Below are 234,377 nucleotides of genomic sequence, written 5' to 3'. Positions count from 1 at the left end.
GTGACAAAACTAAATGTTATATTGCCATTATCCAGAGTTATTACAAAGTAAGTACAGTCAAAATAAGGTGATAAAGTCTAGGTAAATATTATCATGAATACAGTACTAGCATAATGTATGTATCAGAATACTCAGTTGTAAAAACCTAACATTAAAAGCCAGACATAAATATGGAAGGTATTTATGCAAACCTGTGTGTCAGTTGTAGTCAGTTGTGGAGGTATCACATGGATGGATGCATGTACAAAGCCATTCTAATTATTACTAACAGATTAGGGGTGCTTTGGTAGATTTGATTTTGTGGGGTTGTGATATTTCTTATTTTGTGGCAGTCAAAGATCTAAGCTCTCTACCCTACACATAACATATTCTGTTAAACAAAGCAAAGCAGTGAGACAATTCTAAGTTTTTTGAGAGTTATAGCCCATGTTTTGTTTATGTACAGTGACTATTTATTGAATTAGCACTCTCAACAGGTAGATTTGGATATCAGAAAAATGCATTAGATAATTGTCAGTCAGTTTGTTCCTTTGGTTTTTGGTGGTATTTTTAGTCTGTCTTAATGGCATCACCGGAGATTTTCTGGGCAAAAAATATTCAAAATTGTAGTCTGTGATAAATTCTCAGGAAGTGCTCTTTAAATTCCCATAGTAAGAAAGTTTGTTAGAAATATTCTTATGTTTAGGCTGCTGTTCTGCATGATATATTAACAAGTGTTATATAAATTTTTGAGCTATAAGGAAGATATTGTAAACCTGAAAATAAATTATTACTAAGATTTTGCAAATGACTCAGCTTTGCTAACTGTAAATAAGATACCAGCAAGCAGTTAATAACCCTGAAAGCTATGTTCTACTAAGAAGCAGCTTGTCATATATATAGAGCAATGAAATAAACTGTTTGAAGTCAAAACAAAATGCAGATATAAAAATAAACAGACACTAGGTATTAATGAATCGGAAGAATCCCATATAGAAACTGTCATATACTAAACCATGCAAACCTTGCTGCATGGAAGCAGCTTGAATCATCTGTTTGCAGTAGGAATAATAAAGTCCACACCTGGTTCTGAATGAAATTTCTCCTGACATTGGAAAACTGCAGGTCATTTACGTGCAGTGCAGCCACATGAAGAAAAGTGAAAAGTCCAAGAGAGATGGCAGCAATTCCGCAAAGCAAACCTTCATTGTAGTCGTGTAGGTCATAGTCAAATCTAGGTAGTTTTCTGTTAATCCCAAATTTACAGCCCGGCGGCAGATGGTGGTTGCCAAGCAACAGAGTTGGTCGGAGGTGGTGCTGAGTTTGAGCTGCGGTGGGAGCGCGGCCCCGCTCCGCTCCAAAGGGGCTCGGCTGCGCTGTGGCCGCCCCATTTCTGTAGGAGCTGTCGGAGGACAGCCGGCCGCGGGGCCAGGGCAGCAGCGCCGGCCGGAGCGGAGCTCACGGATGCAGCGCTCGTTCGCCGGCGGTGGCAGCGCCACCCCGCCCCAGAGCTGTCCGTGGCTGCAGAGCCGTGCCGCTGGAAGGCGGGGGACGATCGCTGTCCCCCACCTGCCGGCGTCTCTCGGTCCCGCCACGGTGGCTGCTGCCCAGGGCCCAGTGCCTGCAAGTGGCCCGAGGTGGAGGGGGTGCACTGCAAGGGAGACAGGGCGGAGCTGAAGGCGGGATCCCCCGACGGACAGGCAAGTTGACCGAAGGGTTGATAGTTTAGCTGACTTCTTGAAGTGCCCGTCGGTAGTAAGTCGTTAAGGCGGCTTTTGGAGTCTAATATGGGGGACCCCTTGTTGTTAGACAGGGAGGAGGAGGGACGAGGAAAAAGAGCAGGAAGAGGAGGGATGGAGCGGGAAGGACCCGAGATGGTGCCAGCACTGCCGTCTGCGATCCCTGGTGGAGGGGAGCACAGGCGGACGCAACGACAGGCGAGCCAACGCTTCCAAAGCCGTGTTCCACTCCAAGGCGGTCCGAGGTGCGGGAAAGAGGGGAAAACGGAACAGCAGGAGTTGTGAATCGCACAGGCTCCCGTGTTTCCAACAGGCTCTGATCTCGTGTCCCACACCCAGTATCAGAGGGATAGGGGTAGTCTCAAATCAGGAAATGGTTGTGAAGCTGGAATCACAATGCGAGGTGGGGAGAGAAGTCGTGGACGTGTCCCGCTCCGTTCCGGCCGCAGCCTGCTCTGCGAAAGACTCCCCGCCCAGGGATATGCGGGCAGGGCGGCTGCACTTCTCGAGTTTTAATGTTTCTAGTGTTGCACGGAAAACAGGGAGCATGCAGGGTGCCGCGGGATCTCGCTTTGTTGTTAAACTGTAGAGCTTCACCCCCACCGAATCCCAGAAGTTCGCTGTATAAATGTTAGTGCCCCCGGCGCCAATAAAGTTGTGATAAACCCACTTTACGGTGACTTTTCCCGACTTCCTTCTTGTGAGCTGTTTAACTTAAAACGTCCACAGACATCCCATTCTACAGTCGGCGTTCTGGAGCCCATCTTAAAACTTGGATTGGGATAAAATACACCTTCTCGGTTAGGATGGGGTGACGGGTGGAACGTCCCCTTGCTGCTTACCTGCAGCTCCTGCAGGGGTTCCCGGGTGGGCTGGTTGCTTCTCCGAGGGCTGCCCAAAACACCAAAAAAATCTGGCCAGGCCTGGCAGGATCCAAAATACTCCCGCATATCGCATCTCGCCGGAGCTTATCTGGCTCTATCACTTCGGCCTGTGACAGGAGTGGGTCACACCCCAGGAGCAGGATGACCCAAGGTGCCACTAGAGCACTTGCTCTACGGCATTTTGGCTGTCAGTCTGGGCTCTGAGGAGACAAGGATGAGAGGGAGGTCTTTTGCATGGGATAATAGAGGATTTATTGCTCTGGGGAATCTTGGGAGCAAAAGACAGAAAATGTGAGCATGCAACACCTGAAATAAGGAGGTGCTTCAAAGGGAGGGTACAAAGCATCAGCTAATTGGAGATATCCTGGGGAGGGTAAAAGGCAGGGTTCACAAAATCATTATCCAATGAGGCAGGTAGGGGGGGAAAGTTGGGTCACATGGACTAATCAAGCGTCGAAGTTTAGGGGATTTCCGAAGAGGAATTCCAAGCATGTGGTGGGCCTAAAACAGATTGACAGGAGACTCAGGGTAGATTGACAACATGGGGTGGGAGGTTCTCATTTAGACCAAACCATCAACTTGGGCAATAACAGAACATCCCATTAACAAGAAACACACTGCAACACCGCAGAAAGGGAGTTGTCTGCCATTGCAGCACTCCCCACTGACCAAATCCAACACAGGAGACTTTGAATATCACAGTCCCTGGTCCCTGTTCTGGGCACCACTTGACGCGTTTCAGCTTAGCAACCTTGGACCCGGGCCAGCCAGGAGTGGTGTGGCAAATAAACAGAATGGGCACGGTTGGGTGACCCGAAAAGTAAAACTACTTTAATGGCAAAATAACAAATGGCAGGAGGCGAGCACAGAGTATAGGGTCAACCACAAAAGGTGAAAAAAGGGTGGGTACAACAGGATATATAAGGAAGATCTGAGGGTGGGACTGAAGGCAGGGTTCCAATCACAGACTGAGATTATAAATATTAAAAATAATGTGGCAAACAACAGTCAATCAGGGGAGAAAACTAAGAACATTCTGGAAGCATAACTTTGTATGACCAGACTTGCTAAAATCCCACAGTCTTAAGTTGGTGCCCAACCAGTTCTATCTCTACAGTTCTGCCTGAGAACAAGTGGGGCTACAGTGGTGAAGAAAATCCAGGAATATGGGCAATGTTTGCCTTGCATCCATTTTAATCTGTTTTAATAAAAAAATCCACTCTAAGGCTATTTTCTGTCTTCTATGTCTAAACTCATCTGTCTGTGAAATCATAATTTATATGGTGCTCTGAGTTTCCAAGGCTTTTGCAAGAGTTACATGAATGACTAAAACAGAAAAAGAAATTAAAGCATTCAGGAATAGACAAATTCTGCTTATTTAGTCAAAACCGAGTCAAACAATAGGTGGAATAAAAGGTTGATAAAAATACTTTACACAGTATATATAACAGCAATACCCTTCCTCTTCCAGAGCAAACTGGGGGAAATGGAGTGAAAGGGATTAAAATGCCCTCACTGGAACAGCTGTTGAAAGCAGAAATCATTTACCCCCATTCATTACCCGCATTACTGGCTGTTTTGGCTGTGACCACATGACAGGATGAGGGGGATTGCAGACATGAGGGCAGCATCTTGTTGATGAACTTTGAGGCAAAGAATGCATCAAATACTCAAGCTTTATGTGGGGCTGCTGCAACTTATCACCTACCTGTTTTAATGACATGCCACATTTTCTTATTGATTGTTTTAATCCTGGTGTAGCAATAGAATACCTTCTTGTGACCCTTGATGTCCCTTGTAAGTGCCATTCTGAGCTTCAGCTTTTCTAACATTACCCATACATGTCACATCAATGCCATGGACAACTCACCTTGGAGCCTGTTTTTGCCTCAATCCCCTGTACATTGATTTCTGCTTCAGAGAACTCTGCGAAGTCTCTGATGAGATAAGCCAGAGATGAGTTTTTCCTCCTGAAGATGAGAACTAAATAATCTTGTGCTTGAAGGATTCTGTGCTTCAAGGCCTATGAGCTTTTCTATGACTCCCAAGCAATCCCATTATGGTTGCTGAAAGCAGGCAAGGAGCACAGTGCCTCTGTGAAACTAGTTCTCACTCTGGCCTGAGAAATCATAAGGAGGAATCCAAACAGTCCTTGGAGAAGGACAACAACCTTTGCAGGTGTTGTTTGGATCCTTGTTGTTTACTTGCAAGAAACAGTCAAGGGGTGTAGTTTGTAATAGTCCAATAATAGTGATGTGTTGGTTTAATGACCAATGAGAGTTTTACCTCTCGGACCTTCTCGGACCTATCTATAAAAGAAGATATGGAAAAATAAAACTTGCTCCCTTGTGACACTCATCTAGATAGTCTGTCATACTGCTTTGCTGTTTCCAATATAGTGTGACATCCCATCTCTTTTCCTAAATAAGTCAGTCTGCTCTCCTAAGGTGCATGATACTCTGGTACTTGCTTTTTTCTGTCCCTTCTAAATCAGAAAGTGCATTAGCATATGGCTACCACAGCCAGGCTGCCACTGATTTCCACATGCACTTTCTACTTGTTTGTGAAGGGCAGATGGGGCTGGGGGTGGCACAGACTGTACCAGGAACTAGTCCCCACCTTCACCTAGAAATCCCAATTACTTGCAATTGCTTGCACCCTAACATCTTGCCTTTGCAGGCAAGATCTGGATCAAGTCCACCAGAAGAACTAGTTCTAGCTAGAGACTTCCTTGAGTTATTCAAAGGAGACTCCACTTTCTTGCTCTTTCTGCTCAGGCATGCAGGACACTCATTCCAGGCTCATTTCCAAGCAAGTGAATGGAGAAAAAGGTAGGACTAGACAAGGGACAACACGCTTTGTGTGCTAATAATCAAATTAGCTGTCAGCTTTAATTCTTGTCTCAGTATGCCACCAAAGCCAGCCTGTTTTCAGGACACAATTGTTAATAAAATAGCAGTGAGATCAGTATAGAATAGATAAAATGCAAGCACAACCCTTTGGCTGCATAATATGTAAATACATTTACAAAACTAGATCTAATGTGGATAATATGAAAACAACCATCCAATAACAAAACCAACAAATTCCAAGACAGAACATTGGCTAAGCTGCAAACAAAGCACAGCAAAATAGGAAACACCAGGAAAAGTTGAACTCAAATCACCCAGTTGATTGAGGGCTCTTTCATTTCCACAGCTGGGCTCCCTCATGCCATTTCCGTTTACCCAAACCACGACGATTCTGCGTAAAGAGAAAAAAAGGGGAAAAGACATGAATACCAATCCTGACAGTCCCCAGGGGCTCCTCAGAGCAGTGGGCAAGCAGTTTCAGTAGAACTCCCTCCTACAACCACTGCCTCATGTCTTTGGCAGTGAGCACTTGCCTTCACACTCAGGATATGTAATCACTCCATCCAGGCACTGTGCTCTGAATTTCTCCATCTGGGAAACCTGCCGATACCCACGCTTGCACTCAAAGACAACAGAGTCCCCTGAGTGATAGTAATGGCTCGGCTGGCTGGATGACTGCAACTGAATATTGTTCTTTTCCATAGTGTTCCTATCCAGGGCACAGTTCCCTGCAAAAAAAAATACATCTGTTATTTGCCTGTAGATCTCACACTGGACAACTGATGCTCTGTTGGCACCCCCTGAGTACCCTTTCCCCAGCAGTCTCCCCAGCTCAGGTGTGCTGGGCAATGACTTCCTGGGGGCAGTGTCCCTCATTCATGCAGATTCCAGGAGGCTCTCACACCATGGCTCTCAGCCAGGAAAGGCAAGGGCTTTCTGCTTCCCTTCAGCACTAAAAATGTAACAGAGCAGGGATGCTGAAGAGGGAACCACTTACTTCCTAGTGTGCACCGTGGGTATTCCAGTGTCCCTTCCACACACTGTACTCTGAATTTGGACGTACTTGGGTCTTTCACATATCCCGGTTTACAACGGAATTCAATATAGTCACCCGATGTGGAGTACATCTTGGTTTGTAAAACCCACTTGAGCTCAATGTTGTTTCTGTCCATATCTTCTTCTGATGCTGTACAGGCCACTTTAAAAAGTCAAGAGTGTCAGCACATCATACAGAGACCGCACATGTAACTGTTTTGCTCCTAGAGCCCCTAGAGAAGTTCTTAATATCAAAAAAGGCTTCCAAGTATGTGCTCTGACCCTCTGTTAAAACACAAAAGACATTCACATCCAAGCTAAAGGGAAAACAAAAAAAGCCCTGGGAAATGCCTTGTCATACTGACAGTCACACAGGGTGAGAATGAAGCACAGTTGTGGAAGACACCAGGCACCACTAAACTTCCCCATCTATTTTTTGAGATCACTCTTTCTCTTCTGCTCAGTACTTCTCTAAATCTATTTTCTTATCACAGAGGCACCTCCTGGCTTTCCCCAGCACTGCCTCTCATGCAGACCCATCCTCCTGGCTCACAGCCTGCTGGGTGGAGCTGTGTGTCCCAGCCCGAGAGCACTCAGAAGCTCTGCACAAGTGATGGAGGTCCCCTCACAGGGAGGGGACAGGTCCTCCTCGTGGACCTGCTGGCAGCAGAGGGGACTACACAAGTTGAATTAAAGAAGAAACTCCTTTGGGACAAAAGTTCTGCCTTGCCAGCATTGTGGCCCCAGCACCAGTGCTGCCCTCAGGGTCTGAGCAGAAGACAAGAGGGGCAGCTGCACAGCCTTTGGCCACCCAGCGCATGCTTCAACCTACCCAGACAAACTGGGGGACTTGTCCACTGCCCATTAAGACAGGTGATTGTTGGAGATCCTTTCAAGATATAGAAATCTGGGCATTTGTATTCCACAGTGTCTCCTTGTTGATATTCTTGCAAAGGGAAGACAAGAAGCTCTCCACTTTGAATAGCTGGAGGTGTGCCACATCTCCCAGCTTGTCCTGAAAGAAATTTCCCAATCAAAGAGGAAGTCAGCTGCAGAGAAGATCTGGTCAGAAATACCACTATACACACTATGTTGGCACTACTCAGAGAAGCAGAGAGAAAACCAAACAGCTGGCAGGAGCAAAAGTTTCTCATTTCTCCAACATTCAAGCTCAGAACTGCCAGCTCACCCCATCTTAAGTGTACAGCTTAAGTGCTTGCAGCCATCTGCAGGATTTCATCTTGTCCTGTCTAAGTGAGTGAAGCCACCTGAGTCACTCAGCTTGGTAAACTCATCCCATCTGAACAGAGACCTGGGAAAATGGACTTGTCCTGAGTGTGCCAGAGCCATGGCAGCTGTGCACTGTCAGGGCACTGAGATGCTAAATGATAGTGAGGCAGTTTTATGATGCTATCACTGATAGAAGGCTGGATGGAGAGAGAGAGAAATCACCTTTGCATGTTGGCAGCTCTGTCCAGGTTCCATTCTGGCACACTACAGTGGAAGCCCCAGTCATCTTAAAATTTTTCCAGCACTGATACTTTGCAGTCTCCCCAGGGATATACCTGGACTTTTTAATACCATCAATTCTACCACCAGCAATTTCTGGAGGAGGTTCACAAGTCACATCTGAAAAGAGACATGGCTGCAGTCACCTTTGCAGTTGTTGAGATGTTCATCTATACAACCAGAAGTGAAAGGAATTAGCCTTGTTACAATTTCTGTACAGATTTTCTGCCTCAGGTAGGTCACAGGAGTTCACCATGGGGAAAGCAATGAGGTGTGGCAGTGGTAGCAGAACACTGTTCAGGACTCTCAGGAGATTGCAGGGTCAATAGAAGTTTCTAGAAAAAGCCAGTGCTTCTGTACTGATGCACAAGAATCACACCATCCTTGTCTTCCCCTGGGGAGCCCTGGCCTTCCTGGAAAACACACTGATGGTAGCAGCCAGATTACCTGCTGAAGTGCAGAGCTTTGGAGGGCTGGTGGTGCTGGAGGAGCTTGTCAGCCTGTGCTCCACAGGGCTGTGCTCACCCTGCAGCCACAGATTGGGATGGGGAACTCTGGACGACAGTTCCTGAATGTTCTTTGCCACAGGAACTATCTTTCCACTTCCATGTACCTAGCAGATCTTAAATGGTTTAGATCTGGGTCTCTGCTAGGGTCTACACTGGTGAGAGTTGGAGCACTGCAGAAGAGTTGCTTGTCTGTCTACTGCTGCTTCCATTCAGCTTTGAATATAAAAGAAAAGCCCTTATGTCTCTGTCCACTGAAAGTCACTGAAGTGGTAGACACCCGGGAAAGACCAACAGCATACAGGAGAATATGAGAGCAGCACACTTTAGGTCCTACTGCTTCAGGAACATTTTTGCTATTGATGGAAATATTCCCAGTATTTCAAGAAGCATCAAGTTTAATTAAAGTGCTGTGCAAGGAAGCAACAGCAAGTTTAAAGTTGGGGCAGCCAAAGAAAACAAGTAAAAAAGGCAAAATCTTTAGAGTATTTAGGTAGAGAACTGGTTGTCTCTATAGTAACAGGCAAGGGGGAGGTACAGATTCTTACCTCTGCAAACTGGTGCTTGTGACCATTGACCATTTGAACATAAGATGTAATTTCCACCTGTCATCTGAAAATTGCTTTCACACTGATAGTGCACTCTGGCACCAGGCAGATACCTCTCCTGAGGAGTGCTTGCAATGCGTGCATTGGGGATTTCAGGTGCAGCTCCACAGCTGACATCTGGAAGGAGAGAAGTGTGTTGTGAGTGACAGCAGACTCACGCAACATGGCATCCCAGGGCTCCTAGTGAGCAAAAGCACTTTGAGTAATGCATAACACTTTCTGCAGGTAGAAAAAGAAGGTTTATTCTGATATACTGTATTGCTTATTCTGCAATGCTTCAGCACATAGTATTGTTTGCCTAAAGTAACTAAACAGAGAGAAGTCACAGCGATCAGTCAGCTGTGCTACACAGCATTGTGTGCCACCAGTTTGGAGAGTGACATGATTTATTTTGAAGATTGAAAACTATTTGAAGATGCCTGTCAGCAGCTGGCATGCTTAGTGATGTGAAAATAAGATCCATTACCCTATGGTTAGGGTGACTCCTTTGCAGCCAGCATGCGCTCCTCCATAATGTCTGCCTGCTTGATTTCAACAGAGAGCCAGGATTCAGCTACAAGCTCCAGCCCACAAGGAGATGATTGCTTTGCTGATCTACCCTGCTTGTTGTTACCCAGAAACCAGAAAAATAGGTGTGGTAGCAACCCATTCAAAGCAAGCCATCTGTTGGCTCTATTGGCCTGACTCACCTGCATGCCCAATTAAAAATTATTTTAATTCACAACATGAACGCTAAGAAGGATCATGGATTACTTAGAAGTAGAACATATACCTTCACAGAAGGGTGGTGCTGTCCAGTTTCCCTTTCTGCAGATAATTTCAGGGGAACCAACAATCAGGAACCCTGAATCACACTGGTAGCGAATTGTTTCACCAGGCTCATAAAATTTCTTCTCTCTGCCTTCAAACTGAGCATTAGCAACTTTTGGAACACTTCCACATGGCATTTCTGAAAAGATAACAGAGAGTGGATGCTTGTGCTACTGTGATACATGTTGGAGAAGTGTACTTTTTCCATCAAACAGGTACTGTAGAGAGTTATTTCTAACATCAGCCTAGTCACCTGCTGACAGTGGATTATATAATTATAGTTAGTTAATAATTGTATAAAAGATTATAGAAGTCATTCCCCCAATATACAGATTTCAGCTGCTGAAATACTTCAATTCTGTTTCTAAACATGCCAGAAAATTTTACTGGAGGCTGTTTTCCCTTGCTAAACTGAGGCACCACAGCAATTTTTAGTCACCAGTGGACTTTGTATAAAAGAGATCCTTGGATCAGGAGGATATGCCTAGGACTCATCGGGCAGAGATATGAACTGAACAAAGACTAAAGAAGGAATATTTAAAAATTAAGTTGCATTCAAAAAGTCAGTTTTGCATCCAATCAGAATTGTTCTGAAGGCATCCATGATGGACGATAAGATGCCACAGCAAAATATGGAGTGAAAAAATATGCTTTTACTAATCAACCTCCAGTTTAAAATTCTTTCCATTTCATTGCTAAATGCACTTCAAAAAAAGTAATTTTTTATATTACCCAAGCATGAAGGAGCTGCAGTCCATTTTCCCATAGAGCAGTGTGTTTCTGTTGGTCCGTCTAACATGTATCCAGGACGAGAAACATACTTAAATCGAGCACCAGCCAGATAAATTGTTTTCCCTTCTCTTTCAATTTTTAAGTTTGGATTTTCCTGCCTGGGAGCATCAGCACATTCTACATATTGTGGTGGCAAACACGGTCTTTCTAAAAAACACAGACAACACAGATAAACAATAATGCAAGACAAACAATATTGTAACTGTAACTAAGTAATAAATAATTTATAGCATACAGGACACTATTTAAGGCCCCCAGTCTAAGCTGAGACTGTTATACAATATACTAAGCAAAAAAAATAATACACAGCTCTTGAGATACTACCTGAAAATTGTATATGTCATCTCAGATAAGTCTGTGTGAATGAAAAGACTGCAGTTATTTGCACCCTTTTTAACAACTTATGTTCTACTGCTTTCCTTCTGTTCCCTGTTCATGATAATTTTAGGTAAATAACAGTAGTCTCCTGCTCATGATGACTGCAAATTAGTAACAGTGATATTCATAACAAAATGATGGAAAAGAAATATGCCAGTACCAACCCACACAATGAGGTGGTGATTGCCATTTCCCTTCTGTACAGGTTATTTCCTTTGTACCGACGAGATGGAAACCATCAGAACATGAAAAAGCTGCTTTACTCCCATTCCTGTAGCTTCTTCCTGAGGTTGTCTGCTGAGCACCAGACACCTGAGGTGGAGGTGGGCACACACTCTCCTCAGCTAAGGACACATATTCATGTTACAATAGAACAAAGAGAAAGTGTAGTAGTTCAGCAGAGATTACAATACAAACAAGCAAGACAACACTGGTGCTAGATAACTCCAATAGCTGTCTCAAGCTTTAATTAATACTATGATCATTTTGTTCTGCTTCAGAAACACCAGAGCTGCCTTCAGGTGCTCATATGCTTTCAGAGTCATAGAAAAGACAGTCACAGTTGTCTACACCAAGTTAAGATGGAGTTTCTTGTAGTCCCTCCGTTCTTTCTCACACAGCTGCAGACCCTTGCGTGCTTTTCCTGTTCCTCTCTCTACAATGAACTATTTTAGGAAAACTGAACCAATGCCTTATTGTTTTGTGGTTTCTTCAGATTAAGCTGATAGAGGTAAATGAGAAAGCTAAAAGAAAAGAAAGAAATACAGTAAAATTTTTCCACTGCAGGAATGAAGGACTCCTTTTGCCAAAGGAAAGAAAAAGGGAGACAATGAGGTAGATTCTAGGACAGAGATCTGAGGATTCTTCCAGAGCTTGGTTTCTTGCTTCTAGTGATTCCAGAAGGCTAAGGCAGGAGCAGTGACTGCCATACTTCTCCCACCTCCAGGCCCCATTTCCCATAAATCTGGTATAACCCAAGCGAGGTCTGAGACGATGGTTGTTTTACAATTGCGCTTTCTACAGACAATATCCTGCTCTGCCTTACATAAAGGCAGCCCTGAAGACATTGACCTCTGGTGTGTGTTACATATGGGCAGCCTCCTCTGCATCTTTGCTTTTTCACTGGCCAACTCAGCGTTTTTCTCATAGTTTCACTAGGAAGCAATTGGAAAAATGGAGGAAAAAAAATAGAATAGAAAAACTTTGAAGGTTTAGAGGAAATAAAGGAACTTTGACTGGAGCTTGATGTATCTGCTCTCTGTTTTGCAGCAGGGTAAAGTGCTTTTGAAGAACTGAGCTTATGTTTATCACTGCATCTTTTCTTACATCAGAAGTGTCATTCCAATTGTCAGTACAGAGTATTAAGTCTGCCTTACAAAAGTGATGCATCTCTAAACCTAGTTAACTGCTCAAATCATGGCTACAGCTACCCTTTAGCATATGATGAAGTAAACATTTCTATTTCAGCCTCGCGGAACAACAATGCTAAAAATCCTAATAATGAGCATTTATCATGCCTGCATCAAAAGAAATGGTGCAAATGTAAAAACACACCTGTACATGCAATCTCTGGTGTCCATCTCCCAGACACACAAGCTGCCTCTTTAACATTTTCATCAGTTAATGAACATGTATAACGTATAACTTTATGGAACCCAGTCTTCCTTCTTGACATAGGATACCGGCCAGAGCGCACCAGCTCAACATCCTCTGGAATTACACATTGAGGAGATGCATCTGAAAAAAAATAAAAAGAGCTTAAAAAATAGATTTAGATCTGACAATATGTACTGATGAAGATGTCATCAGTTGTACAGAAGTTCCACATGAATTTGAGGAAGAACTTTACTGCATGGGTGCTTGAGCAGGGAGGTTGGACCAGATGACCCACTGTGGTCCCTTCCAACCATTCTCATTCTGTCACTGTGAGAGGGACTAATCCACATATAAGTGGTTAGGGTAGGATAGGTTTACACATTGTGGCTATTAATATTTGAATACATTTTAATAATTTACTTTAGCCCCTGGGAAAGTGTCCATTTCCTTTACAAAGCTGTAGGTACAGAGTCTTTCCAGGATGAAGGACATGCTTCCATTTAAAAGGAGTAAATTAAAACCACTTAGTTTTGATGCATGAAACTATAGCTCATCTGGCTACACACTGATGGCTGAAGTCCTTCAAATTTTGTGTACAACTTTGTTACACTCACATCTGAAATATTATGGGAACATTACCAGCACAAACAGGTAAAGGCTTCCATTCTCCATTAAGACATTTTATTTTCATTTCCTCAGTATTGTCAGAGCCTGGTTTACATCCACAAGTTACTTCATCCCCATGTGAATATTGGGTCTGGTCTGCCTGATGCAGAACAACATTTGGGATAGAGGAAGGTGATTCACATGGCATTTTGTCTTCTGTTGAAAAGAGCAGAAGTATTCTACAATAATACAGTATTCACATATCAGTAGCTCAAAAAACTTAAATAAAAATAACTATATTTGCCTTTGGTGAACCAAACCTACACCCACTAATTGTAGCAACTAAATTTCAACACAGCTGGAGTAGGTATATCTTTTAGCTAGTTTGCTAAATCGCTCTTCTGTCTTTTCCATTCCTTTTCCAGCACTGGCATGATCCACAGGTAATTTCAGTTGACAGTACTTTCCCAAACTGTTGGTACATAAACCATAAAGAGTAAGGAAAACTTTAATTAAAATCTACTGAATCACTTATTCTGATCAGTCAAAATTATACTTGATCATACAGCTACACCTTTGTGATGTGCCCTTTCAGTTGGAATTATTTCAAGAACTGAAACCCATTGTAGGGTCTCTTAGAGGACTGCAAAGATGTCACTTCTCTGTGAGAACTACAGTTCCTGCTGTGGGCTGGTGCTGTTGCAGCAGTTGTGATAGCACAAAGTAATGGCTTGTCATGCAATTTTATCTTATTATTTTCTTATTTTGAACACAAAATTACATCTGTAAATATGTAATTTTAATTGTGAAAATATCTATGATGTAATAGCCTGCAGAAAATTACAGACTTCTCAGAAGTAAGAACTGCATAGATTACCAGTGCAAGAGGGAGGAGATGACCACTGTCCATCAATACATTCTATTTCCTTTGATCCAACCAACTTAAATTCGCCGTTACATTCATATTGTTTTCTGTCCCCATGCTGGTACTGTTCCACAGAGCCATCAAGAATACTTCCATTGGTAATTTCAGGAGGAGGTCCACAGCCTCTGACACTCACTGAAATCAAGAGATCAATTCTATGCTCTGAACTCAGTACTTTCACCACAGTTACATGTTAAGTACAACATAAAACACATTGAACATATAATTTAAAGTGAAGAAAAATCAGTGGAATGGGGTAAACAGGTCATTGATTTATGCCTTTCAATGTCTGTATTTGAGCTGGGTTGGACATCACAACCAGACACATGTGACCCAGGCTCACTTTTGTCTCTCACTTCCATGCACTGTCAATGCCTGCTCTGAGAAAAGTGGTTGATAAAACCAACCCAGTTTTAAGGGAAAAGAAAAAGTGTTACAAGAATGGTAACTTCAGTATTGTTTAAAGAAAATTGACAATTCTGCAAGGAACAACCTATGTCCTAAGAATCACCCAGCAAAATAAACAAATAAATAAATACATACATATATACACACAGTATATTAAAGGAATCCACAAAGTTCCAATCACTTTTCAATGCAGTGATTGGAACTCCTACTAAGAGAGCTTAAAATGTTCCAGAGTTAGAGAGCCAAATATATGAAGTGGACTTGCTTTTAAATGAAAAAGAGGGTGAGCAAAAAGGATGACAGAGTAAAAGTCATCAAAAAAGATGACTGAGTGTGAAGAAAGGGAGGTCCAGCTCTTCTCAGATACCAGGAAGTTATGTTCCAAGTTAAAAAGAAGTATAGGGGTGCGAGGTGCCCACACCCAGGGAGGCAAAGGTTTAGTTTCAGATAAGCATTGTTAAAGTGAGAGGCATGGCTTTAAAGCCCAGGTAGTGTAAATTCCATCCCTCTGCCTCAGAGGACGGGCCCTGTGAGCCCAGGAAGAATTGCCCCACCCTGGACCCCGCATGGGGTGGCATTCCAGGGGTTCTGATTGGGTTTGAGCCCCTGGGGTTTCTCCCTTGCTATGTTCCTATTGGACCCTGACCTTAAACTCCACCCTGGTTCTGTCCCACAAAACCCATCACCCTGCCTCTGTTCGGGGCTCTCTGCCTCTGGATCTGAGTTTGTTCCTGTGATGAACAAATGGTTTCCTGAGCAGAAGCCAGTCTCACTGGAGAACCATGCCGGTCACTGGTAACTGTAACCTGCCTGGACATGATCCTGCAGCCCCGGAATGCTATGCAGGGGTACCTATTTTCCCTTCTGCATGAATGGGCTCATCCTACTACATAAAAACAAGAATTTCACAGGAAAATCCTTCACTGGTTTTCTTTTGTTTGTGTCCAGCTCTGTGTCATCTCCAAAACTGGTTTTTTCCTTCAGTTTCATGTGATCATAAAGGAGCGCACAGGATGCAATATCTGATGGGTATCAATAGTAGGCAGTGGCAAAACTAGGACCTTTGGAACATAGTAAGAGAGGACACTACTCAAATTAATCATTGCCATACTGCACATTATTTATACAGTTTTGAAGAATAAAATTTTTTTCAAATATTAAATAACCTGATTAATATTTTGCGCTAGCCATTTACTAGCTCAGTTTCAGTATTGCAGAAGAATTACCTTGGCACACTGGTGGTGATGGAAACCATCCAAAGTGGTAGCACTGAATAGAGGCAGGTCCCACCCTTATGTAGTTTTTTGCACAGGTAAATTTCACAACATCTCCACTGTGGTATTTACTCTCTTTGGGAGAGAAATCTCCATTGCTCAATGGCAGCAGCACACACTTGATTTCTATGGAGAAAAAAACATTTTAACATATAGTAGACAACCTACAGAAAGTACATGAAATGCTACTGGTTAGAAAACAACAAAAACAAAGGAAGGCTTAAATAAATAAGGTCTACAGAGTGTATACAGAGAGTGACACTGATTAGCAAAAACCAAAATATTCACCACGACACTGGGGTGCTGGACTCCATTCTCCATTTTTGCCACACATTGTGGTATCAGTTGGCATGTTATTTGTAGTTTTATATCCTTCCAAACATGAATACTCAATTGTATCTTCAGGCATGAACACAGTTTTGTTTGTATGGTGAATCAAAATGTCCCCTGGTGCTTTACATGATTCTGTAGAATGAAACAAAGTTATTGTGTTTATTTGTCCAGAAACACTGCCCTTTGGAAGAATCATCCCTGTAGGTAAACTTGAAACATCAATAATTCCTAATTGTCAGAATATTATTGTAGAATATGCAGCATATTCACATATTATCTATTGCATTAATCTTCTAAAATTTGTCAAGAAGTAATACTTAGAATAAATATTTCTCCCTTAGATTCAATTATTTCCTTTTGCTACATTACTATCATTATCATTATTAGTTATTTAGGTGTCACAGCAAATGGCTTATACTGCTGTTCCCATGGTCAGTTGTGAGTCAGAAAAAAGCTACAAAATCCTAGGTGAAGGCAGTCTGAAATAAAAGGACAAGATAAAATAGTAGCTAAAGTTGGTCAATATATATAATATATAAATATTATAATATATATAATATTATAATATATAATATATAAGAATACAATATTAAGTATCTTACTGTAGTTCACCTGTGTTCAGGAGAGGAAGGAACTTTGAAATAATGAATCCTATTTGCCTCTAGTTTGGCCACATTTAGATAAAGTTCTTGGCAGAATGCCTCAGTTCACAGATGTTGCTTCATAAATTGGGAGTAAATTTGGGCAAATGTACCTTGTATCAGGTAAGAACCATTGAAGATGTCAGTGATTACCATTAAATCAGTGCTAAAGAGATCCAAAAAGATCCTTTACATTTTCTCTCTATTTGTTGGAGCCTGAGACAGGTTCATCCCTGGAGGATCAGGCCTCTGAGTCCCCCTCTGCCCAGTAAAAAATCTCTACAAATCAAGGTGACAAATCTCTGGGGCCATGCCATACCTGGAACACCATGCCCATAGGATACACTGGTGACAATGACAGGAAGCTCTTAAGGCTTTAGCTACTCACTGATGCACTTTGGAGGCGGAGTCCAGCCACTGTCTTGGCACTGTATGTGTCCCATTTCTTGTCCTTCTGGAGTCACAAAGCCAGCGTGACATTTATATGAGATCTTATCTTTTAAAGGGAACGTTGTTCTCCCCGAGTTCAAATAGCCATTCTCAAAAATTATACCTTGGCATTTTTCTGAGAGAGAGAGAGAGACAGACAAGATTTCTTCCAAGTAAAGCACTGCTAAACAACATGCATAAAAATCACAGCAGAAGGATGAAAACAGAAGCAGCAGTAGGATTTAAAAAATTGTTTAACACATGGTCAATTGAATACATTTTTAATTTCATACACTGTTAATACATAATGCTTAATATGTTATTTAAATGGATGGAAGTCTTGGTTGGATGTTTCAGTCTTATATTCTGAAAGAAAACCTTTGTAGTATATAAAATTCTTTACTGCTAAATCATTCTGTGAAGGAGAGTCTTCATTTTCAGAAATTAATGCTACAACAAATAGTTTTAGATAGAAACCTCACCAAAACACAAGCACACTCACTTTTACGGGTACATCTCGGAGGAGGTGCCCAGCCATTCCTTGTGCATGTGACTTCTTCATGCTGAGCTTGGTAGTCACTGTAGCAGCCATATCTGACTCTTTCACCTTCCTTGTAAAAATCATCCCAGCCGTGGTGTGGGAAATAACCATTTTCCAGCCCTCTGATGGAACATTTTTCTAAAGAAGGAGGGAAAGTACATTTAACCAAGGAAATTTCTGCACCAAGAACTGAAGGCAATTAATCCTTAAGAAGCATTTCCAACAAACAGGCTTCCAAGCACCTTTCTGTAGCCTTGTATGGCAAAAAGACACTGCGTGCAAATCAGGATGAAAGCATGTTTTGTTTCAGTGCCTTGTGATAAATGGACCACAGGATCAGAAGTGGAAGTCACTACATATAGTGATATGAGGTGGCCTAGTAACCAAAAATCTCTTACCTATTGTTCACAAGCAAACTTGGCTTGCTTCAGTGCTTCTCACATCAGGTCTGGTATGTCTCTAAAGTGTTGATGTATGCCCAGAGTGAACTCCAGCACTTGCCTCCAGGAGATTTTATCATCTCGGTGGAAGTGTAGCAGCCTCTCAAATCATCTCTAGAGATTTTAGCAACAGCTTAGTACACTGGCTCTAAGGCCTTCTGTCTCCTGGAGCCTAGATGTAAGGCAGATGGCTGAAGGAATGTTATATTGTGTTATCCGAGTACCTGCTTTTTTCCTCCAGGCAGGACTCCACTCATTTCCTGCACTGAGCACCACGCCACTGAGTGGCAACAAGGAAAGAACAACCTTTTGTAATCTACTTTTGTGCCCCACCAGTAAGTAGGAACTTTGCTGTGACTGAAGATGTGTGAGAAAAGGCCTCATTGTGCTCCAAGCAACAGAAAGGAGAATATACTTACATAGAGTAGAAATTATTCAAAACTCTGTGTGTGGCTGTGGAGCAGATGAAAGGATGTGCTTCCATGTTACCCAGAATCCAGAGAAGAGGAAGGTTTATTATATATTTCTTACTCTAATTAATATTTTCAGGAGTAAACAATCTTTAAAATCCAAAAGCATAATTTCAGAGTGTCCCCAGCTGATGGTTTGTGCTCCACAGATAGGAAGATGGTCTGGGTGCAGTCCCAGAGGTCAGCTAATAAAGCAGTTTGACTTTCAGAAACTGTTTTGTCTTGTGTCCCATCAGAACAAGTTCTGATGCACAGACCTTTGGTAATTAAACCAGAATTGAGTATATAGTGGAAATGTACTTACTCAGGCATTTTGGCTCTGGAAACCAGCCCCTTTCAGAACAGGTAATTCGAACCCAGACAGTTCCAGTGGGGGTTGAATAGCCATCGAGGCAGTAGTAATCTACAGTCTGTCCAAATCTTTTTGGAAAGTAATAGCGTCTGTGGTACTCATGTGAATCACTTAACCTGCCATTTTCTATAGGTGGGTAGTCACATGGTTTCCCTAGAAACAGAATGTAACAGCATCAATATCAACACATGCATGATGAAAGCTCAGGAAACAATTAATTCAGATTCAGCTTCATCATCTGTGTGTTTTCAGAAATGGACAGAACCAGGACTGCACACCCTGGCAGATCCTAAGGAGTGCAGGAACAATCATGCTCTGCTCCTGGGATCTTTGTCAGTACCTACAGCTGTGTCACTTCCCCTCAATCCCATTTGCAACCAACAGAAATCCAGCCAGCATTCTCAGCAGACTCCTCAGGGTGATTTGTGACACCAAAGGTTAGTATACATTGTACAGTGAGATGACACTGTAGAGGGTCTTGATTACTTACTTGATTACTATTCTGCCCATAAAGTGAGCCCAGTCATCTGGCTCAGATATAGAAAGTGAACTGTGAATTCTTAAAATTGGGATGGCTCCTGCCACCTCCACTTAAAACTTTTGGGATCCTGCACCAAAAGCTCTTCCTGACTCTTCTCATTTTTATTTTAAAGCTGCAGCATTTTAATGTTCTTTGCTTGGCTCCACAAAAGAACTGACCCTTTCCAGGGAGAAGTCCAGAATAGAAGGAGGAGGTTCTCAGAAGCTTCCATTCAAATTTACCCAGGTTCCTCCCAAAATATTCTGACCCAGAGCCTACATGCCAGGGCAGAGCAGATCACCCACTGGATGAACCAGTGAAGTGATAATGAGTGAAGTGGGCTCAGAATGACACCTGAATTTGAGAACCCAACTGATACAGAGAAAACATTAACTCAGATGTTAAAAGAGCATATTTCAGAAACAGCTCAAATCATCTTATCCAAAGGTTCCTTTACAAGACTGATTTAATCAGGGTTTCTCTAACATTTTAAATTTTATTTTCAGTGACCAAAAATCAAAGTGTTAAATTATGAAATTACCTGCTAATTTATATATTTATTTATTTTTTACACTGTGCTTACTGGGCAAAACCATCATTGCAGTTATGGGAAGTTTAACCCAAGAAAGAAGTCATCAACCATCAAGAATACCTTGCTTTGTTATCTGACAGGTTACAAAATAGATAAAATCTTGTAATCATCCATAACATCAAATTACAATGCCAAGTAAAAATCTAGATCTGTGATACTACTAGGAAAGGTATCTTGCAATCATTACCTGTGGTTTGGCTACTTTAAACTTCCCATGTCCTCTAGTCCTGAATGGGTTGCTATTCCTCAGGTGAAGCACAAATCTTCCTGACAGTGAACTGACTATAGCATGTTTTAACAGATTTGCAAATACAGTAAGAGGTAATAAGTGCATTAATAAACACAATGTAAATCTGGGTTATACCATTGTTTTTATAGGTGATTTTTTAAACCATCAAATTAAGCTTTACAGTACAAAGAAAAAAAATAAGAAACTGTCATATCTGATGCTCCTCAAGTTCAGCTCTTAACTTCTTTTCTCTGAGATACTTTCAACAATTCTACGGTGTAACTTCATTCATGAGAGCTACTTACGGACACAAGCTGGATCAGGCACCCAGCCATTCTTGGTGCATTCAGCTGTGGTTCTGCCAGTCGTCACTTTAAAATGATACCCAGCATCACAGTCCACTGTAATTGTATTACCCAGTGTGTACTTGTCTTTTTGAGGTCTAAAGTTCCCAAAGGAAATTACTGGAGGAGAGCATACAATTTCTAAATAAAAACAGGGAAAAAAAGAGAATATGTTTAAATTTATTAGGTAAGTTCTTGTTTTCATAGTATATTGGCCATAACTGCACAAAATTGCAAAGAAAAGGTTACATTTCTTCTTTATGCTTAGAAATGCATGATTCTGTAAGAGAAGAGTGACAGCTCTAACTGATATTATGCTAATTAGAAGATTAAAACTTAATTGCAAAGAGAATAGTTGGAGAAAGAATGAGAATCCATCAAACTGAACCCGACTAATTTTTTTCTGTAGATCATTCTGCAGCTGCATTTTCCTGGGCTCATTTATGGACCCTGTCCCAAAAGAGGGCAGTTTCACTGGCAGGTCCTAAATGCAGAAATAATTTTACTTAACTGGGGATGGATCAATTAAAGGTTGTGTGATTAAGATTAGTGTCCTTCACTGACAACAAAAGTATTTCAACAACTGAAAAAGGTTAAGAATCTCATTCTAAAAATCTCAAGATATCTTTATGCCCAGAGAAGTGAGGCAAACATATTTATAAACCAGAGCCTGTCTTTTGGGGCTTTTCTGTGTCTTCTTCCAGTTCAGAAAATATCACCAACACCCTGGCTGGGAGGGGATGACTGTAAGGTAACTACAGGTTGGTGCTGCTGTGGAGTGAGGGTGGGTGAATCAGTTTTCATGCATGCCTTGTTGAATCCTCTAGGTCTAGTGATAAGCCCAGTAGGCCCTTATTTGCTTAGTAGAAACACTGTCTGAGTACACCTCAAGTACCAGAGCCCAGCATATCAGTGTCTAGAAGAATGTTTTGTTTGGCACTCCTCAAAAGCAGTATGTTTTTAAACTGTAGGCAATGCATATTAATTAGTATCATTACTAACCTTGAATCAGAAAGGTCTGAGTGGGCCCCAAAACTGACAACAAGTCTTTATTTCTAAAGGAATCTTCTTTTTCTGGAAGAGGTCCCAGGAAGGTGGGTGGTGCATAATCCTACAATGTTGCCCTGTTGTCAACATTTTTTTTTCCAGTTTCAAGATTTTGGCAATTTCTTGGAGAAAATTCAAGGCACTGATAAATTCCCCAAAATTTCATTAAATTGTTTCAGTTGGGATATGACATGCATATTTGGAGATGTAAATACAGCCTTTAAGTACTGTAATTTAACTAAACTAAATTAAAATTCATGACCCAGAGGGCTGATGTCAAGCAGGAACAGCCTCAGGAATTTGTTACATGAACTGCTCAGAAGGCATTTGTGAGTTAAAAAACAATAGGGATCTTCAGCATTGTAAATATATTAATTTGTAGAGATTCACAACAAGATTCTGGTTTTGCTTCTGCTCTTCATGGAAAACTCTTATCCAGTTCTTTGGTCCCCTCAGCACTTAATACTTCTGGTCTTCACGGATATTGGATGTGGATGGATTTATTTTGTTATGAATTAATTTATAAATCTCAAAAATTACTTCCAAACCAGATTACAGTGCAAAACTACTTTAGGCAAGACTGACCAGTGCAATAGGGAGGTGGATTCCATCCCGATTCAGTGCACAGTGCATCTGCTCTGTTACCATATTTGTATCCTTCTTCACAGAAAAACTGCATTAGTTCATTTTCCTTGTAAGACTTCCTTGGAGAACGGACATATCCATGTGGAATTTCTGGCACATCACAGTTAATTTCTGAAATTGAAACACAAAAATATCCAGGTAATTTTTATTTGCTAAGAATAAATTTATATGACAATAAAATTTAGGAGTTTTTAGTTTTGTTTTTTTGTTTAGTTGTTTTTTTTCGGGGGGGTGTTGGTTTAATTTGAATTCACAAAAACTTTCTCATTTGGAAGCTCTTTGGAACTTATCTGAACACTTACTTGATTCTGGGTTACAGGTGGAAAATATGGTGTAGCACAGCTTCTGTTGCAAATTGGTTCATGAGACAGATTTCAGGGCTTTGCTTTGGACTCTAAGGGGTTTGAAATCAAGAGATAAGGCAGAAGATATTCTGAAATAAGACACTAGGCCAGCTGAAATTTAGGATTTTCTATTTTTCAGATAATTTCTTTGTAATTTCCAACAAATATAATGTGCTCTCAGAGCCAGTAGGTTATGAATTAAATCATGACATCAAAATGAGAAAAGAATTAAACTATCTGAAAAACGGACACTAGAATGCTTAATATCTATAAAAGAACAGCAGTGTTCCCAGTTCCTTGACAAACCAAATAAATCCGCCAAGATCTTGCAGTTTCCTAAAAACATATTCATAAATCCAGAGGATATTCAATGTTTTGTTTCCTAGGTCACAGAACAGTACACCAAAGCGCTCTCTTGGATTCTTTCATTGAATTTACTTTGTGTTTAGAATGAAATAGACCTCATGGGAACTGTCATTGTTTAATGAAATCCACTATATTCTGCAAATGTTACAAGCATAAATGTTTAATTCCACTTCATACTGTACAAAATATAATAAATGTGGGTTTCAAAGCAGCAAAATGCAGCACTGGAATTGTGAACAAACCATAAATGTATCTGCCATCCTGACATGTGTATTCTGCTCTTCTAAACACATACTTCATGATCAAATCACATAGCAATAATCTAAGAAACTTGATGTTCTGAATATTTAGGTGCTTGCTACCATAATCTTCCTGGAATTTAGTCTCATGCCCTGACAATCCAATCCCATCCGTTCTTTTTTCAGAAACTGGGAGGAATAATCCCATCCACCAGTACCAGCTGCAGGCAGGGCAGCATGGGATTGACTGGCTGAAAAGCAGTTTTGCAGAAAAAAAAGTTAATGGTACTGATGGTCAAGTTGGACAGGGGCCAACAATGAGCCTTTGCAGCAAACAGCCTGGGCTCCACTGGAAAAGTGCTGCCAGCAGACCAAAAGAGGTGATCCTGCCCCCTCTACATCTGTCCAGTCAGAACTCCCAGTAAGACAGAGACATACTGGAGCAGATCCAGTAAGGGACAGGAAGATAATTAAAGAATTGAAAAAAGCTGACAGATAGAGAGAGGTTTAAGAGAGTCTGGAGTAAAGGAGGCTTGGGGGAGGAGGGACAGTCTTTTTTACACATGTAAATTTCTGGCTCAAGTGGAGCAGGCAGAAGTAAAGAGGATGGAACTGGACCTCTCTCATTGGCCACCAGCCACACATTGAGAAGCAATGGGCATGAATTGAAATACAGGAAATGCCACTTCTAAGTTTTCACTAAAGGGAGTTCAACCACGGCAGTGGGGTGCCCAGAGAAGCTGTGGATGTCCATCCTTGGAGATATCAAAAGCTGACTAAACACATTCTTGAGCACCTTGCCCTAGCTAATTGCTTTGAGAAGCCTTCAGAAGTCCCACATAAGCTCATTGATTCTGGGCTTCTGTAAAAACTAAACACAAACCTTCTAACTTTTCCAAGCACACTAGTGTGAGGAAAGAAAAATCCAACAAATTTTTTTTGTGTTCTATATATCCTAAGAATTAAAATCCTACTTGTTTACTAAATCCTAATTGTTTACTAAACTTGGTTCACACAGATTCAAAGTCCTTTCTGATTATCTTGGTTAAATCAACACTGAATTATGTAGACATATCAAAGAATTTGACTGCAGCCTGGCAAAACATACAGCTTGTAGGAAAAATGTGGAACAAACAGATGGTCAATTATCATTATATTAGTATCCAATACTATTATATTTCTCTTTCTTATCCTACTTTTTCATAATATGTAGTGGAGATTGTTTACAGACAAACTCTGCTTAATTGCTGTGAAATAAAGTGAAAACTTTGTGGCTTCCCATATGGTAACCATATGATTTAGAGTCTGTGAGAAGAAAGCTTCTTAATGACACACAGAAAACAGTGTCCTTTTTACCTTTGCACTGAGGCACATCATGACTCCATTTTCCATTAGCAGAGCAAACGATTTCTTGAGCTCCAATAAGCTTGTATTTTGCATTACACTCAAAATTTACAACCTGGCCAAAGGAATATTCTTGGCCTAGATCAAATGCACCAGTCATAATTATCCTTCCATTTTCAGGTTCTTGTACAGGTAAACACTTTATCACTGGAAAAACAAAACAAGAAAAGGAAAAAAAAAGTAAATTTGAGGTCTAGACTGTAAAATAAGCTGGCACACAAAAAAGTTAAAATACAGAAAACTCACTGCAATTTCCTTACACACTTAAAAAATATACACTCTAGCTATGCATTCAGATACCATTTTCAGCAAGTGTAATACAAAGCCCTAAGCAAAAAGACAGAGTGAGATAGCTTTTAGACCCTCTCTCATAATCATCTAAGCCTTGACTGACAGCATTAAAATTTGCCAAAATCAGTTGACTTTGTTTAGAGTTGTGCCAAATTAAGTTTGTTATGGACAGACATCTCTAATAGTGCTGCATTACACACTACCTACAACAGTTCAGTTATTAACTAAAATTGTAATTAAGAATATCAGAGCAATTATATTACTAAAATAAACAAACACAGTGGCAGATATTAATTAGAGCTCTTGTACCCCCAATTTTGTATCTGCAGAAAAAAAAAAAACCCAAAACTTATGTCATCAGATATGTCTGTTAAGGGGGGAAGGGACAATCAATGCTCATTCTTAGATCCTCATATGGATATCACTGAGCAGGTACAAAAGTGGCTTCTGTTTTGTCTACCAAAGCTACTTCTCTCTGACATTTACCATCTTAGAAGTCATCTGCCTTTTCCATGAGCTCATATTCCGTCTCCTGGGTTCTTCATATTTAGGACATTATACAAATTCTTTCTTTCACAGGCAATCACATTTCAGTGAAAACTCAAACATGTCAGAAATAACTTAGGAGGACTTTGAAACTGAAGCATCTTGGTGAGACATGACAAAAATGCTGGAAAACCCTTGATCCATATGGTGTAGAAAGACCTCAATACTTAAGTGTGAGTGCCCTCAAAGTCCAGTAAACTAAATGCAAAATATCTAAATCCAAGGAAATATCAAACCAACAACAACAAGCTCTAGTCAAGATGTCTACTTTCACTTGTTCTTATAGACCCTTTCCTGACATCAGATGCTTAACCCAAATAAAAATGTCACTGCTGTCCACATATATTAAAATAAAGAAATTAAAAATTATCTTTGTGAAGAATAGGAACCTTATTTTCATGATCATTCAGGTTTGAAACTAGTGAAAAGTTTCTAAACCTATCCTCTGAGCCATCTAGTCTATTAAGTCTTGATATCTGTGTCCTGCTTGCTCTCACTCTTGCTTACTGAGTGCCTTCCATAGTATGATAATAGGGAGACCTTAACAAAATCTTAATGCTTAGGATGTTCACAAGGATGGAGGAGGAAAGTAGCTAAAAACACACATGCCTTCACACTAATTTGAAACTCATCATCCCAAATGTTATTTGCAACCATGTTGTGTAGGCAGCTACTCTGTCAGGGCTTTTAGGTGAGGCAGAACTTTAAGCCAGTCTGGAAGTCACAGGATTCCACTTCATGAAGGGTTTTTAACCAAAGCTTGTTGGACTAAAAGAGCTGAGCAGTCACTTTAAGAGCTTCACTGTTGCCTAACTTGAATTTAAATGTAGGTGAATTAATACTTTTAAAGCAATCACAGACTATTTTAGATATTATCAGACAGAGAAAAAGATAATTTGATAGAGAATTAAATGTCAAAATCCATTTACCTTCACAGTGAGGGATGTCATTGCTCCATCCATCTGCCTGACACTCACGGTAATTCCTTTGGCTGAGCATCTGGTATCTTACCAAATAAAAAGTGAAAAATGCTAAAATACAGTTTCATTATGTGACAGAACAACAGTGCCGCTGTTTATGGAGCAAAGGAAGATGGCTTCAGGTGTTTCAGCATAGAATAACCAAAATGTGACAGCACTGAGTAGTTTTTTACCTGCATTTTCCCTATTTGCTTTCTTTTATTTGCATATGAGAAAATAGAAAATCAAATCGGAGAGTAGGAAGGAATAAGGATGAAGGCTTCTTCATTACAGAGATAGCAAGCTTTGGCTACATAACAAATGCATTCAGAGGAAGGACAGCTACTCTGAAATGACAGCGAGGAACTGAAGGGATTAAGGAGAATATTGATTTTAGAGCTCTCTTTGTGGAACTCAGGCTAGATTCCAGTAACGTAACAACTTCAAAGGCATGGCTAAAGCACTGTACTCAAAGCTGATTTGCTTTTCAGGAGGAAAATATCCAGACACAGGCAAAATACCATGTATTTGACTTGCTGCCATTTTCACTGGAGAAGATGGATAGAGAATTTCTTTCAAGCATTCAGTGAAGACATGTTAGCGAGTCTGTCAGAAATGTCTTCCTTCAAACATTTTTACAACACATAAGCAAGCATTAAATATTAGCTGTATTACAGAGAACAAATCTATAACTGACAGTATAATTAACACCTTACGTTAATTCCCATACATTGAATTAAATGAGTATTACCCATCGTTACATCTGTACTCAACTCTGGCACCAAACACAAATTCACTTCCACTGGTAAGTTCAAAGAAACCAAACTCAGTGTCTCCAGGATGTCCACAGGGTTTATCTGGTTGAAAAAAATAAAAGGAAAAAGCCTTACTTATACCATACATAGGAAGGTGAAAATGAAAAAAACAGCATTTTTCCAGTGATTAATAGTGAGTGTGGGTCTTTGGGGGCTTTCAAAAATTCAGAAATGTTCAGCATAAGTTTGATTAACCTCTCCTTTTTATCCTTATTTTCATAGTTTTCCATGATAACACACTGGAATATGCTTATTTTAAAAAAACAAAAAAACAAAAAACAAACAGAATCAATCTACCTACAACAAGCCCCTCAAAACAAATTAGCATGTTTTATTCGTTTAAAAAGGCTGAACTCATATTCAGTTTTATGACAAATTTATGGCAATTTTCATGCAATTTGTGACATAATCTGGTCCAAAGCCTCCACTAGAGAATCCATCCATGATTAGAGATGAAATTTCCTCAATCTGCTGGGAATTACGCTGAGTGAAGTGGGGTGATCTAAAGCCACAGGAGTTATTTTAGACCTTAGTGCCTGCTGCTCAAAGCTCCCCACAGGACTTTCCTTATGGCCTGGCCCTAACTCTTTGTTTTGGATTCCCAAAAGAGTGGCAAAGGTGAACACACCACCTTTCCCCTCACTCATACTCATCTGATCTCATAAGAGATTTGCAGAGGACTGCACAATAAACTGCACAGCTGAAATCTATTGGCCCTCCCCAGCAGAAATCTTTCCTCATTCTTGTCAAGCATGGCAATTTAATTCTTGGGGCCTATCAACATCTTCCGTTTTTACCAAAAAAGATAAGTTTGAGTAGGCCCTAAACCTGCTCCAGTGAGATTCGGAGGAAATGGAAACTCCTGATCAATGCTTCTGTCTTCTGTCCTGCCAAAGGACCATGTATCCCCAGCTTGTGGCAGAGCACCCTCTCCTCTCTCCTCATCTGTTCCTTGCCGGTGGCAGCAGCTGCTCACTTGGTGGCAGTATTTGCTAAAACATACTACAAACCATGGCAAATTTTGTATAGGCCTGTATTCACTGACACGATGAAATCTAAACACCGAGACAGAGACAAAACCGTAAATGTAAAAAAAAAAAAAATCTATTAGTAATTTATCAATTCTTACTCACAGTGTATATTAATCTCTGAACAGCACCCCGGACTTTTATTTATATTCTCAATCAAATATTTGTATTGTACTAGTAACGATTTTGTATGTTAGATACACAAGCATAACTCCTTGTTTCTAAAATTCCTTTGTGTTTAAAGCTCATTAATTACAGAAAAGAAGTATCTACTAACTAATGATAACAAACTTCAATTTCTTCAGTAATGAATTCTGTATGAGGGTGTGAGATACTTGAAAACTCTCAGCACAGTATGCTAGAGATAATAAATAGCAGCTCTCATCCTAATTGTGAATTATAGCTTAAAAGAAAAGGCAGGGAAAAATAATTTCCCACTTGCAAGAAATTATATCTTTCATAGAACTAGTTGAATAAACTGCCTCTTGACTCATATTCAGAAGCTAGGTTTGTGCTTTATCCTGCTTAGACTAAAAAATTTTGAAAGCCAGCTTCTAAGAACTTAAAAATTGATTTTAATAATGAAAATTGGGTTAATAAGGCTGTTCTAGAATAAGGTCTTCTGTAAAGAAAAAAAAAAATCCTTTAATCTGAAGAAAAGGAACTTAAGTTCCCTTATGCACACAATCTTTTTAGGGTGATATTTTAAAGAGCGCAGAAATGAGTAATTTACAAGCAAAGGTACAATTTCACATAGATATCCCTGGCAAGGAATATGGTCTGCCAGAACAAATGTCTGCAGATATTTTGCATAAATACTTACGTCTGCATTCTGTCACTGGGGCCAGCTGCTTCCATGCTCCATCAATGCACTGAAATGCAACTCTTCCAATTTTTACATATCCAGGCCGACAAGTGTATGTTGCTTGAGTTCCATGTGGATAGGGAGGCTTGTCCCATCTTTTAGTAGGCACTTCTTTTACCCTCCTAGGAGGAGGTTCTTCACAAGCTAAAAATTTTAAATAAAAACATTGGTGACTGAAATACATGCTACAAACACCAAAACAATCTTGCAATAGGAAATATAGAAAGAAATCCTGGGGCCATTTGTGATCAAACCAGCATGTTTTCTACTGAACCAGCATAAAATAGGGAACTGACAAGGATCCACATTTTGTAGGAATGTGAATAGACATTTAGAAGGATGTAGGAGTAGCCAGCTACCAGGGAAACACCCAGGACAGTGGTGGTTCATGAAACAGATTGTAATTACAAAGCCTGAGAGGAGATCAGTGCCTTGGTTCCTACCACAGACACCTCCTACCCTTCCATTTGCAGGAGCTGCTCCAGGCCTGTACTTCCACTGCCACAGAGAACAACTCTGTGCACTCTGGAGTTTCCTTTCAAACTATTTTCTTCTCTAGTCACCGCTACCTTTACTGACATTATTTCACATGTCATTTGATTAAGTTCTGCCAAACCTTCTCTAATCTTTACATTGCCTAAACTTTCTCTCCAGGCTCAGATCACCTGGTATTCAAAAACTTATTTCCTCTTGTTCCTTACTCGCAAGTTCCTTATTACAAAATATTGTGAGTATACATTTCCTTATCTACAATTATATATATACAATTTTCTTATACAAAATTCTGAGTATTCATTCTGCCTTTAGCTTCCAAGCATTTTGACTCAGTTTGGGGAGTAGATGGTGGTGTCTGGTATTTCTTATTAGCACAATATTATACAGTCCTTGTCCAAAAGCTCTCTTCTGGGCATTCTTTCATGTGCACATGAAAACATACAGCCAAGTCCATACAATCTACAACAAATGAACCTGAATTAATTAAGAAGTTCCTCAACAGCTTGAGAATGAAAAAAGTTAGACTAAAGGGGAAAGAAGAAAATGTTGGGAAACCTTTAATGAAAGACTAAATTATTTGGTCAAGAAATAACTGCCCTAATTTCAGTGACTAATTTCTGGTCCTTGGGTGACTGAAATGTACACATTTTGGAAACTGAAGCTTCACTCAGAGTAAGAGAGTCTGAACAGCCTAACTAATTATATGCAATGAACTCTGGTTTTCATCTGAACATGAAAGGCAAGCATTCATCAGGAATAAATAAAACAAGCCCTGAGAAATAAAGTCTTGGAAAAGGAATAAAATCTCTGTATAGAAAGTAAATGAGAGAAGAAATGTCCACCAGGGAAGGAAATCCCTTGGTGAGTAGATTCATTGCTCAGCAGAGACCTGGCACAGATGTCCTCTCCCAAATTTAGCAGTAAAGCCACAGTTTGAGAAAGCAGCAGTATTCTCATTGAAACCTTCCTATGGGTTGTCCAGGTGCTGCCTGGAAATAGGACTATGGGACAAGTCTTTGGGGTCTTTCCTCATGTGAGGGATGTGGAGTTAAAGCTCACTGAACTGTACTGCAAAGATCACACCACACATCAAGTAACTGATGTGGAAGAAGGTGTATTTTATCTGCTCACTTTTTGTTCAAAAACCCAAAGTGTGGAAAGTGAGTTTTACTTGAGTTTACAAAGATACATCCTTGAGAACTCACTCATATTTCAGTCCAGGGAGTACCAACCAAATTAGAGGCATAATTTTATAAATTTGTTTTAAAAATGGGAAAAAAAGATTTGTTGGAAAGAAAAAACAGTATAAATTTAAGTGTTCTGTATGACATTTTGAAAAGATAAAGAAAATAATGTTACTTGTGAGCTCTAATAACTTTAGATGGCTCTTTTAAGTACCAGAAGAATTAGACAGGCTTTGACAATACTGGTGATGTGCTAAAGGAAGTGTGCCCACAGATTCACCCTTTTTCCAATTACTTTGATAAGTAATCTCTCTCTCATGAATTATTACATCTGAATAAAAATTATTGTTTCTGTGCACTAGAGGGTACTAAGCTACTTTAAAAAAAGTGGGAGAGACTTTGTTTAGCAAGAAAAGACAGATTCAAATTCTAACAATATTTTTTGCAAAATGTAGGAATAAGCAAAATGAACAGGAATCCTTTAGCTGGTTCTTTCAAATGTGTTAAAAAATGGTTAGTTTACCCAAAAAGTTCTTTGTAATGGTGAGAAAAAGAATGTTTCTAATTCCACATATTTTTAATTAGATCTTATTTGAATTAGCACTTTCATTTTGCAAGCTGAGAGCACACACTCAAATCTATAATTTAAAAAATAGGTTATTGAGTACAGGGAGAGCTTCTTCTCTATTCCTCCCTCTGAATTGTATCATATTTTTATTGTCTGTTATGCAGAATGCAGCCTCTTAACTCTTCCTTGTTTACATTAAAATCCTTAATCTCTTCGCCATTATGAAGATGTGCTGGGTCTTAACTCTTCCCCTCTCCTGCCCTGGTGTTAAACTAGGTATTACCATCAGGTGTCAGAGTATGTATGTATGTATGTATGTATGTATATATATGTGTGTGTGTGTGTGTGTGTGTGTGTGTGTGTGTGTGTATGCAGTTTCTCAGTGGCTTGAGGTGAAGAAATCTGCTGGCAGGTTGTACTTCAAAACTATAATAATTCCATCATGCACCCACCTAATATAATCACCAGTACTGGAGGGTTTTATTTCTATATTAAAAAGCATGCACTGAATGGATACCTTCAAATTCCTTACTGACAGACCAGGAGAGCTGGAATTACTCATTCAGTATTTATATGTGACTTGACCCCAGTTAGAAATAGCTCAAGCTGCTTTTTTGCCAACCATATGCTGGTAGCAGCTTCTACAAAGTACAAGCAATTACAAATCCAGGCAGTAGTGACTTCCAGTCCTTATGCAAAACCCAGCTCTGAGAACAAGTCTCACAGGCTTTCAGCATAAAGCTTAAACAAGAATCCTGCATGACTCATGGTAATAGTTGTCCCAGATAAATCAAATTTTTGCTACATTCACAATTCTTTCCAATCTCCCTGACCTAAAGAAACCATTATGAAAACAAAGTGCAAATTCAGGCAAACTTTCGTTTCAAATTCCAGGACTTTTCTGCACTTGTTGCAAACAAATGAGACTATTAGTTGTTTTGAGGCAATATTTATTTATATTTAAGATAGGACATTCCTTTAATTTCCTAATTTTTCAGTTTTCAAAGTAAAATCCATTGGATCTTTTTGATTAACTTCATAACTTTCAACAAAAATTAAAACCAACCTGAACCAATCGAAGACATACTAGCTCAAAACCACACAGCACCCTCTGCACTCTATGCAAAGAAACTCAAACATAATGCAAACAAATTAAATAACTAAGGATACACTAAATAATATAAACACAAACAAAAAAAAAAAATTGAACAGAGAAGCAGAAAACATCAGAAGTTTCTGAAGATACTTAGAATGCTAGCTACCTTTTTAAAGATGAAATATATTTACATATATTTATTGTATATATTTATCTCATTTCCTAGACTAAAACCAGTCAGCCAAGAGATGTATCAGAAACTTTTCAGTCAATGTAGTAATCATTCATCTTCCTCAGATCACCTCACAGGTCATTCCAGACAGACACAAAATATTCCATAAATGTGCATTTCTATTTTAATCTACAACTTGTTTCCTGGTTTTCAATATTAGAATAATTAGAAAACATAATTAATAGAAAATTAGTTTTCTGGCTCAAATTTATATTGATAGCAACCATTTAAAAAGTTGGGCAACAGATTAATAACAGCAGCAGTTATCCAAATAAATAGGTGAAAGTAATCCTATGACAGGACGCTAAATACTAACAGTGCTAAATGCTGCCAGAAGAAACGTCAATTATTGTCAGATCATGAAAAATATTCAATGCCTTTACATATCGCTTTAGTTACCATCTTCACAGACACAGTAAGATAGGAGTTAAAGCTTACCTCTTTGTGCAGCACAATACATCCAACACAAGAGCAGAACTGTGTAGCCCAGGAATAACATTCTAGAGATTCAAAAACTCAGCAAACACATCCAGTATTGCAGCCTACTTTTTTTTATTACTTTGTGTTATTTCCACTCCTTTTTCACTTAACTGGTCCATGGACTGACCTTGCAAAACATTTATACTCCGATTTCAGCAGTCACTTCCCCTAAACCTCTTGCAACACACGTGTTTCTTTTTTTTAAACCCCCTCTCTAAACCTTGCTAAATGAATAAACAAACAAATGTCTGGCAATTTAGGTCAACACATTCCTTTCCCTGCGGTCTGCTTGTTTTTACATCACACTTTTTTTCCCCCATATTTATCCCTTCCATGATCATATAGGGTTATATCTTTTGATACCTAAATGTTATACAAATAAATTATTTTATTTGTATTTATTTGTACAAATAAATTATTTATTGTGTATGGTATGCTTAGTTAGAAAACAAAATCATGTTAATTGTGTGTAAAAATTAACTTCTCTACACATATGATTCAAAATATATGCTGTAAAAAATCAAAAAGCAGGTGAAAGTACAGAGTGACTTAGGGGTCACTTACTGGTTCTTATAGAAGATCACCAATTGTCCACAGCAAAATAAATGTATTTGGTCATATTCCTCATTAAATAAATCCAGGTGATGTTGAAGCACCTCAGTATCACATGAGAAATGATAAGATGGAGAAGATTTGAATGGATTGTAACATAGGTAATGAACTTCCCAAAGAAAAATATAAAACTATGCAAAAAGAACTATATGCCTAATAAAGGAACTTCTCATGGTTTTATGTAAGCAGTGGTCTTATCAATAGTTTCATGATAGGTCATGGCTTTACAAGTGTTCTCCAGTGGAAATGTAGATCATATGAAAAGAATTATTTGAGACTGAGAATTAGGGGGAAAAAATCTAACAGTACTAAGTGCTCACAGGAGATGGACATAAAACAGCTACAGGCCAGATGCCCAACAGTGGTGATGTCTGACTGGATGGAGTACACACAGATCCATCTTGTATATGTTCCCAAAAACCCACATAACATTTCCTTAAAAATCACTAGCTTAGTTACTGTGCTGCTATAAGATAAAAATGAGTGTCTACAGAACAGATCTCAAACCTGAATTCTACAGCACTTACAGCAGTTAAAACTTTTTCTCTTCTTAAAACGCAGGCAGAGTATTTTTTTTTTAACTTTGGGATGTTTTTTCAGTCACCAGTTCTAAGAAATGGTCTTAGTAAAACTGGCATTCATCTGTTTCTCCTACAGAAATGACTTCAGAGAGCAAAATGTCTCTTCCTCTCTCTTCCCCTTGACAAATGACTCTTGCAAAGAATGAACTCTAACCATGCTCTATGACCCTGTGATGATCGATCTGCATCCAGTTTGCAGCTACTGGTGCACACCTTATCAGGAAATGGATATTTAATGCATCTATCCAAGTTTCAATTTTTCTAGTTTGAAATATTAAATAGTCTGATGTAATGAAGCTTAAACTGCTTCAGGTTTTGTCAAACTGCTTTTGGGTTATTAAACCACTTGTCAAATAATTATGGGCTTGAAACACGGTTGAAGATACTTTCAGGTACAGCTGAACCAGAACTGGAATTGAAATGGTACCATAAATTTCCTGACCGCTTTCTACAAATACAGGCATTGCTGAAACTATTTAAGCTAAAAGATAACATCAGCATGCAAAAACAGATATAAAATGTCTATGAATAAATGTAAGCTGAAAATTAGAAGACTCAGCTGATAAAGCTTTGAAGCAACATTTGTATACGCGTAACATACGCATACAAAGAAACCATCTTCAATCACAAAGCAAGCGACCAGACTTAGTCTGTCCCAGTCCTGGGTTTGTGATGTTCTTAGGTCATTGATTAAACTCACCCCAAGCAAATGAAAATAGAATTGGGATCTTAAACTTTATTTCCTTCCTCACCTCTTCCATGGGCTATTAGTTCAAAATCTATTGTCTTTAATTGGGGTCTCACTTGGTTTAGCCACGTCCAGTCTCTACCAAAACAGAGCACACAGACAAACTATGCCTCAGGACCTCTAAGGCAATGAAAAAAACCCTCATCTTTAGAGTTTACTTCCAACTCATGAGAAAGGCAGAAACATCTAAGTAGAGATGCAACCAAAGACAGCTGGATTTTATCTAAGGAAGCTGCTTTGAGAACTGGTATGACTGCTATGGACACAGACAGAGAGAGACCATATCACCACATATTCCCTGTACGAGCAAAACTGCGTGTCAAGGTGTGAGATCATAGGAAAGTACAGGTTGGAAGTTATCTTGCCTAAAATGCCTCCACAAGGCAGAGTCAGTGTGTGGTCAGAATAAGTTACTCGGGTTTTTATTAGTTCCTTACTCAATATGGAGGCTTAACATCAAAGTTCAGAGTGTTTGTTCAAACCAGAATAATTTTGAGAACAGTGTTTGGAAGCCATTTTGCATTAGGGAAACTGATCTGAGAAAGTCAATGTATTCCATAGGGGACTAATAATAACTGATAATAGGAGCTTAATTAGCCACAGCTGAAATAGCATCTCTGGCCAGTATAATTTCAGTATGTTCTAACAGCATGCTTGCTGTCACGCTTTAGTTTAATGACCTCATTAGAGCACACAGAAGTCTAGCATCAACCACAGCTTTGCCCAACAATTATCATGAAAATGTCCTATCCCACTGTATTAATAGTGAGATTGTCTTTGCAACCTCAGTATTTGTATGCCCTCCCACCGGCACACAACTTCTGTGACTCATAATTACATTAACACATCATGTAACAGTTACAATCATAACCTAAGGCTGTAACAGGGGAAGACTGCTCAGTTCACTTCATTTAAACCAAATCATAATCAAACGGTTTTATTGATTTATTTATAGAACACAATTAACCGGCAATCAGTGGAATATACTTTCAGGTTCAGTATGGGAAATACATTGTTCAACAAAATGTTAATAAACACCTAAGAAACAAAGAACCTTTCTTCACTAATCCTCCAAAGTTCTAATCATGCACACAAAGCTGTGCACTCACCCACGGTTCCCTCTCACAGGTACCCCTGTAGGAAATGTGGATACTTATTTTGTGCTTTGCTTCTCCTTGCCACCTGCTAACGCACACAGCAGGGAGGAAGCACCACACCCCAGCTGGCAGTCCATAGCTGTTGCCCCTGCCCAGTCACTGCCAGAGCTGGATGAAGGCTGCTGGCATGTCCACACAGAATTTTTGATGCCAGGGGATGAACAACAGTGTCAAACCCACCTCTCCTGTTTTTGACTACTTGCTTTTTTACCACTGTTTTCCCTCTTATTACAATTTCATTTGTCCCATACTGTGGGAAATGGAAAGATAGAAACTTCCACAGATGCTGAAGGGTTTGATTTACAGCCTTGGAAAAAGCTTGAGTTAATGTAATAATAAAGGTACACAGACATTAAGTGGAGAAATTATAAACTTATGTTCCTATAGTTGCAAGTAAAAATATGCCTTAAGTAAATAAGAAATTGTACAAGTAAGATGGTGAAGGGTTTTTAACTGTAATAGTGTGATTTTACAGACTAAGCTAGGAAGCTAGAAGTTATAATAAGAAACATATGTGTGTACATGACCTAGCAGTCTATTGGGTAAAAAAACAGATGCAGTGAGGTAGAACTTAGCAAAGGTCATAGGTGATTAAGTAAAATCAACTCCAGGTCAATTGTCTATTGGACCAAAATGTTATACACTGCTGTGTAAAGAAGAAACTCATGACTACCTTTGAGCTATGGATGACTTGTTACTCCTTAAAATCTTAAAATCTCACGCCTTCAGACTGTGACCTGATCTGATGTATTTGAGCAATAAATTGACTTAATAGCACTGGTGGTACCATCCCTAGTTATTTATGTTTTGACGCCATACATTTCTTTCCAAATTGGCCCTTCCCATATTTCAGAACTCACTTGGTAATTCCCTAGTGGGTTGTCATCCCCTTTAACAGGATCAGCTGTGGCATAGGCACTCTCAGAAAGGTTGGGATGCTTGAACTTGCATTCCTGTCTTAACAGCTGTTTCTGTTCAGGCCATTTTACCAATAATGGGTCATGGGAGTAGACTTGCAAACAGAAACACAATATTTGGAATTTTTTAGGAATATACCTTCAGCTTCTTCTAAGGTAAATTAGAGAACAGCACATGCTTAGATGGGAGATATATCATGTCAAATTCCAAAAGTAATATAAACCCACTTCTGATTACTTGTGTTTAAGTACCTCCTCATTCTCCTGCCTTGGTGCTCTGTACTCAAAAGTGAAGTGAAAATTACTTGAAAGGGTGTTCTTTGCAAAAAAAAGATGTTCTCCTATATAAAAGCAGCTGTCACTAACCCTACTGTTAAATTAAAAAAGTCCTCCTACTCACAGCCAAGTGAAGATTTACTAGAAGGCAATTCCCAGGTTATCATCATTTCCCAGCAGCTTGCTCTCCTGTGACGCAGTGCTGCTGTTCTCTTGTTCCTACAGCTCCTTTCTAGGTCACCACAAATGCCAGAGGGCCAGGGTGCACCAGGTGGCCTTGAAGTGTGCACTGTCCCTGTGCTGTGATGACTTTGCACAGAAGAATAAAAGGATCAGGTCATATTGGATACCCTGTGTCTGAAACAAGTCTCTAAAGATTGTGCTTGCAGTGCAGAGTCCTGCTCACTGGGCTATGGAAAACATGCCTTCTACCTACCAGCACTGCAGTTTAATTAGATACATGAAACCACCTCTTTTTTTTTTTTTTTTTTTTTTTTGGTAATGCTATCAGAGGAATTATCAAATTTGAAATCCCTCATTTCACTTTCTGCCCTAGCTTTGGAGCTTTACACTGACCTTAAAACTCTGTTCTCACTTTGGGCTATTTCAGTCTGTTACTGTTTCTGAATCACTATCAAACCTCGCATGCCACAAGAACAGTCTGCTACTGCACAGCCATTTAAAAAAACAGGCATCAAGTGGAAAGATAGGAGGACTCCAAGAACATTTTTTCCTCTGAAGTTTAAACAATTCTAAACATTGCAGCATTGCACTCTGCAAGGTATATCAGACAATAAAGAGATATGCAAAACAGACAATAAAATTAAATAGGATAAATAATGATTTAAAGGTATGTAAGAATAGCAAGATTTGCTTAGAATGAAATAGTCCTTTAAAAGAAGCAAAACAAAAACATGGAGCAGTCTGGAGCTTGTAAAAAATTATGATTATGTTTTTTCTGAAGTTTTATTACATATCAGTAGTATTCCCCCAATGGCTGCACTTTCCTAAAGGACAATTAAAATTAGCAACTCTCCCTGTTACTAGTCCAGCATACAACCCAGCTACCTAGCAAGGAGGTGACACAAGCGTTTCTTTCTGCAGAAACTTACTTGCCTACACTGTCATTTTTATGCTATGGTAGTACTCAGACCCCACCCCCAGACTGTATTGTAAAATTGAGAATAAACCAAAAATGGCCCTTATCCCCAAAAGCCAAGAATCCAGTAAGGTAAAAAAAGTGTAAACTAGCAAACAAAAAAAGGGACAAAGTCAATAACCTCACGTTGCCCTAACTCTCTAGCAACTCCTTTTTAAGAAAGGGATGTGAAAGAGAAGTGGGATTACAGTGACAATTCCTTTGCGGCAAGAGAGAAGTAAGAAAATGATGCTTTCAAATTATAACGTGTGTGAACAGAGGCTATTAGGGAAAGATGCAAGACAAGTAATCATCTGAATAGGAAATGATACAAAATAATGACAGAGTATATGCAGTTGTTGGAGTTGAAATGGAAATAAACAGTTGCACCTTGATCAGTTTTAGTGTTACAGTCACAAAAAAGAAGATAAAACAGGCTGCCCTTAACCCAGCAGTAACTGACACACAAAATGGGCCTAAGAAATTGCATTTTAGATTACACAAAGAAAATGTGCAAGAAGGAGATATTGTGGAGGTAAGGATCTAAAAGTACAATCTCAAAGTGCTGTGGGCTCTACACATGTTACACTACTCAGCAATATCCCTTAGCTTTACATGAGCCTCAAGAAACACAAGTACTGGGCAAAGGTAAACCAAAGGCTATAGAACTTCCAGGTCATTCTGCCCTCCTCCAACTCAACTCCCTCTTTGGCATCCTGGCCAAGGTCCATTACTAAGGACTATCAGTATGCAGTAGTTTTAAAAATTCAGAATTGCAGTCAATGATTTTAAGTCCATTCAGACATTCACTGACGTAGTCTTTAGTCCTACACATCACTAAATAACAATCCTGTACCAAGGCAGGTAAACAGGGAGTGTGCTCTCTGTTTACACACCTCTAACCAGGTTTTGCTCCTGATTTAATTTAATCTCTCAGATCCACTCAGATTCCAGGATGCTGAGACTCAGTCTAGCACACCAAATTTTAGTCTGATACAGCACCTGTACTTCAGATTTGAGATTCTTTTGCAGCTGATGGTCTGAAAGCCTCAGGGGGAAAAAAAAAAAAATAAAAAATGATGGCAACAAACTTCTCAAAAAAGTAAAAAATGTTTTCTAACTGAGAAGTATACCTTTCTTAATGCTGAAATTCAGTTTTCTGATGTAAGGAATATTTATCAGCATGGACTCTTCAGACTTCCATCCAGGTACATTTTAACAGATGTTGTCATAATGATTTTTCTACAGACTGTTTTGGAAGTGAAACTGCAGCCAAAGTAAATAAAAGATTATTGAAGTACAGTTTACTAATCTAAACCCCAAATACTTTTTGAACTCTGAATGCTGAGTCCCTAAATATTCGATTCAGATGCCAAAGGTACAGAATCGTTCCATGGACTGCCAGTACTCCAGAACTAGTTCCCTGTTCTAGTCTTAAACCCAAAGCCACACAGACATACTTGAGTGAGAACTGATCACCTAGTAGAAATGTGAGTTCCAAAGTTCCCTATAGCAACACAAACATCCTTAATTATTAATTCTTAATTATTCTTATTCTTCTCAGTTATTCTTAATTATAATTATTCTTAATTATGGGGAACAAAAATAAAAATTTTAAAAAAAGAGACTTGGGGAAAAAAACCAAAAATGAGCTTGATTTATTTTTTTTAGCCAATCAGTTTCTCAGCCTACCCTTTAGTAATCTAACCCTTTAGTAACACCAACAGACAAATAAAAAATAAACACACAAACTCTGCAGGGAGGGAATTTCCACTGACCATTTTCCACTGCAGCCCAGACTACCCCTTACAGTGTCTTGTGCATGTCTGCTGAGTTAGCAGAATGCCATCCAGACAATACCAGACTATCTTCCTTGAAAGGACAATAAATAAAAGTTACTCATGTTACAGAACTCTTTAAAAGGATTACTGTTCATTTGCATAAACGCCTCATCCTTCTTCACCCTTTTATTTAAAAATTTCTATTTACCAGCATTCTTTCTTCCCCCAATCTGAGACTATTATTTAGGAGATTAAAAACAACAGTTGAAATGATAAGCTTATCAACTGGGGATGACAAGTCCCTGAGTCATGGTAGACATTTAAAAAGCAATGGAGGGAACAGAGCAGAACTGTGTCTGACAGGACTATTTCAGCACTTCAGTGCTGAGGACCAGCAACACATTCAGAGATTGAAATGGAGCAGCTTATCATGGCCAAGTTGTTTCTCTAACTCCCTTCAATAAAGTTTGTCTTTGTTTTACCCTGAATAATTTTAGGTATCAGTACCATCACTAAAGACTATCCCAGTGACTATCAACAGTTAAACTGATTAATTATAAAGAGAACTTTGCAAGTGTTTTGAGCAAAATATCAAAACCTAACCTGACAATCTGATATACTTTATTAGAAGGGCAGAACATCTTGAATTAAGAACAGTATTAATAACCTATATTTCCCTCCATAAACACTGCAACTGTTAAAAAAATCCAGAAGACATTTGCATTGCTTCAATCTATTTTACCTGCATGCCATCACAAATATGGTAACCTAAAAAGAAAAAAACAGATACCTTCTTTGGTCGTTTCTGTACCTTAGTATAATTCAGGATTTAAATCCAATCACTAGCAGTAAACTCATTTACACAGTTCTTAAACACCTTCTCTCTCAGACTTCAGAACCAACTACTGAGAGCTATCCACTTTGACAGACAAAAAAAAGGATTAAAGTCTATTTTCAGCCCCCAAGTTCAGGGTCACAGATGCTTCTGACATTTCTCAGGGCCAGAACCATCCCAAAAGTACAAACCTATGTTTGTTCTTGAGTGTTGCTCACAGCTTCCGTTTTACACAAACACCTAACAAGGAACACCTGTCTCGAGCATAGTGACCCCGTATAATGGTTCATAACCAGCACCTGTCTCCACGCAGATGACTCATGTCTCCTCTGCTTGAAGACAAAAGTTTCCTAAGTGTTTTGAGTCACTAATCAAAATATTTGATTTAGCTAACTAAAATCCCCTTTCTGCCCAATTTTATACACTTAGAGATTTTCAGAGGGATCAGACAACATATTGTAAAAACACATTTTACATTGCAAATAGTTTCTATTACTTGGGAGCGCAAAAATTAGGCATCTGCATAAATTGTATGACTGTAGTCTAGGTAATGAGTTTGTTTTCTATTAGCTCTGCTCAACTGCTCACCAGGTTGCTCATTTCCCAGTCAGTTATTACCTGTCTGAAGTGCATTTCCATGGTAGGAGAAGAGCAAAATCTTCTCCTGCTGCTTAGCTCCTCAAGTATGAAAACACATGTTAAATTAATCAATTCAGGTAGAAAAATTAATGAGGCTGCTAGAAGATAGAGTAGAAACACAATTAATTTCTCAGCCAGTCTAGGATTCATAGACTTCAGAAAAGGACTGCAGTCAGCCTAACTGCTTTGCTTTTATGACAAAACATTACAACATACAGGCTTCACCCCACCTCAAGTTTTGGTAAGATGAAAGCTATTCAGTCAGAGAAAGAAAACAATGTTTTCTTTCAAGAGAGAGCCCCTTTAACTGGAGCAGCAGCTGAGAAAGAATGAAGTGGGCAGCACATAACAAATATTCTAAAGAAAGGTGCTGGGCTTTTTTTTTTAAGTTATACTTTTAGAGAGTTCTGACCTCAGAACACAGCATGATACAACTGGCAAGAATATGGATGCAGAATAATTCACTATTTTATTTATTTCCCATATCAGCCAAAGCAAAGAGAAAATTACCTTTGAACTCTCACCATGTATATGCATCTGTTTTGCTTCACCTAACAAGGCTTTCTGAGAAGCACATTGTAAATGCTGAGTGCAGCAAGCTGTGAAAAAGGGTAAGCAGCATACTCTAGTGATCCCAACACTTGGTAGGGCCTGGGACTCTGCAGCTCTCTAAAGAAAAAGCAATCACCAAAGCTGTGCTTAAGAGCTCTGTGCTGAAGAAGCAAGGAAAGATGCAATGACTGTAACAACAGCAGAGACAATCTGAGTCCTGAATTGAGCTACCTATTGGTTACCTGAGGAAATCTTTACATCACAGCATGGAGCTCAGAGCTGGATTCTCAGCATGGTACATTGTTACGTAATACACTTCAGGCTGCCATACTTGAGCTGATCCTGCATGTCGAGCTTTTAGCTAGCCTACCTTCCACATAGAAATCCAGCTGAATGGAAAATACAAGGTTCACTCTTCAATACACCTAACAAATCCATGCAAACACCTTATTAAATATGTGGTGTTTAAACCACATTTAGGAAATGAATTATTTTTTATCACTTAGCTCCTGATCCAGCAAAATCTAAATATGAATATAAAAATTGACCAGAATTAAGATTAAGTATGGCTTAATTCTAGGAAACAACTGCTAAAACTGAACAGTTTAGGTGAAGAGCTAATCAAGAAAAGCTAATCAGGACAGGCTGCAGAAATTGCAGTATTGTCAGTGTTTACTAAACCTGTTTATTAGAAGTGCTTAGTAGAACATTAGATGATTAGTATGAAAGTCTAGATTAAAGTAACCCTTTAAGGGCAAAGCTAGAAACATTATTATCTTAGTGACAGTGCATTCAATCAAATAACCATATAGGTTTTTTGTGTTTCATCAGTGAAGCATGGAATTACAATACTTGTAGAGTGTCTCACACTTTTAAGCATTACCTGCAAGTCTCAACCATGGCAATAGTTCAACTTCTCTTTTTTTTTTTTAAAGGGCATGCACCACCTGCTACGTCCAAGAGCAATTAAGCTCTTCCCAATTAAGCAGACGCACAAATTGACCGAACGCTTAGGCCACTCACACCTGGCGTTTCAGAGGAGCTGGCACTGGCCAGGTGTGTCAGGTTAACGCAGGGCAGCAGACAAGGCTGCAGCAGCCCCAGCCGCGCTCAGATGACCCCAGCATCACTAACACGGGGGCTTATGCGTTTGCTACCTATGGTAAAACACCCGTTCCTCACGTTTCGGGGTCTACAGAAAAGCACCCCCGAGGGAAGCCCGGGAGAAGGGGAGGAGGCAGGAAGCTGCCGGGGGGACGAGGCGGCTGCCGGGTACGGCCCGGTGCGGGGCTGGCGGCCCGGCCGTGGCACGGCCCTTTGTTGTGGGCCGCGGCGGCGCGCTCGCCGATCGCTGTGAGGGTGGGCGTGGGCGGGGGGCGGTCGCGGCGCCGCCGAGGCCGCCGCCCGCCGGCACCTGCCTCCCCCCGCGGCGGGACTTGGTTCCCGGGGTCGAGAGGCTCTCCCCGAGCCGCTGGGGACCGCGGGGACAGCTCCGCTGCGCCTTTGTGCGGGGCTAGCCCGCTCCGCGCCGCTGCCGCTGCGCCGGGTTCTGTCCGCCACACGCCCGGGCGAGTCCGGCCGCTCCTCCGGCAGCGCCGCGGGGCTTCCCCTGTCTCCCAGCCGGCCCCCTGCCTCCCGCTCCGGACAGCATGGTGGACCTGGACAGCGAGGTGCCGCCGCTGCCACCGCGGTACCGCTTTCGGGACTTGCTGCTGGGCGACCAGGGTTGGCAGAGCGACGACAGGTGAGCCTGGGGCACGGTGACCCCGGCGGGATCGCGGGGCCGGGCAGCGCTCCCCGAGGGCACCTCCGCCCACGGGAGCGCAGCCCCGGGGGAAACTTTGCCGGGAATGGGGTGCGGGGGCTGCCGAGGGGCTGCGGTGCCGCGCCCCGCCCGCAGCCGGAGAGAGCCGGGCCGGCGCCCCTGAGCGAGCGCGGGGCACCCCGCAGCCTCCGGAGCGCTCCCGCCGGCGGCCGAGCCTTGTCCAGCCCCGTGGCACGGCAGGAGCAGCGCAGGATCGTCTCTCTGTGATAACGTTCACAGAGGGACCGTCCCAAACGAAACATTTCCCTTTTGTCCAAAGGCTAATTGCAGTATGTCTTCGCTGTCCTATACCCAGGCGTCTTCACATGCAGTTTCTTTCCATGCTGGGATCCTAGGCATGGACGCACCTACCATGATTTTATTCCTTTATGCATTCTTTCAAGCCTGTTAGCATCTTTAATCACACCCGGTAGAAAAAGATCTGTTTGTTTCAAGTCAAATGTTGTCCTTAAAAATCATTAACAAAGAACTCTTTATGTTAAAAGAAACAAGCAAACCAGGAATGTGTGTTCATTTTCAAAATGTTGAATGAACAGCACCCCAGCATCATTCCACTCTGCTGGACCATACAACCTCGTGTCTCAATAGACTATTATTCGATACCACCTTGCAAAATTATGTATCATATCCACTTTGTACTAACACTGTCTTGTAGTCAAATTTCAGAAAAGCAAAATTGACAACATATTGGATGGATTTTGATTAAATATGCTTGCATTGTCAGAGTATGTCTTTAACTTGGCAGTCAGAAACTTTGATTTTAATGCTATTCTACATTGTTCAGATTTTCACTACTTTTCTAAGGAAATATGGATTCTTGTTGATTGATAATCACAAGATCATGCAAATATGTAAGTATACCTTTGTTTAGGAGAATATGCTCTACATTGAAGGAGTTGAACAAGTGGTGCTTATTCAGGCAGTTATGGAATGGTTAATGACATCTTAATATAGTTACAAAAAATGAATGCTGTTGGTTGGAAATGACAGCATTGTGACTACATAACAGCTAAATAGTATGTTTATCAAAGCATTGTTTTACTGTTTAAAAAATGTTAAGTATATTGTAATACAGTCATTACTTCTGATTGTTTGAGATTTTAGAAAATGTAATCTTAGCATCGAATACCTGCATCTTATTTCCTACCGGAATAGGAAAAAACTCCACAACCTTTCTTATTTTAACAATTTTGTTTTGGGTTCTGATGGCTAAAATTCACAAAATATGCTTTGTATGCCTTTTTCGATTACTCTGGAGCTTAACGCTTTTTTCACCTCTAGTTTAAACTTCTGTCAAGCACTTCCCTGATGCCAGTTGTTTGACTTGCACTTCATGAAGCTGCCTTCTACAGAAGAAGCACAATTTGGTCTGAAATAGCAAATAGTGCAACTGTACAACACAGAGCATCCTTTTAGATATTGTCTATTTCTGGTGTATGTCCATTCAACAAATTCAAAGTAAATAATCCTTAAAACAGTCTTGATAGCAGAATTACTGCATGAAAGTCTTCCAGTTACCATTTGAAAACTGTAGCAAAGAACTTGTGAAAAGTTAATAGTCAATTTTAAATATTGCATTAATATTCCAACAAGCATTACAAGAAAGATCACTGGCACAATCTGAAATATAAACTCTAAATGGCTTTCTAGATCTTCATGCACTGTCCTGTGCTGAGGCTGGACACATCTGCACAGTGGTAGGGAGGTGTGCAAGGGATTCCCCACAATGCAAACAAGATTGTGTTTTACACAAGGCTGTGATAGCAGCACTCTCTCCTCCAGCTCTGCAAGTTACCATAGCAGTATTTTTGGATACCAGCTTTCCAGTAACTGAACGAGAGCCATTCTTACAAAGATCTTGAGTATTATCTATTGTTTGTCTCTCCAGATTCTTACTTTCCTGAACTGGAGGCTATCATGTGTAGTACTGAAATATTCATTCCTTCCTATGTTGTTGGAATATTGCTGCTATCCATTATAGAAAAACCATGCATGCTCTGCATAGAAATAGTGTCAAATGGAATATTTAGAATATTTGACATACTTACTGAAAATATTGAATGAGAAAGACTGCAGACCTATAGGGACCCTGAGATAAACTTCTTATTAGTTTGCAATGATTGCTATTATACAAGTATATATTAGTTTTTTCTGCTTTATTGTCTTGTCTTTGCACTCTTAGGTAAATGGTTCTTGGTTGGTTTTGGTGAAGCACATCCTTTGTATTCTATTCTAAGCAGTATGCAATAGAGATATTGCCAGAGGTATTGTTTGTAACCCCTTCAGTTGAATGGGTGTTAACTATGAACGGAATATCTGAATACTGAAACACAGCTAAAGTAGCCTTAGAGGATGGCTGCACATGATCAAGATAGTTAATTTTAGTTACTGGACTTTGGCTGAGATACTGCAAATATTTTTCTGCCTATTTCCAGTTCACTGCAACTTTTTAATTCCACTTTCTCTCAACTCTGACAGTGTGATGTACGCTAAGGTTTTCCATCTGTGTGATCTGTGAACTTCAGATCTGTTACCAGCCAAACTCTATATCTTGTCTTAGTTTCATTCTCTTTTTGGTCTTTCCAGTCTGTTCATCTTTGGGGATCTCTTTTTCTCCTTCCTTCCTTTATGCTCTTTCTGGAGAAATGCTGGCTTTTTTGCTGATAGGGTCCATTTCCTGGTTTTCAGATGCTTGTTGGTTTTTTTAGAGTGGGGAGGAGATGGAATTATTCCTCTCATCAGCCACGACCCACCCAGGATTCTGTGTCACCAAATCAGTTCTAATAGCATAATTTGCCATTATATGTCATGTGGTAGTATTTAATAATAAATATGATTGAAACTATGTGACCTCTCCTCTTTTTGTTGAAATATATGTTTCTGACATAATCACAGTTCAATTTTGAAACCTGAATGGTTATGTTTCTTTAGGGCGAGAGTTTGATCATGTCTTTATTTTAAATGTTCCTTGTTATTTATAAAATGCACATGTTAAAATGCTTAGCAGATTGTAACAGGACTCTCATTCAGGAATTTTGTTCTTAAATGTCTACCTGTTTGAGGACAGATTCCTAATTTTTTTTTCCTTCCCTTGGGGACTGTAGGAGAGCCTCACTCAGACATTTTTTTTTTTTTTTGCTATCTAGTTCATGATCCATTCCTTGCCTGTATTTCTTGCAAACTGCTTTTGCATTTCTTTCCCCTCCCCCAAAAACTCTGCTTTCATAGCTTAGATTCATAGCCAGCCTTGCAGTTGGCTTCAGTAACAGATGGGTTCTGGGCTGTCATCTTCCACAAACCGCCAAATTGGATTGTATATTATTTTTCAAAAAATAAGTTGCTGTGTGCAGAAGAACATGCTGAATCTTTGACAAATGATTTTGTTCAGTAAGAAAGCTACTTCACATAATTTATTGGCACTCTTGAATTTGCTGAGTGGTTTGTTTGTTTTCAAATAAAGGATATTAAAGCCAGTTTTGGTTTTTGCAAAGCTAGGTTTTCAAAGGAATCTGGTTCCCTTTGAAAACTGGAGATGAAACTTGATGCTTACTACACTCATTTTATATGGAGAACACTTCTTCAATGCAGCATGTAAAAGATCAGCCCAGCTAGAGCATGTGTGTGTGTCAAGTGGGTGGATTCTGTGGTAAGTAGGGCAATAGATCAGGTTTCCTCTGGCCATGGAAATATCCCAGGCACTGGGCTGAGGGTAAAGAGAAGATTGGATCCTTGACTTTTTCACTTGTTTTGTAAATAATGCCAATATCCCTTTGTGAATCTTGCATTTTGCTTTCATTATTGAAAGTATCTGAAAATTAAACAGACTGTTTTGATTTGCTGGATATTCTGAGATGTTTATGGACCATCATAACGCAATTTACCTTTCAGTTTGGCTGCTAGGAAGTGAGCAGAAATACAGGGGGAACTCAGTGATTAGCACAATTATTCACCTGTTAATTCAGTCAGCTTTCACTAAATTGTGATTGTAATAGTAATGAAATGTTTCATAACCCTACTGCTCGTCAGTCCTTATTCTTAGGAGCTGTGTTGAAAAGCAACACAAATAAAATTAGAAAACACCCTACCTGGTGAAGAGGTAACATGTTCAAAGTTGGTAAATAATTTGCTGCAGAGGAGGGGAGAAAAGAGGATGTTTGTTTTAGGTTCCCATGTAAGTTTGGGAAAACTACAATGAGGAGCCTTTTGTGTACATAAATAGTTACCATGTGCTTTAAAACAGCCAAACCACAGCACTCTAGAGGTGTAAAGAAAGAATTCTAAGTTAAAAATTAAAAGCATTTACATTCTGTCCATATCTCTGCCTTTTTATTAAGGCCTTTAGTATCTTGCAGAGCACAGTTTATCTCACATATCTTAAATAATCTATGTCCAGACATCCTTTCTTTAGAAGATATGAATTCTATATCTTTTGCAGATATAAAAACTGCATTTGGTTTAGTGAATTCTAGCAAGACAGGAATGTTTCCCACCATTGAAGCACGACAACTTATTCTGATGAACTGTTCAAATTCTTCTCTGCCTGCTCTGACAAAGATGTCTTGAACTGTGCCAGAATGGTTTGGGAGTTGGAGAAGGAAACAATATGAACAGATAACTTGTGGGTAGTCCAAAATCCCCACCTTGAAAGCACCCGATTTCATAACTTTTCTATATGCTGCTGCAAGATATTTTTGCAATTGCAGTCATGGAACAAAAATTTACATTTTCCAATTCTGTACATTTTATTTTTCTATTCTGTACAGATATAACAAGAACATTAACTGGTGCTGGAAAGTAAGTTCAAAGCCTGCTTCTGTATTGAGATTAAAATTTGATTCATTTTGCTACAGTATATACTTTAATTTTAAAACTATAGAGCTAAATTTTACCTTTGTGGAAGAACTGTTCTTACACCGAGGATTTACAGGATTAAATTAAAATAAGCCCTCCATTCTGGTGTGCTTTCAGCATAAATGCACATTACCACCTATCTGGAAAGGAAGGAGATTCACAGAATACACATCACTTGGACAATTGTATCCTGCTGGCTGTCATGTTGACTTTCAAGGAACAGCTCCTCACTGTAAATCTCAAAAGGCACTTTAACAGTCATTTGTCACAGTGTGAATTAGTGAGTAAAGCCCTCCCTTTGCTTTTTCTTTTGGAAATCACCTGAGATTGTTAAACTAGAAGGGGATAAAAAGCCCACACATTTCTTATTCAAGTGATTTAAAATAACTGAGTCTAGATTCAACTTATATAAAAATTCTAATATAATTTCCTCAAAAGAATATTCTATTACAGTTTCTTCAAAATAATCCTCCTCTTTCCTTCAAGAAATACCTTAGTCAATTTGGCCTCCTCATTTTAGAAAACTTGCTAACTTACAGACATATCTTTCATTTAACAGGCTACAAATAAAAGGACTTGAGCAGATATTGTCAAATTTATCTTGATTTGCCCTTGTAACTAAATTTTCAAAACCCTTAAAGAGATTTAGAAGCCTAAACTCTAACATAAAAGCTTGATTTTGACTGAAATTGCTTAAGATCTTAACAGTCTAATTCTTTAAGAGAGCAAGTGTTTTTATATCTTGCAGTGAGACTCTGCATAGTAGTAGTTGAAAAGTTTGACTTGCCCTAAAGTCTCAAAATATTTGCTGTGTGGGAAAGGGCCAGTCGTTTCTCACTGCTTAAAAAAATAATAAAGAAAAATATTGACATTTGTAAAACTGCTGCATTTACCACAGCAAGAGGCTGGAGTTTACACTCCTGTGGTGAGTTTAGGAGCACAGTCACAGGAAAGTAAACTGTTTATGTATTTCCATACTCACTATCCTTCTAAATTTATCTTGACTGAGTCCCTAAGACAGATAATACACCTGTGTGTAAGGGAGAGGAACTAATGCTTTGTAGCAGGCAGTGCCATTAGCCTCGTTGTGTTTTACCATTCTTCTTGCAATAACAGTGGAGGCCAAAATGCATTGTTTCTGTGTTTCTATATTCCACTTAAACTAGCACGGAGTGTGGAATTGGGAAAGGACATGGAAAGAAAAGAGTAATTTCATTCTATGGAATGCTATGACTGGATCTGTCCAAAGATGTTGGTATCATATCCCAGCAGATACACTGCACAAACCATTTAAGTGTCTATCTTGAAAAGTCTCACAGAACAAGTAGTTTTGCTCCTCTGGGACAACATGATGCACAGTTTGTAAATGTACTTGGTACTTCAATCATTACTTAATTATAGACTTATTGCTAAAGCTCTTATTTTTCCATCTACAACTTGACACATACTACTTGACATCTGGCAGACTCTACAATACTCCTTGGGGAGCTAAAGCAGTTCTTACCCTCCTAATTTTATGATTATTGTTCTACCACATCCAATGATTAGGACTATTTATTTTATAATAGTGAGCTCTGTGCTGCACTCTGCCTTTCCTTCATAATGGCTCTTCTATGGTAGCGTATTTCATATTGTCTTCCCTTTATCCTGTAACAAAGAAATTGGTCACTTGGAGCATCAGAAATGTCTACACTTTCTTTTAGAGAAAGAGTAAAGTTGTAAAATCTGCTAACCATTTCTGCACTATACATTCAGTTGATCTTTATCCTATCTGACACAGTGTGCCCAAATGCTTATACTAATCCACTTAAAGTGTGGATTCTTCACCTTTTTTCTAAGTAAGTGAAAAAGTTAGGTCCTTTCTGGAGGCCTCCACGATCCCATAATCTGTGTTACTGGAGAGAATGCCTTTCAAGACTTTTAAGTGTTCTGCAGCATAGAAGATTTGGTGCAGAATGCCTTAAAACAGCTGTTAAAAATTTCAGCCTCCCCCATGCAATCATCTGCTAATTATGTTAGCTGTCAACTTCCTGGTGGGAAGAAGCAATAAAACAGAAACAGTCATTAGGAGACAAAACCCGGTATTTATCCTCACAGATAAAAACAGTGATATTATTATTTACTCAGAAGTATCTTGAGGGACAAATCCCACCTCCACTTAGGGATATGTGTGTTAGGAGGTACTATATTTTGGTGGTGGGAAGCAGGCTGCCTGCCTTGCCAAGTACTAAGCTATGGAAGATATGGAAGGAAGGCATTAGGTTAAGATCAGTGCAAGTTATCTACTGAGATAGTAAAAAACAGAAGAGTCTGCCTACCCCTGTGCTTGGGTGTGACAAGTCTCCTGCCAGATTTAGCCATTGACAACTGCATCTCCAAAAGCCACCAGTACAAGGGTCGTGTGCCTGGCAGGGACAATGACACAGTCTGAGCAAGTCCTTACTATGGGTTAGTTTTGCCAGGACAGTCTGGCCCTCCCTCCTAGATTCTGTACCAAGTCAAACCCCTTTGGCATTTTGTAAAGAAAAGAGTTTTGCCGTTTAGCTTTCTATGATGTTAAACTTAATGGCATTTGATGCATTTGTAGCTGAAAGTTACAGAGCTCCTTCACAGCATAGTGGTTGTTAAAATACGTAATAAGGAGTAAACATTATAAAATAGCCTTGCTCATTTATTGTTCCAAATAACCAAAAATGTTCTAGAGTTTTTATGTTTTTCTCACTTTGTTTTCTCTTGCCCTTGTGGCTCAAGAAAACTGCAGTACAGACAAAACCAAGGTTACCAGATCTAATCTGGACCAAATGCCAATGGGAAGAAACCCAACAAGCTGCACTGCAAATGGAAAAATGTGGTTATGTTTGTTGCTTATGAGTAACACCCCTTGATACACAATATTCCCTGACCCTGGAATGGAATTTAGTTTCTTATCTTCACACCAAATTCAAAAGAACCTGAGGGCACTGGTCACTTATCACTGTTGCCCTGTAGTTCTCACTGTGGAACAGAGACAGCTATAATAGAGGGACTAAAGGCTAAGCTTTATATTTAGCTGAATGTACCCTTTTAAGAAGTGAGCAAGCTATGTTTTTACTGTGTACAGCAATCTAGAATTTGATCATTGTTCAAAAGGGTTTTCAGCTCAACAAATATCTTTTGAAAAGCCATTTTTGTAGATAATGTCCAGTCTTTAATTACTGTTTTACTCTCTCAGTAGTAATTCAAAGAACATAATACAAACAGAAAAAGTGGAGCAAACTACTCTAGTGTGCAGATGTTGATTAGTCAACCTGGTTTTATAAAGACAATCAAAATCTAAGTAGATTTTTCACCCACCTAAAATGATAATAAAAGTGAAGCTAATCTCACAAGAGCCATTGCAGATACCATGTGTCTCATTGACACTAAGAACTGCATTAAAACAGTGACCCACATGGTCATTTATTTTTGTACTGGCACTAACTGCAGATTGCATGGAAATTACAATTTAGCTAAAATGGTACAAACAACATTCAAAATGCACTGGATTAATTTTAAAGTCTTGATTAGTTTTTCCTTCATTTTCTTCTATTTTTTGGCAGTTCATAGATCACAGTTTGAGTTCAGAAAAGAACAAAAAAGTGAGTTAAATTCATGCTGACGTTATGAATCCATTTAAGACAATTAATTGTGGCAGTCACTGTGACCAGCTCAACTGGTAATTCAGAATGTTGGGCTTTCAGTGTGGTGTTGGCAGAGCATTTCATGTAGGAAGAACAAGGCTGGCCCCTGGAAATGTTCAGATTATGCAGGAAGTACCTCTGAGCATGTAGGAAAGAGGAAAATTTCAGGAGCCTCTAAAAAGCAGTGTGGTGGGATATAGCATGGGCTAGTCTGGGACTGTTGTGGAAGACCTTGGGTTTTGCTTCTAATTTCAGATAAGAACAATCTGTTAGAAGATCGCTGTTATCAAGATTATGAGGTGAATGTCATCTTCTAAGGCAGATGAGTGGAGTCGTAAAGTCACGTAGTACCCTACTGCTACTTGACTTCAGGCTAAGCTGAACTGTGCATTTAGAAACTCCTTTCCTTTCTAGGACAGCAGAGCCACTTTACAGTGACAAAAGCAGCCAGATGGAGAGAGCTGGGAATACTGGGAACATTACTGTGCTTTCTTGTATCACCTTGGAGAATTGGCTATCAGACCCTGGTATCCATACAGCCGTTTCTGTCCATGAACACATGTGGGTATGGAGGAGCCCGCTGGGTCCGAGATCCTGGCTCTCCCCTGGAGAGGAGATACTTCTCTGTAAGAGCGACACAATGTCGCTCCCAGGGGTCTTTGAGTTAGATATGTTAAACTGTTGTGTTTCACTGGTGTTCCCCCCTGCTGTCCCACCCCGATACAGGTATCTCGGGCTTCCCCATAAATATCCCGGGTTTTCCTCTGTTCGGGAGATTCGCTGTTACCGGCACCCTTTGCCGAAGCTTTGCCTGAATAAAGGCTTGTGCCTCGGTGGAACGCTGGACCAGCTTTCTCATCCCTGCTTCCTGTGTTGCCTGCCGCCGCCGCTGAGCTGAGCTGAGCTGAGCTGAGCTGAAATCACTATACTATTACTGAGCTGAGCTGGAATCACTCGACTGCTCGAAGCTGCTCACATGCGCTTCGGGCCAGCCTTTCTCAAGGCTGCTTCTGGAGAAGTCACGGTGCTCCGGGCTTTCCGCCGCCGTGGCAAACACAGACCTCTCCTCATTGTATCCATATATTCCACCTAAGTCTAATCAGCACTCAGGTCTATGTCAGACTTGAAAACAAGATGACAACAACAACTATCCTGACCCATCTCACCGATACAGTTAGCTAAAGAGATTTGAAATAACTTGACTGTCAAAAAAACTAGCAAAATCTGAAATTTAGCATTAATTTTGGAAGTTATATTTAAGGGGGAAAAATAGTGTTTACATTGACTAGACCGGTATTCTGAAGGCACTTTTGCTAAATGATTTTCTGAACACATACAAGGCATATTTTGAAAGTTTGAAGTCATTATTCTGAAAAATTAAATACTGGGCAAACTATTCTGCCTGCCGTAAAACTGATGAAGGGCATTTTACTTCAGAGACTACGAAGTGTTATTCAGTATGAATAAAGATGACAGAATTAAACTTTTAAAATATTGTGAAACTTGATATTTAAAATTTTTCTTAAATTAATGAAGAGAATTAAAATCATGCCTTATGATTAATCAGAAAGTGTAATAGCTCACTCTGAGTAAGGAGACTGAGATTTATATGAAGTCTGTAATTATATGTACCCTGTTAGCTGTGGAGAGAACAGTATCAGGTGACATTTTAGAGATAATAATGACTTTTAAAGCACTTGTTCAATTATGTGTTCAGAATTCTTGAATCATTGCCACTCCTTAATGAGACATTTATAATTTAGATGAAAATTTTGTAATTTTTTCCATGTAAAACAATAATCATATCTGTGCATCAGGCTGCATTTGAAAGAAAAGAATCAATTCCAACCACTGTTAGATATATTGCACTGTATACATATGTTAAGCTGCAAGTACTACTTAAGAAATTCTACATATTTTTTCCTCCATCTGGATGTCACCATTGGAGCCAAAGCAGCGTTAAATACTAGAGAATGAAGACAAGGTGCAATTCTTTTGGAGAGGGTCATCAGCAGGAAATGTCATCAGCACTCTTCTCCTGATGATTTGGTAAAGGTGATGGAGTCTTCTCTGTGGGAAGGGTCAGGAGAGACACCTTCTGTCAGGTACTGGGCTTTGGGTTTATGTCTTTTCCTGAGTCTTTGTCTGAATGCTCCTTCTCTTTGTATTTATCTGTTAAATACTCAGCTTTTGTGTAGCTGGTAAACACGTGCTTGTTGGAGACTGCAAGTGTACACAGTTCCCATCATTTCAGGAAAATTGCTAATCTGATATTCAGCCCTGTATTACTTCTCAGAGTTGTTGGCATTCTAATGGCATATTTTGGGGTGCTAAGTGTTTCCAGATTGCATATGTGGACTGTCTCAATATGTAACTTTAAAAAGACACTCCTTTTTATAAAGTTACCCTGCTCCTGGTCATGTGTAAAAAGCATATGTGGTACAATTTTTTTTTTCTTTTTCACTTTTTAACACTTCAGCTATAAATGGAATCTCAGAAAAGTTCTTTCTAGGCTTGTTAAGGTGTCTGTGGGAAGTTCCTGACAAATTTCATTTGACTTCGTCTGACTTTTTCCCTTCCAGATCAGGCATGGTTCCCATAATTTCCTGCCCTGTAAAAAAAAATATTGTTGAGCTAAGTAAACCTGTGGACAGGTGGGGAATCAAGCAGAGTACAGAAAAAAAAAATATACTTAAACTTTTAAACTAACTTTATGTAGTGCCTTTGATGTCACTGTCTTGCATCCTACCTAATCCTTTCCAACTAGAAGGGAAAATGTAGCTTGGAGAAGAAATAAACATGCAAGAAAAATTAAAGTGATGTGATGTAATGTTATTCCATGCTTCTGTGTGTTTTATGACAATGGTCAGTGCATAATTTTGGAATATGATTCAAAAGATAATGGTGTAATATTTTTAGTTACTAAAAACCCTAAAAATAGTAAAAATATATCTTTATATCTTTACGTTTAAGAGTGCTATTATTAGCTAGTGATATTTTTCCTTTGGTAATACTGCTGGCTATAACTAGAATCAAGAAAGAGCTATAAAAATTAAGCTTCATTGTGTATTGTTTAGGGTGTTTTTCCTTACAGATAAATAAAAACCCAAATAGCCCATGCTCTCCTCTTTTCCTAGTCACTACCTCCAACAGATGTATAGTTGAAACTATACTGTGAAAGCCAAACACCAGTGTTTTATCTGTGAGATTGACATGCCACCTGAAGTGCAATTGTACAAATTCTCCATCACTTGTGTACTTTATTGTTTTGGCCAGAGTTGTATTCCCTACATGTCATTTAAATACTACACCTACTAAATGTACATGAAGAAAGTTAGACAAAGTGTCCTGACAGTTACGGAAGATTAGGGCACATATAAACTTCTTCTTAAGTAATTTGCAGAGAAATTGTCATCTTTCATATCGAGTACTGCCTTCTTTTAAAGAGGAGTTAAGGTCATGGATCTCAGTCCTAGTAGAAGAGGTTTTTCTCCCATTGAAGTACCAGGCAATACAGTATTGTGACTTCTAATCAACTTCATTTATTGGACCTTGATCCAGTGTAACTTATTAAGGCAACATATATAACTGCAGCAATTTTCCAATATATGGAAAACTCTAAGCTAGCTTCAATTGCCCTTATCACTAGAATAAATATAGGCATAATAGGTAAAATAGAAACACAATTGAAACAAAAGTCCAGTAAATTCTGTGAATTTTTCATTATCAAATGTGAAATAATGGTTTATTACTCTAAGTCTCAGTTTGATAAATGAGTCATGATAAATGCATGACTACATTTTCAGCCTCTACAGAGCTGGGATGTATGTATAACTAGTAATTATTGGAAACCATCCTGTGCTACCCTATATTGAAGTTCACAGGGCATTCTGGCAGTGTACCCCTCTTATTTTATATATTTTAAATGGCAATGCATACTGTCAGTTCCTAAATAGAATATTTCAGGTGACAGCTTAGCCAGCAGTGTTTGACAATCTAAAAATTTTCTAGGAGATCGAAAGCTTCACAGATACGACATGTATCAGTCAAAATGTTAAAAGGAAAATGCTGATTTGTTCTTATTCACTATTTTAAGGATGGAGATGCATTGGGTGCTTCTGTAAATACAAGTTCTCTACAAGTCCAATGCTAAAAAACAAACAGATACAAACATGATAACTGTGTATTGTAGCACTTGGTTTTCTTGTAAAACTTAACACCAGGTTCCATTTCAAGTATTGTTTCAAGAGATAGTAAAATGGCTAATTTGGGGAATCAGGAGTATGGGAAACTAACTGTATTAAGAATCAAAGCATGATCAGTATTTATTTTAATTTCACTTATTTTAATGTTTTAATTTGGAAAGTGCCCCAGGCTGAAGTTTACAGTGCCAAATAATAAACTGAAATATTCTTAATTTTGTGCGTAAAGCGTTACTTTAAAATGTAAATTATCATCAGAGATAAGCTAACATTAAAGTAGGTGGCATTAGGTAGCCAAGAGGAAGTTCTGCTCTCATTAACCTTACAAGGAAGTCTCTCATACAGTACTACATAGCTCTCTAACCACAGACAGATCTAAATCTTACTGTGAAGTCCAGCTGAGATTTTAATAAGATGTTACAAAGATAAGCATAAAAATTAAAATTGCGTGTCAAGTTGATCTTCAGAATAATACTAAAAAAGCTAGTCATATGTATTTAAAGTTAATTTAGTAGCTTCATTGAAAATTTGGTGATTTTTAAAGGCATGATAGGGAGAGGCCAGAGTGGTACAGAAAATTTTGCATTGGTGTCATCTCACCCTTTATATGGCAGCATAAGTGGGATTGCTGGATAAATGCTGAAATACTGGCATAAATAGACTCCATAAATACAGTAGGAATGCTATTTAACAGAATATTTGAATACATCTGAGATACACTTTTCCATTTCCAGAGGAAAAATAGTTCAATACAGTCAACTGGAATAAAATTATTCTATTGATAAATTGTACTAATTTCCTTTTCAACTGCAGAATTGAAAAATAAAAAAAAAGATTCTGAGAAAACAAATCCAAAACTCCAGGTAAACAAATTTATTTATTCACTGGGTCTAGACTGAATTGGCTACAGCTTTCTCACTGAATTTCCCCAAATCAGCCATTGTTGAACAGCTTCATTAGTGATAAGAATCTGGACCATTTTGAAGACAAGACATCTTACACTCTGTCATTTTAACTGAGACTGTTTCATTCACATTTTAGTGATTATAATGTATATTTCACAGCACTCTGAGGTATGAGAGCATGATTTTATAACTTGTATTTATTCGTAGTTTTTGTGGAAACCATTTAGAGCTGAAGAGTAGAGTGCTGAAATAAGCAAGTGACCACAAACTACATGAGAAGCCCAGGCTACAGCAGGGATTTGAATCAAAGATATGCAAGAGAAGGGCATGTTTGCTCTTAGTAGCTATGATAAAATGAGAGGATTAGATGTGTAAAATGTAGGTAGCAACATAACCATTGTCTTCCTGCTCTTCCAGTGAAGCTGGTAAATTACAAGTCTTAAGCTTTGCATTGCCTTTCATGTAATTTTTCAGAATTCAGCTGTAACAATGCAATTTCAGATTCTTAGTTCACTCACTGAGGTATCAGGAGGGAAAGTTGGATAGAGCTATTAGAAAAGGAAGAAAAATTCTTAAAGGTCTTGGATTTTAAAGGTGTGTGATTTTCCACATCTCACAGTCCTGGAAATTGTTCATACTTCTTTTCCCTTTCCCTCTTAAAAATATATACCCTGCACTTGCATTACAAGATAAAATCCTAGAAGGGGTGCATGCAGTACAGTATCAGGAAACCTGAGCTTAAAAGGTTTCTGAAGTAGACTAATTTCCTTATAAAAAAGGGGTGAAGATTGAAAAGTGAGCACAAATCAAAGTTCTTACCTCTGCTCCTGCTTTATGAGATATAAATTCTTAGCCTGTGGTGAGACAAATAGCAAAAATATCATTTAATGGAGCAGGATGTATGTATGCTTAGGGGGAAAATGTATATGGGTCTTTTTAGCATCTCTATGACCAGATGCACAGAGGTCAGAGTCTGGTTAATAAATACTGATGGACACATTTTTACCTAAACAATTAATATATATGCACCATAGAAAGAGAATAAAGTATGTGGACTTTTAATTGCTTTGAGTTCAACTAAGTAGATGTATACAATTTGAAAAATATTTATTAAATGCTGTTGGTTTAGTGTTCTTATTGTCTGGTTTCAAGGCAAATAAAGATTGATTTTGCTTTGCTTTATTTCTGCTTTATGGTGCAACTAGCCTCTGCTTTGCTATGTTGATAAGTTACCTGTTTTATTCTATTAGAAGACTCTCTGTTGTATCTGTACATTCCTTTATGAAACAGGGGGTTTGTGCTATATTTTTTTCAAGTTGTTGCCTTCTTATTCAGTAGGCTGTTTTCCACTGTGACTTTTAAGCTGATTTATTATATTAAAAATATGAAAAAAATGGCATGTTTCTACAGTATTTTTACTGAGGATAGGCACTCACTTTATGTTATATCATAACATATTTATTTTACTTTTTTGTGTTGTTTACTTCTTTTCCTGTGTGTGAGCATGTGATTTTTTTACCTTCAGTATCAATCTCCAGAGAACCTTTTGAAATGCCTTATAAAAATCCTGGTACATGATGTTCACTTTAGACTTCCCCCTTATCTATCTCTTCCAATTATCTCATAATGGAGCAGAGTGCTACAGCTCATAGTCTATTTATATCTGTCATTTGTTTCATTCTTAGTTTGTTCCCAGGCTAATCCAACTTGTAGATCTGCCATGGGTGCCATTTATTCTTTTTTCTTCTCTTGTTGACATGCTAACTAGTACTTATAATTTTGTCATTCTTCATGCACATGATGAGAATATTTTGGTTTGCCTTTTGCTGTGGTTTATTTACCTGCTATTTTTAACTTTACTCTTATCTGTAATGCTGTGGTTACAAAATATGTCAACTCAGTGTCTGGCATTGGAGCCTAGTCACTGTAGAGAAACAAAGCAGCACAGTGTTCCCCTCTCAAAAAGAGTGGGGCAGAAGTCAAGCCATGTGTAACTAGTAGACGGGGCACAGGACCAGGATGTATAGATCAAATATGAATTGAATTATGAAAAATTCAGGGTACTCAACTACCCTTAATCTGGAAGATATATGACACTTGACAGACACTGCTAGAGGGTTTTGAGGTTGGCTTGGTTTTTGAAAGACGTTTGAAGCAAACATGAAAATGGAAGAATGTATGCAGGAAAAATGGCCAAAATTGCAGCAATAAATGGAACACAGGCTTCCTGTGGGAAGAACAGTGGCTTGATAGCCTTCATGTGTAGATTTGTGTTTGTGCAGTAGTGCGGGACAGGGGATTTAGCTGTTGACTCTGGGTAACTGCAGCTTCTCCAGGATTGGTTTAGCACAAAAATAGGACCCGTAAAAGCCTCCTTTTGGGAATACTGTGTTTGTGCATCTTCTTACTTGTATGTCTGACTTGCACTTCTGACTATGCCTGTAAAAGGATCAATTTAGATTTTATAAACACTACAAATTGAAATAGGGAATTACAGAATGCTTTATTTTAGTAAGCTAGCAGTGTATAATGCTGTTTCAGTTGATGTTGTAAATTTACACAGCTGAAATTTAAGATTCTAAGTTTTCTGAACGCCACTGTTAAAAGGGTGGAAGCTCTTATAATATTTTTTTTTTGGCCAGACATATTTGTCTTTGCTCAATTAGGTTTCTTTTAAAATTGAAGAGTGTCTGCACAAAGGCAGACTAAGTCTGTTACTTAGCAGAATGAGCTAATCTGTTTGATCATTTATTTAGCAGACAGTGGTAAGTGATAAGAGTGTGAAAAAGGCGGTTCACTCTCATGATAAATTTTAAAAGGTTTAATAAAGACAATAAGAGACAGAAAATAAAGCAAGGAGTAATGGCCGGGTGCTTGGCTCTCTGCCAAGAGCACACCTGGTGTCCTGGGAACACTCCTTTTATACCATTTTTGCTACATGGGCTTAATGCATATTCAAACTTTTCCAGGAACTGTTTTGCATGGCCACTCCTTGGGTCCGCCTTTTTAGAGCATGCACCTTTCTTGGTTTTGCAGTTTTAGTTTCTCTTTTATCATCTTTTGATTTGGGCTTTGTCTCTTTCTTCCACAAGCAGTACGCGTTGATAGCGGTGTTGAGTAGCGTGGGCCTCATTCATCTGTTCACTGGAGATTGTCTTGTCTTTTCAGGCAGGACCTAACCCTAACGTCCAAAATTCTGCTTGACCTACACCTAAATCCTAGCTAATAGCAGGAGAAAAAGACATAGCAAAAGTTGCTCTAACATTATACATATAACATTCATCTTAATAATTGTGAAAAGCCAATATCACAATATATATTTATAAGAAGAGGAAATAACGTAAGAGCAGAGCAAGTAACACACTGTTGCCTATTTTAATATAGCCTCATTCTGGTGTACTCCCTTTTTGAGCATTTCCCTCCATCAACACTTACCTCATTTCCACACATTTCTGTATTATCTTAATTTTGTTCTTACCATCAATGTAGTTATTATTGAAACAAGTCATCAGCATTTTCAGAGTGACACCCAAGTGGTCCAGATGCTGTGTCCTGATGTGCTAAAATATGCTCTGGAGCTTTTCTTATTAGTTAACATTTGCAGGCAGTGTCGTTAAGGAAAGGTTGCAGAGAAACATCTGTAGCATCGTAGGAGTAACTTGTGTTTGAGAAAAGGGCTTTGAATGGATGATTATTAGCAAGATCAAGCAACAAGGTGATGTGTTCTGCATAAACCACCTCTATGGTCACTGTTAGGAATGCATGAATATCACCCTGTACAATCATAGAGCAGAGCTTTCGGTTGTTGTCTCCCCACACATCCTTTCTTCCCATTATTTTGTTTACTTGGACATTTAAGATTTGGTACATTAACTTGTGGCAGCAAATTTCTGCTTTCTTTTACACCAGTATAAAGAGATTGCAATCACGGTAAGTCAGACACTGCAAGTACATTAGAGGCCTGCCTTTTCCACTGTCCCAGCATGCTTACTCCTGCTGCATTAGGTGTAAGAAACAGAATGATGAAGATAAGTCTGAACAAACTGATCTGATTGAAAATCTCCAAAGGAAAGAATATAGACAGTCTCCAATTAGAGAAAAGTCAGACTAATCTAGAAATCACCCGTTTGTAGGGGTGTGAGTAGAGACACTCTCCCTCACTTGTACAGATGGCAGCTTCTTCCACTGGTCATAAAATAACATCCTAACTTGACAATGTGCCTACTGCTGTCTGCCAAGTCAGCACAACCTGATTTGGGTGATTTGGAGTTTGTATCTGGTTTGTACACAAATCTGTACTGGTGGTTTATCTGGTAATGAGCAAATCAAGTATTGGTTGGTCAGTACTGATAGATTCAATGATAGCTGGCAAGCAACTGCATTGTTGAGAGCAGTGTTCATAAATAAACAACTGTCTAGTTCCAAATGTAAATCAAACAGCTACTGCCTCTGTAAACTAAAAATTGGTATAATACACGACTGTCCTGAAAGCCTGATAAACATCAAACAGATGATTAAGTGAAGGCATGCAGCTGACTATTCCTTACTGATTTTGCTGCTTCTGCAGAGAACCTAAATCTACAGTTATAAAAGAGTCCGTGCTGAACACACACACACACACACACACACACACACACACATTTCCCAAGTTGTGAATACCCTTGCCTGCTTTTTAAGTCATACACCTCATGTTCACCCCATGAACCCCTCTGCATTGCCAGACTGGCAGCAGATCTCTAATAGCAAGCTCAAAACAAAGCCTGAGTCTTGGCCCTGTCCTCCTTTCAAGGCTGCTCTTCGCTGCTCTGCAGATTGCAAGGAACTTTGTGCCCCTCTGTTCCAGCAGCCTGAGCCCGATGACATTGTGTACTTGCTACTAGAGACACTGAAATCCTGGGCAGCTACTTTTATTTGCCATATCATAAGGCTTTGCTATTGTTTCCACCAACCTGTGCTTAAGCGTTTTTGTTGTGGTTGTTTGCCATGACTCCTTTGTAATAGCTTTTTCTCATGCTTTTGTGTTTCTGTTTTTTTATCTTCTAGTTGCAGGGTTTTTTTAAAGATACAACTGGAGAAATACTAAGTGCTATCATTTTGGCCTTTGTGGATTACTGCTGCAATAGTGATTTGGACTCACAGACTTTTATTTACACTCTGTTGCACTACAAGGCACCTGTCAAGCAGTTTTCAGGCAGTTTCTGTGGAAGTACAATAATCTTAACTTGTCAGTCCTATGTAAATAAACCTGTTTACATTGTGATGTAGATATGTACAAGGATTTACCTTCCACATAGCACATCTCAGCCAGCCCAGTTTGTGCTGTATGAGCTGCTCTGAGTGACTCTGCTGCAGAGGGCCCTGGAGAGCTGCTTTGGCACTTACTCCACACTCATCATATCCCTCTCTGGAGGGGATGAGGAGGTGACAAAGCAAACTGTGCTGACAGCTGGGGGGTGGGAAGAGGAAGTTGTGAGGATTAGGGATGGGAGGAAAGGAGTAAGTGGCAAAGGTGATAACAGGGAGTGAAATTGAGCACTTCCTTCGCATTTTCTCATCTGAAGGAAACAGCTGAGAGGTCAAATAATCGGAATCAAAGATGTGTGTATCACAGGTGTGGAGATGCACACACAGACTACAGATGAGAGCACTGAAGACTAAAACTTCATTCTGTTTAAGTCAAATCTAAATATATGAAGGTTATTGTATCTTAGGAATTTGACTGCATACTTTCCTGTAACTTGGCAGTAAATCCACTGGTTTCTGAAGGCGTAGCTCGTACCTGGATTGCCTTTGCAGAATGGGCATGGGTGAGTTGTAGACTGAGTACTAAACTTTCACTGGAGATGGATTTTACCTGCAAGGTTTTTTCTGCAGCAGAGTGAACAGGTTTTGAGGGAATTAATGAGCTAGGTTTTGAGGTATCCTTATTATCACATCACAGGAAATATAGAAAGCACATTCTGTTTTATTTGGGTTAAAAATCCCAAGTAGTACTAAAATTGAAATGAAAACAAAACAATACTTTGGTTGATGAATATATTGTCCTTGGACAAACTGAGCCTATTTTCTACTTAAAGAACAGTAAAGAAAATATAAAATATAATTACCTCACTGAACAAAACAATTTTCAGAGGGAAAAAAGACATGACATGACATGTTGACATTTCTATCTTAGAATGTTGCATTTCTGAAACTTCTCTCCTTATGAAATGTTGATCAGTGGGTAAGACTCCATATAAGATCATGTAAATTCACGCTGAATGCTGTAGTTTAAGACCATTTTTCATAAAGTTCCATTTCATTTTGTGTGGATGCAGCTAATACTCCCCTATAATTTACTATATCACTGGTAAAAATGTAGATTAATTAAGTAAATCCCAATATTTGAGTTTGGAAAAAAACCCCAAAGCCTTTGAAATTTGTTTTTCTGACTTGATATAATTATACTGTGCATTTATTTCAGGAAACACTGAATAAATTGTTGGCTGTAACTGAAGACTGCCAAATATAACTAGCATAATACAGTAAAAAAGAAAAAAGAAGAAAAACTAGCAAACAGTAGTAACAGAACAAGATGGTGTCCATAATAAACTGGGGGATTATGTTAGAGTCAGTATATAGATATGCTCTATTGAATCTCACGCTGACCTCCCAGTTTCATGTAAAATACATTGTACAGTTGACATAGAAAGAAAAGTACCTTTATTTTGGGATAAAAAAAAAATTAAAAGCTTAAAGCAATAGGAAAATATTTAGTTTGAATATTTTTACTATTTGATTATTTTACTCAGCTTTAAGTGAATATAATATTCCATTAATCTCAGTGTGCATTGGCTCACATCTACTAGGAAAAGGATTCTGGTTTCAGGTAACATATTAATGAGTCATATTTAAAATTATATTTTTCACTTGGTCATGTGATACTTAAAAAATTGCAGATTTGGATTCACCCACAAAGTTTTTTTGTTCCTTTTTTGGTTTTTCTATCCATCTGCTTTTTTTTTTCTCTTCCTTCTGCTGTGATTTCAGAAAATTAAATCTCTTAATTTCAAAGTAAAAATAAAACTGGGATTAGCTGTCTAATCTGTTAGGATATCAAGGCTCAGCCTTGTTCTACTTGCTGTTTTTGAAAATATGAAATCCTGAAAAATAAGAAGTAAAAGATACAGAGGAGGAGTAACAGAACAGTCAGAGACTTGGAGATGAGAAATAGAGTTTAAGTAACCAGTGAGTTGAATTTCTGTGGTAATCAGAAGCTAAATCGAGTCACTTGCAAGGAACCAAAGTGACAAGAGTTTGCTCAGCATTTCTTAAGGTCAAGACATGGGCTTATCCTTTCTCCCATTAAAGGGAAACCAGTGTTCACACAGCGTATTTTGCTGGTTTAAACTCTGGACTATTACACCTCCACCTAAAAACCCCAAATCAACCAAACCAAAAAACAGGCAAAGATGGCATGTTTCATTCACAGGTATTTCTTTATATGTAAGAAAGGTGTATGGACCTGTAAACTGCCATATCTAAAGTAAGCATTGAATGTCTAAGGTTTTTATTAATGTAATTCTTTAGACATAACAAAATCTACCAGAACAGTTTAAGGCTGTTATTTCTCTGACCACCTGTTTCTGTCTTTATCTGGATTATCTCCATGACAATGTCCCTCATCATGTTTACTGCTTGCTTTGTAAGAGAGAAGTGTTAAATGGGGAGCAAATGGAATCAAAACTTATTAAAATAAAATTTACAGAGAAATAACATCACATGTTAAGTGTTTGGGTAGGAGTGACTCAACTCCATCACTACCATCCATCTATTTTGGACATAGAGTGGATATTTTCACTAGTCATTAAGTTTTTGTTGGACTTGAGGAAGAAGGATTTTTAAGGGCCATAGCACCAAAACTGAGATTCCCATGTGATATTTAGGCAGTGCTGCTGAGTTTATTAAAGCCTTGATATTTGTTGGCTCCCCTAATGTGCAATAGTGGAAGTAGACTGAAAGTTGAAAGAGGAGAGGAAAGGTAAACATCTCAAAAGAGAGATTTCTCAAAGTCATGAAATGATAACTTTAAGAGTATTAAAGTCCAGAGCCTGAGTTACAATTCCAGATGGCGAGATTGTAAAGAAGAAAGATATGCTGAAAGCAAAGCTCCATGTGGGGAATTAGAGCAAAGAGAAAACCCTACGGGTGGGTCAGGGTACCATTTTCAAGTCAAATAGTGAAACTCTGTAGTCCACAGAGCAAGAAAGAAAGAGTGAAATCTGGAAGGAACTAGAGAAAAGGAACTGTGGAAGAAGGGACTAGAAGTTTTCTTAAAATTTGGATGAAAGAACAGGAAGAGGAGGTGGAATGAGAGGACTGTGGACAGTAAATAGTGGACACTGAGCATGGGTGAAATAGTAGGGAAAAGGTTTCAGAGGACCAAAGAAAGAGACTGGGGCAAGAAGGCAAATAGATGGAGGGCTACAAAACTCCTTGAAACTACCCCTGACCCTGCAGACTGTTTTCAGGGTAGACACAGGTGTGTCTACTTGGGAAAATAAATAATTTTTTTGAGAGAACAAGAGTCTTACTGAGGTAACAATTAATTGGCAATATTACAACATACAGAAGTTTGGTAAGCAAAAATAAATAAATGAAAGGTGTGCAGTGATCAGCATTTAAATCCTGTAGTAGAAAGTACTGTTAAATTTTAGATCAACAACTTGAGACATGTTGTTACTCTAATAATTTCTGTGTGTGAGATGCTCATGCAAGCTGTCTGACCCTGTGTGTACCTCACCTATCAGAGGCAACAGGGAGAGTGATGGAGTTTTAGGGGAAGGATCTTTGTTTTAGATGATCAGCAACTGCTAAGGGATGAGCAGTTGTGATACAGAGGAACAGAGTACAAAAAAATAGCTTGCAACAGGTTACTTTGTATTTTGATCCTAATGCTCTAATACAGAGTCAAACCCAGACTGACAGAACGGAGTTATCACAGAACACTTGATTTCAACCAGTTTGTTTCAAGTCTCTTTTTGACAAGTAGTTGCTACTATTATAAAAAGAAGAAAAGCAACAAATTAACCTTCCTGCTCTTCAGGATTGGTTAATTGGCACAACTCCATAATACTGAATAGTGCCTGGAATCAAACTCATGCAGCATATCCAGTTATTCAGACTTACCCAGTAAAAAAGCCTTGCATAATGGATTTTCATTGCAGCAGCTCTATGCTGTATATATCCTACATGTGAAATATTTTTGCCCAGAAGTTAAAAAGAGCTATTTTTCCATGCAATAAAAAACATTTTAAAATATCCATTTCCTCACCTTGGATGGGAAAAAATGTTTAAATAAAAAAATCTACTAAATTTATCAAGCGTCTTCCTTCAGTGGTTTTCTTTCAAACTTTAGCCTCAAAGTGGTCTATTAATGTATCATTCACATTTGTTTTATTAAGTTTCTCACCTTAGCTAATAGTCTTGCAACAAAAAGCTATATTTGCAGTAAAATGTCAAGTGTATGAGGGAAACTACTTAGAAATTTCTTCTTCCTATAGTAAAGCATCATAGTATTTTCTCCTTTAAGAAAATTTCTAATGACAATTAATACAGATTACAAATTCATTCTTTTTATTACTGCACCATTTCTAGAATGATGAATTCTTGATGGATTTTCATGAGTGCAGGAATGAGATAATAATTTCCTTTTTAAATGCACAAGTCTGTGAATAAGGGATTAAAAAAAAAATATTATTAATTGACTGAAAAATATGCATACTACCTGCTGCTGAGTCTCATGTCTTGCTATTAGGCTTCCCTTAAAAATCTTTCCCTTAAAGGAACAAAAAAATTAAGATATTTTCCACAGAAATGTTTGATAATGTCATTTTCTCTCTGTGTTGCTGTAATATTAAATTGCTGCCATAGACCTGTATTGGTTTCACAGACAGTTTTCTGTAACTGAGGCCAGCTGATTGCAAAAATGAGCATGAAGCTGGCTACAATCAGATTTTAAGATACATTTCTATTTATACCCATAAAAATATAGACAAATGTACTTAAATTGTAAAGAATTTTAATTAAGGGCTGAATTTTTAGCTTTTTGATATTTGAACAGCTAAGTAAAGTTTGCCTTGATTTAGAAGTTATTTTTTTGTGGTTCCAGCTACAAATTTTTACTTTGTGCAACCTGAAAAATTTGGTTTGGCCAGTTTTCTGATGCTGTATTAGTTTTGTTTCAATCAAAGCAGCACTTTTGGAGTGGAGACACTAAAAAGAATTTGAGCACAAGATACAGTACTAATCTCTAAGATTATTTTTGCATCCTTAATCCTTTATTTTACAGTTTGTTATTAACTCAGCTTATGCTATTTCTGTTTCATTAATGCAGAGAATTACTTACAGTGACACTGGAAACACCTGGTATCTATAAATCTATTAGTTATGTTAACATCCAGTTACATAATCAAGTGAATACAGGTATGTCTGGAAGCACACCATGGAAGATTTTAACTCAGATTCACTGATATGAAAGGGAGCTTCTAAGTAAAAATCCCCGAGGAACCTGTGTTCTGTCGTGTAGTTTACCAATGTTAGGTACATAATCTACAAGACAACTATTACACACAGTTCTGCAGAGTTCTTGAAATTATTTATTGGTTGGTTCCTACTAAATTGCTAAAAATCCCCATCACAAAATGACCTTATACCTGTCAGTTTTAAGTATTCTGCACTTGTTAGAATCATGTTTAGGAAAGTGCAGGACCATATTGCAAAAGTTAGATTTCATCAGCATACTGCATAGCAAACACCTTCAGTAAGCATGCTTACTGTGCTTTTAAAGCAGAATTTTGAGTGTTTCAGAACTTTCAAAACTTCAAATAGAAGTGTTACCCATAAGAGTCATCCTTAAAACACATTAATCCTTTTAATGAAAGCTATAAGAAAGAAAAAAAAGCCTATTTCTTTTTTTTATTGCAGTAAAATAAGATCTGATAATAGCAGTTTGCTTTAGCAGTTCAGGTGCTTCATTTTTAAGCACCCATCTATGCCCTGTAGCTATAATAAGCTTTTAGGTCTGAAGTCTAACAGGATTTCACATATATTGAACTGGAAAATCCCAATAAAAATCCCCAATATTATTTTTCTATTACTAGGCTTTCTTTGTAGGAAAAATGTGAGATATCCTTTTCTAAAACAATGTATTTAAATAAATGTAAATATTTTTCTTCAGATTGGCTCTGTTTGTACACTTAATACCTTTTCTTGATTCCAACATCAATAAATAGTAAGCATAAACATTTACAGTTCTTGGCATGCATGTAGTGAGAAATCCAGCTCATACTTTAATTTCTGAAGTGACTATTTCTGCCAAATCTGTTTTTTAACATGAAAGAAAGACGATTTGTAGCTTTGAGGGTACAAGATAATACTGTTACTATAGTAAAGTGTGGCTATGGGGTTAGAATGACCTTGTAAATAGTAATGGAAAAATGCAGGAAAAATGAATTAAATAGCCAGAGTGCAGACAGATTGGTCACAGTGTTTTACAGCCACCAGCAGTTCTCTGCATTAGTGTCCTTGACAGGAATTAGGATTTTCCTACTACACTTTATATTGCATTAAGATGTACTTCCCAAACTGCATCTTATCTGAATTGTAACAGTGCAGTGTACTTGGGGTACTTCAAGATGATTCTTACAGTTTGAAAGATTTGAAGTTATTTCAGTGATATCAATGTGTTTTGGGTTTAAACTGGTGCAGACCAGTACCAATGGTACTGAGTTTTAACACACTGCACTGTGTTTTCAGGACAATAGCATAACTTCCGTAATTTTTGCTACAGGTGCATCAGGTTTTTTTGCATTCTCAACAGATCTGAAGTAAGAGTCAGTAAAGCATAAGACCAGTTCTTTTAACTTCCAAAAGCAGATTTTCATGGAATATTCAATGACAACTACATGTAAAATTCTGAAGCTATTAACTGACTGCAAAAACAAAGTCCGTATATTCATCAACCATTGTCTCCCTGCAACCACCATCAAGGAATAGTATTTTAATCCTTCAGCTTGACTTCCTTCTGCTTAGGGTGGACTGTCTTTTACAGGAAGATAAACTTGAAGCACAAACTGTTGAAACTACACTTTCAAGTTACACTATAAATACACAGTATACCCAAATCTATTCTGTAGGCCAGGTTGCATGTACATGTACTGTCACCCTGATCTACATGGTGGGCCATTTCATCAAAACCATTCACTTTGAATCTAATTTCAAATATCCTGCAACAGACTAATCAAATTTTATATGTGTGTCACAAGAATTTCACTTCTCATTTGAAACATCCTTAATAACTTGTACTAATTTAGTCCAGAAAAATCTTGTTCAAGCCCTTTACCACTACTCCTACAAAATGTTCTCAATATTTCAGTGGAAGGATGAGAATTTATTCTTTGTAGGTTCCCAAAAGCCTCCTTTTCTAGGCTACACTTCATAGTGGGAAAAATGCAGAAAAGAGCAAATACTTTAGGTAAAATATTAACCATTAAAAGTTAATGTTCTCACTCATTCAAGTAGAATGAGTGTTCTCCTTAGAAATAAAAAGCAGTCTTGGGAAAGAGCACTATCTAGAGATTTCTGTCCTTGCCAGGGGCTCCTTCAGCCAGTCAACTTAGTAAATAACATCTCTTAAGAAACAAAGTGAAATATTCTCTAGTAGCCAGAGTATCAGGAGAGTGCATTGATTATAGATGTGGGTAATATATTTCTGCAAATGTAAAAGACCACTACAGTTTTTACTAAAGTTTAAAAAAGTCAGGGGCGGGAGAAGGAGCCATAGAAGCAGCATTAGCAGCATTCATAATCCATTTTGCCATGGAAACTGCTGCACTGTGGAATCCCAGTCTGCTGTGAGTGCAGGTTTCTAAGAAAAGCCAAGTAGACAGCTGTTAGAAGGCTATCAGAGCAATTCATAAGGCTGGTGATAGGAGGGTGATTAGCTCCCACATCCTCTTCCCTCATTATCATTAAATATTGGCCCACTGTTAACATGTTGCTTTTCCTTGTAAGTGATTACTGAAATTTTCTTACCAGAACTCTGGTAGATTAATTCAAAATGTGTTAAAAAAAACCAAACCACCATGCATCTTTTCAAGAACATCCCTAACATCCCTTACTTCAAAAGCTTGTGCCACTTTTTTTACCTCCTGAAATATATCCTTGAAGATTATGTACACTTAGCATGTGGCAACTGCCAATAATGGGAGATGTTTCCCACTAAAACTGTCACTGCATTAATGACAGTAAGTACCTTGGAAAATAAATAAGGTTGTTGTTTGTGCTTCCTCTGAATAGGAAGTAGTGTGATTACCCATCCTACAAGGAACACTACAATAAAACACAACAAAGGCAATGACTAGTTAAAATAAACTGACTTCACTGAGTGAATCAGAGCCTTCTTTTTATGACCCTGTCCTACAAAGTGATATGCCTAAACTTCTGGTAATAAGCAGGCATGAAAAGTCACTGAGATGCCACCCGTTCTAAGCCCAGAATTAAATAACCCTCCAACTCTTTAAGTGTTCGGAAATATCTTGTATAGACAACCTGAGAGACACTACAGATAACAGTATATTGTACAAAAATTATTTGAGCAAAAGGCTTCACATGCAAGAAGGGAAAAACTAAAGTCAGGATTCTGTTAGAAAATTGTGACTACATATAAAACTAAGTAATTGAAGTACAGTTATTTGATGAAAGACTGCTGAGAAGAAGTGCTGAAATAAAGTTCAAGCATGCTTGAGCAGAAAAAGTACGTGCAGCTGTGCAAAACATGATGATCTACAGAGAAAGGGAGATGTAGGGAAATAACTCACTTATGTGGTGTTTCGTCATTCTTTAGCAATAATAGACCTTCTCCAGCTAAGCTCTGACTTCTCAGGAAGGCACAGATGTGCTGGGGTAGATTCATTGCTGAGTGAGAACTGGCTGGGGATGGAGATTCAGTAAGTTGGGTAGAGCAGGGACTTCAGTGAGAATGAGCCTAATGCTGCTCTCATCTTCCAGCAAGCACTGGAGCTCCACAACTCTGAACAGGCTGAGTTTTTCTGCATAACTAATACACACCTTCCTCCCTGGCCAATTCCTTGCAACAGTTCTCTCTTCTAGGCTATATAGCTATTGCATGTGTGGTATGCAGGCTGAAGTGAGGGACAGAAAGATGAAATATAGCCAGGCAGATCTGAGGGAATGGAGAAAAGATACCCCTGTTGCTTTAATATAATCATGAGGAGAGTTATTTTCTGTACAATATTGTGTGATTGCTTTCAGATCTCAGTATTTCATGCTGACAAAAACAAGTCCAGAGAGGGTGGTTTTGTTTGGTACATGTTTGTTTATAGGTGAGTACAAACAAGTGCACTAAGACATGAACATTTAACAGAAATGTGAACAAGATAGAAAAAAGAAGGATCATTAAAATGTCACTTTTACAGAAAGGGAGTTAGGAGACTCCCTTAAACTGAGATAGGAGGCTTAACCTGGACATCAAGGAAATCTTCCCTTCTAACATGCAAATAGGAGAATGGTCATCCAATGAAAATCCCAATTCTTATTTTGCAGTGTAGACTGTCCAAGTAATATGAAAATGATTCTGCATGTAAAGGGGATAAATTAAAGGTCTTCTGCTTGTTGGTGATGAAGTTTTTTTGTGTATTTGGTTTGGGTTTTTTTAAAACTTTCAACTTTAGTCATTCAAATAGTGAGCTTTTGGCTGAACACTCACTATAAGTCCTTCCAGTTTCATATCAAAAATAGGTGATTAGAGAAACAAATTCTTTTGAAATACTGGTTTATCTTTCATAGCCAGTCCTAATACTTTCTTTTTTATTCTTTCAGGGTGCAAGTTGAATTCTATATGAATGAAAATACATTTAAAGAGAGACTAAAGCTCTTCTTCATCAAAAACCAAAGATCAAGTAAGCAGTTGGATTAATTTCTGTTAAGCATATTTGTGATACTTGAGTAAGATCAAAATCGGTTGAAGACAGCAGTGAAGTTATTATTAATTGTCTTCTGAGTTAAAATATTTAAACTTGAAAATAATGTGCTCATGCAGGGTCAAACAGTTAGTGACATCACAAATTGTTAAACAAAACCATTATTTTATTTCTGTGTCATGATCAACTTGACTAATTTGCATTGATCTGGCAGCAATGCTCATTGAGAAATCGTGACCTTGTGACTAGGAAAGCAAGGACACTTAAGATGGTAGAGGAGAAAAGCTTCAAGAGCTTTTTGAAGGCTTCTGTTTTATTAAGTATTCCTAAAATTTCAAAATTTATCTGCACTGAAAAAAAAAAAAATTGGAAAGGACACTATTGGGGATGTGGTACTTCAGAAATGTAGTCCTTGTCATTAGCCTATAGTCAAACTTAACTTACAGTCTTAGCAATATAGTCTAACCTAAATATAACTTCATTGATACTTGTGTTTAGAGTCATTGACCATCATGGAAGAGAATAATTTGGAGGAACTAAGATATTAATCTTTTTAAATACATCCATGCAGTTGGTCCAGGGGGGTGGAAACATGGAATATTATTCAATCTTGGTTAGAATAGTAGAGTTCATAGGTCAGAAGAGCAGTAACTGACCTCTATTTTCTTCTGTGTAGCAGGACTGAAGTTACCTCTCTTTGCCTTTCATATGTAAGGAACTAAAATGACAATAGCTGTATACATGAAATACAAAGAATACATTTTGTCCTTTGTACAGTTGAAATTGTTTCATGGTTTTGTGTCTGGAAAAACACAGAAAAAAGAAAAGAAAGAAATGTTTTGATGTCCCAGTCTGAAAATACCCAAACAAACAAAATTGGGGACACTAGATCAAGCTTTTAAAAATAAGACATACCAAAAAATCTGTCTTTAAGAGCTAGCAATAAATAAATAAATACTAGCTTTATATCACAGAACTTGATATTTTTATTGGCTAAACTTCTTTTACTTTCCAAGTATAGGAAGAAAAATGTTTCTCTAAAAGGAAAGAAAAAAGGCATTGAGCTGTGAATAACTGCCATTTTCAGTATGGGCTTTGGAATTAATTGCTGGTTTTAAGCTAGAGAATCAGGTTTAACAAATCTTCTGGAGGTTCATCCATGGGGAATGCATTACTTATTAGACTTACCTAGACACACATGGGAAATTCATCTTAATTCACGTGCCTAAATAGCACAGGAATGATGTGGATAGCCATCAGAGCACTGATATAAGAAAAATCTCGAAGTCAAAGTAGTCAGTAAGTTCAAACACTCCTTCTGCTTATGCAGACCTTGATTCTTGTCCAAATACTCAGAACCAGAATCTTCCCAAAGAAAGTCTTCAAGAAGCTGCTGCTGACAGTAACCTGCCACTCAGTCACATGTACTCATTCAGTCCCTCCATTGAAACAGGAGGAATCTTTTGCCCAGAAGTACCAGGGAGCTGATAAACAAAGATAATGGATTTTAGTCAGTATTCTGTGAGAGCACTAAAAACCTTCCTTCACATATTAAGGATGGACTTCCTGTCATTGATAAAAAAATTGTCAGTAGGATCAGCAAATTTTTTTGATAGTGTAACTAAATCAAACATGTTCAACAAAGAGTTTTTTATAATATCACATGGTTTTGCTAACCAGAGAAGTCAGGTCTAGAATTTATAAGAACTTTCTACAGAATACTATCCTGATCTAAATCACATCTTTGACGGCAACTTGAAATATCAACTACTTTATTAATTATTATATTTGTTTAAACTGATAAACTGATATATAACAAGCCTTCATCTATGTCTCATGTCAATCTAGTTTCCACTCCATCTTCTTCAAGCAAATGTCTAATCAAATTCAAACAATGTATAAAAAACATCTTACAAAGGTGTCACACAGCACTCTCCCCCCAAAAAAAGAAAAAAAACAAGAGAAAGAGAAAATTGACATAGTCATACAAGCATGACTTGCTTGTACTTGCCAGGATCACCCTCTGCATTATCACAGCCAAGCATAAGTCTCAAAGGGAAAAAGTAAGTGAAGTTTCAAGTCATTAAAGAGGGAATAAAGGATAAGCATCACAAGGATGTGAATTATTAAGAGGATATTTTGGTCCAGCTCCTAAAGCCAGCTGCCACCAAAATGATTTTGCTGAAAATCAACAGTATATTAGTGACCTATAGGAAAGGAATAATGGGAGATGATTCTAAAATCCTCACCCGGTATCTGTCACTCTGATTAGACCAACTCTCTAAATCTGACATTTAATCTACAAAAATGCTTGCAAGGAGAGTATCAAGAATTTATAATAAAATAGTCACAGTCAGAAGTGGTAAAATATAATGTATCATGCTATACTTAAAGGTGCCTGCAAGAATAGCAAATACTTGTTTAAACTGAGAAGGAAATGTTAAGATTTGACAATTATATTTGGTCCACAAAACAAATAGATGTTGAAATGTTATTAATTCTTTTGAATAAGACAAGAGTATGTAACAACTTTGTTACATAGACACAATGAAATTGCATTTCCATTAAGCAATACATAGCTGCATAACAGTGCATGATGAGTTGAGCTGAATACATGTTTCAGGCACCACTTATATTCTGTGCCAATGACCCTGCTACTTAAGCAATCTGGCTCTGAATGGAGAAAAAGAAATTAAGTCAAGCAGACCATGTTGATCCATTGACAGCATGTGAAATACAGAACAAAAATAGACAGGAAGCAAACAAATATGAAATGCTTCCTTTGTACCAGAATAACAAGTGAAAACCTGTTTTAAATGCCTTCTGTAGTGTTTGTGCCCCTCCTTCCCACATCTGAAATCCTGCATCTCCATGATAGTGGAAGACATGCATTGCTTCCAACTCACATGTGAATCCCCAGATAGGAGGCTGAAGAATCTTTCCACCAGAAAAAAAAATGCATCTGTTAGGCCTGCATTAATTATCCAAACAAGGGTGGCTGCATATGTTACTAGTGTTGACGCACACAGAGTAAGGAGAGGTGACCCAGGATAGACTGGGTCAGGAAGCCTTTTCTTTCGTATTTTAATAACTGATCCAATCACGCTACAGAACCTGTACTTTGCCTTGCTTTATAAACAACCCCAGCCACAAAATGCACTCTCTAGAGATGCTGACTGGAACCCTTAGATGAAAGCATGGCTGGTTTAAAAACCCTGCCTCCCATTCTGTGGGAAATAGCCATTCCTATGGAGATATCCAGAGCCTGAGTTCCACATCTATCAGAACTAAGACTTGAGAGTTCAGGATTTAGGGCAGCAGGCTGGAACATCAGTCCACTGTATTGATGTAGCTTTTAATCAGAAAAGAACCATTTTCTTTTGGCATTTAAACCAACATGTAATTTCAAAGGATGATTAGAAACCAGTCCGTTATCAGTGCAGAAAACAAGTGTTTCACACCAGCAGTAACATTTACAAGCTAAAAAACAGGAGAAAAACAACAGAATTCTGGACTCGCCAAAGAAAGTTAGGCAATACAAAATTGGTAGGCTTTTTTTTGTTTGTTTAGGATTAGGGTTCTTTTTAAACATTATCTGCTTTTCTAGTTTTAATAGCTTGGTTGTTAGGGCAACCATTCATATTCCAGCAGACTTCTACAAAAGGCTTAGGACAAACAAATAATGTTTTCTTCAGCAACAGTTTAAAAAAGCTGCAAATGAGGATCATAGCACTTACCAAGTCAAATAGTAGGATAATATTTCCTTCCTTCCTGATAGGGGAGCAGGAATCCTTAGGTTAATGTTATTAAACCCAGTTGCCAGTAACAGCTGTGGGACTTCCCACGGACCACAGGATTTTAACCCTTTAACCCTTCTGTTCTGTTTAACAGAAACAAAGTTCTGTTAAAGTCCATCCCATTCTTTTGTGATAACTGCCACTTCACAGTTAAAAGAATTAAGCAGTTTTATGTAATAAACCCAGAGATTTTGCTCAAAAATTGCATGGTAAAATATTTAAGAATTCATTTTCTATTTTTCTGTGTTTTTAGTAGATGGAGTTTTAATGGGAAAGGAACTAGTAGACATAAAAGCTGGTTTATCAGTTTTATCTGTAAGGTGCTGATTTTGAACTTAGGAGTGAGTAAAGTTAAAAAAAAAATTGGTATTACCATAAAATGATTGTGATTCTCTCCTTGGGAGGGAATGTATGCGCACAGCTTTGGGTATGCATTATTTGGGTAGTTCTTAAACCACAGAAGTAATTACATTGAGTTCAGCAGACCTGCTGAAGCATTTGCAACACAACAGTAATCTCAGTGTCCTTGCAGTGACTGGGGCAAGGGAAGTCACATCTGGGTAAGACTCAGAGTATCCTGCTTTGTATAGAAGGGCTCAGCCATGCAGAACTGGACTCTCAGTTTGCATGACTGAAAAATATTATTGCTAAAGTGACCTCCAGTCACTTAACATTAGTCAACCAACAGTTTTAACTTAATTAGTAAATGAATGCTTACATCTAAGAGTCAGATGCAAATATTCACACTAGCAAAAAAAGTCTGCTGAATTCAATAGCAGTACTGAAAATTTAAACCTTAATCCTCTAATGACTGCAAAATCACATAGAAATATCAAAAAAGTTCCACTTCAGTAGATAATGGCTCCAGTTGGCAGTGAAATAAATTGCCCATATGATAGAAGTAAGTGCCCATGTGGATCCCTTTCAAGGAACCCTGTCTTGGTGCATTAAACCTATGTTTGTGGGAAATAATGTAATATTTTGAAATAGTATTTGTGGCATATCTATTCAGTTAGAATATCTCAATATTTACATGGTCTGTAGAACAAGTTGTTGATTCAGTTCAATTGTGCGTTTTAGACTGAACATCAGACTTTTAGATGTCCTGACTCTTGAATGCATGGTTATTCAACTTCAGCATTAAATAACTCCAGTTTAATATTTTATAAGTTGGGATTGAGTTAATTTATTCTGTATGCAAAGCTACTGTATGAAGACTTCTTTAGATTTAAATCTTTAACATTTAATATAATATAATAGGATATTATTTATATTATATTCAATATATAAATCATTTAATAATATAATATTTAATATATAAAATTTAAATACTTGCTACTGCATATCCCCTGCCTATGGCTGAAAATTCATCTTTTCATGTTGCTGTATCCTGTATCTCAAAAAAGCATTGCATAGTTCTGGTTCCCCTCCAAAGAATGTGAACTTTTCAAACTAGCAAAGACCCAAAGAATGGCAGCAGTAAGGATTAACAGCATAGAATAGCTTTTGAACAAGTGACTGCATAGTTCTTTAAATTAAACCAGGCTGAGTCTTAACCCAGAATGTTTATATAGACATTTGCTTTTTACTACAGGACTGTTCTAGTTCCTTTTAGTTTTACCTTGAAGGTTGGTGAAACTTTAAAACCTCTGAACTTATTTCAGTATTTTCTTTTCTTTTATTTTCAAACTAGGTCTGAGAATACGATTATTCAATTTCTCTCTCAAGCTACTAAGCTGTTTCCTATACATAGTTCGTGTGCTCCTGGATGATCCTACACAAGGACTTGGATGGTAATGTTTGGGACTTTTTTTCGCATTACTACTCTCAAAGCATTATTTAAGTTATATTAAATAAATAAATAATGAATACATGAAGGATTTGTTTTATGTCTTCCAGATATTTTGAAAGAATTATAAAGCTGCTCTTACATTGTGAATGGAAATAAGAACTAAATAACAATATTATTTATTCCCTTTCCCACTAAAATAATCCTGTCTCTCTCCTTAGATACTGTGCATCATATTATTATGCAAACATATATTTTAGATGTATTATTAGATAACGTTTCTATGTAAAATTGCAAATGTCTGATTCCCAGTTTATGCAACACTTCTTTTCAGATTTTCCTTAAATAATATTACTTAAAACCCCAGATCCCAGAAATGGACAGACAAACACATGCAACTGAGCTTTCATGGAGACGATATTGATAATAATTTTCTAGCCTTCTTTTTCTAAACACTTCAGAAGAGTAAGACCAAAAGTACATTCTATACTTACAATGATTTATGGATATAATGCATGATTTAGCACACCCTGAATTGCCAATATGGTATTCTATATGACCGTTTTTTAAAATGTGTTACACAATTAATCACCAAATGTAGCAAAAAATTATAATTCATTTAATCCTGCATTTCTGTTGTATTTGTATCCTGAGAATATTAAATCTCCTCAATTTTTAATGCTAATAAGTACCACATTTTATTAATATACTTCCTTTTAACTTGATTTGATTCTTTTGTCCTTAAGTGCTGAAAGAAACAAAGCACATAAGAAAACACTAAGCTTAGTATGATAGAACCAGCAGTCTTCACGCAACATTAGGCAAAGGACAGAGTTTGATATCTAATTTTAATATTTGGATATCAGTTAAATCTAGTAAGGGTAACACCAAAAAAAAGCTAGTGCATAGGAGAAATACTGTACTTTACAAGAATGAAATCCAAAGCGAAGAGAGGTAAAGAATATTTGCTTTATTCAGCAGTGCATGAGAGGATACGTGAATAGGAAGTACAGAAGACAGATTTGAGATTTTTTTGGTCAAAATTTATCATGAGAAATTGTAAGATCTGAAAAAGGGCTGTGGAGAAATTTCCCTGAAAAACAAGACCCATAAAAAACTACTTTTGACTCTACATATGCCTTAGAATGTCTCTTCAGTAAGAGGCGACAAGCAATAAAGTTTTGGAGATGAGGAAATCCATCTGTTATAAATTGTTTACAACAATCTGGTTGGTCAATCAATAAGGCAATTTATTAATTCGTTAATAAAGGACGAGCAAGCAGTGCTGGGGATGCAGGGAGTCTCTGCTCCACCAACACGCCCACTTTACCCCTGGTCACTGGCTCTTTCATAGGCAGTTTCTTGTTGGGCTGTGTGGTGCATTCTGTGCTGGGGTAGAAGTCCAGGCAAGCCCGAACATGTTGGCTATCTCCCAAGCAGCAGTGGCTGGAAGCCCCCACCAGGTCTGGACAAAGCTCCAACATGTGGACAGGTTACACTCTTAGCAAGCGGGTAACAGCAGTAACAAGTTTTTACATGTTCACACGAGCCTGCTGTCTCTTTATACATGAAGAGTGGGTACAATTCATAATTAAAGCAATTACATACGTGGCAAAAATACATAACAGCAAAAGCTACCAATTCACAGCAAAGGGATTTAAACAAAAATAATGAAATCATTATATTTTCCTTTATCTCATGTCCATGCTTTACTTTAAGATTAGTATTCTTGATTATACTGATCCCATGGTGTGTTTCCATAATGACACGGATCACTATGTAACATCTCACACATCCTTAGAAATTTGGGTGTATTAGCAACTCAGGGACTTAACATTTTCCATCTAATCATGGTTTCTGGTATGTTGCATTTCTTTCTTTATGAGACCTCTGGTCAGCCCAGATGACTATATTGTGCTGCATTGTTCTGTCTGGGTGTGCAGGACAGGTTTGAATATCAGACCTTATGCCAAATATACTTTTGTATTTATATGCAAAGATGCATATTCATATACATCTGCAGGCTGCCGAATGCTTCACACCTTTCCTGCCATGTTCTTCAATCAAAGTGTTTTACAATTCACCAGAGAGTGTATTTATGTTTTCTATACATGTTATTCCCTTACATGGTGTTGTGGTACATCTAAGAGAGTAGTTGGTGTTTTCTATCTCTGAACAACATTTGTCTGCCTGAGAAGATTCAGGTAAGTCCTTCTGCTGGCTCACTAAGGCATCTTATAAGCTGTTCCAGACAAACAAATGGCACCCCATTAATGCCCTAGATATCCTAAGAGCTTGACACCAAAATTCATGCTTGAATGCATTCTTAAAGATGTGGTTTTTCTTTCATAAGAAAAAATAAATTCTAGGTACTGTGTCACAGCCCAATGAAAGAAACTACTGGGCATGCTGAGAGCGTGGCCATAGAAAATGTTTTCACCTGGTTGGTTTGAAAGTGACAAATCTGTGAGGAGGTCTTTTAATCAGATTTATTTCCTGTTTTTCAGAAATGCCTGCACAAGTTGGTGTCTTTCATTTACTCCTTCAGGCACAGCGGGTGTACAGGAAAGAGCTTAAGACATAAAGCATCCCTATTAATGGGTACAATTTAGCACTGTCCCACTCATAGTTGGTACAAATACAGTTGTTGCTAATTTGTGGGCTCCAGATCCTTTTCTTTTCTGCTGACCATGCTTGCCAAGGGTGAGCAAGGATATTTGTCATCATTTACAGATTATATATTCCCACATCCTTATATGACCATTTAAAAGGAAGATTTGTACCAGCAATTAAAAGCAAGATAACATCATGTGTATAATGGCCAGTATTTTTACTTGGGTATCATCAATTTTGTACTTGAAATACTGCTGCATGCATCTACAGCCCTCCTCACATCCTCAAAAGGGGTTATCAAGTGTAGTTTGCTGCAGTCTTTTCTGTTGAGAATGTGGTCTTTGTATGACAGCCTATCCACGGTATAGGATTTCTAGGGTCTCTTGATCTTCAGTACATATTGTGTACTTAGTTCAGCTTTACAAAGTCGTTTCAGTTGTCTTGGTTTTAAATTTGAAAAAAAAAGTCTTTAAAAAAATGTAACCTGGAATGCTTCATAGTCCTTTATCTACAGATATGGAGCACATACAGCAGTACTTTCTGAAAATAACTTTACTTTAAAAAATGTCTCTATTGATTGTCATTGGTTTCAGATATTGCATGCATTTCATAGAACACTTAATGATGTAATTAATATCCCTTTCCTCTCATATGTTTTTGTGACTGTGTTCCCACACACATTTGCTAATGAAAATGGACTTTGCATGGACAGTATGGCAACTATCAGTAAGGAGTTAAATCGGAGTTGTTCCAATCAAAACTACACACCTGGAACAATTGATTGGTGAGTTCCTAAGTTAAAACAGCAAACCAAAAGTCCACAGAATGGTGGGAAGGGAACACAGGAAGACAAATCCATTTCCATCTGGAATTGTGGCATTTTAACATATAGTAGGGATGTTTCTATAAATCTCTAGCCATTACTTACATTTCTGAATGTTAAAACTGCATTTAATATTTTAATTCTTTCTTTTGATTGCAAAGTGAACTGCTGGACTGGATGCTGGTGTGGGATCTGAGTTCCATCAGTGCTGATACCTTGCAGAAAAAAAAAGGATGCCCTTAATTAAGAAAACCATTTCTGAGTAGCAGTTAATGATTAAGAGGAAATTATTGTGCCATTGAGAGCGTACATTCTAGTGATGCTGTATCAAGTGTCTATTAGCATTGATAGGATTCTTCCAAGCTATGACAGCCCCTAAGGCTTAGATACCATTTATATCATTATACAGATAGCAAAATATTCACAAAAAAGGGTTGCCAGTTTCCCACAGGAACCTAATGATTTGCTGAAATATAAGACATGTCAATATTCAGTAGATAACTACTAATTTGAAGTTTTCATTACTGAGATTTTTTTTCAATAAGTCTAATTTCCATACACATGTACAACTATTTTTTTTTTTTTGTTTAAAACACCAGATTATGATTAATTTCATATTTATTTCCTTACTGTAATGAACAGGTCTCCCATTATTTGGGTGAATCGAAGCTTACCATTATGGGGATTACAGGTAATAAGTAAATGACCAGTTCAATTATTTCCATGTAACAACTGGAGATGATATTGATTTACAGAATTGTAGCAGTGTTAAAGGATACTTGGAAATGTTGGTGTCAGCAAGGAAATCTTGAACATCAAGTACAGCAAAAGCATAAAGATCAGCTGATCTGTACTGATTCTGTCTGTGAAATGTGTTTTTTTACTAGAAAAAACTTACTATTTAAGCTTACAGGTGGGTTATACCATTATACTCTCTCACCGTGATTGTTGCAATGCCAATACAATGATTGTACCTCCACATAATACACGATTTTCTAAGAAGCCCTTGAAAATACCTTTAGAATATGCACAGTTTGAATAATTTTTGATCTAGCATCCAGATTACTTTATTAAATTTAATTTTAAAATACTGAGATATTTATTTGCCTATGGATACGGACCTTTTCTAATATGTCTGTTTTGTAACTGTAGGAATTTATTTGAAAATAAAGCCTGAGTTTATCTAAAACTAATAATTATGTAGAGAAGCTGATATATTTTGATTTCCTATTTTAATAATTTTGTATATTTTAATAATTTCCCAAGTCATAGCATCTTTTTTACTTCTAGATAAAGACACTGTGCTCCCTCCAGAGTTTTCAGCTGTAGGGAGCATTAATTTAAAATTTAAAATCCTGAGGCTTGACTTTAGGCTCTAGCTTGATAAAATCCATCTTGATGGAATAGTCCCATGATACACATTAAAATACAAATACTTTCTATGCAAAGAACTTAAGTAAATTCTTAATATCTATAAAGATTTAAGTATTTTTTTTACAATTTTGGTGTTTGACTATTTAAATATTTTAAGCTATTTAATACATATACTAACTGCATATAATCTAATTGAGCGCTGGGAAACTGAGCTCAGCTGCATTTAAAACTTAAAACCAGTAATTATTCATCTGTATTATTTTTGCTGCTTTCAACTTCCTGCATTATGCAGAGTAAGAAAAACATTTGCTTTTCCACACATTCATAGCATCTTTACAAAAAAGTTAAGAGCTGACTGACTTTCCTTATCTTTAGCTTCCTTCTCTCTCTCTCAGTCATGTGGAAAGATTTTGGTACTGTTTAGGAATAAATAAAACTCAGAAAAATAACAATATCTAAGCTTCAAACAAAATGCTTGTAGCTGAGAAAAAGCTGTTTTATATAATCTTTTATTTTCATTGTAATGTTAGTATCTATTCTCTAGAAGCTGGTGTTAATACACTTTTTTTTCACTTAAGGTGTCTGTGGCAGTAATAAGTCTCTTTGAAACTCTGTTGCTAAGTTATCTAAGCTACAAGGTAAGTACTATTTGTTACTTTTAGGCAGAAGTAATTAAAAATTAATTAGAGAAATGTTTCAATATAAAGTTTATGTACCAGTGCCCATGCTGGCATACAAGCAGGAAGTTTAGAAAAACACACTTTTTGAGGGTGGTATATTGTCACACAGGCAGCCCTGTTTCCCAAATTTATGAGCCAACTCTAATATCTAAAAAGTGGAAGTTGGCAATTAAATGCACATTATTTTCCATTGTCCATTGGCACATTGTAATTTGAAAACACATTCTCAAAAATGACCTTGATTTTTTGACACTGATTTTTCACTTGTGCAGTTTTATTTGTCTGTCCATAATGTATTGGACACAATTGTCATTGATGTAGCTACTCAATACATATAATTCAAAGTTTAGCCCTCTAAAACTGTGCACAGAAAAACTAGGCCAAGACAGTACTTTAAAAAAAAAATAAAAAAAAAAAAATAGGATAGCTACATACTTGTGTTATCCATCTGTGTGATACTACTGGAATGTCTTTTCAAAATGTTCTGCAATAATTTGATGGGAGTACAATGTATTTTTTGTATTTGCATTCTCCTTTAAGAGTTATTTTTTTCTAATATATTTATTCAGTTTTCTTCATTCCATTTTGTTCTGCTCTATCTCTGCATTTTTAGTATCTTTAGCAGAAAAATAATAAAAGCATTTGAAATCATTTACCAAAGAAAATATGAAAATATTTGGTTTCTAAAGCTGAAAATATCTTGGGGGATAATTTTTTAGTTGTTGTTTTATTATATTTTGTATTACTGACATTCAGTAGCTATCAGAGCCAGTGCTGAATTTAGAGACTTGTATTTCAATGTGTATATTGAGTGATTATGGCATATATATTTTCCTTAATGCCTAATAATGCTAAGAGGCTTGCAGTTGTCTGCTGTCTAAAAATTATTCTTAATCCTTGGAGCATATATTATTTAAGGGTCAGAGGTTAGAAGTGCAAATCAGTAATGGGCCAGAATAGTCCAAAATTTATATACTGGTGGCAAAACAACAAAGGGCAATCACAGTTCGTGTGTTTATTGGGCAGCATTTTAACCTTATCCATTCTGCTTGTGATTTGGATCAGATTCAGTGGGTACAAAAGATGAATTCTTGCCAAATCAGCTTCCATGAGAAGTTATTCATTAGTGTGTGGTGGATGGAAATCTCCACTGCCCTGATTTGCTGCATATACCTGTCACAGAACTTGAGGCAATTTTGTGATTCCGCTCCCCATAAAAGAAAGAATTAAAAGACTAATCTAAGGAACAACAAAATTTGTCAATCACATCAATCCACTTGATGCAAGCACATCCTCCCCTCTGGTCCTGTTTTCCTAGTTTTACACCATTCTCTTGAAGCCAAGAATGGTGTTATTTCACCCACTGTAAAGCTTTTCTGCACAACCAAGGTGACCAAAGGTGCCTTGGTTAATGTAAGTCTGTGACAGATTACTTATTTTATGGAAACATTTTCAAAACTTTCACAATTGAGGGAACTGACTTTTACAAGTCAAAGAATTAGCAAGCAAGAAAACAATGAAAAGATGATTGTGTTTGCATCGGAGTACACATTGCTAAGATTTCACAAATAACCTGTAAAATGAATAAAGCAGTCATTTGAGAGAATACTCCAAGAGATTGACCTTTCTGATGCCTGGTTTATGACATATGAGAAATGATTCAACATGCAGAATAATGAGGTCAGAGTAGCATATCATGCTGCTATGATGCAGTGAATTTGCAATTTTTATAGTTTTTAAATGGAGAGGAAAGCAGAGGATCTAGCACTGTGTTGTGATGCTGATCACTTGGATCCAGGAATGGAAGGTTTACAATCTGCACTGTCACAAACTAAAGTATTACATGAGGGTTTGTCCTTGGCCAGAATTCTGAAAGATGTCTACATCAAAAATCTCCATTGTCAAAACTTGACACAGACATCTGGCAATCCTGCATATGCCTTGTGTTCAGGCACTCTCAGGGCTTTGAGCAGCACCATACATTCTCACTGCAAAAGACAGTTTTGCAGAACTCATGGTGCATTTCCATGTGGAAGCCAGAATCCTACAGCTGCATACATCCCTAATTACTTGGAGCCCATCTATACCTTGTGCATTTTGCCTGCACAAGTAAATTATGTGACATTCCTTCTATATAATGCAGAGGAGCAAACTCCTGTCATTAAAAGTGAGGAAATTGTGAAATCACAAAATGGTTAAGTTTGAAAAATCAGATTTGATTTTGATTTTACTCTTCATACAAAACCCCCTCAGTTTACAGCCTCGTAATTTCACTTGTATGTCTGACTCCCACCAATTGCAATTACATGGAAGATAATAATCCTTGTCCCTGAGGTATAGTGGCTTCCAGATGTGAATAGTTAAAAATGGAGAAAGAATTTGTGTTTAACTTTCAGTGGCTGTATCAGGTGGTTATTTTTTCATGGAGGGCAAACATGTAATTGCAGCTGAAAATATAATGCTCTGCTGAAAATTCCTGTTGTACGGCCATGGTATGTGCTGCACTATTATTGCATTACCTGTGATGGAGTCCTCATACACAGCATTAGTAAAGCTGTAAGTCACTGCAGTTCAACTATCTTCCTTTTTTAATATGTGGATTTTCATCTCAACATTTAATCATTCACAGTTACTGCACAGCTTTGGGAAAAAAAAGTAGAATTATCCCCATCCTGTTGCTATTAGTAAGCAAATTAAAAGATCAATACCACTTCACTGAAATATGTGGGAAGACCTCTCATTTCATGGAAGCAAGATCAAGTTCCAAAAAACCTTGAAGTGTTCTGAAATGTTGGTGGCAGAAGTAGAGAACTTGTTATTGTAGTTCTAATTCAAATATTAAACACTCAAATTCTTCCTTACTTCGCTCTCCAAAACAGTTGGGAAAGAAAAAATAACAAAGATAAAAGGCTAATGATGAAAGGAAGGAGATTAAAAAGTATATATCTTTTACTTGGGAAGTACATTGTGATAAACTGTAGGAAAAAGGATCCAGAGTGATCTATATTCTATATTCACATTTGTCACGTGTTTAAATCTGAGATGAATGATATTCCTGAATTTCAGGTAAGGAATAGACTTCCTGTGTTACGTTGGGATATCACATGTATTCCTCATCAGAACTGTTTGTAAGCTGGCTGTGACATTGTGGGGTTTTTTTTCCTTTTCTTTGAAGGGAAATATCTGGGAGCAAATTCTGAGGATACCCTTTCTTCTGGAAATAATTAATGCTGTCCCTTTCATCATCACGGTAAATGTATTTGACTTAATACATTTGCACATTGCAGTTTTATAGCTGCACAAATACTCTTACTTTTTTAAAGTAAATTTTATTCTTATGTGGATGATGAGTTTGTGCCTATTGGAACAGAAATTTGCCAACAATAAGAGGATAGTTTGCTACTGGAGTGAAGTCATACAGGTAACTTTCCACTTCCTCTTCCATGGGCACAAACCAAACCAAAACCCTCTAACTCCAACTACAGCACAATCAATAAAACAAACAGGCTGGTTATAAAAATGTAAGAATCACTCATGTTTTCAGTGAAAATTGACTGTGTTCCTATTTTATCTAATTATCTTGCATGTGGTTAATCACTAAGGAAGACAAAATGTTATTTAAAGCCAAACCTCACGCTAGAAACACATTAATAGTAAGTATTTTTCCCATGTGTTTCATTGCTGCTTGAATAGTAAAGCTCTATTCCTCTTTAGAAAAGCTTCTAATGAATTTGTTAATTTTTCTTTCAGATTTTCTGGCCAGTCCTAAGAAACCTGTTTATTCCTGTATTTTTAAATTGCTGGCTGGCAAAGCATGCTTTAGAAAATATGATTGTAAGTATGCAAAGGAAATATTCTAGAGTTGTATTTTTTTAGTAAATTGTCTTTAGTGGGATTTTGGCAGTACAGTCCAACCCTAATAGGGAGCTAACCAGATGTGTATTTAGGTTGTACAAATGGTCAAGCATTACTAAACTGCTTTCTGCATCAAAAGTAGAAAAAAGACATGAAATGAAATCTCAATTAGTATAAATTGTTACTGTGCCAATAAAGGAAATGGCAGTGGATGGTGCTTTTTCTACTCTGCCATTCATACACAATTGCAGAGAATTCAACTGCAAGGCCATAATTGGGCATTGCAGCCTGTAATTTGTAAACTAGACATGAGCAGACCTCAAGGCAGCTTGTAATAGGATCAGAATTGTGCTGGGATGAACAAAGAACTACTTAAATAATCACAGAATCACAGCTGGTGCTTCTGCACCTTCTATATTATCAGCAAACTTGTAAGTGCATTTGAGTGACTGGAATGCTATCTGGATACTGCATAATTCCTCTACAGAATCCTGACTTACTGATCCAAATCCAAAAATAACACCTATTTTCCATTAATACAGAATGATCTTCACCGAGCCATCCAACGCACACAGTCCGCAATGTTTAACCAAGTTCTTATTTTAATATCTACCTTATTATGTCTCATCTTCACTTGGTAAGTGGGAAAATCCCCTTGTTTTTATTATACACTTGGCTTCTCTCATATGTGATGATAGAACAGGCCTGGTGGAAACCATCAAGTGACATAAGGGTGAAACACTTCAGTCAAAGTGTTAACTAGCACCTGTACTGTTGGGGTCTGGAAGTACTGGGTTTGGAAACAGGATGTGCATGCATGGTAAAAGGAATCCTTCTTACTCTAAGAAGATTTCCTTACTTCTAAGGAAGGAAATAGAGATGATGCAAAAACACAGGATGAAGCAGGGGGAACTTTACGTATGTACTAAGAGTGCAACCTCAGCAGAGAAGTCGCTCACACATGAAGAGTACCAACAGAAGTACGTTGACCCACACCAAGACTCTTGACACCTTCCTCTGACTGCTGGGATAAAAAAGAATGTGCAATATTTCAGCTTTAACACTTTGACCGAATCAGGTTCCCCTAAGTATTACAGCGGATAGCTGTTAATAATACAGATTACAGATAGTGTAGAATGTATTAGAGTACTGATGGTACTGGATGGTAGGTTCAAACAACCAAAATATATTACTCTGAAGAATGTTTTTCTACAAGACCTGAAAAACTTAAATTTACATTCACAGGAAATATCTCTCGATTGCTCCATGTTTATATTGTGCCAGAGTGATATGGTGTTAGCCAGGGCTGGAGGCAGATAAAGGAGACTACATGATTATTCTGGCTATACAGTAGCTCTGTAGCTTAACATAGAGATTTTTCTCATTAGTAGTGCCTGAGAATTGAGGCTCATACTCAGGAGGAATACAGAACCATGCACAGTGTGATACAAGCTGGTGTAAAAGAGGACAGTGAAGAGAGAAAAGGGTTCTGTGTGGAAAGGCTAAATCACCTGTATTTGTTTTGCCAGACAAGATGCCTTTAGGTCAGCACATTGATAAAATTTGGTGTGTCATTTTGGAGACAGTAATTAGATTTTCTCTTACTTTATTTCTCTAGCTTGCTTTTCTAATAGTCACTGTTATGTGCTGGCTAATCCTTTTGGTAGTAAGTGCAACATAGCACATTGCTTTTTAGAAGAGGAGTTTGCTTTAGCTGGTGGCTAAATGAATGGTCCAATTTTACCCTTTGTCTTAGGGCCACACACCTGCTTACTGATAAATGCTGCTTGTTCCAGACAGTAAGGAATTTTTGTGATATTTAATCTCCAATTGAACATTATGTAATTTTATATGCATAAGGACTTGGACATTTTTAATTTTGCTTTTTAGTTTTTTACAATACAAGGTGTTATTGAATAAATATTCCTTCACCCTTTTTTACCTGCCTACTTCAGCATTTTACTGAAATGCTGCACAAACTATGTATCTTGCTCACCATCAGGCATTGTGATAACTGACAATAAAACATGCAGGAAGTGGCAAGCTCACCTGTAATTATGGCTGGGCTCAACAGCTGCAGATACTACTACATTATAGCTCATTATTTGCTGACCTAGAACTGACCCTGCTAGACTTGAAAATAAGCTAAATAAGATGAAGACACCCAGTAGTATTTGCCAGTAACTAAGGAAACAAAGCACTTTTTGGCCGAGAATAGTAGTTCAAACATCTGCAGCTTCTCTAAGACTGGAGTTATGTTCAAGTGATTGTTGACTCTTGTCTATGTGAACACACATTATGGCATTTTTACACAGTTTTTCTTTATACTACTAATTATATATTAAAAATACCCCCTAAGAAATCTCTGTAAACAGTCCAAAACAAGTAACTTAATGACTTTGATTATGTTACATCTATGGCAAATTCGAGAGAGTGTTTCATTTAGGGTTTATATGAGTTCCTTCCCCCTGAAGGAGGACCCAAGTCCATTGCTGGAATCTGTCCACTTAAGGGTGCCTTTCACCAGACTGATCTTTCATGTTTTCTGCAAATGCAAGCAGTACCCAGGTCAGTATCCCCAAACACGTATGGGAGCCAGGACTTGCACAACATGCAAACCTTTTCAGTCATCACCAGTCTTCATAAGCATGTTTTGGTTCCATTTAGAAACGCTGCCCTGCTCCATGTAGTACCATGGCTTCAATAAAGAAAAATTACTAAGCCTGGATTAGTAGCTTGAGTACAGTGCCTTCAGTTGCAGAGCACTTTCCCCTAGAGGATGGAGGAAATGCTCATGGTGTGCTTTTGGCACCACTGATACCTGCCCTCATCAAGCCTCCCAGCTGATACTCAGGCCCTTTGTGGATTCAGTTGAAACCCCACAGCACCCTTAGCTCCAGGCTTGTGCCATCTGCTGCAAGAGCAACATCAGCACTTGTGAAGCCAATATAGCTTTAAAACACAGGGTTTTCTGTTCAAAGTCACTTTTTTTGGCAGACACATAGACAGAGATGGAATGGAGCTTTTTATGGGAATGACATGATTTTTTTAAGGAATCCAAGATGGTATGAGGCCCAGAAAGATTCCTCATTGGCTTTGTTCCTGTCTGCATAAAAAAAGTATTTTCAAAATAACTTTACCATAACTAGCAGGAAATCCATAGGAAATGAATTTTACCTTATAATCTGTATTATCTGCATAATCTGGAAAGCCACCATTTACATCTCCATATCAGAATCTTATACATGGTGGATTACACAGATAGGCATATTCCATCTTATATCTTACAACTCAGGTGGTAGTTTTCCAATGAAAAGTAAAAAAATAAATTATCTGAGGTTACAATTGATTGGCTAATCTCAGAGTTTTTAGATGTCATTATCCAGGCTGTCCTTTGCACTCAGAGTATAGTAGAAAAAGGCTCCTTCAGTGTTCTTGTACACAGCTGACAATTTTCAATGTTACTACAGAACAAACAGTAAACACAACAAAATGTATGCTCTACTCCACTCTTTCACCTTTGGTGATAATTGTTTGCGGATCTGGGAATGGAACTCATTTGCAGATCAGTAAATCTGTAAGACCATTTTCACATATCTGTAATTTATAGATTACATACAAGGATTTTTTTTTCTCCTTTTTTTTGATTTCAAAGATAGATTAGGCTGTCCAATGATTTTTTTTCTTTCTTTCTTTAAACATCTCAGCGTCCTTGTAACCAGAGCAATTTTGCATCTATTAAAACATAACAGACAATATAACAGGCTGTTCAGCGGCTACTATTGAGTTCTAGCAAGATTTACAGACCTAGTCATAATATGTGTTGTGTCATTAAGCCAATGGATGTTTGCACTTGTTTGTCAAATAGAATACTAATTATTTCTGTAAACTGTACAAGAAGACAAATAGTAGTGAATGACTATTTCATGCATCTTTCTGTGACACAGTGAATCATCTATTAAAAGTTATTTTGAATTTTATAGCCGTGTTAGTCATATATCACCAGTGTAGAATGATTAGCTTGTGAAGGAGGTGGCTGCAAAGTCTTTGAGATGGGCAGTTATTTTTTTCATACTCAAACCTGCACAAACTTTGCTTATGCTTTCATGGAAAGCTCACTGAGGTCGATCTTAACATTTTTTACACTTCAGTGCTTTCAGCATCAGAAAATAAGGACGATTCCACACATTTAACTTACAGAACCTGTAGAATGCCAGTACTGTAGCCTCAATGACAATTACTCACTTCCTTCTCTGAAACAAATCAGATCTGTCAGGAACCTGCTTGTTTCAAACATGGGATCTCTGTTTTCTGTTTTGAAGTATTCCAGGGCAGCACTCTCCAAACAACCACAAGTAGATCTAGAAGTAGGCCAGTATCACATGCAGTACCTTCCACACCCATTGTACCAACTCTTACCATCCCCTTGTCCTGCTCCTCAATTCCTGGAACCAGGACAGTATGGATGGGTACTTTCTCTGTGCATTTGTGCAATGAAACTGAGGTTGAGTTCAGACACTGCTTTAACACTTCCTTAATTGAGGGGATGATGAAAAAGCTGTGCAGCTCCTGGGAGGAGCAAAACATCTCCTAAAATATCCACTTGTTATTTGTGAGCAAATAATTTACAAATTCAACTAGAGTTCATGTGAAATACTGTCTTCTGGGAAAAACTGCATGAACTCAAGGTCAACATTCTTGTGAGCTTTGATAGGAGAAACATATTGAATAAAGTTTATCTTTCTTAGGTACAGAAATTTCTTAGGAAGCTTTGCTGAAATTTGCTTTATAAGACACATATGAAAACACTGTTGCCAAAAATAGTTGCCAATTTAGATTATGTAAATGAAACAACTTCAGGTAAAACTCCTAGAGTTTCTTTTGGAATACAAATTTATGTGATAGCCGTACTTCTTGCACCTTTGCTAGCACTGGGATCCATTTGCATACATGCCTATGACTAGTACTTAAATGGCCAAGGCTTTTCAAAAGGTGAACAAATGTAATCGAAAATTACCATGAAAAAAATGTAATAAACCCCTCAATTGTTTCTTTGATTAATGCCTTTTCATATTTTTATGCAAGTATTGTATTTTGACAACACAGAAATACTACCATATATAATTTTCTTTGTTGATAGCTTGGTATTTGTAATAATACACTTTAAAAATATTTTTGCATATTTAAGTTCAAAAGTTCAGATCTGAAAAAAGCATGTGGATGATTAGTGCTGCTGAGGAGTGTTGCTTGAAGATTGTAGGATAAGGGTGTATGCTGGTTAGTTGCTTGTGAAAGGCAGATCAGAAATCATGTATTATAGGGAGAGCAGAAGTATTGAAGCTCAATCAGAAGTCTTTTTGGCTACCCATCAAAGACAGTTTCTATGGAAACCTAGATAATTATACAGTGATTTTCATGCTATTTTAGTTATTAATTTGGTAGTGACATAATATTTCCTTTGTTAATCTTTTTACATAGTTATTTCTAAAATAATTAGGTCAGCATCTTTCCCATGGCTTATGAAGGGAATTCTCTGTGCCACTGATGTAAAGGAGTATTTAAAACTAGACACAGACACCAGTGAAATTAATAACAATTTGAATAGTCTAATTACTGTAGCCTGTGGAAAAAAAGTAATAAAGGTTAGAAGGGTCAATCTCAATTACGTTCTTAACGTGAGAGATACATTTGTAGTCATCTTCTCTACTTAAAGTGAAAAATAATTAGACTAAATGATAGCTCAGAAAGGTTCCTTCACAAAGTGTCTCTAAAATGAAGTGTCAACAACATTATTTATAAGCAAATTCTCCTATTTGGAATATATATAAGCAATTAAAAAGTGTGATTGAGAGATTTCTGTTCTTATACTTCACTCTGGAAAATGAGTCAGCTTCATGTACTTGTGATCTTTTCAAGTTATAAACTTTGCTAGTTTTCTAGCACAGGTTGCAGATCATTTATGAATCTGAAAATAAGTAGTTCCAAACTGAATGTAGATAAAGGTGGGAAAAGTTAAATTTGTATTAATTTGAAAGACAAAATTAACTTATCCACATTTTTTGTTCTCTGTTGTAGCACACAGTATGTCAGTATTTCAGTACAATACAGTTTGTACCTCTACTTTTGACATTTAATGTAATTACAATTTCACAGTCTAGTACTATATTTTATAAATCAATACTTTAAATTGATAGAGGGAAGAATTTTCAGCCTGTCTTGGGAGGCCTTTACTCTTGGTGAGAGTTAGACATTGAAGTACTTACCATTCTGAAAGTTCCAGCCTTTATCCTCTAAAACATTTTTATCTTTCTCTTCTACTAATTTTTAATGCCAAGTGAAGGTGTTGAAACCTCAGTAATCAGAATATGCCTGTTTAAGGAGAGTGCAACTAATATATTCAAAACCAAACCCCTGCCCAAGAAAGAGACAAAATGTCACTCAGATTCTTTCCCAATATTTTCCCCAAAAACTTCCATGGGATGTAAAAATGTCTCTCAAATACCAAGTGCTGCTAATATTTACATCAATAATCTTGACAACTTTTCATTAAAGATGCATTGAGGATATTAGGGAGTCACAATATTTTGGAAAACACTATGCGCTTTGAATATGCCATTGGGAGAATTTCAGCTTTTATTATCATGACATCTTGCAATAGAATAATAATATTACCAGATACCATGACAAGCAGAGCTTGTTCTGGCAACAGAGACTAATTACCATTACAAATGGAGGAAAAAAAGCAAATGATTTTGAGTCATACAACATTTGGACTGTTAGAAATACAGTTCTAAGATTGCCTCTCCATGGTGTCCTTTTTCCAGCAATCATATTTTGAATTTTGTGAGAGATAATAAAATCAAGCTTATTGCTAATATTAACTAATTATGCCTTGCCAACAAATGTAAGGCAACATATGAAGTTCCTCAAAGTTGGTCTAAATGCATTCCTGTCCTTGTTCTTTTGCAGGAACCAAGCACAAAATAGAGTGACTGTGAGGAATGTGTAATGTCTCAGTAAAACTAAAAAATCAAATTAACAAAGTGTACTTTCTGTGTCATGGGTTTGGAAAAAATCTAGAAGTGATTGTCCAAAGAGCAAGGATAAATAAGAAATAACAAATAAAAATAGAATGCCATATTCCATTAAAAAACACCAAAAAATTACCATATTTTAGTATGTTCAATATGTATTTGAGATATGCATGTCTTCAAAATTATCAACACTTGACAAAGATTCACAGGAAAAATGCAGTCAGATAAAAGGATTTGTCATAGGGAGCCAGGGAAGTGAACTGAGCAGGCATGCAGATTATTAGGATGTAGATTTTTTAGTAAGCTTTCCATTGGTTTATAAACACACAGGCTTGTAAGTAGATCCCTTGTGTGAAAATACAATTTTAACATATACAAAAGATGTTTGTTACCTCCAGAACAAGGGTGACAAGAATAACTTCAGGAAAATAAAATGCTGGAATGAAAGTTGAGCTGGAGTGTAACCAGAGTCTACAGGATGTGAAATACTGTATGATCATACTGACAAAATAAATCTTAGGTTTGGTTTGGTTTTGGGAAGACTTAACTAAAAGCAAGGGGGTCAAGTTCCCCTTAAAGGGTCAATTTGATATACAAAATAAGTGTTAAAATCCTCAGCCTTTCATCTCTTTCCTTACAGGAAGGCATTACATATCACTAGCTTCATTTTGTCTTTGCAGTAAAAAGAAAAACCTGATATTCACATGCTGTCTTTGAAAATATTCTATCATTTTAGACAGTAGCAAATAGAATGCCAAGTATAACAATGGTGAGTAGCTGTGTTGAGAATGTTACTTCACCATTCAGTAGCTGGCATTATTACTCTCAATTCCGTGCTCAAGAATGAAATTGTCATTAGCATGCAGACTTAAAAAAATAATATCTTTCATTGACTGATTTATTAGGCTGACAAACCATTTATTTTGCTTTACAAAGATTTGGTGTGGTGGTTTATGCTAACACCTTTTAACTGTATTATCAGATGCCATCAGTTACTCTGTTTCTCCAGTGAGCAGTAACTCATTATGGAGATTTGGCATCAGCATAACTCTTCAGTGCTTTGTTCACTTTTGTTGTCTGTTTCACATTCCAACTATATTTTAAGGGTGTGAAGTTTAGCAAAATTCATATTTCTCAAATCAGAAAGTGAAGAGTTAAAAAAGTTGCTTAATATAACTTTGGCCATACAAACCGAACTTGACACCAGCCTCCAGGAGTTATTCACTCACTCTGTGTGTGTGTATTAAGCATAATTTCTGGCATGTTGAAAGCACATCTCAGAGGCTTTGGCAGAGATCAAGTTGTGATACAAGATAATCTAAAAAGAAGGATTTTAATGCACTTAAAATGGTCTTTAAAAAAAAAAATCAAATCTAAAATGCATTTTAAAAAAATCTATTCTATATAGTTGGTATTCTGGTAGAAATTACTATAATGTTTAGATGGATGTTTTTTAAAGAAGTGAAGAGCAGAGGCACAGTCAGCCATAGAATGCCATACTTGGGTGATAAATACACATAAAACAGTAGTTTGTAGATATAGACCCTTTAGGGGATAATCCAGATAAACAGCACTCTGATTGGTGAGTTCTGTACTTCCACTGACAATTAAAACATCATTAAAAAAATTTAAAAGTAATAAATTAGTTGAGTTGTATTATCCTCAACCTCAGTAAAATAGCTAACTCTGTATTTACAAGGAAACTCAAATATATGCCTAAAGCTGAACATATGCTGCCATTCTTTGCACAAACTCAGCTGTATTTTTTCACATTTCTGGAAATTGTGCATTTCTGCCATATATAAGTGTATATTAGAGCAGAGGTGCCTGAGTCACAGCAATGAGGAACTAAAAATAATCATTAGTAAAATTAGTTCATTAGTAAAAACTGAAGAACCATGGGTTGACTTTGTAGACTGCAAAGGTAACAACAGGTATGAAATGTGATTGTCAGTTCCTTCTGGCACAGAACACTGTATGTAGTGACACTGCAGAGCAAGCAGGGCGTTCACTCGTGCTGAAGGAGTAGCGGATCATACAAGAGACAAGGCTCTTTAAAGGTACCCAATACCTTATGGTCTGCCCTAACTGCATGCATTGCTCAAAACAAAACTCTTTGTACATTCCATTTCAGTTACTTTCATACATGACAAGCCTTAGTCAGCTGCTGAGAATGAGCACTTAATCTGCTTTTTGGTTTAAACACGGTCCTATATTTTGCAAGTTTCTTTTCATTAGAGATGAGCAGAGGAAAAACAAGTAAATGCAACTATCTTATGCAAAGAAGTTAAAAATAAAGTTACTGATGAGAGGGCACAGCTACATATGGGCATGTACTTGCATTTACTAAAATTGGATAAATCACTGAATATTTCAAGTTGGAAGAACACCATCAAGTTTAACTCCCTGCTCCTAACAGGTTTACCTAAAAATTAAATCATATGACTAAATGCTTTGTCCAGATGGTTCTTGAACTCTGACAGGCTTGATGCCAGGACCACTTCCTAGGGGAGTGTGTTACACTGCCCAAACACCCTCTCAGTAAAGAAATTTACTTCTGTTTTAACTTTCCCTGTGACAAAAGGAATGGTTGTGGGTCATCTTTTAACTGTACTCCTTCACTTGATCTCTTTTTGTTCACTAATATTCTAAAACTATGAAAGAAAAAAAATGCACAAAATATCCAGCCAACTTTAAGGCAAATATGATATGCATCCTCTTGAATATTCAAACTGAAAGTCTAATTTTGCAAGTTGCAGTGTGTGTGTAGTAAGAATAAAATCTTACTGAATATTCTCCATGGGCTAAGCAATCAAGGGGAAAACATGCCAGACAAAACATAGAGATTATAGAATGTGCTGTCAGTCCTGGTAGGCACAGTGATCTTCCTTCTTCATCCCTGCCTTCTCTCTGGTGTTGTGATTATTAATCCCATTTTTCTGGCTGCTTGAGGAAATTCCCTTTTTCACTCATGTGTCTCCTGTTTTTTTGGTCATTATGACACCACCTGTGCCCTTGCTTTAGATGATGAGTATTAGTCATGTACACTATTTTTTTCCCCCCTAAACTTGCTTGTCTTTGTTAAGCAGTCAAACCTCACATTTCAAGAGGCCTGTGAGATTTTGGATTTTGATGTTTTTTAAAAAGAGTAATATGTATAGATCCATCTGAATTCCAGCCAAAGAAGTTACTAGACATGGAAGTTTTTCTTCAGGCAAGCACATTATCAATACAGGTGTTCCAAGGAAAATTTCTCTGACTTTCAGAAAACTATTTAAGTGTCGTGAGTTCCGGATTTTTCACTCAACTAAAACATTTCATTGAAATCTCCAGATTTCAGTGGAAACCAGTGTTAAAAGTAGTGAGAAGCAGGAGGAAAATGATGCTGATGAAATCCCAGAGTGTGCTGATCAGACTGAACAATACACAGAGAGATCAAGGTATCCCAGCGCTCTGGCTAGTAGCTAAAAGAATTGCTGGGTTTCCAAGCAGGAACTCAAACCATAAAGGAATCTACCCTGTAATGCATGATAGAATATATTGCTTTTATCTCCTCACAGATTACCTCCTTTCACCCCGTTACACAACCTCTGTTTAACACTTCCCCCCTTTCTGGTTTTAGCAAACCTAAACATAAAATCTGGTGTTTAATTATATCTTTTTCACAGGCCAGTTGTTTCCTTGGTCATCGTCCAAAAGGTTGTCTCTAGCTAAGACTGTAGGTCAACAAGGAGGTGACTCTGAAGTAAAAATACCTTTCCAGAAGGAACAAAACAAGGAAAATTTATTTTTGTGTCACACATTTTCAGGTGTGCTCTTGTCTTTTTAATAACAATTTGTTATGAAATAAAAGAGCCAAAGCATACCATACGAGTATTTAAAAAAAAACCCCAGGCTATATTTTAGGTCACATTGCAGTTTCCATACACCCCTTTGTATCTTGCACTCTGCAGTGAACTTTCTGCTCATCATGAACCTACAGACAGTGTTCTAAATGGACAGACTGGATATCAGTGCACTTTTCTTGGGTCTGCCCATACAGCCACCCCTTTAAGCAGCTGTGTGAACACCCCCCTTATAAAGCAGCAGCACAGCAAATACTTCCATTTAGCTCACTGCCCGTTGCAACTGTCTTTGCCTTAAGATTGTCATGGAATGTAGCAGCTACATTGAGGACAAACTAAACACACATGCAGAAGGTTTACTTTTGTAGCCCAGATCTAGCAAACTTTGCTGGCAAACTGCAGACCTCTTTCTGTAATTATTGGCCAGATTTTCTATTTCTAATGTTGACAGGGAGGTTACAGATCTGACAGTAACTGATGGCCTTTGTTCTTTCCTGTACAGGTGACCTCACTGACAGAGGTACCAACACTAATAACACCTTTGCATATGAAAGGAGCTTAAATGATGTCAAATTTGTGCACATAACAGCCAGAATATTGAAGGGAAACACCATGAGAACATAGACCATTGATGAGTCAGGGTTTTCACAGGGCAACTTGAAATGCAATGTACGCCACTGTCCTCATGTGATCTGACTACAGCCTTTTATCTTAAATATTCTTTCTGTATGTACATTTCTCAGAAAGCAGGATAACAGAAAGTTTCCCATTACTCAAAAGTCCATGGAAATTTAAGCTGGAAAGGGGAAGGAAGGTATACATGTGAGCTTTCCAAAATTCATGGACCTCATGGATTTCCATGCACCTCATGGCTGCAGCTAAAGGGGATAAGACAAGAGGCATTTGATTTGAGTCACTTCCAAGTTTTAGGCCACTCCAGCCTGTATTTGTTGCTGGTTTGAGTTTCACAGCAGGATAAGCACTGCAAGAAAGTTCATTCTTCCTCAATATTACTTACCTGTTATTTTCTAAGAAATTATTTCTTGTTTATGGTGTTACCAAACATAAAATGTTGCAGCTGGAGTAAGGTAACTCGGCTTGTTCTGAAGCAGTTGTTTCAATAGCAGCAATGAGAGAAGCAAAAAGAAATTGCACTCAAAGTACAGACAGATGAAAGGCTGTCAAGGAGATGTAAAAATGGATGTAAGTGTAAGGAAGATCCATGAATATCCTTAAAAATCAAATGAAAATGCAAAATCTGATAAGGAGAGAAATTTGATTTAACAATAAAATTAAATCCATTTGTCAATAACATATTCCATGACTTGAGTTCAGCTGGAAATTAACAAAAGGTTTCTGTCGGTAGCTAAGAGAATATTCTGCATGCTGGGTTAGCTTTTTCTTATGCGCATTTAACAAATATTCAAATAATGAATCTTTCAATTGTTAGTTCAATTTGACTGAGGGAGTGTGGGTGGTTTGCATAACAATGGTTAGACCTAAGAGTGTTTCAAAACTATTGCAAGAAACATTAAACATGATGTTCTAAAGCATAACATATCGGGTGTATTAAATTAGAGGTTTGCATTTGGGTTTTTCAGCACCAACACGTATAATTTTTAAATATAGGTAGATTATTAAATTATTCTTCCCAAGGAAGGACAGGTATAGAATGTAGCCTAATTCTGTGGCACTCTGCAGGTGAGGAGTATCTGGTTGTTAAGTAGTGACTGCATGATTCTCTTTCCTGAGTAGTTCCTGACTCCTTGTGTGAGCAGTCCAGAACCTCAGGCTCCAGCAGGCTCTTGGGTGCCACAGTGTTGACACACTGAAGCTGGGCTGCCAAAATTTACTTTGTTTCCTATCAAAGCTCTGGGGCAGACTGAAAGCACACGAAAATAGAGGTGGTCCTTTGGTCTTAGAGGCTGACGTGGACAGACCTGTCTGTGGAAACACACTGAGCTGAAAGCTGCCCACAGAGGGACCCTCCCTGTCCAGTCTCAATGACCACAGGTCTTTAATTGCAGCTCCACTTCTTATCCCACTAAAGGTAGCAGGAGTAGGAAGGTTCTCACTCAGATTCAACAAATATTTATATACACTTGGTAATTTCATAATACCCTATTCTGCTTAACAAGATGTTCTTCAGTTGCTGAAAGTCACATGAGTTCGTATGGGAAGAGTTTATTTTTATAAGTTGAGCTTTTGCAACCATTAGCTGCATATAATGTTCTGATCTTTGGGGAAGAAAAATGCTTATAAAGGACACCATGGGTAAGTGATAATCATATCATCAAACACCATCATTTGGGATAAAGATAAAATTGGAATACAAACAAAAATTACCTTTCTATCTGAAGAGAAAGTCCAAATGAATTTCTGAGATGGTGGCATTGTTGTGTAGTGAAAGTAAATTCACCGTCTGTACCTAAACTTGTGTTCAAAGTCCCACAGAACTGAAAAGTTTGATTCAAAGCCTGTTGAATTAATCCAAGTCTTCCCCTTCGCTATCTTGATTCTGAAAAAAGAAAAGGGTCAGTGTTGTATGAAAATGAATGCTGGTCTCTGAAAACCTGTCCGGAAAATAGAATTATTTATGTTGAACTGTCTGATGAAGTGGCATTAGAATTGCAAAAATGTCTGAGATTGTTACAGCTGTTGTCCTTTAATGTTAAGAAACCACAATGTCCAGTATATGTTTTGTCCAGTCAGTGAACACCTTGCAGCTGATCTACTGCATTTGTTAGATCAGTTGTTGCCAACTAAGAACAGCAAGGGTATTTCCCTACCAATTTACTTTAAAGACAGCATGACAACCTTATATTTCCAGTCAGCAGTTCTCCTTCATTTTTTTTCACTGTTTTGTATGCAATTAATATTTGCTATGTCCTGAAATTCAGTAATTCCTACAGATTTAAAGCCTTTTTTAGGGAATGAAAGGTGAAAATAGAATCTTCTCATTGTAGTGCTTAAATTTGATATATTTTACATGATACATTGTACCAGATTCTGTAATATTAACTTTATGAAAATTGAACATCTACTTAAACTAGTGTGATGTTTTTTCTATTTTGATATTGTGGGAAATTGCTTTTAGAAAATAAATTATAAAAACCCCACTGATTTTAGAAAAGACCTGAGGAAAGGCACAAGGCTTGGAAAAAAGAGAAGCATTTGGTTTTTAGCAAGATAAAACCTCATCTTCAGGGCTTTTAGGTGGGATTAACATTTTGTTATTGGTCAGAGTATTTTGTGATTGTTGCTTCACTCTTTTACTTGCTGCAGCTCCTGCTCATCCCTTGTTCTTTTTCTTTGCCTCTGTTATTTATACACAAGTCAGGGTTTCTGTCAGAAAGGGTTTTAGGTCACAAGTAGGGTGATTACCAACACTTTCACATTCTGTATGTATTGTCACTCAGAAGTCAACAGACAATATTTCCATTCTGATACAGGGAATGAAAAAGAAATGCACTTTAATGTCACTCTGGTTATATTAGTATTCAGTCCACAGTTTGTGAAAATTGTATGTTTAATGATTATATGAATACTAATTCTTCACATTGAATGTGGAAATGTCTAATTTTTAATAATGTCTAATTTTAAAATATGGGACAAAAGTGTATTTGGCTCTACATGATGTTCTGGAGAAGACTGAACACCCCACAGAGATAATGTCAGGTATGAAAAACTATTTTCCTATGTAAAAAGCAGGGTGTTCTCCAAATACAGCTTTAGTCCCAACACCACTTTCATTTCAAGGACTTCAGACTGGCACCAGCCTAATATTAACATCTTTGGCAAGTAGTGAGCACCTTTTTGCCAATTTTAAGCAAGACCTCTCTACATTTATCAGATATTTATGAGATGTTACATCTTCTAGAGTGAGACTGAAGAATAAACTGTTCTATAGGTATATTTTATTTTGCTGTAGAGATTGAGGAAGTTTTCTTAAGCAGTTACAGTCACTGTAGTGGTAAAATGTCTCAAATGCTTGTCTGTATTTCCTTGAAAGTCAACATGGTCCTTTTCTTTAGTATTTCACTGTATTGTACTTCACCTATGAATATTTGCTACAGTTAGTGGTCTGTCAACAATTTTGTTGACTGATAGTTCATTCCAATTTTTCTCATAAGGTAATCTGATAGTAGGCTCAGACATTGTTAAAATAACATGAACAGCAATTGACAGTGTAGGACAATCAAATAATGAGAGTTTAATTTCAAATTTGTTCTAGCATCACCATTCTCTGGTATATGAGGAAATTGTAAAGAGTTTTAGATTTGAGAAACTACTGAGGACATTTGCTTAAGATGGATTGCTACTCTTGTGAGTTAGTTCAGGTGTAATTTCTGTAGTACCAGAAGCACTGAGCCTTTGCCACAGAATCGCACTGAATCTGATAAAATCAATCCATGTGGATTTCAACACACTCATTAGCTAGTCACTTCAGCCAGCTGCTGTAAACATGGCAAAGTAATTACACAAGGTGGAGCTGCAGGTTACAGGTCCAGAGAAAACAGTGCTGGTAATTGCTGTCTAATCCTCAGCACACAGACATCAAGAGGTTGTATGTGTGAACAGTAATTTTCTCTAAAAGTGAAAATGTAGAAATCAGATTAATTTTTCAATGCTGACAAATGAAAATATAAACTGATATCAAATAGACTTGAAACAATTGGTTGGTTATAAATTAGGTTAGTTAACATAACAGTATTTGCAAAATACTATCCAAATGGTTCTTTTTACATCTTTTTCTGTGATGTGCTTCTGCAGCATGATAAAAAACTGACCATCTCAGGGATTAGTTTACTCTGCAGTATTTATTTCTGTAGTGCATGTAGAGACAGCTTATACATGACAGCATGTAGAGACAAACAGGAGTTAGTTTTGGCACACAAGAAACTCATGCAAACAAAGATTCCTGGAACTAGAAAGAAAGCTTCCAGTAAAACAGAGATTGAACTCTCAAAAGTTCAAATAATACCCAAACTAAACATTACCAATCTTCAGAGATTACATGTTATTCTCTTTACTTTTTGTTTTTCAAGTGCAGTGGTAGCAGAGTGTTCGGAATCATACTTTTGTCCTCTGGATGTTTGTAATACATTTCCTGATACCACTTTTGCTTCAGCAGACACTTAGTTTGGCTTTCTGTGGGGATTTTTAGAAATACTACATCTCCTCTCCATTGAGGCAATTTAGTTTTGTTATAAGTGCCTCCCTTAGATCTACTGTGAAAAGACAGCCTTCCTAAGGCTGCTTAGGAGTCCTAAAATTGGCATAGAAGGTGCTGAATTTGCCTTATGTTTAACTAGGGACTCTCTGTGTACTGATTATTACAGAGATTTATTTTCTCCACAAAAAACATAAAAAAGTAGGTGTAACACCTACGAAAAGTAGGTGCTAGCATTGCCTTTACTGTATATTCCTTTCCTGCTTGAAATCATTTTGTTTATCCAAGGATGACTAAATAAATTACTTATCTTCAGGAGATGAAAGAGGAAGAGGTAGCAAAAAGGGGATAAAAATATCACCAAAAATATCAAAACAGGCAAAACATGAAGCCTGAATTACTGCATTTCATTATGTCAGGAAATACGAGAAAGCAGACAAGAACATGTGTATTTTTGCATGCAGAATTTATGCTAAAAGTAATGAGTAACCTTTAATTTCTGAAAAAAACCAACCAAACTGATACTACTATTCATCTAAGGAATTGGGATGTATTAAAAGATGTCAATGAGCTGCAGGGAATGGAATAACTAAGCCATTTAGACTTGGCCTCTTGGGCATCTACTGATGTTCCACTGCACTCTCTCTGCAGTGTAATCAGGTAACTCCCAGACAGGTGGGAATGTAGTATCAATGCTGAGTAACATTTCTCTAAAGGCATTATTGGTCAGCTAGAAGTGTAATATTCTTGGGCAAGTAGTCACAGAGGTAATATTTTATTTTTTAATTAGACTCCCACAAAGTTGTCTCTTTGAAAATCAAATTTTTCTGTAGTTTGATGCTCTCTGGCTCCAATAAAGACAAACAGCAGAGCATCAAAACATCCAGACTTGGTAACCTGATTTTGGATTTATCATTCCCTTGTATGCAGGGTAAGGGCTTCAAGTACAGTTTGGTAGAACTGCAAATGAGGTGCAAATAATTTCAAGGAAAGAAATTAATTTGATCAACAAGTTGTTAGAAGAGCTGAATTTCTTCTTCAGCAAAGAAGCAGCTCCTTTTTCTTACTGACTTAATTATTGTTAACTAAATGTGGGAAGCTCTGGCTGATGCCCAGTAAGTTCAATGAGAGACATCGAAAATCCACAACATTTTGGATCAGGCACATTATTTTGATGGCTTCAAGGAACAGGAATCCAAAATAACTGTAATGGGGTAGAACTGATAAAATGAAATCTTGATCTCACTAAATTCAATGGGAATTCTACTGTTCACTTAGAAGAGGCTGAAATGGTTCATAGTATATGACCTTATTTCAATTCAGCTAAAGTATGATTGGGTGGGCTGGCTGTGGAAATCACAACAACAACAACAACAACAACAACAATAATTCAAGAGCTGAGTTTTCCTATCATCAAGCTATTAAAAAAATGATAAGATTTTGCAAAAAGACCAAGAAATAAACAAACAATTCTAATTCCTCAAAAATTAGAAAAAACCAGCCTGACAGTCCCAAATTTTTGTATTTTAATCCATCTTGTCAGATACAAGGAGTAAAACCGAGCCTTTTGGATTTACAGACACCAAGCAACTTCACAGGCATGAGCACCAGAAAAAATATGTTTCTACCAATGATAGGCTCATGCATAATGGTTCAATACAGATTGAACTCATCTGTACAGATATTTAATCTGCTGAGGACAGTGGTGTAAGAGTCCTCTTACAAGGGAACCGTATCCCTGGCTCAGTGTAATTTTTGCTTTCCTGGCCCTTATGAGCTTAATTCCTGAAGTCAAGGTTATGTGTTTCTGGGATATATCCACAAAAGGGAGCTAGAGAAAATAAAATGTACACAGGTGATTAGGAATAATAAAAATAAAGAATTAAAAATCCATCTCCATTTTGCTTTTAAAATTACATGTAACTTATGTGAATATTGATATTAAAATAGCTTATTTTTCCATGCTTCAGTCCTTTTACAATATCCTTTATTATTTCATATTAAAACTAGAAAAGGCTTTAGCTGAGAAACTTCCTTGTCTGAGACCAAGAGAAAGCTTCATTAGCATAATTACTTACAGTCCTTCTGTTAGTATTTTCATGGACAAAAATATAATTATCCTTTTACTGAAAAGGAAAACCAAAAAAACCAAACAAAAAATAAAAACAAAAAACAAAGCCCCCAGAAATCCCAGAACCAAAAAAAAAACCCAACAGTGAAACTGTGAACATAGTGAAATAATGGAAGATCTGGATTACAACTCCAGTGAAAAATGTGGGATGAACTGGATAGGAATATAAATATCAGTTCTGACTGAAGCATGAAACTTAGGCAAACAACAGGGAAAAACCCCCACCCTTTTTAGAACATTTTGATATGTGTGAAAACTACAAATGCTAGAACTGTGAAAAGGAAACTGGGAATTTGATCCATATGTTCTGGAAATGCCACTACCCACAGCTAAATTATATTTGGAGAACAGAGCAGAGAACAGAAGAACTGCTAGCACTGTTACAAACACAGGGTCTCCCTGGTGGTGCAAAGGTCTTCCCATGGCAGATATTAATGAAGGACTCTTACCATCTGGATACCATACATGAAGAAATAATCATTAGTATGTTCTAGATTAATTACTGAGGAATACAATATGACTTATTTATTATTTATATGCTTCTCTGAGGAGAAATCATCCTGCTAGCTCCAAGGGGAAAAAGCACTGTTTGGGGTGGTTCACACATTGGGGTTTTTTTGGGTTTTTTTATAGGTGAATGTAATTTAAAGGCCTGAACTGATCTAAGGAATTCTGCTGTCTCAAAGGAGATCACATTTAAGCTTTGGAAGCTCTTTGTTCTGGTATATATTTACACAGTGAAACATTTTTGTAATCTGATATTTCAACAATTTTGAAATAGCAGGATGACCTGTGGAGAGATTCTGTTAGAGCTTCTCAAAACCAAAAGAGCATCATGCTGATTCCAAGAAAAATAATTACCACTTAACTTGGGCTGCCATTTACTGCTTCTCAGTAATGTGTGACTGAAAGGGCTGAACTCCACCTGGTCTGCTGTTACAGACCCAGACAAGCCCCGTTCTTCTGCTCTGTACTTTTAGTGATCAGAACCTTACCAATTGCCACCTTCCACTTCCTACATGAAGGCTGACCCTGGATGCTCTTTCCTCTGATAATTCAGTAGTCTGCAGTTCTCACATTCAGTTTATTCTAGACAGTCAGTACCCATTTGTACCAACAGAAACCTCCCAATATGCAACATGTGCTCTCGTAACTGGTTCACATCAGTAACTTTCACTGCAGAAAGGGACAGAGACCAACATAGAGATAGACTTAAAGAAAGATGTATGTGCAGTTTTCTTGGCCACAGCAGCAAACCCACCCTGAAAAAGTTTAAACATATCTATAAAAAATGTTGAATGGTGGCAGCTCTATACCATCTGTTTTGTTCTGGTTTAGAAAGGAATTGCATCAATCCATGATGTTCTATATGCCACCTCTCCTTCACAACAGCCATTAAGCAGAACCTATCAACAGTTGTGCCTATCATATTAGAATAATCAAAAATATGTTTATTTTATTACAAATGACATTTTAAAATTGTAACAATATAGCACTTCTGGTTTGATACTAATTTTTACTTTTCTTTTAAAAAAATGTCTTTGCTAAGCAACTTATGAATTCTGAAAATAGTTCTCTGCACATATAATCATCAAGCTTGAACAGTTTTTATTTTTCATGTCTTTATTCATTCTTTTTTACGTAGTATTTGTGGAATTCAGCATCTGGAACGAGCAGGAAACAGGTTGACTCTCTTTGACTCCCTTTATTTCTGCATAGTGACATTTTCCACTGTGGGCTTTGGGGATGTTACACCCAAGATATGGCCTTCAAAGCTGCTTGTTGTCATTATGATCTGTGTTGCTCTTGTGGTGTTGCCCATACAGGTAAATGTGGATTTTTTTTTTCTCTTTAGAATTGTTTTTGAAACAAAGGAACAATAATTGAAATAATTTATTGTTACTATTATTATTGCACAGAAAATGTCAGAAAAAAGAACCATCTGTCTCTCCTATTGTGGTTTAGTTTTCCTTTTTCCTGTGTATTCTCCTATACTGTAGATTTATACTGTAGATTTATAAAAAACAGAACACTGATAGTAGTTTTCAAGTGCTGATAAAAGTTTCCTGTGCCAGTCATGTACCACAGAGGCCTTCTGTTATCTAGAGATACAGGTTTGTTATTAATGGAGCAATTACAAAAAAAACCCCACAACAGTAGCCAGCACTTTCTTTATGAATACAGCTTTTCCTTTGCAGGCTCTCCCTGTTTCTAATCTTGGTTCTCTCCACTTCCTCTCTTACTCTTACAGCTCAGTGCTAACTTGAAAAAAATTTCATTAAATCTGCAACTCAAGCAAATTGGGCTCACAGCTGTGTATGGAACACATGCACACAGAGCCAGCAGCACAGTTAGGAATTTTTCATGCCTGCCTAAGTTTAGGACTTCTAACAGTTTCAACAGGGAAAGAACAATTTATGAAAATCCAAGTATTTCAAGGAGTCAGTCAGCTTTATTAAATTTGTCCCGAGTGTTTTCCAGCTCATTAGGTGAGGCTGGATGACAAAAACCCCAAGGTTGCATGGGAAACCCTGCCAAGATGCTCACTGTTCCTCACGTGGTGATTACCCAGCCCTTGTGCCAGAAAAAGAGGATGTGGGGAGACACTCTGCATTTTTATCAGAGCTTACAGTAGACCTGCTAGACCATGAAGCTCCAAAGTTTCTCACACAGCCATAGTTTCCAGACTCTGCTTCTTTGGCAGAGAACTAAAGCTCAGTGTGGGCAGACAACACACAAGCCTTGGGAGGGTGGAAGCTTAAGCTTTTAGCATTCATTTTCTTGAAGTTATTTAACACTCTAATTAAATATTAAATGTATGTATTCATAGCAGTATGCACTAAAACAATTATATTCTCACTCATTGAAAAATTAGTAAAAATTCTATTGATTTCTAGTAAAATTCTACTGAAAACTAAAATGTGCTGTGTTTAAGAAATTTGGAATTTCCTAGGAGATAGAAATTTCATCCTTAAGGTAGTTCTGATACATATTTCAGGCCCACAAATTCCACCGGAGCAGGAAATAACCTAGAATCTACTGGAATTTTCACATAAATTTACTTATTATTAGCTGCTTTATTTTATACCTTCATAGTGATAGTGGGGCTTCATATAGTTTTCCATACACATAATGGAGTGGGAGGCAGTCTCTCCTGAGCTTTTGCCCTGCAGTGAAATGAAATCAGTTGCTACTCATGATCCAGCCTCTCCATCAGTGGAATGTGGATGAGAAAAAGATGCTATCACACAGCCATACAGTCAAATTGAGCTCAGTATTAAACATGTTACTTACAAGAAGCTTTGAACTGGTATTTCTATGTTTCTTTACAGACTGTTACAGTATCCTCATAGGTCTGGAGGATTCAGAGTAGTAATATTTGCTATTAACCTGTATATTGTTCAGCTGACAAAGGCAAACTTGCTGTATTAGCAGCTGCTGTGTATTTAGGTTGTATCTAAAATTATAAGGCAGATAAGAGAGTTTACAGAACATCACCCTCTGAACATTATAAAATCTCTGTGAAGAGTTACTGCCCAAATTAAGAAAAAATGGTGCCTCTCTCCAAGTATATTCACAGCATGTGTGTGAAAACTTAACATTTCATACGATGAAAGCAATTATGTCACAGTACTAGAAAAAGAGAGCTCGGGCATAAAATTCTTAAAGGAATAAGGTACCAGCCTTCATACTTTTCTAAGCATCTGTGATTTAGTATATTCTCATGGTATTTTAATGAATTTTCACTGCTGTTTGTGTGTGTTAGATTATGGCACTATTGCTGTGGTTTGTGATCACCTAATTAGACAATGCTTTACAAAGAAAAAGATACTGTGGGCTAAAGGCAGCTTTTCCTAGAGGCATGAGATGAATGATGCAACATTGCCAAATCATTATAGAGTTGTAGCGCTCACTACTGGTCTCTGTTTCACTGACAGTCAGCATCTCTTGCAGTTTGAACAGCTGGCATATTTGTGGATGGAGAGGCAAAAGTCTGGAGGAAATTACAGTCGATACAGAGCTCAGACAGAAAAACATGTTGTGCTGTGTGTGAGCTCTCTGAAGATTGACTTACTCATGGATTTCTTAAATGAATTCTATGCCCACCCCAGACTGCAGGTACTGAGAATGAAAAAAAAAAAAAAAAAAAAAAGAAAAAGAAGCACAAAACACTGTTTGTTGTTTTGTTTTGGTTTTTTCGTTTTTGTTTTTTTTTAAAGAAAAGTTTCTGAAAGTGTTTTTCATTCATAAACCAGATTTTGGGAATAGATAGGTGAACTGGGGGTTTGTACCTGCAATGAGAAGCTGAAATACAGAGTTTGGAGGCATTTTAAACTGAGGTATTAAGGTGAATTGACTAAGTAGGTAGAATTAATGTCTTGTTGAATTATGCTAGTCTTTTTAGAAACAGATATTTCCGTGCAAATTCCTTAGATTCTACCCTAAAACAGAAAATAAATGAATGCTTTATTTTTATATATTTCCAATTTATTTTTCCCATTGTTTTGTGACTGGATACAAAAATCCTCACAAGTAAAAACATCCATTGGTTTTCACATTTTGCTTTGTTTTTTGCCAGTGTTAGGAATCACAGAATGGATCAGGTTGGAAAAGGATCATCTGGTCCAACCCCCCTGCTGAAGCAGGGTCATCCTAGAGCAAATTGCACAGGATTGCAAAGATTAGATCCTCTTAGAATTGTGGAAATTAAGAAATAAATACATGTACTTTAAAGGACAAAGACCTTGACAGAATATACATATTTTGTTAGTGTACACATATTCCCTAGGTAATGCAAACTTGTCATATGCCTTATTAGGAACATCTAGAAGCTTATTTCCATGAGAATCAATTTGGATTTATTATCATTGCCTTTGCTATAGACTCTCCCTTTTAGTAAACTTTCTCTATGTCTTTTACTAAGTTACTTGTGGTATCATGCTCCATTAACTACTGCAAGAATTACAAAAACACAACCCTTAAAGGGCTGAGCAGCAATTTGCCAAATCCCAAATCCCAAATATTCCCCAAAACAATTAGCTAGTAAGAGGCATAAGCAATTGCACAAAGAAATCCAGTTCTTTATAGATACAAACACAAATTGAAACACAACATTTAGTTAACTAAGTTGAAGAATGAGTCAGGCTCTGTGATACACTAGAGACAAAGAAGAGAAGCCCTAACATTACACAGGTAACTTAAAAGGGCTTATATACATTCCCTTCATAGCTGAAATTGAGTTGGACTCAATGATCTTGGAGATCTTTTCCAACCTTAATGATTCTATGCACTGAGAAGCTGAAGGATAACCTGGTGCGCTGCATCTAATGTGATTTTGCTTTCTGCAAAAATCTGTGTTGCAGAAAGGAAGATCTCTATGACCAGCCTGGCCTAAGCTCTCACTCTCCTCTTCCATATTCCATTTATCCCAGCTTTTCACTGATGCACTTACGGATCCTTCAAAACATTCTTACTTCTCCTTTTCCAAGTAGCACAGGAAGCAGTTTGAATTGGCCCATGAATGTGAAGGAAAAAAATTTGAGGAAATAAACTCTGTCTATCAGAGTCTTATCTGAGACATTTTTGACATCCCAAGTCACTGTCAACTCATTCTCCAGCAACAATAACCATGACTATTTCCCCTTTTTTTCTATTTTGACAGGACTTTTATGTGGTTATTTTGTGTCCTACGGAGATGGATGCTCAGGTCCGAAGGGTGTTACAAATCCCAATGTGGTCCCAAAGAGTTATCTACCTGCAAGGCTCAGCACTAAAAGATCAAGACCTGTTGAGAGCTAAGTAGGCAAATATTGACCATTCTTTTTTACTTTTTTATTCACTCATACTGTTTGATCAATAAGTTTAGCAAGCAACAAAAGCTGTGCTTGAAGGAAACTCATGTTAATTTGGAAGGTGAAGCAAAGCTCTTTGATAGAATTTGTTTTTCTTAATATCTGAAATTTTGAACCCATTGTACAGTTCTGTTTTCTTAAGTTCAGCCTGGTAACATTAAGCAACTATTTTGCTGTACATATGTGAACTCCTCAGGGCCCTCCTCTTACCACATACTTCTACCACTTCTAGGAGATGCTCCCTGCTAATTATGAATGAATGACATTTATCAAAACACATCAGTCAAGCACAGTTCCTCACACACTCCTCCACCCAATCAGTTGAGCTGCAAAAGATTTCACAGTGGAATTTATGTAGAAGGATGATCTCTTTAAAGTCTCCAAAGAGAGGGAAAGGATTCTTAGCAAATAAACTATTTAACTCATCTGCATTGCTCTGTGTTGGAGATTACTAAAATTAAGCCGATACCTGTCTGGCTATTTGTGTCATTCTTTATCTGAGGGGAGTTATTTCCAAGAATCTAACTTGTGAGAAGCTCCATGAGCAGTGTTATCTTCTCAGGCTTCTGCCATGGAAAAAATAACTAGTTCTATAGCTGTTTGAAAAGGCAAGAAAGCTTTTTTAAGGATTAGAAATTTCTTATGGAGAGATCCTTTTTTCTTTCTTTTTTTTTTTTCCTTTTTGCATTCTTGCTGATTTCAAGAAGGAATTCATGTGTGGATTTAGCTGACATTTGTTCTACACATCATAAGAATTAAAACTAGGCTGTTCCCTAAATATAATCTTGAATTTCACTTATAATAACCTGGAGGAAGTCAGCTGTGGAACTGTGGTTTTTCCTGCAGAACATGTAATTGAATATACCTGTCACAGAATAATTTTCAGCCTCTCCTGAGGGAAGAAGCATAGTGGGAATTTAATAGAACATTTGATACGAAATATAACCCAATATTCAATATGTTTGGTGTATTTCCTTTTAATGAGAACATAATGTACTGAGGAGATAATAAGGCACATTATAAAATTATTCTAATAAATAAAGTAATGGTTACCAACAACAACAAAATAACCAAGAAAGGTCTCATTATCAAAATTTATCCATGTATTATATGTGAAACTAATGTCAAAATTACATGATAGAGATCACACCAAAAAGTAAAAGAATACCAAATTTGGATGATTGCATCAGTAGTGAATAGCCAATTAACAAAAGACTGCATTTTTGCAAAAAAAATCTCATCTAATTTAACTGAATTTTCTTTCCTATAACTTTGGTAAAGACCCTGTCTTCCCTGTGCTGCTCCCATGCTTAGCTGAAATTACTCAGCGAGCTCCCATGATTTCTTCCTAATCAGACATCATGAACTGGAAATTGTTCATTTAATACATATATACACAGAAAAGCCTATTATTTATCCTAAACACATTATTCTTGTGCATCTACCTAACTTTCTGCTCTCACTAGGCAAGACAAGTCTATTATCTGCCCCCTCTTGTTCATTCTTACCAGTAATAACTTGTGCATATTGCAGTCTTACACACCAGGCAGACTGGTGCTATTTATTCACCTTCTGTACTCATGGCAGATAAATACTTTACAAATTAAGTTTGAGGGCACTCTGCTTTTACTACTTTGGCACAGCTTTTACCAGGGTAAGAAATGAGAACAGGCTCAACTTTGTCTGTGTTCTGTTTCTCTGTTCAAGACTCTGACTGAGAGACACATGTCCAGTGAGTACCTGCTTGGGGTGTGACAGGTTTGTTTCCTCTCTTCCAGGATGGACAATGCTGAAGCCTGTTTCATCCTGAGCAGCCGCTGTGAGGTGGACAGGACAGCAGCTGTAAGTTGGGGAGGGAGAAATAAGAGGAATTACAGGTTTTACTGCCCTTACTCCCCCTCAATTATTTTTTATGCAACAAGGGCAGAAAGCATAAAAGTGCCCTCATAGTACCTTACAGATACATTGCTAATTGGTCGTTAATCTCTTCCAAGAATGGCATTCTGTCAATATTCAAAGTACCTGAACTGCTCTAGATATTCAATTTAATCACTTGTATTTATAAAATCACAAAAGAGACAGGTATCAACTGATTGGTATATTCAGAACTAATGAAGTAAAGCCCAAATTCAACTTTATAAGTAAGTTTGTGACTAATACAAGTAACCAATATATATGAGACTATTTGACCATTTTTCATATTGGCCAATTTTAAAAATTAAAAATTGCAAGGTTCTTTAAATAAGTTTCTATGGGTTTGCCCATTCTGGTAATTATTTGCAGTAAGGTAAGTTACTGTCCATGAAGGAACACTGCTAATAAAAACCTCTGTGCAGTGCATCTGTGATAAAAGAAACTGTGTGAGTATACATATATGTATAGAACTCTTCCAGCTAATAAAATTATGTACTGATTACAAATATCCAGAAAAAAAGTCCACTGAGGATGGATTTATGAACATAACTTAATAACTTCCACCATGTGCACTACAATAAATTATTGCAGTCTTGCCTCATTCAGTTCAATCTTGAACTCCAGAGGGGTTCAGTAGTAATCTGACTATCCCTGAAGATGCTTACAAATTGCCTAACAAGACAGAACCAGTATTTATAATTCAGGAATTATGTTTTAAGCAATCTCAACTAGAAATACTGTTTTGGTGCCACATTGTAAGAAATAGCAACCACAGAATCACAAGGTTGGAAGAGACCTTCAGGATCATCGAGTCCAACCCATTCCCTAACACCTCAACTAGACTATGGCACTGAGCATCACATCCAGTCTATTTTTAAACACATCCAGGGATGGTGACTCTACCACCCCCCCCAGGCAGGGGGTGGTAGACCATTCCAGTACTTTATCACCCTTTCTGTAAAAAACTTTTTCCTAATATCCATCCTAAATTTTCTTTGGTGCAGTTTAAAGCTGTGTCCTCTCATTCTGTCAATTGTTGCCTGGAGAAAGAGACCAACTCCCGCCTGACTGCAACCACCTTTCAGAAAGTTGTAGAGAGTGGTAAGGTCACCTCTGAGTCTGCTTTTCTCCAGGTTAAACAACCCCAGCTCCCTCAGCCGTTCCTCGCAGGGTTTGTGTTCCCAGCCCCTCACCAGCCTCGTTGTCCTCTCTGGACGCGCTCAAGCGTCTCAACGTCCTTCCCAAACTGAGGGCCCAGAACTGGACACAGCACTCAGGTGTGGCCTCACCAGTGCTGAGTACAGGGGAAGAATGAGCTCCCTGCTCCTGCTGGCCACACTATTCCTGATCCAGGCCAGGATGCCCTTGGCCTTCTTGGCCCTCAGGGCACACTGCTGGCTCATGTCCAGCTGCTGTCACCAGCACCCCCAGGTCCCTTTCTGCCTGGGCCCTGTCCAGCCACACCATCCCCAGCCTGTAGCACTGCTGGGGTTGTTGTGGCCAAATCACAGGACTTGGCACTTGGACCTATTAAACTTTATCTTATTGGACTCTGCCCATCCATCCAACCATTCCAGGTCTCTCTGCAGAGCCCTCCTAACCTCCAACAGATCAACACATGCTCCCAGCTTAGTGTCCTCCGCAAATTTACTAATGAAGGACTCAATACTCTCATCCATGTCATCAATAAAAATATTGAACAGGACCACTTGTGACTGGCTGCCAGTTGGATGCAGCCCCACTCACCACCACTCTCTGGGCCCGGCCATCCAGCCAGTTCCTAACCCAGCAAAGTGTGCTCCTGTCCAAGCCATGGGCTGCCAGCTTTTCCAGGAGTTTACTGTGGGAGAGTGTCAAAGGCCTTGCTGAAGTCCAAATAGACAACATCCACAGCCTTTCCAGCGTCCACCAGGCAGGTCACCTGGTCATAAAAGGAGATCAGGTTGGTCGAACATGACCTATCCCTCTTAAACCCATGCTGGCTGGGTCTGATATCCTGGCCATCCTGTACATCCTGCATGATGACACTCAGTATAAACTGCTGGATACTGAGGTCAGGCTAACTGCCCTATAATTTCCAGGATCCTCCTTCCCACCCTTTTTGTGAATGGGTGTCACATTGTCCAGCTTCCAGTCATCTGGAACCTCACCAGTGAGCCAGGACTGCAGGTAAATGATGGAGAGAGGCTTCACAAGTGCAGCTGCCAGTTCCCTCATCACCCTGGGATGGATCCCATCTGGTCCCATAGATTTATAAACATCCAAGTGGCTCAGCAGTTCTCTGACTGCCTCCTCTTGGATAACGGGGGGACCATTCTGCTCCCTGCCACCATCTACCAAGCCAGCAGGACAGTTATCTTGAGGGCAAGTTGCTTTCCTACTAAAGACTGATGCAAAGAAGGCATTAAGCACTTCTGCCTTCTCCTCATCTGCAGTTACTAAGTTCCCTTCTGCATCCAGTACATAACCAAGGTTGGTCTTACCCTTCCTTTTACCATTAATATATTTGTAAAAACATTTTTTATTATCCTTTATAAAAGTTGCCAAATTAAGCTTGAACTGAGCTTTGGCCTTCCTAGTTTTTTTCCTACATGCCCTAGCAACCCCCTTAAATACTTCTTGAGAGACCTGACCCTCCTTCCAAAGGTGATACATCCTCTTTTTATTCCTAAGTTCCTTCGAAACCTCATTGCTCATCCAGGCTGGATGTTTGCCTCATCGACTCATCTTTTGGCACACAGGGACAGTCTGTTCCTGTGCCCTCAAGATCTCTGTTTTGAAGCATGGCCACCTTTCCTGGACTCCTTTGCTTTTAAGGGCTGCTTCCCAAGGAACTCTCTGAAAAAGCTTCCTAAATAGGCCAAAGTCTGCCCTCTGGAAGTCTAATGTTAAAGTCTTATTGATGTAACTCCTGAATTCACCAAGTATCAAGAACTCTATCGTTTCATGATCACTATGCCCCAAGCAGCCTCCAACCACCGCATCTCCATTTGTAAACAACAGATCTAACATAGCCGCTCTCCCCTGGTGGGCTCACTCACCAGCTATGACAAAAAGTTATCCTTCACACAGTCTAAAAACTCCCTAGCCTGCCTCTTTTCTGCTCTATTAAGTTCCCAGCAGATGTCTGGCAGGTTGAAGTCACCTACAAGAACAAGGGCTGGTGATCCTGAAACATTCTCCAGCTGTTTATAGAATAAGTTGTCCATTACCTCTTCCTGGATGGGTGGACAATAACAAACTCCCTAGTGGGATGTCAGCCTTGTTGGTCTTCCCCTTAATTCTTACCCATAGCCATTCAACTTCATTGTCATTAGTTTCAATACCCATGGCATCAAAAATCTCCCTAATATAAAGAGCCACCCCTCTATCTCTTCTCTTTCTCCTATCTCTTCTGAAGAGCTTCTACCCATCCATTGCAGCACTCCAGTTATGAGTTGTCTCCCATGTTTCTGTGAAGGCAACTACATCATAGCTTTTCTGCTCTACCATGGCTTCCAGCTCATCTTGTTTGTTACCTATGCTGTGTGCATTAGTGTACATGCACTTCAGAATTAATTTTCTGAATGAAAACAGATACAGTAAAAAAATGGGGAATGAAAGCTTTGTATTATATCTGTAGCATTACTTAATATATTCTCTATCACTTATTACTTCATCTGCGATCAGAACTTAGTTAAAAGATGTTAGCTGAAGATCCTGTTCTGGACCCATCCCTTTCAGAAAGTCACTGAGCTCCCTGAGAAATAAACCTGTGCTCCTACTATAGCATTTAAACTTACTAAGCTAAGGATCTTGAATTTGATTCATCAGCAATGTCCTGAAAATACAGCAGTGAAATCCACTGAACTGGCATTAAGTAATCCCAGAGCAGTCAAGCAAGGCAGACCTACTGCTTAGAAGTGTCAGAGAGTCTGGAGTATTCAAAGGTAAGAACAAGCAAGAGTTCTTGCAAATACCTGGAAAAATACCTGTAACTTCTAGGAGACTGAAAAAATCCAAAATAGCACAAGTGTCTTATCTAAATCAGCCATGAATTCAGAATAAATCAGCTACAACATCTCATTTCACAAAATGTACTTGAGAGTTGCACAGTGGTTACAAATGATAAATCCCATAAAATCAGAGCATGTGATTTACACTGCACTGGGAAGGTTTATGTAGCATTAAGGACAGCAACACCACCAGTCAACTGTTCATCTCTGCTCATAACTGCTTCAGAATTTATGCAAAGAAAAGATAATTTTCAGCTCTGCTGGACTGTGCTGCAGGGCAGGCAGTTGACTCTGCATGGAGCTCCCCGAGTTCCTATTCATTGTAGCCAGCATGGTGCAGGTTTGGCTCTGGAACCATGGCCTACTGCAGCTCTTCCTTTCTGCTCTCAGGAAACATCAAAGTGGTACCTGGCACACTTCAGCTGCCACTACAGACTTTTATCAAATCTCATTTCTTTTTGTACCTGGAGCACACAAACAGGCACATCTCACCAATGACACTCTCCTGGTACCTTCCCTTGGGCCACAATATCTCAGGGTCAGTGGGATCTCAAGTTTTTAAACAAGGTGTCATCTCTCTGCCTTGTTTTCTCCCTTGCTGTCAGATTGCCTTTTCACAGGGAATGCACTTATTTATACTGCAAGTAGAAAATTCTTAATTTTTTAAAAAGCTATTTTATATTACTGCCCCCTAGAGCTGTGAAATGAAATATATTGAATTTCCTACACTGCTCCAGCCTCATGTTAATATACATAAGGTTCATTTGTCACTGGGCTGAAGGAAGTTCAGCTGTCATCTCAGTATCCATCTTTATAAGTACCACTGATTTTCCACCCTGCTGTTGATGAGAAGATGACAAACTGCTAAAAGAGCCTTGGATCCTCTCCTATGTATGACAGCTGTCAAAATAAAAGGAAGAGATTCCTGGCCAGAACAGGTGTTGTTACTCGAATGATTTTTTAAAGCCCATGAGTGGTTTTACCCCCCCAGCTACAGTTCTCAAGCAGAGGGTTTACTCATTTGCCATGGGTACCCCTGGCTGTTCATTGCTTGCTATTTTGTTAGTCAGTAACTTCTAGTGACAACAATTCTGCTGTTGCTGACAGCATTCTTCTGAGGCTTTCTGAAAATTCAGAGACAGTCCAATTCAAGCTTGCACCTTTTTTTCCCCCTTTCATTAATCAAATTGTGTGACTCTGCTGTACTGGTAAGCTAAATTACACTGCCTTAATGGCATCACAATATGGATGCAAACATAGCAGGATATAACTAATTTATCAAGTTATGTGTGGCAATAAAGAGATTCAGTTAACAGAACTACTTTAAAATACATATTAAATGCATTTCCTCGAGTTCTTATGATTTAAATACACTTTAAAACTTCCAGCTTTTCATACATGAACTTAAATATCACCTCTATATTAATCACCATTTGTATCTGTGGTAATTTTTTGATCACTGACTGTAGTTCATTGTGTGGAGATCAGATGGAAGAAAATATATTTTTTCTCTCACCTTCCAAAGAAACATATATTTAATAATGGGAATAGAAGCATAATTTTATTTCAGTTACCTCTGTTTGTTGTGTGTACATATATACCATATATTGGGAGAAGGATGAACGTTTTTTAAAGCGATTGCAATATAGCATAGAAATTGCCACATTTTTAAAACAGAGAGCCAAAATACTGTATGAAGACACTGAATCTAAGAAATCAATTAAGGTGCCTACCTGTGTTTTTCTTTCCCTGCCCTGGAGTGATTCTTCAGAGTGGAAGTCAGGAAGATAACTGAGCAAAAAACATAGGAACCAAATAACCAACTTTTGTACACAAACACATGGATATACTAAGTGGGAAGAGAAAAAAAGAAGCAATAAGGCAAATTTATTAGATTAACTTAGGTTAGATTCATGCATCCAATGAGTTGATCTTATGATCTTTAGGGCATTTCAGTACCCATTTTATATATATGTATCTTTTACATATTTGTGGACTGCTGATTCAAAGAAGAACTAGAAAATGGAAACCAAGCCATATTTTGCAGTGTTAAAACTGCCAATGTGCCAAATAATCAAGACAATTTTAGAGTCCTTTTTATAATATTAAAAAATACCTCATGTTGAGATTCATACTTTTACAACTCTCACTTACATGAGTCTAGGTTTGTTCAAGTTTTCAACAAAATAGTGTAATTTGAATAATTTTATAATGAGGTCTTCATTCTTTAACAATCATTGCACATTCTGACAAAACCAAGCTTTTTAGACAAAATAATAATTTAAAAAATCCAAGAAAATATCTAACATACAGATAACTGTATTTCTAGGCATATAACATGTCTGTGATGGCCATATAGCACATTACCAGTAATTTGCTGCTTCTAAGCTGTGTTGGCATGTCATTACCTTAAGACAAAAGAGCAAAAAACCCAGCACCACACACACACACAAAATCCTGAGGAGGGTAATTTGCCATATGTTATAGAAAAGTAAAAAAAATGTGGCTGCATACAAGGAAAACCAGGTTACACCCAAGCTCTTAAATCTCCTGACTGGGCACAGCAATCCTACATCTATAAAACTACTAATAAGGAAAATCTTCTTATAACTCCATTCTAGTTTTTCTTGTAGAAAAAATACTTGCTAACATCTCAATTGACAATAAAATATTATGGTTTGAAAATGTCAATTACACTCTGTTCCAGGCAGAGATTTTCCCTTGTGTTCATGAGTCTGAAACCTTTTCTTACTGCTGATGCTGGAAACATAATGAATCATTCTTTATATTTTATCTTTAAATACCACAAATTTCATGACTAGACAAGGCATTTCAATCCAGGCATGGGTTCCTACATAGAGCTCTGTAATGTTTCTTTTTGTTTTGAAATAAATAAAAACCAATGGATGATACACTGGAATTAGCCTTACTTCACAAAATTCAAAATATGAATGCATTATCACATACATGAATTTTATGGATAGTAGTATTCACCCTGCAGTTAACTCATTCTTGTCATGTGGTAACAAGAACAAAAACTAACAGCCTGAAAATCTTTTGGAATCTGTGGTTAATAGCTGGCTAAAACCTGACATCAGTTGTGAAAATGTTTTAGTTCCACAGAAATTCAGATCTTCTTTTAATTAAACTGATATTTTTAGAATTTCCCACAATTTTAAACTCTCAGTTCCTGAAGTCATCATTTAATGGCATTTTAATTATGAGTCTCTTTGGAAGGACATCTATGCTATATAATTCTTGATTAATTGCACATGACTAATCACTGCTATCTAAGTTTTCACACAATCATTCCACATCGAAATGCGACCCCTTTCCAAATGACACAATCATTAGCATTTGCAGAAAGATAGGAGAGGTTCAAATTACCTTATTAGTGGAACATTTCTGGAAATTAATAATTAATAGAAATTATATAACTTGCACATAAACATCCATACCAGCTGGTACCACATGGTCTTAAAAAGAATTTTCTTCAATGGAGCAAGTCTGATAATAAATTATTTTTCTAATCTGACATAGTTATTTGAATTTCATTGGCATCCCCTCATATCTTTCTTCTAGGATCACCAAACCATTTTAAGAGCATGGGCAGTTAAAGACTTTGCTCCAAATTGTCCTTTGTATGTTCAGATACTGAAGCCTGAGAATAAATTCCACATCAAGTTTGCAGGTAAGTGGAAGACTGCAGTCATTTGAAGCACTCGTTAGCGTTTGATGGTTTGTTTCACGAACACAAGCAAAGTGAGAATCTCTTCATATTTTCTACATAGAAGCTGATTAAATGTGAAGTTTTGTAAAATAATACACATCCTAGCAATGGTAAAGAAATTATAAAGCAACTTACAAGCACTTTTAAAAATTAATAGTCTTATGCTACATAATATAGAGAGTAGAATTATTTGATGTATAACTATTCCTTAAATACAGATCCAGGTAGGTCTCCAGCTTACTGTACCCATGTCTGTAAGTAATTTCTGTCTACTTAAACATAGTTTAAGGGGTGCATAAGAACATTATTCAGATTTAATCCAACAAATGATTGAGGGAAAAATCTTACTATTGGACTGGTTTTTACCAAGTGGTATAGAAAACATTGTAATTACTTGAAAATATTTTGGAAAGAGACATATAATGTAATTCTATATCCAGTAAAATGCTTGGTTTAGAAACCATGGCATAAAATGCAAAATGATGTTAAGAAATCCGAAAAAAATCCACTCCTATAAGAAGAGATTACCATCTTTTATTTGTCAAACTATTTTTCTGCATTATATGTTTCTCTTTCTTTCTGTTTGTATCCAAACAGTCATATATATAAGTACATAGACATATGCTCATGTGCAAAAACACACAATTACTTTTGGAGAAATAGGTCTGAAGTAGAAGAGAAGCTTGCCTTTTTAGCTGCAATTTTGAAAATTAAATTTTCTTGAATATATTCCAAGGAAGAAAAGTTTACTGATTTATGCAAAAATAAAAACAACTCTATGGAAAAATATTAGTTTCTTCCATCATCCCAGAATGTGATGAAAAAATTCCAGTAGAACAGCTCCAGTGCAACAGTTAAAGCTGTAATTTTAAAAGGTACAGAATTTACCACTGGGTTAGAAAGAAAAAAAACCCCATCAGTAGCAGTTCTGAAGTTATAAAAGTATAATCTCAAGTTATGATGGCACAGAGGGGAATAAGGCTCATGCTGTGATGAGACTGATGGTACTTTTTCATCTCCCCCTTAAAACCACCCAGCACAAACATAGTCCTTGCTCCCATAGTCATGGCCTCTATTCTTCATCAGTAACTGTGTTAATTTGTTGTTCCAAATAGTGCTTTTAAGGGAGTTTCATTATTCCTAATGGCTTGTCCCTGTAGAAGTTTATATACAACTAGACTTGTAAAACAGAGGCAATTTTTCAAGTCTGTTCGAAGTGTTACAGAATTTGGACCATATTTTTTTAAAAAACCCAAAAAACAACAACAAAAAACCCAGAAAACCTCTTTTGTTAAAATTTCCTTCAGGTGAACTTCAGCATCACCACTGGATGCTCACCTACTGTAAATGGTTAGGCACTGCTGGAGCCATGAGAATAATAGTTGTTGGCATACATTTTCTAGGAGGATCCCCGTTCGGTATTAATGTCATCCAACACTTCATTATCCTGAAACATGTACCCAGTGGAGGCTGCAGACTACAGACCTGTCCAGAGTGTTTACAAGTGAAATTTGTCACAACCATCTGGAACATTTTCCTAAGTGCTTATCCTATTATGATTCAGGGCTGCTTTATTACTGTCTTCATGTAAAATCTTCTTTTAAATCTGATATTCCTTGAAAAAATGACTTTTCTTCTAGACGTTTCCCAAAACAATACTGGGCATTTTTATGAACATGAAATATTCAGTAATAGGATTTCTTCTTCTTAATTTTTTTATTTTTTTTTACACACAGGTTTAGAGACTGTAGCTGTCAGAAATTAAGTTTTTGAATTTGGAAGAAATAAAACCAAATAGGCCTCCTAACTAAAGTTTAATTTTTAACTACACTGAATATGTGTAAAGCACTAAAAGCCCAGTTTCTCAGCAGCTTGTATTAGGTTGACCAATCCTCCTAGATTGCATGAGGCAGTCCTGAAATTCAGACACTGACTGCCTGGTCCTGTAGGAGAGAAAAGCCTGGTTTTCTGCCTGGAGGTTTTCTGCACCTTGGCCAGGTTCATATGACCTGTAAGAAAGTCAGATTTCCTGACTTCCCACCTAATGCCATACATACATCCTTGCATTCTGTGCCTTCTGATATTTTTTACAGTGGATTTTAACTATTTTGTTTAAATATTAACCTACTTACATTGCTACAGTGGCATAAATGTTTGTGCCAGCAAAGCCCTTTGTGAGTTTAAGCTGTGAACACTCCAAACACACAGCTGCTCTTAACATGATAGTGATCAGATGGGCAACTGTCTTATCTCTTAAGCTGAAATGTTTTGATTTCTCCCTAGTAATTTCCAATATAAAAATGCCTTGACATCCCAGTTTTTCTTTCAATAATGCTGGCAGTTACATTCTTAATCTTCCCACTTTTGTTTCAAGCACACAGGGCTACAAAAGGCCATGTACCCTTGGTGCAAGCTCCTGGCCTTGCATTTCAGCAGAAATGGGAAATCAAGTGAAGATTTTCCACAGCAGAGCAATATATTTATACAATTCAGAGACTAGTAAATACAGTATTTTCTGAGCTGAACTTAAAACTTTTATAATTTTTGTGTGTGTGTCTGTGTCTGTGTCTGTGTGTGTGTGTGTGTATCCTATACTTTGAATACTTGGAAATTATATATAATTACAATTCCAGGAAATGGGGATACATTTTGTTTATTCAAAATGCACCCATGAATTAGCACAGATTGTTGAAGTCTGGCATAAAAGCTTCAGTAGTTTATTTCATAGTCCAGATTTCACTGAAATGGATACTGAATGTAGCAGATGATTAGTCTGCCCAATTACAGATAAAAATAGTCTAGGGGTAATGGATGGATGTTTATCAGATCTGGTAGTGGTCATGTTAACTTATCAAATTGACAAAAGTAAGGTTTCTCAGAATAATTGTGCCAGGTCTTACCACATGGTTGCTGCTGCAGGCATAAATCAGTATTTTGAGTCTGCTTTATCAACAGTAACATCACAGAAACCATAACTCACCCCACTGCATTACTACATCCTTTTGAGACAGACTTAGCAACAAAACTTCTGTCAAAATATATTTTCAAGAGAAACAGCAACTTACGGAAATTCTAAATGTAATATTCCTTTAGTATAAACTCAGTGAAAATACTTACTTTTCTAGAAAGCTGATTTGACATATTTAATATTCACTTCAAGATAAACTGCAGTTTCCTGGGCTGCTTTTCTGTCACACCAGATGAGTAGTTTGCTGATTCTGGTACCTGCTGTCAGGGGACATGACTGATGTCCCAAGACCTGAAGAGTGGGAGAGCTGTCATCCAGCTTCTTCCCTGCTCACTTCAGAAAGAAAGCAGCAGATAAAGTTCTGTGTAACCCTCTACAATAAAAGTCCTGAGCATACAGAAAAAATACAGTAATGTTATAGGAAAGCTAAAAGCTGTCAAATAATTGGAGACATGAGCATGGCATTTTTGACCTGGTCTGTGTCTAATACAAGACCTTAACTGCAGAAGGTCAAAGTCTCCAACAGACGCAGAAATAGTCCACAAGTCCAGCTCCAAGGCTGCTAATGTAAAAACACTTTACAACACCATGTGAGTCTCTCAAACATGATTCAGAGGCTGTTGGAGGACAGCAATCTCTGTTGGCTGTGTACTATATTCTTTGATAACATTTTACCTAAATATCTGCCAAGAAAGTTCTCTCATAGATGTTAGAGAGTAGAGTGCATCTGGAGGTTTTAAGTTACAGTTTTCGCCTGCATAGTGCCATCTGTGATTTATTAACTGCCATTTGCATATATTTAGGCCAGCATATACAACTGGGTTCAAGTACAAAGTCTGAAATAATAGATGATGAAATCATTACCCTGTGTATTTTTTCTTTCTCATATTTTCAAAATGTTTAGCTATAATATGACAACCTTCCAAATAAAAATTAAGGGGAAGTTATTTGGCAAAATCCTATCAAAATTAAAAAAACAGGGAGAATTCTCTTTCTTTCAGTGTTAGGAAGTTGGGATTCACTTCCATAAATCTTTACCATCTGACCAATGGTAATGGACTGCAGATACTCCATTCAAGCCACAGGCTGTGCCTTACCCTCTCAAAATCCCTGGTTTGAAATTCAAGTGGGTTTATTAATGGCATATGGTCAACTTAAAGAACATATTTTTATTCAAAATATTTTCTGCAGGAAATACTTAACTGCTATAGCTGAAATATATTTACAGGAGGAAAAATCTCATTTTGTCCTACATTTGACACTCTTCATATAATTAAATTTATCCATTCCCTATGACATTTAAATAGGTCCTGATCTTCAGAAAATGGAAGAATTACTCAATTCAGTAGTAAATTATTCTGTTGCTGAAAGGCCTCTAGATAGTTCAAAATAAAAGGAACAGAGAAGGCACACAAAATATGCCTTCACTTTTATTTTCAGGAAGTGTCATGCTTATAGCTATACTATAAATTGTGTCAGGAAAGCAGCTTAGAGAGGCAAGGTGGTTCTAAGGGTTTCAGTGACACGTTGGTGAAACCAGAAGCAGATGTGCAATAGTTCAGGTCTAGGCGGGGAGGTTATTTGCCTGCCTTTACTCAGCAATTTTCATGTGCCTATGTTTTGATCATCAGCTGTACTATTTGTAATATTCATTCTGGTTAGAAGCAAATTCTGCTCCCATTGAAAGAACCAAACACTAAAATCAAAGGGGGAAAAAACAGACAGTATTAAATGCCTTCATGGTTTTATAAAACCTCTCTGACTTTATGTTTTTCCACTGACGAGCAGTTACAAGTTTTGTGCTTGTCCCTTTTTATAGCCATTTCAACACTGTCATAGGCATATGGGAATTACATTAAAGAATAATTTCTATTTTCTTTTCATGCCATCAGCAAGCACTGGAGAGCATTTAGCTGTGATCTGGGTTTAAAGCAGTAGCCATCCATGTTAGATAATGTAGACAGGGAAAATCATACACAACTGATTTCCAAGGTTCAAGCAGAAGAGGAATATCTTGGGACAACTTTTGATTGATCCATCTTCACCATTTTCCTAGACAAGGACATGATAATTCTGTTCAATTGAAAGTATTTTTGTAAAACAATTTGTATTCTTCTTTTCCCTACAGATCATGTTGTGTGTGAAGAGGAATTCAAATATGCTATGCTAGCTCTAAATTGTATATGTCCAGCTACTTCTACATTAATCACTCTGCTGGTTCATACATCTAGGGGACAGTAAGTATATACTACCATAAAAAAACCCCAAACAACTTGAAAAAGTCATAGCTGATATTCTTTGGAAAACAGCTTATCCCGAATTCCTACGCAACTAAAGTTTAAAAAAGAAAATGGAACCTTCTGCACAATAAAAGCATCAAAACGCTTTACTCAAGGCAGTATAGTTTTGAAGAGAACATCCCCTCCCCCCAGTATTCAAAACTTTGTTGCATGCTGTTGTGCCACTTCCACGATATAAAATAAGATCAAATTGTGTTTCTAGTTTAGTAGATTGAAGTGTCTCTCTCTATCACAAACTTATATTTACAAGCACTAACAAATCCTAAGAATACCTATTCTAATACGTTAATTGGAAGGTCTGTTTCAATGAACTAAAGAAGCATGTTTTTTGATGACATACGGTATTTGCTCTTCTGTGCCTGTGTGTTAACATACAGGTAAACATACATGCATGATTTTTAACGTGACCACACTGCTGGAAGGAGTGCAGAATTATGGTGTCTCTGCAGACTGCATAGTCACAGTAGAACTCCTCTGAATTCTCTAAAATAATTTTACCACATCTGGTGTATCTCTTTTATGCTGTATTCTTGGAATAATAAAGTATTCTTAATTTAAATGCTGTGGGCACACAGATGCAATAAAGAGTGAATCTCTAAATATATTTTAGAAATGGAATAGCTCACTACGTAAGTCTTGTAACATGCTAACTTATTTTCCAAGTGACCATGAACCCAGTATATATATATATTTATAAGCAGAGTTTTTTAACCTTCTATGTGACATTTCTAGTATTCCCTTTTGCTCAGTATGGGGAAAACAGAAATTCTTCCTGGAACTGTTACTACTGAGAACAACAAATGCCAAGATTTTAATGGCACTGTCTGCACTAAAATCTCCTAGTAGAAAGACAACAAAACACTGTTTTGATATGTGCTGAGAACCATGGTGAAATACATTCTTTACACACTTTTATCTGCCTACCTTTCATTCTGTGATATACAGAGAATCCAGAGCCTTTTCCAGTTATTTCATATTACATGCACGTAAAAGAAGAGCAGTCTTCCTAACAGCTGTCAGTGAATTTTCCTTCAGCACAAAACCAAACACACAAAAGGGAAATGTTTTCTGCTTTACTTAGGAACTTCAGCATTTCATTATTTAACAGTCACATGGATCATTTACAGATTCCCAACTGTGACGCAAAGTAACTGTCAAATTCAAAAGTGCTTAATTTGAGCTTTTACACTGATTTTGCAATCAGAATTAATAGATGTAACCAGCATAATAAAAGTAACTGTTTTCTAGTCTGGTCATTGTGCATACTAGGAGCAAAAAGAAAGATTTTTTTTTCACAAATAATTGTAGCATTGCTTTGAATCCAGAAGGATTAAAGTAATGTGAGTTTTTGTAAGAATGTATGTGTGTATTGTAATGTACTGTATGTAAGAATGTACAATGTATGTTACTGTAAGAATACTGTTCTGTGTTTATACAGAAAGGCTGAAAAAGTGAAAATGTCTAGTTTTTATCCACTGTAGTCAGCACTGTTCAGAGCATTTATTCTCAGATTCCAAAATAAGGGCATTTTTCACTGTACTGCAGACATAAAACTGCTTTGAATTTGACCAATTTATAGTTCAGAGGGTTTTTGTTTTGCTTTTCTAGATGTTTTCTATTGTTGAACAAGAGGTGAATTAACTACTAGTTGTTAAAATAGGTGAAATTACCTTTATTTATACATATAAAAGATGAAGTCAGATGAGAAGTTGAGTTTGGTTAAGTAAGATTAGGTGAAAGCAGATTATTTAAACTACAATTAAAAAATGTACATACATGTATTTATAAACCAAACCAAAGACTAAATTCTATCTACATAATGAAAATAATTTGTTAAATAGACTTCCAATGTTAATAGTGAACTGCTTTCTTTTACATTAGTTCCTGTTTAATTATCCTTTTATTATCATGGTTGCTATTATCACCTGCATTAAACCTTATGTAGGACTCAAGTTTTAAATACCTGTAAAACAGGTGTAAATAATGCTGTTTTCTTCTCAGCTGTTTATGGAATTCAAAACTTTAGTCTGTGAGACACCAAAATTCTACCTTGAATCTTATTTATAATCTCATTATCAATCTTAATTAATAATGTTAACATTTATCTTAAACTGTTATCTGTTTATCTAAACTACTAATACAAATCTATTAGGGTTTATTTGATGATACAAAATACTGGAAGAAAATAACATTTCTGACTTGAAGTTAATGTGATCTCTACAGTACAGCCCCATGGGAAACTTTTGGACAACTCACTGGAAGCAAGCAGACATTAAACAGGTGGCCATTTTATTTTAGGGGGAAAAGTCAAATAAGGGAAAATGGTTTGAAATTACATTGCTAGTTCTGCTGTTCTATACTAGTACACTGTTTATAGTGTTGCAACAAAAATGGTTTACTTATTTTCATCTAGAAACAAAATGTTTTCATGATGAGAGTGAAGAAACGTGGTAAATTGAAGAAAAATAGAAATTGTGTTAAGGTACTGAATATATATAAATGAGCATAAAAGAAGCATGTCTCAGTATCTTGAGATCTTCACTCCAAATGGCAAGATACAGAACACACTTGTCAGTTTCATGACCTATCTGTACATATACATCAGTTACCTCCAGTAAAAATCATGCAGGCAGAACCTTGTTTCCATGTGAAACTTAATCAAGAAGTTCCCAGGAGCTCCAGGACTACAACTGTTGGGGTTGTTGAGATTTGGAACATTTCCACTAAACTGTTTGCATAAAGGGCAGCAGCTTGCAAAGAGTAAAGGATGATCTGCTTTGTCATTTATTTTCTTGCACTAGAGAAAAGAAGCTGTATACTTGTAATAGTCTACAAGACACAGGAACTAAAAATATCAAATAATAGGGGATAAAGATCACGGATAAGCAAATGCAGAAAAATCTCTCTTACAGATCAAATGACCAAAGACAAATTAGTCTTTCCAGTGTAAGTTGTTATTAATGATACTCAGACAGGAACCAGAGTCTGCCATAAAGCATGTGAAGAAGCTATCTTTATGAATATAATGAGAATGCTGCTGGTTTTCCCTGTCACCTTCAAATTGTTATGGGTCTGCTTATAATGGTGTGATTTTAAAATAATTGAGCCACCTCTTTCCTGATATTAAGGTACATACTCTTATACGTCTATAAATTAGCAGAAAATGCTCTTTAATACATTAAAATAATCTCTGTACCTATAGTATTACGAAGATTCAATCTCAAATACTTCTTTCAGATTAGCCTATGGGACCTTTTCCGTAGACATTTTTAGTTTCCATTGACATGAAATACCATTCTGATTAACAAAAATTTTGCATTAAGTGTTAAATTATTCTCTTTATGTTTCAGGGAGAGTCAGCAGTCACCAGAACAATGGCAGAAAATGTATGGCAGGTGCTCTGGTAACGAAGTGTATCACATTAGCCTGGAAGAAAGTACGTTCTTTGCAGAATACGAGGGGAAGAGCTTCACATATGCTTCTTTCCATGCACATAAAAAGTATGTTTATTTTTCTTATCAACCATCAAAAGTTCAAAGAAATAATTACTTGTTTTGCCTGCAACATAGCTCTGCACTAAAGGCACAGTACTGCACATTAATCTGTTCCTGGGTTTAAGTATCTGGCCACTAATAGGGGTATATTTCTGTGAGTTGGAGCTGGTCAGGTAAAAGCTTATGTTCATTCTGTATAGCCCATCTCAGTCTAAGAGAGTAGAATATGAAGGATAAAGGATAAGCTGGACAACCAGAAAAAAAGGGCACCATTCAGAGGTTTCAAGAACACCAGTCCTTTTCCAAGTCCAAAGCAATCTAGAAATGAATGGGTGGGAGAATGGGTTTTTTTTTAGTTAGGACTCAGGTGGAAATACGGCTTCGTTTGTGGCATGTTCATATTATGGAAAATGTTCCATTTAGAGGTGTCACATGGTTGATTCTGGTGATTGTTCAAACATAAAACTTTTTTTTCTGTTAGATGATATCATACCTACTTTAAGGTCCAGATGATGCATCATTTATCCAGTGCTGCTCTGTGAGATGAATGTGCTAAATAAACACAAATCATGTATGTTTGTATATATTTTATAAAATAAGCATTTATCAAACCCTAAATGCTGGGTTTATTATCATATTTAATCAAGGAGAGAAAGAAGGTTTTTTGCTGTGATTCTTTATTTTCTGTCACTAATCAAATACATTTTTAAGAGTGAATTGCAAAAATGAATTATGAAAATGGTTTCCATTACTTATAAATAATGGAACAATTTAACATGATTAATAATTTTTCATATCATGTATTCATTTTTCTAACAATATTATCCCAAAAAGGACTATTCATCTGACAGAAAAAATTAACTAGAACAACATTAGGAGAATATTCTGGGCATTACGAAAAACACTCAACTGCCTAGGAATTCATGAGCTCCTAAAATCTGCTTGATTTGATGTGGCCTATTTAGCAGAACATATTTTTCAAACATCTTTGTCATCCAGAAAGCTGCAAATGTTCATAATGTGCAAAGAATAAAAATATACTAAGGTTCATTTTTGACAATGGAAATTCTGGTGTTTGCAGGATTATGCAAAATGAACCATGCCTTTTCTTTTCTAATTAAGGTTTGGAGTCTGTTTGATTGGTGTTAGAAAGGAAGATAACAAAAACATTTTGCTGAATCCAGGTCCTCGATATATCATGAGTTCTACTGATATATGCTTTTATATAAATATCACCAAAGAAGAGAATTCTGCTTTTAAGAAGCAAGAAAAGCATAGAAAAAACCATGAATCAAAATTATCTTGTCATGGAGCTTCTAGGTTACCAGTACACAGTATAATAGCCAGCATGGGTAAGTAAAAAAAAAATTAAAAAATTACATCACAACATATTCTAATTTAATGAGTAGTACATTATAAAGCAGCTTCCTAAACTTTTAAGAAACCGTAATTATGAATAGAAAGAATTAATATAAAAACTTCAAACATTTGCCTTAACATTTAAAAAAACCCCCACAGACAAACAACAAAACCCAAACCAAACCAAACAAAAACCCAAACAAAAACAAACAAGCAGACAAACCAAAACCCCCAAGCAAACAAATGGAATTGTATTCTCTTTTACTTGACAATGTGGAATTAAACTACTTAAGACTACGGTATAAAAAAGTAATAATAAAGCATATGCAAAGCAAAACAAGTGGGTTTGAACTTGTAACATATGAGAACTTCTTTGTCATTCATACCTGATTGTAAGAAGTTTTCATGAGCTTCTGTAATTTAAAAAACACAGTAAGTAAAATCTTCAGGTTGTTGATGCATATAAATGTGGACTGATTACATAAGATATGATTTCAAAGAGGTAGTTAACAAGAAGACATAGACTATTTGTCAGGAAGCGTTACTTTCATTGAGCACAGTTTCAGTTTTATTTCTACGGAATAAACACAATCAGCCTAGTGTTGCTGTCAGTCCTTTGTCACGCAGCCAGGCAATCCCCACTAAATCCGGCAATCTCGTTCAAACGCTGTGGGAAGCACTGAGGAAATGTTTTCCCTGCCCCTAGGGACCGTGGCCATCGATTTACAGGACAGTGGGTGCCGTGGGGCCAGCAGGGCCACGCTGGCCCTTCCAGCTGAGGCGGGCAGGGAGGGCAGGAGGCCCAGCATAGCCCCGGTGCTGGAGGTTGCAGACTCGTCCTCCTGCCAAACGTGTGATCTGCTCAGTGACCAGTCAGAAGATGAAACCACCCCATCGGATGATGAAGGCTCTGCAGGCTTAGAGTATGTATATTAAATGTAAAATAAAGTGAAAAGTTAATACTATATAAAAAGCATTGATAATCTTTTTTGGAATGCAGATCAATCTGAGGACTTCTAGGAAGCAAGTCCCATGAAGCCCAAGACTTACTCCCATTGAGGAAATGCTAGCAGAATGCCATAAGCCTACATTGAAATACAATACCACCCAACAGATTAACTCTTCTATTTGGTGGAGATTTTCTCTTTGCAGTTATAAAAGCTGTAGTCATCTATTGCAGTGCATTCATAGCATATTTTAGGGGCTTTTTTTTATTTTTTTTAACTTTCCATAGTTACTAAGTGGTCACTCGACAAATTTTGTAAACAGATAAGTATTCCTGTCATGACAATACAGTGCTAATCAGATATCCAACAGGCTTTTGAATGTTGGGGCTGGTGTGTGTCTTCAAAATGCAGGAATGACAAAAAAGCAGTGCAGAACAAATAATCGTATTTAAATCAAAATGCTTGTTAGTGTGTTGCTGAAAGTAATGACGCGTTACTCAGAAAAACCCAGAGTATTCAATCCTGCTGTGCAGATGAGCAGTTATGTTTACTGGGATTGCTGACAGGGATGTTAAAACTGAAATACACAATGAAGCTAGTGTCTCAACCAGCAGTTTCCCGTCTCCATCAGTGGCAAGCATGGGAAGCCCTAGGGAAGATTATCAAGCTCCAGAGAGAAAATTAGTAGGACAAGTCATCTTAAATGTGCAGACTGAAACACCAGGATTTAAAAGGCCTCTTGTAAAAAACCACTAAGGCAAATTAGAAATTTTACCTCCTCAGGAACAGGATTTGCCATTTACAATTTCCTTCAGCCATTTTGAAAGTACATTATTAAAGCCAGAAGATAGTGACTTCACTCATTCTTGGTAAATGTTTGAAAAAAAAAAATTGGAGAAGAGCAGAAGTACAGTTATTTCTGTTTTCTTTCCTTCCTTTTTTAACTTAGAGGTTTCAAGTTCAAAACAATATGACAGCACACTATGATACAACAGACTATTTCCAAAAATCCAAGCAAAATTCCTTCAGTCTCCAAAAGCATGGTAGCTTTCACTAAGTTCTGTTGAACAGGCTGCAAAATTCATTCTTTTGACCTCTATTAAACAGTTTATTTTGTGTACTTGACTAAAACTTGGACATATGTATAAATATCCCATAAAACACTTGTGTAGGCAGCTGTATTTTGGTAATTTGCTGTACTGAAAAATGTTTTTTTCTATTTTAGCTATGCCAAAGGCTATCCTCCTTACTCTCCTTATATTGGAAGTTCTCCTACCTTTTGTCATCTTCTGCATGAAAAAGTACCCTTCTGTTGTCTAAGACTAGATAAGGTAAAGGGGATTTCTGCTAATGGATAACCCTGCATTCTCATTTGTCTCTTGTGTCTGAGCTGAGCTAAATTCTGATTTCTCTTTAGAGATGAGGTTTGTGCAGTGTTTGCTATAATACTATATTTTCTCGTCCTTTTCATCATCAATTGTTTAACCACGTCTCTATTGGGTTATCTGGTAATATATTCACATCCACTGAACTTGTTTCTTACTTTGATTTTAGGGATGCCAACATAACTACTATGAAGATGCCAAAGCCTATGGATTCAAAAATAAATTGATTATAGTTGCAGCAGAAACTGCTGGAAATGGCTTATATAACTTTATTGTCCCACTCAGAGCTTATTACCGACCAAAGAAAGAACTAAACCCCATTGTATTACTGCTGGATAACCCGTAAGGAATTTTTTTCCCCTTTCTGATAAGTTTTAAGCCCATTTTTCCATTACTTCAATAGATGACCCCTTTTCACGTGGCCAGCTGAAAATCAAAAATATTATGGCACACTTATCTTTGAGAAAAGTTGGTGACAAAAATCATATTCCATGTTCACTGTTATATAAAAAATTGACCTTTTATTGACTGTTAACAGCCATAGTAAACTTAAATGTTCTTATCCTTCATGGCAAATGTTTCAGCTAAGTTTTTCTTAAAATTACCCCGAAAAATGTGAATGTTACTGCTAAAATTAGATAGCTTAATAAACACTGTAAAAAGCAAGCTGTGTAGTTTCACAGCTACATGACAGCACTAACCTACTTAACACAATGCACTTACTGGCCCAGGCCAGTAAGGTATATTTTTAATAACTCTACACTCAAAGATATACAGTTCTTTAAGCCAGAAGGACTCCCGCAGACACTCATTATCTAAAATAATTTAAAACCATGGCTGAAAATTAAAACCTGCAGTATTGTTGCTAATTTTATATCTCTCTGATGACTGATTTTTTGCATTTCTTGCTTTTAATATTTCAGACTAATTTGCCTATGTCAAGACTGGTTCATTTATAATCTGATAATGAATTAGTTTTCTGGGGTTTTTTTGCAACACTTTGGTACAGCTCAGATACTTAAAATCACAGTTTGAAAGACACAGAAATGGAGGTTAGCTGTAGACAGAAAAGTAGAACATGCTAAGAAAGCAAAAATGTCTTGTAGGTTGTGATATCAGGACTGACACTTCCCTTTGCGTAGATCTGTTGCAGTTTAAGTGATTTTTTTCTACAAAGGCCTGATGTGAAGTGTCTCATTTTCCTTCAGGCAGCTCCTTAGTCACCTGGGTTTGCAAAATAGAAGGGGTTGTTTTGTAGGAACTATGTCATACAGTGAATTACACTAATTGAGATGCCTAAATGAGGCTAAATCACTTCTGCTGGCAGTAGGATAGTGAAGCTGTGGGCACATGGGGCCCTCTAGTGCCAGCTCATTTTGCCAGCACAGGTCCCAACTTCACACACTTTAATGTTGTTGTGACACTATAGCTAAACCCACTTTTGATTGATTAATGTGAAGTAAAAGCTCTACTTGCTAATTAAACCAATACCCTTAATGTTGTCTCTGTGCAGCGTTTGCAGTCACTCCTCTGAAGGGAGTAGGCTTGAAAGCAGTAGGTGTCACAAAACCTAAATTATGAATTCCACTTTACAATTTAATTAAGAATTGTTGCTGCTTATTTTAAGTCCTCCTAAGACATACATTGGAGTATAACTTGGTAGTGTGTCTTTGATGTCACTTATTTGTTCTTATATTTGGAATTGTCCTGTGCCATAACATTTATGATTTTAGTGGTGCATTTATTAATATAAGCATGTTAATTCTGATCATTCTTTATGATCACAGCAAACTGTTGATTCACAGCTTTCTGCAAACCTGTTTCCTGCTTAAACTGAAATTATAATGTCAAGGTTTAAGAAAGTTATTTTTTTAAAAAACCCCAAAGTACCAGTTGATTGAAATATTTACGAAGAGATGCTGCTGTTGTGATACTGTGTTTCATTTTGTAATTCCATCTGCTGCTTAGGCCAGATATGCATTTTCTGGATGCAATCTGTTGGTTTCCAATGGTTTACTACATGGTGGGCTCTATCGACAAGTAGGTGAAATAACTGTTAGAAAACTTACCTTTTTAGTCTCAGTGGTTTGTTGTGTGTATTGTCATTGCATGTTTTAATGTGTGTGTGTTGTAGCTGGAGATGAGCTTTTTGCATGCATAGTCTGTGTCTGTGTTCTGTAATTTGGGATTTCAAATTTCTGATTTATAAAGAAGCTCATTAGTGGAAAGCACGACAGGGAGCACAAGTTAATATGTTCAAAAACATAAGATTAACAGTTATGTAGGTGAGTTAATATGTTTCTATAAATGAGCAGATTAAAGCCCTGATTCTAGTGTCAGTCTGTACTGAGTTATAATTTGTTGCAATTCATTGACTCAGGTTTTGTAAAGATAGCTACAGAATGTAAAAAAGTCTTGAATGTGTCCAAAAGTCTTCGCCTTCCTACTACTTAAATTATCACTTACTCCTGTATTTCTGTCTTCCCCTCTGCTAATATATGTTTATGGATATAGGTTTAGCAACAGAAGTTCAATGTGAAAATCAGGCAGAAACAAGAGAAGAGCAAGGACTCATGAATATTTTAGTAAACTCCTCTGTGTAGATTGTAAATTTAAAGAAAACTGTTTGCTTCACTACATAGTAAATACTGAATTGGGGCTACAAGCCCATAATATTAATTCCCCCTGTAGAAATCAAAAAACTTATTTCCTGCTTACAATAATGATACAGTTACAGATTTACCTTGGTGATACCAAATCCTTGCAAGGTTTACAAAGAGGCTGCAGAAATGCTGTTTACATTTTTTCCAATAAAGCAAAAAAGGGTCACAGTTTATTAATATCTACTACTTTTTAAACTCTTAATTACATAATAATTATAAAAAGAACTCATAATGGCAGAATAATTAAATTGTTGCCTTTTTCCCAACCTGGAAATGAAACATGAGATAATTTTAGTAAGGAGGTAATATAAAAGGGGATCTTTATTTGAAGGCCTCCAAAGGCAGTTATGGAAAGATGTCCACAAAAGCCCACTCCTCCAGGGGTGAATACAATTTTATAGATTTTAGGAAATTAACATAATTGATAAAAAGCACCAATTAGGAGGAGAAGTGGTGATGAAATTTTACCCCCAGGTCAAGCCCCTTCTCTGGAGTCCCCCCTTGGAACTGGTTGTACTTTGTCCATGAAATGTATCTTGAAGAGTTGTTCTCGGCCTCGGTTCCCAGGAAGAACCAAGATAGTGCTCTGCACCTGCTGGGGCTTGGAGCTCTGGAATTTTTTTTGTCTTTCTGCCTAGGGAAAGGCCATGGAAAATTACAGGGAAAACTAACTACTAATATAATAGGCCACAGAGCTACAAATATATGTGTGAAAAATACAGAGAACATATAAAAGGAAAAAGGTAAAACGAAAACAGCATCAAAATGTATACTCAAGAAGGAATACTCAAAGTATTCAAAGTAATTAATAACTCAGATGTTAATCTCCTTTAATAATTTAGAAAATTAAACTGTTTAAATTGATTGAGTGTATTTAAAAATGGAAATCACCAAATTCCTCCCTAATGGTGTTTTGTTGTTCTTTCAGAATTAAATGCATTTTTAAAAAAATGAAGCATGTAGTCTTTAAAATAAGTGATTATTCAGAATTCAGAAGTTCACAGTAATACCAGCATGAACTTCTGCGTCTTTTCTGACACTAAAATCACTTTAATTCCTGGTGCAATAAGCACCTGGAGTTTGTAGAGGGTTTTTTTGACATCTGTTATCATCAATAAGAATATTTCAAAAAATACAGTTCATACATATTCCCTTGTGTTTTCCTCACCATGTTTTTAAATCATGTACAACTAATAGATCTGATCATCTGTAGATAAGAAACACATTGTAAAATAGGAAAATATTCCTTTCTTATTTAAGGGGTATAAAATATGTTCTCGAAGTACCACAAGTCACTATCTATAAGTATCTAAAATATTTACAATTTGTTCAGTAGCAATCAAGTATCATCATCTCAGAGAGAAAATTACCAAAGGAATGACTTTCATTTACCACTCTTTTTCTTGTTAGAAGTTAGAAGGCCCACAGAAAAACAGCTTTACCAAATTCATAGCAGAGATGTATTCTATCAAAATATATCAAGATATAAAAGATATAAATCTGTGTTACAATCTTGAGAAACCTTTAGCTAGAGGTACCTGAGAACTAGAATTATACTTCTACATTAGCATTTTTCAAATTCTCCACAAGCCAGCTGAATGTAACTGCTAAAATAAGAATAGCTGTTGAGCTTATGAAACATTGAAATGCAGAAAATCTGAGTATTTCAGAATATATTGCTATTTTCAGGGATCAGCTGAAAGTCTGAAAAAAGCAGAAATACAAATTACTCAGGAAAAAAGTTGGGACTTCCACTTGTGCACTGCAGTTGTTCATAGATCTCATAAGATCAGTTTTTCTTTTCTTATAGTCAAACATCAGCGATATTGCACAGTTTCAAAAATAATGGTATATATTCTTCTAAAATACGTTGTTAAAAAAACCCACCACACTTGTCAAAAAGTGCTTAGGATCTGTGGAAAATGTTAAAACAGCTGAAACATGCTTCATTTTGAAGACAAAGCTACAATGCATGATGAGAACTGTAACTCAGCTGTCTGTGTTTTCTGTGGTTGGGCTTCACACAAACATCATCCAGCTGTGCACAAATTCTGCTGCTCTGCAGCTGCTCCTAAGAGCATCCTGAGAACACTCCAGTTCATTTATTAGCATTTTGAAACCAAAATAAAACTGTGGGGAAGAGCAACCTGGAGCATTTATTTGGGTTTTGCTGTTGTCAGAAGTAACTGTAATGGAGCAAGTTGTTCCAGTGGATAAGGCCAAAATCTTCTCAAGTAACTGATAAAGGTTTATAAAAAAAAAATTGAAATAAATTTATCTTTAACAAAAGAGAGGGACTGTAACAACCTACTGAAGTAGATTCTGTATTCTATTCTTCCAATTAATTGAGGTGTTATCCTCAATTAATATAATATGATAATATTGATAATATAATCAATAAGAAGTTGTTACGTCTGCAGACGCAAACCGTGGCTAATCCTTCAGGTGTTCCATATTTAAGTTGCTTGTTTCTTTCTCCTTCTTTCTCTTCACAAAAGCCTAGATGACTTATTAAGGTGTGGGGTCACCTTTGCAGCTAATATGGTGGTGGTGGACAAAGAAAGCACAATGAGTGCTGAGGAAGACTACATGGCAGATGCCAAGACTATTGTGAATGTTCAGACGCTCTTCAGGTAAGGCATTTTTGCAATCTATTTACATGTCTTCATTAGTTATTAAATACTTGATGCCTCTTGTGCCAAGAACTTACTCTTTTTTTATTCTGCTTATGTTTTCCCTTGCATAAATTTGTGTCTTACATGGGCAACTTTTTCCCACTCTGCTTAGCAATTCACTTAGAATCCTGAGGTATTCTCCTGAAAGCTCAGATGAAGTGTGTTGCATCCCAAAACCAGATAAAAATTTTAAAATTTAGTAAATTAGGTTTACAGGATAGAAAATAAAGTTACTCTTGAAGACTTAGGATGAAAGATAGTTGAGAGAAGAAACTGCACAGTAATGCTAAAGCCCATACAAAAAGCAGATCCTTCTAATGCTGAAAGGTAAGCAGTGCATCATTATGAAGTTAGCAGTAAGTGTTCACATTTTGAATATCTATTTTTTCACAGAAGTTAGGTTTTTAGGCACATATATACAATATTACGTATGACAGCTGTTGGAGTCTGAGGCACAGAGTGTGCCCTTGTCTGATACCTAGCTCTGACATCCAAGAAAACACTGAGTTTCATGTAGAACTGTGACAGCAGCTGTTAAATAGAAAAACTAAAAGTATAAGTGGGTAGATTAGAAAGTTTTCTTAAGTCAATGGTGAGAAAGTTAGTTTAGAGTTTAAGCTAATTTAGAGAGCAGAAGACAAGATGGAGGATTTAAGGTGTTATCTCTTTCCCTTCTTCTTTCTTTTTCAACTTCTTCTAGAAGTTTTTAAGTAATAGTAAGTGATTCAATAGTAAATGCCGCAGTGCAGTACACAGGTAATGAGTCATTGAGTCATTAAAAAAAATAATATACATGTCTATTGTATAAATATTTTATACGTGTATATTGTATAATATAAAGATAAAGAAGCTGCATAGTTGAGGGCCATTTTGTGCCATCAGAGCCAAAGTGTGCCAGATTGTAGTGAATTAAATTTGTGCAGAAAGTCTGGAGAGACCTGCCAAGTTTTGTGATAACATCCTAATAAACATGAGAAACAAGATCCTAACAAACTTTGAAGTTTTCTTCCTGACCCGGAGAACTGAGATGAACAGAAAGAGGATTCCAAAAGAGCTCAGCTAGGAGGAGACTGAGAAATCCAGGTTCGAGAAGCACAGCGTTGAAACAGTTTCAACACACACACAGCGTGAAAAAATTTTAACAGCAACATAGTAAGAGTCATGAGAATATAATATGATCAGTTTAGTAAAGAGGCTGAAGAGGCTGTTATGAAAAGCAAAACACTGAGATTTGCTGTTCCTTTTGAGAACTCTCCTCATTAAAGCCTTTGTGTTCAATATCTTGGTTCAATAAGTATGAAAAAATGAGTCGCTTTGAGCTGAGATAAACATTATTTGCTTAATAAAAACATCCGAAAAATCTCACACAAAACAAAACACACTACACAGTCAGCTATGAAATGCCTCCCTGATTTGGGGATTAAGCCTAGCACTTCCTGGTGTTTATTCTAATAAGACCTGGAAGAAAATTGAGTATGATTCAATGTTGCTTTTATTGGAATTGCTTGTTTTCTGTGTCAAACCTTCCATAAAAGACTGGAGAGAGATGCGTAATAAAAGTATTTTGAATCCTTCAGTGGTTTTGAAAACTGAGCTCATTAAAATACAATGGAGATGTTTTTTGGTAAATGCAGTTCTGAGAATGCAGTTAAATGCTCTTTGCATTTCTGCATATGCTCAAAGGAAGCAAAAATCTGCATTGCACAAGAAATGTTAATTCTGTCTTTCTCTAACATTTCCATTTCTGAATCAGTACCTGATACCTGCAGGGTGTGTGTTTCCTATTCACACCTATGAAATTTGGGTTGAAATGATAATTGAACTTTATCATCATTCATACATCATTCAGATCTACTTCTAACCATACAGTGCTAGGGCATCTCACTGAGGTCTTTTGCATACATCAGTTTTTCAGAAATACAGTTTAACCCCAAATGGAAAAAGGAGTTGTATGAAAAGAAAAACTTGCAAAGTCCCAATTGGTTTTTCCCCTAGTTGTGTTCTACTTTGTAAAAGAGAAATTACATACGATAGGTATGCCATTAGATGTTACTGTATAATCCTTCAGTTGTCTTGCACATAGTTTGCAACTAGATGGCAGCTTTAACTTATGTACAAATTCTGTGTCTGGTTCAGTATTGTTTTAACATTGTGTATTTACAATCAAAGTAAATTAAAATAAATGCCTTGGTTTAAGAGTTAACAACACGTTTTCATAAAACTTTGTAAACTTTCACAAATAGTGTATTGTATATACACATATACAATATGTATTAAATATACACATATATAATATGTTTTCTATTTTTTTTCCCTGAAACACATACAATAATTTCACTGCATTTTTATATTATACAAAAATTGTAGAAGTAAGTAAGCTTTGGGAAGAGGCATAAGGTAGTGACATTTACCAGTTCTACAGAATCAACTACATTCATTACTACACTAAGGCAAATAGTTTTGTAAATGACCTTTAAGAATATATTGAAGCTTTTTTGTTACTTATGAATACCTAATAATATCGGAAAGCAATGAAGAGAAGACTGGACATGCAGCACTCAGCACCAACTGTAGTGTTAAAGAGGGATTTTAAACCACTGGATTTAATATGCTGTTTTCAATGATATCACATCATTGATGAAGATTCCACTTCAGTCTCACCAGGTGAAACCATTCAGAGGATACAGGCTGATCTAAACACCCCTGATGTGAGTTACTCAGGCCTGAAAAATGTCAAAGTGCTGCAGTAGTGTTCAGCCTAGGCTGGCAGTTCTCATACACCAGCTGTGTCGTTATTCCCTGATTTACATTAATTACTAATTGTGCTTTGCCAGGAGAGTGCATCTCCCTGAAAGGTAGATGCATTGTTTATAAGGATGGGTTATTAGCACCTTTAGGCCTAGAAGCTGTGCCATCCCAATTGAAACTGTGACACAGCACTGTATTACCTGACATAGGAGTACAGAAGTGTGACTCAAATGGGCACACTGACTAAGAAAGAACAAGTTATCACAGCTTAAATATAAAAGGAGAAATTAACAGTCTTGGATTATACCTTAAGAAGCTTTTCACTTCTTAAAATTAAATAGGAAGCCACAACCACTGAGTCCCTGTAGACAGATGTGAGCCCACCTCAGAAAAACAGCACATTTCCTCAGGCAGTAGGTCTGTACTACTATAAAGTTTTATTAGTTAACCTCTTAAAGGCTATTTCAAATCCTTCAAGAAGCCTTTTGCCAGCGGTACATGTAACAGGTCAGTGTTTTGGCTGGTATCTAGCTGTCAGCACCAATCTGGAGATAAACCAAATGAGGTGCTACGATGGCATTGCATAATTTTCTGGATTTATCGTTGGTTTGGGTTGGTTGGTATGGTTTGGGAAAGAACTACATGTCTCTCTTGCTTGTCTGATTTCCAAATACAAGTTCAACAGTAAACCATTGTTCCATCAGTCTGGTGGAGGATTTCTCTTCCCCATCCAGAATGGGGTAAAAGAGAGGGGTCTTTGCCCAGAAGGAGCCTGCTCCAGTACTAAAAGCTAGCAGGCAGTGTCCCTTACACCCAGGGCAAGATGCAATCTGTCCCTGACTAACTGGAGAGTAATACCCCCTAATTTAACTAAAAAGCACTTGTAAGTAAAATGTTTTACCAAAACCAATTTTGAAACCGATTTCCTAACATAAATCAGTTTTCACCTCTTGATGATAAACTAAACCATCTCTAAGAGAAACATAGCGGCCTGCATTTTTTCTTCCTGTGTATATTTTATCATGAGATCAGCTTTTAATTTCCTATTACTCCTAACTCTGAATTCTGTAGTGTTAGCTTTCAAATGTGGTGTGGGATTAACACATATTGGCAGATAGTCTGTATATACATTTGCTCACATTTAGTCTCTGCTTGAATTGCTGTTTCAGTGATGTTTCTCCCTGCAAAAGTGAGGGAAATGGACAAGACTTCTAAAAGGTGCACTGAACTCCGTTTGACACTAATTTACCAAATCCTGCTTCCATGAAAAGTGAGCCAGAAGCCACATCTATGATGTAATCAGTACTACAATTACGTATTGCTAAGTGTAGATAAGTAGCCTCAGGATCAGTGGAAGAGGCTATAAATCTACATCTCAGTTTCTGACATGAATCTGTAGAGGAAAGATTTAAATAAGATGCATTCTATTCCAACTTATTTAGTATTTAAATAGTGTAAACTATGATTTTCTTTCTGTTTCTTGGAGCCCTGAGTGCTGAGGAGGGGCTCTTTAGTTTGCTGCTTGAAAATTTGTGTAATTCAGACAGTTCAAAGTTGAGCTTTCTTCACTGCTTTTAGTTACTGGAAGCCTGAATGGATATTAAGTTATAAATATTTTGTATATATATAAATATTTCAAAGTGAGAACATAAGTATATATAAACATGTTTTCTCAGAAACTCCCACAAGTATCAGTTTTCATCTATATTGCTCAGACTGTAGTCAGAGCATACAAACAGACCTCAAGAAAGAAAAACCAACTGGAAAGGATACATAAATCAGTAGTACTTTACATGCAACCAGGTACTAAGTATGAGCTTTAAACTTTTTCATTTTTGGTTGTTTCATACAGATTTTTGATATTGTACCAATCATTAAATAAAATTTCTCACAATTAAATTGTTTCTTTCTAGCATTTAAGTATTTTGTGAGCTCAGTGTGTGCTTCTTTGTGAATTCTACAGAGAACATGTAGTTTCCACTGCTGTTGGACCAGCATTTCATTTGGTCCAGAACTACCACAAGTTTCAGGACTTCATTAAAAACATGGACATGAGCACAAGCTGTAGCTTTATGTAGAGCCTTACATTTGTGAATTGTTATAATAAGAAGTATAACCACTGCATTCTTTGAAAATGCAGGTTGTTCTCCAGCCTAAGCATTATCACAGAACTAACTCACCCGGCCAACATGAGATTCATGCAGTTCAGAGCCAAAGACTGCTATTCTCTTGCTCTGTCCAAACTGGAAAAGGTAAGGAGATTTGCCTCTGCCCATCCTCAATTTAGATTATATACTTTTATTACTTTTTCTGATTTTGTAACAATGATTTCAAAACAGTGAAATGATTTATGGTTGTAAAGCTACCATGTAATATTTTCTTTTTAAAAATATTCTACCCTCATTTAAGAATAAAGTTTGATTTCATATAATCAATTTACTATATAATATTAGTCAACCAACTCTCTGGTTGAATTTGCTCAAGGAAAATGTTTTTGGATATTTAAATATTTAGAGCTAATGTAGTTGTCCAGCAGGGTGACACAGGCAATTAACATGGAACATCTTTTAACTAACTAAACGCTTAAAACATACAGCTTTTATTATAATGTATTTTTTAATTCCACTTCATTTTAAAGGCACTATAATCATGTCTTCTGTACACATTTCTGTATATCCATGGGAGATATTATTTTACTATTATATATACTTTTTAATAGATATTACTATACTATTATATATACTAATTATTATATCTAATTATATATTATATTTACTATTATATATTTATATATAAAATATATATTTACTATATATACTATATATATAATATGGGAGATATTACTATATACATGGGAGATATTACATCCCAGCATTACTGGGATGGTTTGAGAACAGCAATTGTTCTCTGTCAAAATGATGAGAGGGACAGAGACACTACTTAAATGTTAGACAAAACCTTCATATTCTATATGTATATTGGGCATTTTCAAATTGTGGAACTGTGGCTGCATGGAGATAAATTTAGACTGCTTGTTCAAAACACTGTTACTTAAAATAGATGGAGTATAGGAAGTAATATTGTGCATCTGTTTAACTCTCTAAACTCAAGGACAGTCCTCTTTCTCACAAATTATCACTGGTGATCTGACCTACCCACCTCTGCACACCCCAAATTTTACAGTATTAGTATTACTTTCATGATCTTTCAGGCCATATTCTGAGTTTGTGAGAGACAAATAATATCACTGTGACAGTATTCAAGGGCAGAAATCCTTCACTACATTCTTTTCTTTCTCTCTATCAGTCCTGTCAATCAGTATGACTGCTGGGTTTTCTTGTGTACCCTCCCAACTGGTGCACCTCAAATATCTTACACATCTTGGTGAATTTGAATTCATGCCAAAATCATTACCATTGTACAGATTTAACATACAATTTCCATTTCCTAATTGTACCGCAAAATTTCCTAGATTTTGGGTTTTTCAGACTTCACTATTTACTGTATAATATTCATGTAGGTAATTTTAATATATACTTAATGGAAAAGAGCCTTTTCATAGAAACTTATCTTCCCAGTCCAGTTTCTTACAAAGGAACTGAATGCTGCAAAACTTCAGCCTGTGTGGATGAGACAGGATAAGGATGAGAAGTAAATCTTTTACTCGGATGAATATCACACTTACATGTTGACCACAAAATGTAAATATCTGGGTGGCCTTTAGTGACTTGTTATCTTTGCCTGTAGTAGCATGAAGGCTTGATCATGTGTTTCGGTGGTGTTCTGACAGAGATATAACCTGGAGAGCTGTGAGTAAGGCAGACAAAAGTTGTTGCACAGAGAGGAGCAGTTTGCAGCAGGAGGCTCAGCTTTGTTGGAATAATGCCACCCACCCCCACTACCCTTTAAGGTTTGCACTTGTGGCTCCTCCATTGTAGCACTTCCTCCCTCCATGGTAAATCCACAAAGGATAAGCTAGTACTGGCTGGAATCTGCATTGCCAGTTCTTTCAGGGCAACAAGAGCCAACAGATGGCTAGGGCCTTCAACACTGTATCAACCTACCTAAAATGTCTTGGTGTACTATCACAGACAGTGTTTTTGAAATTATTTGTTGACATATTCCTTTAATCCGATTCCAGTTGGATTCTGGAATTCTCTGTGGGCTGTCTACTTCCATGCAGTGAAACCAGTATTTTTATCTCAGTTCTTTCTTTATTTACATAGGCTCCTTAATTTTTCAAGCAAATATTCTGGAAATACTTAAAAATATTTTAACTTCTTGACTATCTTTATTAATTTATTGTGCAAAAATTGTGAGGATAGGTTGGAAGCTGAACATTTATTGAACTTCCTATCCAATCTATACTCTGTTGAAACAGAGGTAGATAAATTATCTTAAAGAAAGAACATTTTCTTCATTGCTCTTGTAGTTGCCTGCTGGTGATATTTCCCAGTCACTTCATCTTAGCATTTGCAGGGGGAGCTTCACAGGTGGTGCCAAAGTTCATTTGATGTTTCAGAGCTCCCTCATGCAAAATGAAAGGCAATTAAAAACTCTAGTAAAAATTACCTAAAGCAGTCAAACATACAGTTGCTTGTTATTTCTGCATTAAGCACCTCATTTCCAGAAAGACTGAGAATGTCAGGCAAGTTGCCTTGAGGTAGCAGTGAAACACACTTGCAAAATTGTCTTTTCGACCTAATGGGCTGCAGAAGACAGATACACAAATCAGATGTCCATCTGCTGTTGCAGCTGCAAATTTTCTCATTTTAGTGATAAATAAATCTTACCATAAACTCAGCACAGACACAGGAGAAAGCAGAGGCCTTTATACAACAGAGACAAGGAAAAACAAAACACCCACACTCTAAACTTGAAATCTGTGTTCTCCATTTGTCTTGCATAAGAAAAGAAATGAGGTAATTTTTCTTGAAAGAAAGAGTTTTTAATGTTTTGGATAGGATTCAGGCTTTAGTTTCCTATGTTTTTTTTCCAAGTAAATATTGCAGGTGTTAGTGATAAAAATCCTACAGCTGGAAGTGTTCATTTTGAAGTAAGTGCAAGTTCCTATATCTTTTCATCAAACCAAATCCTGTGATTTTGTATCTTCCACAGGGATAAGTGCACAGATGTTAGGTGAACAAAAATCTGTCTGGGATGGCCCAGTATATTTGCAGTCATTTACACAGAGCCAGGCTGTTTTTCTAGCCTTCAGGATGGGGTCTCCTATTACCTGTCTCCATTTTTTTTTTCCTTTAATATAATTCAGGTATTAAGCAGATTTGAATTAACATTAAGTAATAAAAAACAATAATGAGTTATAAAAAGAGATTGGCACCTCTTATTAATGGTGTCACATTTTACATAGATCTCTAACAATTTACGTGAATTCTAAGATTGTAAAAGCGATTAGCACACAAATTTGGCTGTTGAACTGACAGGTTTTTAGGAAGTTGTTCCAGATCAACACCTGAAAATTAGTTTCTACTTGCCAAGAAAGTATTTATTCTATATTTATATTTCTTCTATATATTTCTCTATATTCTATGTATTTCTATATTTCTATATATTTCTTCTTCTGTATTTATATTTCTCACAAATCTCTTTGAAGCAAGAATAAAGGAAAAGCAAGGCTGTAGAAGAGATGGAAGGAAACTAAACAAGCCTGGTCCAGTCATATGAGGGTTAGCAAGACCAAGGGCCAGGTCCTGCCCTTCGGTCACAATCACCTCCTGCAGCACTACAGGATGGGGTAGAGTGGCTGGAAAGCTGCTCAGGGACAGGAGTGCTGGTTGACAGCCTAAGCCAGCATATGTCCAGGTAGCCATGGCATCGTGGCTGGTACCACAGTGTGGCCAGCAGCACCAGGGCACTGATTGACCCCTGTGCTCATTTCTTTCTTTTTGTACCAGATTCTGTTCATGTTTCCTGTTCCTGTTCCTAGGAGACTTCCTGGATCAGGATGACAGTGCACTGTCAGCACCAAGGAATTGGAGCAGGTTAACAGGAGATAAGCACAGTTGATATCTCTCCATCTTTTAAAGATTGATCTGGCAGAATATGCCCATGCAGTTTGAGATGTGATGACTGAAACAACATATACATTGATCAGTGTCTTTCAACCTGAAGAACTGTACCTATTGAACAAAGATGCTGCATGCTTATAGGAAGAAACCATGTTGAGAGTAAAGGGATTTTACACTTTTGACTTCTTTCAAGATAATATCTATTTAATGTTTTTGTTACAGTCCTTCCAAAGTCAGTATTAAAAATGTTTTCTGTTTTTTAATTCCTTAACAGAAAGAGCGGGAGAAGGGATCTAATCTGGCATTTATGTTTCGATTGCCCTTTGCTGCTGGCAGGGTTTTCAGCATCAGCATGTTGGACACACTGCTTTATCAGGTACTATGAACAGTACTGTGACTTAACACAAATATTGCCACCCATTTTATTGTTCTTAATTGCTGGATGACCCTATTTTCTGACATAGATTCCATTCAAGTGACTGGGACCAATTAATGGCAAAAGATAATGGAGCATGCTCCATATGTTAGTTCAGTTATCAATCCCAAAATCACTCTGTGACTGCACAAAATCGGATGTTACATAATATAACACTGTTTATATACCTCTCCACAGTCAAATAGCTTTGATAAGGTCTACGTAATAATGCTTGTATGTCACTAGAGGACACAAAATAATTCACATGAACATCTCAAAAAAAACATCCTTTATTCTCTGACTCTAGTATTTATAGATTCTCGACAATGACCAGGGATTGGATAATTAAGTTACCACCTTCCCAAGCACACTGGTCATGAGAAACGTCCATCAAAAGACGTTTCTTAGAAGGAATGTGATAAACAACCTATGTTTATGTTACTTTCATGGGAAAGTAACATAAAAACTATAAAACCATAAAACTATGGAAACACTATCAGAAGACTTCAATTTCCAGGGTGACATCTCACCCTTTCTTCTTTAAAAAAGAAAAAGAAAAAAGAAAAATGAACAATTCTAAATAATTGGAAGGCTCTAGTTTCAGGGTGATACTTGTACTCTGCAGCAAAAAAGGCAGGGTCCTACTCGCCCATTCCCATGGCATGGTGCCCCTAACAGAAAGGAGCAAAATAACTTTAATATGTAATTTATTAGTTTCTTGCATTTGCTGATAAAAGCCTCATTTACTTATTGTCCTCTCCTCTTACTCGTGTTGACTAGACTGCAGAGGCCTAATCATTACATTGTAAGGTAAGCCATGCTTGCCCTTGCAAGGAATGCATTCAGTGGTTACAAAGACACAGTGGGGGAAGAAAAGGCAGCAATTCAACCTTGTGGCTCAGAATCCAGGAAGTAGTGATGACAGTGAGAATCAGGGAAGAGCACAGCTTCAGAGATGTGAAGAAAAAATATCAGAAAATACAGTCAGGGCAAATGGAGGCAGTAGTTGCTAGTTTCAGGGTGGAAAATAGGCCAATAGTGCTCACTCTTCAGCAGTGCCCACTTTTCTGCACACTGACATACAAGGATGCCCAAGGAGTAGCCCCCAGCGCCACCCTTCAAGGATCAAGGCACACAGCATAAACAGGAACACCACCATGGTCCACATCATCTGTTCACCTGAGCAACCTCCTGCTTTGCCTCTACCAGGGATAGCCTCTGGATGCTTTAGTACACAGGTGGAAAACATCCTTGCAGGGCTATTAATTTACTAGGTAATTTGGTGCATGAAAGGTGTTCTTTCATCACGATTCTACTTACAAATAAATTTCCTGAAGGCAAATCCAACATAAATAGAAAAATTCCTGGAGCTAAACTTTTCTCAAGAAGTCATTAATATATAAACCCATCATGTATATGGACATACATATTTTAAGGTTCTAGAAATAAATGTATTTGCATATAAAATATCTTAATAATCATGCCCCAGAATATCAGCATCACATACCACAATATTAAAAAGAAGTAAAAATACCAAAGACACATATATAGAAACAGATCTGTCAATCATCAACGGCTCCTGTCAGCACATAGGTAACTTTAATATTTTATATTTGTTCCTACACATGAATAATCATGCTATGACTTGACAGAGTAATGCCATTCACCAGAAAGTATTTAAAACAAAAAGCCTTACATGCTCATTCTCACTTTAATTCCACCTGTCCTTCCTTTGAACTGCTACTGCTCATAGGTGAACTGTCATTTTTCTAGAATTATCTTTCTTATTCCAAGTTAGAAATTCTATAACAGCAGCTCTTTGTTCTTTTTCATGGTCCCATTTTCTGTCTTTTTTTTTCTGCAAGAAACAGAGCAAATGACATGTGGAACATTGAGGTTCAGCTGCTGCTTCCCATTATAGGCTGAAAGAAAAGCCTTTGAATTATCTTTAGGACAGTAACTGAAAAATGAAAACTTGGTCTTGCAAATGCTGGTGAATAAACTTGTTAATTTATTGAAAATTCAGTGTCAGAAATGATGCAGCCAAGATAACAAGTAGGTTTAATTTGCAAGCAAATTTTATTCAAGATGCTCCTTGGCGTTTAGCCCATCACAACTGGGAGACTACCAGTACAAAAATTAAAATAGTTGAATCACTGTGTATCAAATGAAATCCATCTAGTTTCTGAGTTTGAACAAATCCACATTCTCTAGCTCTAAAGGATTTCTATAATACATTTGTGAGGTGTCTCTTTTGTGAAAACCTCTTTGTTAGCTATGCATTTGCATGAAGCCAGCAGAGCTACAGTGTGTGCTGCATTCCAAGGACTGCAGTGCTGCCCTGCTACACCTGAGCACAGGTGGCAAGGAACAGCTCAGCCACAGCTAGAAGACAACCCACATGGCCCTCTCATTCCAGCAGCCCAGCCCAGGAGGAGAAATACTAGTGATTTTAGCTGATTTAATTTTAGTCTGTTTCTGGCCTTAGTCTACATTTCTCCACTAAACTTAATTTCTACCTTTTAACCAATAGCAACATACTGTTTAGCAGAGCAATGAGGCATATGAACTCTTCAAAACCCTTCAGATTACTCATTTGAATAAAAATAATAGCAGTTTCACCTCAGAGGGACCCACTGAGGACTGTAGATCCATCTAACATATGCCAGTGTTTCTTTTGCACAGAAGAGTTTATTATAATTTCACACCTCATAGGGCTAACACCTCACTTCCACTGACACATCCATCTTTGCTTTTACCATGCTTAGTCTCCTGAATCTTGTATGTACATTGCATGCACATGCAGAGCCTATTTAGAAAAACTTACTTTATATAAGTAAATTCAGCAAAAAGAAAGGGATAGGTATTCCTACAGTGATTAAGATACTTAAAGAGATGGACTGTAAACACAGATGTATAATTTCTTTGAAATTCACACTCAGTGCTAATGGTTGCCTACTCATCTGTTCATTAAAGCTTTTCTCTTTCTTTTCTGTCTCTCCTGTTAAAAAATCTTGCAGTCATTTGTGAAAGATTTTATGATTTCTATCACAAGACTTCTGCTGGGACTTGACACCACACCAGGATCTGGGTTTCTTTGTTCTGTAAGTTATTTAAAAAAAACAAAAAAACAGTACAGAATACCAGAGAAGATTCTGTACTGTCTGCAAAACACTTCCACTTTCTTTGTATGGCATTTCCTTTTGTGAAAGTTCAAGGAAGGCCATCTGTTTCCTTTTTCATCAGGGAGAAGAAGAGGAAATGAAACAGAAAACATACCCAATTTTAGTTTCATAGCAAAAAAACATCTCTCTGAGAAAACATAATTCATTCTATTCAGCAGAAAATTGGAAAGTCAGGAAAACACAGGAATAGTGCATTTTATATTAAATACCGATGGAAGTTCAGCAACCAATTTAAAAATTAAGTATACAAAATTTAAAAATTAGGTATACAAAAACCAGAAAGCACTATCTGTATTGTGCTGCCTGGCCAGGACTATCTCCCAGTCCCCATTCCTATGGGCAATAAAGAGCGTATGTAGTTTTTACATAAAGATCAGATGTATTAAATGACTAGGAGTTGGAGTTAAAAAATCATCTTGTTATTATACATGTCAATATTCCCCAATGCAATTTAACTGTGTATATACATACATAAAATCTTAAACAACTGAAGTAATTTTTACTAAAATAAGTCATACCTTTCTGTTTTCTCCCACACCCGTCATACCCTGGGTAGCAAACATATCAATACAAGCTGAGTTATTAAAAGTTGCTTTGTGATCATCTATAAAGAACAGCAGGGAGGTATCAATAATGGTTTAAAAAAGTTGTTTAAATAAAAATTACATATTTCTTGGTCAATCATTAAGCTTTATTACAGTGAATGTAAGAACACTTGAAAGTGCAACTGAATCTCTAAAAAGGAACTCATACATCTCGAGATAAAGCTAGTAATGAAATAAGTGAGCTTCATGTAAGACTTGTTATGCCACTTAGTGTATTACTTCTTCCCCACTCCCTTATCCCCACATATTCAGAAAGCAGTCTGGTAGACAAAATTCAAAATACTCAATGCACTCCAGTCTGTCCACACTAGTTTCTTATTGCTGACAATATTTCATTTATTCATTTATATTTTAGTGAAATTACTTTAGACAGTGGGCGAAGGCTGCCATGTAAATTTTAAGTAATCTTAAACTAAGACCAGAAGTTCATAATGCTAAACTGCTTCTACTACAATGTCTTCTGAACAGGGAGAAAGCAAAAAAACCAGTCTGACAAACTTAATAGAAGTTGCAGATTTGTTGTGGAACAACACTACAATGGGATAATTACCAGCTAGTGTTTACTTTTGTTGGGTTTTTTTGCATGAGTAGCATAGTGAACAAGTGATAATCCCTCAAGAGTTAAAAGTCCTCTCTCCTACTGTTATTTGTTCAGATGAAAATCACAGAAGAGGATCTGTGGATTAGGACATATGCCAGACTGTATCAGAAGCTTTGTTCCTCTACAGGAGACATTCCAATTGGAGTCTACAGGACAGAATCCCAGAAGCTCACAACATCCGAGGTGGGTCAGTTCACTATATTTTTCTGTGGGTTTGACTGCAGAGTGCACGAGGCCTCTGCTGACACGTGGATGGTCACACTAACCCAGACTGAGCCCCAGGCTCCAGCAGTGCCCAGGGCCAGTGGACACCTGGCTTGTGATTCCTGCTTGCCTGCAGGGAATGGATGGATGGGAAACAAGGGGCATCTGTGAAGCAATAAAATCATGGACAAAGGACTCTCTAACTACTTAACATTAGAAAGTGCTTTATTATGGCTGGACAACATGCTGGAATCATCACCAAAGACTGTGTGCCCCTCACTGGCTCTCATTCCCTATTTATTCCCCGAAGTATTACATATGTGCAGGATTACATATGCATAGGATTACACAATACAACTATACATATTCATTGCTGACTCTGGCCCACTCTTGCCTGATATGGTAATGAGCTCTCTGCCCCTCTGGACATGCTCATTTCTTCTTTTGAAATGGGTCTGGGGTCTTTCTAATGAAATCTTTCTTTTCCTTGGGCTTGAACTTTTCAAGTGTATCCTGTTTGCAGTTCTCCTAGTTCTCTTGGACACAGTTCAGATCCCTTGCTTGCAGGTGTGAACACGGTTCTTTTCTTTTCCACAACAGTCCATCCTCCTTGTCCTTCTACAAACACAACTTGAGACAAGAGGAATGATATATATATATCCATCCTTGGACCATTCATTTTATTTTGGCAATTGTTGGCTACATTGTATTCCCTCTGCAAACAGGACCTGCATAGGCCTCTAACCAAGCACACCCAGTCCTACACTGCCTCTATCCCAAATTCTCTTTCATATCCTCCACTCTGAATTTTCTCATAAGCTGTTTCTATTTTAGTTAAAGTCTTAATTCTCTAATTTTCTTAACTCACCTGGGTATGGCCAGGACTCTGTGAGCTGTCCTCTGACCTCGCTGTGCTCACTAAGGGCAGTGTTTGTAACAAAAAAACCAGGCCCCCTGGTACTTGTGTCAGCAATGCCTCTCAAAACAGGTAGCATTTAACTGCTCACATGACCTTCTAATTCATTCTCTTGTTGCTTATTTCTAGTTAGTGTTATTCAAAGTATTGTGGAATCTCTCTAAATTTAGCTGCCGAACAGTGGTAATATTTTACGTATGTATTTCTATGTTTGCCACACAAACGTGTACATTTCTTCATCTCTCTGTTTACGAAAAATGGCAAAAATACTTTTTCCTGACTATTTAACATACTTCTTTTGTTTGGGCAGCTTTGATTTCTGTCATGTATTATCCATTTGTTTACATGACCATTAGTACTGCCGTCTCATTAAATAATGGCTTTACTTTATTTTCAAACAAATACTTGTGCAATTTCTTGGTTAGTGATTCAGAATTTATACAATCTTTCCCCTCCAGAGAGGGGCAGGGAAATCTCCCCTCACCTACATCTTTCTCAGAATACAAAGGAGCAACATCTAGCTGTACGTCTGTGGCCTTTATGGATAGAGACCTGTCTAATGTCCTGTATTTTTTCTTGTTCTTTTCCTCAGGGTTGGTATTGATGAGCGAGAGAAACAGTTTTTGTGTTCGTACTCAGTTGATTATTTTTTCTTATCTATATTACATTACACATATGGTGAGGTCATCTGCATACTAAGCTAACAGTATAGAAAATGGGGCCCCAGGTATCTCTTTCCAAGGCCTTTTAAGTGTCAACTACCCAATATAAAATGCCAACTAATTTATTTTTACTTAAAACCCAATAACCAAACACCTGTGTTCTGCATTGTGGATTTTTCAATCCAGTCATACAGTATTACTAAAATCCTTGAAGAAGAAGGAGAAAGATCAAGGCAAGTTAACACCCTAAAACCTCCATCTTGTTGCATAGATGCTACTATATTCTAAAACCTTAAAGTCTAAATTTTCTGCCAAGTGATATAACACACTTCTATTCAAACTACACACTCACAAGTTTCAGTTCTATCTATCAATTTTGGAAGTCTTTTCTGTGGCCTCAGGTCAAACAGTGTTCTGTTGTGGGTCTGTACCTGTCAGCACAGAAAGCATGAAATTCTGTGTCCAGGGTTCCAACAGAGACCTACAAATGAGATGCTGAAAGCCCTAATCTTTCTGCAAATGTTCATTTTGAAATTAAATTATTTTTTACTTATTTCACTAATGAAATATTAGCATGGGTTATCATTTTAGCTTTTCAATACATTGAGTCAGAAGAATGTGGTTAGGTAAGATCTTTAAAATGAGAATTAAAGAAAAGTAGTTCACTCTTTTTACTTAGGACCTATGAAATTTTAACCATAAATTTGAAGGTTTATAACTCAGAGAGCCTTCAACAGTATTATCAATTTGAGTTTAAACAGACACAAGAAACTAAATTTGTACTGCACATACCTGGATGCTGCCAAGTGATAACATGGGTAACTTGAGTCAGAAGGACAAAATATGCCAATATTAATATTTAATATGTACAGTTTATCCTTTGGCACTCCCTTTTTCACTATGCAAATGAGAAGCCCTCACTTCACTGACATATACTCATTATTTCTTTAAAAATAAAACAAATTTTCAGTGACCCAGTAACTAAATAACTAGTGAATCTACCCTGCCTCTCAATGACTATCACACCTATGATCCAAACTATTTCCATTACATTTAAAAATATAAAAACAAGATACAAAATCTTTTTTCATTACCTGTATGGCTGCTTTTCTGTGGCTTCTATTTAGTAGTCCATATTTGTTTATTTTCTTTTTAAATTGTGTTTTGTTTTCTTTTCCCCCTTCTTCATCAGTCAAGAGAAAAGGCTTCACAAGTATTTGCTTATTGTCTACCTGCTTCTGGGTGTCCTAGTTGAAGCAAGTCTCACACAGCTGCTGGCTTGCTTGTTCCCCCCAAGGTGGGATGGAGAGAAAACTGAGAGGCTGAAAGGGAGAAATCTCTTGGGCTCAGGTAAAAGCAGTTTGATAAGCAAAAGCTGTGTGTGAAAGCAAAGCAGAATTTGCTCACACTTCTGATGGGCAGGGGGTGTTTGGCCATCTCTAGGAAAGCAGAGCACAGCACCATTAATAAGGGATATCACTTTGGTCAGTTGGGATCAGGTGTCCTGGCTGTGTCTCCTCACAGCTTCTTGTGCTCTCCCCCAGCACACTTGCTGCTGGAGTGGGTGCCAAGCAGAAAATGCCTTGGCTTGGTGTAAGCACCACTCAACAGTAACGAAAACATCCCCATTATTAATACATCATCACAAATCCAAAACATAGTCCCATACAGACTGCTATGAAGAAATGTAATTCAGTCCCCACCAGAAAATGCTATAAAATTGTTAGGTTCAATTGTGGGAGTAAAATCCTCACAGAAAATGAAACTATGCAATGGATCATTCTTGTGTAAATGGATCTTAAAGCAGCATCGCTCTGGACAAACAGCTTGAAAAATCTGAAAGCTGACAGACTGGGAATTTCAAAGAAGCCCAGTGGAATACTGGTTCCTTTTGGGCCTGCTCCTGTTGAATTCTGAAGGTAACAAATCATCTTTACAGTGAAAAGATCATCTGGTGAAAGCCTTAAGCTTAAACACCTTAAGTGCTAGTGGAGCAAAATACCCAAGTTTATCACAAAAGGAAAGTGTGCCTGTACTTGGCAATGGTTTAGACAGTTTTTGGAGCAGAAAAGCATTTCTAGAACCCTGGATGCAAGTAGCATTCTTGGTAGGCAGAGCAGTAAAATTTAGTCAGTGTAGAACTTGCAGTAAGGTAAAAATAAGGCACTGCTTCAGAATGGAACAGATGAAACTATACCTTCAAACTATTTCATGTTTTACACAGGAAGCCAGGGAGCAGCAAGGCAAGGGAGGAAAAATCTAGTTAATCAATGTTTGCTGTTATCACTACAGATATCTCAATCACCATCAACTCAGATGTGCACACTGTTGTGTCAGTGACTACATTCCCATTCTTGCCATGTATTGACCAGCCTAATGTCTAGATTTTAGGGCACGAGACATTCTGTTAGAATGCCATGCCTGAGTGGGTCACAGCTGTCTGGCAGCACATGCAAACAGTCATGCCTTTCAGGGCACAAAGTGGGATACATGAGACAGGAACCTGCCTTTAAAAAACAAAAAGCAAACAAAACCAAGGGTTGAAAGGCAAATGTTTCTTCACTGTGTGGCACAGGAGTGACACCATGTCATCAGTCATGCTTCTCATGCAACAGATTTATTTGCTATGGATCTAGGAAATGAAATTCAATAAAAATAATCAAACCTCAAAGTAATGATAGTTATAAAAGTATTTTTAGATTAAGTTCAAGGCTGGTTAAAATGGGAACACAGAAGTGCTTTGCACTGGACTTTTATCTTCTGTGTGTGTAACAGCTGCCATTGGCAGACACACTTTTGTGCTGCTTTTGAGAGTTTGGGCTTTGATTTTGCTTTGTCTTTAAAGCTGAATTATTTCCTCTTGTGTACAGAAAATGGCCATTCTGCACAGCTTTCTTAATAGGTACGATAAAAATTTCATCATTGCTGAAGTAAATATTTAGCTTTATCACCTTCCTTTATGCTTTCAGCTCACCTATCCCAGTGTTTCAAAACTTCAAGCTAAGGGTTTACAGATTCACAGAAACAAAAATCTTATTCGTTCACTTGGCCTCTCCCCTTTAATCTCTGGCACAAAAAGTGACTAACCCTTCTGCAGTGATGATGATTGGTCTCTGCCTTTACACTACTGCTGTCAGCAAGTCTGGTTATTTGTTTTGTCAAGAGCTTGACAGGGAAGGCTGCCAATGCAGGCAGGAGGAAAGGCAAAACAAGACCATCCTCTACACTCAGTTTGTATCAGATTTGTTCATACTGAATAGCTCCTTCCTATCCATAAGTAGCACCTTTTCTTATGGAATGTACACTCTGCCTACCTTAGTCCTTGCTATAAAATGCACACAAACCCAAAATGACAGTCTAACACACAACAAAATCAAATTGCATGTCTGTTCAAAGGGATCCAGGTTCTCTCTACTGCCCTACCATCAGCAGAGTCAGTAACAAAATTTCAAAAAATCAGGTTGTTAAAAAAAAAATAAATCGCTTTTCTATTGCAGATGAAGCTGAAGAGCCTCAATAAATTATCTGGTCTTTACTTGAGGTTTATTGCAAGATCCTAGTCTAGAATATTAAAAATATGATTTTACTTGAAGTGCTACAACATAAACATCTTTAGCGTTCTTTTTAATTACGGGGTTTGTTTGTTGTTTTTTTCTTTTACACAGATAAAATCTCATTTGTGCAAAAGTAAAAAATATAAGTATCTTTCACACTGTATCCAGCTTACTTATATCAAATACTATTTTATGGATTCCAGAAACCTCACAGATTCTGTGGTGATCCTCCTACAGAAAGGTTGTATTCAGCACTGATGAGGTCAGCAGGATCTTTCCGTTTTCATGTTAGTGGGAAAAGGACATTCAGTGGCTCCTCTGTTAAATTTGCTTTATTCTCTGATAATTACCAGCATAGTCTTTTCAAGGGGATTCACCCAAACTCAGCCTGTTCATTTACATCATCTTTGTTTTATACTTTATGTATTTATTTAAAATACTCCCCACATTGAAATCTGTGACCATTAGCTTGGTAATCTGCTTTTACTGACGCCAGCAAGGACTTTACTGTTTCCATATCAATAAAAGACATTCAAATAGGACAAGAGGAACTCAGGATTGTTAAGGAAGTGGTTTTGAAACTAGAAATTAAAACTGTTCATTAAATCTAAAATACACATTGAAACAATTTATCTTAACAAAAGTTATCTTTTGACATATTTCCTCTTATATTCTCTAGTAACTTTTGCATGTTAGAAATGTACCTGTAGTTCATCCACCTCTGTTATTTCACTACTTGTACATGCACATACCATTGGTCTTATTTGAGTGGCATAAGGAAAACACAGCAACAGAGCAGCAGATTTTGGCTCTTAATTAATGGGGGTGGGGTGGGGGGGTGTCATTATATGAATAACACCATTATTCTTTAAGATAGGAATCAATTACTGCTTGCACAAGAGGTGCCCTGAATCACAATGAAGGTTACTGCATCCTAATTTCATGTGTGCTGGAAGGTCAAGAAGACCTGGGAATTTGAGACACAGTTAACAGGCATGTTTTACCTGTGGTCTTAAGAGAGTACTGAAAAGAGTGCAGCCAAAGTTGCACCATTACTTAATGAATCCACAAACATACATGTAAAAAGCAGTTACAGAACTTAGATTTCTGAAACTATGCAGACTGGGAAGAAAGTGGAGAAGTCATTCAAGACTGATTCCTTGATTGAGGAACGACAATATCAGAATGCTAAATTTGCTCTTCTAAGGATCACAGTGCAATTTGGCACAAGATAATACTTACCTGCTTTTGTGCTTGATAAAGTATTTATATTATAAATGAGCTTTTTATATGAAAAGTCAAAGTCTAGTAAAGGGTGCCCAGTTCAGGAATACTTGCTAAGTAAAAGAGAGCTGAATTCCCTCAGCTCCATTGCAGCCAAACCCCATTTCTACCTGCACTGTTGGAGAAAGAACATAGTCATTTGCTTCCATTTAATACAGCCCTTCAGCTTACTTGTCATTTTTCTTTCAAGTCTCAAATCTCCATCAGCATGGAGGAATGGGAGGACACCAAAGATACCAAAGACCAGTTCAGCTGCCGTGGTAATCACCGGAACTCGACATCCAGTGACCAGTCTGACCACCCACTGTTGCGGAGGAAGAGCATGCAGTGGGCACGGCGCCTGAGCAGGAGGGCTCCTAGGCACTCTGCTAAAACTGCTGAGAAGATCAACCAGCAGAGAATGAACCTCTACAGGAGGTCAGAAAGGCAGGAGCTTGCTGAACTTGTGAAGAACAGAATGAAGCACCTGGGCCTTTCTCCAGCAGGATACGGTACTGCTATTACAGTACTTCAGTAGCAACATTAGCATGGTACAAGGTGAACTTATTTGTAAGAAATTATGGAGCCAAAACCAAAATACTAAGTTTATAATAATGCTTTTTGTTTTGTTGGTTTAAGTTGTTTGTTTTTTTTTCATTTGCCAAGAGTAACTTGGAGTGTTTTTAATGCATTCATTCCATTATCACCCATTCCTATGCTGAGATGGAAGGCTCATAAGGCAGCATGTCAGTCACATGTATATATTTAGTAGATGGTATGTGTATGCTGAATTTATAAACATTCTCCAGTCATTGAACAGCTGCACCATATTTCCACAAACCTCATGAAATAAAGATGAAGACAGGGCTGTTGTGAAGTTCACTCATATGTCAAGGCAGGGTGTTGTTTATCTGTGAAGGATATTGCCTTTTCCCCACAATTTTCAAAAAGAATGCCAAATTATCATATGAAAGTAATTTTTAGAAAGCATGTTTTACTAGGTCTTTAGATGCCATTTTTATCCACCAAATCATTCTCCAGCAAGGCTGATGTCAAGTCGCTTTTTAGTTTGTGGGATTGTTTTGGGGTTTGTTAAGCTGTGGACAAGAGCTCTAACACTTTTTAACACATGCACCACAGCTGGCTAGGTGGCCTTTCTCTGGCCTTGGCCCTGTAGCATGTTGGGTGAAAACCCCAGGACTATGGGTTCTAATTTCCTAGAAACACCAGGAATTTCTAGATATGTAAATACAGGCTCTTTATTCCACACCCCATCTGGATAATTTCTATGCATTCTTTCTTAGATGTTTCTATACAACTCTGCAGAAAGATTAATAGCTAAATATTTCCCGGGGGTTTCACAGGCCATGACAACATTTGATCAATTTTGTTTTGTAAATTTAATTCATATTTATATTAGTAATGAGAAAACTTCATTGTAGTCCTACTTTTCTTTTCAAATCCTAGTTAAAAGCCAAAAATAAATATTCATTTCATTACTCAAATTTGGGTCTATTAGATACCATCTACAAAGCAGCAAAATCTTGATAGTTAAATGCTTTACCTGTTACATTTATCTGATTCTGAGTTATAAATTTTCCTAAAAAGCTAAATAGGATTTAACAGAGAAATACTTTCTCTCCTTTTGCCCCTCCTCTTTAGTCTGATAAGATTAAAACCAGTCTCACTGCAGCAGCCCAAGGAGCGTGCAAAGAGAAAATGATATAAAATATATTGTAATGGCAACTACGAAAGTGTAGCTTAAACCTTAAAAACAAAAATTGTCAGCCTTCATTTCAACCCATCATTAGGAGAGCAGTTAAAAATGCAAGAGGCATACCAATTTCCATTTATACAGCCTTCACATTTCAAGCCCTTGGCACAGATGATAAAAGGGAAGTGCTTCCTAGATAAATAGAAAAAGGGAAAAAAAGGTTTATGTTGACCAAATCTAGAAATAGATGAGAATGTCATACACCTGCATTTAACCTTGGTCATCATTTGAACTTGATGTCATCCAAGCACAGGAGCCCCTGCTCACCACAAACTTACCTAAGCTGTAGGACAGATTGGTAGATCACGCTGAAATTGGGTTAAATTCAGATTGCTATGACTGCAAAAATACAGAAGATTTTTAAAACATTAGAAAACAGGATGTTTTTAGAGCTGATAATTCAAAAGATATAATGTCAGGTAGTTTCAATATGAGTACAGTTGAAAAAATAAATTGCTGAACTTACTTGAAATCACTCTGACAACAGACACTTTTTTACAGCTCTATGAACTTTCATCAAATTAATATGTCAGAAGTAATGCTTCTCACAATTAATTTGTAAATGTAATTTATTTGGTACTTTTTTTCCCCCCTGTCCTCTAGATGAAATGAATGATCATCAGAACACCCTTTCTTACATCCTGATCAACCCTTCTCCAGATACAAGATTAGAGCTGAATGATATAGTGTAAGTTAAAACACACACATAAAAAATAGTCACAAGACCTGCAAAAAATAAAATATGGAGACTTCTATTTAAAGAGACATCAAATTATACTATATATGTATATACTTAAAATACACATATAAATATATAATACATATATTTGTAATGTTATAAAGCTGGCATCCTCCTCTTACTCTGTATTTTAAATTGAAAAAAAATCTAACCAATGCTGCCACAAGAACTAAACCAAACACCTTCAAAGTAAGTCTAAGTCTTGCTCAGGTCTTCTCAATGTTACAACTGTATGCACTTACTCTGGATTGCTCCACATTGTTTTAGTAACAACTGTAATTTATTTTTGTAGATACTTGATCCGACCTGATCCATTGACCTATGTTCCAAATGCTGGACCTAGCCGAAAGGACAGCTTCTGCAATACAGTGGGACAAGACACCAGGGAGGAGACACAACTTTGATATGTAACTCACCACAAAATTGGGAGACAATTTTATACAGGTTTCCACTAACCATTTTTCAAACTGAGTGGTACATTTTATTCAGATTTTGGAAACAAAATAACAGTGGGTAAGTGACCAAATGCAGAAATGTGGTGCCTAGAAACTCTGATTTCAGGGATTGTCAGGTTTGTGGCCTGTTCAGTATGGTGGTTGAACTCCGTCTGCCTAACAGAAGGATGACCTGTTGCTGTTTAACCCATATGAACAAATGTCAGATTCTACCATATTTTGCTTAGATGCTCCTAAGCATATTTATGCAGGTGGCAGCATGTCAGTGACTGAGCTTCTGACCAACATCAGATTATCTGATGCCCACAGAGAGACATTTCCTGATTTGTAGTAGCAAGCATGTTAATACATAAAGCTGACAACAAGGCTTTGCGTGTCAAGAATTCAATCTTTGAAATAATTTTCAATCTCAGCCTGTCACCCATTTTTATTAGTACTGGTTAATTTCAGTCCTATTTTAGCCTCTGGGACCTGGGTTTTTGTTCCTTGGGTTTACACAGATCAGGTTGGATGACACTACCTGGTCACACTGCAGAGACTGAGGTTGTGACACATCAGTGAAAGAAGAGCCCAGCTGCAGGAAAGTCCCTCTCATCTCACACAGGCAGCCCCCCGCCACTGGCAAAAAACTGGGAAGTTAATGTGCAAAGCTGCATACAGTAGCTAAGGTGAAACTCAACCCTTTGAACCTTGGTGAGTTTGTCTACAGAAACCTGAATAGATTATAACAAAAAAGTCAGAGCATCCCTCTAAGGAATGATTCCTACAACAAGCCCTCATGAATATGCCAGAACTACAGTTGTCCAAGCATTTGATGCCTCGTCCAGATTACCCAAAAGTGATACCACATTTTCACATGAAATTATGTATCTCATTGAAACTTAAAGAAATTTATAACCCATTCCACAAAATAAATGTAATTCCACATAGTGTGAAAAAGCATTATGGATCTAAAACCTCTGCTTCAGCATGATGTACACAAGAAAGTGTCTACTTATGTAAGAAGCAACAATTGGTCAAGCTGTCTACAGAATTAAGCATGTCTATCCATAATCTTCCAAGATCAACGTCACAAATGGGAAAGAACATACTCAAGGTTTTAAACCCCCTTCTGTTAAAAGTATCCACATAGAACTAGTGCAAGTAATTTTGCAGGTAGTCTAATATAGAAAAATTGATTATTCTCTGAACTCCCTTGATGTCCTACTTGTACAAAAACAAAGGTCAGTCAAAACTTTATTCTCTTCTATATTAATTGCTAGAAGTACATTCTATTTCTGAAACAGAAACCACAACCAAGATGCTCATTAAGCAACTGTGGATGTGAGCACGTTTATCAGCATTGTAAGGATATTGAAATCAAGTCACATTCGTATTAGGAATGACAGCAAGTCTGCTTTTAGTTCCTTCCTTCCTCTTAGCAATTCCAAGTTTTAATAACTCAGTGGTTCTGCTTAGAGTCCATTATTGCTCAGTGCTTTTCCACCCTTCAATCATTTACGCGTTTATTCACAGGTAAAGTATTCCAAATGGGCACTATGGGAAACAAAGAAACAATTTAAATAGCTGTACAGGTTAAGTCTACATTTTTTCAAGAAACAGTATATGGTACAGGATCTTGTCCAAGACCAGTCACAGAAGTTACCCAGAAGAGTTTGCATGTGCAGTGTGAATAACTTTTCTATTTTTAATACCTTCAGGGAGAAGACTCTATTCCAGTTGAATATTTTTTTTAAAAAATACAAGTTTCCTAAAAATGTTCATTCCAAAATACTAGGAGGATCAGTTGTTTCATACTGAAGGCTTCTCTAATGGAGTCTCAAGACAGCAGAGAGGCTTCCAGAGCCATGGCTATCCTTCAGCAGGCAAGCTGGATACTCTGCTTTTAGCGTGAGTCGCAGTTCACAGGAATTCCCTGTGTGCATATAGCACACACCACTGATAAAAGGACCCATAGTGAGGGCTTGAGTCCTCACATTTAACACCCCATAAAGCAGCAGAAACAAGCAGTCAGGTGTGTCCATTTTCCCACTTAACTCAGCAGAATTGCTGCTTGGCCAGATTGAAATAGTGGCATCTAATGTGACCTGGTATTTCTCCAGGCTTAATGAATTTCTAATTTCTTAATTCAATGCATTGCTTATTAGACCCAGAAGATTTGCTAAAGCAAACACAAAGACAGCTGGAGGCACTTGGAGTCAAAATGAATGCAAGGCAATCTTTGTGAACAAAACACTTAGCTCCCTTCAAAATCTGCTGGAAGACAAGCAAGGTAGTAAAAACTAACAACAGCTTCTGATGAAGCAGAAATTCTCATAATTCATGAATAATTTACCACAAAGTTCAGTTATTCAGAATAATACTGCCTTTCATGTTGAAAGCAGAACAGGTTTGCTTCCTCTGGAATATCTTCACAGACAGACTGCCTTCTAGTGGGATTTTGATCTTCCAAGACCAGCCTAAGCACCACTATATTAACTCTGAATGAGACAGTATGCACAATCGCTCAGTGGCCAGGGAGGTGATTTGTTAATGGCCATCCTACAGGCAGTCTTGTGTTCACACACTTTCTTTTCTCATCATGATTATCAGAAATGTAGCACAAGCCTAACTGGACTGGCAACCACACTGAGGAACAGGAATCCCAAGACTCAGTGCTGGAGAGGGGATGATGAAGTTCTAGAATGAGCAGGATCAAATGAGTGTTGAACAGAGGAGTTTGAGCAGGCAGCAGTTCACTCAGCAGAAAAATGTGGAGCTGTGAAAAAAAGATTATTTCTAACTGCGCTTAACTGTATGTATTTTTCCTCTTGGCTCACTTCTATCAACAACCCAAAGATCCCCATTTTCCCCAACACTGCCTTAGCACAGCCCAAGCAGTTTGGTACCCAGAGTCACAGACTCAGAAAGGGAAGTGCTCGCTGATAACAATTGCTTCATTCTCAAGGGAATGTCCAGCAAAGCCAGACCTACCTATGAAAATGTATTACCTAATCTGCAATAAAAACATCATAAGAACTCTTTCAATGGCATGCAGTATGTTTCCTTAACTGTTTCACTCCAATTCCACAACACACGTGAATTCACATACAAAGTAAAAAGCATAAAGTTCTTGAGTTTTTAAAACCTGCAGTGGAATGAATTAGTGAAGTTGTGACATTTTGTCTTAGAAATTAAGAGCAGTTATTTCCCAGCACAGATGTTTTCTATCTCACAAACAACTTTATACCACAAATACACTTTAACAACTTCCAAGTATACAAATACATATTACTGAATATTATACATCTTTATTTACCGATGCACCAAATCAAGTTAAGAACAAATAAATTTTAGGCTTCAGCTGTGGAGGAAAACTGAAATGACATCAAACGCAGCAGAGGTAACATGCAGTTACCTAGTTTCTAGAGAATTAGGGCTGAGAGCAACCATTCTGTCATTTTGGAACACTGACATGTGATTTTGCAGCATTGAATTCTGCTTGATATCCAGGCCACTAAAATCTGGAAATTAATTTATAACATGAAGCTCTATGCAGGTACATCAATTTGTACATCAAGGTTATAAAAATTCTTCTTCAAGGCAGATCTATATATACATTATTATATCTATATATACTTTTATTATGCATCTATAAATGTAGAATTTATAAAACAAAGCAATATGCATAAAATACAGTGGCATATTCTTGATATTCTATTAGAAGAACCCTACCTACTTTGAAACAGATATACAATGAATAAATGCCTAAAGAGCAACACTTCAAAATTTTAGCCACTGTTCCTTGTGCTTGATACAGAATATGCACTGCAGGGATACAGGAAAAGAGTTAATAATTCCTATTAAGTTATGAGAGATGACCCAGACTTTGCTTCTTTTCATTTTCTGAAGTGAATTGAAAATATTAATGATAATGTTGTTACATACTTAATTATTGCCTCCACTGGCAATGAAAGAATATCAGTAATTCAACAGAAGTATAAACTTCTGAGAAGCTTAAAAAGGCAAATATTTACTTCATTAAGTTCAAAACAAGCATTTAACATTCCTGTGAGCAAAATTTTTTACAAAATGTAGACTTTAAACTGTTATGATTTGGAACTGGCCCATGCCAACCAGAAGAGAGACTGGGAAGCAAAGTATGGAAATGAAAGAGTAAATACTACTTCATGTGCATGAGGTATCTCAGACAAATTGGGGAACATGCTGAATGAGGTTCTGCACAGGGCTCTGGTACCTTTAAAGCACACAGGTACAACATTAATGATTTGACTAATCACTAATACCCACACTACCAATTACTGATCATACAAAAATTTCTCTAGATCACTTGCTATTTCTTTTATCCTTTTACCAGTCCTTGCTGGTGGATTGGTTCATTTTGCTGTCAAGTTTATAGCTTTTAATATTTTTAGCTTTGGTATTCCTGCTAGGAGCTATAAACTCTCACTGCATCCATAAATGTACAGTGGTGTGGCAGACTTCACAGACTCCAAACAAAAGAGAGGAATTATTATCTTTATACTCTTTTATTTGTACAGCCGGTAAGTCTCTGTTAATGCAACTGATTGTGCTGCTTGTGCACTCAGCTTCAGGCTGTGATGAAGCCTGTTACTCTATTTTATACAGTCATGGAATCATTAGGGATGGAAAATGCCTCCAAGATAATTTAGTGCAACCTTTCACCAAGCACCTCCATGCCAACTAAACCACAGCACTGAATGCCACAGGCCACATCCTGTCATTTCTTGGAACACCTCCAGCAATGGTGATTCCATGACTTCCCTAGGAAGCCTGTTCAAATGCTTGACAGCTCTTTCCATGAAGAAATTCTTCACGATGGCCAAACTGAACCTCCCCTGATGCAGCTTGAGGCCATTTCCTCTCATCCTGTCTCCAGTTGCCTGGGAGAAGAAACCAACCACCTTTCTATAACCTCCTTTCAGGCAGTTGTAGAGTGTGATAAGGTCTCCCCAAAGCCTTCTTCAGGCTCCTCATCAGACCTGTGCTTCAGGCCCTTCACCAGCTTGATTGATCTCTGGACTCACTGCAGCATCTTAAAGTCTTCCTTGGACTGGGGGGCTCAGAACTGGACACAGGATTTGAGATATAGGCTCACCAGTGCTGGGTACAGAGGGACAATCTGTTCCCTGGTCCAGCTGGCCACACTATTCCTGGTAAAAGCCAGGATGCCCTTGATGTTCTTGGCCACCTGGGCACACTCTGGTCAGCTGCTGTCAGCCAGCACCCCCAGGTCCTTTTCTGCTGGGCCCCTAACTTTAGGAATTACTGAATAACCTGGAGAACTTGATTGCTATCCAGGTAATAGGAGAATATGTGAGGGTTGAGTTTCTTTACTTTTTCTCACCTTCAGGCATTGTTACTGCACAGCCATGCATGATATGGTGTTTTCCATCTGTGCAAAGGGAACAGATTTCAGAGTTGAGCTCGCTATGTTGTTTAGTGTAAGGTAAGGTGTCAGCTATACAAGAACGTCATAGCTACTGTCAAGTAATCAACATGTTATGTCCAAAAATACTCATTTTTTAAACACATTATCCTGTAAAACTTTCAAATTTTAGAAAATATTGGGACCCAGGGAAGTCCTGAGGGAGTATTGTCCTTGGTAGCTGTATCTTTCCTGAGGTAAATGCAAAAAGGTCTTGAAAGTTGTTGTGGTTTTAAAGCAGCAACTAAAAAAATCACTAGAAAACTTACTTATTTCTTGCTGTGAGATATGGATTAGAACAAGAGCAAAACAGGCTTAAAACTTAAAAGGAATAAAGAAAGTTTATTAACAAAAACTACAAGAATAAGAAACCAGAATAAAACTTCCAGAACAACCCTTTTCTCTCCCACTACCCAACTATTCTCTTGTTCATATGACAACATAGAGACAAAAAACTTTGGTGATTAAAACAGTCTCAATTCTTGCTTGAGTCTTTTCATCAGCCTTTGTAGAGAAAAAGAAGTCTTCTTCTGTTAATCTATGGAGTTTTTCACAAGAAAACTATTACTGTTATAGCTTTCTACTTTTCTGATGCCAGCTTCCCAGAAATCTGTCATCAGTTCACTCCTCCCATTTCACATCACTCTGAGGTGTGTATGGGTCAAATGAGTCTAGGGATGTCATTTAAGGATGAGTTATTCAAAGGCAGAAGTTCTCTTCATCTGTTTTTGTGAGCCTGTCTGGAAACAGAAGTTTTCTCTTTGCCTCTTAAAGGCCACAAATCTTCAACTATTACTTCTTCCCCCCACCTCCCACCGTTCCAGCATCTCACAGGATCACAACCACTTCACCATTTGTTCAAAATCCACACTTTGAACACTCCATTCCTCGCAATATACTCTGTCATGAATTAAAGGAGTTTTTTTTCAGAACGCTACTGTCCATCTCCATAGCTTTAACAGAAAAATTTTCAGCTTATTAAAGCATCTCCTTATTTTCTCTTCCCCTTTAAAACTTAATTCCTTTCTTCACTGTTTTTGATAGTTTCTGGTGTCTCCTTACATGTGAATTGCTCTCTCTCTCTCTCTCTTTTTCTCTCTGGAAAAAAAAGGATTATTCTGCAAGTCTCATCTGGGTAATGAAAAGGTTAAAATCTTGCCCAGGCTTTTGTAGATGGTTCTGTGATCTTTGCCGGAGCAGCAGCTGGAGTTGTATGCGATGGAAGATTCTTCATGGCTGCTCTGGAGAGTGTGGTCACTCTCTCAACCCACTGCAGGTCAAGAGCTTTTTTCTTTCTTTACTCGATAGTCTCTGGTGAATTCAATCGCGGCAGAAACTGCGGCTGAGCCAGAGACCGGCCTGGCCTGGCTGGAGCTCAAGAAAAATCCTGCAGGCTCCATTTCCCAGCCGAGAGCCGCGGCAGGCCCAGCCCAGCCCCTGCCCAGGCTGCATGGCCTGGGCAGAGGAACAGGACTCAGCCAGCTGGAGCTCTGTTACCTTTCACAGCCAGGAAATGAAGAGACAAAGAAATTCCCAGGCTTAGGTCTTTAGGTGGTGTTCACAGGTTGATCTCACTTTTCAATGGTCAAAACTGCTGTCAATTCTTAGAAATGGCCGGTAGTTGACCGGGAGAAAAACTCCCACCAGCCTCCAGCAGTTTTAACTTCTTTAGTTGTTTCTCTTTGTTTTCTTAAATGCCAATCTATCACAAAAGTCCAGGTGAATAGGTACCCAATTAAGATAGAAAAAGTGTCCTCTGTAGGTATTAGATGAATAGTAATGTTCCTTAATCAAAAGTTTTAAGACCAAATTCCCATAAACAAGAAATGCATTGTGTTCAATGGCTATACCACAGGTCCCCTCTATCTGTCAGTCCTGGGATGCACAGAGCTCAAAAAGATTGGACTGCAGGATTCAGGGGTTTCTTTTTTGGACACCATAATATATGTTTTTAAAATGTCATCAGGGATGCCTATGATGTATACATACTTTCTCACTTCACCTCCAGCTGAAGTGTTTGGTGTTCATGTGACTGACATTTTGATTCCCATGTGCATCTGATAGGGATCTGGACTGACTTTTATCTTCTGAGGTTAGTAAGTATCATCTTATTTTTTACTTAACTGTTAGGATATTTTGTACACAGCTGAATGCCCTAAAATGTAATTTAATATATCACTAACAGGACAGTCAATCAGCATTTAATTTTTCCTCTTTTTATTACGTCTCCATGATAACAAGTAAGTGGTGTCATGTGTGAGGTGTTCGTTCTTTATATGACCACAGACAGCAGTAGCCACTGTGGGCACTAACTGAGATCTGGGAAATGCTAATGTTAGATTTTCTGAAGAAGCAGTTCCTGCCCACATTTCTGGCACTAATTCCCCAACAAAGGATAGCAAATATGCTTTCTTCTTCAGTCACACTGGAATGCCACACGAGTATATTTAATTGTACATAGGCAAATGACATCTGAGCAGTATAAAATTCACACGTTAGTGTTAACTTATTAGTGGTTAATGAAAGAACAAGTTTCATTGCATCGTCCTTGCTTTTTCTTCAGTAGAGTTGATATGGTGTCGAGATGAAAAATGAGGGATGGGACCACCTTGCTTTGAGATGATTTATTTCTCAAGTAGCCAGATAAGATATCAGTCTCAAAGGCATGAGATTTAGAGGAGCAACAAGTCAGCCATAGCTCAAGGAAGACACGAGTTTCTTCTTCCCACAGCAATATATAACATTTTAGCCCAATGGGCAGTTGACAATAAACTTGTTTTCACTTATAAACCTATCACCTTTCCTTAATTTTGCTGCACGGCGTCTCTCTCTTGGCCAATAAGCTGAGAGATCATGTATTCATGCACACCTCTATTATAGTTTCTGGATCTCTAACCTACTCTATAACTCATACTATTACAGCTTAAACCTCAAACTATTTTACTTAATATAATTTCTTACCTACATAAGACATATTCTTACTTGTAACTATAGGGACATAAGTTTATAATTTCTCTACCCAATGTCTGTGTACCTTCATCATTATATTAATTTAAGCTCTTTCCAAGGCTGCAGATCAAACCCTTCAGCATCTGTAGAAGTTTCTATTTCTTGGTTTCCAACAATATAGTTTCTTGTCATATTTTAAAATGCTTTAAAAATTAATTGATACTTCATCCAAAACTAAATAAGGTACCAATCAGCATTCAGTCAACAGAGAAAGGCTTCTTTATGGAGGAAAAATCCTTTGAATTCAACTAATACAAAACCTAGGTACCTGATTCAGGATGTCCATGTACCTTGAAAGTTATCATTACATAGATGTTCTGTTCCTGCTAAGAAAACATCTGCTGCCTAGCCCATTGTCACAGAAAGTTCCTAGGATGCTCCAGAATGGACCTTTCTCTTCTAACACATGTGTTTCTTCTTTTGCAGTGTTTCCCAATAGAGTATGTGCTCATGTGTCTGAAAGTGATGAGATGTAATTATTTTGTTGTACACACAAGGAAAAAATGGGACCTTGTGTAGGTTAAACAGTGAATAAGGAGGTGGTACTATTTCTACTCCATATTAAGACAAAGCCCTATATAAACATCTTCCAAATGTATGTATTTAATCATTAAAGAGGCACTGACAATTTTTGGAGCCAGGTCTCCAGAAAAGATGTAGCCATTTCCTGAACAGAAAGTTATCTGTTACCTGGGAATTCTTCTTCTGATATGTATCATTTACTGGCTTTATTCCAAATGGGTCTGTGCCCTTTCATTAAATGGCCTGTGAAATAATTCTGTGTGGGAGGTGGGAGAGGCCTGGGGAGCTTTTCAATCAGGTGCCTCATGTTGACAAAAACATCACTGTCTGCCTTCACAGCAAACCTTGTGCCACTGCAGTAAGAGGCCACCCACCTCATGCTCATCAGAGTTTTAAGTTGTTTTAAGTGTCCAGGAAGTCCTGTTGGATAATGCCATGATACTGCTCACTTTCAGCAGCACATCCTCATTTGCACCCTTGGTCTTGATGGCAGGCCAAACATCAATGCCAGGAACTGCAGCTTTGCTCCCCCAGCTCTTTCAGATGGCATTTCTGTGCTGAAATTCATCTGCTGTTGTTGATAACAGCAACACCAAGGCAGGTATTTTATCTTTACACTTCTTCGTTAATAATGAATGTAAATGACTGTGTCAGAGTGGGTGTAGCTTTATTCCCAGATTTCTCATTTTCAGGTGGTAGTTTTCCATTTCCTTTCACTGAGATTTGTTTGAAATTTTTGTCTATTTTTTAAAGTAAACTCTTCTCACTTTCTCTTGTGAAGATCATCACTTTTAGGTAGAGCAGCAAGGTGATGGAAAGTATAAAAATAGGAAATCAAATATATTGCTGTAAAAGAGATGGTGAAAACCAGAAAAAGACTTCTCTTGGTGCATTCTGTAAGAGAGAAGAATCCACTTAGTAGCTCATGTTGGCAGCCCTGAGAGGATGCACAAGAAGCAAAGATATTTTGTCAGAAGAGCAGCTAATTTGTAATTGTTCTCCTCTGTGACACAGAAAGATAAAAACCACCTTCAGGCTTCCAATTCTTCAGGATTTCTTTCATTTTGCTATTATTAAAAGAATCCTGTTATTTAATTTTAGAATAAATTGCAGAATTTTTTATCAAAGCAAAAAAAATATTAAAATTTCTTTATTAATTTTTCAGGCTCTTCTTCCTAAGAGAAATACAGCATGATAGAAATGGTAAATTAAACTAAATAAGTACACTATTATAAGTAATAATGTAATCAGATAGAACAGAAATTATTCAGATCTATATTTAAATATTGAAATATATGTAAAATATAAAGACAGCTTAACTTCCTCTAGGCTTTACAAAAGGTTATCACATAATTGAATCATCTACAGTTAATGAAATATTATGATTGATTATGGGTTCATACGAGTGGAGGCTATTATGATAAATCAAAAATTTGATGCATGGCTGAAAGTGATTGTCTAGGCTCTATGAAGCATTAATGCAGATAGACTTTGAGACAAAGTGCCTTCTTCCAGCAACTACCTCTATAAAGAATGCTTTAGGAAACTGTCTTAATCTAGATCCATACATTTCAAATGGCTTCAGCTGAAGGATTCTATCCTCCCAGACTGCAGATAGGTAAAGTATAAATACTGGAACTGTGAACATACTGTAGCTTTGGATAGTTTTTTGTGATTTCCATAAGAGCCAGTTTCAAATTTTGGCTTCCTTCAATGAAACAATACTGAAATTTATCTAAGTCTTGGAGATGATCCACAGTTTGCAGGGAGAAAAAGATAATCACATATATCCCTCACACCCTGAACTGGTAACACCCAAGAATGCCACTTGGAGGAAAGGGCAAGTTAACCATGTTAAAGGGCTTTTCTGGTCTCCGAAGGGTTCTCTGCATGTATTTGAAAGGACGATGCAAAAGTATAGTAAGTCAGATTTTTTTTCAGATTTTTTGTGCCAAAATATTATTTAACAGATGCAATGTGTAGCTCACAATCAAACAGCAAAATTAAACACTTCTTACTGTCATCTTTGAAACTGTAGATTCATCTCAGTCATACAACCATGGTATTCATGGTCTTTTTTGTAAATTCTTTAGTAGTTTAGTGCTGCTCCACAAAGAAATAACAGATTTAGGAGGACTGAAATAATCAGGACTCCTAGCTCTGTTCCCATGGAGAATCTGAGGACAAGCTCACAGACTTTCTGTTTTGAGACTTTTCCAGAGGAATTGTGTATTAACACAAAGGAAAATGCAGCAGGACATTCACCTCTCCATTTGATAAGATAAACATACTCTATCACTTGTAGCAATGAAGAGACAGTCTATAAAAAGAGATTTGATTTAATAATTTTGGAATATGCAATAGAAATGCAAAGTAAGAAATTAATTTATACTTTAATAATATTATAAAATTTATACTAAATAATCTGGATAAAACAGATATTGTATAGTCTAAATGTAAACATGTGGTGGATACCCCTTGGCCAGCATCCAAACACTCACCCACATGCTCACCCCTCTTCCCCTCTCCACCCCTCTCCACCTCTGTCTCCTTTTTGGACATTAACCTCTGGTGTTTGTGGATTAATTTTCCTGACATCTGGTACCTAAACAAGCATTACTTTAATGTCAGCAATCTTCAAAATAGTAGCCTTGTGGCTACAAATTCTTAGAGTGTATCATGCAGTCTTTACAGTACATAGTACTTTAAACATCAAAAGCAGAACAAGAAAGTAAATTTGGAGTATTTACCAATAAACTTCATCAGTGGACAAGGGAGAAAATAAGATGAAAGAGTTCACGTGTCAAGGTAAAGGACAGGAAGATCACTTACCGAATACCATCTAGGACAGAACAAAGTTGGCCAAGATGAATTTAAATGTATTGCTATTTAAAATTTGGTTAGTGAGAAACAGAAACAAAAATAAAACCCAATAGTTCCTCCCCATCTTTTCCTGGGCTCAGCTCCTTTTCCTGCCCCTTCAGCAGCAGAAGGGGGCTGGGGATTGAAGTCCCTCCCTATTCTTCCTCCTGTTCAAACAAATCTGCTCCAGTGAGAGCTCTCCAAGGGCCACAGTACCTGCAGGGAATGTCCAGCTGCTGGAGGTTGAGAGAAAAAGGGCATAAGGATATTCTGTGATAAACTGGTGAGTAGTTTAAAGTAGCTCACATGTACCACACACCTATAAAACATTAAGAACACAGCAAGTAATAGCTTACTTAGCTTTAGCAAACTTCCTTATCTTTTTAGCTCTTTAGAAATGGTATATTTTGGCATCAAAAAATGTTAAACATCCGGGATCCAAAACACAAAGTAACATAAGAAAGAACATGTTCACTATGACGTCAAAAGTTGAGAAGCATTTCTGTACCAGTAACTGTTTAACATTTCCACCCATTAACTGTTTTACTGTTATTTGAAATACAAGAATTTCAGCACATGAAAATAAAAGAGCAGAAGGTAATTTTCAATGTTCTAAGTGTATTTCTGTACTGCAGTTTTTATAATGAAGCTGAAAATATTTTGTCAAAGTCTTTGACTTCTGTTAGTTTTAGCAGTGTAATTCCATTAGATAAAATTCTGGTTCCAGAAATTGGAAAGAACAGAAACTTCTAAGAAGACTTTTCTAAGAGGCAGCTAGAATATTTATTGTTTCAATTTGATTATTACAAGATTAGTAGAAAAGTCATGCTGCTAAAGAGCAAAGACTACCTATGTCTTCAAAAATAATTATAGTTTATCTTGCTTATGACTTCTTAAAATACCAAGAAGCTCTCAAAATGTGATTCTCCTTTTCCACAGTGCTTTCCACTGGCAAAGCAGTAAGCATCCTCAGTGAACTTACACTGCTTTTATGTAGATTTTGAAGCTGTTGTACCTTCCATTACAATCACTTTAGTCCCTTTCCTGAGTCTGGCTTTAGAAAGCTGTGTGATTGCTGTGTCAGCCCTTATTGCTGCAGACAGACCTCTGACCATCCTGTTGAATTATTTCTTATCTATATACTACATCACTGAAGATATTTGACTCTTTAAAAATATTCAGAAGTGCTTCATTTAAATAGTAATGAAATAATAGTTTAATTAAATTATTTGCATGTAATAATTTAAAGGCAGAACAGGTGCTTGTATTCTAAACTATAAATTCTCTTCTACATCTAAGCAAAGGCAACATCTAAGCAAGGTGTGGGGTTTTTGATGGGAAGGGTTTTGTAATGATGCCATCTTGTGATAGTGGCCAAAATGATGCTGTGTACAAATAGGAAAACGTTTCATTTTAGCTACTTTGGGCTCAGGCAGTGGGTGAACACAAAATGTCAGCATGCCACATTGGGTATCAGCTGTTGTCCCATTTTTTTATTTGAACCAAAACTGTTTCCCCATAGTTAGGTTTTCATCACGTGGATCTTCAACAGATAACCCAAACAGAAGGTGCCAAACACAACTGCCCATAGTTTATGAGTATTAAAACCCCCATAAACTCAGGGGTTGCTGCATATATGGAACTGGCTCTAGAATTTTCTTTGAAAATTATACCTCATACAGAGTCTTCTATCCAGATTTATTTAGGAATTTAAACATACCATTTTAACAGAAAAAGTGAGTCTTTGCAAGGATACTACTTCACTACACATAGCCACCTTCAGTATCAGCATTTTACTATAATTAACTACAATTAACATGTAGATAGGGCAGTGTGGAAAATTCAGCTTGAGATCTGGAATCAGCAAGGAGAGAGTTATATTTTAACACAAACAAAAAAAGGTAGCTTAGAGGTTGGAAACATGAGATTCAGTATTTGTTTGCTGCAGCTGTGTCTGGATTCTTAACTAAATTTATCATGGGCACACAAAGCAGGACTGCATCACTTTTCTATATTAACTTTAGTACTTGGCTAGGTTTTTATTGGAATCGGAATAAATTAGAATAGCTATTTGTATTAGTGATGTTTGGCTAATTTATATTTTATAATTAGTATTTCTGACAATAAGGAGTTACTTAGATCAGTTACAACAAAAATTAACATTAATTTAATTATGGGTGTTTATGTGTGGGTAGTTCATAAACAACTAGTCTGCAGGATTAGTGTTTCCTAATGACTTATGTGAAGTCCTATAAAAGCTGCAGGATGCTGAAGTCTTTCTTGCCTCATCTCTTGGTTAATCATGAACTTGTGTAATTTAATTCAGTTAAAAATGGCATTTATAAAGCTTCGTTATTTGCTAGAACATGAGCTCCTAGTTTTGTCTCCACAGGGGGATGTGCACATGGAAAGTCCTGAGCCTATTCATCTGCCAGTCCATTCTATTCATCTGCCACTGGCAATAATTCAAGGGGCTTGCTCACTGCAGGGGCTAGGAATGTTCCTTCACCAGTGGAACCACGTGGGTTTCATGTTCTTTCATGCATGGACTCACCACAGGAAGCCAAAAGACAGGAGAGGAAAACCAGAACCCTCTGTGGCTGGGAAAGGCACTGAACCAGCTCCTTCCTCTCCTGGATAAAGTGGTAAATAGAGTGATAGAGTGCTTCATCTCCCTGTGGCTGCTGCCACATATTTTAATGTCACTCTTATGCATCAGGCATGAGCAATGAATGCTCCTCAGATCTCCAGAAGATGAAATCAAAATGTCACTTTAGTTTGACTATTCTGACTCAGAGGTGAGTTTAGGGGGAGATGGGAAGCTGGCAGCCTTTGCCACAGTTGCTGCTGTGAACATGTGCAGAGGCACTACATAGAGACCCTGAGAAATCCCCCAGTGAAAACACAGTCGCCAGTGGATTTTTGAATGATGAGGAGATAGATTGGAGTTTAGTTGAGACTTTCAGTTTTAACTAAATACATCTGAATTCTAGTCCATGTGCTGTTGTATTTGGTAAATAATTTCACTATCTAAATCTACACTGTGTTTCAGGGATACCCAAGGTGATACTGACCGCTGAGGCTCCCAAGGTTGTTGAGAGCTACCTGATCTAGGCACAGGTTTTACCATCTGCACTTTATATGAGGGGGAAAATCATCTTAATTTAGGGCTTGTAAAGAAAAATATGTAAATAATTATATCGTACTGAGGAAACTATGCCATGAATTCCACACAGATTAAATATTCATTTTCAGACAATTCCAAAAAAATACCAGCATAGTGATCTATTTACCTCTCATCATCTAACTTGGACAAAGATTTGCAGATCCAGATGTGAAGGTGTCTGGTCCAATGGCATAACTGTTTCAAAATCACATCATCATGTTTCATTTCTAAAATAATGAGAAGATGCAAAAAGGAGGGTTAAATAAAATTTAAAAGCACCTTCACTTTATCCTTCCTGACAAACCCTTTCTTCTAGACCCCCAGGGATTTACTCTTGGTCTTGACAGTCCAGAAGGATTCATTGAGGTGATTTAGCATGTTGTCATATATTTGCCACTGTCAGGCAGTTGCACCGTCTCATTTGGACAGCTTTCAGCAAAATGGGCTGCAAAAGGGCAAAATTTTGATATGCAAAAGGTGCTTCAAAACAGGAACTTCTTACAAGTGTTTTAAACCCAAAATACCTTCTGAGCTGATTTGTTTAAGAAATTCTGGGAAGGAAGATTTTTCTCATGTTTTGACTTTACCTTACAAGGGGAAATAATGTTTTGTACTATGTCTTAAATCCTCCATTAGGTTAAAAATAAGCATTCACTGAAATGATCATATTAATCATAGTGGACTGAAGGATAGTATAAACAGGACTCACTTTTCTGTCACTCATGAGAGTGTTCAGGTTACACAGTAAAGAGAAGACTATTCATTGGGATGAAATGCTCTACAAGCTGTACTTTTTTATACATAACTAGTTTAAAGTATTTGTATGTATTAGTTCAAAGAGGAGCTAATAATTATTCTCTGGGTGTAACTGGTATTCCTTTGTCGTGGCTTAGTCTTAGCTGGGTCTGTAGATGGTGCTGTAACATCACTGATAATAGTAGTGGACTATGCAGATGTTCACTTTTGTTGCTGGCTCACCTTACAGAGTAGTCATAAAATACATGTTACCAGTCTCCATAAAACCAGTTGGTAGTACCAGTTCAGGTTTTATTGGAAAACTGTCTGGTTTACAGCATCTGCGTTTGCCTTCTTATTGTCCACAACAGCCAAATCATTATTTCCTAGACCCTAAGTGAAGTCCATAATTGAACCGGATTTTGGGACACAGAAAGAAGTCCATGGCAGCTTCATTCTTCTGAAAGAGGCTTATATTGTCTAAATAGAACAGAAAGCATATATGTGGGAAAAAGCATTTGTGACTGGACTTTATCTTTGGATTTAGATTGTTGGACCCCCAACTGCCCCTCCTTAAGGCTGTTAAACAGTGGGGCAAAGATGAATGACCACCTGAATGAATGTCAGGTACCAGAGAACCCATTTATAATTTAAAATGAGATAATTAAGTTGCAAGCGGTCTTTGAAATAACAATCAACCAGACAGCTACAGCTCTTGACCTTCTTGCTGACCAGTCTACTCAGATGAGATTTCAACATGGGATGGTATTAGACTATTTATCAGCAGAAGAAGGGAGAGTGTGTGGCAAATCAAAGGACTCAAATTGCTGTTTGCAAATAGATGACAATGTAAATGTAAAATGTGAATGTAAAACAAATAACAAAAGGAATAAGAAAGTTAGTTCATGTACCAGTCCAAACATGGAAAGGATGGAAATGGGACGTGTTTTCATGGTTACCTGGTGAGCTACTAAAAACAAATGCTTTTTTTCCTCTTACGTGTTGTAGCAACTCTAATCTTTTTACCAGGCATGATCCCTTGCTTCATACAACTCATTCAGCATGTGATCAAAGGGATGCAGGTAGTAGCCATGCCTAGTGACCCAGAGATGGCTACAAAAGGGCAGAGAGTGATGCCAGTATAAATAATTGCAAAACCAAAAAAGACCCAAGAACAAGAAATTAAGTCAATGATAACTAAAGTTTGTAAAGACAATTATTAAAAAATTAAAAGAGGAGGGATTGAGAGGAATGACAGGTTTGTCTTTACAAACAAGCTGTGGGTCTGCTGGTAAGATGAAACTATCACTGAGAGATGACAGAAACAATAGGATGGATTCCACTGAAGGATGAAAGAGACACTGAGGAAACACCATAAAATTCCACAAGGGTTAAGAATTAAGAAGGGGATTATGCACTGGGGTGGGTATCTCCGGTATTAGGCATTCTGGGAAGTCTGTACATCTCAAGTACCTCAGCCAATGGGGAAAGAGAGAAGGGACAAGCGGCCGGGAATTAGGATAAAAGGGAGGCTGTGCGCTCCAAAAATTTGAGAGACCCCAGGGAAATGCCCCATGGCCTCTCCCTTTATTAGAATAAAGTAAAAGGATTCCTCTGTCTCCTTTTTGGACATAAACCTCTGGTGTTTGTGGATTAATTTTCCTGACATCTGGTACCTAAACAAGCATTACTTTAATGTCAGCAATCTTCAAAATAGTAGCCTTGTGGCTACAAATTCTTAGAGTGTATCATGCAGTCTTTACAGTACATAGTACTTTAAACATCAAAAGCAGAACAAGAAAGTAAATTTGGAGTATTTACCAATAAACTTCATCAGTTCAGAATGAATTATGTATAAACTGTGCCAAGAAAAATGCATGTGTCTTCTGTATTATATATATTATCATAATGGGTTGTGATGACTGAGCTGATTGCATTGAAATTATTTAATGGGTATTTTTGATTCAAAAGAAGTTTCACTTCCTGTGGACAGAGTTCCTGAGTTAGAAAACTCAATTTTCAAAATCACTTCTACTAAGCTTGAAGGAAGTGTACTTTCCTGGTCATTAAGGAAAGCACAGGCGCAGACGGAACTTCCATCAAGATACTGTAGTCAGTCCATTGTACTTAACGTAAGAAGATATTTTTCAGTTCTTTGGTCACCTCTCAGACTGGATTCTGAAATGAAGGATAAGATACTTTTTTTCCTTATGTCATGTGATTTACAATGGAGTAGGTTCCTAGCACAGTTTCATGGGATCCTCTGGACTGGATTGGAATTCACATCACAGGAATTGTGTGAACTTGTATAAACAAGCATAGTTAGTTTGCATCCTTTGTGAAAAATGGAGAGGGTTTGATCTACAGTTTCCTCAAACACTGTAAAAAAAGATCAGATCAGACACTAAAAATATTTAGCTTTCCAACACAAAGTTAAACTGTTACTTCCTTGTCAAAGACTCAGAACTTTTTCATCACAGTTGTGGATTATACTGCTATGTTTTAAAGACAAGATTAGAATGGCTACTAGGAAATTATGTAAGCACCAGAACTGGAAGTTATGAAAAATTTATTACAGCATATTTGATGCATATGGCTGACCTAGGAAAGCAATGATGTCTGCAATGTTCTAAAATTAGTATATGAAACGTAATGACTTTTTTGATGACTTACATTCTTCTTCAGTTATGCTTTCCCCATTTCTTAGTGGTTTCTACTACACCAAATAATGTAGCTTAAAAAAATAGCAGTTGAAAATTGCCTGAAGGCAAGACAGAAAGAAGTACTTAGACATGCTTTTTTTTTTTTTTTTTTCACTGAGTTCTAATGTTCTTCTATTTTCTACCACACCTTGAGCTCCTATATTTTTTTTACATGGTCTATAAATCAGTTAAATCAAATACTGCAGATTGCTGTCATGTATAACAAGAACCATAGTTTTGAAATGTAGGAGTTATTTGTCATAACAAGGAAGTAGCAGAAGAAGGGAAGCTACACTCAGCAGTGAAAGCAGTGAAAAGCAAAATTAGTGATGCTGAACAGGGACTTTCCCAGTTCTAAGAATAGCACTTTGTTGGGTATTTCTCTAATAATCAAAAGTTTCCAAAGGAAGAAAGAGCAACTGGTCTCTGCTATCTTCTGAGGATCATGTCATCTAAAAAGCAAAGGCCCAAACTCTAGAAGTCTGTGACCACTCACAAATTTCTTCTTCAGTGTGAAAGCAATGAGATATTTTCAGCCTTTGCATGACTATCTCAAATACAAGATAGTGTGGTATTAGGAAGGAGAACAGAGAATTGAGAGCTGCAACAACACTAATGTGTTAAATTTAGAGATAAGCAGGTCATTATAAACAAAGGAGCAAGACTTTTGGAATATCTCACAATATTTTAATATAAACTTGCTTATTCTTTATGATTTAGATTGAGGTAAAGAAAATCTTATGGAAGTAATGAAGTATTCTATTGTTTTATTTACAGCAAAAGTAAGAATCAATTGGAAGTTTTTAACTAAGTTTTGATGAAAAAAGCATGTCCTTTTTACAAGACGGCTGTTCACTTTGCCTGTGCATGTAAGAGAGTCCCTTAATTTGCCTGCCTTGGTGCTATCTCCGTGGTCTTAGAAAAGAATTTTTCAGTTCAAACCAAACTGATGAGTGAAATGAACCTGGGTTTCACACATCCCGGGATATTGTTTCACTTACTGAACCAAAACATACACACTCCTACGTTTTTTTCTTCTTTATATCTTCTATTTAAGGGCTGCAGAGGGGAAAACTATCAATTTTCAAATAAATTTTAAAAGTTTTTCCTGTTAATTAGTGCAGTTGAAACATTCTGAGTATAGAAAAAGTTTCCAGGAAACTGTCGGCATTAGTAAAAGTATTTGAGGTGTGTTCATGAAATCCTGTTAAGCTAAATTTCCTTCCTCTAAGAGCATGGTGTGAAGGAATGCGGCTTTTATCCATTCTTTCTTTCATATCTTGCTCCTGAAGTGTGGGAAATAACCAAATTCCCCAAATTTCTTATGCACAACTGTTTGTGGCTGGGTCCTGGGGGCCTGTCCAACCCCCAGCTTCTACCAGCAAGAGCCCAGATAAACATCCCAGGGGGGAGCTGCCATCCGAGGTTTCCAGACAGTCTCCAGCCAACCCTTAGGAGTGCTGGCAAAGGCTTCAAGGTGACCAGCTCTTTTAGAAGCAATTTCTGCTCTGTGATCAGCTCTGTTCAGCTCCCTCCAGGGGTTACCCCAGCTGATGCAGACAAGAGACAGGAAGATCATGTGGCATTCCACAGAAAGTCTTTAATGCAGGCTTCAGTAAAGGGGGCCAGTGATGATCTAACCACTGAGCTGGGCAAAAGCTGGTGATTTTATAGGGAAGGGGAGAATCGGGAAGGGGACCAGTGGTCTGAGACCAGGATAAGATGACCAATAGTTAACAGGGAGATAACATGGGGTCCTGAAGCAGGAAGGGGTCCACAGCTTAGTCAGAGTGACTAGGCAGTTCTGTCTTATCTTAGGGGGCAGATCTCCAGGGAAGATGCCTATCAGACTGGGCTTCCTCCACACACAACTATGCAAATACCACAATTTAAAATAGTGCTTATGATTTCCTTCATTACAGAAGATGCCACAGTCACTTTATGACCTTATAGAAACAGTTACATCGTAAGTTATTTATTCCTTTTTGGAAATAATAGTAAATGGTTCTTCTGCTAGACAATTTGGATTATTGCTCACAAGGGCCATCAAGTTATGGATGCACTAAAGTGCAGCAGGAATAAAATATCTACCACCTTAGAGCTTATGATGTGTCCAAAAATCTTTGAAATTTTAGTAGGCTGTGATATATTTTGCCACTGGAAGTGACTTTCACAACTCAGTGTGCAACAAATGATTTAACCATTGCCAATCTGTTCTTGAGAATCAAAGGCATTAATTAAAATGCACTTTCTTGATATTTACAATGCCATCCTCCCATAAGTAGAAATGCATGGAGAAGAAATCCCTCCAGTGTGAACTTCAGCAAACAGGGTGAGAACTAGTTTGAGAAGCTTCTGAAATGCCCCCAAAAATGTCACAGAAGCATTACTTCAGCTTTAAGGTGGTGCCTGTGTGTGTCTGAAGATATAAAGTAAGCTGTGGAACTATGAAGCTGTTATTTAAGTCAACTACCTTTTTCCTCATCATTCTGTTTCCAGCTTTCCTTTTCTTCATCAAGTTTTAATTTAACCTTTAACTTGTGTAAAAATATTTATGTGAAACTGAAACCCTACTCTCTGTTAAAAGGATACATCCTGATCCAAACTCAATGTTCTTTGCAGTTTTAAATTTGGTATGGAACAAAAACTACCCCAAAGGATCTCTTCTGTGCACATACAATAAAATGTGCAAACCACCCTATAAAATAATACATAAATTTTATTTCCCACCTGACTAACTGCACTGCAACATGATACACTTTACGTTAGCTATTACTTCTTCAAATTCTCATTTTTTCTATCAAATGATGCATGAAAGTGAGAATCACTACAGCTTAATGGAATAAGCCTCTTACCAGTGCTATATATCAAAGGCATCCCTCTCTCGACACCTAAGGACAGATGGATCATATGTTCTAAAACAATTGCACTTAAATTCACAGTAGGTCACTGGGTTTGTGGTTTTGCTGCTGTTTATTTTCCCCTTGCTGTGGGGACGGTGGTCAGTGTTATGTTGTTATTTGCTCTTTACAGGCTTAAGTGTGCTGGAGGTTAGCAGGGGGTTACAGGTAAGAAACAATGTCAAGAGGGACTCCTCTGTCTTAAAGAAGCACTAGATTTGTCTCTATTGCTCAAGTTTGGAAAAGAAAAAAAGCATTTTTGAAATAATTTCTATAATAATATCAATGACTGGTGTAACAGCATTGACATAATATAATCATTAATAATTGATGAAGCAGCCAAAAGGAGGCTGAAAACAGTAATTTATAACCAAGGCTGTTGTCACATAGGCTATGCCCAAAGAACAGCAACACAGGTTTGGGGTAAGCTACAAGGAGTGATGAGACAGGAGAGGGGAGAGAAAGAGAATTCAAGTCCATTACTACCTTGACCTGGGCTGATCTCTTCTGTACCTCTTCTGAGCCTGTAGTAACAGTATTTTGTAGCTGATTCAAGTACCATCCTGGAAGAGAGGCAAACAGGTATATGAGGGATCGTGTCTTTCTTTAATGAAAATCATAAAAAAAATTCCCAATTTACTTTTGTAGAAGGCAGAGGGAAGTCCAGGGCTTCTTAAAAGGTTTCAAACACATTAAGAATTAATTCAGAAAACTTCATACATGTCCTCTTTTTGCATTGTTGAAAGCCAAACTTCAACTGTCATTTTCTTTAATCATACCAAGCTTACGATGTTGTGAGAAGAAAGGGAGTCTAACCGAAAGTGTTCAGCAGGCTGCCTACTATTACTTCCTTTTCCAAAGTCCCACTTTCATTATAAAGCTGCATCTTAGCTAGATCTTCTAGCTCTGTGGAGATTTAGCTTGACAAACTCTGCTTCATCTTCTTCGTTGCACCCTCTTTTGGATTCAGTCAAGTGGTATTTGATTCTTTTTTCAAGGGAAGATGATTATGTTATTATATTGACTTTCATATTATTCATACTTTATAAGATACATTTCTTGTCTTGAGAAAAGGGCTGTGCCCAGAATATAGTCTATGCTCCAGAACTTCTGACTTCAATCTTTTTTTTAATGTAATTTCCTGGTTGTTCTGAGACATTGTATTTATCTGGGATGATTTTCTCTATCTTAGCAAATTCCAGCAGCATCCAGATGAATCAAAAAAAAAGAGTGAATTATTTCAGTGACACTTGACAAAGTTTGAAAAAAGCTAATAAATATTTTCTTATTTTTAAGAAGCTGCACAAACATATTTCAAAAAGTTTCTGCCTTTGCAGCAGAATAGTCCTTTAACACTGCTCATGAGTATTCAGCTCACAGGTGAAGCAACGTGAGCAAGAATGGAACACAGATGGAAAAGTGCTGACAGACGCAGCTGTACAACTTCCTAGGTATGAAGAGACAGTACAGCTGGAGGCACAGAACTGATATTAATTCATTTTTTTATTTTGTGAGGCCATGAACGTTTTATTTTTCTAACCCTTTATTCTCAGTTCAAAGAACATTTGACAAGGGCTCACTCAGTGAACCAATCTTTTTAGTGTGATTTATAGAATTAAGTAATGAATCTTTAAACCTGGTAATATAAATCGTCTCTTCAAAGTATTATGAATTGCTGAATATTATATTATTTTCCAGTTTTAAAAGTTCTGAAGGAAAGAGCAAAACCAGCACAGTATGATGAATGCAATCAATTACTCAACACAAAATCAGCACTTGATCCTATAGGTTACATGTGACTTTGGACCCGAAGTAAAGAGGATCAGTAAACTGCAAATTCAAGAATAGTGCAACCAGATTAATAAAAAAGGCTGAGTGTGATCATAGATATTAGTAATAAATACTGAAATATTTCCATCATGTTTAATGATCATACTTTGTCTATTTCAAACACTTCTGAACTTTGCTATTGTATTGAAAATGAATTATTTCCTCTCCTATACACATCTACTTATGTAAACAAATGGTTGACAATCAACTCTCCTTTCAAAAGTCACATTATCTCTTCAGGACCTGCTTTCTTTGCAGGCAAAGTTGTCTTACCAGTTCAAGGATAGCAAGTGAGAATGCTGGAATGAATAAAAGAACTAGTGCACTTAGCAGAAACCATAGGAGACTGGACAAAAATACCAGTCAGTCCACTGCATTAAACAAGAAAGAAGTTGATATATTTGGGAAAAGTTGCAAAACTACTCCATCCTCATCAGTATCTTGGCAGAATCTATGCTTGTGTCAATACCTCATTACAATGTCATCATAGCAGAATGATCATAACTCTATAATCAACCCAGTTGTTCAAAGCCAACACTCACTGCTCACACCCCATTTCCTTACTTGTGGAACTCTTAACTCCAAGGATTTTACACTGATACATGAGATCAGAATCTCACTTCCTGAAAAAAACAGCAAACCAATAAAGTTATGAAAGCCATAAAATACAATTTAAGGGGCACCAAACTGCAGCCACAAATCAGTTGAATTAGCGAAGAGTGCAGAAAATGAAGCCCATGTTTCATGGAGGATGTTTGTCTGTCTTTTACTGTCAACAGATAACTGCATCTGTTTTATTCTAGTTCTTCTGTCTTTTCAGAAACCACACACCTGGATCAGCTTCTCAATTTAAGTTCAATATTAGCTGGCAACTAGAATAATGAACACATTTTAAAAAGACAAAGAGCATCCTAGTTTAGATCCAAATTTCAGAAAAAAGAGTAAATCTCTGCCATGTTTCTCGCCACTGACAATAAGAGGAGTCAAGAGAACAAGTCTGGAAGTGAATAAATGTATCTATGATATTTTCCAAAATAGATCCCATCCCTTCCCATCCCTGTCTTCACTCATGCTGCTTCCTCTTGTTATGGTCAACACTCTTTTCCATTGTGATCACATAATTAACACTTATTATTTGTACTGTAACAGAAAGTCTGCAGTTAGGTATAAACATAAATGCTCTAAAATGTTGAAATATATTTTCCACCTTTAATTTAATGTCAAATAACAGTTTAATTCCATATAACATAGTGATACCCAGAAACAAGCAAGAATGTCCACAGAGATGTTAATTTGCATTAATATAACTGAAGTATCAGTTATATTGCTGTTTGTAAGGCACAGCTCTGATTTTAACTGAAAATAGATAAGTTACAGAGGAGCTTTGTTTTGTTTTGTTTATCAACATGATAATTTGTGGGGAGAGGGGAAGACCTGAAGGAACCCGCACATATATTTTGCATAATAAACATATGTGATCAGAAAAATTCTTTGGAATTCAAGTAACAAGCCAGTCATTAAGAACCTTACCAAATAAGCCTAATGTCTGATTTTTTTTCTAGTTATTATTTATTACTTGAATTGTAGGTGAAAAAGAATCCTATGTATTAAACAAAATTTTTGTTGCAAAAGGCATCACAAATCCTTGGGATTTTCAGCTAGATATTCAGAGAGATTTTCGACTAGCTAGATACTCCCCAATCCGCCAAAAGCCCCTGTGCCAATGGGATTCCAGATGCTCCAGGAAACCTAATCCTGGTTGGTTGTTTGGTTTCCACCTCTGAGCTGAATCATTATCACACAGTTGCCACATATTACCTGTAGGGTACCTGTAATACCTTCTTGTTGGGAGGCAGGTGTCCTTTTAGTTCTGGCTCACCTGTGGAATTTTTACCCATTAGTTGCGGGGAGTGGGGGGGAGAGGGAACCTGACTGCTGGTACTTTGTGGGTGCTTGAGAAACACAAAGAGTTCGGCTGAGCCCAGGGAGGAAAAGGGACAGGAAAAAGGGAGGCTGGGAACAGTTTTGCTGGCTTCTTCAGCTGGAGAGAAGGACACTTTTTGCTGGATCTGTTGCTGCGGAGAGAAGGGAATGCGCCATCACCCAGACGGAGCTGCTGCTTCTTCTCCTTCTTCCCTCTTCGTTGGTGGCTCTCGCACCCCCTGTCCTGCCGGGACGTGTGGCAGTGCCAGGCACCGCCACGGAGCTGCTGATCCACCTCAGCCACCGGCCCAGGATCTCAGCTCATCCCTGCTGTTCCAGCTGAGTGTTCCTCAGAGTCCTGCAGGAGCACCGGGACTGACTGCCCGAGGGGGTTTGTGAATCAAAGCCTCTCCTCCATCCCTTCCCGTCTCGGCCGAGAAGGCTGTCACGGGGTCCCCTGGTTCTGTTTTGTTGTTAATGCTGTAGTTATTGTTGTTTGTGTGCCTCGTTATACATACTAGTAAAGACCTGTTATTCCTATCCCCAGATGTCTGCCCGAGAGCCCATTGATTTCAGAATTATAATAATTTGGATGGAGGGGATCTATATTTTCATTCCAAGGGAGGCTCCTGCCCTCCCTAGCAGACACCTGTCTTCCAAAACCGAGACACCCCTATTTTCACTTCTCTGTTTTTCAGTTTACTTCCCCAGCCCTACTATCAGATACTTTTTTGCCTCCTTTCCACCTTTTTATCCACTCTCATTTCCTAATTTCTAATCAGTTTCTGCATCTGTTAAAGGCCACTAGAAACTCTTGATTATCAATCAGATTACAAATCTCTTTCCAAAATTTCAATCAGACACCCTAGGATTGTATTTCCTCCTGCCTGGCTTGAAATGCACCTGAGGGAAGGTGTGTACCTGCTCTCACAGGGGGGCTGCCAGATTTCACTTGTAACTCTAACGGAAACACATGAAAAATCAATAGTTTCAGGGAGATGTAAATCTTTCTGTCAGGAGCTCAGCCCCTCAGCTATGGCCAGGTCTCTGCCTGGTTGTAACCAAAGCCTTTTATCCTCCTGCCTTGTTCCAGACATGCAGACAGTGCATCTATATAAAATCCAGAAATAAGGAGTAGTGATGTAAAGCTGGTGTTCCTTTGCCTGACTCGCTGCAGTGACTAAACAGTGACTATAAAAATTTCTAAAATATAGGGATTTCTTTTTTGTCTATGCCTCTGATTTCAGTAGGTATTTATCAGGGACTAGAGGATGCACAACAAAGCATTACTGTAAATTAACCAGGTTGATGTAGGAAAACCAGTTACAGGCTCACCACCTGAGCTGATCCCAGTCTTGCTGTAAATCAAAACAAACAAACGATAAATAAATACAACTGAAGACAGAGGATTTACATTGCTTTACACTGGTGGATTTGGTCACAAGCACTCAGTGTCTTACTGGTATCACAGTGTGTAATCACTTCATGCCTATGCATAGAGATTAGCAAACATAAGGGGTTTGTTTCACCTTACAGAAACATAAATTGGCATTTGGGATGGAGGGTCAATAGGCAATCAAGCTGAAGGGGCAGCAGGGTGAGAGCACCAGAGGAACTGATGACAATTGGAAGAAGAGAAAGCAGCTTGCTGCAGTCAGGGGTCTTGCTCACTGGTGCCCCTCTGCTGTCCCTTTTTTATCATCTCACAGACTGTCTCCTGCTATCTTCATTATTTGCATCTGTCACTATGACTATCACTCTTTTACCACAAAATAGTCTCTGCATTTTCTATATGAGCAAGATCTACTTTTCTCCTAATGAGTTACATGAGTGTGGATCACCCCTGACTGGATTAGGAAGTAGAATATACTGTTAGTTCTGACAGAGTTTTCTGTGATTACTGAAAAGGGCACAAGCACTCTATTAAATAAAATATGATAGGACTTAATTTTTAGACTGAAGTGTACCAACATGAATGTCTGGCAAACCAGGACAGTAATTAATAATATCTGTAAACAATAATATTTGAGTACATTCATAATTCCGAATCCCTGCTGATGAAATTGCCAAAGTAAACAAGTTGTTTTTGTTTTTTTTACACTTCCATGTTCATATAGCCCCGATTTCTTGAGCTGCTGACATTTTATAAATGTCATAGCATATGAGGAAATAATAAAACCCCAGGTAACAGCCCACAACACTGTGACCTTTAGCTGAGGGATTGCTCTAAGTTCTTCAGTAAGATCAATAAAGAAATTCGGAGGTGAAAATTCAGGTTCTAGGAAGTAATTGAAGACTTCAAAGGTCACAAGTTTTCTGTCTGTGAGGCAGACTCAGAAATATCTTTCTTCTTCTAACCTGATGCTTGGGTTTGATTTTGCTAATGACCTACTTTAGCAACAAATGATAAACAGCTTATACTGAAAATGTGGAAATTTTCATTATTTTTTGGAACTGAATTTGTGACCAGTCTAGTCAAACCTAAAGGCATTCCCACTATTAGGGTTTTTGCCTAGGAAGTAAATTTTGTGAATGTGTCCACAACAGTACTTCCAGGAGATCATCTTTAACAGGTACACATTGGCATTTAATGAACCATTCCCAAAACACAGTAGGAGAAAAATGGATTTTGCTCATATTTAAAAATATTACCAGAAGCACTTTGAAGACATTTGAATTCTATCATAACTGCAATAGGTGTTTTGACATTTGGAGGTCTTATCATAACTTATCTGTCATGAAATTTGAGGAAGAATCCTTCTCTAGAAAGAATATCTCTTCCTATGAGCCCGTTATAGATACATATATTGTTGGCTTTTCACAAATATTAAAATGAATGTTATGTGTATAAGAATGGAAATTTTTGTTTTATTAATATAGTTTTCTTTATTTATGTTATTGATGAAACTTAGAAATAGTGGTATAATACATATATGTTAAACTACGACATAGCATTAAAACAAAAACTACTTTTGTCTGTATAACCCAAAGACTGAAAAAGATAGCTGGAGACCTTTTTTTTTCCTTTTGTAAACTATCTTATGCAGATGAAGACAGCAGTGGCCAGAACTCTGGGGGGAGGAATTTATTGCATTTCTGGTATCAGGGAATGTAAATCTCAATGGCACCAAGAGGATTGATCTATTGGGAAGGGGGCAAGAGAAAACTGAACAGAAGAACCCCAAAGATCCTAAGAAGAATGTGTGAATATGTATGAGAATTTATGGATATGTAGTAGGAGTCTGTTTTTAAAGGACAATCCTTTGTTAGTAAGGTGTGCTCTCTTAGCTGAATGCAGAGACACCCAGCCGTATCTGTATTTGTATACTTTATTTTTTTCTCCTAATTGTCTTTTTTATTAAACTTTTAAATTCTATAAAAATTATGTGAACCTCGTTTTTCACAAGCCTATGCATGTGTATCCCAGCAGAATTACACAGATTTTTAATCCTCAGTCTTCAAGGAACTGAGAAGACAGTTTAGTCTATACTGTCTAGAAAATGGAATTGAACACAGAATGTCAAGCTCTTCAGATTTTCTAATAGGACAGACATTAAACCACTTCTCACCACTAAATCAGTTCCATCTAAAGGTGCAGGAAACATGAAGCTACAACCAGAAGCAGCAGAACTAAAAAACAGCTAAACAATAAATACTTAGCCAACAAATCACTATGGATAGAAAAAAGAGAAATAAAAATTAGTGTATTCTATGTAGGTACTTCATACAGTAAGTCAAGGCAGTACAGACTTAACTGTGGTGATAGTGTGACAGATGCACCGTTTTTCTGTGTGTTACATTTGAAATAAAAGCAGGAAGAATCACCCTTCTTCTACGAAGTTGTGGGAATGGAAACTTTTTTATAATTAATGTTTAGTATATGTTTAAGAGACATTGGACAACTTCTTCCAAAATGCCCAGAAAAGGCTGAGAAGATAAGTGTAAGTGTAAGATAAGAGAAGTGTAAATAAGACACGTTTGTTGCAATGACATAAAATTTTATAGATGTCGGTGACACTGTAAAAAGTGAATGACAGGTCACTGCTACATGACAGTTTTCATTTTTTTCAAATGGTCTTAAACCCATGATTTGTGCTTTAATACTCTTGGGATGAGAAAATATAAATTGTATCTTTGGGATAGAATAGGAAGTCTGAAATACACTCAGAACTTGTCCTGGACAATCCCTTCAGCATGAACTCAAGTGAGAATTGTGGTTTAAGTCACTGAGTTTCTGCATACACATATAAAAAGAGATATTATCTTGCCTGGATGCACAGCTCCTTCCTACTCCAATCATGACTGCCAATAGATTAATTCCTCACTTTCAGAAAAAAGTGGCAATACAGAACATAGAACAAGAAAGTAATTTAGACTTGCCTCAGCCTAAGGTTTAAATGACTTCACTCAACTCCTAAAGCATCTTGATCAAAAAATCCCAACCATTGACATGTGGTGAAATGAGTGGCTTGATCAAAGCCTGAGGTCAGCACTTTGTTGCAGTCTGACCTCTGTTCATTACTGTCGTGCAAGGAGCACACCAGCTTGCTGCTGGAATGGTGTAAATTGTGACACTGCTGGCACACACACTTAGGAGCACTGTTATAGTATCGATAATTTTGTGAGAGAAAAGGAAGCATTTGAGCTGTTTGCCACTTATACCTCAAATGAACTATAAATGTTAATGGTGGTGTGAGCACTGGGGTTCTCTGAACTCTCAAAGTCGTGCTGCATTTAGGTAAGAATGTTGGAGTCTGAGATACAGACTGTGTGCCCTTGCTTCTAATACTTAGTTCTAGGATTCAAAGAAACACTGAATTTCATATAATATGAAATCCATGAGCATGTTTTCATGGTGATACATGAAAACAAATGTTAAAGTTAGATAAGAAAAGTGTAAATGTGTAGATTAGAAAGTTTCTTAAATCACTGGGTGAAAAAGTAGTTTAGAGAACAGGAGACAAGATGGAGGATTTAGGGTGTTGTCTCTTGTCCTTCTTTTTTCTTCTTCATGTTCTTCTCCTGGGGGTTTTTGGGTAGTAATAAATGATTGGATAGAGAATGTCACAGTGCAGCACACAGGTGTTGGGTCATTGGGTCACTAAGAAAAATAATTTAGTTAGCACCTGTTAATTGAGTAAATGGACATATAAAAGACCTTGAAGAGGATCTTTGTTAGCCATTTTACCCCTTTTCTATCATAGTGCACATAGCTCCTTGTACCTTGTAATGCTGATAAGAAAAAATAAACAACTGAGACCGAACGAGAGAAAAAACCGCCTCCCTCTCATCAGTCTTCAGTTCAAAGGGAAAAAGAACCCAAATCCAAAAGTCCTTAATGAGACATAAGAACTGTAAAGTCAGTTCTAAAATAAATATTAAAAAAACTCAAAAGTATTTTTAGAACATGGAGGAACATCTCAGTAGTAGGTCAGTAATTCCATAGAGAAATTCTAGTTTTTTGGTGGATTAATGCATCCTGTAAATATTGCATGAAAAGGTAACCATTGCCTCCCTATAACTGTCTCTGGATTGTAGTGGTACCATTTTGTAACATTTATTAAAAAATATCACAAAGCCATCAAACTTACCAGCTTCTTGTGTCATGCACTATAATCTCCTAATGTCTGAAATGTAGGAAGAACTTTCTGTAAAATTTCTCACTATGCTAAAAATTCCTCTTCTAAGTCCTTCTCCATTCACATTTTATGAGGGTTACTTTTTTGCAGCTCACACTTTCAAATTGCTTTTTTTTCTGTCCAAGGCTGCAGTTTGTGCTTAGAAAGCTTTTGCATGTCATTGCTGCTTGTACCTCAGGAAAATGATCTATCACTACATCTCAGTCCTCCAAAATTATAGATTTGCCTGTTAATAAGGGAACTCTTGCATTCACATAGAATAGTTTTAGGGAAAAGTCTGTTTTATACCCATATATAACTATCTCTTCCTTAAATCTTGAAAAAGAAATTTGCTATTACAGTTACCTACTTTTAGATGTAAAATCCACACTAAATTATGATTATGATTGTACAATAAATAACATTACTACTGATAAATAATAAAGGCTTTGCCAATGTAAAAAAATGCATTTTTTTAAACTCAACATGCAGTGATTATGAAAGACAGCGTGAGATTTATCTCTACAGATTTTGCAGCATGACTTATTCATAATAACGTTCAATACTTCCAACAAAAATCAGTTAAAAATTATTCTGTCATAGAAAATAATATTTTGAATACACTTGGCACATCTAACACAAATTCATAAATTAATTTATTCTAGAGTTGTATTTTGCGCTTGTATTGCACATCTTAAAAAAAATAAATTTGGTGACCTCCTAGACACCACTGATGCCAAGATCGTGTCATAGCTGTGACTGAATACAATAATTGCTGGGCATTGGAAAGGAGTAAGAGAGCAGATTTCCTATATAGCAGCATGTGGAAAGCATTAATTAGAAGTTATTAGGAACCTAATCTGAGGGTCATTTAGGAAAGGTCAGGTGAAACCAATTCAAAGAGGAAATGAAATATGAATGCTTCTCTGCTTCCCTCTTCTATCATTAAACACTCATTACGAGACATGATTAAGCAAAGTGTTTGAAATCATGCAATGAGTTCCCTCAGTCTGTGCAGCAACGGGTTGAAGATCGTTCTGCAGTAGATTGAGCCATCTAATGAGATGGTCTGATAAAGATTTCAAGCAGAAGGAGTTGTGTTCTTCAAAAATCCTTAGAGACTGAATTCTCTTCTATGTTCAGATTTTTTATTTTTTTTTTGTGAAGACAGAAAATGATGAATTCCTATACAAACCCATTCATCCCTGAAGGAAATTAGCTTTGTAAGGGGCAGGGGTCAGGAAACTGGAATTCTCTATTCAGGATTCACTAGTAAGAAAATCTGTTCAAGGTATTTCATTATAGCTTTGGCAAGAATGAGGGGGAAAATATACCTTTTTCTCATTCTTGAGGAAATCTTGCAAAGATTTGCTGCAACAGCAAAGCGGTGCTCTGAAGCATCATCAGGGAGACCTGAATTTTTCCTGTGAGCTGTTGAGAGGTCTTAAGGTGGGGAGATGGAGGTCTGATAAGACAGTTCCTATGGGGCTCCTGTTTCAGCAGGCTGTGGATGGAAGTGGAAATCTCTGCTTATCTCCTCACTGATCCCTTGAAGCCTTCAGTGGTTCACTGATCATCTCTGAGGGTAACTTCAAAAAGTTACTGTGGTTAGTATGAGTTAATGGTTTGATTCCCCACACAGTGCTGTTATTACATCGATTCCCACCCCCCCCCGCCCAAATTTCCTCTGTTTTGGAAATCACTTTAAGTCCTTCGTGTTTCAAACATCACACTCCATGCTCTTCTGAGTGACAGGTCTGTCTCCCTCAGAAAGTTCCTTGTTTGACTTAATACAAAAGCATAACCAGCACCAAGATATTGCTAATGGGAATGGCTTTTCAGGAAGCTATCTTAATGCAATTAAATGTTTTAATGGTTTGTTTAGTGGAAGTTATCAATATTTATGTATAAACTAGATATTCTAAAAATATCTATACTTACCCTATTATTGAGGGAGCATCAGGCACAGATGTACATACACTTATATTTACTGTGCTCCATCACCTCTGCATTCAGGTATGCTACATTTTTGCTTATTGGCAAACCATGTGCAAACTCAGTAAGTCCAGAATAAAGGATTGTATGAAACCGAGCTTGGTTCTGTGTGAAAGCACCAGCTCAAGCCCTTATCCAACAACACAGGGAAATAAAATACATGTCTGTCTCGGTTCTGGAAGACAGGTGTCTGCTAGGGAGGGCAGGAGCCTCCCTTGGAATGAAAATGTAGACCCCCTCCCTCCGAATTATTATAATTCTGAAATCAATGGGCTCTCAGGTAGAGATCTGGGGATAGGAATAACAGCTCTTTACTAGCATATATAACAAGGCAAACAAACAACAATAACTACAGCATTGACAACAAAGCAGAACCAGGGACCCCGTGACAGCCTTCTCGGCCGAGACGGGAAGGGATGGAGGAGAGGCTTTGATTCACAAACCCCTCGGGCAGTCAGTCCCGGTGCTCCTGCAGGGCTCTGAGGAACACTCAGCTGGAACAGCAGGGATGAGCTGAGATCCTGGGCCGGTGGATGAGGTGGATCAGCAGCTCCGCGGCGGTGCCTGGCACTGCCACACGTCCCGGCAGGACAGGGGTGTGAGAGCCACCAACGAAGAGGGAAGAAGGAGAAGAAGCAGCAGCTCCGTCTGGGTGACGGCGAATTCCCTTCTCTCCGCAGCAACAGATCCAGCAAAAAGTGTCCTTCTCTCCAGCTGAAGAAGCCAGCAAAACTGTTCCCAGCCTCCCTTTTTCCTGCCCCTTTTCCTCCCTGGGCTCAGCCGAACTCTTTGTGTTTCTCAAGCACCCACAAAGTACCAGCAGTCAGGTTCCCTCTCCCCCCCACTCCCCGCAACTAATGGGTAAAAATTCCACAGGTGAGCCAGAACTAAAAGAAGGACACCTAACCTGACCCCCTACAATGTTCTGTGCAATAGTACACTCATCTGTTTTCCTTAGAATTATACATGAAAAAGGAATTATGAAAAGCTACAAATTTGGAATAAAAAAACAACAACCCATTTGTTTTCAAATTATGATTAAGCATCCTCCTTCTTCCAGGGACTGCTCACTAACTATATGCAACCTGTCCATGGGAATTTTCCAAAGATCATAGTTCTCTCAGTGCCATAGACCAAATCTTCCATATTGCAGCAGTAAACTACGTGTCCTCCTTCAGGTCTGTCTAAAGCCGGCCATGCATGGATTGCCAACAGGAAATCCAGCTTAAATATTTTATTGCTTTTGTCATTGGATCTTTGCTAGTATCAGTTTTTCTACCTCTCAGGGCAAAATCTTTACACCAAGAAAGGATAAGATACATCCTTGAAACATTAAATACTTAGAGATTCTACCATAAATCAGGAAAATATTTTCTTCCTTCACTACCCTTCACATAAAGTCAAGATTTATAACAGGTCACTAAACAGGGTGTGAACACAGTTTATAAAGGTATAGCTCCTCATTGCAGCTTTTCAGTATTTATTTCTTTATCCACAACAACCTGGAGATAGAGGATGCTTTGTTTCCATGTACAGGCTTCTGACAAAGATGAATGTTTTAGTCCCAGGGCCACAATATCTTCCACTATTCTTCCAAGATTTTTTTTTCCCATTAAAATCCCTATTTCTACCTAGTGTGCTTCCTTCTATGGTGAAATCAGAAAGTACTTTGGACTTGATTAGCATAAGAGATCTGATAGCCAGGATGCCTTGGCAGCAACAGAGGTCTGAAGATTGACTCAAGCCTGGCGACAGGGAGAAGATGGAATCAATGTTGAAATATACATGTATGTTTCTATGTTTGTATGATGTTTAACTCAACCATTGTAGTACAAAATTACTAGCTTTCCTAGAATGGTACATAAGCTAATGTAGCCCACAGTAAAAATGGATTCTGATCACTGAGTCAGTTGTCCCTATCTCTCTTCATCACCAATATCCATCTGTCCATATAATTTTCTTCACATGCCAGTCTACCCCTTCTCCATAAATACAAGCTTCTTTTTCATTTGGCTGCTGTATTGCACTTTGGGAATGCTCTTTATAGATGTACAAAACACACTCCAGTGAGAGACTTCTCCAGGGTCAGGCTGTTCAGGTATATGTAGTTTATTATTTAGGTAGAGGGAGGAAAGGATGCATTTACACTGCCAGCCACAGTGTAAATGTGCTCAGAGAGGGAGAGAGAGAGTGGAGAAAGGAGTCAGGGAGCATGAGTGAAGGAGGCAATCAAGGGGGTAGGGAAAGAGGGGCAAGAGGGGGTAAGAGCAGGGAATAAGAGAAGTAAATAAGAGAGGACGAGTTGAGAGAGCAAGAGAGCAAGAGTAAGAGAGAGTAAGAAGTTAAGAGAGGGGCAGAAGTTAAGAGACAGTAAGTTAGAGCGGAGCTTAAGAGAAGGTAAGAAGTTAAGAGTAAGAGAAGGTAAGAAATTAAGAAAGCAAAGTTCTTGTTGCATTATATCTTTTTCTATAGTGAATATTCTAATTCCCAGTAACCAACCAGTACATGACACACATTCTATGGAATTTACATATAGCCTATAAGAACTACTATGTTACCACACAGTGTTACATTTTAAACTCTAAAAGCTACCTTTCAAATTCTTCTCTTGCTGGTTGACCTTTGGATTCACTATCAGCAGAAGGGTATTGTTTCATCAATGGGGATTATCCTTCAGCTGGCTAGGCTATTGTTCTTTGGTTATATAGTAACTAGCACTCAGTATCCTATAGCTTAAAGCTAGTTTTAAATTCTATTTCAAACCTAGGTTTCATGTTTTCAGAATCTTTTGCTAAACAATCCTATTCATAAGGTTTCCCTGTTTCATCTTCCCCAACAGTTCTCCATTCTGTCTGAAATGTCTTGGATTTTTGCAAAGTGTTCTGTTGTGCCAAGAGGACAAGTCTTGATACCGTAGTACTGCCCCAAAGTGAATTATTAGGGCCTTTGAGACAGGTCTCTCTGTGTGGCATTCTCATGTCTGTCACAAAACAGAAGCCATTTGCTGTGTAGAAGATGTAGAAGATCTGTAGAAGATGCAACTAACTGTACTAGGAATGATTTGATCCACAAGATGACACAATGTGACAAGTCCTGTCAAACTGAAGATAATTTTCAGTTACCAAGGTAACAATTGTAATCTAAATACTGATTAGGCACTCCAAAGAGAATGGCTCATCAGTTACATCCTTGGAAGTTAGAAGCAAATTCTGAATGGTTTTAAAAAGGTCCAGTTTTCCACTAGTTGGGAGGATAATTTCCCTCTATTTCAGAAGGACAATGAGTGCACTCCATGACCACTCAATTATGAGAGCCACTCATTGCTTCAAAACTCCAAGAATCTTATTTCCCCTCAGAAAAGAAGGCAAATGTTCTATTAGCTTCAGAAATTATATCCTGTCATCATGTTTTTATCTACAGAGTTTAGGCTGCTTTATTTTATTACACATAAACCAACACATCACAGGTTTGACAGTGGTTGTATTGAACAGACAGACACACATCTTCTTTTAGACAGATTAATGAGAGGTTTTATGAAAGAGAGAGTTCGTTTAGAAATTATGTCTGAGGCTGTATTGCAAAGTCTTGTCTGTATGAGTACCTTAAAGGTGATAAAATATTTAGAACTACTTTAATGAATCTATTCCTATCTTTAAAAGAAAAAGAGATGGGAGCAATTCATGCAGTTAGTGCTTAATGGAAGAGGTTTATGTTTTGATGTGTACTGTTTAGTTAACCTCCCTCTGGTTAATTCATTATCTATTACTGAAAAGGCCTGTCACAAGATATGGCAAGAGATTTTCTTCTGTAAGCCAGGCCCAGTAATTAACACAGTGAGCTGCCCTGGATTGATACTACCACCAATATCAGCCATGCTCCTCTGCATCATCTACTATATATTCAAAATCTTAGAGCCATTTGTCAACTTTTTCTTTTACAGAAAAAGAAAAAAAAATTGGGAAAACTGCAAATGAAGTATGGCAAACACTGTACAAAAACTGCAGATAAGATAAGAGAGCACACTGACTTAAGTAAAAGGGTTTTTCACTAGCTCTGGTAAAAATATGATGGTTTTTTCATTAGCTTCAGTGGCAGCGCTTTTATTCTCAAACAGATTTTACTGGAAGAACTGCCAAACTCACATCTATTTTAACTGAGAAAGACTAGAAAATGCAGTTCCTTTTCCTCTCATTTGGCTCATTCTCTTTCAACAATGTGTTTTCTGGTATTTAAAAACCATACTTTTTAAGTATGTTTAAATGTCATACTATTTATTCCCTATTTTTATTAATTTTCACCAATGAAGCATGATACACTGCATTTTGTCTCCAAATTTTGCTGGATTCTCTTCTATTAAGAGAGCTGCTGGATTCTTTTCTATGTGACAGAAATGTCTTAATGGCAATGAAAACCATATTTCTTTTACATTAGAGCAAAGCATGCTGTATGATTAAAGCAAGGGGCTGAGAGTTAAATGATCAGAATCATCGAGCAGCTGTGCGCAAATCCTTTAGAGCAGTCTTCACCAAGTCATTAAATCAGACAGCAAATTTATAATTCACAAACGCAACATCCATGAAAATCAGATCTGTCATCTGCAGTGGCCCCATCCCAGTTTATCATATATGCTTTGTGAGATAATGTTAATCTCTGTGACAGTATTTCTCCCTAAGATTAAAAATGTTTTGGGTCTTTCACAAAGGTATCTAATATGGATTAACTAATTAATTTAATGCACAACTATTACTAAGTAATTAAATCTCTTAAAGATGCATGGATGAAAGCTGCTAATGAAACTGTTCTTAAGAAGCTGGTGCTAAGAAATGTGTAGTTGTTGGAAGCAGTTCTAATGAAGTTCTAATGAGGTCCCAACATGCATGCCCTACTTCTCACTGGGTATAATAATACATTTGGATTAGAACAAGAATGGTAACAGATATTTCTTCTTTCATGATTATAAGCAAAATGGGTGTTCATAATATAAACAAATATAAGGAAATTCATCCTGTTGCTGCAAATTGTGACACTGAATGGCTGACAACTGCATTTCTGTGTGAAAGAAGGCATTAAAGGTTTAGAAAGATTAGAGAAGAAGCTGATTCAGAGTGTAACATTATCCTCTGACCTACTACATATAATGAATGTGTCCTAAAATTAGAGCGTGTCCAGGCAGGACGTGGAAAGGTTATGTCTGAATGATGTAGCACTATTAACTGCTGACTATTTGAGGCAGATTCCAACAGAAAGACACTTCCTGAATCGTTTAAGCTGTCTCCCACTTTCTACAAATGAGAAAGCAGTAGAGAAAGTGGTAGGGAAAAATGTTTTCTACCACTTTGTTGAAAAGTCATGGGACTTTACCTAACTAATGACTTTTTTAAAAAATAGCTAAAACTAGCTGCTGTCACAAGAAGTCTGGGTTTTGCAAGTTTAAAATTCAAAGCTGAATACTGTACATTCCCCTTTTACATGCAGTACTCCTCATTTAGCAAGCAGAGACCTCATTTGTGCCCTACACATCAATTTGGCCTCAAGCAGGCTGTGCTCATGAGTTATCAGTGTAATGGTGTCTATTACTTTCCAAGTGCCTAAAAAACTGAAAAATATCCAGGTTAAATCATACCAAAGATAATGACCTTGACTAGAACTTTAGAACTACATCTCACACTGGAAAGCCTTTGATGCGCAGACTGAAGGAGACTCCAGCTCACTATTGTTCCCCAGCTGAAATATCTTTGCTGAGCCAAGACAGCAGAGAAGCCATTCCTCACTTCTACTATCAAACAAGAACTTGAAAAACATTGGGCTTGGAAAACAAATGCAAAAGTTGCAACAGCTTCTTAGAATTATTTTTTGAACACTAACCAATGCCTAAAATCACAACACATTAAACACTATCTCTCTTCCCTATTTCCTCTTATACCAGATATTTGTAAGAGCAGCACTCAGAAATTTTGTTAACTCTGTCTTTTCAATTTGAAATCAAACCTCAAAACTTTCTGTCAAACCAACTCATTAGTGTAAAAAGACTCTCCACAGCTAAAAGCTGTGTGATATATTTAGCATATCATGAGGGGACACTGTTAATTGTTTATAGCAGTGGAGATGATTTTGCTGTTTACTTTCCTGATCACCACTTCCACAAAAAAAATTCACAATGGTTATAGCATTATGTAAAACTGTGCTCGATAAAGCCTTTTTTTACATTTCTTTGTCCTAATGTACGTTGGACATAGTTAATGTGAAATTTGCAAACTAGTTATGTTTCCATGTAATTCAATTGAGTCAATTGATTCAAATATCATATGTAATCAGAAACTGTAGAAGTGAAAGAATATTATTCTTCCTGGTTGAGGTAGGTCAGCTCTGTCCCAGCTGAGCCATCTTAACTCTTCTGAGATGCAAATAATATCTGAGGATCTTTCCATGAGAAATGTTATAAGGATTTTTTCCCCCTACTGGATCATGCAGTACTTAGTTATTATTTCTGTAATTTACCACATTATATAATGCAGTATTGGAAACCATCAATGAGACAGTCAAGGGCAAATATGCCACTGATTCATGATCCTTTAGCTGACATGGTGGACTGGGTTGTCTGATAATTAAATATGTGATTTTGTTTTAAAAGACAGTTCAATGGAAACAGTGCCCTAAAAAAAAAAAAAAAAACACCCACAGGAAAAAAGGCAGCTGAGAAGGAAGCGCCATAAAGTAGCAACTTACATCTACAAGTCAAAGGCATCATCAAGACATCAGTATCTAAACAGGCAAGAGCTTCAGAATCTGGCATCCTCTTCAAATCCCAACAAGAGACTGAAGTACTTCTGTACATTAGAATAGAGATAGCTTTTAAAAATTAACATAGAAGTGTGTAATGCAGAAAAGTTCCTACTAGCCTTGGGAAGCACAGAGGATAAATTACAGCAATATGATGATTTTGTTTTCTAGCAATATAATTTGGCACACAATAGTATCTGAATTAGGCTTAGATTTTCTTTCTTTGAACTGAGGGTGGGGTGAATGTGTTGCCATGCAGCACCATTCAGTACCAGAAACACTGCAAAACATATTAACAGCTAATACATGTACTTTGTCAGATACAATGTGAACAGACATAAAACACAATAAAAGAATCCTGTCAACAGTTCATGATCTGAGCTTCCATGGTGTGGACCCCCTTTGTTTCCACACAGGGACTAATTTGCATTATAAATATTCCAGTGTACAAAGCAGCAAGGATTCGGCACTGCTTGGAATACTCAGAGCCAAGGGTTTGCATAAGACAAGTCACTGTCATAAAAAAAAAACAACAAACATGCAAATTTCAGACAAAATAGAGTGAGAAGCTGAACTGAAAGCCCAGGAATGTAAAGCCACATGTGCAGCATTGGCACACCCTTGGTGGAGGAGATTTCCACCTGCTCCACTCAGCAAGGAATATTTTACAGTGTAGTGCTGCCTTTGAGGACAAGCACTTTATCTTCTAATCTGAGCAGCAAAGCTGCAGCAGAGGAGTTCACCCCACTCTCCCCAGCATAAGGAGCCTCTGCCAGTGAGGAAGTGAAAAAACCGAGCATTCAAAACGGGAGAGAGTGGGAAACAGTGAACTGCTGAAAGCTGGAAAAAGGAGTCCCATGCTACAACTATCCTTGCCTCAGACCAAGCTCCAGCACTGCCATCAGCTGGTTTTATACAGGCCAATGCTGATATTTGTTTTTTATTAAGACATAGCACACTTACAAGAAATTACATTCAATATAGGAGAAGGAGTGACAACTTGCATGTCCCCAGATATTAAGGCAAAACCCCAAATTTTGACTTCAAAAGGAACTGCGAGGCCCATTTTTAAAATATGGGTATTAATGTTGGGATGTTTTTCAGTAATGGCCAGCTGACTCTGTCCATGACTTCATGGGATAGGTTCCTAACCCCCACTAACATCTACAGAGATACAAACAAAACTACATCAGTGTGGGAAGGGATTTACTAAGTGGAGACCAGAGTTTAAAGTGGTGATGCCACCAAAACCTGCTCTGTGTTCCTCATGGGCCAAAACTATAACTGACAGCCCCTTTCTGCAGTGAGGTGATCACTAACTGTCTTCAAATCATATTTAGTCAGCTTAACACCAAAATATAGAGTGACAATTCCGGAAGTGCTGTGTCCCTCAGCATCCAAACACTGGTTAATTGTCACATCTGACAACCCTGAGATGAAACTACTGGTTTCACACAATCACAACTGCATCTTTGGATTGCTTTAAAAACAAACAAACAACAAAAACCCACCCAAAACCACAAAAAGCCCAGAGGGGGGGAAAAAAACCAAAACAAAAACTCCAACCAAAAACCTAAAAAACCCAAACTCACAAAACATACATACACTCCAAACAGCTCCAGAAAGAAACTGGTCAGATTGAAAAGAAAGATTGATGGTAGTATTAAAAATTCTGTGACAAGGGAGTGCTATATAATAGGAATTGCTATTTTCATTCTGGAGAGCGAACAAACTTTTGTTTCCATGTCACTGAATATTGGGGTTTTAGACCCATGGCCACATAACTGTCCAGTTGTGCACTTGCAGATGGTTACAAATCCCCAGGTGAAATAAAACAAGTGCAGTTTCTCTGGATCCTTCATAATCCACTGAGGATTCTTCATGCTGTGCCACAAAATTTAAGGTTGAAAGAACATGAGATCCATATAAAAGGAAATTTATTAGTATTAAACAACGAGAACCTTAATTTTCATATCTTTATATAAAGAATGTTTTAAAATGGTGATAGAAAACCCAAAGTCCATAAATCTGGATTCAGAACAATAAATCTCCTAGCAATGATCTACTGATAATTGAAAAAAATTCTCATCTGTTTCAACAATTTGTAAATCAGGCTTGAGTATATTTGTGGATAATAAACTCCTTTATATGTATTTCCAGAGATATGTATCTTTTTTATATGTATTTTTATATATTCAGAAGATGAAAGAGGTGGAAAATGCTACTTCCTCATTTTTTTTTCCATTCATTTTCTCTCTCTATTGCTAATCAGTTCCCAGTAGTATGACTGTGAAAATATCTTATTTTTCACCAATGAGATTTTATTTCTGAATGCAGCATCACATATCTGGAGTGGGTAGGGAAAACTAACTGAATCACCAGTTCTGATTTCAGGCATTCCAGGTCTGAATAAAGACTCCCAGCCTTAACAGGAATGGAGGATTCTTTTGTCTTTTACAGATTCTTTCTTTAACTAACACTCAACCTAATAGGTCACACAACTCTAGAGATTATTTTTTTTCAAGTCTACTGCCTGTTTTACATTCAAAGACCGTAGAAAACAGTATTTTTGGTTATGAGTTCCAAAAGCTCCTGGCATGACTGGAATATAAAAGTAAAATGTATACTCTTTCCCTGAGCACTGGGGTTTGCATAACATGTTTTACATATTAAACAATACTGACAAAGTGATATTTTTAATCTCCCCACAAAACATAGGCTGGTGTTCCCAGTTGCCCTATGAGCAGCCTTTCTCTGAGCAGTTCCAGTAGCATCATTGGAATTCTACATGCATAGGTGGCTATAATTCAGATCATCTGATTAGACTCTGTTTTTTCTAGGTGCTGATACAAAATCCTCCCAATAAAATAATAATAAAAATAAAGTCCTACATTGAAAACCTGAAAGATTAGGTCCACCTGGCCAATAAAACTCTAATTGAGCAAGAATTGAGAAAGATAAAGGATACCATCAAAATCAGTTTACATCTTGTTTTTGATGTAGAAATTCAGCCCTACTTTGATTAGGCATTCAAACAGCTGTGATGGCCTTCTGACATTTCTAAACTAACTGGAAAAATAGAAAAGATGGGAGCAATATGATTGCATTTTAAAGCATACCTTCCTAAAATCCACCTCATGCAGTTATTTTTTAGTTTGTTGTTTTAGCTTGGGTTTTTGGTTTTTTTTTATCCCTGTAAGAAATATTTTATGAATAGAATTGATTTCTTTAGAAATATGCCACTAATGGCATTTTAATTACACTTATAATATAGAACAAGGCTAATTAAAGATGGCAAAAAATTGATTTTTACCAGTGCTATCTTTATACAGCAATAGATAACTGCAACTTCACTAATATATAATTTTAATTTACTACTGTCCATTTTATCAAGCACAGTTGATTAACAGGAAAACGGAATGGATTTCCAAATTTAGGTCTCAGTTGCCAGTTGGCAATAATTTTGTGAGATGTGGTTTCCATTGCAGTTTCTGCTGTGTACAATAATAAACCTGTTGTCATTGAGAAAGTAAATTACATGTAGGCTCACAAACTGCAAGACACTTAAATCTTTGCATTTTGCAAAATTTATTTTGTAACTTTATAAGTGGCAGGCAGCATAATTCTGCCTGTCACTGCATCCAACACAACCAAATCCACAGTCCGAATACAGCATTTTCAAAGAATGTTTTCTTTCCAAATACGTGCTATGAACTTGCTCTTGTCTAGTTTAGAAACTAGGCAAAACTTTCCAGCAGTCCAGTTGAAATTAGAGGAGCGTAGAAATTAGACATCAGCAGGAAAATCAAGTGGTTTCTGGACGTGATCTGTGGACAATAAGATGGAGCAGCACATCTGATATGTTAAAAACAAAGTAAGGCAAAGATCCAACTCATCAGCACAACTCATCAACACAGCAGCTTTGCTGTAAGGGGAGGGGTGAGGCTGTTATTGATGAAGCCAATTTATTTCTAAGGACACATGTGCGTTTGCATTTCATAGATAGCAAGATTTAATAACAACTGTATCTCCCCGCAGGTAGTTGAACATAATTCTGTCATTTTTATCAACGGGGTGTAATGTTGTCATGTTCCAGTTCCAAGGAATATAACATAAACTTATTATAACCAAATAGTCTTCATCAAGTTAATTAGAGCTAATTGCTGGGTTAAGTGATAGCACATAGTATTTACAACATCATACACAAACCCTGCAGGCTCCTAATTTGCCTGTAAATGCTTTGTCTGGGAAACTCTGGGATTTTCTACATTACTGTTAAGAGATGAATCACAATGTCCCCAGGTCTCAATGAGTTTAGTCAGTTTTAAGGAAGTTTTTGCCCTCCCTCACATGGCCTACTGTTGTTAAAGACAGGGTCTGTAAAATGATAGCACTTGGCATTTCAGAGCTCTTTAACTCCTCTACAGCACACTGTTAATCCTTCACTTTCCAAGGGATCATATGAGGCTCTCCAGTCAGGCATTCCCAGCAGTACAGCTAAAATACCCTTGTAGGAAATCAGGCTTTTCTGCACAGTACAAAGGACACAGAATGAAAGGACACACTAACTTTTTCTTTAGCATTTGTCACCTCTAAGGACTTAAGCCCATGCTTTGGCTGGACACGGTTTAGGAAAGTTGTCCTCAGAACCTAGGCAGAATTCAGAAAAAATGTAATGAAAGAACTGCCTGTTCTCACCAGCTACACAGAATTGTTATTGTTTTTAAAAGGGAAGAATAGAAAGCTCAATACAATAAGAGGACACAGAATGGGAGAATGGTTGAGGTTGGAAGAACCCCCTGCTCAAGCAGGGTCATCTGGAGCAGGTTTCATGTTTAATCTTATGTTCTTTACAGATGATAAAGCATCAATCCTGTAAGCCTCTACACTTCTAAGCCTGCTGAAGACTTTAGGATCTTTGCAGCAGATTTCACTTAATCTCATCTCACCCAACTGTTTCTTGAATGAGATAGTTTTATAACTCAGGCAAACACTAGAATTAATTCTGAGAACAACATGCTAAAAGGAAAGAATTCTGAAAACATACTAAAAGCAAACCCATACATTGTTTTACCACAATGAGAAAGAACCAGTTAATTACACAGCTCCAAAATGTCATCCTTTTGGTATTTTAGTTTGTTTTATAAGAATGTTGGTTTTTATTAACTGACTAGAAGTGAAGGGTCAGGCTTTGCTATGCTCCATATACTTATCAGAGAATAAAATGTTAAAGTATAAACACATTTCTTGTTGCAGTGTGTTTCTTGTTAATGGGATGTTCTATTATTGCTCAAGTTGATGGTTTGGTCTAAATGAGAACCTCCCACCCCATGTTGTCAATCTACCCTGAGTCTCCTGTCAATCTGTTTTAGGCCCACCGCATGCTTGGAATTCCTCTTCTGAAATCCCCTAAACTTCGATGCTTGATTAGTCCATGTGACCCAATTTCCCCCCCTACCTCCCTCATTGGATGATGATTTTGTGAACCCCGCCTTTTACCCTCCCCAGGATATCTCCAATTAGCTGATGCTTTGTACCCTCCCTTTGAAGCACCTCCTTATTTCAGGTGTTGCACGCTCGCATTTTCTGTCTTTTGCCCCCAAGATTCTCCAGAGCAATAAATCCTCTATTATCCCATGCAAAAGACCTCCCTCTCATCCTTGTCTCCTCAGAGCGCAGACTGACAGCCAAAAAGCCATAGAGCAAGTGCTCTAGTGGCACCTTGGGTCATCCTGCTCCTGGGGTGTGACCCACTCCTGGAGCAGGCCGAAGTGGTAGAGACAGATAAGCTCCGGCCCATGCATTAACAAAAATCACATAATGCTTTCATTTGCATTTACATTCTTTAACAGGACTTTTAAAAATAGAAATCTTACTATGAACTGAACATTTCAACTCTAAAACCATAACAGTCCTTTCTCATACCCCTAATGGGTGTGACTTGCTTAGACACAGAGCTTTGCTCCAGCCGTGAAACTACATCCTGGAATGCCAGAGTTTGTCCTGAAAGGGTGGCTGAATCCAGGTGTAGATCATTAAAGACAAATGCAGATTGCTCTCTGCTCTTTTTTTTTTTCCTGTAGCTCCCTAGAATACGTGAATGCTCCTGCTCTCTCTCTGTGTATATGGGCTGGTTTGAATTATTAATTTCGAGTGTCTGAAAAGACATATTACGAGAGCAATCATCCTTTTAATGATGGCAACTTTGACAGGCAGTATATGAAACCACAGCCCTCAGTGTGTCATGGAGAGAAGGGCAGTCACATCACTACTGCCATCCTCTAAGCAGACACACACCCGTCAAAATCACAAGTATCTGCACCTTAAGAGAAATTTGTGCATTACAAAGCAACATACTGTAATAAAGAAAAATATACTGTGCTGCAGCAAGGATTATGAAATACCTAAGAGAGCCATAAAATATAATATATTATATAATATTATAATAGGATATTGGAGATTTATAAAGCTGTAATGACATAAATTTGCTGTGCACGATTTAAATGAAACTGAACAGTTGTATGTGCTCTTCACATGCACTGTAAAGACAAGTGAGCTCTTTCAACACCAATGTTTTTATGAATATGGATTTTGCCTACAATTAACATGGGAGTGACTCAGAAGAAATCTTTTGTATTTGTGTTTTATGGAACCATCTTAACTGTCTGTACAGAGGTGAACAATAAAAATTCATAAATCAGGTTGGTAGAGAGCATTGTTTATTGCAAAATGTTTAGCAATAGAACCAAGTAGTTTGACTTCTCTTTTCAAACTGATGAAAGTTCTTTAAAGAGAAAATAAAAAACAGGACTTGTCCATAGCAAGACAGTACATGACAAATCAGGTTGTGGACTGACTAATTTCATATGTGCTGAGAGCTGCAGCACAGGAATGCATTCCTGGTGAAAACTCAAAATATTTTCTAGGGACCACAGAGGAGCATGCAGCGAATACTGAATTCACAGTTGGGTCTATACAAGACAATGGTACAGTTCATAACCAAGTCTTTACTTGATCTAGAGTTACTCTAGAAATGTTACTCTAATTACTCAGAAAGTTTCTCTCTGAATTTGTGCATTAGAACAGAAAGCAAAGGCACTACCTCATGATTTGCAGCATGTCCTAGCAAGAACATGTCATAATTTGAAAAACATAAGGAAAAGTATGTTTAAAATTAGGATGCTTTCTTCATTGCAGCCAAGTATATCCATCTAGCATGGATGCATTTTCCTGCCTATCACCAAATCACTGTGTTTCAAGTCCAGGGCTTTCCACAAATTTGTGTAATGAGACATCTACAGTCAATTTGTGCTGACTCTAAATGGACCTGTGCCAATTCACACAGGGGAAGAATCTCTCTTGTCACCTCCTTATTTGTTACTATAATTTCTCATACATATGAAGAACATTTGAATGCTTTTGGTTTAGTAAATACTTGTTTTAAGGCAGGGTTTGAACATGTTAAACACGTATAAGATTAATTATTCAATTGAAATTAACCATTTGATTAGATTCAGTGTGAAAAGTATTTAATTTTGTCAGGATTTGAGAAGAACAGATTGCTCTCACTGAGAGAGCTTTTCATGCCTCCTAAACTACAGATAATTTAATTTATAAATGACACAAAGGGAAAGGAAGTGCTGAAACCTAGCTTTAATCTTTCTTGTATGGGGCAAAAAAATATTAAAAGATGACTGGTTAATATTTTTTCAGTATTTTTATTTTATAAATTTTGTGAGGATAAGTATGGCTTATCCATGTAGTTTAATTTTCCATGACCCCTTTCTTTCTTGCCAAATATTCAGGATCTTCTGCACTTTCCATTGTGAGCTTCCCCGGAAACTGAGCAAAACCAGTGAATATTCCATTGTAATTTATAGTTTTTGGTAGCTGAAGTGGTTTTGCCTCATAAAAATTGCCTGCCAGATAATTCCAAATGATCAAAAAGAAAAAAGATGGCCAAATTCCAAAGCAACAGAAGATGAAAATCAAGGATCTCCAAGATACACACCCAGTAATCCAGGAAACAGACATTGATTCAGTTTGAAATGATGTTATTTTTCAAAGACAGCACTTTGCTGTCAAAACAAAGCAAAACAGCACAACAGTCATGTGGAACTATGGCAGTGGAGTAACTTCAAGTCAAAATTAGCTTGGGGGAAAAGAACAATGGGCACTACACCCACCAGGTAAGAAAAATAACTTGGGAAGGAAACAAAGAAAACTCTAAACAAAGAAACAATACCCAACCAAATAACCTACCCCCTCCCCCTCCCCCCCCCCCGCCAAATCCCCTAATATCAGTTTCTAAAAAAAAGAGTAAATCACTTCAAATCACTCATTCTGGAACTACCAGGAATGCCATATGATAGGCTAGAAATGAACTTCAGCTACTCAAAATTTACAGTGATTTATTAATATTGCCTCACTGGAATTACGCCGGTTATATACATATTGTGTTAAGGAACAAATTAACTAAAATGAGAAAATATTTTAAAAATATTAGAACAGTTTTAGTCATATAGTCTAAACTGAGGTGTGTAGTCATAGAACAAATTTGAGGGTTTATTATTACCAGTATTGAAGTAAACAGATCCTTATTTGGGATCTGTCAGTTTTCAAAATGTTATTTTTTGCTCAACTCGTCTCCAAAAACATTTTGGATCCTATGATACAATCCAGAGGAACTTCTGTGGGCAATTTACAGGTTTGAATCATATTAAATAAAATAATTTGTGCGCAGCTTTGGAATTACAAGGGTGGTTTTGAAACATGTCTCTTAGCATCACTTATGCTATAATCAAATGAAAGAAAATGCCAGTTCTGGGCTCTCAGAAGATGAAAACCAAAGCACAGAAACAGTGGAATTCCTAGTCCCTGTGGCTGAATAAATGGGGATAAATCTCAGGGAAAAAGTTAATAAGTTTTATGGAAATGTGAAACAATATCTGCATGTATAATTAAGGCAAAGGATGTACAATGTTGCAATCTAAAATCTTGGCAAACTGATGAAATCAGCCAACTGTGAAGCAGAACATAACATATAAACAAACAGGTTGCAAAGCAATTTAGAAATTCAAGAAGTGATGTAATTCTCAATATCATTCATGTATCAAGGCAACTAATAATGGTGCCATGAGGAATGACTTTTTTATTAGCATAATTTTCTTCTTGATGCTGTCATTATGGTTGTCTTATGTTGACAAATGACTGCTGCCCATTCCTACATCTGCTCCCATCTCCCTTAGACAAATTATTTTATATTTCTGTCCTACCTAAACCAAAAAACAACCCCCCACCCCCCCAGTCCTTTTTACTTTGTTCCCATTTGTCGCTGTTGGACACAAAATAGAGCCTGAGTTCAGTTCCACAGCAGAAAGAGGATCATCAGAAGGGCTTTATTTTCTCCTTTCAGTTTTGAGAGACCGCCAGTTTATTCACCAGCCTTCACAGAAGTAAACGTGAACACCGTTTATTTCTATCTTTAGCACACCTTTTATAGGGTTCTACAGGGTCCGTGGGCAGAGCAAGCAACTATTGGCTAACACACACAGCTTTACATTTTTTCTCTTACACACAAGGATATTGTTTTGCTTTACTCTCTCTTCTGCAAGAAGGTTTCAAGGACTTTAGCCTTTAATATCACGACTTATTTCAAAGGCTGGTTTGTGCATACAGGCCTTTACTAATATATAAAATATATCAACATTTCAGCTCCTTTTTATAAGGTGTTCTGATACAGGTTTAACATGCTTGGTAAAGTGAACAACACCTCTCTTGTCCCATTGATGGAACAAGAGAAAACACACTCAACACGATTTTTGGTTTTGAGAACCATAAACTACTTACAAAAATAGTCCTTGAGAGAGAAAACCTTTCTCAAGAAGCTTTCCCTTGGGAAGAGAAATTTTCACTGACAGGCTGAAAACTCTCTCAGACTCAGAAAATCAGGTCTCACCTCTTTTTTCTATTAAAAAAAAAAAAAAAAAAAAAAGAGCAAGATGTTTAACGCCTGCTCTTAGAGGGACCATCCGAGTGATCACTTGCTTCTTCTGCATCTGTGTCATCACTTGAATGTTCCTCCACTTGATGACCTTCATTCTGGTTGCGGCCTGAGGTTTGCCTGTTGGCTCGGTTCTGCCTTTGCGACTGCAGGTCAGGATGGACACACTTTGTAGGTACCCACTGCACTCCAGTATCTGTGGATACACATGCATACCCACAGCCTGAAGTGGTAAGTTCAAACAGGCCTTCCCACTGCTTGGTGGTCAAATTTCACACCCAAACTTTCACTTGGGGCTGATGCATCTCACCTGAAGCCTGCAAAGAAAGGTGATGGTTCAAGATGACAGGGTTATTTGAATTCTTCTGCACTGTGAGGTGATTTACCATATACAAAGCTTTTGCCAATCGACTTTGCGGGGTTTCACCCTCCATTCCCCATTTTTGGTTTTGAAGAACCTGCTTCAGAGTACCACGAGCACATTCAACAATGGCTTGGCCAGCTGGAGAATGTGGAACGCCAAATTTGTGTGAAACACCCCACAACTGCATAAACTGCTGCACTTTCTGTGAGGCATAAGCAGGACCATTATTGGTTTTCACTGTAGAAGGTATCCCTACCATGGCAAAAGCCTGCCTCCAATGGGCAATGACATCATGAGTTTTTTCTCCAGTATGAGCAGAAGCCCACATTGCAGAGGAGAAAGTGTCAATAGATGCATGCACATACACAATCCTGCCAAATTTGGCAGTTTGGGTGACATCCATTTGCCAAATCTCCAATCTCGAGACCTCCAGGGTTTACCTCTTCTGGTAAAGGCGGAGCAAGCGTGTGACAGTCATCACAGGATTTGACAATGTCAGTGGCCTCAGTTGGGGTCAATTGAAACTGCTTTTGCAATGTACGTGCATTTTGATGAAAAAATTCATGTGATGTCTTGGCTTGTGCTAGTACATCAGGCTGAGGTGCTACCCATGCAGGGTTAGCCCACTTGTCAGCCCTGGCATTACCTTCTGCTGTGAAACCTGGCAGATTGGTATAGCTTGTACCTTGCCCTTGAACCAAATCTTGAAGGGCCACTACATTTTCTTCTGGGAGGGGCCACTGGTTTTCCCAGATGTGTTTGTCCCCCTGCCCCCGTAAAGGAGGTGTGGGGCACGGTGTGCCCTTCGTCGCAGTGGTCCCCATCAAAAATCTGTCCTGATCTGTACCCCCCAAGCCATCAGTACATCCCGCCCCCAGAGGTTAGCAATAGCTGTGGTGACATAAGGCTGAACCATAGCAGACTGTCCCTCTGAGTTCGTCATCAGCACAGGCTGCTGGCTGACAAAGCATTGTGCCGTTCCACCCAATCCTGCGATGGGTGACACCACAGGATCCAGAGGCCACTGTGGAGGCCATGCAGAGGAGGACAGGATGGTTACGTTGGCACCTGTGTCAATCAGACCTCAAAGGTGGATCTCTGTTGGGGTAGCTCCAGGGAGGCACAAAGTACTCCACATCTTGGGACGTTTTTCGGTCAGGGTTGCAGACCAGTGCACTTGAGGTGGCCCAGTTGATCTGAAGCAGCCGTCCCCTCGACACCGGTTCGCAGCCCTGGAAACTGAAGACTTGAAAGGCACAAGTTGAGCAGTGTGCATTTTCTTGGGGAGAGTGACAGGAGGGTGGGGGTGGAAACCACAGCACAAATCTGTACCGTATAATCTGCATCAGTAAGTCCCACATGCACAATGATACTCTGAAGGCTGGTACTAGACCTCCCTGAGGAGAGCACTTGTTCCCTCCTCCAGGGGTCCAAAGGCATCCAAAGGATCTTTGTGCACTTTGCAAGAGTCCAATATGACTGTTGCTGCTGTGCAGACATCAAATCCAGCTGAGCCACGGGTGATGGACACAAGCTGGCTAAGCAGACCTGCATCAGCTTTGGGACCCAGGGAAGTGCTTATGTCTGTGTGCATTTCCCCAAAGTGCTCGGCTTCCCGTTTCTCAAACTTGGCCAAGGTTGGCCCTTAGCATCTAATTTCACTGGGCAAGCCTCCACATAGTGGTTCAGCTTTCCACACCAACCCCACAGAAATGAAGGAGTTTTCCCTTTCTGTTTCTGTTTTCCCTGATTTTTGTTGGCTTGTGCAGTCACCTGTTTCTGCTGCTTACCCTTTGGCCCTTTTGAGGACGCTGGTAAGGCAGCAGCCAAGGCAGCCATCTTATAATCTGTGGTGCCTATATTAATAAAAAACTGCACCATGTCCGCTAAGGAAGGATCCCCTGGGAGGGACTCAATCACTCTCCTACAACCAGCATTGGCATTGCTTCTTGCAAGCTGTCTGAGCAGCAGTGCTCTCAAATCAGGATCTTCCACCTGCTTCTCCAAAGATGCAGAGAGTTTCTCAACAAACTGCAAATAAGGTTCTTTAGCCCCTTGGACTGTACTGACAAATCCCTGGTTTGGAGCTGCTAACTCTATGGTTTTCACCAGAGCTGCCATGCCTGTCTTCCAGCACAGGTGCAGCATCTGCGGGTCAAAGGTATCCTGGAAATCAGGGTTAGCAAAATTGCCTACCCCTGTTAATAGATTACATCCAGCCCCATACCTGGGGTCTTGTGGAGGCAATTGATTATTGCGTACAGCTATTGTCAAAGTTAGCTGCCTCCAATTGGCTTCAAAGGCTTCAAGCTGGACAGGCTGAAATAACACCTGAGCAAGGTGCCTAATGTCATGTGGTACTAGTAGGTCAGAACTGATGACTCTAATGATCTGCAGCACCTATGCAGGACCTAGACTATATCTAGCCACCTTGTCTCTCATGTCCAACACAGCTTTGAAGGATATAACATGATGAACGTCCTGATTGAGGATACGCCTTAAGCATAGGGAAAGCCTGGAGACCTCCTTGTGAGGAGACAGCATCCCTTTGATCCTGCCCCATAGACGTCACAAGAGCAGAGACATCAGAGCAGAGGCTGCTGGATGGAGTTCACATCCACCGAACCAGATGCCATGTCTCCCCCAGCATCTGCAGAGCCAGGAAGACCACCTCCAGACCCCATAAAATGCCAGTCTCCCAGTCTCCCATCTGCAAAGGCTTATCTTTGACTTCGTCCCAAAAACACCTAGGGTCCCTGGGACAGACTGTGACCTGGAATGGTGGGAGTATCCAATGGGTACTCGAATAAGGACCCTCTTGATGCTCCCTGCTCCGAAACGGCTGCATCACCGCGAGACCCTAAGGTGAATAAGGGGAGCCCAGACATAGCTGCCCCGGGACCAGTGGTAGCTGGGGGATGGAGCTCCGCGGCACTAGCTACTGGATCCGGGCCAGTCCTGGCAGGGTCTGTAGCCACCTGCGGTCCAGAGCCCACAGCAGACCCAAACTGCATCCAAACCCGGCACATGGCTGGGGGGGGGGCGGTGCCGAAAGAGGTCCGCCATTTCCCCCGCCGGTGGCTGCAGGGCTCAGCGTGGTGAAAGAACGAGAGCCGCAAAGGCCCGTGTGTGTGGCTCCACCCCTGCTGCCTACGGCCGCCACCGTGCTGGCAGGAGTGGGGGGCGTGGGGGAGAACGCTCCCAACAAAGGACCCGTACTGGCCGCGACCGCGGCGCCACTTGTTCCCATCCCCGTCAGGGCGGGAGGGGACGCGGGGGGCAGCGGTCCTGGCAGAGAGCCTGCACGGCCCGCGCTGGCTGTGGGGCTGCTCGCCGCTGCAAGGCGGGGGCGGAGGGCACTGGGGCACGGCCCGCAGAGGGCGGAGTGCAGCGGCCCGGCCTCCTGAGGGGGCCAGGTCCACCAGCCGGCCTGCAGAGACCCCAGCTGCCGGCGCACCTGCCGACTGCGCAGCCGCGGTGGAACTGTTTACAGACTGCAGCGCAGGGGCAGGGACAATTCCACCAGCCCCCACACTTGTGGTGTTTGGCTGCAGAAAAGGAACTAACGCGGCCAAGTCACAGTTCATACAAACCATGGAGAGCGACCTCTGAGGTCCCGCTGCTGCTGGAGATCGAGACGCTGGTGTTCCCTCTCCCTCCACCACAGGAAATGCATGGGGGATGGGTGATCCCCCCGAACCCGTGGTTCCCTGAGTGCAGGGCAGAGCAGCCCTAGCTGAGAGGGGGGAAGAGGGCTTCCAATAGCCAAACCTCCCCCCCATTGCTGCCAGCCGCCCGCCCGCCCGCCCTGTGTGACACGGGAGTGGGACTCCCCATCCCTGGGTTAGACTCCCAAGGAAATGGGGTGGCCGAATGTCTTGCAGTGACCAGGGTGGGAAAGAAAATCCCATTAACGCTGCCCTATTCGAAGTCTGATCCTGTCTCTCTTGACTCAAGATCTACCAGAGCAAGTTCTGGATCAGACTGTGCCCCTTCTTCAGAGCGGCACTCCGAGACCTCATTGGTCAGTAAATTTCTTCCAAGGCAGAAGTGGCTTCACGGCATCCACATCGCCTGAAAGCATCAGTTGAAACAAGCCATTGCCGAGGGCTTGCCAATACAGTTTCAACAACGCTGCTTCAGCGCTAGAGAAAAACCCATGTTCTTTCCCCCATAAAAATAGGGCTTGGAAATCAGCTCTAGAAATATCCAGTTCATATCGCTGGAAAGCGTCTGTCTATAAGTCCAGGACTAGAGAATCCTATGGACCTAATACAGCAGTTATCATGCTTGCAGCTAACTGGGAAAAGACCTTCCAGCAAAGGACAAAACGGCAGACAAAAAATACCCGCATGCTTGGACCGAAAAAATTCCTCTTTCTCGGCTGGCGGGGAGGAATACGTATTTTCGCTGTTGCAGTCACACTTTGGGCTGCCGGATGTCGCTGTTGGACACAAAATAAAGAGCCCGAGTTCAGTTCCACAGCAGAAAGAGGATCATCAGAAGGGCTTTATTTTCACCTTTCAGCTCCTTTTTATAAGGTGTTCTGATACAGGTTTAACATGCTTGGTAAAGGGACCAACACCTCTCTTGTCCCATTGCTGGAACAAGAGAAAACATACTCAATACGGTGTGAGAACCATATACTATTGAGTATATACCATATACATATAATATTGAGAACCATAAACTATTTACAAAAATAGTCCTTGAGGGAGAAACTTTCTCAAGAAGCTTTCCCTTGGGAAGAGAAATTTTGACTGACAGGCTGAAAACTCTCTCAGACTCAGAAAATCAGGTCCACACCCATTTAATTATTTTGTTTTCTATATTCATTTATGCCATTTTTTTTTATGGTTATGTGTAGTTGAATAACAACGTTGTATGTTGAGGATCAGGAAAAATTTCAAAAGTGTAACCTTTAAGAAATTAATTCTGCTTCTTCCTAATCATTATGGATATATATTCTACTGTAACTGTGTTTTGGCTGGGATATACTCTGAATATATAATTTTTCTATGGGGAAAACCACCTGGAAACAATCTTCAGATTAAACAATTACAATAAAATGCTATTGTATTGTATTGCTCAAAGTTCCATGCAGTTTTAAATTAATGCAATTTATCAGCTTTACAGCAGAGTTACAATATCCAGAACTGTGATAGCTCTGTGTTTAAAACACAGAGCTATCATTATAGGTCAGGTAGATTTTCTAGGAGTCTGGACCCTACAAAATGAATTTTAATACAGCAAATCCTGTCACATCCTGAGCCAGGATTTTGAACGGTTTTGTCCAGTCTTTGAAATGCTCTCTTGGTTTTCAGTAATGCCACCTACTGAGATACTCTCCATAGAAATTAAAGGAATACAACAATTCTTTTCATTAGAGGCTTTTCAGCAGATTATTAAAAACCCCTAAAGTCTGTAACACTGTGCTCTTTCTGGGGAAAATCTATAATTTCTGGCAACAGAGCATTAAAAAGATATGATATAGCATAATGCTTCTGTATTCTCAGTATTTATGAAAAACATTTCTACTGAATTTGTTAGCTGGCTTTTTAAGGATTAAAATAATAATTTTTTATTATCTAAAGATTTTTAGCTGATGAGTAAAAAACTCCATTCAACTATTAACAGCAGCAACAAAAAATCTACTTTTACTTGTAAGAAGAAAGCAAACTCACAGAAAAAAAAAATACAAGAAAATGAAAAGTAGCTTACCCTTTGTCTCCCAAATCAATAGCTTAATCAAAAGAATCTTAAATTACATGACATTGGAATGGCCTACAGAAATAAGCCACTCTAAGATCTATACTATCTTCATCAAGGAGAAGATAACCTTAGATTGGGCGTATCATATACAAAATTGATTGGTTTTGTTTAAATAAAATGTTCTTAGGTTAAATGAATACAAAACCTATAACAAAATAGAAAGTAAACTACAATTTTGCTCTACAAAAACAAAAAATCACTTAATTGACATTAATGAACACAATTTTGATGTTACATTCTTTAAAAAAATAACAATGTCATCATACTACATTAAAAACCAAAGAGGGAAAAAAAAAAAAAGAGAAAGTCTTTTAAATCTCAGAAAGAAGCTCTCCCTCCAAAAATAGTATTGGAAAGCCATCAACAGTTTTGCAATTCTGTGATAATAAATAAGGGATTGATGAGTGCTGGAAACTCCTCTGGAGCTGACTTTTATGCACCTTGCTGCTGCCAGACAGTATCAGGGCAAAACCAAGCAGATAGATTTTCTGAAAGTTTGCTTCTGTACTGCACAGCAAAAGAGTTACCTAAAGAATTTCAAACCATCTTGTACAGTTGAGAGTCACTGGTCATTGGCTCAGATCCAGCAGGTGTATGTGTGTATATATATTATTTTCATGGCAAAGCTCATGTCATGCCAATGCACTCTGCTCTGCCATGAATTTTCCAGGCTGTTCAGATACTCAACTGGGCAATGCAGAGCTTCTTCTCAGTCATTTAGACACCAGTCAAAAGATACCTTAAGCAGGAACATCACCATTTTGTCAGCTAAATTCTGATGATGGGAACCCTGAGGGGTCAGGGTTCAGCTGCTGCAGCATGAGCACTGAGTGCTGCCTTGGGGCTCAAAGATGTCTGTGTGCAGCTCATGGATGTGACAAGACTGTGCCCTTTTCCAGCAGGAGCTATGGTGGACTAGCACTTTTGAAATGGCACTGGATGTTTCTGACAGGCAACTGCACCATGCCCAGAGCATAGAAAAGGTTTTGCAGCCCAAGTATTAAAGAGTTTCAAAGCAGTTTGCATCTTGTTGCCAATACAGATGCACTCCAGAGTAGCAGGAGCAGGAATGGGATTAGCTATGATACACTTAACAGACATGAGACAGGGGCTAAATCAGCAGCACACAAGAACAGCAAGGTGAAGGCCCATGCAAAGTCAGACCTTGATATCCACTCACAAGTCAATTTTCTACTGTTTCAGAAGCAAAAAAAGAGATTTGCCATTGTATCAGCCTGACCACATAACTGCCCCTTGCAGAACACAGCTCTCCACAAGGTACTCATCAGAGAAATAGCAAAGACAGCCAAACTTGGTGTGTCCAGCTTCTCACACCTATCAGCATTTGCTGCTCAAGACTGAGCAATAGCCATGTTCTAAACGAAGAGGAATTTCTGACAGAAATCTGTTCAGTACAGTACTGGAGAGCAATGCACTTATCAGGAACTAGGAGACTATCACAGCCAGGAATTGCTTCTAACACACAACTTTTCCATAAAATGAAACATTATTGCACCTCAGAAAGTACAGCTTTTAAAACTAGTCAGCACCATCTGTGTTTATTCAGCCTTTTATTTTGTCCCCTGCAGGCTTCTTCTGATGACATACAAGCAAACATATTGCAATACCAGAGATGTGAAATAATGAGCTCACCACAAGTATTAATTTAGTAATATAAAACAGCAGTACAATTACTGTCATTACTTTATGTTCATTATAATAATATTATGTTACAAATCCTAAAAAGCAATGTATAGATAATGATACTTTATAATGGCAATTTTTTCCACATTATTTAGTTTGAATTTATATACTTTCAATAAATTTCAATACTTCAAATTACTTTCTAAGTTTTCTGGCATCAGACACTAAGATGAGAACATCTTCATTTTTCTGAAGGGATTAAAACACTGAAAAACTTCCTTTTAATTATTTGTGTGTGTGTATGCATTCAGGAAGACTGGCAGAGCTGGTGACTAATAGCAGTATCTGTCCGTAATTATTAATATCCCCCCATCAATGGCAAAACCAAGACTGAGGTTCTAGGAGATGAGCAATGTGGAAGCAATACTAATTCGGCTAAAAATAGATTTAAGTTGAACTTTGAGGGTTGTGTGAGGTGTAAAGATAGTGACATTTTTGTTTCAGTGTGATCTACCTTCCTAGGTTCTAAGAATTGCACATATTGTGTCTAAATTCAATTGACTCAGAGAAAAAAAAAATTGACTTCCAGCTTCAAAACCTCAGATCTAATAAACTATAGATTCTAACAATGATAAAACTGGCTGCTCTGAGATCAGATCTCATTTTCCTAGAAACTCAGACAGCTGTTATCTTAAAAGAAACAAAAATTGAGATCTTAGCTGCCTTTTAGCAAAAGTACTCTTGTTACTCTGATGACTGCTCATCATTTCATCCTCTTCAAGTTTTAAAACTAAATTATACATTTAACAAATTTAAAAAAATCAAACAAACAAAAACCTGTGTGAAGAGGCTGGAGAACCCAGTGCTTTCTTCCCTTGTCAGTAACTTCATAAAAAGCTTAACAGACATTTCATATGTTCCTGCAGGGAAATGGAAGGATCAAAGCATGCAGAATTTTCAAGATTATGGAAACAAAGACCCACAGCATCCCACACTGTAGAAAGTGCAAGTGTTTAAAAACATGACTACTTGAAAACACCTTCTTATGTAAACACCATCTGAAGGAAAGCTCAGAAGTAGAAAATGAAAAACTGAAAACATCAGCAAGTAAAAAATAAGTCACAGTTAAATTTTTTTTCCAAAATTAGGTAAGTTCATGGGATCTAGAAGTGAACAGGCAAAGGTCAAAATGCACTGCTGTTCTCTACAAAACTGGACCTCAAAGGCTCAGCATTTGTACGTAAGGGGAGCGTCACTCACTTTTATGTCCTATTGTCACCTTTGACAAAACCAGGAATTAAAAATAATGTATGATGTTATTAGATTTTCTGTTTAAAGCTCTGCAGACATAGAAATCACAACCAAATCACGAATTTCTTATTCCAATTTCAAATTTCTTATTCCAAAATTATTACCCCAATATCTTCCCAATAGCAATTAGCACCAGAATTTTAAATCACAAGTACCTGCATCCTAATAGAAACCCTACAGACAGTCAAGACCCTCCAATAAAGTCTGTTACTGAATGAGAAACAAAATAGCAGCACCCACAAGAAAAGGAGAGAGCTTCAGGGAGACTCTCCAACAAATTCTTTGTATACAAAGTATAGAGACTCTGTACAGCTGCTCAGTGGTCTTGCTTCCTCCACTGATGCAGGTGAATCCCCTCCTCTGCAAGCATTTCCTGGCCAGGCACACCAGGATCTAGCTGGCTGGAACACCTTGTCTGTGAAACAGGGAAAGCTGGAGATAGGACAGCTGAAGACTAAAAATTGTCTTCTGTTCTTTCCTATTGGGCTTCTCAAATAAATGACATCCCTGGGAGCTGTGTCTCTGGATAAGTAGTTTATTAGTGGTTTCTACCTTTCACACACCAGCTTGTGTCAACCCACAAAGTGCCAGGTGAAGAACTTGACCAACTCTGTTGCTGCAATAAATAAGAATTTAGTTAAGTGTTTACATCTGAAGAAGTCAGTTCCTAATGATGCTCAATGTCTACAGTTCAGTTTCTGGTTACCCAGCATCTCTTATGAACTTGAAAACAGTTTGACTTCTGTTCACGTCACATGGAAAGCTCCAGGTAATTTTTTTTTTTCATTGCAGTTTAAATTTTTCTTGATGCACTTATAAAGAAGATGGAAAAGTAGAAAATACATCTTGTCAGACTTTCTTTATTGCATTCTTGTAAACAGGCCAAAATCCCACTTACTTCTTACAGAGACTAAACACTTAGTTCCTTGGCAAAGATCAAAACATAAACTGAAAGAAAAGCCTTAATGTATCACTTGAAACAGCAGGCAGCATTACAGCCCATCATAGAAACTAACTCCATTCTATGAAATGAGAGAGCGAGAGAGAGACTTTGCAAAAGTCCTCTCAAAATAAACAAGTTTTTAAACTGGGAGAGTTCCCCCCAGAATTTCAGTCTTCACAGGCTCAGACACGCCAAAGGAATGAAAGGTAAGAAGAATGTTTGGAAATCTGATATTGTTACAGACTGAGAACTTAATATGTTTAGAGGATCAGGACCATGCTAGGAGGCAACAAGGATTTGCAGCTGTAGTTCCCATCTTATAGTTTTCTTTTTTAAAAGGCATGTCAAATGGAATTTTCTTTTTATGTTTGTTTCTTTCTTCATTGCATTCACAACAAGGCCTGTCAAAGGAAGCTGTATCTCAAGGATTGTGCAAATATTATCATATTCTACTGGACAGATAAGCTTCCACTGCACATCTTAAGGACAAATTCACAGTCATTTCAGATAGTGAGGATTTTCTAAATTCTTCATATAGCAAGTGAAGAATTTGGCTCCATTTTCATACACAAGAAATTTTTACAGGCCCTGCAGATAAAATAAAAATTCCTCACTCATAAACTGCATTGATTTGTTCTGGAACCATTCCAAACATCAGAAAGAAAATCCTCACTGTATACAGGTTACTGGGTAAATCCGCAAGCATGTTAAAGATGACTTTCAAAGCCTCCATTAAAACAACCATCAAATACTGTAATCTTCCAATAAAAATCAAATATTCTAAAGTTAAAAAAAAAGCATTTTACAAGTGTAATGCCAAATGAAATTGAGCATGAGGGGAGCAAGTACAGCCTCTTATAACAGAGAGTATTATAACTCTGTGCTTCTTCTCTACTGACTTTTACTCTCAGATGAAGTTTTAAAGATACAAGACCTATTTCTGGGCTAGGCAGATGAATGGGGATACAATTTAAGATCACAGTCACCCCAGGATAATAATATTTTAAATTAAATGGCAGTATCTAAGGTTATTCTCACCATTGAGAAGACGTACAAAACATTCACAGAGATCAAAGTTACATGAAAAGAAGGAAAAAATACCTAAAAATTCTTTCACATGTATGAAAGAGGATGTATAAGAGGAATGACTACACTTATAAAAATGACCTCAGAAGCCCAAGCAGCTTCAGAATTCCAGCACTTTTGTAACATATTTTATTCTACATCCCTTCTCTCCATGACAGATTAATAAGAATTTTAATACTAGCTTTTAGATGAAAACACAAACTTCAGATGAAATCCATATTGCTCCAACTTTTTAAAAACTACAATAAATGGGGAGAGTATTCAAAGACAGGCATATTAGATATACTTTCATTGTATCCTGAATATTGCATATCTCATACAACATTGTTGAAAAAATGGAAAAGCCTCTGCAATTTCTGTGGTCAAGCGCTATGACTATTCATGTTCCTATGTAATTTTATGACATGAATTAGTTAATTTTCTTCCTTAAATGAGTCTGATAGGTACAGGAGGATAAGCAGTTAAAGGAAACCTTAATACAGGTAGATTCTTTTTCCTTGTTCATATTAATAAAGACAAATACTAGGAGAGCCAGTTATGCCTGCAGATTATTCAATTTTTCCATTTTCATTCTCTATTTTTCTACTTTTAAATTGATATCATGAATTTCATTAGTTTAGGCTTTTCAAGTCCTGACTACTACAGAACTGGACATGGCTGAATAAGCACAAAAATTTTACTCCTGTTTCAAAAGGACACTCTTCATAAACTAGCAGCATAAGCCCTGCCGAGAATTGGTTTAGCCTAAAGATAAGTTTTGCTGGTAGGCTGAGGTTAAATGAATGGCTTTTGTTGCATTTAATGGAATCCCAGGTTATAACTTTAATTGCAGGCGTAAATGTAATGTGTAAAACTGAATTCCAATCCTGAGGTTTGCACTAACGTTTCCGCCTCTTCAATAAGTGCAAACAGAATGTGTGAAAGGTCAAGGCTGTAAGTTGTTTATATAAAATTATATTGAAAATAACCTTAGGAAAAAAAACACCAGTGAGATCTAGAACAGAAATTAATCATCAGCTGATGAAACAACTCTTAATACATTTGATCCAGTAAAGCATTAAACTTCAACTATACTGGGACAGGGAATGTTATCCAACAGAGCCCTCAACAGTCAATTGATGTAAATGCTTCAGGTCATAAATTAGGGTAAAAGCAGCTACTGAGGCCTACAGTATTTATAATTGAGCATGCACGTGCACATACTGCATGCAATGAAAGCTAATTATTAGTTTAATATTGTTGCTGATTTTAATGAGAACAAAATTGCACTTAAGCATAAAAATGCAGTCATATGTACCTTTGAAAGAAAGCATATCACAATTTCTTAGTGTTTTGTTGCCCACATCTTTTTTATTTTGGTAGTGGTGATAATGCAGTTATGTACAATTTAGGTACCCAGTGACTTCACATAGATGAACCAAGAGAAGAAATACTGTTCATGGGGGTTTAGCCCCAGAAGCTACAGAAATGCAGTAATTATAAACAAAAGGAAAATTCCCTAGGTTTCAGATATCTATTTTTCTACGTAACTGATATATGTGTGAATTTGTTACTTTTATCCTTTATTCTTCTCCTGTAGGTGATGTTACTAAGCCTGGTACAAGTATTCATGGGAATACCATTTCAGTCATTGTGCACTCACAATTTTCTGTGCTTGACTCTCATTGTAAGCCCTTAAAGCTTAAAAGCCCATAAACTCTAAACAAGGGCCTTTTCAAACAGATATTTTAACACCTTAGTGTTTATTCCTCCACACCTAATGTGGTTTCCTTTCAAAATTATGCTTTTCTGGTATCTTCAATTTTACATCTTTACTCTTGGTCTTACCTTTCTAATAGCTAAAATTTGGGTGCCCTCCACATCATGACACAATAGAAACTGCAGCTGTGGCAGCCAGTGCTGCTTTCTACAGTGCTGTAAGACTCAGCTGCAGAGAATTCTGGTTTGGTTGGTTTGACTCATGGTTGTGTTTGACTGATGGTAAAACTGGGAATAATCCAAGGTGCATATGCGAGTTCCATTTGTTTTACACTTCTGCAATGCCACTGGCTCCAGCATCACAGTTATTCCTGATTTACATTGCTATAAATCAAACTGCAATCACAGCCTGGGAGTGCCTCAGTGAGCCAAAAACTGGCATTTACACATAATTAATGTTCCAAATAGTTAATGTCCTACTTATTTTTCAGAATTCTTTACATTGTAGTTTTCATCTCTGCTGATTTAGCTGTGTAATTACTTTTCAGTGGTGGCAACGGAGAACATGTTTTCTCCTTGCTATCAAGGCAGCATTTGTTTTGCCACTGAAACTGGGAGTAACCACCAGGGGACAAAAAAAAAAAAAAAGAGGCAGTAAGAAACAGGACAAATGGTGTAAATAATTCAGTTCAAGAAGTGCATTTTTTTAAATTTTTTTGTCCTCCCAAAAATGGCATCATAGGAGTAAAAAAATCATATATCAAGTATTACGTATCAAGTGAAAAAAACAGTAAAAATAACTAAAGGAACTGTTTCATAATCATAATGACTTAAAGAACTTTGGATGTGGAGAGAGTAGAAGAGGAAGTCAGGGTATTCTAACTACAAGTAATTGCCATAGCCATTTATGTGCCATCTACTGAAATGACACTGTTGAGCCTCAAAACCCCGAGATGGCCCAGAATTGAACACTGCATTCAAAGTATTTTGGGGGAGAGTAATTTAAAATGCATTTTTCAAGAAATTCAAGTTAGTCGGTGCTAGATATTATCAGTGGGACTGAGGCAAACCACAGTGAAGCTTTAACTGAAAGCACATTTTCAGTTATTTACAGGCGCTGACAATAAACTGGTCAGAGCAACATGAAACTCATTATGAGCTAATTTATATTGCTGTGCTCTGGGCTACTGCAGTTAGCCTGGTACAGTCACCCTCAGCTGAGAATTTGTACGTTACACTGTATCACCTAACAGGCAGTTTATGTTTTCGGATTACCAGTCTAATCCTATCAAATTCAATGCTGCTAATATGTAATCCTGATTAATATTAGTGTTTTCTAAGAGCGGCACCAGATCAAAAGTAATCAGCAGAAGCCAAATGAAAAAAAAACCCTGAATTTTAAATCATACATACTGAATATAAATTTCTGTATTACCAAGATTTCTGCTTCCCCCAAATGGAACACAGTTCAGTGAAAAAAATAAAAGGGCCATAAAAATGAAGCAAATTATTTTTTCTACTAGAGCAAGAAACCAATAGTTTCTAGCTCAAGAACAAATCATCCAACCAGTAGAATGGGATGCAGCCATTACTGCTTTGTTGAGGCCCTTGTTTGTTTTAATAGTTTCATTGTTAATGGTCTGTTCCTATGTTTCCCCATGTTTCCCCCAGAGCTGGTTTTCCCCTTAGTTGTATCCTCCCCTATGCTGCCCATCATTGTAGCCCCACCCCTTATTCCAGAACCTTCCCTATCATCATTGTAAACCCTACCCCTTGTTCTGGACCCTTCCCTGTCAATCCCCTATTAGCGCAGCCCCCTACAATACCTCCTCTTTGGAAATCCTGTAATCCTCGAGGTCCCATTGGCACACATGACCTGTTCTCGCCTCCCCCTTATCCTCACCGGTTCCTATATTGTAAACCCTGCCTCATGCTCCTTCCCCTGTATGTTACTGATTGGTTAAGAGTTTGTATCCATGCCCTGAAACCTCTGTGTATTTAATCCCACGCACAGCAGTGCTCTGAGCTCTTCTGTTCCTGACCCTTTCAGCATCAATAAACCTTTCTCATACAGCGAGCTTCCTTACTCCTTCACCTGATCCCTGATGTTGGTTAGTTATCCTGCACCATAGAACATGCGGATGTAAAGGTTCTGTGTGGACCTGATTTTCTCTGAGCTTGAGGGAATTGCAGGCTGTCAGTCGCAGATCTGTTCCCAAGGGAAAGTTTCTTGGGAAATCTTGCACTCAAAGACAACATTTGTAAATCATCTTGCTTTCTCAAAAGAGTGCTTCATAACTGTAGCTAGCATGTTTTCTCTTGTCCCACCAATGGGGACACCAATGGGACAAGAGGTGATGTTCCCTTACCCAACCATGTTAACCCCCAGAGATGCCTCAGCAAAAAAAAAAAAAAAAAAAAAAAAAAAAAAAAAAAAAAAAAAGCGGAAAAATTTCGGAGAATAAAGGCCCCTTTTCCTAGCAGCTCATGGTGTGTGCTGTGAACCCACATTGATACATTGTGTCCACAGTGACAGTTCTGCCTTCAGTAATTCCCACACTGAGGCAGCTCCCCACACCTGGCACGGCGCCAGTGTGTCCATTGAGCTAGCCTGGGCTCTGGTGGACCGTGTCACTGCTTTACTACTTTCACAGTTAATGCATAAATGTAAGAGCTAGACATTATAGAAGACCTGGTCTAGAAATTCTGTTAAAAGCAATAATGGGATTTCAGCACTTAAAAAGGAAACCTAAACTCTTAAATACAGAATTGCAATTTCCTATTTATGCCATAAAGATCCTTAGGTTAGTGGAGAAATGTGCCTTAAATATCTGCTGGTACCTGAAATTCTTCTTCTCAGTATTTTTTGCAAACCTTTTAATGTTGATGTGGCCAAATAACTCAGTGCTGAAGATCAGTCAAGATTCTATCAATCTGTCATTGTGAACTGCTCTAAAATTACTTAATTGCTCAAACATTTTCTTGAGATCAAATCTTTCTCATAATTACAGTCTGGGGATAGGAATGAAAGATAAAACAACAGGGCAAAAGCTGTTTGTTTCACACATCTGCTCTATAAAATAAGACTCAGACTTTAATCCATGCATGTACCCCAATGTAGAAGTGTAGAAAAACACCCATCTCCAAGGATAAGACGGAGTGTATCCTAAACACTCTCCATTTTCAGTCATCTTCAACAGCAGGAGTGACAGTAGGTGAGTATTAACACTCATGACTCTTTTGAATCAGTAGATTGAGCTCCCACCTTTGGAAGAGGACACTGATTTGGTTCCTCTGGTAGCAATTTCTCAAATGTATTTTAGATCAGACAATCACTAAATAAAATATCCAATAAGGGAAGGGTGGCATAGGGACAGAGCCCTGCAAGTTCTCAGGGGATGGTTTTTAACGTGAGGCTCTGAATTTAAACATGACTGTACATTTTATTCCTTTCCATCTCAAAGAAGGGTTTTTTTCCCCCCTTTTCAAAAGTGTACAGCCATAAGAGATAAAAAACTGCAGTCCCATTGATCTCCAATACTTCACAGAGGCGTTTCAAACACATTCCTTAAGAGAATAATTTTTCTACAGTCCCTTCAAAGTACAAACTTGCTTTTAGGTGTCAGCTTCAGGTGACCCTGCATGTCTCTAAAAATCTGTCTGGAAACAGATGCCATCCTGCTGGGTTTAATGTGAATTTCAGATTGAAAGTACTAAATTATGAAGACTTCCTCAGTGGTTTTCTGAGCAGTACAAAGACTGGGTTTTATTCACTCTAGGGGGAAACTTTCAAAGCATTGTTTAAAAACAAATACCTAACACCAAAACTCTAAATTATTCTAGACAATGGTTTTAGGGAAGAATTCTGCTTCTGGGGATGAAATAGAGGATTTTGAAATTATGCCTATTATTTGGAAAACTCATACTTTTAGCCCCTTTCAAGACAAGCTTTTTACGTTGCAGTATTTCATCTTCCAAACATTTAATCACACAAGTGATTAGACATTAGAAATTAAAAGCTTGATCTTCAAAGCCCCACTAATTTGGTAAGAACATTTATGTAAAAGGTGTAAGTAATTTCAGTTTTTGAAGTAGGAAAACTACAGAACAACTAAATTGAGAGTGCTAAACAATAATAGCAATAATAAAAAATATTTCACAGATGAATTTGAGATGGTCTTTAAAATCAGAAAGCTTTTTGTTTGTAGAGGACATCTGTCACTAGAGGACACAAAATAGAAGCAATGGGTTCAGTCACAACAGCCAAGGTTTTCAATCTCATGGAGGCAAAAGCCTTTATTTCGGGGTTTTCAGCCCCTTTTATAAGGTGTTCTGATACAGGTTAACCTGATCGGTACAAGGAACAACACCTCTCTCATCCCACTGGTGGGACAAGAGAAAAAAACATTCAGAACATCTGTACAACATTGTTTTGAAAACCAAAACTTATTTACAGAAAACAGTCTTTGAGAGAGAAAAGTTTCCAAAAAGACTTTCCCTTGGGAAACAGATCAGCCACTGACAGGCTGAAAACTCTCTCAGGCTCAGAAAATCATGTCCACAGACATGTGTCACAGACTAATACTAAGATGTACTTCTGAACACACACACACACACAAAATGATGCACAAAGCATTGTACACATCCAGCAACTTTTTGTGGAGACTATACTGAACCACATCACTGAAATGGGGAGAAGTATATGCATAAAACCTTTGAAATTATTGTGCCATGGTTTTTTCCTGAATCAACATGTTAAAGGCATTGAACAATGATTATATAAATAGTTTATGGTGTATTTTAGTGTTGGTGTATGTAGGGGGAGGAGTATATCTATAATCAGTTTTATTTCAAAGAAAGACATACTTTTAAGAGACACCTTTCACATATGAAATGAAAACACGAATCTTAAAGTTTCATACACTACGTAATTTAAAGCTTTTAAGTCCTGAAAATGCAAAGTAGCTGCCCATTAAAAAGTTCAACCGAAAATTATTGCAGCAGTATAAGAAAAACCCAAATGGAAAATAAAAAATCTAGTTAAAGGAAAAATCAAGCGTGATCATATAATTGCATCTGAGTTTCTACGAACTGATCAACACATCATCTGTCTTAAATAAGGTCTTCTTGCTGAAGAAGCTAAACTTTATTTAGTTGCATACTTTAAACAACTATTTATTGCCACTTAAACAGTTAAAATTAAGTTCATGACTCTACTTTTGGATTGAGGTCACAGTTTAACACCCTAAGATTGATTCTGTAAATCTCCACATTGAAAACAATACCAAATAAAGCCTTCCTTCAAAGGAAGGTAGAAAAAAACAACTCTGGGTAACTTTGCAAGAAGATTAATCCAGTTATAAAATAAAAATTAAATGTATTGGCAAGATGATTGTTAATTAGGAGGATGCTTAATCACCTGAAAGTATTCTTTAAACATAATGGTAGAGCAACTGGCAAGTGACAAGGACTGTTCTGGAATCTATAATAAAGGCTATTGGGACCAAATCAAAAGAAAGTTAATTTATTTAGTATAGTAGCTGATAAGGCCTTTCATGTGCACTAAATACAACTGAAATTCTTATTTATTACATAATCAAAAACATGTTCCTCCTCTGTACTGCTGCTCACCAATACAATACAATACAATACAATACAATACAATACAATACAATACAATACAATACAATACAAGTCTTATGAGTATTCCAGGAAAATAGAGAAGGAGGGGTAAAAATGGTGATTTACAAATGGTCCTCATTTCCAGGTAAAACTGAACAGTGAATTCTCCATCGTTTCTGATGCTATGTAAATACCACTCTAGAAGACTAGAGATTTTTCCATGAAATTATTGAAGTTGCAAAGTGGAGAAAAACAGCGTCCTTAATTCTAAGCACAACTTTTCTCCACAGACTGTACCAGCATGCTGTAACAGAGAACCTGCCCGGTGACAGAAAAGGAGCTCCTGACAACACTGTTAAGGTCCCTGACAGGTGATCAGTTTCGGAGTAGGCAGGCACAACTGATAGTATAATAGTTGATTTTACAAGGTGATCTAACTTAAACCGTTTGACAAAATAAAACAGTTTGTATGGCAATACCTAGTAACTTTGCTTCTTTAGGATTAACATGAGAAAAATGTAGCAGGAAAATAAGCAATTTGCTTCTCAAAAGCAATTGTTGCTCCTCTGTTGTCTTGCAAACAACTTATTCTGAATCAGTCATACTGGCATTTATTTCCTTATCAGTTATCACCAGAATTTTTGACAGCAAAAGTATGTTTTAATCTGTTGTGCAAATGCTTAAAATTAATTTATATCCTAAAACTAATATAGTCAATTTACCTTAGTACTCACAGAAATTTTAAAAATAGCTGTAGACCTATTTTCCTTCTCACAGATGGGAAAAGTTATTTTTCAGCTCATTTAATTTGTCACAGATACTGAAAGGAAGGGCAGAAGTCATTTACTTGTCTGTCACATGGACAAAATTTGACTGCAGTTCAGCTCCTGTTCAGGACTCCAGATTATTTTCTCCATATTTTCTCTATAAAGAATTTGAATCTGGGCTTGATACTAACCAAATATACCACAAAGACTAAACCTCAAGTACTGAATAAAGCTACCGGAAATTTTAAGTGAATTCAAATATTTTCCACGTGGACACAATCAATTTCCAAACATTTCAGTTTGCTGATATGCAAAGCTATGCAAAGAAAGAGAGATTGTTGCAGTCTGTTTATTGAGTTTTGTCAAAGTTCAAATCGTTTGTTGGTTTGCTCCTTTCCCCTCAGGTTAAGTGTAATGATTTCTCCCAGTTGTTATCCCTCCCACATCCTATCCATCAAAGCAAACCCCTCCCTTCCTCTTCAAAGTTCCTTGTTGTCACCCCAGCTCTGCCCCTACTCCCTTGTCCATCATTGTAAACCCCACCCTGCCTTCCAGATCCTTCCCTGCCAATCATGTGTCCTTCAAGGTCCCACTGGTTAGTGTATCTTGCTCCCTCCCTCTTTGTATCCCTATTGGTCCTGAGTTTGTGATCCCCTCCCCTTACTCTTCCACTTGGGATTCCCGATTGGTCCACGGTTTGTACCCTCCCCTGGAGCTCGGGCTGTACTTAACCCCCTGCATGGCAGTGAGCACAATAAAAAAGCTTGGATGAAGTTTCTTAAGGGTCTGCTTTGTGTTGTGTCTGCTCTGATGGTGACATGGTGATGACAAGTGCAGAGCACACTGTGCACCTTTATTTTATTGCTCCCATCAGCTTCTCCCATTTATTTCAAGAGTTCCTGTCTCAGTGTCAACAACTGCTGCCATCACCAATCCTGCACTATCTGCCTTACCCAAAAGTTTTTCTTGGGGGTTGTAAAATATCTGAGTTTAATGTGTTCACAGATTTCTTCAAACTTAGTGTATTTGTATTAAAATGATATAAACAACTGGCAAATTGCAAGCTAAATTTAAGATTACTGTGCTTTGTTAAAGTATTCACCCAGACACCTGATAAAAGCAAGATAATCTGCCACATGAGATATTTTTCTGAAGTGCTTACATGATGCATAAGTATGACTGTTCTCACTTAGCAACTTTTAAGTCTTGCAACTTTATTTTCATAAATAATAGGTTCTTTATGAAGGAAATAGAAGAGATATAAAAGTTTGAATTCTGCAGGAGCACTTTCAAAGTTTAATTTCAAAAATGTGATCAGATATAAAAATGAAACCAAAGTACAGTTCCTTAGTATATATATCCTTAATGCTCAAAAACATTTTTACTGGAACCAGGACAGGAGGAACTTAAGGTGACTTAATGATAATCCCCCTCTAACGATGGATATAATTTCCCAATAAAAGTTAACACTTGGTAAATTTAACAATAAAATATACCCTTCTCAAATACAGCACACATGCCTACAGCAATATGTGTGTGAATAAATGGAAATTGTCAGCTTTGCTGAGAAAGCAAAAAGAAAAAAGGAAACAAATGAAATGAAGGAAGTAATTAGAAGCCCTGTGAATATACTGGCATAACATTATCATGTAGATATTTTTTCAGTTAATTTTTGGTGTTGATATATGAGAAAGACTTTTATAAAGTCCTAATTAGCTGATCCAATGTCCTTTAGTTCTCATAACAATGGTGCTTCATTAGACTTACTACACACCAATTCTATCTCTCAGTAGAAATGATTTGCAGAACCCTTTTACTTTCCTATATTAAAATGACAGACACTATGTCCTCCACTATTCCCTTGGCCATAAAAAATAGATCTCCTTGGATTTTAATAAGGTTGAATGTGGTACAAATTATAACAGGACATATAAAATATTGTTTCTGAAAATAAATCATTTGATAGACTATTTATAGCTCATAATTTAAAGAGATGTAAAGAATGTTAATATGAAATGCTCTATGTGATAAAGAAGCTAACCTCCTGCCTTTCTGGCTTGCTCATATGAGCTGGACTTAGAAAAAATTTCTTCTTTTTAACCTTTTTTCTCCCTCTCCCTGGGGAAATAAAACTTATATGTTCAGACAAACAAGATCATGTATAACCTTCTCTATCCAGTTTTACTGGGAAGAACCTCACACCTCTTTCTTGAATCTTCAATCATAAATGTCATATTCATGCAGATTGCAAGCCAAGTACAGGATATTCTCCAGATGACTAATTCCAACAAGTAATACAAATCCTGTGCTGATTCAATGACTGTGACCCTACAGAAGGGAATCACAGAATCATTTGGTTTGTAAAACCCCTTAAGATCATTGACTTAACTCCAGCCACTAAGCCAGCACAGTGTGGCAGGAGGTCTATGCCCCCTCTACCTCCGCCTGACAGCTGGTGCATAAAGAGATAACCCAGGGGCTAAAGCGTTGCAGTGTGTTTCTTGTTATTGGTATGTTCTGTTATTACCTAAGTTGGTGGTTTGGTCCAAATGAGACCCTCCCACCCCACGTTGTCAATCTACCCTGAGTCTCCTGTCAATCCTGTCTTAGGCCCACCACATGCTTGGAATTCCACTTCAGAAATCCCCTAAACTTTGACGCTTGATTAGTCCATGTGACCCAACTTTCCCCCCCTACCTCCCTCATTGGAGGATGATTTTATGAACCCTGCCTTTTACCCCTCCCCAGGATATCTCCAATTAGCTGATGTTTTGTACCCTCCCTTTGAAGCACCTCCTTATTTCAGCTGTTGCACGCTCACATTTTCTGTCTTTTGCCCCCAAGATTCCCCAGAGCAATAAATCCTCTATTATCCCATGCAAAAGACCTCCCTCTCGTCCTTGCCTCCTCAGAGCGCAGACTGACAGCCAAAAAGCTGTAGAGCAAGTGCTCTAGTGGCACCTTGGGTCATCCTGCTCCTGGGGTGTGACCCACTCCTGGTGCAGGCCGAAGTGATAGAGCCAGATAAGCTCTGGCGAGATGCGATACTAAAGGGCTCAGCAAGAGGTCATCTCT

At 37.8% G+C, this 234,377-nt stretch overlaps 2 protein-coding genes across 6 annotated transcripts; one reads left to right on the top strand and one right to left on the bottom strand.

Annotated features, from left to right (window-relative positions):
- Positions 1 to 5,459: 5,459 nt before the first annotated feature.
- CFH (complement factor H) lies at positions 5,460 to 33,530 on the bottom strand. 2 transcript variants are annotated; one of them, XM_058842286.1, is made up of 24 exons: positions 33,355 to 33,530; positions 29,300 to 29,485; positions 27,385 to 27,490; positions 26,604 to 26,680; positions 24,790 to 24,984; positions 22,425 to 22,595; positions 20,754 to 20,933; positions 19,060 to 19,260; positions 17,807 to 17,983; positions 17,264 to 17,440; positions 16,190 to 16,366; positions 15,854 to 16,027; positions 14,172 to 14,354; positions 13,328 to 13,510; positions 12,647 to 12,829; positions 11,257 to 11,436; positions 10,655 to 10,861; positions 9,885 to 10,061; positions 9,053 to 9,229; positions 7,942 to 8,118; positions 7,322 to 7,504; positions 6,452 to 6,652; positions 5,988 to 6,182; positions 5,460 to 5,845 (listed from the first exon to the last, which is right to left on the bottom strand). In XM_058842286.1, the coding sequence occupies exons 1-24, from the start codon at positions 33,413 to 33,415 to the stop codon at positions 5,826 to 5,828; spliced, it is 3,948 nt and encodes a 1,315-aa protein (XP_058698269.1). In that variant the 5' UTR covers positions 33,416 to 33,530; the 3' UTR covers positions 5,460 to 5,825. The 2 variants fall into 2 exon arrangements, with proteins under 2 accessions (XP_058698269.1, XP_058698270.1); XM_058842287.1 differs by lacking the exon at positions 11,257 to 11,436.
- Positions 33,531 to 43,972: 10,442 nt separating this feature from the next.
- KCNT2 (potassium sodium-activated channel subfamily T member 2) lies at positions 43,973 to 165,624 on the top strand. Of its 4 annotated transcripts, none has more exons than XM_058842288.1 (29): positions 43,973 to 44,376; positions 72,955 to 73,034; positions 78,546 to 78,645; positions 81,967 to 82,038; positions 82,720 to 82,768; positions 84,030 to 84,089; positions 87,307 to 87,381; positions 87,882 to 87,965; positions 88,529 to 88,623; positions 107,815 to 107,995; positions 110,124 to 110,288; positions 111,832 to 111,968; positions 113,800 to 113,863; positions 121,513 to 121,621; positions 126,757 to 126,865; positions 130,279 to 130,428; positions 131,545 to 131,774; positions 132,488 to 132,704; positions 133,954 to 134,059; positions 134,283 to 134,455; positions 136,082 to 136,153; positions 139,275 to 139,409; positions 144,340 to 144,451; positions 148,503 to 148,604; positions 151,664 to 151,747; positions 153,089 to 153,217; positions 159,845 to 160,145; positions 162,011 to 162,095; positions 162,439 to 165,624. In XM_058842288.1, the coding sequence occupies exons 1-29, from the start codon at positions 44,282 to 44,284 to the stop codon at positions 162,548 to 162,550; spliced, it is 3,483 nt and encodes a 1,160-aa protein (XP_058698271.1). In that variant the 5' UTR covers positions 43,973 to 44,281; the 3' UTR covers positions 162,551 to 165,624. The 4 variants fall into 4 exon arrangements, with proteins under 4 accessions (XP_058698271.1, XP_058698272.1, XP_058698273.1 ...); XM_058842291.1 differs by lacking the exon at positions 43,973 to 44,376 and adding an exon at positions 49,476 to 49,588; XM_058842289.1 differs by lacking the exon at positions 136,082 to 136,153.
- Positions 165,625 to 234,377: the final 68,753 nt, after the last annotated feature.

The sequence above is a fragment of the Poecile atricapillus genome, chromosome 7 (genome assembly GCF_030490865.1).
Source record: "Poecile atricapillus isolate bPoeAtr1 chromosome 7, bPoeAtr1.hap1, whole genome shotgun sequence".
Taxonomy (NCBI): Eukaryota; Metazoa; Chordata; class Aves; order Passeriformes; family Paridae; genus Poecile; species Poecile atricapillus.
This window is presented reverse-complemented; position numbering and strand designations above follow the sequence as displayed.

Bases quoted from the DNA above. Each gene is read 5' to 3' on its own strand.
- CFH (XM_058842286.1), bottom strand. From the start codon at position 33,415: ATGTTATTCCTGGGCTACACAGTTCTGCTCTTGTGTTGGATGTATTGT. The intron at 20,934-22,424 runs GTCAGTCTTGCC...GTTTTTATTTAG, and splicing joins TCCACCTCCCTATTGCACTG to AAATTGTATGCTCTCCTCCA. The intron at 9,230-9,884 runs GTATATGTTCTA...CTCTCCTTCCAG, and splicing joins AGCACCACCCTTCTGTGAAG to ATGTCAGCTGTGGAGCTGCA.
- KCNT2 (XM_058842288.1), top strand. From the start codon at position 44,282: ATGGTGGACCTGGACAGCGAGGTGCCGCCGCTGCCACCGCGGTACCGC. The intron at 78,646-81,966 runs GTAATGTTTGGG...TTGCATGGACAG, and splicing joins CCTACACAAGGACTTGGATG to TATGGCAACTATCAGTAAGG. The intron at 82,769-84,029 runs GTAATAAGTAAA...TTTTCACTTAAG, and splicing joins TACCATTATGGGGATTACAG to GTGTCTGTGGCAGTAATAAG.